The sequence below is a fragment of the Scleropages formosus genome, chromosome 21, assembly GCF_900964775.1.
Source record: "Scleropages formosus chromosome 21, fSclFor1.1, whole genome shotgun sequence".
NCBI classification, from domain to species: Eukaryota; Metazoa; Chordata; class Actinopteri; order Osteoglossiformes; family Osteoglossidae; genus Scleropages; species Scleropages formosus.
Window position 1 is genome coordinate 14710523 of NC_041826.1, and position 230415 is coordinate 14940937.

General features: G+C 45.5%; 6 protein-coding genes across 12 annotated transcripts; 3 read left to right on the forward strand and 3 right to left on the reverse strand.

The window, feature by feature from the left end:
• Positions 1 to 27490: 27490 nt before the first annotated feature.
• pde3a (phosphodiesterase 3A, cGMP-inhibited) lies at positions 27491 to 100759 on the forward strand. Its single transcript, XM_018726209.2, has 13 exons — positions 27491 to 28303; positions 80142 to 80402; positions 85327 to 85484; positions 91051 to 91124; positions 92505 to 92686; positions 93179 to 93316; positions 95016 to 95127; positions 96480 to 96593; positions 97017 to 97216; positions 97422 to 97625; positions 97833 to 97994; positions 99852 to 100107; positions 100338 to 100759. Exons 1-13 carry the CDS (start codon positions 27491 to 27493, stop codon positions 100667 to 100669), a joined length of 3006 nt encoding a protein of 1001 aa, XP_018581725.2. The 3' UTR covers positions 100670 to 100759.
• A 15058-nt stretch (positions 100760 to 115817) lies between these two features.
• slco1c1 (solute carrier organic anion transporter family, member 1C1) lies at positions 115818 to 150208 on the forward strand. Of its 5 annotated transcripts, XM_018726325.2 has the most exons (16): positions 115818 to 116204; positions 118967 to 119020; positions 119172 to 119282; positions 131982 to 132123; positions 133486 to 133618; positions 134103 to 134218; positions 135087 to 135239; positions 135700 to 135798; positions 136802 to 137050; positions 137165 to 137329; positions 137888 to 138083; positions 139037 to 139202; positions 139654 to 139838; positions 147602 to 147666; positions 148154 to 148271; positions 148526 to 150208. In XM_018726325.2, the coding sequence occupies exons 3-16, from the start codon at positions 119196 to 119198 to the stop codon at positions 148749 to 148751; spliced, it is 2100 nt and encodes a 699-aa protein (XP_018581841.1). In that variant the 5' UTR covers positions 115818 to 116204; positions 118967 to 119020; positions 119172 to 119195; the 3' UTR covers positions 148752 to 150208. The 5 variants fall into 5 exon arrangements, with proteins under 5 accessions (XP_018581841.1, XP_018581840.1, XP_029103118.1 ...); XM_018726324.2 differs by lacking the exon at positions 118967 to 119020; XM_029247285.1 differs by lacking the exons at positions 115818 to 116204; positions 118967 to 119020 and having other exon boundaries at positions 119157 to 119282.
• A 1188-nt stretch (positions 150209 to 151396) lies between these two features.
• Positions 151397 to 156342, reverse strand: bcap29 (B cell receptor associated protein 29). Of its 2 annotated transcripts, none has more exons than XM_018726330.2 (8): positions 156223 to 156342; positions 155146 to 155251; positions 154945 to 155045; positions 154194 to 154341; positions 153674 to 153809; positions 153393 to 153489; positions 152670 to 152770; positions 151397 to 152542 (listed from the first exon to the last, which is right to left on the reverse strand). In XM_018726330.2, exons 2-8 carry the CDS (start codon positions 155235 to 155237, stop codon positions 152504 to 152506), a joined length of 714 nt encoding a protein of 237 aa, XP_018581846.1. In that variant the 5' UTR covers positions 155238 to 155251; positions 156223 to 156342; the 3' UTR covers positions 151397 to 152503. The 2 variants fall into 2 exon arrangements, with proteins under 2 accessions (XP_018581846.1, XP_018581845.1); XM_018726329.2 differs by lacking the exon at positions 156223 to 156342 and adding an exon at positions 155364 to 155517.
• An 865-nt stretch (positions 156343 to 157207) lies between these two features.
• Positions 157208 to 160403, reverse strand: dus4l (dihydrouridine synthase 4-like (S. cerevisiae)). Of its 2 annotated transcripts, none has more exons than XM_018726220.2 (7): positions 160233 to 160403; positions 159693 to 159806; positions 158485 to 158606; positions 158263 to 158380; positions 158045 to 158167; positions 157593 to 157819; positions 157208 to 157485 (listed from the first exon to the last, which is right to left on the reverse strand). In XM_018726220.2, the coding sequence occupies exons 2-7, from the start codon at positions 159770 to 159772 to the stop codon at positions 157238 to 157240; spliced, it is 918 nt and encodes a 305-aa protein (XP_018581736.2). In that variant the 5' UTR covers positions 159773 to 159806; positions 160233 to 160403; the 3' UTR covers positions 157208 to 157237. The 2 variants fall into 2 exon arrangements, with proteins under 2 accessions (XP_018581736.2, XP_018581735.2); XM_018726219.2 differs by having other exon boundaries at positions 159948 to 160403.
• Positions 160404 to 160499: 96 nt separating this feature from the next.
• cog5 (component of oligomeric golgi complex 5) lies at positions 160500 to 227866 on the forward strand. Its single transcript, XM_018726256.2, has 22 exons — positions 160500 to 160561; positions 162191 to 162330; positions 162440 to 162497; positions 163387 to 163441; positions 163582 to 163651; positions 165445 to 165565; positions 189510 to 189640; positions 204816 to 204975; positions 205290 to 205402; positions 205662 to 205739; positions 211700 to 211781; positions 214083 to 214305; positions 216392 to 216553; positions 217599 to 217698; positions 220485 to 220595; positions 221529 to 221591; positions 222975 to 223078; positions 223754 to 223991; positions 225481 to 225557; positions 226368 to 226494; positions 226790 to 226869; positions 227243 to 227866. Exons 1-22 carry the CDS (start codon positions 160513 to 160515, stop codon positions 227352 to 227354), a joined length of 2454 nt encoding a protein of 817 aa, XP_018581772.2. The 5' UTR covers positions 160500 to 160512; the 3' UTR covers positions 227355 to 227866.
• On the reverse strand, positions 174132 to 179647 carry gpr22a (G protein-coupled receptor 22a). Its single transcript, XM_018726257.2, has 3 exons — positions 179386 to 179647; positions 177118 to 178115; positions 174132 to 175927 (listed from the first exon to the last, which is right to left on the reverse strand). The coding sequence occupies exon 3, from the start codon at positions 175921 to 175923 to the stop codon at positions 174625 to 174627; it is 1299 nt and encodes a 432-aa protein (XP_018581773.1). The 5' UTR covers positions 175924 to 175927; positions 177118 to 178115; positions 179386 to 179647; the 3' UTR covers positions 174132 to 174624.
• Positions 227867 to 230415: the final 2549 nt, after the last annotated feature.

Sequence of the window (230415 nt, forward strand, 5' to 3'; positions counted from 1 at the left end):
TTTTTATTTTTAACGGTAAGTATGACATTAAGATTTGGATTACCATGCGGAGAAAAATGTTACTGCATGGAGAGCGGTGCACCCTAGCTATACACAATGCCTACAACCATTTCTCCTGAACCTAACCCGGCGACACGGGGTGCAAGGGGACGCACCCTGGACGGGATGCCACTCTGTCGTAAGGCACCCCAAGCAGGACTTGAACCCCAGAACAGAGCAGACCCCGGCCAAAGATAACGGTAATTTCTTTCCTCCAAACCTGGTTCTTCACACTCCTCCTTGGTTCTCCGGGGAATGTAAAAATTAATGTGTCTCCAGAACAGTGACACATTTTTAACTAGACCAAAGATTGAAGACGTTTCACGTGGGACTAGTAAGTCAGTCAGTGGCGTCAGAAGAGGACGTTGCCGTTGCTCCGTCCCACTGGTTAAGAGGAGGAGCAAGTAACATGACTGGCAAATGTTCCAACCCACACAGTACCACGCGGGGTGTTTCATGAGCCAGTCCAGTTGCCACGTAGATCGTATTTATCCTCTGTGACTCACGTGACATGGGAAGGTGAGGTACCTCACACCTTAACGCACAATGCTGCGAAGGCCCAGAGCAAGGTAGTCCCTTTCAGTCTCCTGCGATGCATTAGCTACAGTAATAGATTCAAGCTAATGGCAGGGGTGACGGTGGAATTAAAAAGTCAGCGAATCTATTGATGACCGCAGCCCTTAAATCGCGATGAGCAGAGACGCAACCATCCTTGACATCAGGATAAATGCTGCCTTAACTGTAATAGATGTGCAGAAGGGATAGGCAGCAGATTAAAGGATCATTTACTTACTCGTCCAGAAAAGTCAAGAGTCGATGTCTACTGCAGCCAGAGGCCAGGGCTGCTGGGAAATAACCCCCACCCACCAGAGGTGTATCAGCAGTTACTGTATTATAGATGTGTAACTCAAAATATCTGTATCTGCTGGATATTAGACTCTGCTCTCTGCGGAGGCCATGGCTGTTGAGTGAAAACTTTCAGTCTGGTGTGCTTGGGCATGAGCAAATAGGCAGCACGAGGCTGGGATGTTTAATACGTGCAGTGATTGAGTATCCGTCACCAAAACCCCAGATCTAGCTCATCTGGCACATTCTTGTGGAACCCATGATTCTGGTGAGGATAGGTTTTCCATCTGGAGAAGCTTGCTGGTTCCATCATTCCAGCCAAGGCATGTTGAGTTAGATCCAACTGGTTCCAGCATACCTTTCTGTGTGTCAGATTCATTCATGAATAGCAGGGTTTTGGGAAAGCAGAAGAAGATGAGCCGCACAGGTCTCCGCCTCTGATGCTGTCTGGTAATTGTGGATCTCTGTCTGTGGTCTCTGGCTTCAAGAGCAGTGTCCTGGTGAAGGAGCCTCACTTGAAAACCCGAACTCTGAAAACTTGGAAACTCTGTTAGAACCTTGGTCCTTCTTGGTGTTTCACCTTTAATTGACATCACATATTATTGTGCTGGAACTCAAAGGGTTACAGGAGAAAGATTAGATAATATAGCCAGTGTGAGCTTGGGTGGTGTGGACACACAGGATTAAGGTCCAACAGAAGCAGTCTTTTATAATCAGTTGTTTTCATAAATTCATTGTTGTGTTCTGTGTCACGTCATTCTCAGCGGCTTCCAGTGCCACAGTGCTTACATTATTCATTTTAACATTTTGTTTTTACAGCCTTTAATACAGTTTAGTTCATTTTTCCAAGACCGCATTGGGATTTGATCTCGTTTCTGGACTGGATGCCAGTGAACTAATTGTTTTCTGGCTTGTTGTTCTGCCTTGAAGATTTAAGGAAAATGTAACAATAATGGGAAAAGTCTACTTTTTTTAAGCATTGTTAGGACGTTTATTTGATGTAATAACCAAGGACCGAGTCCAATTATCCAAAGGCGTGAGCTTGTTGTTGGTTGTCATTAATTAGACCTTTCATAAGCCTAATGACTTCAGATGAGTTAGACCCTCGGGGTATACAGCTTTCCTGCTTTACTTGTCAGCCACATGGGATATCAAGTAAGTCCTTATCTCGCTGGCACTGATTATGAACCAAGGGCTCCAGCAGAAGGCGCAATGGTTGGGGTAAGGTGTAAAAAAAAAAAAAAAAAAAAGATGATATCCCAGGGGAAAGATGTTATACCCCTATGTTCGGTCAAACGGGTACCCCAAGGTGATTATTTAAATATACAGGTTTATACGAGCGAACACAAACCGTGACAGTAAAAGCTGTATCATCCCTGCCGACTTGTAATATTTTGCTGTAAGCTGAGGTTCCTGCGAATATGAGGACTGTAGGAACTGCTTGTACCCTCATACATCCTCAAAGAGTCAACCTCATCTGAACCCACATTTGTTCTGCTGACTGCGGTCATGAGAAACTGGTTCAAAGGAGAGCTGGCTCCGCAGCCGAGCTAATAGCATTTACAGTATCGTGGGCAGCGGGAGCTGTGTTTCTGTACCGAAGACGACGCCGTGTTTTTGTTATGAGGCTCGGTGGCGGACAGCCAGCGTAAGGAGAGGGGAAACCTCCGAGTACCCATGTGTGCGGAGCGCAGATCGAGCGAGGGAGCGGGGCGACGCGCCGCGAACGGTGCTGGCCTGGGGGGGGGGCGGGGGCAGGAGCAGAGGTTCATGCTGGGACAGCGAAAGAGGGCAGGGGGATGGTTCTGTCACTTGCATTAAGATCATTCGAGCCATGAGGTCCTCAGAACATGTTAGCATTCAATAGCAATAAATGTCAGCGGGGCCATTTCGTGTCCTCGGCCTTCATCTGCCCTGGCAGCTGCTGTCCGCGGGGAGGGGGCTCGCGACGTCCCGGGGGTCTCGTCTGATGACGCTACGCTCGGTCATTCCGTCCGGCGGCCTGTGGCAAACCCCTTGAGTCCGTTTCGTTTTGCTCCCCTTTTTAAAAATAGGCAGGACATGACAGAGCTCAAGAGCAGTGCAGCCTTTTTCCGTGACCTTCTGCTTAGATGCGCCTAAGAGCTGGATGCCAGGATGTTGTCGGTGCTCGCGCTCGCAGACCTCGAACTCGTCGACGTGTCCTCCGACACCCGCGTGACCCCTCCAGGTGACAGAGCGTTGGCGCGGAGAAGGGCGGGAGGTTAACGGCCCGCCGATGTCCACGCGCCTCGATGGACAGCTTGTCCCTTAGGCCTGAGTCCCAGGGCTCAAGGCAGCTAGTGCTGCGTCCAACTGGACGGGTGCTACCGCAAGTCACGCCTCTCATTATCCGTTTTGTCTGCTCCTTCTCTTACTGACAAGGGCCACATTTTGAAGCACCGTTCTCATTTTCGTTTCATTCCCCTTAGCTTCATCTTAATTATTTTTTTTTTGTAATTTACCTTTGACTTTGGGTTTGACTTTACCGTAAATTTTTACGCTGTCATATTAAACAGCCTCTTCACCTTTTCCTTGCCGCACGTAATGGAGGGAGTCTCAGTAGAGGAGAAGCAGAATCGACCTAATGGATAAAGCACAAGCAGCACATTTCCAGACCTTGGAACATTCCACCAGAGTACCTGCCCTCTCATTTATGAGGCTCATTTATGTCAAGGTAATGATGATTTCTTTTTCTTTAGTACAACATAAAACGTGAAAGAAAAAAGGTTCCTTGAAAAAAAGAAAAAAAAAAAAAAAAAGAACTCCTGCCTTAATTTTTCCATGCTTGCTAAAACCTTTTACCAAGTTATTTCTGGGCTTGAATTGTTTAACATGTGGGTGACAGTGGGCAAAATAAGACATTTCTAGTATACCTGAGCTATATACGCGACTACGGCTTTCTGCAGTTAGTAAAACAACAAGTAAAGGCCATACAGTGAGTACATTTACAATAGGCGCTGAACAGCAGAGCAATTAAAAGTACGCTGGCATCTGGTATTCTATAAAACAGCAGTTTTAAAACTGTAAGACTATAGTTAGGACACTTTGTCCATGACCGTAAGTGTGAACTTTCCCCTATGGATTCACAAATCAGGACTGGAAAATCAGTATTATGCTTTCACCCAGTTTCACCCATTTCTGAATCTACGTCCAAATCATCTTAGACAGTTGTCCAGATTGTTCCTATAAATGCCTCAGAACTAGACACTTTACTAGACCGCTACTTTACTAGACGTATTCCTGACACATTTCATATTGTCCCACAGAATTTCATCAGCGTGTTCTGCGAAAGTGCTCTGCACCTCTGGTCACCGAGTGGTTCCATCACCGCTGAGACTTCAGGAAATCACATGTTATACCATAAACCAAAAGAGGCCTTTGTTGGTATCTACCAGTAATGTGCACAGGGTGCTCATTTGTGGTAAAGTGATGAACTGGTTTGCATTAAGGGTTAGTTTTTTGTGTGAGGAGGGTTACGGTTCGGTGTGAGTCACGTGCGTGTCTTAGTGTGTCTAGGACACCTGGGCCAATAAAAAAAAAAAAAAAAAAAAAAACAAAGTCCTGGTGGAAATGGCATGGTGTTGACACAAACAGGGGCAGAATGCGGGCAAAAATCCGTATGATATTTTGGTTGTACATACAAGCCTCACCCTTCCTATCACAACAAAGGACAGCTCCCATGGAGTAGTTTCATTTGCTCCCACCAGCTGTAGATAAAATTTATGCATCTTCCAGAATGATGACCTGCCTTTGTTTTTTTTTCTTTCTGGAAATGATTTGTTCATTTTTCCTATACGGTTTAAATTGTTTTTTGGTAAATAACTGATCAGAACTGATCACTGTGCTCCTCACCCACCTGGGAAGGTTTACCCGCAGCTGCAGGAAGGCGGAGTGTCGGGTTCATCATGGTATGACATATCTTTGAGAGAGGAAGGTTTATTGAGCTGGCTGTTTTATGGTGCTCTGGAAACACGGTGGATTTTTAGTGCAGTGATAGGGCTGTGTGGGAAAAAATGCCCTCTTGCTTTAGCAGAAAGCTTTATGTTTTTATGAGTGAGATGGAATGCAGTCTGGTGTAAATTGCTGAGCACCTTTCTTGGCTGGCATAGAGAATTGCTGAATGAAGCCTTCGACTTCATCGTGAACTTTATGCCGTGTGAGTGACAATACTTCTCTCTAAAAGAAAGTATCTCGTCAAAGATGCTCCATCGTCAAAGCTCACATAAAAGAGACATTGTTCAAATTGCCATTTCCTATCCTTTTGTTTGACCGATTTACCTTCAGATATTCCACAAATGCTACGAAACGCCACCTTTCTTTCCTCTTCGGCCTCCTTTCGGCATCGCCTGCCTGAGTTAAAGAGCATCACCAGGAAAATGGCCTTAGTTCACTTTCTAAAGCCATTACGGAGAATTCTGTAGCTTCACGTCAAACGGGACAGCCGCTGTGTTGCGAGTTAATGAGTAGCTTTGTTGTACGAATAGCTGTCTGTTGGATTACCTGGATTTACAGCTTTATTGCATCCCAATAAATGCTCCGTTGTGGGTGTTAAACTTATCCAGACAAGAGAACTGTGCAAACTGCGACTGTTGTCATATTGATTTTCCCATACGCTGATGAATGATACCTGCTTTAGAAGGAAGAGCAGCACCTGCAGTAGCTTTCGGTGAAAACAGCGATAAAGGATGTGGTTTCCAGTCAAATGCTTTAGGAAGTGTGTGATATACAACTATTCCCAAGTTGGTGTTTATGTAAGTCAGTCCACGCAGCCGGAGCAGAACCGTGGACATCGTTGCATGCTTTCGGTCAAAACAAAAACAGGCAGAAGAATGGCACACACTTGTGGAGACGTTTATTTCATTGCGCTTGGTGTCCATGCCTGTGACATTAACTCCGGGCGTGCCATGCATAATTAAGTCATGTGGCAGTTACGTGCTCTTTCTCCCGATAAAATGTCACAGAGGGAGACCGCAGAGTAACGCGTGGAACGCACGGACAGCCTGCTTGGGTGGTCCTCGAGACAACCCTCGTAAATTCACGCATGGAGATGGCATCCTACATGTTTAACACATGACTTCATGTAGTCTTTGTAAAATGTCATGCTCTCCAACTCCAAAGTCAATGCTTATCAGCAGAGTTCCCAACTTGATGAGCAATAAGTTGTGACTTCTATTCAAGCTACATTCATCTGCACCACTCTGGAGCAAAATATCCAAGTCCAGTACATGACGTCTGAGCTCCCAAGTCAAAACATGTAGATTATATGAAATCATATAAAGCCTGTCAAATGTTAAGTCGATCCCTGTCCAAGACTGCAACTTCCTCCTTTTTGTAGAACTCCAATGGGGCAACTGGTAGCGTAGTGGTTAGAGCTACTGCTTTTGGGTCCAAAGATTGCAGGTTCAATTCTCCCCCTCTGGCTGTACTACGCTTGAGCAAGGTACTTACCCTAAATTGCTCCAGTAAAATTACCCAGCTGTAAAAATGGGTAAATAATTGTAACCTTAACATTACCTAATCCAACTAGGTGTTGTGTTATTTGTCCATCGTTGTCGACAAGGACCATCTAGTCAGACTGAGGTTGGGGCGGGGGTGCGTTGTGCAAGCGCAGATGGCTGATTATACCGATTTGCGCATGAAGTGTTCTCTTACACTGTGGACATGTGATTGTGCCCTTTTGTCTGGAACGATAGCCTTGGGATTTCCGTTCCTGTAGTTTTTGCACGGCTAAAGTTGTTTCATTGGCTTCGTACAACATCGCGCCTTTGTGTATGGAGCTGCGCCATCTCGTTCTGTTCATTGCAGATTCTTCCCAGCTATCCGTGTCAATGCCAAATGCCTTCATGGACGATTTAAGCGTATCCTTGAATCGCTTCTTCTGACCACCTCTAGATCGGTTGCCTCGGGATAGCTCGCCATAGAAGAGTCGTTTGGGAAGCCGTTGGTCTGACATGTATACCACGTGACCTGCCCATCTAAGTTGGGAGTGCATTAGGATAGTGTGAACACTTGGTAGGCCTACACGGGCAAGAACCTCCATATCGGGAACCTTTTCTTGCCATTTAATAGCAAGAATTCTACATAGGCATGTTGGGTGCCAACTAGGTAACATAAAGGGGAACAGCCTTGAGTCCCTTTTGGCCAGATCCTTCTGTGTCTTACCAACTATGTTTGCACTCAGTCTGGGGGCAACTTCTTGTAAGTGTACCTCTGACCAGGAGAAACCTGCATGACTGGGACTTGGGCAACAGACTCAGGTGCGGACTAGTTTAGATCCACACCATCAGCTGACTGTGGGACCCTCAGGGGAGCCAGATGGAAAGCTGCCACATTCCTGCACTACTTCAACCCAAAGTTCCTCCTTCCCGACCATGGAAGAACATGCTCCCCTTGGTTTTCAGCCAACAGGATCAACACAGAAAGCACAACTCAATTTGATCAAATCGCAATTCCCACATCTTACATGTAGTCTTGTTTAAATAAAGATCAGCACCACATAGTCCCGGGGGTTATTTCAAGAAAAGGTATCATAAATCCATTCTCGGAACACAGAGGAAAGCCGGGCAGTAAAGAGCCATTGTGATTTCTACGAGATGAAGTGCACGTTGGAGAATAGCTGGCATCCAGCTGGCCCAAACTGGTAGAGAATGGTCAAAGTGCACAGTGGTGGCACAGCCTGCGTTTCACACAACATGCTGCTTTATCTCAAGCTTGGTGTAATGTTCCGCTCTTTTTAAATTAACACTTGCAAACTATAAATGTGTTAGCAGCTCAGTCATTTTGAAATTTTTACTGAAAGCCAATGTCATTATGTACAGCAGTTGATTGCTCACATTCCACAAATTTCTGTCATGCACAGTTCTGGTTGTTTTGCTGTTTTGAATTGAAGAAGTCTGAGTAATAGACCCATTCTTGGGTTTGTGTTCCATAAAACAATCAACAAGTCTTGCCATGATGATGGATCTATGGCAGAAAGAGATGTCTCGATTTGGGCCAGACAACATCTAAAAGCTCTATGTTTAACCAGCGATTCGGGTCGAGACCAGGTCCAGTGAGTCAACTCAACTTCATCTTCTCGTCCTTCTCCTGGGCATTGAAAGACATTATTGTAAAACCTATTTGAGGAGATGAAGGAATCCTTTCTCGCTGGCATATCTGTTCATAATTAAGGCCTTCACGTCATGCTCCGTCCAATGTGTTTTTCGTAGCACTTCATGTAAGCTGCAGTTTCACTGTGTTAAGGGGAAAAAACATGTAACTGAATGCTGAATGAGCAATAATTTGTTATGCACTTTTAGTGTGGGAATGGTCATGTTTTTTAAAGCTTTCTTTACTCCCTGAAGCCTTGTCTTACATATGTACATGTTTGCAATTTACAGCATTGTTTTTAATTGTGTAAAGGATCACTAATACCACTGGTCTCCTCTATTGCTTGCTTGTGCAGTGTTTAATTGCACAGTCTACTGCATTGTTTTACAGTATGCTGTATTTTAATATACCACAACAGTTTGTTGAATTGTGTGATCATACACCGACTAACTTTGCTGTCAGTTTTTGCACTCTATAAAGATCAGACAGTGAAGGCTTTTGGGCATTTTTTTTTAAATGTAAGACATCTGTGCCAGGAAAAAGCACAATCCGGCTGCGACTAATGCTGAACAGCTCACTTGGAGGAATATAAATGAATCGTGCTGTGATTTCTGGGTGAGTTGCTGGTGACGTCAGAGCCAGATGCCAAGATCCCCCGTGCACGGCCCGAACCTGTCGCTGTACGAAGGCACAGAATGTCTTTCATCTGGGAGTGTGTAAGGAATGCGCAGAACGCACTGACTGCTGGAGCAGGGTGCCTAAAATTAAATGACAAACACTCTTTACCTTTCCTGAAAATAATAAAAAATGGAAAGCTTTAAAGATGCTAATCTCAGACTCTTCCAGAAGCAAATCTGTAAAATCTCTTACTTCTTTTTGGCGGAGAAAGTGCTTATTCCTCGGTCAGGCATTATTAAAGTAAATTAGCTCTGCTTTCTATTCAGTAATGTAATTATTTTCCAAACACACTGAGACCAACATGTGCTCAGATGTAACCTGGATGCTTAAAGTAAGGGCCTGAACAAACTTGCTGCACCCTATTTGTTAGTTTCACGGAGTTCTGCAGAATATCCACATAAACGCATATTAGCGTCCCTCTTTACCTGTCAGCTGCATCTGCTGGAATGAACTTCCGGGTGTAAGGAAATTTTAGGCTGATTACACTTACGCTTTACACTTATTCACTTAGCAGACACTTTTCTCCAAAGAAAGCGATTTACATTGGATCCTATGTAGTGTTACTAGCCCACACACCTTATTCACCAAGGTGACTTACACTGTTAGATACGCTGCTTACACTGGGTCACTCATCCATACATCAGTGCAACACACTCTCTCTGTCACTCACACACTATGGGTGTCTTTGGACTGTGGGCGGAAACCGGAGCACCCGGAGGAAACCCATACAGATACCCGAAGAACATGCAAACTCCAATTCTTTAGAATTATTAGTTCTGTTCAGGACAGGATTAGTGCTCACTACTGAGCAGTACTGGCCTCACAAAAAAGCAGAGATCCCTCATGAGAAAAAAAGACAGTTGACAGCCAACTTGTTCACTGTCCTGATGTCTGGGCTGATATGAGAGATGAAAAATGCGCTGTTCTCTTTTGGTATGACAAAATGAATTGTAGCTGTTTATCTAAAAATGGACAAATCTAGTTGCTGAACTCAACAGTTGTGTGTGTCTGTGTGTGAGAACATGCAAATTCCACACACACTGAGCCAGATTCAAACCTCTATCCAAGCAGCTCATGTGCTGTGAGGTGGCAGCGCTTCCCACTGCACCACCATGCTGCCCTATAGATACTATACTGTACCATATAGTCTATATTGTGCTTTTTATAGGTACCACATATGAAAGTGCCTATAAAAACCCTTCCTCCCCCTTGCACTTTTTCACATTTTATTGTTTTGCAGAATTAAACATTAAATTTGGCAGTGCTTGATAACACTGGCTTTTTTGATCCTGATCAAGAGAAAAATTCTTATGTCACAGCTGATTGAAAATGTATGTCTACAAATCAGTCTTGACTTAACTACAAATGTAAAACAAAAAACAACTGAGTGCACAAGGATTCAGGCCCTTTTCTACGACAGACCTAAATCAGTTGTGGTGCAGTTAATTGAATGGAGATCACCTGTGTTCAATTAGGATGATTTGTGTGTTTTTAGAATAAATATACCTGTATCTGGAAGGTCCCACAGTTTTTTATTTTTTTTTTATTTTTAAATTGGAGGGGGTGCGGTGGCGCGGTGGGTTTGACCGGGTCCTGCTCTTCAGTGGGTCTGGGGTTCGGGTCCCACTTGGGGTGCCTTGCGACGGACTGGCGTCTCGTCCTGGGTGTGTCCCCTCCGGCCTTACGTCCTGTGTTGCCGGGGAGGCTCCGGTTCCCCGCGACCCAGTATGGGACAGGCGGTTCAGAAAATGTGTGTGTGTATTTTTAAATTGGCATTTTCCTAATTAAAAAACTACAGGAAGACAAAGGAAGATTCTAAGCATAGCTGTGATAACATATGCACCTGTTTTTTTTTTTTTTTTTTTTTTTTTAGTATGTTTTTATTCACCTTCTAGAGGACTGAGCTCTTTGACTTGGCATGGCATTCAAAAGTAGCTGTTGCTCCATTTCATAAAAATAAAGAGGGGGAAGTTCTTGACAGAGTTGTCAGCAACACCTTTGACCACCTCCAGCACAACCACCCTCCTTTCCTCTCTCAACCTTTACTGACGCTTCAGTGAAAAGAGTAGCTGTCAATGCCTTTTTGGCCTCTTTGCAGTCACAGATCACATCAGGAGGATTTGTATCTGCTCTCCAAACTGAGACGGCATAGAATAACATTAGATTGTGTGTTTCCATGGATCTACTGTCAACATCTGGCTTTGCCATTAAGTTCCAGGAAATTTCCATGTCCAACGAAGAGCAGCCCTTCAGACATTAGCGTGACCTTGGCACTTGTCTTTATTATCATCTTCAGTCTTGTGTACAGTCATGATCCCTGATGTCCTCCCCTTGACCTTAACCACAAAAAAGTCAGACCAACAGCACAAGATGTTTCACAAACAAGCTAATAAATTAATATAATGACAACAGGGTATGAACATGACGAGAAGCATAACTGAGAAAAGAACAAGCTTGAAACGTCATTATGTGGGGACATCCAGCATCCTCGGTGTTAAGCAGATACTTAGATTAACATGAGCTTCAAAGCAGTAAGTTTTTCAATAACACAAGAGCTCTTGGGCCTCCACACACAAGACAGAAGAGCCTGTCTCTTTGTCCATTTCTTTCCCCAGTGCTGAGAGCACATCTGCCTTTAAATTATATTCCCTCAATGACCCACCGAGTTTGCTTTTCACATGCTGCTAAAACCGGCTTGAGTTTAACAAATGAGGGTTTTTAAGTTCAATGATTTCTCTTTTTTGTTCAGATTGTAAATGTTTTACAATTACCATGTTTATAAATTATTTAAAAGTGCATTAATTGCTTGGATCACTTACTGCACAAAACAAATACTTTCCTTACTGTACAAAAGCAGCTGTATTTTTCACCTAGATGAATCAATAATAACCAGTAATTGTATCCTTGCTTCATTTATATTTTTCACAAGTTATGTAAATGAACCAAAAACATAATTATATGCAATAAGGTGGGATGGATGGGTGTTAAACAGAAATTTGATTGGCTAAGCTCCAAGTTTGCTTTTCTATATCTGGATTAACGTCTGTTGAAAAACAAATTATGCAGATGAGCAAAAAGGTAAAATTTTAAAACGCTTTGAATGAAAGCACATACTGTTTAAGAATTAAAAAAACTCATAAAATAGCATAAGGGCTTCATAGCCTTGTATTGTGACAGCACTATCAGCTTGGTCAGGTTAATGATTATAGCACCATGGAACTATAGTGACCTGTGGTTTCACCAAGAAGGCCAGTCTATGATGCAGGGGTGTCAGGAGACAGTAACCCAGGGTATCGGGACTGTTGTGCCACTAATGCAACATGTACATCAAGGTTCCTCAACCAGTTTGTGAATGGAAGCCTTGAGTGCGCATCTCCGCACTTTGTGTTGATTCCCCAGGCGTGCCAGGGCACCTGTCAGGACTGATTTATGTTCTGAGTAAAAGGCATAAGCGATACAATTAATCTTAATTAGGTTCTGACAGAGTGAACCTTTAGCTCCTACTGCTTGTGACCTGGACATTTTCATCGGAGCCTTGCCAGCTCAGCTAATACACTGCCATGTAGCGTCTCTGTGTACATCATTTCTTCTTCTGTTCCTCATAACAAAGTTGATTTGTTGAGTCTTAGTATGGAAAAAAAATCAATACCTTATGCGTAATGTTTCATGGGCAGCCAATGCAGGTAAAATCTTGTTTTTTTTTCTTTTTTTTCTTCACCTTTGAGAAAAAGTCACATTTATTAGGAATTAAGGTGATATCAAAGGCTGTTTTCTTCCACATAACATGAAAGTGAGCAATGCAAAATCTATACTCCAACCAAAGTAGAATCAATTTGTATATGATGGACTCTCTTTTTTAGGAAAACCGAGATTTTAACAAGATAATCAAGATTGTTCTGCGTGCAAAGTGTTGTGTATGGGTACACTATGTATCTCATCTGTGGTTCAACAAAGTGTGCGATGCAAAAGTAGTTCATTGTACCTGTTCTTTAAACAGAAATTGAACATCCCAGATTGAATGGTGTCGTATTTCTCTACTGGTGAGATTTGGAATCGGTACTCTGTCCTCCAACCAGCCAAGACTGAGACTCCGAAGCTGGAGGAGGACCGTTTGCATGCGGATAGGGAGTCCCTGGTTTGCCTGCACCCAGCCAGCTTGGTGCAATGTGGCCAAAATGGCCTGGGCTGAATCTTGGCTCTTCAGTGTGACCACGGTGTGTGAGTCTTCTGATGAACCCTTTTCAAGCCATGTAGAAAGTGCACAGCAAAATGGACACGTCAAAGTTATTTTATTGGTGCGCCATAACAAATTTGACTCATCCATGAAAACAAATGTTGCGTACAAAGGGCTAGGCTCCGTCATTGAACGCAACATCGATGTGACTGCACAGGTTTTGCTCAGGTCGAAATGATGCTTTCAACCGTTATTAGCACCGTCTAGGGATTATTCGTTCTTGTCATCGAAGCATGAAGACATGTTAACTTGATCAGAAGTGACCCAGCTGCTGTCCCAGCATCCTTTTCACCATGCCAAGGAGGGGTGGGAGGCTTGCGGTAACCACTGGGACACAGTTCGCCTCCAGATAAAATTGCCTTCCACTGGATTCCTGGAGGGTTAGCAGCCGGGCGTTTATCTGCTCGGTGACGCAGACGGGAGGCCCTCCGGTGGAGAGAGAGTTTCCCAATTTAGATAGGAGAAATCACAAGGTTTGTTGGGTTTCCTAGCCTGCAGATTAGACTGGGGACTGACTGGTGTATCTGAAGAGGGACGGTCGGGGGGGGTCGATAGCCTTTTTTTTTCTTTTTTTTTTTTTTTAGCTCTAAGGCGCTATTGTCCAGAAACGGCCATAACCATCACTGATCACTTTTCCTTTTTTTCAGAGACCCTTTTCGAGTAAACTCTACCAAACATCATTGAGATGATGGCTAGCATAGGTCAATAAATCCTTCTTAAAAATGTAAAACATAGCAGCCTTTCATCATTAGATGATAGATGTCAGTTTCAGTAACATGTGCAGTTCTGAGTGCAGTTTTCTTTAGTGTTTCTAAGGCAAACCATCACTATCAATAAATGCCACTCATTTTATTTGCAGCTGACATCATCGGATGGTACTGTAGGCAGCACAGAAACCCATGTGGCATGGGAGTGTAACACGGTAATTCCTTATTTTTATGAGTTTTTCCCCCCAATATTTTTATTTGGCTTTAAAAAAAAAACCCCACCAAGCCTTAAATTGTTGTTCTTTGTTATTGTCACTGGCTTCCCAGACAGGACCTCCATTTACAGACGTTACAGACCAAGCAGAGCCAAGCTTGGCAGGAGACATACTTAAATTTTAAAGCAGCCCCATTTGAGTGCTTAAATTATTGAAGCACTACGTCCACCCATGAATAACTTGGGCTTAATGCAAACTCTCTCAGAAGGTGCACAGGAGTACGTGTTTGTCAGAATTTAGCATGTCTACACTTCCATAATGCTTCATCATAGAAAATAAATAACAGAAAAGAAAAATTATTGCACTGATTCAAGCCTCTGTTAAATTACCCGGTAATGAAAGTACCTTTAGGTGTCTTTCTGATCCTCTTTGGACCTTATGCCAAGAATAATGTGTTTTGCAGAAATCTTGATAAGATAATACTAATAAGAGATCCTGCAGTTTTATGCAGCCTCTGATGGCCTTTTGTCAGGTGTAAAGTTGAGTGAGATAAATGTAGCTGCACCACTGCATTATGACATTCTGTGGTCACTGTATTTAAACACACTTGCCTACCCAGTGATTTACGGGGGTCAATCTGCGGTAACAAACTGTTTTGAAGTCGTGGGATCTGCTACCTTGCCAGCGCATAAACAAGCCCGAGCGTCTTAAGAGGACCTTGACCGAGCGGTATCAGATACGATGAAGAAGAAGCTGAGCACACGTAATGGTCTTTCACGTTGCCCTCGGAGGAGATCCAGTCGTACTGCGAAGCCCGAGACTGGTGTTCATGGTATTCTCGATTCAAGTGATTGCGCAACATTGCTGTACTGCAGTAAGAGAACTGTCGCACCTTGTTCTTTCCACACTACACGAGTGCTGGTCGAAGATCGCTGAGTGACGTCTGCAAGTCAAGCCTGTTTGTAAACAGCCATCTCATCTTGCCCGTTGAAAACGTGATATGATATTGATGGATGTTGTGCAGTGCTGTTTATGGACGGAAGACCACGCCATCGGTTCCCAGGCACAGCGAGGCGCTGTGGCTATTTTGAAAACAAAAGAAACGGAAGTGAAGGAGGGATATTTCTGAGCTGCCGCTGCCCTCCCGGCTCAAATCTGTCCACAGAGCGAGAGGTCAGGCTGGGTGTGCGTAGCAGACGGGGGTCACAACGTGGGCAGGGGGTGCGGCTGCTGTGAACGTAGTGTCTCGGAGTGTTTTGCTGAGATTGATGCTCTAGAATATCCCCCCTTGAATTTGCTAAATTTCAGAAGATTTTTTTAGGTTATCTAGTCAAAAATGGGGTTTTCAAATGAAAATGTTTTAAATAATTTTTTAAAAATTTTGTAGGTACTTGTTTTGCTGATGAAAAAGGGAAAAGTGGGTGTTGTGCTTTGTTTTTAATACATATCTGTGATTGGGGTCCTTGGTGGAAATGGTTTCCTTATATGAAATCACTTATTAAGAAAATTGACCTATCTGACAAGTTATTTAGGCGTAAATCCTGCATTACATTTTATTTCATCACCTGACACTTTAATCCACACTGAAGTTTGTTCTCCAGCACCTCTGCTTCTATTTCTAAAGGACTCCAGTTAATGTATTCAAGCTGAAACTGGCACCCGTTTCAGTGATTTAAAGAAGTCACTGCATGCGAGAACAAAGAAAAATATATAGCAGTAGCGAGGAAGAGTTTCTAAAAATGAGCAGAGCTCACATTGTCTCCCAAGTTTTCCTCAGCATCTGACCGCAGTGACCTACTGAATTCTATTCCAATAAAACTATACTGAGAATATTAAATTATGAAAGATGCAGTCGTCCAAAACCCTGTAGAGAAACATGAATGTTGCACAAAGACTTTACTGTAGAAGTGCAAAAAAGAAACATAATTTTCCCCAAACTTTATTTTTGTAGGTTAATTACCAGGATTGTAATAGGTATCAGAACTCGTCCAGCTCACTGCTATAAAATAACTAGTGGACACAGTGCTTTCCAATACAAGGAATGGTATTTATGTACAGTATGTGAAAACTTTAACGTTTTCTGTTCAAATTTATTAAAAAACTATGACAATATGCCTTTGTCCTTAAATATAATATTTTGTTGTGAAATAGTGCTGTAATCTGAATTTCTTGTGATATCGTTTTTCATATACCATGAATAATTTATTAAGACCTGGTGATCGGAAACATTTTTGAAATTGTTCCAGTGTCTATCATTTTGAAATTTAGCTGTTTACGGCATGTGCGAATTCGGAATTCTTCAACTGTTTGCCAAGCTTTTGTTTATGGCTGTTATGCCTGAAAAAATGACAGATTTCAGAAGTTACAGGCTTTAAGGTTGCGCTTTGTTTACTGAAGACTATCTCTTCCTGCATTACATGACGTCAAGGCGGCTACTGGGAAGACTAAATAAGGGTTTTTTTGCGAGTTTGAGTATTGTATCTTTGAACTGCCTTTGTGTGCTGAACTCAATTGATTATTTTTAGACGGTCTAGTCAAGGAAGAGTGAACAGGGAGCAGGGGGAGTTCAGTTTTATACATATTTCCATTTCCTTAAAAGTCCCTCTTTGAAACACTTGCAACGGTGTTGTTTTCTATTGGATCTTAAGGGCAGAATTGAAGAACAAAACACAAAAAGCGATATATGTTCTGAGATACTTTTGAGATTTCTCCGCTACCCCTGAGTGATGGCAGTTAAGGATCACTTGTCCGGCTTTGAGTAGCAACTGCCTGATACTGGAGGCTACTACACTTTGTGATGGTAACTGGAATCACTCGCACACTTGGGAGTACTGGCTAAAAGCCTTTTTCCTAAACAGATGTTAAATAAGAAGCAGTCAGAGGGCAGATGAGGCCTGAGTTGAGGGGCCTCTGTTTCCGTGCTAATGGGTCTGAATTTGCAGACATTTACAGTACTGGGATTCAGGCAGGTACAGAAGTCATGTCTCCAGTGCTGGTGTTAGAATCGCGCCTTTTGCACTGCTGGGAAGGTGATTTACTTGTATGTTTGTCTCCTTTAAGGTCAGGCCCACTATTTAGGTATTACAGGTCCAATATTTATTTTGGGAGTAATGGATTTTTGCAAGATGGTACATTTCTTGGAAAGAAGGTGAAAAAGACATTTTGCATTTGGCCGGAAAGATTCCTCTCGCTATTGGGTGTTGGGACGAGTGATGTCATTTCTGGTTAAATCACTTACTCCGAGTGTGTGTTTGTCATTATATGTAGTTTTGCAGGTAGACATTAAAGGACATGAGAAAGATGAAAGAGGGAAATGTTGTAAAGCACCGAAGGTGCGAATATTCCGCAAGTTAGGGAGCAGAAGTGTGGTCTACACTTTTTGAGGATGGTTGTGCAGGAGCCCTTCAGCTGCAGGGTTTTCCCTCATCAGTGTGTTCACTTCTCCAACAGGTACCAGGCATTGCATCCTTAGACTTCTCTCTTCCATCTCGGTCAGGTTTAAAAGGTACATCTGGCTGTATGTGGGTCGTCCTTTCCTCCTGGGTTAGGCTTTCAGCCTGTGGAAGACTGTCATGTTTATTCAGTTCCCATCCATCACTGTATTCTGAGGACGGAGTCTCCAAAACATTTTAAAGAGGGTCAAGCTGAAATTTGTAGTGATGGATTAACCGGAACCATTTTACCCCTCCCTTTTTCAACATCATTCCTGTGAAACTGGGAACTTCTCTATGGTCACAAGTAACTCAGCAGGCACTTGCACCCAAGAGTCTCATTTAACATATGTGGGGGGAAAACACTGAAATTGCAATGTTTTCGGCTGCTGCAGTGCCAGCAAACTACGAGTGCTCCTAAAGGGATGCCAGCAGTTAACATCTCAACTAGAGGTGCGCTGCGAGACCGTGCGCTGCCCCTTTGTCGACTTCTCTGTCATCAGAAGATCCTCATTTTCTTCTTTTTTTGTGTTTTTCTTTCCTCCTGGGAGTCTCAGAGGCAGGAGATACCACAGATCGTTTGGATGCCTCAGGAACCGCGCAGACGCTTGCCGGCCGCCACTGGGAGACGGCTGCCTTTGAGGAATCCGGAGAAAGCCGCGGAGTGTGGCCCAAGTCTGGCTTCATGAGAATGAGCTGCAGAGCTGCATAGAGAACGTAAGCCAACCATGGCCTGTGACACGTTTCTTTTTTGCCTGTATTTACATGTCTGGCAAAGAATTGACAAACTCTGCCAAAAAGAAGGTCTGACTTGCATGTCAAAGCCCTCTTTGTCTCTGTCAACCATGGGGCCCCTGGTCAGAACACAAACTACAAAAGCACATTCCTCTTATTTGAAAACCCAAGTTAAAATTTTCTCACTGAAAACAAAGGCAAGAAGAACCTTGACCTTATGCTGGATGACTTACTGGTCCACGTTTGGATATCATTCTGCTGTTGGCTTGGCTGCGCCATTCAGAAAGCCAAGCCTTTTGTGCCCATGCTGTTGGATCTCCCACATATGTCACCGAGTTCTTCTCCAACCGGCCTTCATTGGACTGCCACTCCCACAGCTGAACATTTATTCAGCCAAGTAGTCTCAGACATAACAATTCAAGAAAAATGCAAGACAAACTGCAAAGCAATTCCAGGTTGACTCCAGCACAAGCAAGCCTTAAAAGTGATGGAAAGGTCCATTCTCTTTGAACCTTGAATTCCTCCCTATAGTCAGGGGATTTTGACCTGCTTTGAAAGGACACCCATCATGTCGTCATGTTGGAGTGCTTGACATCACACCTTTCCTATTGGCCACTGCCTGCTAGAAGCTCACCAGTTTGTTTATTTAGACAGGGAATGGGCCACCTCCTCCTCACATCCCCCACTGCTGGCCCCACCCTCCCCCTGGCCCAGGACCTAATGGGTCCCAGGATGTCTGTGCTGGAGGTGCGCACTGAGCAGCATTCCTGGTGCTTGAGAAAACACGCAGACTGACGAACGGCAGGCCGGGATCGAGCGGACTGGCCCCCTGGCCCCCTTCCTGTCCACCAAGTGTCGTGTGAAAGCTCCCTTTTGTGCATCGGGGTTCGCTGAAATGGGGTGGACGCCGTCATGCTGTTCCTGGCTGCCTTTGAACAAACACACAGCCGTTACACTGCACTGCACTGCCTGGCATGTCAACGTGATATACGATTTTATTTTGCATTATTGAAGAAGGTTAAGGAAATAAATGAAAACAAAAACAGGGTAAGCTAAATTTTTCCTGGTAAGTTCGAGTCCGGATATAAAGTACTGAGGTGCTAAAATAGTGCCGCAATGTGCCCTTCAAGTTTTAGAACCGGACTGAGCTAAGACTGTACTTTGTGAAGTTACAAAATAATCCGATATTTATATTCTGAGAGATCGGTGCTGTTCGTGAATATGCTGGTTTCACAGTCTTCTCCATCCCTGGCTAACCAATGGGAACATTATTGGCCAAAATCCCTCCTCTCATCTCCCCATGCTGTGTAGCATAAGCGCACATCAAAGACGCTACATTTTTATGGAGAAAAACTTTTTCCCCCCAGAAAGTTTGCACAGTGCACTGCTTGTGCATGTTCTGTCATATATTTGTCCAGCTGGATTCTGGCCGGACCACTCAAGATAAAGTGCCCTACCCAAGAACAGCAGCTGTGTTCCACCTAATGTTCAAACCTCCTCTATGCTTCTGGGAGCTTCGCTACACCCTGCTGCTCGTCTAGCAGAGCCGAGCTGTGACCGGAGAAAGGAAATCTGGTGGCCATAATCCAGCATCTTTGCAGCCGGGTTTGCAGTTGCAGGATATATAATTTGTTAAATAATGGTGATCTGAATGGACCACTGGCTAAATGACCCCGCTGCTGACCCCAGATCTGAACGCTGTTGTGTTTTAAAATCACTGCGATTTTGTTTTGGCTAAAAACTCACTGGTGGTGTTTTGAGAATCTGGAACTTTTTAAGCCTTACTGCCATTAAAAGTCCACCAGCCTTTCCAAGGCCTATTATCTTCTGAGAAAATGCAGAGTACCACCTCCAGTTCAGTCAAGTCAGGAATCTGTAGCTATGAAGACAAATTTTGAGAGACTGCTTAGATTAGCAGCGCTCCAGCATGAACCGTAGCAGACGCTTTTGTGCATTTGTGCATAGAAGACATGCTGTTTTAGTTATGTCTAGTCATATAGACACATGACTGTGATACTGTCACCTGTCAGTACCTGATTAGTCAATACTTGTCTCTTCGAGGCATCTCTTGTGTATTAATCATGTACATTTCTATTTATTCCTTTCGCAGACACTTTTCTCCAAAGTGATGCACATCTCAGAGAAAAATACAATGAGCGCATTACATCAACAGAAGGACAGACTTGGATGCAGACACGTGATTCTAAAGTACAGTTAATTTGTCACATTCCACTATACTAACCAGTATACATCACACAAGTAGCTGCATAAAGGTTTATCCATTATTGTACAAGTTCTGAACACAAAATTACAAACATTCAAATCACACATGATGCTGGATAAAGGTCTACTCATAATTTACTAGTTTCTAAACACCGAACTATTAAACATCTACACGTTTATCGTGCTCTTAAGAGATCAGCGGAGAAATGAGTCCGAAAGAGATGAGTTTTGAGACGCTTCTTAAATGTAGAGAGCGATTCAGAAGTTCTGACTGTTAGGGGGACGTCATTCCACCACATCGAAGCCAGACCCAGGGTGATCGAGAACCGACTTTGTAGGATCTACCTGCTAGGTACAACTCAAACTGTGCAGTTCTTTTGATGCCAAGCTGTCCGAGAGAGGAGAGTAGAATCTGGTGGTTGACGGAGTCAAATCATTGTGGCGCTATGGGCATGTTGGGTTTGAGGAATGACCGGGTATGAGGTGGTACTTTATGCGGTGGACTTAGAGTGTTTTTATTAACAATATAAAGCAAATAGTGAGACAAACACACAAGAACATAAAGCAGTAGCTTTGGGCAGCATCTGCATCCACACCACTCTCAGCTCTGTAGAGCAATGGCCACCTGTGCTCTGACAATCTACTTGAAAATTATGGATGCACCTGACCCTCATCACTTAAACAGGTATGGCTGACAGTGGTGGAGGTGGGTGTGGCCATGCTTTTGAGTGTCACAGTCACGTTCAGGCAGGTGTCGTGTCCTGGTTTTTTCCCCATTGCTATTCTGATTATAGTTGAAGCGTTCCATAAGACACATTCCTCAACAGCGTTGTGGCTTTGGACCCAGTTTGGAACACATCAGATATGTCACATTAAACACGCATACAGGTGCTTTCCCTTGCATGACCCTTCTGTGTCCTTTCCTTCCAATCATCACTTCAGCAGGAAAAACATTTCGTGCAAATAGAAAAACTCTTAATAGCCCAATTAAATTATTGAGTTTAGGGACTCCGTGACCTTTCACATCCCAGTTGTGGTGTTTTCAAATAAAAAATACATCTCTTGATTACCCTATGTCACATGTTGGAGTTATGGAGCCTGATGGAGAGACATATCAGATGATTAAGCCTGATTTTTATATCCAGAGAAGCAGTCAAATCTTGGAAAAGGAGTGCATTCAGTGTTAATTATAGTTCTTATGAGCCAAGGTCCTCAGACTCAATGTTCAGGGCTGAGAGTAATTGAATTTTTATAATTTTGTTTTTCTGGAACTGCAAGCCAATCCATCCACCTATTAATACACCCTTAAAAACTGGCAGGGGAAAAAGTAGTGCAATTCCCAGAGATCAAGTTGAACCATTCAGAGCCTGACATCCCACTTGTTAAGCAGGGGAATAATGGTCTCCGCAACCATCTAGCTGTCACAAGACATATTGCTGACAACACCCTGGCCCTCAGATATGGAGATGCGAGCTTCTTTTGTTGTTGGTTTCAGAGCTTATGTGTTGACGTTGATTGCTTGTGCTCGTTGTAGGTGATACTTCGTGATCTCGCTAGCATCAGCCGTGCGGTGAACTGATATGCCGAGGTCAGGAACGTGCCACTGGCTGGTAGCTGAGCAGTTGTAGTTGAGTAGAAGTGCTTTTCTTGTTTACTGCATGTTTTGAGAGAAAATTCTATCCACAGCGAAATAACAAATCCACCCACACAGACACACTCACACAAACACACTGATAATCCGTCTGTCCCCCACCCTTATTGCATCTGTTGATTCCCTGTTTATGAGTTACACTGGTGGGGATGATGATCGCTCGGGAATCCCAACCTGTATCACGAGGGCCAGCCGCTCCAGAGCGTCTTCAGTCCCGCCAGAAAGCATTCAGTTATTTGGACCTGAACTGACAGCACCGACAGTGATGCAGAAGGACAGAAGACACCATGGTACAACTTCTAAAGAGTACAAGAGCATTTCACCTGTGTGGTATTTCAAGTTGCAGCCTTGTCTTATCCATCTAGTGCCAGGTCTTTGAATATTGACTTCATCGTCCTCAGTAGTCTTAGACAGGTCTAGACTGTGGCTAGCCGGGTGCTAGAAACAAGGAATATAGAAAATGTACCCAGTCTGCATAAATACCTGTGTTTGTTCCCACGTCTAAGAGACTCCATTTCATTAATGCTCACATGTATTAATTTTCTGAATGCTTTTATCCAAAATGACAAAGACTTATGACATTCAAGCGCAGTAAGGGTATAGCACAAAAGCCGGGGTCTTATGCGTAAAAACTGGATAAAAGCGTGATTCTGTTGGGGCAGAATTTACATTTACATTTACCTTTATTCATTTGCCAGACCCTTTTCTCCAAAGCGACATACATCTCAGCGAAAATACTATGCGTGCTTTACATTAGCAAAAAGGGACATAGTTGCAGACATGTGATTCTTAAGTACAGTTAGTTTCTTTCCACCATATGCACCAATGTTCATCACACGAGTAGCTGCATAAAACTCAATATCGACAATTCCTGATCACCATCCTACTTATTTATTTATTCATTTATTTTTTGAGATACACAAACATTTATGTACATTACAGGAGTAGCAAAAAACATTGTCATATACATTCTACACAGGATTTCATGTACAACATCTCAGGAATATGCGGAATACTGGAAAAAAAAAAGGCTTGACTTTCTCAGTGAACATGTAATATGAAGAGGTGGATTTGAGTCTTTTCCTGACGTGCTCGCTCAGCGCTGGTCTCTGCATCGTGGTGCAGCTGGGGCTAAGAAGGCAGCACTGGTTCATTAGAAAGCCTCTCATGGCGCTTTTAAACACCACCCCGATGCACAGTTGAGTTCTTGTCAGTTGCTTTCGAAGAAACTAAGGGACACGTCGATTAAATGTGATTTGACTGTCGAACCCAGTCATCTAAGCCCTTTTTTCCAATTGTTTCTTTAACACATTTGACACCGAGTGCTAAGAAGAGTTTTGTGATTGCGTTGTGATTTCGGCATAAGTGGCCCATCTGAATTAGCAGCCTTGTGTTCAGACAGGCATGGGATACACAGAACATGGACTGTGAGAGGGATATTAACACAATTGCTGCTGCTTCACATCAACAATATAAAGTTTAAAATATTCGTATTCCTTCGTGTGTAAATGCTGCTGACCAGGACTTGTTCAGTTCAGATCCGGACCATTTTTCTTCTCCGGAGAAACATGGTAAACATGTGAGACAGAGCTCAAAGTGCCAATTACTACACCTTTTTTGTTTTTCACCTTCAGTGATGAGCTCTTTGTGAGAACTGATTTCCTTATACTACATTTTCTATCATTTTAGACCTCCTGTGAATTAGTGTTAAGTGACACATAGACGTGCAGTCAAAGTGAGAGTGGTATTTTCTGATCTGTTGTAAGAAGCATCATTGTCTTCATATTTCGGTAAGCGGAGTTACTAAAGTAATGGATGAAATAAAGAATAAGTCTGACTAGCGCCATCCATCGACACAAATTCATCCTCACTTCACGAAGGCTCATTGGAGCTTAGAAAATTTCAGCTGTTTTCATGGCCACTGTCTCAAGCTCCATGGTACTCTATCAAATCAGTAGAAGAATTCTATGTACAATTTAATACCAAAAATATCTGATTTAGCAGTCAATCCATAGTTTATAAAAAAAAAAAATACCATTTGAAATGGGCCATACTATATTAATGCTTCATATGTGTATATAGTGTCTTGTGTGATTTGTAATTAGCAACATGTGACAACTGGAATTATATTTCATGGCAAACAAGTAACACAGTGGCAGTATTCTGTGATAATTTTCATTGTACTTTTGTAAGATTGGGGAAAAATATCTTAATTAAACGGCTCCTCATCTTACAGACACACCTGGGGCAAAAGTGTGTTCTATTTGTTTTATTAATCCAAAGCCACTACTAAGTCACCATCACACACACACTGGCTGAACCGCTTGTCCCACACGGGGTCGCGGGGAACCAGAGCCGAACTCGGCAACACAGGGTGTAAGGCTGGAGGGGGAGGGAGCACACCCAGGATGGGACGCCAGTCCATCGCAAGGCACCCCAAGCAGGATTCGAACCCCAGACCCACCGAAGAGCAGGACCCAATCCAACCCACTGCGCCCTCCCATAAGTCAACAAGCACCTTTATTTACAGGTAAGATACTGAAAAATCTTGCCTGTCGCTACAATGTATAAATATTTTCTGAGACTTTAATGTATGAGCTAAATTAAAACGAAGTTGAAATGACTGAATATAAAAATAGGCCTCCTCCACTAACTTCTATTCAATTCCCAACTGTAGATTCATTTATTCCATAAAAATGTGCAACATCCTTCATTACTGATCACCAACCCTCATAAACACCAGAAATGAGCAGTAAAAACTGAATATATGAGTTGAATTGAGGTAACCCCACACTCCTCTGTGTGTGGGTGGATTTTATGGCCAAGTGACCATGTTTACGTTTACGTTTATTCATTTAGCAGACGCTTTTCTCCAAAGCGACTTCCAATGAACTCTACGTAGTGTCATCAGCCCACACACCTTATTCACCAAGGTGACTTACACTGCTACATACACTACTTACAGCGGCTCACTCATCCATACACCAGGGAAACACTCTCTCACTCTCAAAGACAATGTAAATTCAGTCCATTTTTCCTCTGCACCACACTGGATTTTTTTTTTAAAGCGAATTGAAGAAAATTCAATTAAAAATAAGATGGAAAATATTTGTACCTTCAAAAATTCCTAACGTGAATCTTTGTAAAGCAGAGAGTAATTCCAGTCCACGTTCATTATATTTTTATTGATATTTGCCCTGCTAAAAGTGAGGAACATGTAAAGGATTGGAGGGATTATGACATTTACGATCTAACATGCATATCTCAGCTACTGCAATGTCATTTTTGAATATTTGTTCTAACAAGGTTACAGCCATAGTTCAGTTATTATATTCAGGCCTGTTCATTTGTGTGATTATGTGTAATGTATGTAACAGAACAGAACTGAAAATAAGAATTGAAGAGGGATCGAATCACTTATAGGTTGCATTAGCCACGTAGAGAGAGAGTCCTGCCAGATTTTACCCTGTGCTGTTGTTTGTGACCGAACATCTTCTGCTGTATTGCTCAGGTGATCATTCAAAGACAGTCATGGAACAAGTGCACAGTCAGTTATCTGTCTGCTCATAACCATAGGAGATCTGAAGGATGGTTTCTCTGAAGTGCTAATTTTCTTACTTCCATATTCAAATGTTCCCCATTGCTTGGGGCAAACATCAGCTATGTAACGATCTCCCTGGAAATGTGTCGAGTCTAGGTGTGAATAAGTACAGCAGATTTATAGAGCAGGCGGAACATTCCGGAACCTTCCCCAAGTCACGCCTTCCGTGAGAACTTTTTACAGGGTCTTTGCTCTGCACGGGACCCCTGAGGTGCCAGGAGCACCCGTGTTCAGAGCCCGCTGCACGGCCTGGAGAGCAAGCAGGAGAAATCGGCGTCTCCCACTGGAGCGTTCTGAGAATGAGGAAGAGGAAGAAGCGGGACAGCCATCCATCAGACTGCGAAATGTCCACGCTGCAGAATTCTTTGCTCCCTGGAGAGAAAGAGCCTTTCATCTTCGGTGTGCAGCTCTTGCAGATGAGGCCGTGGCGTCTCCCTCCAGCTCCCTCTCTGATCTCCACCCAGCACACTTCACTGATGGGCCAAACGTGGCCCAGCGTGTCTCCGAAGTATTCCCACCTCGCATCCGCAAGACGGACAGCACCACGTGATCCGTATTGTTACGAAAGATGCTCTTCTCTTAGGGGGAAAAAAGCAGAGTAACGGTCGTTCTGTGGAGAAAAAAAAATAGTAGCTGCTGCATATAATTCGCTATATAGAACAAAACAAAAAAAACAACAAATAAAGTGAAATTTCATACTAGTTGGTTATTAAAGCTCTAAGCAGTGTAGATTATAATGAGACGTAACGGTTGCGCTCGACCGTATTAAAAAAAAAAGGAAAGGAAGCCAAGATGTCCACGTGCGCACTTCTAATTGAGATGAACAAAACGCACTAATTATGGCGGTGGGGGACACACGCACGTGGGTGGATATAAGTGTTTCTGGCGTTTGAATACCCCCTCCCCACACACGCACACACGTGGGTGGATAACTGTTTCTGACGTTTCAATACATCCCCCCCAGCACACGCACACACACATACACGTGGCTGGAAGTGTTTCTGGCGTTTGAATACACCCCCCCTACACACACACACTCGCGACAATGATCATCAGACAGTACTAACAGCACGGCCTGGTTCAGGGTTCCACTCGTGCTGTGAGCAGGTTGACAGCGCTCCGTCGTTTGTCTGGAAGGAGCTCCTCACGCCACACACACACACACACACTACTCCACACACTACTCCACACACTCACACTACTCCTATTCTCCTGAAAGAGCTCACCTACCGCACACTCACACTCCTCCACTACACACTCTTGGCTTCCACACGTCTGTTTTTTTTTAGCCTTTTCTTTTCAGCCACGGAAAAACCAAGCCGGACACCACCAGGTGTTTTATTTCACTCCAGTCCATCGAGATTAACTGGAGATATTTGCCTGTTTTATGATTCGACTAAATATACAGTAATAAACTGTAACCACCAGCGCAGCCTTGAGAACATGAAGCGGAGTGCGCGCGCCTTCCTTCTCGCGCCGTCGGCGGCTGCGCTTCCCCCTCTTTGGGGGGCGAACAGGGGTCGGGTTCGTGGAGAAGAAGAGTGACAGCGGAGGACGGGGTCACACGGACAGGGGGACTGAGCCCGAACGGGACCCCGGGGCGCGAGCCGTGCCCTGAATCCGCGCCGGCCGGGTCTGTCACTCACTCACTGCGGGTCACAGTGCTGGATCCTGCGTGGAAGCGCTGCGATCGGTCACCAGCGGGGAAACAGTCTGGGTCTGCCTCCATCCATCCTGATCATGTGCCTTGAGGTGCAGTGAAGAGGCGTCCCGGGTGCCGGAAAACTCCGGAGCTCCCGACTGTCTACCTGCTTCAGAGCCTTTGCCAGGCTTTGCGGAGGAGGGGATCCGGACCGTGCGCGCGGCTCCATCGCTGCTGACACTCGGGTCGGACTGTTTATTCCCACAGCGCGCGGCTCGTGACCTCACAGCAGCATGGGGGCGACGCGGTAGACTTTTCATCATCATCATCATCATCATCATCATCATCATCATGTGTGACCCACAAGTTGTTGCAGTGATGGACGCAAGGGAGGGCGCGTCGCAGAAGAGCCCCGGCGGGTGCGTCGATCGCAACGGTTACGTGAGAACACGCGTGACCCCCCTGTGCGAGGACACGCGCTGCGGGGAGGGCTCGTGGGGGAGGACTCTGAGAGGACTGTCCCCGGCCGTGTGCGTGGGCTCACTCTCCGTGGCGCTCGCCCTCTTGGATACATCTGCCGACTGGGAGACGGAGCACAGCCCCGCCGGACTCGGCTGCGCGGGGGAGCTGCTGCTCGCTTGGTGGCACGCGGCGTGCGCCGCTCTCGCGCTGCTCTGCGCCTTCTTCTGGGTGGGCTTGTACGCGGCGCGCCGCGCGGTGCCCGTGCGAAGCGCGCTGCTCGTGCTGACGGCGTGCCACCTGGGCGACGCGGCGGCGCGCTCCCTGCTGCGCGCACCGGAGGAGCCCGCTCTCTCGTCCGCGGCGGCCGCGTCGGCGCTCGTCTGCTCGGCCGGGGGGGCACTCATGGTGGTGAGACTCGAGCGAGGGGTCTCCGTCGTCCTCCTCGTCGGCCTCGTGCGGAGCGCGTCGCTGCTGTCGCTCAACAAGGTGCGGCCCGCCTGGCGGCCCTACCTGGCGTACCTGCTCGGAGTGCTGGGGGTCCTGCTGGCGCGGTATGCCGACCGCCTCCTGCCGGAGGAGCCGGGAGCGCGACAGGGCGGCTGCGCCTCGGTGAGCGCGTTCAAGAGGAGGAGGAGGTCGGGCTCGGCGACGTCCTCAGACATGGCACACAGGGAGCCCGCGGGCAGGACGCACAGGAGGACATCGCTGCCCTGCATCCAGCGGGAGCCCGTAAGACTAGAGCGCACATCGCGACACCTACTAGTTAAGTTGACACCTTCAGCACCTTCAGCGACACCTGAACGGCAGAACGCGGCCGCAGTTCGGCTGCAGCATTTGATTTGCACGAATTCGCCTTCTTCTTCTCCCCCCCTAGCCTAGTCTGTGTGTGGCCATACCTGGCAGTACTGTACTGAACTGCCGCGTAAATTTATTCGTGGGATGATGTTGACTTGTTGTACACGATTCCCGCTGTATTTCGCGGAGCTCATTATTCGGGCGAATTCCGCTCTATATAATATTCGCTCTTATTATTTGCCTCTACTTGACACACTGTATTCCGCTGCAGTGAGTGCGTGATCATGGTGTCGCACTGACTGGACAGCGTTCGGATGTGTTCGCCGCATCTACTTGCATTCGGCTCAATTTTGTTCAGTGATCCGCTGTATATTCGGTCCAATTCGAGCGCGCTTCGCTCTTGTCGCGGAATCGAGCAGTGATTCGCGCTATTTGGCTGAACTCGACGGCGCTCGGAAGTGTCCGGGAGTGTGTGGCTCATCATGTCAACACTGCCGCTGCGTATCCGTCTGGGAGTAGCGGCCACTCCGTTTGTGTGTGTGTGTGTGTGTGTGTCCCTGTTTGGAGGCAGGAGTGCGGAGCCCAAACCTCCGAGTCCGAGCTCATCCTCCGCTTTTCACTCCTCAGCAATAAGTGTTTGAGTGACGGTCCGAATAACGGAACCGATCATGGTGCCCTTGTGACGCTCTGGATGGAAACACCTAACGCATCTATAGTAGTGTGTGTGTGTGTGTGTGAGAGAGAGAGAGATCTCGCATTTCAGCCTCGGCCAAGTGCAAAGATTAATTCATAACTGGACATTATTCTGCGCGCATAAATTTGACAATGGAAATTATGTATCTTCGCCCCCCAGCATTGAGCTCATGTTATACACGCTACTTATTCGATCCCTTGATCAAACTGAAACTTTCCCTTTATAACAGTCACGATGGGGTTAGTACCTGCAGTCGCATAAGAATTTGGAATACAGTTGTTTTTATTTTTATCTTTACTGATAGAGATGTGTCCCAATCGACTGGGTTGGGCACTTTAAATGCTGCTAATTAACCTGCCACATTTTTCATGTTACCCCACTGACTGTAATATACAGTATTAATTGTTTGTTGCGCTGAGTTGAGTAATGCTGTTTTTTGATGAAAGTTGTACAAGCAGTCCCACATTTGTGTACACTTTTGACCTTTGAAATGTATTTAATTTTTATGTCTCCCACAAGCCATTTCCATTGCCCCGTTTATGATATACTGTACAAAATATGAAATACACACTTTGGTTCACTTTAGGTTCATTCGGCAGGAGTGGTTTTAAATCTTTCTGTTATTGTGGATTCATTTTACTGGCAGTTCAGTCCACGCAGTTAAATGTCTCAGTTTGAGTGGGAAACGCACGCTTTCCACACACGGACCTGTCGCTGTTTTGTTGTCCGGTGTGTGGATTTTTGTGGTGGGTTAATGTTTCCCCTTTATGTGCAGATGAGTTCAGTGCTGTAAAAGGGAATACGTGGAGGCGTGCTCCACCAAACCTGGCTGTGTCCAAGGCACTCTGAAAGGTGTGAAAGGGTGTGAACACTCAGCCAGGTGACAGCGAGTCCAACTGCAGTAAAACCACCAAACACACCTTAGAAGGGGGCATGTCGGAGATACGTGGCCTTTCGGTGCACTCTGGCATAAATCACTCTAGGCCCCAACGACCAGAAAATAACAAATTCCAGGAACTCAGATTGGGCACAAGTACTGTGAACGGAAGATTAAAATGCGTGCTTTGTGAAAGCAAACCTTTCTTTGGATGATCCTGGCTAACATTTTTGGGAGGGGTGGCCAAACGAGTAGAAAATATCTATATGTAATTCTTAATATACTCTATTTTTGTTTTCTTCTGAGGTGTTCGTGTTGACCTCTTGTAGAGCCAGCAGCAGCGACAGACTCGTCTGCTGCAGACCTGTTTCTAGAAACAATTTTTTTCATATTTCATGTGTGTGAGCCAGACTTGAATGTTATTTTAGGTTACTACACTTCTCTGTTTTTGCTATCACCAGTGTGACATAAAACATCCCAACTATCATTTATGTAGGTAAAGTCACTACTTTAGGGAACCGTAAGAATATTTAAAAATTGAGTGCTTATAAGTGAAAAGCAACAACTTTCCTTTAGGGTTGAGTATAGTAGGTCATCATAAAATATAATTTAGCTTTATTTTACTTTCATTAACAATTTAAATTGTTTACTTATTTTACTAGAGCGAGCAGTTTAACTAAGTGATTAGAGCCCCTGCCTTTGAACTTGTTTAAATTGCAGCTCTTTCAGGGCACCCTTGAACAAGGCACTTACCCTAAATTCATGTGGTAAAAATTCCTGAGCTGTACAAATGGGTAAATTGTTATAGGTAGCTTAACATTACAAGGTGCTCTAAAGAAAAGCATCAGCTAAATAAATAAGAACTATAGAATAGTACAGAATGGCATTTGTGGAGGGGGTGCATGGTGGCGCGGCGGGTTTGGCCAGGTCCTGCTCTCGGGTGGGTCTGGAGTTCGAATCCTGCTTGGGGTGCCTTACGACGGACTGGCGTCCCGCCCGGGGTGCATCCCCCACCCCCCTGAGCCCCGCACCTTGCGCTGCCGGGCTAGGCTCCGGTTCGCCGCATCCCCACTCGGGACTAGCGGCTTCGGTCAATGTGTGTGTGTGATATTCACAGCATGACATAATTATACAAGATTTAGTGATTCAACAGTAAGGTGATGTGTAAATATGCTAATACAGGCTTCTTCTGAGATGCAAGGGTTATACACATTTATTACTTATTACTGATCAAAAATGTAAAAGCATCCTGTCAACTGTAACACTTTGTCTGGTGCAGGCGCCCCCTAGCGATGGAGCTGTGAATGAACAGGCTCTGGGAACACTGGCTGCTATAGATCATAGGCAGGTCTGTCAACTTGTGTGTGTGTGTGTGTGTGTGTGTGTGTGTGTGTGCGTGCAATTCACACTGCAGTAAAAAGACTTTCATCCTGCAGCACCTGTAATGCAGTAAAGATAAACAGGTGGAAACAGCCCTCATTCGTCTTGTTTTAACTGAAGTGGTTGCGCACGGAACGGCTCCGTCGTTTTGTTGGTGTCGCCCTCGTTCGCATTGGTTGATCTTGGCGGATCGTTTCCGAGGGCTGCGGAGCGTCTGGGCCGAGCCGTGGCTTATCTGCCAGGCCGCGGATAGTAAATGACCCGGAGCGTGAGAGCGCGGCGTTCGGCAGCTCCGCGTTCGTTCGTCAGGCCTACGCCTCGCTGCCCGCTCGTGAAAGAGCAAGGATGGTGCGCGGAGGGTCACACGCTTCCGGAATGGGCCGGAGCTGCCGTGGCTGGCTGGGTGAACGTAGCCCAGAGGTGTCTTGTTTCCCACCGACGCGGGCTCCCGTTTTCATTTCTACATCAACGCTCTCGCTGTGCAGCCGGGGTCGTCTCAGCTGTGTGTTCCGTTGTCATTCATTCAAGCTGAAGTGTGTGTATTTCAGCTGATACGCTACAGGGACTGTGATGAATGTTGTTTTTTTTTAATTCAGATCCTGTTGCGCTGATCTTTAGAAATGTGTAATACAGTAACAAACATCCACGTGAGGTCACTGGGAGCGAGCAGAAGACTGTGGTCGGTTTGTCTCACACAGTTGTCTTGCGGTCACTCTCTGTTACACACGCTCATACACATCCTGCATTTTTTTTCCCCTACATTTGTGAGGATTTTAAATCTACTCCCGCCTTAACAGAATGAACGATTCCTATCTTCGCTCCAGTGCATCTTGAAAACAAACCAGGGTTGATAGCAAACAAAAAAAAAAAATGTCCTTTCAGGTTTTTTTTTTTTTTTTTTTTCTTAAATGCTGTTTTTTTAGGGTCTGCTGTCTTGTGGGGACATTTGAAAATACAGGAAAACACACGTACAGATGTGCATCAAATTCAGCTCCTTTAAGCTTATTTTTAATTGCATCCCCTCCCTACATAGTTGCCTGTCATGCTGCAAAGTGCAACAAATGCAAAGGCACGTGCAGCAGGTAGCATGTCATCAGTAACCCTAAAAATCACTTTAGTTCATCTTCCCAAAGTTCAGAGTTCGAACTAGAAAGGAGGTGGCAGCAGGGGAGAGGAAGCAGCATTTCTAAGGCTGGGTCAGGACAAATAAAGTCTTGGTGCTCAAGGCCACGTGGGTGCTCCCTGAGCGGCAGAGAGCGCCATCAACAGGCTGAACCGGAGGGCATCGTTACGCAGTGGGCTTTGCACAGCTGCCCTTCTCTGCCATTGCTCCGGGGACACAAGACCATGATCTCTGTACGTCCTGCCGCTTCTGTCCGTACCATGGAGCACGTCAAGTGAAGGTGCACGATGACGATAGGCAGCGAGTGGCACAGCACTCAGAGCTGCTGCCTCAAAGAGCGTAGGTTCGAATCCCACCTCCTGCCGCAGTACCCTTTGGCAAGGTACTTACCCTGGATGGCAGCGTAAGAATCACCCAGCTATAAAAAAAAATGACAGTGTAGGTAGCTTTACATATTAGTTTGTTGTGGAGAAAAGCATCAGTGAAAAAATATGTTTTTCATCTGTACTTGGTTGTTGTTAATAAATGGTGGTAAGAAAAATCACATTCTGTCATTTGAGAGTATAGTGAGTTGGATGCTTAGGTGTGCCTACAGATGGGGGACATGGCTTGTCGGGTGATGTTTGCTGTAGTACCCTTGTAGTACTGTAGTATCCTTGAGAAATGTACTTAACCCAAGTGTTCCAGTGAAATATTCGCAGTCTCATAGAAGTGTAATTTGCTTTTTGTTATCTGTTTGTATTTATGCAAGAGTTTGCCTGTCCAGACAACAGAGCCACGAAACGCACATTCACACTGTGGGCCGTTCAGATTGACCGGTTCATCCAAAACCCGCGTCTGCGATGGCAGGAAAGCCCAACGTGAGCACAAGGAGGACGTGCAAACCCCACACGGGCTGAGCGCGATCCGAACCCACGCCTGTGAGGCACCAGCACCGCACCGCCAAGCAGCGGTGTTTCGTGTTACGACACATTTAACGACCCCAAGCCACGGAAAAGGCCACGTACCTCGTATGCGGTTCGCGTACCGCGCATGACTGTACGTGATTTAAAAGACGAAGCGAGCGGCGTGACCTGGACCTTGTCGGTGTCTTCGTACTGACTTTGTAAAGCCGTCCAGGTGTTCGCTGCATCTCATAAACAAGCTGCTGGGTGTCTGAGGCTCGGGGTACGTGGCCGTCGGCGGGTGATGTTCTCAGGAGCAGCGTTTCACAACTTGCACCGTCCGCCTGGAACACGCACATTAAGGAGGAGCCGTTACTAGTTCACGCAACGCAGGCAATTCCTTCTTGGTGTTTCACACGTCGCGGCGGAACTAGGTGGAAAGATCTCATTCATACCTCTTGAAATGCGCGTCGAGGGATAAATGTGTTCTGAAGAATTGTTCTCTTCCTAACGTAACAACAGTTACTATGATCTACACCTCCACTTTTTCGTTGCTTAACCAGCGGTTTGTTGATTGAACTTTTTTCTCATTAAATGATTATTTTTATAAGACGCTATTTCCTTACTAAATGCTTGATGTTGTTTATAGAATACAGAAGTGTGACGGACAGGTCCTGTAAGCACGGTGCCGTCTCCCTGCCTCCTTGACTAATATGATCACCTCCGTGGAGGAGTGCAGGAGAACAGCTGTAGTGCGTCGGCAGACACCAACACAAATATTATTCCAACTAGGCAAGGAAATTCTTTCTCAGCTCTTATGATAAAGTATTCTAGACCAAGTGTAATTACTTCCTATAGGGTGAGATCCAAAAACAGTCATTCATATTGCTTTGTAAACATGTTTCAAATGACAGATCGCTTTTTTTTTTTTTATTGCACCAATGATGTATGTGTACAAGATGCGTTTCACTTGTCGACGCTTCATAAGCTGTTCAGCCTTGGAGTAATTAACCGTTTGCATCGAGACCAGTGATGCAAAGCGAACGACTTTTGGGGAAGATCCTCTTCACAGCAGACTCACGTCCCATCCGGGGTGTGCCCTGTCTCACAGCCTGTTCATTTAAGGTAGAGTCTGGACCACTACGAGCCTGCACTGTACGGAGTGGTCGCTGCTAATGGATGGATAGATCGAAGGATGGATGGGTTGATGGATCGATGGATCATCCTCACAGATTTGGGTAACTTCTCTCTTTTTTTTTTGAAAAAAATTTGCGGGGCATGGACAGACCGTTATTTCGCTTGGTTGACTTTGTGATTCCTCTGTCACCACAAACACACCTGACCACACCGTTCCCTTCTTTAGCCTCCTTCGGTTACAAGTGCTGTCCGAAGGGGCGGAAAGATGGCTGTTGCCGATATCAAGATACTGTGGGGAGGAGAAAGGGGCATGATGGGACTTTGCTTACAGCCGCCTTTTGAGGCCAACAACCTCATTTGTGCTCTGGATGCAGTTTTAGCCACACACACACACACACACACGCACGCAAACTTGAAAAGCCCAGTGACCAAACACAAAGTCATTCACTGAAATTAGCTGCTGCACAGCCATATATGGGGTGCGTCTATAAATCTACCACTTCCTCTACAATTTTGGCTCATTGCTCGTTTACTTCAAGCTAATAGAAGGCCAGAGGGCCGGTGTGATTCATTCCCCCATTGACGTAATTTGAGTCTCCAGAGAGGCTTCCCATGAGCATCTGTGCAATGGTTTTTTTATGCAGCATTAATAGAATGCTTTCAGAAGCTTTAAGGATTAATAGAACAGTCAAGTCAGACTTCTACAGTCGATTAAAATCTCGTTAAAGCAAACCTACACCGCTGACAGCGTATGTGCGCGCATATGTGTGCGCTGCATACTTTGAAAAGATAATAGAGTGTTTTCTTGCGGGTGTTGTTGGAAGCGGAGGGAAGCAAAGGCACACGGATCTGGAAGGCGGCGCTGCGGCCCTCGCCATAACGGCACTCTCGATCCACGTCTGGCTTGCCTGGGGGGGAGTTGCGTCCCGTGTTGCCAGGTGCGCACCCGCTAATGAATGAACTGTCTTATTTTCTCCGACAACTCTGTTAGGGAGGGAGGGAGGGAGAGAGAGAGAGAGAGAGGAGTGCAAGTGAGCGACAGGAGGTGGGCAGTAGAGATGAGGGGGGTGAGGGCCACATCAAACCAAGCACACTAAATATGGCAAACCGTGCAGCTGGAGTCTAGCGTGTCTTCAAACTGCTGGCTTGTTACTACATGCTGACAGATGTTGTAAGTCGGGGGGGGCGTTTGTAGCGGAGCGGTGCGCCCCGAGGACCTGGGACCAACTCTTCCGTTTGTACACTTGCCTGATTTTGCACCGAATGAAGCTCGGTTAAGGCTCTCTCTCAAGGGTCCATCAGTAGTGCGTTGTCGTTAATTTGAACCTGACGTGATGCTCAGTGAGTAGAGCTCCCGGCGAAACCAGCTGTGAACACCTACGGCGCTGTTAGAAAGTATTTGCCCCCTTTCCGATCATTACATTTTATCGGGCGTTTTTGGCAATCGCGGTAGTATTTGAACGGAGTCCGAGGGGGAAAAAGAGACGCCGGTGTCGTTTCTATGGAAGGTAATGAAATGCGTACTGAAGGGTGCGGAAGAAGCAGTTTTCCTTTCGCAGTCAGTAACTGGTTGCGTCACCTTTAGCTGCAACGACTGCAACAAAACGCTTCCGGTAGCTGCCGGCCAGGGTCTCGCATCGCTGTGGAGGAATGTTGGCCCGCTGCTCCATACAGATCTGCTTTAGCTCGGCAATAAATGCGCAGCCCGATCCGTGCCGAGGGCCCCGAACCCACTCCAGTTTTTGGATATGTTACTCCTCTTATTCTGAATGAGGCTTTGTTAAGGATCTCTCAAGAGTGCAGCGCATTAGCAGTGCATTGTTATTAATTTGAACCTGAATTCCTGCCGGGTAAATCGAGCTTCCGGTGACAGCAGGTGCGAGCGCCTCTACGTGCATCCGTACGCACGTATACTCCGTACGCCGAGCGTGCATTTTGGCATTGTGCCAGGTGTGTGTATTTGCGTATTTTCGTGCGCGTGAGCCGCACGTGTGCGGGTGTTTCTTGTGGTACCCAGGAGAATAAACCACACGTCTCCAGGCAAACATTTTTCTTTTTTATGTTTGGCAAAGGCGCCGTTTCTACCAGTGGTGCTTTTTATTTACAAATAAACCTCTCGAAGTCTTTGGCACCACCCTTTGCCAACCGCACACCTGGTCGCTTCGCGGACCCGAGACGTGTCGGCGTTTCACCTGCGTGTTTGTTCGCGCGTGTATGTGTGCGCCCTGCCTGCCGTCCGCCAACTCCAGACAGGGAACGCGTTGTCGTGACCTCTCCTGGCTACGGCCCAGTTCATGTCCGGTGCGCTTGTCCATATGAGGCACGCTCTCCAACAAGGCCCACGTTGTTAGTCTGTCAATGGCCTAGTTAGGGTTCCAAATGTGCTGAGCAGATGGTCAAGCGGGAGCCCGTGTCTGTCGTACGGATCTAGTGTCAGGTTTGTTTTCTCTCGGTCTCTCTTGATTAGACAAAGGATAAGTGTGTGAAGCATAACAGCACTTTCCCGCGTTTCTACACTATTTTTTACCATTTACTTCGCATAAAAGAGAGCTTTCTGCCTGTTCCTGCTAATGGACTCTTTGAACTTCCGGCACTTTCCATGACAGCAGCGGAAGTGATCCCCGACTGACGGTGTGTTTGTGTTGGAGGCAAGCAGAGTCCGCGTGTGTGCAGTACTTCTCAAGTGCAAGTCCGATCCCAAAAGATCTCTCGTCACATTTCATTAAATCAGTCTTAAGCAAGCGCTCGGTTTGTTTACTTTGCCCTGGGTCGATCTGTGAGCTGACCGTGTTTTATTCTTTGCGGTCCACAGGGAGAACATTCCTCAACGTTTAATGGCTGCTGCTTTCTTTCCTTTCAAACGAACGTAGGAAGCGGTGGCGTTCGGAAGCCGGCGAGACGGGCTGTTGTAGAATGAAGGATGAAGAAGCGTGGTTTGCATATCATTGTAGCAACGAATTTGCACCGCTAAATGGCTGAGGAATAAAGTCTCGTTAGTTGGATGTACAAGAATTTGCATATCAGATAACTGCCTGCGTAATTAAACCGCCGCTAGCATCTTCCGAGTCACGTCAGGCTTTTTTTCTCATGGTGCAGTTGTGTTGAAACGCACGCGAGCGTGACGCAGCTCTACATCGAACGCAGCTCGCTCCGAGGCTGGAGTCACGTTCCATGGCATGCTGGACGCTTCTGTGAGTCCTCTGTTCCCTCTCTGTCACCTGTCTCTGGCTGAGATGCAGGTGAGAAAGCAAAGTTTTGTCTGGGTCTGTTCCATAAAGAAGGTCATGGTTTGGCTTTGCTTTGCTGCAGTCGATTCCAGTGGGTTTAAAACCTTCTCTGGTGACCAGAAGGTTGTGGATTCAAAACCGAAGGTCCATCTCCATTTTAAGTTGTGCGGCTGTGCTGAGCATTGCTTTAGATGCCTGATAATCACATCACGTTGGGATAATGTGAATTATGTGCAAGTACCGGTGCTTTTGGAACCTTAAAGTCGAACAATTGCTGAAAAGAGATGCTGTCGAGGGATATTTCCTGGAGCGATGCAGACCCATACAACAGCAAAGAGAAGAGAACAGTGCATCCGTACACTCTGCTCTGGGTTTCCGTCGACTTTGACATGGCTTTCACCCTGTTTGTTGTACCATCGGTCCATGCTGCATCACGTAAGTCGAGCTGCAAACCCGATTTGCCCGATTCAACTCACGGAAGTCGCCGCACTCCTTCTCTGGGCTGGCAGTGCTGCACGGAGAACTGGAGAACCTATTGGACCCACACTTCTGGCCCCAAAGTGGAACAGCCCCGATGCTTAGTAAACAGGGACAAGTCTGCCAGCTCAGAATATTTAGAGTCCAGCTTTCATATCTTGCTGTTAAGCACTCAATACATGGCGCAGAAACTTTTGATTAACACACTCGCTCTCTCCCAGTTTCAGCAAGTGCCAGAGAAAAGGTGGCGAGGAGGGAAAATGTCTCCTGTAAGAGTGTTTCTAGTTGGCAGACTGGCCTGAGTGTCAACAGTTGTTGTGGTTGTGGCAACTTCACTGGAGAGTGAATTGAGAACAGACGCACTCAGTGACTCTATCAGCGACAATATCGGTGACTCTACCAGACACTATCTATCATTAGGCCGTGTGGCAACGCTCGTAGTCCCCCCCATCTGGCTTTATGTTGTTCAGCTCAAGAAAGGGGTGTCAATAAGCATTCTCATACTTATTGTTTATTTGTGGAAATTCACACATTTTCTATGTTTCTTTTGTACATAGAATGGGAATACAGCAAATGTATTAGTATGATTCATGTACATACCTGCCAGAGTACGGGAATTAATGTCGAGTCAGTTGGGTTGGAGCCCCAGATGGGACCCAGCCAGTACACTCCTGGGACAGCAAACTCTTTCCTCCATGAAAAGAATTCCTTGGGTGCGGGGATGCGTTTCATTGTTTTTTAGTTTTGGGTTACAAATTAACACATACATTTGCTCATTTGGCAGATGTACATCGCAGAGCACAATACAATGACCGCGTTACATCAAGACAAGGAGAGGCTTGGACAAAGGCACGTGATTCTTGAGTACAGTCCATTTGTCTCATACCACCATGTGAATTTTTTAATGTTTTTTGTATACATCACATCAAGAGTTGCATTTAGGCTTTTCCTTTTTTAAACAAATTGTCATGAAAAATTATTTGACATAAACACGTACATGTTTATAGAGCACTTATGAGATCAGGGGAGAAGTATGGAATTACGGTGGTTGTGGAAATACATGGATAGAAGTACGAGTGGGACTGACATAGAGCAGTGGGGCTCAACATCAGGCTGCTGCTCCATTCTTTCCCTGGCGAGGCCACACAGCTCCAGCTGGAGAGGCTCACTTAGAAGCCGATGTATGGGTCCTTGGGGAATCACATCATAAGCAGACTGCGTCAGAAGACACACTTGCTTTGCGTTAAAGAGAAGAGCACCGCAGCCATTGCATGTGTGTGTGTGTGTGTGTGCCTGTGTGTGTGAACGTGTATGCACCTTGGCAGACCACCAGGCCCTGGAGCACATTGTACATGGCTTCATCAGTATTTGATGTTGGCTCTCTGGGGGGAACGAATTCATTACATTAGCATATTCGCTCTTGACGATGCATTACTGCGCATTTCTGACAGCTTGAGACTCAGTGGCAGGAGGCATCTCAGCGAGTTTTGATTAAAATTTGATTAATTAATGACCAGGGCAGTAGTGCAGTATCGTCAGAGCATTTCAGTTAGTCACCTCGATACAGGAACGTCACTCTTTTGTCTTTTTTAATCAGCGGAGGCCATTGTTAACACGAGACTCGCTGCATGTAGTGTTTGATGCCCGAAGGCAAAGCAGCAGATGCAGATGATCGTTTCTGCTTCCCTCTGCTCAACACATGGGCAGATTTTATTCAGAAACAGGGTTCTTCCCAGATGGGCCCTTTCTGACAGTGCCTTTACGTCTACACGAAGCTGAGGTCGATCAGTGATAGCGACAGGACGGAGCATGTTCACACTGTGGTCACGCGGCGGGGGGACCCGGGACAGAATGGCCGGATTAACCCTGAGCTCCTTTCGCTCAGATGTCATATCAACCTCCAAATTGTGAGCTTGTTAAAGGATTGCATGACCAAAGAGGGAAGAGTGGGGGGACTTTGAGCAGATCACACCTCATGAGCCTCTGTGACGCTTTGTCTTTGACCCCAGTTGACCAGCCGCCTCAGTGGAGCCACATCTGCCGACCACATGGCTCATGGCACGTAAACCGGGTCCAGTTCAAACCCGTAGCTCACGATCTGACCGGGAAACTTTATTTTTTTCCCCAATGACTGAACAATGAAGCTGGGTTTATACTTCATATCTTGGTCTGGGATAGAGAATGGTCCTGTTCTGCAGATGGAAACGCTCCCCTGACATTTCAAATAAACACGGGAGCGCATGCAGTGTCCAGGGGCCGACTTGGGAAATAAACTCTGAGATGGGGGGGCAGGTGGGAGGGACACTGGTGTCCGCACCACATTGATTCAGATTCTTTTTCTAGTTCCCTTTTAGGCAGGAGACATTTGAAGTGTGTATTTGCAGCGTTGCCACAGAACAACTTGTTTATACAATATTTACCGTGTTCTCTTCTTTAACGGGGCTCTCTTTTACTGGTACTTTGTTTGCGGGGGTCTTTTGTCTTTTGTTTCAGGGTCACATTTTATTATTAAGATATTACTTCAGGTATTAGTCAGCTATTAAGATAGTCAGCATTTATTGTCCTTCATTATATCCCAGCTCTGGTTTTTGTCATTTATAGATGTTTTAAGGTACACTTGCAAGGCCGGAGCGCTTCATATGATGTCGTTGTTTACTCCAGAATGGCCACAGTGTTTTTGGCACAAATCGTTATGAAGATCAACAAGTAGAAACGTATGACATATGCTATGGTCCACTGTAGGGTCCAGCACACTAAATATTTCCCTTACTGATCTTTTACCTTTGAGCAATTCACGAAAATGTTTGCATCTTTCTGGGTGCTCTAGTATTTACTGTCACTTTCTTAAATTTCGTAGCGTAAGCCAGATTCATCTGCGAAATTATTATTTTACTGCTCAGTTTACACCATCTATCTAGAGATGCACTAATTTAACTCAGTTATAGAGTTAAGTATTTCACAGGATTCCAGTGACGTTCCCTGTTGGTGCTGCTAAACCAGGGCTCTTCCTTGGATTTAAACCAAAAGCCGTTTTATTATGAGTGCACAGTTTTAACCACAGCCTGAGAAAGTACTCATGGCGTAGGCTCAGGAATCCGGCAATGAAGCGGCTCAACCACGATTTATAGTGTAAGTGTACTGCAGCTTGTCAATTTGGTAGTGGGCTGTGCTTGTCTTGAACAAGTTTTGACCGCATACAAACATAATGCACACAGTTTTGTAATCAGATATCACTCACTCAAGCATTCTTGGGTCATCGATTCCCCTCTCTGTTCTGTGGAGTCCTGTGGGCTGCTGTTGAATGTTGGGAACTGCATTTGGTCCTTGGGGAGATCATGTGGACTGCTATTGGTCTCTGTGGGTAATTCTTTGGGGTCATGTTGTGTCCTGTTCGGTTGTTTGGGGCCTCGTGAGGATTTCCGTTTGGTTTTTGTTGGTTCCATTTGGGTCCTGCAAGATTGGGACTGCTGTTGCGTTGTCTTGTGTCCTGTGGTTTGCTGTAGGGTCCATTTGGGTCCAGCAGGGGTGTTGTTTGCCCAGCTGTATAAATAGGTAAATAATTGTCAGTATCCTAATATTGTACCTCGCTTTGGAGAAAGCACCAACAAAATGAATGAAGTAATTTCAATGTTGTGGACCGCTGTTGTATTCTGTTGGGTTCTGTTGGGTCTTGCGGTGTGTAGCAGGGTCCAAATGGGTCCTGCAAGGTGTGAACTGCTTTTGGATCCTGCTTTTGGATCCTGTGGGGTGCTGTGAACTACTGTGATGTCCTGCTGGATCCAAATGGGTTCTGCTGGGTCCTGTTGAGTCCTGTGGGTTCTTATGGAGTTTTTTTGGGTCCAGTAGGGTCCTGTGGAGTTCTGCTTTGGTATGTCAGCTGACTTCTGCTCTGGTGATTTTGTTCTGTTCTTTTTTTCCAAAAACTGATTTGACAGTGAATGTACGGTGTGCTCCAGAGAAGGCGGTGGCATTCTGTCTGTGGTGCCGTTATTTAGTGTTGAGCGACGGGGTAGAGGTATCGTGGAACTTTCACTCCCTAAAATCCATTTTCTGTAGGGAAATCCTAAACAGCTTTTATGTCATGGCATTTATGAATTATTTTATGGTGCTTTCTTGGTACTCACTGTTTTGAGGAAATGTTACCATTTTGAGGAAATCCATACTTTAGTGCTTTTTATATGTTGTTTTCATGGCATTTGTTAAATCCCCCTTTCCTGTTGCTAGAATATAACTTTATTCAAACCTTGCATTAACAAGAAGCATATACTCTCGAAGACATCTGCCGCAGCTATTGGCCGCCTATGATGTTGTGAGCGATGTGCTTAGCTTTCAGTCATTTGGGCCTTGAAAAGTACGTGAAGATGTATTGGAACATTTTGCAGGCATGACAGAAAGGTCCTCCACTATGTTTTGCGGGGATCCGCACTGCCAATGCCACTGGTGAGCAGTGTGTGCCAAGCCACAGAGATCTGGACCATCGGTTGCAGCAGGCCAGATCCTAGTGTGATGGAAATGAGCCAGATGACCCCCCCCCCCAAGCCCACCACACCTTCTGGATGGTGACCTGCTGCCTCCTGCCTGCATTTATCTTGCTTGTCTTGGTAACCCACATCCCGATTGGCCCGTTACTGCCATCTGTCTACTTTTGTAATTTTTGTTTTTCCTTTCTACTCTGTTTTTACCTTTTCTCTGTTTTTCATTAGCTCCTGCATTCCATGATGCATTTAGTGTAAGCCAGCTGTGGTGAGGCCAGAGGCCATATTTTGACATTAGCAGCCTTCGTTGTTGCAAAAGACGTGGGAGCACGGCTCCAGGGATGTGGTTAGATGCAGGAGCCTGGAATGGGCTGGCCAGTGGATGGACCCTGCAGGCGGCGGGACGGACGCCTTCACCAGGCCCGACGTGGCTCCAACCGCCCGCTGTTCCGCAATCATTCCATTAGTGGGGTTTTTTTTTTGCGTCCTTCAGCTCCTGCTCAGCGTCAGTGTGGTCCTTTGAGGGTGCCTGACCCTCGGGACCCAGGATCCCATCTTCCTCATTCCAGATGACTGTTTCGGTTTTTGTGTTTGTCAGCGCTGGGTTCTCCGCTTTGTTTTGCTCCTGGTGCGAAAGCGGTTGCACGCATTCACAGAAGCAGAAGACGAATGTGATCCAAGTATCCCAGAGAGAGTGCTTCGGTTCTTTGTATGAAATTATTGCAACACCGACATTTTCTTAAGGCCAGAATCTTTTTCGTCCCGCCGTACTTGTGCAGTTTTTTCAAATGTGGATATATGATATGAAAAGGCATTTTTACGCTTCCTTCTAACAGTAATATTTGTGCAGCTTTTGGCATTAGAATGAAATTAAATTAAAGCGGGTATTTTGCAGGAATAGAGTGGCTTATGTATTTATATTTAATTTATTCACCAGTAACCTGTATTTGAATTTGTGCAGTTGCCAGCAGTTTAAGCGACTTCATGTATTTGGTAGGCAAAAAGATAGATAAATTTATTCAGAGATTGCAGTATAGACTATTACATTTCCATAAATGCAGTTTGGTAACACATAAATACATGCCCAGGAGATTTTATTTTGTATCCTAGTCATAAATATTCTCCTAGCTCTGCCAGCTCTACCTTACACAAATAAAAGTGTGTTTGTGGTCAGTATGTGTTTTGTGTCATCGCCTCAGCACTGATGGGGGACCACCTTGCACACGTAAACAAGGCATGCTGGGACGCAGGAGGCAGGAGGCAAGTCAAGTGAAGCCAGGGCTAAGTCGACGAAAACGGCTCAGCCTGTCGCGTGCCATCAGCTGACCTCCAGCAGACCTCCAGCAGAGTCCACCGCCGTGCAGCTGCAGATGACAGCTTTTTCCATCTTGCGCAGTTCCCTGTAGCGGTCGGAAAGAAAAATGCCTTCGATCGACGTCATCTAGTTCTTTATCAATATCTATTGGCTGATGGAGCGTTCTGTCAGGGACGCAATCTTTAACGTGTTATCTGCTTTCTCTTGAGAGTTTCCGGAAAGTGTAACAGAAGAACATTTCTTGAGACTTCTCACGCCCGGTGGGATGGTCATCTGACATTTCTCCTTGGGCAGAGATGGGCACGTCCTCTAGGTCTTCTGGCACGCTTGTTGCTCGTGTTGTTTTTAATTTAATTTTTGATCTCTCATTTTCCTTCAAAGAGCTTTCCAGCCTGGTATCTGCTTATGAAGCTGGGACAGAAAGGACGTGTTTGATGGAGCAGTTCAGGTCATTCCAGTGAAGCGGCACCTTTACATTTATTTATTTAGCTGATGCTTTCACCATAGCAGCGTGCGGTGTTAAGCTCTTTTATACAGCTGGGAAATTCTTACTGGAGCAGATCTGATCAAGAGTAGTACAGCAGGAGGTGGTAATTTACCCATTAATGCAGCTGGCAGTTTAGGACACGTAACTTGCGCAAGCGTACTGCAGCCAGAGGTGGGATTTGAACTTGGGTCTTTTGCGTGCGAGGCTGCAGCGTTAACTACTCTTCTCCCCGAAACCTGCAAACTGAGGCTGGATTCTGGTTCACTTCCAGGAGTCACTTCTGGTCCTGACTGATCCTCACACCAGGAGTTTCTGGTTCTGATTCTCAGCAAACCAAGGTAACTTCACGAGCCAGATCATCGGAACCCCCTCCCGACTGTCTCGGTGCCCGTCGGTCAAATAGCCCGCAAAAATGCCTCGAGAAGTCTTATCGGCAATGTCACTCAGAGCAGAATAATATACAGTGTCTGCCCATGCCAGGCTTCATGCGCGGGGCCGTAAACACGCGAGCTGATGTGTCAGCAAACAAACGGCACCAGAGGAGGGCTCGGCATATTAAGTGTGACAGCAGAAGGCTGCAGCCATACCGACTGTGAAAGTGCTGTAACTAACGTCGTAGAAGAGCGTGAAGCACCACTGTGAGTGTGGCTTCAGACACAAAGCCACGGTACTCCATCTGCACAAAGCAGACAGAAGCAAGATGCTTTTCGTATGGGGCAGCAGGTGGCATAGTGCTTGGAGCTGTCACCTTGCTGTCTGAAGGTTCCTGGTTTAAATCCCTCTTCCTGCCCTAGTACCCTTAAACAAGGCATTTACCCTGAATTCATACAGTACGACCGCTCAGCATAAATGTGTAAATGGCTGTAGGCTGCTTAAATTTAATTCTGTAAGTCATCCTGGGCAAAGGCATAAATGAGATCAATAACTATAAGTTTGTAGTGTACAGTGTCTGGTTATCTTTGCTTCAATATTGAAATCTCCTTGCGGTAGTGATATAGTTAGTCACCCATTCACCTGCTGTAAAACGGGAGCATGTTTTTGTGAGTCAGTTAAGTACCTGCCCCCAGGTTTTATCAGCCTGTTCGTACACGTGTCGTGGTTTTACATACAGAAAGATAAAGTCCCGCTTTAGGGTATCACGGACCTCGTGGTGTGAAACTGTGGACGGAGGCACTGGACTGGCGCTGTACACCCACGATCACCCCCTGCACTCTTACTGGTGTAACACAGTTTGGGTGCTCGGTCTCATTCCCATTTCCGTCTTTCCGTTATTTGCGCCTTTGGAATGAGCAGGGAGTCCCCAACATGAACAAAACAGATGCATTCTTAAAACCCACAGTTAGGACCTGCTGCAGCTGTCCTTTGCCTCTCCTGCGGCATCATCCCATCCATTGATCTGACTGGAGGGGTGGGCGTCGACTCGCTGTCGTAGATTCCCTAGGTGGCGAGTGATCCGTGGGCCGTGACGGCCAACCGGAAGGGGTTGAGCCCCGGGTCCAACGGGAACCTGAGACTGAGGTTCTGTCCTTCTCCACTTTCCGTGTGACTCATTATGAGGAAAATGTGGAGTGCAGCCAACAGCCTGCAAAGACTGTTTAGCATTTAACTTTGGATGTTGTTTACCTCTTTTTCTGATCCGTGGAGAGCTGCACTCCAGGAATTCAAAATCAAATCAGCCACCTGAGGACACCTGAGGTTTAAACAAGTGATCTTTAGGGCAATTTTTAATAGAGTTTTCAAAGCCACAAAACCGTTGGAGGCACAGAAATCCGAATGGCGCGTCTCTCGAAAACATCGTGTAACTTTGTTGAACGGAAGAGTCAGAGACATGCCAGGCCAGCAACCAACATATGAGATGCTCATCCTACATTACTCAGCTGATGCTTATATTGAAAGTACTGTAGTTTTATACTTTTATCTGTTTGTTTCTACAGCTGCAGATTTTCTGAGTGGTTCGTTTTCTGGTACACTTAACCAAAAGTGTAACAACAAGTCCTCGTGAGGCTTGAACCTGCAGCACCCGGGCTGCCGCTCCTCATCCAATAACTTTTCAGCCCTTGCTGTCAGTGGTAACAAATGTTCGTTTAGCAGATGTGTTCACCCAGAACAACTCACCGGATAATCAGAGCACTGTTTCCTCACTTTTGTGTTTATTTTGTGGAATCTTGGAGGTCTGTGTTCTCCCATCTACAGTGACTTTGTGTGTAGTAAATATGCCGTTCACAGTGTCATCTTGGGGTGTAGGCCTCAAAGCGCAGCAAGCAATGACGCCGATGAGAATGAGCGAGACCGAGCGTTTGTGCGTCATCCGCTGTGCGCAGAAAGGCATGTCTTCTGTTATTTAAACGCTCCGCGGAGTTGGTAGCGGGCCATTGCTTTCAGTGTGTTTTATCAGCAGTCCCTCGAGGGAGGGAGGAATTTATCTTTCCTGCAGCATGCCAACTATGAGTGGCCTTTTTTTGTCCAAAGACATGGTACTAAAATAACTGAGCCAAGACGCAAATAACTGACAGATTCGCCTAAATGTGGAGTATAAGGGAAGTGCTTCTTTCTAAAGAGGGAATGATGTGGCCTTTTATGCCTATGTTATATCTGCGTTTGGGGCTCTTTTGGGATGAGTGCTAGCAAGCTGATGGAGGCTGCAGGAGGCTTGGACTGTGCGCAGCGGATGTGGCTTGGCTAATCAGCTGATGTGCACACATGGTCACGTCAGCTCCCTCCCAAACACCATTGCCCTCCATTACCAGCACCCCACAGATCAGTCAAAGGCTTATATCCGTTACCAAGAATTTCCTGGGATTCTTATCAGTCTAACTGAATTTTAAGCCACAGAAGGAATGCAAAAGGCCAACAGGGTATTGGCAGGGGGTTTCGGGGCATCGCCCGGGGGAAAGTTATGACGATTTGAGAACGTCATGGAATGCGATCGGCTGCGAGCGTATGTGCGGCAGCTGCGCGTGAGGCTTGCTCCACGAGCAGCTGCTTTTTCCACTTGATAATGACTAGGTGCACAGCGCTCTGTTTATTCACTGCAGCCAAATGCTCTCCTTCTTTCCACCCTCTTCCCTTGCCTTGTCAGTCACTGCCCGCCACATGACGGCCTGCTTTCATTGGCAGCTTTGAAGGACCGATGCATTGTGGGAGTGTGGAGACTGCACAAGGGCCAAGGACATAGCATGCCTCACTGTGTCAAGCCTCTTGTGCTGATCTGGGTTTTCCACCGGTTCCCAAATAGTTGATGGTCCAAAGAGCTGTTCCTGGTGGTGGGCTCTGCTTATAATCATGTATGGTGCAGGCTATTTCCTTTCCCTCCATTATTATTATGACATATTACATACTTAATACTATGGCTACAGATACGGATGGCTAAAGAGTAAAAGGGCACTTGGCTTTTGAGCCTGATCAAGAAAACATGGAAGGACAAAACAAAAGAATCAAGTTTAATGGAGTTAATGGGATAGGTAAAAAATGGATAATGTTACACCTGGCAGATGAAGTATCCCAGGTTGTCATCCCATGAACTTCTCAAAATTATCAAGCACGAAACAATCACATGCACATACAGTATACAAACACAGGCAAGTTTTCAACCCAGTCTATGTGACATAAAGCTTAACAAAAAGCTTAAAGACAGCAGTGGACAAAACACAAAAACAAGGTCTCATGTGGTCCAGTTTCTCCAATCCCCACAATGCAATGGAAAATCAACCACACGATACTCTTGTCTGTAAATCCTAACTGTGGTACAAAATGGTGATGCTGTTGTCTCACAGCACCTGGGTGGTGCGAGAGGACATGGGTTCTCCCCATGTTTGTGTGGGTTTCCTCCAGGCACTCTGGTTTCCTCCTGCAGTCCAAAGACATGCTTTCAAGTGAACTGGTGACTCTTAAATGCCTAAAGTGGGTACGTGTGAGAGGGAGGGAGTTGCACTGGTATATGAATGAGTGACTCACTGCGAATAAGGTGTCTGGCACTGTAAGTCACCTTGGGTGAATAGGTGTGGGCTGATACTACTGCAAAGTGTTCTTTGAAAGTCGCTTTGCAGAAAAGCACCTGCTAAATGAATAAATGTAAATGTAAATGCACCCATCATTGAACAATGATGTCAGTAAAAAGTGTGGAACATAGGGATCAGAATCCCCATCAAACTGCTCAAAATCAGAATCAACGGCATAGGTTATTGAAAGAGAATCAACAAAGTAAGAAACATCTGGTGTTTAAGCAACAGCTCGAACTGACAAACAAGGCCCTAGTGATAATGGCACAAGGCAGCTACCTGAACCTTTCTGAAATCAATGAGCTATAGTACACAGTTGCTCCTGTGATAGCAGGGGATGTTAAGGAAAGAACAACTTGAAAGGCTGTCACGGAAGAACTGGCCTGGAAGAAAAGAATACAGAAGGTCATAGAATCCTACAGGAAAGACTTAGTCATACTTGGTGAACCGAAGAAAAGAGTTAGCGAAGAGACAGTTAACATCAAAGCTGATATGATATACAAGAGAGCTGAGGTGGACCAAAGTGAGGTCAAGGAGCTTGAACTGAATGTTCAAGTGAGGTTCCAAGCAATAGTTCAATGCCTGAAGAGGTTTAGCAAAAGAAATGACCATTTCCATCAAAACAAGTTTTTTATCAAAGACACAAAAAATTCTATCACCAAATGAATGGTTAAAACACAAACCAAAACAAGACCTAACAATTGCTAACAACAAGGGAATGAATGATCGAAAGAGAATTCACAAGTGTTTAACAACTTCCTATTGGCCAAAGGCAAGAATACAAAAGACTCAAAAAACTGCTGTCTGATTATTTGCCTCCCCACAATGTGTAAGATGCTACCACAGTGACAAATAGGACATACGGCAATATACTTAAGAATGCCATTCGTTGAGATGAGCAGAAAGGTTGTTGAAGAGCTGCTATTAGATCTAAGGTGACTTGTTGGTGAGTAAAATGGTGGAAAGACCGACAAAGAAACATTGAAAGACATGGGTGCGGCATGGATAGACTACAAGAAAGCACTGGATAGTAGCAGTATGACCCACTATTATTAATTTTCTGAAAACAATGGCGGAGTGCAAGACAGAAATGTGGCTCTTCTTCAGTGGCAGCCATATGAAACCAGGTACGATTACCATAATGAAAATATTTTAAGGTGAATCCTTGGTCTTCTTTGCTGTTCTGCTTAGCACTTACAACACTCATAAATGTGCTCAGTAGACAAGATGTGGGATATAAATTTGGCAGAAAGAACAATATCAGCTACCTCCTCTACACTGAGGACTTGAAGCCCTGGCTATAGTCGAAGTGTACAGTGACGACATCAACATGGAATTTGGCCCGGATAAACGTGCCACGGCAGTATTCAGTCACAGGTATCTAGTCAAAAGCCAAAATATCTCACTGAAAGACAAGATTGTTATCCAAAACATTGATCCTGAAGTAATATAAGTCATAAGTTATAAGTGTCTCAGTTTGGAAGAAAGTGAGGGGATACAGCATACTTTGGTGAAACATAAGTTGAAGAAGGAGTACTACCACAGAGTCAGAGAGGCACTCAAAACAGAGCTGAGTTCAAAGATCGAGGTAACAGCTATGTACAGCCTTACTGTACTAATCCCATTTTATAGCTTTAGAATAAACACTGGCTAAGGTCTGAGATACAAAAGATGGCTCTCAAGACAAGAACACTTCTGAATATGGGTGGAATCCATCATCCAAGGACCGATGTTGAAATCATATCATTGTATATCAAGACACGAAACAGCAGATCCAGACTAACTGAATTAGAGTCTACATAGAGCAATCATTGACTTAGTTCAATTAGTTATAAGACAAGTTCTTTTGGTTTGCCAGGTCACATGATGCAGAAAAAGCTAAGTCTTTTATCCAAAAAGAAGTTAAACAGACCTAAGAGAAATATTTGTGTTGAGAAGCTGCTGCTGAGAACACCAAAGTACAATTCAAGGGCAGCAATGAGGAAATATACTTGCTGAAGGCCAAACCATTGCTTAGGTAATTCTTCAGAAATCTTGATGGAATAGCAGTTGACAAAGAAGCCATCGTGGCATGGTCATGGCAGTTCTGGGATTAATGGAGAGACGGAAAGCTTAGTCGTTGCAGCTCATGAGCAGACACTGAACTCAAGGTAGCAAAAGAAGAACATATTGAAGCATCAATTGCACAGCAAATGTATAAAGTACAAGGAGGAAGAACATGTAAATTCATAAGATGATTACACCAACACAGTTATTATTATTATTAATTTTAATTCCCTCAGTCAGGTATTCTTGGTTATTGATAAATTATCATCCCAATGAGAGACCAAATTCATCCAAACTCTTTGTTCAGGATATGCGTAGTTCCCGTTTGTGTGATGTTCTGCACTCGGGTTGCAGTCGGATGGCTCTGGAACATCTCCAGGTTGTGGTTGACGCCTTTCTTGAGTGTTCCTAGAGCTCCAACCACTAGTGGCGCCATTATGGTCTGGACATTTCACATCATGCTGACCTTGATTTCTAGGTCCTTGTACGTATTATTATTATTATTATTATTATTATTAGGTGTAGTAGTAATAGTAGTAGCAGCTAGAACCCTACCGAGGACTGGAGGTAATTGATACTGAGTGACTGAGCGAATAATTAGTATTACTAGAAGTGGTATTTGTAGGAGTAGTATTGTGCTTATTACTTAGCTGCCTATTTTGGATGTTTCTCGTTTAAAGCCCTCATTTAGACAGCTATGCTTTCGCTGGGCACTTGAACCGTCAGCATTTAAGAGTCCGTACATTTATTTATTATCTGTTCTGGAACAGAAGTACTTCCTCCGTGAGTAAGGAGGCCTTTCTGCGATGCGGTACCTGTGAGCGTGAGCTGTCCTGGGAGCGCAGTCTCTCAGCGCGCTGACCGGCCTCACTTTCTCCTCGGACATCCCTGCCTGAGTAATGGGCTCCCTTACTGCCTCAGCCCGCCTCTGCCAGCGTGAGTAATCGCATAATACGGAACTCTGACGTCAGTCCGCTCGAGCTCCAGTCGCCATGGAGACCCAGCGTGCCCCTACCCCGAGAGCTCGTTTTTAACTGGTGTCCCGGTGCACTCGACTTTGGCGGGGGTTGGAGCCGATGTTACGCCGAGCCCGCGTCCGCGCGGTCCGTGTGCGATGTATTCGCTCGCTCTCCCTCCTGCTGTCCCTGTCGTTCTGGTCGTCCCGCACCTTGCTGGCTGCGGCTCGTACCTCGGCTCGGCATCGCAGGCGTCTCCACGCGACGCTCCCCCCCAGTTTGCGACGCCTCCCCGCTGCAAACTTTTTGCCTGTTTTCCTGCAGCTTCCAACATGCAGGATCCTTTAAAACTGGCAGAAAATACGTGTAAAATTCCCGTCCGTTTCCCCCACCCCAAGGCCTTAGAAGTCCGTGGAAAAAAATGAAAAGCTTGACAGGTTTTTGGTAGGAACTTATGGTGCCGTGTCCAAGCCTGGTGAAAAACAAAAGGATTAATGTCCGTTCAACGCTGGCAGGAGAAACGTGCTCCTTAATGGCCAGTGTGAAATAGTTAAACTGTTGAATCAATTATGGTAATTTATCCTGAACTGTTTTGTGGTTTTGGTTTGGCGTTGATTTCACATTTCCGTTTTTAAACGTTTAGTGTTTTACGGCTTTTTGTTTTATGTCCGCGGAGTGTGTCGAGCAGGTAGAGGAAGCGCAGATGGTCCATTTAAGCCACTTCCCGCGAAAAGACTGGCAGAGAGATGTCTCTTTCCTGCCAGGGGTGTGAAACGGAGCTAATGGTTTCTGTCTGAGGGACACGAAGGGAGAGGTGCGGGAAGAGCTGGGGGAAGGGCTGGGGGAAGGGTTGGGGGAAGGGCTGGGGGAAGGGAAGTGTAGGCAACTGGATCCAAGGAGTGTGTTTTTCCAACTTGGGTACCCATCTGTACAGGAGTGTTTTCTGTGCTTTGCACATATCCCAGAATGTTCTGGTGCCTGAGATGCCATTGAAGGCGCTATGGATGGGGAATAATTTTCTGCACTTTGTCAGACCTTCATCCTATCACTTGGAAAGGGATGCGTGTGGTATAAATGCGTCTTTTCACTCCACTCTCTTGTTGTAGATGTGCACTGTCCACCCATCTGTCCTTCAGCGGTGCACCGTTTCTGCAGTCCAAGTCTCGACCACAAACATAGGGCACGAGGGCCTAAACCCTGGATGGACACCATGACATCACATGACAATCACACACACTCATTCACATGTGCACGCACTGCAGGCGGTTTAGGTTCACCAGTTCGCCTAAAACATGTGTCTTTGGACTGAGGGGTGAAACCAGAGCACCTAGAGGAGAGAGAACATCCAAACATCCACTTGATGCCTGGCACCCCAACATGGACACAATGAGGCACCAGCTCTACCAGTTGTGCTCTACTAGCTTTGCTCTACCAGCTTTGCTCTACCAGCTGTGCCCTACCAGCTATACTCTACCAGCTGTGCTCTACCAGCTATACTCTACCAGCTGTGCTCTACCAGCTGTACTCTACCATTTGTGCTCTACCAGCTGTGTCCTACCAGCTATACTCTACCAGCTGTGCCTTACCAGCTGTGCCCTACCAGCTGTACTCTACCATTTGTGCTCTACCAGCTGTGCCCTACCAGCTATACTCTACCAGCTGTGCTCTACCAGCTGTACTCTACCATTTGTGCTCTACCAGCTGTGTCCTACCAGCTATACTCTACCAGCTGTGCCTTACCAGCTGTGCCCTACCAGCTGTACTCTACCATTTGTGCTCTACCAGCTGTGTCCTACCAGCTATACTCTACCAGCTGTGCCTTACCAGCTGTGCCCTACCAGCTGTACTCTACCATTTGTGCTCTACCAGCTGTGCCCTACCAGCAATACTCTACCAGCTGTGCCCTACAGCTCTACCAGCTGTGCCCTACCAGGCCGCCCACACCAACTGCCTGACTTTTGAAAGAAGTGATTTTTTTGCAGTTGCAGCATTAGGTATTTCAGTCATGCACCCTGCTGTAGTTTCTGCCCGTACGAGTGCTGACCGAACAAGTTGCTGCTGCCTGTGGTCACCGGCATTAATGTGCGCGCTCTCCCACTCGTCATCGACAGGGCAAGACTTACATAAGGTACAACCCCGCTGTCCGCATACGAGACCCCCGCTGCCTTCGCCGCCGAGATCCGTCGATGGTGCTTCGGCACATCCCTGAGAAAAGTGCCTGCCCTTTGATATGCAGCAGGAAGCGCTTCATTAAACCTTATGACCCTATATGGGGGTATGTTGTGTTTGCTCTGCTGGGGTGGGACTGCTGCCATTATACGTCTACTCGGCATTCTCAGAGTGCGCTGTGCTTTATATGTCCCGCTTTGCTCGTTTGCTTTGCTCTACTAAAGAAGGAGAGCTCGGTTGGCCTAGAAGGCGGTGACGCTCCTGGTGGAGTTTAAACAGCAGGATACATTAGCTGGATTCCTTGTGCCGCACAGAGCTTAGTCCTTAACACACGCTGTCAGTGGTGTATCTCAACGGGATGTTTGCCTTGGCAGAGCCTCGTGCGTTTACCTTCTGTGCACTTTTAGTCTGATGCGCTGGGAGTCTGGTGGAGAGTGGGGCGCAAACAGGCCTCCGCATGTCACAGTCTGTGTGTTATAGTTATATATCTATGCAGTGATATACCTGTCATAGTCATATACCATGGTCATATATACCTGCTCTGTCATAGTCATGTATCTGCTCTCAGCCCCCAGTACACTCTTTATCCCTGCGTGTGCGTGCATATCCGCAAGCAGGCAGTTAGGGTAAAGGCACCAATTGTACATCTGCTCTCCCCTGGTCTGAAAATGAGCCTCTGGTGAACCCCTGGAGCATTGATTTCGCATTTGCTGCACGTCTGCTGTTTCCAGGCCTCTGGAGGGGCCTCCGGTCGACCCCTGGCGCATCGATTTGGCACGCCATGGCGACGCCAGCGCTGCAGCGCCTGGGGCGGCCACCGTTCCCGCGCCCGGGCACTAATGCAGGGCTGCGACGGGCCAGCCATTAGGGTGACCTGACAGCATCAGCGAGGAGCCAGGGCCCCACTCAGCGAGCGCATATCCACCACTTAATGAGGCGCAGCCCGTCATTTGCTGATGTCAGAGGAGCACAGGGGAATGGAAAAACAAATTTATGGTGACTCTGGTCTGATCTAGCACGAGTCTGGTCTGTTTATCTGCAGTATCTATCAGTTTATCTACGCATCTCTGACGAGATAGTGATAGATACTGCGCTCTGAAGGATTCGTCTTCGTGGAATTAGACGCGGACCGGATGCGCCAGATACGCCTGCGTTTTCTCTCTTCCCCCAATTCTTTGTGTTTGACAACTTTAATTTTGATTTCACATCCTGATAATGACAGACGGGCCTGATGAACATCAGCGTGTTGACCCAAAGTGCACCAAAAAAGCTATTGCTCTCGAAGTACACGTGTTATCTCCGCAGTGTATACCCAAGGTACTGTTAAAAGAGCTTTTTCTCTGTTTATAAGAATGAGATTAAGGTGCACCGTGTAATAAAAGGAGGAACGGGGAAAAAAATTCCGGATGGAAAAAAGATGAGCAGTTGCCCAGATTTGTGTGTTCTCTCCTCCAGGGTGGCCTGGATTCATCACGTGGATGTGGCACAAGCCTTTACCGTATGTTTTTACTGCCTAGTTTTATGGTACCTCTCCACAAATCTGCTCTTCCTCATTTTCTGAAGCGTATATAAAGTAATTCTCTTCGAAGAACCTCCGTGCGGGCCACGGATTTTAACGACACGTAATATGGCCCGTAGATGCCCTACAGATGTTGTTTTTAGTGTCTGCGTGGTGATTTCCTTATAATCTATAGTCCTGTGCCTTCCACGGAGAGGCAAACTTACACAACTGGCAGTTTAAATTTAGGGTTAGGGTTTGTGCATGGGGCATGGTGGTGCCGTGGGTTTGGCTCAGTCCTACTCTCTGGGCGGCCTGGGCGTCGAGTCCTGCTTGGGGTGCCTTGTGACTGATGGGCGTCCCATGTTGGGTGTGTCCCCTCCCCTTCCCGCCCTGCGTGTGTGGGTTAGGGTTTGGTCTTAGACAATTTTGAAGGCTACATTGTTGATTCTCGGCCCATTTGCTTCTTTTCTTTTCTATTCTTTTCACTTCGGTGAGTTTAGCCGTGGCTGTACAAGTGTGACGGGCTTTGACATGGTCGAGAGGACCGCAGGGCTGCGAGTCTTTGTCGGGCTGATAAGGTGAGGGGTTTTCGCGCTCAGGCAGGGTTCCCAAGTGGTCTCCTGCTGCCGTCTTCCGTAGCTGTCGTTCGACTGTGGGAGGAACCACACGCAAACACAGGGGGAACATTGCGAACTCCACACAAACTGAGCAAGATCCAAACCCGGATCTCGTGCCGCAGACCAGAAGCTGCGAGGCAGCGGCCCTGCCTGCCGTTGGACCGCTGTTCAGGCGACATCATGGTTCAGCGTGTACCGCTGTTCAACAAGATCGCCGCAATGCTCGGTGCAAGCGGTCAGTATCGGCATGGCATTATCACGCTATCTCTCCGTCCTCTGTGCCCCAGCGCGAAACTGGACACCTGCATCCTCCTCCCCCCACCATGCTTTCAGTAAATTCTGGGAGTCTCCAGATCCTCGGTTCCTCTCCCCCGGGGCAGCCAGAGGCGGGAGTGAAGCTCGTCGTTTCTAGGCTCTTGCTTTAATGACGGCATGTGGTCACCCTTCCGGCCAGGGCTTTCGGCAGCTCCGCTGGCTACCGCCTGCGTCTCCAAAGGAGGTAATCGAATAAACAAGCAATCGCGGGCGGCGACGGCAGCGTGTCACGGACCGATGCCATCGACATGATGAGCGGCGCAGATGGGGAAAGGCCTTTGTGGACAGGAAGGATGACTCATCGCCCACGAGGATCCCGGGTGCACCTGTGCGCACCGCGCCAGCCGGAGTGACGTGCTTCGCCCGTTCCTCCGGCTGCCCTGTCTGCTGATTGACCCAGCCCCTGTTACCCACAATTCCCTCAGGGTGGGTTGAGCCTCTGGGCTTTACAGCTGCTCTTTTCTTCTGTGACTCAACATCCGTGACCGCTGTCTCATCACAACCTCCAGCGCGATTTATATTTTGCATTTTTCGCTTGTTTTCTGTAATAATAGAGCCCCGCTGCCCTGTTCCACCGTCTGGGCTCACTGGAATGCAAATGGACTCTGCAGTTGAGGTTCGAGGGTCACTGTGGCTGTTGCCTCAGCTGCAAGACACACACATTCCTTTGATGTGAAGGCCTGGAGAACATGTTATTGTAAACTTCCCTTTCCTTTTGATTAATAGGAAGCACATATCCTGTTCAAAACAGTGAGCGATGTGAAAAATAAGAACCGTCTCGAGTTTGACAGCTCGTCATTTCGCTTACGCCACTTACGGTGGGGAAAAAACTAGTTTTCTTTTTCCGCCCGCTGAAGGCGCCTCAGAGCATATCTGCAATGTGGGGCGTAAGCTGTCTGTTTAAACCCATCATTTACATTTACGTTCATTCGTTTATACTTTGCAATGGATTGATGACCCATACAAGGAGTGCCCTCCCAAGCAATCCCAAGGGGGGATGGGTAGGTGGTAGTGTAGTGATAAGGGCTGCTGTTCTGCACCCAAAGGTTGCTGGTTCAGGTCTCCCCTCTGGTTGTAATACCCTTGAGCGCTGTGCTAACCCTGAATTGTGCCGCTAAACTTACCCAGCTGTACGAATGGGTAAATGCTTATGAATGTAATAATTGTAACCTTAATGTTGTAAGTTCCTTTAGAGAAAAGCGTCAGCTAAATGAGTAAATATAGCCCAAGCCTGACACCCTGTGCTTCTGGAGTAGGCTGTGGATGTTTCTGTGGACTGCAACTTAGAGTAAGCAGAGGTGCACAACACAGCAAAAGACCTAGATTTCCAACATGATGGTTGCAGCCTAATGTTTCTCCAGAGACTCCTCTGGTTTGCCTTCTTTGCACTCATAGCTGCCCGTGGAAGTGAGGAAATGTGACTGTCACCCATGATTTCATTAATAATATGATAATTAATAAATGCTAATACGCAGTAATCCATGGGTGTGTGCAGCACGTCTGTCCTCGTTCGTGCTGTAGTGTTACCCTGGACCACAGGGTGCTTTCCAGGGCTGTTCGTTGCCACTCTGAACAAGGTACATCCTTGTGGTCAAATACAACAAGCAATCCACAGCTACCATTCACACTCGTAAATGTGACAATGTGTGCTGTGTGTGTGTGTGTCAGCCAGTCAAACTTTTCATAGGTTTCCTCTGGACGACACTGCGGTGCCCGTCGGAACGGGAACGACCGGCCGTGACTCTGATCTTCCGGTCGGATGCCGTCGTTTCTCGGACAGCTCCCTCACTGAGCGCAGCGCCTAGCAACTGCTTCTGGGGTGTGGTTGCTATGATGGGAACACACACGTGTGTGTATGTACGTGGTCTAGCTGTGGAAAAACAAGCCAAAAAGAGTGCGTCATAACTAAGCGCAGAGCTTTGGACGTTTCTGAGCCGAGAGACTAAACATATCCGTGTGCGTCCATCCATCACGCGCGTGACAGAGTCCAGTTAAGGCTGTTGTGGATGATTCTGCTCTGTACCTCTCTTCTGCCCTGGCCGGTCTTTCTGAGCATCTCCAGCGGCTTATTGTCGTTTTTGATGATTCGTCAAAGGATGTTGTCTTTATTCTCGACATTTGTTTTTTTTTTTTTTTTTTCCACGCAGCTTTGGATTTTTAGGAATAATTTTACAGGAACCTCAGGTGTGGTGGGCGATCCAGAGCGTGCACGAGGACAGCGCGGTGTCGCGTTCACGCGGTCGTGGCGGGAATGTTAATTTCAGGATCATGCTGGGAATATTCAGGTCTGTTTACTGGGTTATGGCTGGAATGTTAATTACCGTCAGTTTAGACTTCAGAGAAGGTGGTGCAAGGGGAGGTGATGACGTTTCGGCTGGAGATGGGGTCGCGGCGGCACAGGTTCAGAGCACGGCGCAGCGCAGCAATGCTTGGCGTCCGGTCCGGACGGAGCTGGGACACGTTTGCCGCGAGTTGGGATTCCAGGGCATGTTTACCTCTGACCCCTTCATCAACACCATCCCTACGTAGATGTAGGGGGCCCGCGCAGCTTCCTTCACTCACCCTCTCCCACCCATTGGGCTCTCCTCTCTCGCAAAGCTCACGTTTACCTTTTCTTTCATTCCTGCCCCGTGGATTTTTTTATTTATTTTTTAAAACTTGGCTATTATGAAACAAGGGGGTAATAATTCTGATAGCAGTTGTTCTCCCAAGCATAAGAGATTCTTTTATTTCCCTTTATCACTTTATTCATGGTTAAGATGAAGAGTAGTTCATAGTTTAGTGCTGTGAGAAGAGAATGGTGAATTCATGGGTAAATAATGGATGGGAAATGGCTTCTGCAGTTGGAAGGTTTTTGCTGCTGCCATTGGATCAAGAGAAACTGTCTCCTCGGTATGTTCTGTAGCCTCATCGTCTCACGTAGAAACAAACGCGGTGTGTGTTTTCTAGAAGATTCCCTGGACGTCCAGACGGCAGCTGCAGCTGGTTGGTGAACAATGCCTTGCAAATGTTTCGCTAATGCTGTGAGGTGCTTTGATGGAGAAGCAGCACTAGACCCCCATCCCTGGTGCCCACACATGCTGTCTCACTCGCGCACACACACGCACACACACACACACCTGAGATAATTCCAAGACATTCATTAAAAAGTATATTTTATTATTGTGTTCTTCCTCTGGTGGTCCTGTGCATAAACAGCCATGGGTGGTCTGCTCCAGGTCCTGACGGTTCTACGGCATCAAGTGTCAGAGAAACACCCCCCAGCTGAATCCTGCCATGACCTGGTCATCCTCCACTGGTGGTCACTGACACAGGATTGTAAGCAACTCTCTGACATGACAGCTGGTAGCATAGTGGTTAGAGCTGCTGCCTTTGGATACAAAGATCAGAGGTCTGAATCCTACCTCCTGCTGTATACCCTTGAGCAAGGTACTTACCTCAAATTGCTCCAGTAGAAATGCCGGCCTGTATAAATCGGTAAATAACTCTAAGAAACTTAACGTTGTAAGTCGCTTAGAGAAAAGCATCAGCTAACGAAATAAATTTACATGAAGCTTGATGCATGTCTAGAGGCTCGGTACTTGTGTTATGTCGTCCAGCTGTGTACTGAAGGAGCTCAGGGGTTTGAACTTAGACACGCCGTGCTGCCGAGGAGCTCCATACTGGACCTGCGAAAATACAGGACCTGGCTCTTTGGAACAACACAACTGTTTCTGAGGTTGTAGCAGCATGATCGACACGGTGGAGGATGCTGACTCTACGTGGCTGTATGTGAAAGGATTGCGGTGTCTGTTGTCCCAGGGCCAGTACTGTATGACCAAAAGGCCTGTCACCCACTTAGAGCTGCATCTTATCAAATACCCTGGTGGATTTCCATGTAGCGGCATGTCTGGATGACACCTTCCTGCAGTGTTACTATCATCCAAGATTTATTCACACATTCGTTGTTTGTTTAGGTCTAGATGTAGTATAAATTCTTACCTCACACTCTAATTCGGTACGGCACGATAAACTGAGATAACATTTGATGGGTTGGTCTTGGGGGGGGTGCGGTGGTGCAGTAGGTTTGGCCACGTCCTGCTCTCTGGTGGGTCTGGGGTTCGAGTCCCGCTTGGGGTGCCTTGCGACGGACTGGGGTCCGCCCTGGGTGTGTCCCTTCCCTCCTCCAGCCCTACGCCCCGTGTTGCCGGGTTAGGCCCCGGCTTCCTGCGACCCCACTTGGGACAAGCAGTTTCAGACTGTGTGTGTGGGTTGATCTTGGTTGAAAGATTTTCGTTTTCATTATCACTGAAGCAATGTCCAAAGTTTGGGCCGATTCACTATGAAGTGTGTCTCAACCCTGGCTTTTTGTACGAATGCGTTTCAAAGACGTGGATTCGGTGTGTATCAGTAGAGAAACGTGCCATATGGGTTGAATCGTGTTTGCAGAGGGTGTGACAAGTGTGAGTCCAGAATGTCTGTTGAATTTCAAAGCATCTGAATCGCAGCCCATGAAATATCCTGAGGAATACCGTGCCTGACTGAAACAGGCAGTTAATCCTCTCTTTATAGCATTCCTTAATGGAAGGCACTTTTAAAACTATGATTTGTGAATATTTTGACTTCAGCTGTTTTATTACACTTGTGGAATTGCACACAGTTTTAGCAGTGAAACTCTTTATTTGGGCACCCAAGGAGCGTGGTACAGTATGCCTCATGAGGGTAGGGTCTTGAATTTGATTCGGGCAACTATAGGAAGCCAGTGCAGAGAAGTGAGAAGAGGAGATACATGGGAGCGTTTTGGCAAATCAAACACAACTCGTGCAGCAGCAATCTGTATCAGCTGCTGAGGTTTGATGGCAGTAGCGGGAAGGCCACACAGGAGAGAGTTGCAGTAGTCCAGACAGGATGTCACCGTGGCCTGGACAAGTAGTTGGGCTGAGTCAATTGTGAGGTAAGGACAGATCCTAGGAATATTATGCAGGATGTATCTGAAGGACCGGGTTGTGGCTTCGATATGCTGAGAGAAAGATATATTCGCGTCAGTCGTTACTCCCAGACTCTTAGCCAAGGAGGTAGGCAAGATGAGTGAGCTCTTGAAGTTTGTTGCTCCAGGATGTCTGCAGAGGGCTTTCCTACCTTCTGTGGTACAGCTGGTGGACCAATGTTGGACCAGGTTGGTAAAGGGGTGGACCAAGCACCCATGTCCATACAGCTGGGAGGAGAGGGAGGAGAGGAGGTGTTCAAATGAAGACCTCAGCCATGATATCCACCATTGTTTTCTGGGTCAGGGGTTGCAGGGCAGCTAAATAAAAACATCAATACGGTTGTGTGGGCAGTGACATGTAAAAGGCTTCACTATGAACTCGCTCACATTCTGCATTTTCAGTGTGTTTTTATTCCATTGACAACTGCTCAGGTCTTTTTTGTAATCCAGTTTTGAATGACAGCAGGTGGCGTAGTGGTTACAGCCAGCACCTTGCACTGAAAGGATCTGGGCTACAGTTCCATCTCCTGCTTCAGTATCCTTGATCAAGGCACTTTCATTACTCCAGTAAAAAATACCCTCTGCTTTGTAAATGGGTAAATTGTTTAAAGTACCTTGATGTTTAAAGTTTGTTTAGTAAAAAGTGCCATATAAGTGAATAAATAAGTAAATGAATGACCAACCAAAATTAGCTTTAATACACAAAATCTGAAACCGCTTGTCCCATATGGGGTTGCGGGAAGCCGGAGCCTAACCCAGCAACACAGGGCACAGAGCTGTAGGGGTAAGGGACACACCCAGGACAGGACACCAGTCCTTCACAAGGCACCCCCAGCAGGACTCGAACCCCAGACCCTGCAAAAAGCAGGACCTGGTCAAATCCACTGCGCCACCCCCCCCCAGCTTTAGTATTGTTTTGTTAACAATAAATGTGTTATATTGCTTTTTCAGTGGTTTCCAACTTTTTCCCATAATTCCAGAACAACAAAACTCCTTAGAAAGTGTGTTTGCGGTGCTGTAATGGCACTCTCTGCCCTCAGCTGATCTTGACCTTCGCGTGGATGTTTTGTGACGATTTGCATCACGACTGTGCTCAACGTGTCCAGTAAAAACAGTCGTGGCTGAGATAAAGCGCAGCAGCACAAGTGTTCTTTCTGTGCGCTACGTTGGATCGGGCACGGAGCTCACGCTGCCGTAGAGAGAAAATTAGCCCTTCCTGAGCGCATTTTCCTCCACGTATCATACACGCAGGCAGGATTTTCTACTTTATGGCCATTATTGCTGCTTAATCGTGCGTGTATGTTCGTGTGTGTGCATGCATGTACCATTACATGCTCCCAAAGAAAAAGATATCATCCCTTTTTTCTTGAAAATCCTGCTTTTTCACATTCTGCTTCTGCACCGTGCAAAAGTTATTTGACGACTTCTGGCTGAGCACCGAGAGTGACATGGGCAGAACTGGGCACTGAGATATGGTTTCGAAACTGTAAGCGTGGCGCACGCTTCTGAAGACACTGTAAAGACGTCAGAAGAATCGGTGCTGGAACTAGATTTGGAGATTTTGGTGGCTGTGAAATGCGTGTCTTCAACAGATCACATCATAACTGTATTGCATTTTGTCTTTTTGTACTGCATTTGCGCTGTAATGCATTCCGCCTGCAGCATCACGAAGACCTTCTGACACTCCAAAAACAGTATGTCTACTTTTATTCATTTAGCTGACACTTTTCTCCAAAGCATCTTATAATGTTAAGCTATTAACAACTATTTACCAATTTATACAAGCTGGGTAATTTCACTGCAGTAATTTAGGATAAGTACCTTGCTCAAGGGTACTACATCTGGAGGTGGTATTTGAACCTGAAACCTTTCAGCTCTAGAGACAGCAGCTCTAACCACTACGCTACCGACAGTAAACGTCGAGGAGATGAGAGGGGTCCGTCTCGTCTCAGATGAACATGTAGCAATTAATTAATATAGAAATTCATTTAAATTTAAGAGTTCGAGCTAAAAGCAGTAGTTAAATGTTTCACATATAAAGGACATGGCGGCATTATTACGTTCACTTTTTCCCTGCCTGTTGTCAGCTTTAAATGCATTTGTGGGCATTTGATCTGATACCAATGTGATCCATAAACCATGTCTGTCCACCAGGCGTCCTAGAATGATGGGACTTGGTGTATCAGAGATGTACTTTGCAGACCCTCTCACTTTTACAGTGTTTTCCTTGCAGGGTTAACCAAACTGTGCCTTAGACCAACGAAAATAAACATTTCTTCACGGTACGGCAAGACTGGTTGTAACCGGTGGTCTCGGGGCACGAATATATGTTCTTTTGATGATGATTATAATGATGATGGTGATGATGATGATGGTTGGCTTGCTGGAAGGGGGCTGTTGAGTGTTGCGAGAATGTTGTGTTTTTTTTTTTTCCTCTCTTTTTCCTGAAATGTAGTTCCGAATCCACGGAGCTGCTACGGCAGTCAAAACAAACAGGCGTTATCCGCCGTGCGGTGCCGTGCGTGGCTCTGGTTATGAAAACACCTCCCCCTGCAGGTGAGAAGTGACATTGCGTGGCGGTGCTGGAGTCGAGCCCCTGTGAAAAAAACCGCCGTCGGGCAGCACTTCTTTGGGCCATCTGATTAGGACGGTGTAATCCTAATTAGACTGTGAGGTCAGATTAATTAAGCTGGGAATGAGCTGCAGAAGAACCCCCGGGGACAGCGAATTAATGAGTCCCGGATCTGACCTCGGTCCTCTGCCATACAGCAGGGCTCCCGTCGAGTCACGCACGCGCACGTACATACGTACACACGCACGCTCGCATGTATATGTCACGTGGCAAAATTCTGGGTTAGTAGCTTCTGGTCGCTACAGCAGGGTTCAGGATCACTACAGCAGCCTTGATCTGAGCCAGCGGACATCAGGTTATAAGTCCGTCCTTAACCACTGGTTGTCCTCGTGTTTTTGCTTACATGTACCGTACATTTATTCATTTAATTAACACGCCCCCTCCCAAAGCAACTTAGTGTTAGGCTGCCTGCAGTTTTTTTTAGAAATATTTTTTTTTTGTTTTACATATGAGTAAGTTTTACTGGAGCAATTTAAGGTAAGTACCTTGCTCAAGGGTACTACAGCAAGATGTGGGGTTCAACCTTGCAATTTCTGAGCCCAACGGCACCAGCTCTAACCACACTACTAGCTGGTCTTTTAAGTTCTTTTTTCGGGCTTCTTTAGGGTGCGCTTGGCCTTTTTCAAGCAGCATTGTACACTGATCGCTGATTTTTAACTTATCGGTGTCCACTTATCCCCCGGACCAAAAACAGCATGATGAAATGACTTATTCCAATATTTGTTTTGGGGAAAAATTCGAATACATTCCCAGGCCTAATTCTAACAATTCCCCACAATCCAGTGCACCTTACAGTCTCACAGCCAATTTCAAATGTAGTCTCAGTTTTTCACCCTGGCCCAAATGTCTCCGTCTCAGCCCGCAATGTGTCAGACCAGAAGCATGGAAACCTGGATCGATTAATCACGCACATTTTCTGAACCGCTTGTCCCATACGGGGTCGCGGGGAACCGGAGCCTAACCCGGCAACACAGGGCGCAAGGCTGGGGGGGGGACACACACCCAGGACGGGACACCGGTCCGCCGCAAGGCACCCCAAGCGGGACTTGAACCCCAGACCCACCAGAGAGCAGGATTCAGCCAAACCCACTGCGCCCCTGCGCTCCGCACTGATTAATGATTAGTGGTATTGATAATCGCAGACTAGATACCAGGGGAATGAAAAATAGGGAATTTAGAGTGCATTTATAGTTGAACATTTGCCAGTTGTCCCTAGTTTTCAAATTAGTCCCTAATGTAACACTATCAGGGATGCTGCTGAGTTCTAATGGAACCCATTTCATTGTATTGTTGAGACCGAGCCGTGTGTGTCGCGGCCAAGCCGAGGGATAGTGCACCAGCGGTACCCTGGTGCGTCTCAGGGCAATGGGCCACCTGACTCGCACCAAGATCCAACACGGACGCACAACAGGCCCAGGAGCGAGCAGCTCAGCCCCTGCAGCGCTTACAGTGCTCCATGGTGCATTTAACCTGCGTTATGCCGTTGTCTGATCGCTGGAGGAATCATCTCATCCGTCGTTCCGTACGCCTCAGTCACGCGAGGTTAAAGCCAGCCTGCATCAAATGATAAAGGGCTCTAATTGGTGAGAGAACTTTCTGGGTGTAACTCGTCTCGGAAGGAAGAGAAGTAGACAGGGGAGAAGGTGCGGACAAGGTCGGAGGGTCGACGTTATGGGTACGTCACCGTCGAGTTTGTCGTGGAGGTGACAGTTAGAGCAGCTCGGGACACATCTACCGACTGGCTTGGGAAAAAAGGGCAAAGGAGAACAGGACATCGCCACTTATTGTTTACGAGATGGGCACAGACGTGAACCGTAGCTAAGGTTCAAGCCACACCTGCTGTGTTTCGCTGATCCTCTCCTGTGGCCACAGCTCAGCTGCATGTTGAGCTGGAGGCTGACGGAGGCTGAGGTGACAAGGCCGGCCGTCCTTCTCCTCTGAGATCCGGTGTTGGGGTTCGGGACGTTTCGTCTACAGATCGCCACCTATGAGGCTTGCAGATTCCCAACAATGACAAGTGAGTGAGTCAGCCCACAGTGAGTGACGCTCTGGGGTGTTTCCTTCTGGATGGATGGATGGATGGATGGATGGATGGACGGACGGACGGACGGACATAGCTTTATTGATCGTGAAGGAAACTTCACAGTTGTATTAAAGGTGTACTTACCTAAAACTCCGGTTTGCTGTAATTGCATCACAAAATCAGATTTCTAATATTGGTATCTATTTGAAATCCAGCATCTAATTGCTGATTCTGGGCCTTTCTGTCCCAGACACGACTTTGTCCCGCGTGCCGCACTCACGCACAGCCATTTTCAACCAGTTGAGCCCTTTCCATTGTCTGAAATGGGAGCTTTCGCACTTAGTACAGTGTGGCGGAGTGGAAAGTACACATGGAAGCACGTGCACTTTCCTCAAGAGCATCTTCAGCACCCCTGGCTGCAGACACAGGAGTTCATGTTTATTCACTGAGCTGATGCTTTTCTTCAAAGCGGCTTATAGCGTTAAGGTACCTAAAACTGTTTACCCTTATATACAGCGCGGCAATTTTACTGGAGCCATTTAGGGTAAGTACCTTGCTCAAGGGTACAGCCAGAGGTGACCTCTGAGCCCAAAGGCAGCAGCTGTAACAGCTACGCTACCAGCTGAGCTGTAACCGTAACGGTCCCCACTCATGGCCACTACTTCCTCAACGAGGACTTTGTCGTAATACACCTTTGACTCTGCCTAGAGGTGTGCTGGCACCATGTTTTCCAGCTTTCCCTCTTGCTCTTTGGCTGCGCACTACCGACAGTACATTTTGCCCCCTCTACATCCCTTCTGCACTCTGGGAGAACAGGCTCATTTGGCGGCGGGTCGTCGCGTGTCGCGTTTGTCCTCGGCACCGGAGGCGAACGCCCGCCGTGGCCGATCGCCGTGCTTCCGATGCGTAACGCGTTCGTTTAAACACGCGAGCCTCGTGCTGGATGTCGGCGCGCGTCCGCCCCACTGCTTTGTGCTCCCGAGAGCAGGCGGCGTGTGATGTGGGGTGGCTGCGACGGCTCCGTTCGTTGTTGCAGGCGAGTGGAAAATGCCTCTCCGACGCCCACAGGAGAGCTCGCTGACTGTTAATTAGAATGCGTGAAGTTGCCAGCCTTGTGGAGCCCATTAAGCGGCGAAGAGGAGTGTGTAAAGCGAACCTCGCTGCTAAATTGAATTACAAGCCCACGCCGTCAAGCAAAATGGAGATGTGGGGGGGGGGGGGGGGGGGGGGGGGAGCGGCAGGCCATGAGCATTCGCGTCTCGCTCATCCTCTGCACAGCACTTTTATTTTTAGCCCTCTGCTAATAAGCCGGCACAGCTGGCAGGGGGAGATGGGGCCGTGCGGGGCGGGCACTGGTACCCCATCCCTGTCCGTGTCCCTCTCCGCTTTCTCCGCAGATGGCCCCTCCTGTCCCATAATGGTGCCCGCATCCACCTTCGGCCCTGCGGGGCTTGCTGAGGACGCAGAGGCACATCCCAGGGAACACGGTTACACCGTTTATAAGCAGAGTGGTTTCTCTTCCTTTCGCTCTATCGTTCTAGTGTGTTACGCCCATTGCTCGCGCAATAAGGTTAGTTTATTCCATGAATTCACACTTGTAGGCCAAGTCCGTCACATCACAGTTACTTGTCATCTTGGCATCAGCAAAAAATAGTTCGTTGCCAGGCTACAAATATGTTGCGTAAAATCAATTAAAAGACCAAATAACATCAACCTTTTTTAGAATATGTCTTGTTATATTTACACACACACACACACATTTTCAGAACCGCTTGTCCCTCACGGGGTCACAGGAAACCGGAGCCTACCCGGCAACACAGGGCGTAAGGCCGGAGGGGGAAGGGGACACACCCAGGACGGGACGCCAGTCCGTCGCAAGGCACCCCAAGCGGGACTCGAACCCCAGACCCACCGAAGAGCAGGACTGCGGCCCAACCCACTGCGCCACCGCATCCCCCCGTTATATTTACATTCATTCATTATCAATGACTAGTTGTCTCATGCTTTAAATACTTGGCTCACAGACTTTTAATATATTTTAAATGTGGCTTTTCCCTGCTGGGGAAAATACTGTACTGCTCTGTTTTACTGTTTTAAAGCAGACTTTTTGGTGACACTGTTAAAGCAGCCATCCCAAGTCAATGTGGTGATGGAGAACTAAACCACAGCCCTGCAACACACGGAAGCATTGTTAGACTCTCACCTCTGTTGAAAGGGTGTCTTTTTATTGTTTTACTTTGTAAGTATCAATCTGTCTCTATACCAGTCTTGGAAATAGGAAGGATTGTTTTTTTATTTAATTGAAGTGTGAGTCTTCGTGAAATCTCACATACACACACACACACACACACACACACACACACACACACACACACACACACACACACACACACACACACACACACACACACACACAGTCCAAAGGGGCTTGTCCCAAGCAGGGTCACAGCAAGCCAGAGCCTAACCTAGCAGCACAGGGTGTGGGGTTGGTTGGGGAGGGGACACACCCAGGACGGGACGCCAGTCCATCACGAGGCGCCCCAAGCAGGACTCGAACCCCAGACCCACCGGAGTGCAAGGCTTTGCCAAACCCGCTGCACCATCGTGCCCCTTTCATAAAGTCACCACAGTGGTAATAAAACAGACACATTATTTGAGGCGCTGACTTTATGGACGTGTGTGTTAAGCTCACAACCACTAACAGGCGATCTTCTTTCTTTCCTTTCTTACCACCAGTGCCGCACACCCAGTGCTTCCGACATTGTCCCAGAAATGTCTTAACAAATCCCTGATCTAAATTATGACTGAAATGTGGGCAGAGAATGCAAATGCAAATTTAATTAGCGCCACTGAAGCCTAGCTGAGAGTTCTCACAATCAGTCTAGCATTTACAAATTGAAGCACTTGAGAGAAATATGAAAGAAGAACTTGAGTATTCTACATGGATTCACTGCGTGGTGCTGCTGTAGTACCACTGAGAAAGGTGCTTGAGCTCAGTTACATCAGAAATGCAATTGTGGGCTATTGGCACGTGTTCATTTTCACTAAATTGTGCGTATTGTGAATTTGTTTCTTTACTGACACAGCGTTGGACAGCTTTCGGTGTTAGATCCATTTTTACCGACTGGTAGTTTCACTAGTGGTGTTCATTGAGTGTACTCACTCTAGAAGAAGGGACATAGGGGGAGGAAACACACCCCGGACGGGACGCCAGTCCATCACAAGGCACCCCAAGCAGGACTCGAACCCCAGACCCACCAGAGAGCAGGCACAGGCCAAACCCACGGCACCACCACACCCCCCTTATATAAAAAAAAAATACTGCAATTAAAATATTGAATCAGAATCAGAATCAGAATCAGAACGAGCTTTATTGCCAAGTATGTTCGCACATACAAGGAATTTGTCTTGGTGACAGGAACTACCACAGCACAGACAGAATGACAGTGACAAGACAGGTGAAAAGATAGAGTATGTGAGCAAGGGATAAAAAATATTTAAAAATATAAAGTACCAAATATACAAAAATAGTCACTAGATAAATCCAAGGTACAACAGCAGAAGTGGAGAACATTGTTATACTATGTGCACTGCAAGTTTAATTTAGCTTTTTCGGGACGCCTCCTAATTGAGCATCTGTGTGCGGCCCCCTTAAGACGGTGAGGTTACAAAGCCTGGTAATTGAGATGCATTAATTGGGTTACGAACAGCGCAGTAAACACTGGAAGTAGATCTTTAATTAACAGGTTCTTGGCTTTTTTTTTTATTTTTGCCCTTTCTTTAAATGGAAGGACCGGCTATTAAACTCATTAATGTAATCCTCACCATGCCCCCTAAGTTTACTCCAGCTCTTTATTCCATGCTGACAGCCTTTTTTATGTCCCAGAACATGATGGGATCACTTATTTCAGACATGAGGATTGGTGTTCATAAATAGAAGCAAAAGATGAATGAAAAACTTTGATTTGTTACATGAATCCCATGTGGAAGTGCAGCTGACCCACGTGTGTTTCACAGCTCAGCAACTTCTTCCGTTTACATTGATTCATTTAGAAGACATTTTTCTCCATAGCGACGTTCATCTCACGATGTACATCTTCGTACGGTGTGTGTTAAATGTAGGGTGGGATTTTAACCCTGACATCATTAAGGCAATGTTCTCAGGAAAGACTAAATGACACATGTTGACGTAAGGTTATAAACAAGTATCTGTCTCTCTGTATATCTCTATATCTGTACATATGTATCTTTATGGAGGCAGCTGCTAGCATAGTGGTCAGCACTTCTACCCTCGAACCCAAGGATTGCGGATTCAATTCCCACCTCTGGCTGTACTACGTTTGATCAAGGTACTTACCCTAAATTGCTCCAGTAAAATTACTCAGCTGTACAAATGTGTAAATAATTGTAAGTACCTTCACATTGTAAGTTGCTTTGGGGAAAAAAGCATCAGCTACATGAATAAATGTCTGCCTTTGTATCTAACTCTCTATCTACAGTGTCTGTGTGTTTATTCGAGAGAAAAATACATGGTGTGTGCATGTCTCACTTGGTTTTTTAACTTGTGTGTGTACATGTGAGAGTGAGTGTGTGACGTACTTGTTGTAGGAGGACACGCAGTCGTTCATAATGGATGGATAGATACTCTGGTTGTTAGACTGTTTATGTTCTGTCCACTGTACCCGAAAGAGGTGTTTACTATATCTGGCTGCTGACCCTCCATTGGCCTCTTGTGTTCTTGGATTGGTGACTTTCAGCATAAAACCTTCCGCTGCTCCGACCTTTGGTGTGTGTTCCCTCAAGCTGGGCTGTGTGGGCAGTGTCATCCTCCTATCTGCAAGCTGGCTTCCGCAAGTCATCTGATGATCCATTAGACCTTGGAAAAGAAAGCTTCCAGACCCTGCAGCAATCCACTAGGTTGGACAGCCTGTCCTGAACAGCTATTCTCTCGCTGGCTTGTTCCTCAGGTGTGCATTGGTTGTGTTTCAGTTATATTTCATGTTCTAATAAGCATCTGGCTCTTGATTGCCAAACGCATATGTCCAGTTGGCGCGTTGCCGGTCGTACGTGTTATCTGTGATTTGCTTGCACAGAACATGTCTCACAGAGGGCCCGAACGAGTGAGATTTTGCAACGTGAGGCTCCTTTTGGCTTTCTGTGATGTGTTCTTGCATGGAGTAAAGCTCCGTCTCTGAGGAACATCCCATGCTGCACGCCAGGGTTGAGCGCATAAATCATGTAGGCTTTATAGAAGTTGTGCACTTTGAGGATGTATTGATTGGTCCAGGGCAGTATTTGCCAACAAGCACACATTAGCGCCGTCGATTTCCCCACCACAGATTGCGGTCGATCTTTTAACCTGCAGATCTAAAGGAAAGTTACATATGAAAAGAGTTACATAAATATTTCTGTTCAGCTTGAAAATACATTGGTTTTGGAACCTTGTGTTCCGAATATTATATCCTCCTCGACAGCCCCAACCGTTTCCCCTTAAGATAGAGGAGAGGTTAAGATTACTGAAAATCAGAGAATACTACACATTTGGGGAAATGACCATCTATGGGAATATTGAATTCCATGTTTCTTTTTCTGTGGAGTTGAAGGAAAGTATCACATAAAGTTGACTCAACACCTCATTGAAATAAATGATTTAAGGCTGTCAAACTGTGGTGAGACAAACAAAACACAGAGCTGAATACAGAGGACAAACCAGCGGTCTATATGTAGACTGCTTGTGTCTTTAAGGTTCCTCGAAGAGTTGACAGGCCGTGTCAGAAGGCATGAGAAAAGATACATGATACATCTGGTAATTTTTTGTCATTATCATCCTACGGAGATGAGCTACCAGCAGTGCAGGCTCCCATAGAGCAGTTTAAGTGTATGGTAACGTGATCTGGTTGAACTGATGCCCAGGCTAATATGTAGACAGAGAAACCTCAAAGTCCCTCAGCATATATTAGATGTCACCGTGAGGTTATACTGTACGTGTCCGAAGAATGTCCCTTCTATAGCCCTGCTGTGTGTTACTGTTTACTCACTGAAAGCTTGAACCCGGAGGAGGAGTTCCACCACAATTCTCCTGATCCCTCCGCAACTCTAGGCAACCTCAGTCCATGTGGCCATGTTTTCCCTTGGCGTAATGGAATTTTTTTGTATTGTCATGTTTGGTTCTTTTCATCTATTCATTTTCATTCTATCTGCTCACGTCCTGGAATCGTTTTCTTGTCAGCTCTGGATCTTCAAAGGTACTATTGAACTGTCCGTGTATTAGATCTGTATGAGTTGTTGGGTTTCTATCGCTCCTGTCATTTTGTGACTTTGGGATTTGCGTGAGCACAGCAGAATTTCATTCGGAAGCTCCGCTTACAATATCCCACCAAATACAGGCGTCCCTCCATTTACTAAATTAATAATTTCCTTAAAATAGCGCAGATATCATAATTTCAAATACAAATCAAATACAAATACAAATCCTATTTCCCATTATCTTAAATGGGAAAAACAATAATGTGTTCATAGCCCATTTGAAAACCCCAAATCAATTTTCCAAACATCAACAGAAAACTGTAAAACACCTATATGACCTAAATCAACTCAAGATTTCTGCACAATATAAAACACTCAGATTTGCATTTATATTTCTTTATTTAGCAGATTCTGTCCTCCGAAGCGACGTGCATCTCTGAAAACATTCAAAAACTGCTTTACTCCTCTTACTTTTGCTGTCCTCTTCCAGACCGTGCTTGGAAAACCCAGGATAGTTTTCTGGAGGTACTCTCACACACACATACACAATCTGAAACCGCTTGTCCCATGCAGGGTCGCGGGGAGCCAGAGCCTAACCCGGCAACGCGGGGCATGAAGCTGTAGGGGGAGGGGACGCACCCAGGACGGGACACCAGTCCATCGCAAGGCACCCCAAGCGGGACTCGAACCCCAGACCCACCCGAGAGCAGGACCCAGTCAAACCCACTGCACCACTGCACCCCCCTCTGGAGGTACTCCTCCAGTGTAATTCCTACTTTATTTTTAAATTGATCAGTTCTCAGGATAAGCAATAAACCAAGCAGGGATCCACTGAACGTGTTGCATTTATTGTCAACAACTTTCTGTACCTGCGCTCTGCTGCTAAAAAGCACATACATACTGAAAACCATCAGCTACACATTTCTTGCCAATTGCTGTCGCCACAATCGTTCAGTTAAGCAACGCACGCAATGTGGACGACGGACACGTCCGTGGACTTTCATATACTTCCCATAATGTCCCATTCTCTTAAAACAGCACTCTCGCTTTCCCAAGACGCCAAGAAACGGGAGATTCAGGCGCAATGTACGTTACTGCACTTCCGCTTCATTTGCGCAACTTTTCATCATTTAGTGGACACGCGTGGAAGAAATGTCATTTCACTTATATTGTTTTCCGTAAATTGAAAATTGGGAACCAAAAGCCAAGAGCGGTTACACCAGCATTTCGGATAAAGGGAGTTTGTAAACCGAGGGATGCCTGTACAGTCACGATGAGCGAAAGCCTGCAGGCGAAACATGACCGAAGGTTTTTGTTCTTGTCTTATGTTTCCGAATGACACTTTTCATTTCGCCACGGAGGAGCACCGCCTTGGAGAGCGGCCACCTCTCACAGGAAGGCCGGAGACCAGGGAGCTTCCTGCCCACTTAACCCAGATAGCTAGGTTAATGTGACCCGAATGCTGGGAAAGCGTGGTAAATACCCCTCTGTGCTTCGGCACCGAAAACCAAGTATTTCAGAACAACATTCAACATTTTTTCCGAAGGTTAAATTGAGTCCGGTTCTTCATTTGTTCCTCACGGTTTACAGGAAACTGTAAAAGTGCAGTTGCGCGGTGTCGTGTGCGGTGGCTTGGTGCTCGGCCGTTTCCGGCCTTCGTGGAGTACGGTAATCACAGTAATGACGCTGCTCAAAGCAGCGCACGACGACTAATGGCTGGCTGACGCAGCGGACCCATAATGCACTGTGCTTTATCTCGGTCTGCTGGCCCTGCGCCGCATGGCTGCACATCTGCGTGCTTCGGTGATGGCCTGCGTGCGTGTGTACGACTAGCGAGTGGAAAATAAAATCTAAACAAAAGGCGGTGGGTTTCAGGTGCTCCTTCGAGCTTCTTGCTCTTGTACCCTGGAAAAGGAACTTCGGCTCAGTTGCGCCAGCGAAATACTCAACTGTCAGTCAAGCGACACGTGTCGACTTTGTAATTTCAGCAAAAGCGCTGCACAGCTGCATGCAAAGCAGGGGAGTGTCTTGGACCTTAGAGTAGCTCGGTTGCCCCGCGTCACCGAAAAGGGCGGTCGTCTCTTGTCGCGCGTTAGTTGCGTGTCGTGCGTTAAGGTGGTGCGGTTGTGAATTTCTCTGCAGGAATTAGTAAAGTAGCTGTCCTATCCTACGCAATATGCGTTTGCGGGTGGGGTGCCGAAGCGATCTCGAGGCACTCGGCGCGGTCGCGATCCCCGTTGCTCTGGGCTAAATACTGCCGCGCAGTGTTCATCCCAAGTCGCTTTGGAGAAAAGCGTCTGCCGAATGAATAAATGAAAGTGTAAGAAAGCAGAGATTTATAGGTAGCTTCCCGTTGCGGGCCGTCTAATGGGCGCAAGGCGGAGCAAGGACATGGGACAGGCCGCGGGGCGAAGGACAGATGGGAGGCCAGCTCGGGAACGCTGAGCCTCGAAACACGGACTCATCCGCTCAGTGAATCATTACCATTTGACATGCCCCGTCAGTAATTCCAGCATGACTGCAGTGCTATTGGCAGTCTGCTCTAGATGCTTTCATTGTTAGAAATATTCAATACAGCTGTGTTTTCCGTGCAACGCGATCTCTAGGCTTCCCCGGATGCTACTTTGCAGCTATTCTTGCAGCTTCTTGTTTTCACCGTTTACATAAATAGTTAGTAACACATTTATTGCTGCTCTGTTTTGCACGACCTTTGCAGTATTTGATGTGACAGATATATTAGTTTCCAGGTCAGTACACTAACAGTATGCGCTTTTATGTAAGGTTAATTTTTTTCAGAATAAAACACCGAGTGCGGATCCGATGGCGCTCCACGAAAGTGTGGGAAATGGTGCTGTAATCGTTGCGGCTGTTTGTTGAAGGGCCATGGACCGAGCTGAAGGATTTTGATCATGGGAAATTGGGTTCAGTTCTATGCAAATCCAAATAATGACAAATGGAGGGCTCATAAAAATAGTTTCTGGCACCCAGCACTTCATTATAACGCTGTGACTCACATTACGGTTCTGTCTTTGTTATTGTTACCAAATTACGAATTGCCTCGAGCTTCCTTTCGAATAAACGCTAGAGCAACTGTAATCAATGCCATCTGCGTAACCTTTTTTCTCACCGAAAAATATTGATGTGCTAGGGCAAACATTGCGCTCGCCTTTGCTGATTTAATATTAAAATAACTTTGTGGCTCTTATTCCAGGAAACATTTTTTGACTGAATAGGTAATTCTGTTGGGGTTTGTCAAGGACTGTATTATATCCGAGTTAATTTTAAACAATGAAAAATTATTGAGCCAAAAATAAAACCGCCCTTTTTTCCGATTTCGATGGCGTTTAAATTAGCCACGAATCCACATCTACGGATGCTTTTCTTCAGATCGGTGCACAATGTACAAAAGGGTGTACGGTGTGTTTTTCAGACAAAGAGCTTTAGACAGGGAGCCGCAATTATCGAAACAAAGCAAAGTTTGTTGGATACTGTCATTTTTGCTGGCACTCGTTATTCAAGTAGCTGCCAATAGACTTGAGAGTCGAATCAGAAATACAAAGATGATCATGGCAGATTGCGTGATGCAAATTTATGGAGCTGTTAGGAGATCAAGAGGGAAACTGGTCTGAAAGAGATATGTTTTGAGACCTGTCTTAAATGCCGAGGGCGTCAGGGGACAATACAGCGCAAGTCTGAAACCCGAGACGTAAAGAAACGCAGAAGACTTGGAACTCTAAGCCCGGGTAAGGAAGCAGTTCCACAGAAAGGCAAGGACACTTAGGTGGATTTTGTATGTTTGAAAACTTCCAGAACAAGCAGTGCTGTGTGTGATCAACCTGAAACCCACAGCAGGGTGCTGGTCGGGGCACTTTTTCCTTCCGCTGTTTTGTCTGGGATTTGACGAGCACGGCCACGTGCAAGACGATCTTTGTTCAGAGCTCATCTCTGGAAAGTCAAACAAGCACAGATGGATCCCTGTGATGTAGACGCTGGCTGACCATAAACAATCAGCGGGAGCAAGGAAGACGTGTGCGCGTGCATGCGCGTGTGTGTGTGCGTGCGGTAAAAATCGACCGTTTGTTATCCATTTATTGGTTATATTCGGTTGTTAACCAACATAAGTAAATTAAACTCTGACATAGTGAGGACATCGTGAGAAAAATCTCCTTTTTTTTAACTTTTTGCTTCTCGTCCACCTTTCAGAAATTGAGTTTTATTAGGGTATAGATAGGAATCATTTGTTTCGGTGGGAGATCTCCACAATGATATCACAACATTCGTGCCTTTGCGGGAGCGCACATGCGATGCCAGTCTGTGCGCGTGTGAGAACATGCGTACATCCGTTACTGTGCTCTGCGTTGGCGAACAAGATCTGCAGCCCAGAAATCACCGATTCTGCACCGTCCTGTTCAGCTGAAAGTTCAAACCAACTGTTGGTCAGTGGCGGTCGGCTGGCACAGACATGCAGGACGTCACAGTTCTGGTGCAGCGTGACTTCTCTGGAGTCACCTCCCAAGTTCAGCCTCGTTTTCCACCTCCGCATCTCCCTCCAGAGCGCAGCGCAGCGGCAGCGTGGTGCTCCGATTCCGTGGGAACCCCGCGGTCGGGCCTTCTCGAGGTTTGTCCTTGTCGATTTTGACCGACTTTCTTTGCGCGTTTGTTCTGAATAGAGCGCATGCCCTCGGGGTTCCAGGAGGCCTCTTCGCTACGAACGCTTGTTTGCATTTGCTTACAGCGGTGTAGTAAACCAAAGAGGCGGTCGAACGAATAATTGGCTCCACATCTGGAAAAGACGTGTGTGGCACTCTGATTTATGCAGTGCTTAGTTGTGCTTGAACTAAAACTTATAAATAACCCGAAAGTGAAAAAGTACAAAAAAGTGAAACTGTCAGTGCCTGATCACTTCTAAGATACTCGGGATAATTTAGACGTTTATACAATGGGGCATTTTTACTCTGTTAAATTAGGGTAAGTACCTTGGTCAGTGGAACTACAGCAGAGAGAGGATTTCAGCTGAGGCCCTTCCAGTGGCAGTTGACGGTGATGGCTCTGCACGTGTCTGCTGTGTGTGTGTGTCTGTGTTTGTGTAGATGAGGAGTTCGGGAGTAAACCAGAGCAAAAATCAAGTCACTGCAGGCTTTCAGATAGTCATAGGCCATTCTTGACACCCCCGTCCCCACCGAGTCACGGCTTTCCTGAGAATCGTAGGATGAGGTTTGAGCCGAGGAGACGTTTTCCTGGCGTGACCATGCAGCGCTCCTCGAGAGTGATATTTCACACCTTCACCCTGTTTGGCGCAGCTGGACGCTTTCGTCGAAGCCGCTCGAGCCAGGGTTCCAGCCGGAGGGTCTAGAAACACTACGCTCTCGGTCACAGGTCTGCGAACTCGCTTCTGCTCGTCCTTCACCGCTTTGATCGCCGTGCCATCTGCGGCGCCTTTTTTAGCTCGTGAGCCGCAGCTCTCTCACTCACGCGCAGGGTGGAGCTGCGCTCGCCGGCCAGGGGCGCTAATGACCATATTGGCTACAGCACATAATGACCCAGTGTTTCAGCGGCCCTGCTGCCGCTGCTGCGCGCCACTCTCGGAAAATAACCGCTTCCTGCGCAGCGTCGCAGCCAAAGCGGTGCAGGAAGGCTACCCCTAATGGTGGGTGTGGTCGGCCGAGCTCCGGTGCCCTTGCTCCCTTGGCCTGCGTGAGTCATCGCGGTTCGCAGGAGGATGTAATGTGTGGTGTAATAGTGTAATTATCTCACCACCAGCTGCCTTGTTCGCTTACGGCATTCAATTTTCGTGACGCGCACAGTCCAGAAAGGACAAATTGCCCTACGTCGAGAGGTCTGGGGTTGCGGTATGTGGATGCATTATGCGCAGTGCCGTGATTCCCAGATACACTTTTAGCTCTACCTCTCGGGTTTCTCCGGACAATAGATGGAAACACTTTACTCTCATTAGTTGCTCTGCCAGATCAGATTGTCCAGATGAAGTGAAGCAGGGCTGCTGACCGGTGGCCGCGAACACCTCCTGCTGGTCACAGAGGGACACCTTCGCCACCTTCTTCGCACTCCAGTGTTCCTGCAACCACACCAGGTGATGGGACCCTAGCTCAGAGCACGGTACACCATACTCACTGCTGTGTTCTTTTTTGTCCCTCATCCATTGACTGCCTCTAGCTGCCCTCATCAGTTTCAGGGCTCTGGTTACAGCCTACAAAACCATCAATGGATCTCCTCCCTGTTTATCTACAAGACCTGATTGCTCTCTACAGCCCAACCAGACTGCTATGCTCTTCTACCTCTGCCTGCTTGGTCCCTCACACAAGACGTGCAAAATCAACAGCACAAAGGACTCCAGTGTGGTGGATTGACCTCCCCCCTCTCTCTCAGATCTGCTGAACCCCCTCAACATTAAAAATACATCTCTTTAGGACTGACCTCTCCTGATCTTCTATGTCCTCGATAAATGTGTACATTATTATCTATTCCATAATAATTTTAAAAAAAGCCTCTTTTCAGTGACTCGTGTGAAGGAAAATGGTTTATGCCATGGTATGTGACAAATGGGCTGTACTGTAGAATCATGTGTCTGCATCCAAATCTCTCCTCCTGTTGTTGTCGAAAAGCAGCAGCTCTAATCGCTGCACTACCTGCTGCTCAGTTAACACCGGGTATGTCCTGTCGAGTGCCACCGTTGCTACCGAAAGAGCTGCAGCGCATGTACCAATGCAGGGAAAGTGTGTGTGAGGAGGGCAGTGGAGAGCAGATGCCCTGGCAGATGGAGCAGACCCACACACTACACTTTGTCTTGGAAAAGGTGCTTTTAATGAAGGTCTCCTATGAGTGTTCTTGGTCTGGATGCTGAGGCCCCTGTAGTAAAAGTGATGCTGGGGAGCTGATGTCACCGGCAGATGAGTAGGAGCTGCTGGGGGGCCAGTTACCTAAGTCATTACATAAGGTGCGTATTCAGGTTGTAGAGGTGAAAAAACTGCTTGTGCGGGTCATTTCGTAACTTAATTTTGCAGCAGATGTGGTAATGTCCTGGTTAAGGAAGAACCCAGTAACAGTTCATGTCCCAGGAGCATCCCTGTTGACTCCATAATGCACAAATTTACAGTGTTTGTGTTCCTACGTTCCGTTGATGCTCTTGTTCAGAGTGACATGCAGTGATTTACCCGTTCGTACAGCTTGGTAGCTGCTTAACTGAAACCCTTGCGGGTGAGGAGCCGGATCAAGGTAGGGTGCCACTGCAGAAGGAGGGAATGGAACCCAGATCCCTGGAGCAGAAGGCAGCACCTCTTACTGCAACACTGCTGCCCCAGTTCACGTGGTGAGAAATAGGAGGAGGCACGCTATTAAATATTGACGGGGTGACAAGGCTGCAGGGAGATGCTGAGCCATGTGGACTTCCTGTTTCTGCCGGCATCACCTCAATGGTCTCTGAACCAGACGGGATGATGTCTATGCCCTAGTCCCACAGTCACCAGTCTGCTACTTCCTCCCCTCTGCAGAACAAAAGCTTGCTGGTTGCCTAAATAACCATGTCTTTTTAGATGCAATGGCAACAAAGAACCTTTTGGAACGCTGACTTTCACCTGTATGTTGTGCATCACTCCATCAATGTGCTTTAGGTAGCTGGGTGTGAAAATCCAGTGTCCAGACTGCTTCAAGTTGGACGTTGTCTCGATACAGAATGCCTGGCTTCCACGTCTGATGCTTGTGTGGAGCATAAGCTCGCCGTGTGGAAACGGCGGAGTGCTCATCATGAATAAGGAAATGGGCATATGCTTCCGCTACCGTGTGCCAGCTGCTGCCCGTCAACGCGATGTTATGGGGTTCGCATCTGGGCAACTGTGGGTGCAGAAGCAGCACTGCAACTAGTCCAAACCGGTCCGAAATACACATGCTTCTTCGCTCCAGCAGACACACAAACGCACATACGCACGCACGCGCGCGCTCTGCCAGCCTCATCTATTTTTTTCCTGTCTCTTTAAATCTCTTAACACCCTTTGCGTCAGACCTTGTTAAATTTGAGATGGGCTGCGGAGGAGATTCTCTCTTGCCCTCATTCCCCCCGTCTCTCTCTTCCATTCTTCCGACTCTCTTGATTATGGTGATAGTGACACACGTGAACCGTGTGCTCCACTCATCGCATCCTCTTCTCCCATGTGGAGGTGAACCTAGTCCACACACACAGACACACTCTCTCTCTCTCCCTCTCTTTCTCCTTCAGTTGTCGGGCACCAGTGTGACAGTGGACATTGCGGTGATGGGCGAGGCCCATGGGCTCATCACCGACCTGCTGGCGGACCCTTCCCTGCCCCCGCACACCTGCAGCTCACTCCGTGCTGTTAGCAACCTGCTCAGCGCCCAGCTCACTTTCCAGCCCCTGCACCGGCCCCGCGCCATCCCAGCGGGCCCCTTCAGCGAAGCCTCCACTTGCTCCGACTCCGAGGAGGTCATCGAGCGGGGTGAGAAGCTGGCTATCCCCAAGGTAATGCTCTCGTTTGGTATGATGGGAACACGGGCGGTCAGCATCGTCATCATACCTCTTTGTCAGCTTACTTCGTTGGTTTATCTCCTCTCATGTCTGCTGAGTAGAGCAAAGAGTGTAAAGCAAGACGCTGTGCTGGCAAAGTAGGATTTTGGCTGTGGTGTCCAGGCTGCTATGTTTTTACCAGAGAGGCTGTGAGTTTGGGAAATGCCACACAAAGGTAGGAGGTTCTTTAAATAGTTTCACTATCTCCTCCATGTATCCATTGGAATAAGTCAACAACTGGAGTTCCCTCCTCGGGGGCACATCAGTACAGCCGCTGCAACATCCTGACGTTGGAATCGTGTTCAGTGGCTTAAATTGAATGCTGTACGTGTGGACTCTGCTGAACTGTGCCATCATAAATGATAATTCTGCATCCGAGCGGAGACTGACAGAGTGCAGGATCACATCTGGTCGCATCGCTCAGCCTCTGGTCCCCTTCTGCGGTAGGGACTCCAACCCCTCCCAAGATGGAGTGTAAAATGCATTGTTGTTTGGATATATTTGGTTAGAGGAGATTCATCTGTTAACCTGCACACATGTGGACCTGTTTGAATGTATGAGATCCTTGGGCTGTGGCCTCCCTCTTTCTGTCAGGGCGAAATGTGTTCTTGGGGTTGATGGCATTATGATCCAACAAATGCTGTTAACAAAGGAGTGTTTATCCAACCTTTCTTTTACACTCTAAGACCTGCCTTTTGGTAGGTTAAGGTGGCAGGGATATTTTTCGGCACTTCTGTTAGATACAGCCGTACGTCGAGATACATCCTTTTGAGATGTCTGTGAAGATTTTCAGTTATCCAGGTCATGGCATCTAAAAAAAAAACAAAGCTAAAAGAACAAAGGCAACTGGACTTGCGTGAATTTTCTTGAAACCATTTCACCACTCATCCAAGTGGCTTCTTCTGTTCTAAAATGACTGGTGGGGAGTTCCGGTTTTAAACTTGGAACGTCTATGGGTGGAGCCCATTTGAGACTCTGTCCCCAAAAAGTTTCCTACCCATTTACACCTTGGGTCTGGTGGCTCGGGCCATTAATGAGTCGTTAAGTACTGCTAATTGTAGAAAATAGGACACCACCCAGGTTAATTTCAATAACATCCCCCAATTGGCAGGTGATTATTGGGTTGTTAACAGACCCCAGTCATGTGAGTCTCAAATGGGCTCCACCCATAGATGTTCCAAGTTTAAAACCGGAACTCCCCACCAGTCTTTTTAGAACTGAAGAAGCAATTTGGATGAGTGGTGAAATGGTTTCAAGAAAATTCATGCAAGTCCAGTTGCCTTTGTTTTTTTTTTTATAAAAGATCCTTTTGAGATTTCAGCTTTATGAGGGCTTTCATTTAATAGCCCTGCATCAGTTTATGAGGCATTTACAAGGACAGAACTTGGATTTTGCGCACCCCTCCGCAACTGACTAGCAGGACACCGAAGCCATCGTGTGGTTTTCTCAATTATAGTTCAGCTCATCGCATCTTGGAAAGAGCTGAACAAGTGCAACTACACATGCAGTAATTATAATAACAATCATTGTAATAATAATGATGAGCCGTTCAGTATTATAGATTAATTAATAAAGGGAAACTGCCTTCCAATCTTGGGTAATGAAAATTAATATAAACCACTGAAGCAACTGTGTCCATTTTAATGGGATTTGGACATAGTAGCTAAGACTGTGGGGATGTGGGGCTGCAGTGGGTTCAGCCAGAGCCTCCTGTGTGGTGAGTCTGGGGTTCAAGCCCTGCTTGGGGTGCCTTGCAACAGAGTGCTGTCCTGTCCTGGGTGTGTCCCCCTCCCCCTTCGGCCTTGCGCTCTCTGTTGCCGGGTTAGACCCCTGCTCAGGGCGAGTGGTTTTTGTCGATAAGTGGATGGATGGACTAAGACTGAACTGCTGGAGGCAAAAGAGACTGTTCCAACCCAGCATCGGCACTTTGGCATATGGTGAGGTTAACACAGCCTTACTGAATTTCTCATGTTGCATGTGGCAGGAATTCCCGCCAGTGTCCTCCAGAGTCCACCGCTACCCTCCGACACGTTGTGGAGCACGTGAGCGGAAGAGACGGTCACCCCGGCAAACAGGTCACATTTAGGCAATGTCTTTGTGCATATCCTGGATCAACGCATCTCTTCTGTCAGCACCGGTGTTGGACGGGTATCCTCGTGTGGCGTGCTTGACTTCCCAGGATGGCGCCGTCTGTTCCAGGACGGCGGCCCGTTCTTCGCAACAGGGTCCTACTTTCGCGTACCTGGGACGCGAAGCTACCGACTTGAGGCTCACCCCAATGTCAGCGACACATTTTGCTAACAAGACTGCCAGAGGGGTTATCTCGCAGCTCGTGAAGCGCCACACTTTTGCCCACCCGTCCACCCTCCCGCTTATCTGACAGCACGTCCCCGTTGGCTGCGTGGCTCTCCTGCTGAAAGAAGCCATTTTTCCAGTTTGACCGAGGGGAAAATCTGAGAGCATTTTGGTGCCTTGGTTGAAGTTTCTCTTTCATTTTCACAGCTGTGTCAACAGGACAGGGTCTGGGCAAAATGTGTGAAAGGTTAGTAAAGACTCCAGTGTGGAGTCTTTGGTCTCAAAACACAGGATGTTAAAGAGGTCAAAGAAAGACGCGTAACATTAATGTAAGATAGCGAGGCTGGATCATCGATTAGTCGAGTAGTCCTGACCTAGTTAAGGTGCTTTGCTCCAACTTTGTACATTGTTTCTTCACCAAATTAATTCCAGGCCTAAATGTGGCGAAACCGGTGTCAGGAATGTGATTTTTGACCAACTGCAGCTCCATTTTCAAATGTATTTTTGCTGTGTCTGGTAGACCTGAGACTGCGTAACGAGACCCAAGAAAAACTACAGTGAACATTCAAGTCCAGTTAATTAGATTTCTTCTCTCTGGGGAGGGAACGGAGGCATGAATAACTGGAGGAAGGTAGAATGAAAAAGGGCAGCTAGTTGGAGGTTAGCGGCCTGTGGAAAAACACTGAGGCAGCATTTTCTAAAAGTGCATTGACTGGCATGCATGGTTTTCACTCTTTTAGACTTGATGCTTCCATAATGCGATTCCTAGTAAGAGCTGATGGGTCAGTTCTGTACTTTATTGCAATGCATAGAAAGAAAAAATTCTACATAATAAGTACTTATGACTAAAGTTTAACTCAATCAGATCAGATAGTGAATCTATTTACTCTCAACAGATGCCTGCTGAATAAGCATGGTGACAGCCATCTGTGGTGGGAGGTATTCAACACAGATTAGGAGAAAACTCATCCAGTTCTTTTCAGCTGGTGGCATAGAGGCACAGCCAACAGTCCTGTTTATTGGTGTGGGTTGTTTCAGTCAGCACTTTCTCCTGGACAGCAGCTTTCGTAGACGTTGGCACCATCGTCTTCCGATCAAAGGATCCAGCTTCAAATCCCTGCTTCTGCTGTCGTGTTCTTGAGCAAGGTACTTACACCAGTAACAATTACCCAGTTGTGTACAGTACACATTGTAGGGTGTTTTAAACAGGTGTCAGCTAATAATAACAATGGAGGTGCGCCACTCCACCTTACAGCCTGTGACTTGTGGGTATACCTACTCTGTGAATCTGTTCCCATTAAAAGTGGCTAAAAATGGACCAATGGGTGCCTTTTACGATGAGCTGAAGGTGGTAGCCCTGGTTTGATCAAGCCCTGGACAGGCAAAGCCATGAGGTATTCAAGGAGCAACCCTATCTCCTCAGCCAGGTGTGTCCTAATCACAGTACTCCCAACCCTAAAGATGAGCCTCCACCGCTGACCAAAGAGGTCCCATGGAAAGAGATGAAACAGAAATTTAACACTTGACATTCTGACCACATTTTAGACCCAAGATCTTTGTGTCCACCCACGAAGACTAGTTTGGGAAATGGACGTACAGCAGTGATTTCCGGATCCGTGACACATCTGGAATGGCCAGGCACCACTCTCTCCTCCCCCATTGCAGACAGGATATGATGACGCATTAGAACGATGACGACTGCGACTGAGGACGGATGGCTGCCTCCACCGCTTCTCCTTGCTCCGCCCGTAATTTCCACAGGACAAGAATCACTCTTAAATATTAATGCACTACTGTAGTTGGGAGCATCTGTAGTTTATTTTGAGGTCTCGCGTAGATCCCGATTGTCTCTTTGAAGACCTCTGCGGTGCATGGTGTCATCATCAATCAGTCTGCTAACAATCAGAAATCTCCTATTGGTTGTTACTTGGCTGACTTTACACAAAATGGGAATTTAATTCAGGTTCTTCAAGGTGATACAGGCATATGAATGGACCGAAATAGACATAACATGGTGTGCCTGTTGTTTCACTAACAACAAGAGGCAGCTAAATGCAGGAAAATGTGCGTTTTGAACAGCGTACCGTGATCCCTGAGTGCACTCGGTGTATCCGTACCTGTGGAACGGAAGAACCGAAGCTTCACTTCACATAATGTCATTGCTCTTCCATGCATACAGGTTATTTCGAGTATGTTTGATGTGTAAGGAGTAGTAGTGTCTTTACCAAGAAGAAGCACCTCATCACTGTGCTAAAACACCATTTAAATGTGACACATTTGCTTTTCCATGTAGGGTTGGCAGATTTCATGCGCTGGTGATTGGAAAAACCAGTAACGGGCACCTTCTCTGTCTCCATCTCCTGTCACACACTAAGGGACAGGCACACATTGTGTTCAGTGTTACAGGACAGTACCCTGCATGGAGGCGCTTCCCCTCCTCACTCTCACTTTGTCATACTTTGGAAAGCAGCGAGATTGAGCACGGCGTTCCGGATACCGCGAACGCGCCGGGCTGTCCGACGGCGCCGTGGTTTGCGTGACTGAGCCGGGATGCGTGACCGTATTCGGTCTGTGTGCTCTGCAGCGCCTGAGACGGAGCCTGCCCCCCGGGCTGCTGAGGAGAGTCTCTTCCACGTGGACCACCACCACCTCCGCCACGGGACTGCCTACCATTGAGCCCGGCCCCGTGCGCCGCGACCGCAGCGCTAGCATCAAGGCCTACCACGACATTCCCACCTGCAGGTAATGCCGCTCGATGCTTCCTTTCTTTCTCGTACCCTCTCAAGGGACCAAAAGCTCACTGGACTCACTTGTGGACCATAAGCTCGAGCCCTCGCGCCATTCGCGAGCTGGCTGCTCGATATGAGGGAGACAAAGCACTGTCTCGGATTCTCTCTGGCTTTGCACCGGGGTGGGGTCTTTGCGGGGCGAGGCTTTCAATTTAGCTTTGGCCACACACCTGTAAGAGGAGCCTTGGATCAGTGGAGGTTGGGGTGACACATGGTCAGAAACCCAGGCACTCCTTGCTGGAGCCCATATGGAGCCTCGATAAGGTACAGCGAAAAACGAAACGTCAACTGGCAGGCGGCTTCCCGCACCGAGGTGGCTCGCAGCACGGGCCAAGTCCCCAAAATGCATCTTCCATCCACTCCAGGAGTGCGCATGAGCCCTACGCACATGTGCGCACGTCATTGTGATATCCATGTTCGTATGCGCTAATAGCAGTTTAGCTCCCGACGCTGCGGCTGCTCACGCATCTCATTTCCGAAGTCCCAAAAAGTTGATGAATTCTTCCAGTTTACGCTTTTCCTTAGCTGACCTGTGCTTGTCATTGATAGTACTTCAACAAGCAGGTTTGCTTCATTCATTCTCTCTGCTCTTATCTGTAAAAGAGAATATTTCCCCAGAGCAGATTAGGAGGCTTTTTCGCACGGCCTTCAAATCTCAGGAAACCCACGAGTTTGTGCACCGAGTTATTCCGGATGATTCTGCGGCGTCCTTTTCGAGAAGCCGCGGATACCCGTGCACTCTGCCCAAGGGTCCCTCGCTGTGAATTTAACTGCGTGCTTTTACAAAGCGCACACGTTCGTACCGGCTCGCTCCCCCGATAAACACTGTTCCCAGCTCAGGGTGCTGTACGCATGCTATACAACAGCTGCTGTATGTTGCGCAGAATAAATCATTCCGCAGACGAACGTCTGAGCGGCCTTTTAGGGTTCGGTGCGATAAATTTTAACGACTACAACTCTAACCGTAAATGCTTGAGAGTATCCTGTTGCAACTGCACTCTAATTCCAAGACTTAATCTAATTACCATGAAATACGGCCTACAGGCAGAAAAGCGACTGTAAATATGAAATGGTTTACGATCTGACCCCCAGCCCAAGACTACAGCGTCTCCAAAAGAGCTGATAAGAGGCCGAAAGCGGCTGCGTAAGGCTGCGCCGTGGACCGCGAGGACAGCTGCTCCGTCTCCCCCTCTCGTTTTACGACACGGACATGAAAGTTGTCCTTGGCGCCGACTTCCCCTACTTCGTAAATAGCGATGCTTCCTGGCAGTGGGAGCCAGGGTAAACTCCTTCTTGGTGACCCACCTCTAAATCTGATGCTTTTCGAGGGGTGTCGGTGGGGGTGGGCTTGAAACGAGAGTACGCAGCTCCATCCCCAGAAAGGCTTTGCCTGCTGTTTGTTTAGGACTCTTTATTCTCCATATACGGACGACTGCCGTTTTTTTTTTTTAATTCATATTTTATACAAATCCGTAGAAATATTTCTATTCCCCTCGCCGCGAGACCGAGTTTTATTACACCTCGTGACGACGGTTTGGGATAACCATCTCTAATAGTAATGCTCCGGTCCCCCACAACCCGTCTCCTAGAGACACAATAGTCCAAAACAGACACTGTCCCTGCGTCTCATCACAGCGCCTCGGCGGAAGCCCTCTGTTGACACGGCTCCTATTTATTTAGGCTCCGGCCGGAGGGAAACCGCAGCGGCTGCAGTAGCGGAACACTCCTCCGTTTCCAGGTGGGACGACGAGTCCCGCAGTGTCTGCGCAGACCTCACTTAATGTCTTAAACATCTGCACCCGTGGCGCTGGGTCCGCGGCCGGCACGTGTGTTTCGGCCCTTCTCGGAACCTCGGCTGCAGAGTTCCGCTCTAACGGCCCTTTCGGGAACGATTCCGTTCGGTCGGAGGCGGCGCCGGACCACGAGCGCCGAAAGCATCGAAGACGAGGCAGCGCCGTGGCCTCAGGTGCGACATCGGCGGATTACTACACGCGCTCTCCTGTCTTGTTCACGCGTACGTTCGTGGGCGAGCCGCTCGCTTCGTTTGGGCTTCCGTCCGCAGCCGCGCTATGATTGGCCGAATCGCGGCGACTGCGTCCACGGGAGAGGAAACGGGAGGAGGGCTTAGGCGCTATTGATCTGAACAGGAACGCGGCCCCAAATCAGGCATGCGGGTTCAACTCTTACGCAGCCTACACCGTTTTACCGCAGTAAGTGCGGCGCAGCGCAGAGCCCGGTTCGTCAGCTCATGTCGCAGCGGTCGTGGTTGACTGAAATCTTGTGTGAGGTGGTTCAGAAGCACACACACACACACACGGGGGGCAGGGGACACACCCAGGACGGGACGCCAGTCCATCGCAAGGCACCCCAAGCGGGACTCGAACCCCAGACCCACCGGAGAGCAGGACCCGGTCCAACCCACTGCGCCACCGCACCCCCGGTTCAGAAGTACAATTAGAATTAATTTCATTTACAGTGGAGGCAGTCCGTGCGGCCTAGAATGTGTGTGTTCTTTTTATTATCCGTTCATTTATCTGGTGCTTTTCGCCAATGCAAATGAAAACGTTTTTTTACTCAGCTTCTTTCAATTACCTGACCATTCGTACAGCTGCCTAGTTTTTACTGCGTCAGTTCAGGGTAAGTACCTTGCTCGGTGGCTCTACAGCAGGGAATGGAACATCTGGTAAATTTATTTGCATGGCCGACATTTTCCTACAAAGCAGCTTACAGTGTTTTACCGCCATTTTTACAGTTTTAATTCCAGGTAAGTACTGTACCTTGATCAAGGGTACTAGAAAGGGTAGGAGGACTCGTACCTGGGTCCTTAGAGTGCAAGGTGACGGCGCAGACCTCTGCACTGCCTGCATCCCGAAATCTTGTTTATTATTTACTGTAAAATAGTGATTCTTCTTTAAAAGTTTGCGCTTTACCAACTGTAAGTTCTGCGTATTAAGCATATTTTTTTCCTTTTCTGTTCCATTTTTTCCACTCAAGGAAAGTGACACACGGTATATATGCATCGTAGCACAACGCGAGTGGAACAGCTTAAACGCCGGACGCCTTATCGGTTGCGGGGCAGCGTGTGGAGAACCGCCAGGGTGTCCGTTCAGCATCAGGGCCCGTGGGGCGAGGCGCTCTGCTCAGGGGTGCAGCGCTCTGGCTGTTTACCATGGATCGGGGCGCCGTTCGTTTGGGCCCTGACTCGGCACTTATGCGTCCTCTTCTTGCGAGTTCCAGCCTAGAAGCTTCCGTGGCGAATTAATACCGAAAAGCGTAACGCGGCGTGGGCTGCGCAACGTTACGATAAGCCGAACGAGGGGAACTTCTGAGAAATGGCAGGGCCCATTTTTATGTTTCCCATCACGCAGTAATGACCCTAATTTCTAGTAATATTTCTGCAGCCCTCGAAGGCCTCAGCACATCTGTCTTGGCTGTGGCAGATGAAGGAAGGCATGGAACTCACAAGCCCTGCGTTATAGCAGTGGTTGCAGCAGCTCTCCTAGGCAGCATTCGGTGTCCCGAAGCAACGTAAAAATGAATTTTGATGAAAAAAGTCAAACTGCAAAATCCGGCCCTTGATAATACTTCTGTGTTCAAAATTGTGTGTGTGTGTGTATGTGTGCGCGCGTGCGCGAATGCACACACTCTTGTCTGTTCTCGCCAGCCTTCAAAACTGTATCTGCATTTTGGGGTCCTGCAGTGGTTAGGGCTGTTGCCGTGTATTAGGATGGTTGCTGGTTCAAATCCTTCTGCTGCTGTATCGTCTTTGACCGAGGTAAATAACCTGAGTCAATACGGTACGAATGTCCCGCTGTATAAGTTACGTCGTTGTAAGCGGCTCGTCGTTCGCTGTCGGGTTTGAACGTTCGAACGGGAGTCAGCTGAGTGCGGAATGTTTATCCGAGAACCCAGAAGGCCAGAACAAGGTGATGGGACCGGGGAGGGGCTCGCCATGGTGGATGCAGGCTGTTGGCCCCCATGGCAGCCTCTGGCCAGTCTCACCTCTTCTTCTCCCGTGGTATCTGATGTGTGAGGTGCCCTTCTGAAGAGTAAGAGCAAACCCATTAGGATGACAGGATCTGAATGAAGACACGGGGCCGGTCTGTGCCGAGCGAGAGGAGGTCCCTCTGGCCAGCAGTATTTCCTCCTTTACTGTGTCCCTGTGACACCTTCATTAATCCCCACAAGTTAAGCACCCCAAGTGTCATAGGGGGGCTTTACAAGACAAGCTACCCCAACCCACCGCGGTAAGCGCATGAGCCCGGGGCTCTTCGCATAGCATTGCACACATTATTTCTGTATGATTGTTGATGCTGACGTCATGTCCCGTGTCCCCCCGATGTCTTTACTGACCAGGAGCTACGGAGTATGCAACGATTAGGCATTTCGGTGGGGGGCATCAGGCAGCACGTTGGTTCGAGGCACTGCCTTTCCATTGGAGGGTCATGGGTTTGGATCAGTGTTCCTGCTGTAGTACCCTTGAATGAGGTACTTACCGTAAAAATTGCTCCAGGAAGAATACCCAGCTGTATAAGTGAGCGCAGTGTATGACCCTAGTGTTTTAATATCATCCAGATAAAGGTTAATCACAATGATTGGCTTAAAACCTAAGTCAAGTTTACAGATTCGGTTTTGATCATGACCGTTTGCTCCTATTCATGGCTCAGTAATTATTAGTCTGGAAATGTCTTGCCTTCTTCTTGAGTTTTTCATGTGTTTTTGATAAACCCTTTCATAAATAAAGGCATGAGGTTAACTTGGTCTTTCTTCATCCTCTGGGATGCCTTTGCTACAACCTGGTTCAAACCAGTCTCAGGGGGCCCAAACAATGGAGTCGCCACAGTGCATAATTAAAACTAATAGACATTTTTTTAAAAAAATAATAGTAGTAATGTTTAAGGTATCATCTGAGGAGTTACACAGCGGCGGCTCACCAAACACACATACCGAATAGCGCGCGCTCTCGATTTTGCTGGAGATGATTTGGGAAATCCACTGCAAGACCATCCATGTTTCTGCTGCCGCCGCCTACAGAGTTTCCACCCGCGCTGCTTTATTGACCTAAACTGATGTGATGTTTGTGCGCAGATGAGTTAAAGCAAACTATGCACAGGCTGCTCGTTTCTGCTGCCACATGAATGGCTTATACCCCGAGGCACTGTGCTCCCTGTTGATCTTTCCCTCATGATGTAACTGTGCCCAAAAGGTTTCCTCTTACTAAGAAACCTCGCCTCACTTGTCCTGCTCCCTACCTTTCCGTGTCCTGCTCCGAGGACAAAACCACCTTGGGGACTCTGAGCTCTTCGGTCCCTGGAAACACTGCTCTTCCCACACACTGGCACTAGGGGGCGCCCCTCATTCGTCTCCCCGCTATATGCTCCTGTTTGAGACTTGCGCCCTAAAACGTCCTCCTCTGAAAGAGACGCGTGTGAAAAAGCTCAGTGCTTCTTGCATGGAACGGCAAGATATCGATATGCATTTGTGTGAAGGCTGACCTTCGACCCCTCTCTGTTTCACAGCTGTGGAAGGCCTGTCATTAAACTCAGCCATGGCGGGGGATCGATGGACAGAGGAGACAGAATGCGCCGCAATGGTGAGCCGAGTCTCTTTTCCTTCCTCACCTGTGCCAGGTGTGCGCGGCGTGCTCAGCGTAATGTTCATATGGCCACTTCAGAACAGAAGATGAGTCCAAAGTAAATGGTTTCTTGCAATAGATATCGCTTATCAGAAAGATGCGGTTGCAGGGTTTGCATTTATTTTTATTCATTTGTCCGATGCTTTCCTCCAAAGCGACTTACTTACATCTCAGCGAATAATGCAAAAAGCACATTACACCAACGGAAGGAGAGATTTGGATGCAGATCCAAATAGGCAGCTGGTAGTATAGTGGTTAGAGCCTTTGGACCCAAAGGTTACAGATTTGAATCTCATCTCTGGCTGTAGTACCTTTGAGCAAGGTACTTACCCTAAAATTGATCCAGTAAAGTTACCCACCTGTATAAATGGGTAAATGATTGTCAGTAGATTAACATTGTAAGTCCTTTGGAGAAAAGTGTCAGCTAAATGAATGAATGTAAATGATGCAGACGTGATTTTTAAATACAGTGAATTTGTCGCGTAATACTTTGTAAACCAGTCAAAATGACATGAGTAGCTGCATGTAGGGTTTTTAAAAAATTATTGAACAGATAGCATAGTACACATTTATTGTGGACATAGGAGATCAGGGGAGAAGTGTCTGAAAGAAATGCGTTTTGAGACCCTTCTTGAACGTTGAGAAGGATTCAGCAGCTCTGAGTGACAGAGGGAGGTCAATCCACCGCATCGGAATCACCTTTGTGCTTTTGATTTTGCACCTCGGCAGAGGCAAAAAAAGGGTTTGGAAGGGGTTTGCAAAGTTGAGCATTTCTGAGGTCCAGTGGTTGTCCAGACCATGTGAATGACCTGTGTGTGTGTGTGTGTGTCTGTCTGTCAATCTCATGTTAATCATACTGTATGACCTGTTTATTTAAAGTGTGGGACAAGGCAGCTGAAGTGACCTTCAGATCATCAATATATGTCATACTGCTTTTCTAAGTCTTAGCAGCCCCAACACCACAGAGCTGAGAAACGTTTCAAAGAGTGGAGCGGGTTACAGTGTAAGAGTGTGAGCGCCAGAAGAGCGTCAGAGCAGCCCGTGAGACCTGCTCTCCGATGCATTTTTTTGGAGGTAACCGCGTGATCATTGGCTGGCAACCCGAACAAATTCTTCATCTACCTCAACTAAAGCTCCAGGTCCAAGAGTGCTTCTCGCTCGCCACGGCCACTGCGCTGCTCCCAGGCGCGGCCCCCAGCACAGGGATTCGCCCAGTAACTCATTCGCTCCAAGATCCTCGCCATCCTGCGGTCGAGACCTGAAGCTGGAGGAAGCGGCGAGGCGGTAACTGTGCGCGCGTGCCCCGGCCTCGTTCTCATGCCGCCCTCTTACCCGCAGACGACGCGGCCGTGGCATCGTCGGACTACGAGAGCACCCATGAGACCAACCACAGTGACAGCAGCGACGTTACACAGAACGAGGAGGAGGCCGAGGCCAACGCGAAGCCCACGGACCCACACGAGGCCTGCAGAAGCCACCGCTCAGACAGTATCCTCCTGCATCCCCTGATACCCCCTGAGGTACCTTTTTGCCGCACCCAAATGTGGCTTCTCTTACCAGCTCGTCGGTGTGCTGTATATAAACGTAAGAGCTGCCTCACACCTCCTCTGTACATGAGACGCTGTTGCCAACTCAGAGCTTAAACTCTGTGACCCAAAATGCCATAGGGCATACATTTTACAAAAACACATAGAGCCAGTGTTCAGGAGGTGGGATTCAAACCTACAACCTCCAGATGTGAAGGCAGCAGCGCTTATGGCTGCGCTGCCTGCCGCTTCCTTCCATGGGCGCTGAGGTGAACGAAGACTCACTTCGGTCAGTCTTGGCCTACCTGTCTTTTATTTTGGGTTCCACTGGTGCTTCTCGGATCCTTACCCTTACAGTCCTCGTCCCGGTCTGCAGGACACGAACGCGGCCCCGAACCCTGGTTTGCAGGCTGCAGCACTGAGGGGTAGGTTAACTTCAGCGTGTCCCTGACTCACAGCCGTCGGCTGCGGCCCCCTGTCCCGCAGGACAAGCCCATCTTGGCTCCCGAGCCCCTGATCATGGAGGATCTCGAACCCCTCATGAACCAGCTCAACGATTGGAACTTCCCCATCTTCAGCCTGGTGGAGAAGACCCACGGCAAGTGTGGTCGCATCCTCAGCCAGGTGAGCACCGGGCCTCCTCCACGTGTGCCGCCCATCTGGCTTGCGGGCGATGGTCTGTCACCCTTCTCATTAATATTAAAATTAACAATGTAGAATTAATGAGTGATGAATGAATAATGTACGGTACCGGTTAAGGATTTGCGTACACTTGCCGGAACCTGTTTTCAATGTGTTTGGTGCAAACGTTTGATGAGGGAAAGGGGGATCGTGTTTTCCCAGGGATGAAGGACACTCGGGGTGCGGTGGGGTGGGGAGGGGGGTCGTGTGCTTTGACTCGTCTGTCCAGCTTGTCCCAGACGAGCGTTTCCCATTTTGCCCGCATGTACTCACACGTTACACTGGCACCGTACCTGTCCGCACCTCAGGCTGGGCTTCATCGTCGCTCCTGTAACAAGTCAGTTATGCTGGTGTCTCATGTGTTCGAGGAGATTTATCGGGAAACTTCCGTTGCTTGTTTTCCTTATGTAATGTTCGTAACTCGGGAGCGGAGCGGATGGGTGCAGAAATCCTGCTTTCCAGCCTGAGTCCAAGGTGAGAGGAGGCTGAGCTCTACTTGGCAGCGGGTGCGCCACCGCGAGAAGTTTGGCCTCGAACCCGAGCCGCGGATGTGGAAGAGAGGACCCCGAGCGCACGGAGCTGTCCTTGACCCTTACGCGGTCTGACAGTTCTCAGCAGTTCGCTAAAACAGGAAACGTTTCACAGGACACGACGTGGCTGTTTGGTCGGCACTTTGGCAGCGCGGTGCTCAGGCCTCCTGAAGAGGATCTGTAAGGAATCACGTGTCCTAAGCGGACGGAGCTCCTTGGACCCGGTGCAGTGCCCGCCCCCCCACGTCGCGTCCCAGCAGCGCGCAGGACCCGAGGCTCCGAGCTTCTCCTTGCAATTTCACGTGTCCCTGTGGCTTCCTCTCTCCTCCAGAACGACTTACATTATTCATTTTTCCGACCGGCGGCTTTTATCCAAAGTAACTGTCACAGCTCGCAGTCTCGGGCCTTTGTGCAGAACGGCGTTCGACGGAGTCTCCGAGCATCCGCGGCGGAAAGCCGCACCCAGAGCCGAGGCGTGCGCAAGCTTCGTTCCGTAGCAGTGTGATACCGAGCCGGACGGAGCCTGCGTGAGCGTGGTGTGCTGGCACCGGTGCGAATGCTTGTGGGCGACCGGCTCGGTGAAGTTCGCTCCTTTTCCCGGCTTTGATAGCCCAGAAGGCACCGGGACGGGACGGGGCGGGCGGCTGCGGGGTCGCCGCCGCTGCGAGACGCGCAGGCCAGCATAGCGGAGGACCGCGCATTGCGGTACGAAATGCCCTTGATAGCGACACGCGGGCGCCGAGGTCACAGCGACCCCTGCTGGTTTCCAGCATGAACTGTCAGTCGCCGCATTCCGTCAATGAGCTGCTCGCGAAAAATAGCTTTCGACGTCAGCGCCGCTGCAGGCCGAACGTCTAATCCTTTTCAAAACAATATGCGGAGCATAAAGGAGAACATGGTTTGCAGGCTGCTTTGATTGAAGTGTATCTGTCTGTGAAATGTCCTAATAGAGACAGGCAGCGTGGTAAAGCCACGGGCAACGGCATAGTAAACTAAAGAAGCAGGCGGGGGGGGGGGGCAGGCTCGGTCAGAAGGCCGGCGCCGGGAGCGCGGCGAATCGGGGAAAGGACGCCGCTGGGGAAGTCTGACCCGTGTCGACGCTTGCGTTCCAGGTCTCGTACAGACTCTTTGAGGACACCGGCCTCTTCGAGACCTTCAAGATCCCTAAGCGGGAGTTCATGAACTACTTTCACGCGTTGGAGAGCGGCTACAGAGACATTCCATGTGAGTGACGGCCGGGACGTCTCCTGCTGTTCGCTTTTTGGCGCGCTGGCAGGGACTGGCTGCTGTTTGTCCCGCTCCGGTGCTACAAATCGAAAGTGATGGTTGTGCTCTGGATGTGCCGAAGGAGCCTGTAGCATCTCCTCTTCCTCCTATAAGTGTCACACTGTCACAGTCATCGCTGCTTCTTACATGTAACTCGGGTTAAATTTTAAGTCTTGGTAGACAAACGCTGCTTTCTTTTTTAAAACTGATGTTTGAGCTCTAATGGTGCCCGCTAGTGACCACTTTCTGTTACGCCGCGTCTTCAGTTCAAGACACAAGTGGGACAGAAGGCTCGTTTGCTGCTTGTGTTGTTCGTAACTCCAAAACCACTTTTAACACTCATGCAGAGTTCATAAAAGTTTGATTTATTCATTGGTTACGTAAAGATCTCGGATGTGAACGCTCCCTTTTGTTAACCGCTTGTCGAAGCGAAGGTTGTGGTGGTGTGGAGTTGGAACACACACACACACACACACACACACCTGTGAACATGGACAAGATGAAAACTCTCCAAAGGCTGAGCAGCATTTGAACCCAGAGCCGATGACCCGGCAGCACTACCTCCTATTGAAATGGCTCCTGCAGTAAATTTTTCATAATTGCTGTGTAATTTTTACTCTTATGTTTGATTCATTTTTATTGTTTTTTAAATTCAGGCTAAACTGAAACTATCAAAATTTTTATGAGGCTAAAAATTAAAATTTAACATTACAGGATATAAAAATGCGTTGTCTCCGCACACTGCTGTTCAGTGTGTTTCCGAATGAATTGCCCTGTAAATGTGGCTCCGTGTTGCAATGGATTGCGCTAGAGTGTCACGGCACCTGGATGGTGTAACAGGTTGTGGGTTCGATCCCCACTCAGCCTGTGTGGAGCTTGCATGTTCGTGTGAGTTTCCTCCCGCAGTCTAAATATGTAAATTTCGGGTGAACTGTGACTCTAGTGACCCTTGTCAGTGTGCTACATTGCTCTGATGTATAGCAACAATAAAAAAAGAACTTTAAACATGGTGAAACTGCGCTAAAGTGAGGTTTCCCACACCTGTTCCGCTTGTCTGCTTTGCGACCCTCCTCTGGCTCCGCAGATGCGCAGTTTGCATTCACTCTGCGACCAACAGAAATTTTAGAAAGCACAATTAAAAATAAATTAATCAGCGGAAGATGTTTGTATGTTCGATCATTCATAACTCTGATGTTTGTAAGTCGAGCCTCTGTACTCCTGAGCAGAAGCTATGGCTGCCATCTAGTGGCCCAGTCCTGCATTACACCAGGTCTTATGCCACGTGTCTCCTCTCCGCTCCTCTCCTCCAGATCACAACAGAATCCATGCCACAGACGTGCTGCACGCAGTCTGGTACCTGACCACGCAGCCCGTGCCTGGCCTACCTAGCCTGGCCAACGATCACAGTTCTGCCAGTGACTCTGGTAAGCCATGTGTGCCGGGAGGGGTGGTGTCAGGGTCATGTCAGTAATTTGATTGAGCGTCTCTCCATTAAAGATATCTGCACAGTCATCGTACACATGGTCCAGACAGGTCAACACGCTCCACTCCACGGCTCAGCGTTCTCGCACTTTGCTGCACATTTTTTTGCTCAAAACCTACTGAGTTCGTAGAAATATGAGCAACCATATAGAGTAAAGGAAGGCATGACCAGGTCAACTTCCTATGTTCTGAGCTTCAGTGTCCCACACCCCTAGACCTGAGCAGCAAACAGTTCCTCGGTGCTTTGAGCAGCACGTAAGAGAATTCGAAGGGTTTGTGCAGTGAGGGGTCAGCTTCCTTCCCACTGCTTGGCCCTGCCTTGATGTCATTACTTCTGTGATACTACGGTATTCCCTCCTCCGCAGACTCGGACAGCGGTATCACCCACAGCCACATGGGCTTTCTGGTCTCCAAGACGTACGCGGTCTCAGAAGATGGCTACGGCTGCTTGTCGGGTCTCATCCCGGCCCTCGAGCTCATGGCTCTGTACGTGGCGGCCGCCATGCATGACTACGACCACCCAGGGAGGACCAATGCCTTCCTGGTGGCCACCAGCGCGCCCCAGGTGACCAGTCCGTCAACTCTTAATTGAAATCCGTGGTCCAAGGTACCCCCCTATAAAGAGAATCCTTTAAACCTGGATGCACTGCAAAGAAATGCACGAGCTTCCCAGGAGTACCTCTTCACATCAATCTTCTTGTGACTCGGCGTCCAGGTGGCGTTCGGTGTCGCTGAGTCCTTGTGTGTGCGTCCTTCCCTTCCCTCTCCAGGCAGTGCTGTACAATGACCGTTCGGTGCTGGAGAACCACCATGCTGCCTCCGCCTGGAGCCTCTTCATGTCCCATCCCGAGTACAACTTCTTGGCCAACTTGGACCACGTGGAGTTCAAGCGCTTTCGTTTCCTCGTGATCGAGGCCATCCTCGCCACCGATCTGAAGAAGCACTTTGACTTCCTGGCTGAATTCAATGCCAAGGTAAACATTCGTCTGACCCTAATATATATGTAGCCCTAACCCCAGTAGTCTTATTAATGTCAGTATGTAAGCTGAACCCAGAGAAACTCCTTGTATCGCCGCTCAGGTAAGGATCGGTGTTTGACATCAGTCACCAGCAGCACTAGGAACGGCCCCAGGTTCTCCCAAGCAACATGGTCACCTTGATGTTACTGTGGCCCGTGCCAGGTGGGCGATGACGTGACCTCGGGGATCGACTGGTCCAACGAGAACGACCGGCTGCTCGTGTGCCAGATGTGCATCAAGCTGGCCGACATCAACGGGCCGCTCAAGTGCAAGGACCTGCACCTGCAGTGGACCGAGGGCATCGTCAACGAGTTCTACGAGCAGGTGAGGAGGGGGCTCCCTCTCTTCAGGTTCGTCTGTCTGAAACACGGCATGCGGCACTTCTGGAGAGCTAACCCGTTGCGTTGGTCTGCAACAGTCCCTTGTCATAGAGGCTTGTGTTGATCACTTCTGATCATCTGGTTCTGCGATTGACTACATTTCCCAGTTGCTTGCTTCCTTGTCTGTCACTGCCGTTCTCAATGTTGCGTGTGTACCGGATCTGTCCTGTATCGTGGTTGGAGGCCGAGGTCTGTCCAGCGGTGTGGGCATGCACATTTACGGTTACGTTCGTCGGCCCTTGTAAATCGCTTGCTGTCGTTGAGCGGTATTTCTTCTGCGCTGAAAGCTGTCAAAACATCATGTATTCGCTAACCCCAAATTATTTAGGTCAACAGACAGTTGGCGTCCCCCGGTTTCATCTTGCACATATTCATGAGCCCATCGGCGCAACTGGGTTTCATCTGGAGCAATTTAGATGAAATATTTCACTCGAGGGTAAGCCAGGCAGGATCGGAGCCCAAAAAAAAAATCCACACTGACTTTGTTTTAATTGGGTCAGAAACAGACTGCATTTCTGATGAAGTCTTTTATTGACGTAAATGAGAAACTGGTTGATGGAGGAGCTTAGATTCTCCCCATGGCTCGCACACAGCTGCTGTATCTGGAGCAGCTTTCCCTCACGCGACCCACCGAATGGGTTAGCTGCCACTTCACGCCACGTCTGACGTTCAAAGGCGGCTGTGATGGGCAGCGGCTGTCGAGCGGCGTCGACGCCTTGGCGCCCAGCAACGCTGCGGGGCTTCAGCGGCAACAATAGAGATGGGACGGAAAGACCGTGGCGTGGACGCAAAAAGACCTTATAATAAGCGAGGAGAGACTCGTAAACACGTGAAAGGTCTGTGCTGTTTCTTCCTCTTGGGGAGACCTTCTTAAAATAGCACGTTTGCCTAACAGGTACATGCGCACGCTCATCAGCGGACACACACGCAGCACGCACGTATGCTCACGCTGTGACGGAGCAGAGAGAGCTTTGCCGTGTGCTGGAAACGGACACCAGCACGTGCTTCTCCTGATCCACCGCCCAGAATAAGACCCTTCGGAGCTCCGTCGCCCTTTGAGGATATGCGGCACGCGAGGTTGCTCTGCTAACAGATTTCCAAATGTCATTTTCATTTCCTTCCTTCGGCACTTTGGAATTACACCTGCCTGCGCATGACGACACACGTATTACAGCACAGCGGCAACGTAGGTGCTGTTTCCATGGCAACTGGAGACCACGCAAGCCACGGTCCACTTTGCATGCACCCTTGACATTGTGAACCATAGTTATTGGTGCATCTGGACAGCGCCGTGCAGGTTATTTCGACATGTGATTTTTGACCAGAAATATTCTCATCGCGTGTCCTCTAACTTATCGCCACTGACCTAATTCAGCTCTTTAACACCAATAAATATTACACATACTTGCAACAGAGGGAGTAAAGGAGGCCACAACCCTCTTAGGCATAATGAGAGAAATTAATTATTTACAGTACTTTCATAGACAATAATTCTTGATGAAAAATATTTTTTTCACTAACTGGTACTTGATATGTATGTATACCACAAAAGTACAGTATTTGTTTGTTTTCAGACCGTAGATGCAGCTTCAGACCAGGCTTGAAATATTTGGAATTATATGGATCGCAAAACTAAACGCTTTTTGCTCGGAGGTAAATTCAGCGCAGCACTTTTTACCGGTACGAAGAGTTCAGAGCTCAGAGCTCAGACACGGGCCGGTCTCTCTAGCTACCCAGTTCACAGTGCATGTGTGTGTTTCCGGGTGGGTCTCCCCGCTAACGCGAGCCTGCGCCCCTGCAGGGGGACGAGGAGTCCAGCCTGGGCCTCCCCATCAGCCCCTACATGGACCGCTCGGCCCCCCAGCTGGCCAAGCTGCAGGAGTCTTTCATCACGCACATCGTGGGGCCGCTCTGCAGCTCCTACGACTCGGCCGCCCTCATGCCCGGCCGCTGGGTCGAGACTGAGGAAGAGGAGGCGGAGGAAGGGGACTCGGAAGAAAACGACGAGGAAGATGACACAACCGAGGAAGATGCGTCCACTAGCTCTGAAACCTCTCGTAAGACTCCGTCTTTTTTCCTCACTGCTTTCATTTTACTGTTACTCTTACTTTTCTCACTTCTGCTTTACCCAGGCAGGTGACGTAAACACCTCATGGCTTTGATTTGACATTTCTGATGTCAGCTCACGTATCGCAATCGGTACCGAGTCATCAGATTTGCGGGCACTTGAGGACTAAACTTGGCAAATGTTGTCAAATGTCCTTATTTTTTCGTATAATCCCATTAGAGAAACAAAGTGTCAAGAAGAGGCGGAAAGTCTTCTGTCAGATCACTCAGCAGCTGCTGGAGAACCACGAGATGTGGAAGAAGGTCATCAATGAGGAGGCTCAGTCGCTGGAGGGGGAGGAGCCAGCGCACCGCGGCAACCCCGTAGAGCCGATCCTGGCCATCCACGAGGAGGAGGAGGAGCCTGCGAGCAAAGAGGAGGAGCCAACTGAAGGTCAGGAGAGGGAAGATGAGACGGATGATGAGAACAAGGGGCCCGTTGAGGATGCTGAGGAAGTTGAGGAAGAGCCAGCATCCAAAGACACTGATGGGAAGGAAGAGGTCCTGGAGTAATGAAAGATTTTATACACCAGTATGTCAAATGAAACAGTGAAACCAGGACCATTGTTTTTTTTATTTATTTTTGACAAAGACTAACTTTTGTCCCAGCACATCACTTAAGACACAACACTGTAGAAGTTTGGGGACTATGTGCCTAAAGAAAACAGGGTTAGAAGGAAGGTGAGAACTGAGGTGCGTGGACTCAAGGTGGGAGGATGCGAGTGGGCAGGGTCAAGTTCTTTGTGCTGTAAAGGACGGTAAAGCCCGGTCCTGTCCTGAAGGACCCAGCTTGTCTTTGAGGAGTTTCCACAGTGCAATATGGGACTGCCAAATGGAGGCACCGACAAGACAGAGAGGATGGACCGCATGTCGGTTCAGAGGCAGCTCTGTGCAAGGTGCACCTTGCAGACCGGCCTGTTTTCTAAGAAAAGCGTTTTTTAAAAACAATGTCCTGATGAAGAGAAAGTACCAAAATACACACACACACACACACACACACACACACACACGCACACACACACCAATGACAGTGGAGGAGATGGTGGGTATCCCAGGACGTCCCTGTCTGCTGACTTTCGGAGGCCGCGCCGGCTTCGGTCCGAGTACCAGCAGCACCTCGGCAGCGGGTTGCTCCTGGAGGGAAAAGCTTCGTCCAGAGCCCCGGAGGCCCACGTTGTCCCGCATACGCACAAATGGCTCCTCTTCACTCCAGTCAGCCGTCGTCCAGGGAAGCTACCAGATGCCTGCTCTGTCCAGCGCAGTAAGACAGGAGAACAAGTCCCATCTTGCATCCCCGCCCCTTCGCCATTGCTGTCAGGCAAAATTCTCTTTTTTTTTAAAAAAATTTTTCCTTACAGGCTGTTGTTTCACACCCTGGCTGTCACAGCTGTTGCTATCGATGGTTATGTAAACAGAAGCATAGTTTCAATGACTTTATTTGTGCTCTTAACACGCATGATGTAAAAGCGCCATTTACTGTGGTCAGCTGTCCAAAAAGCAAACGGTTTCTCGTTCTTCAGAAAATGTCGATGCTCACTTATTTTTCTGAGTAGGTGCAAGGTTTCAACCTCGTGGTTATGATTATAGTCATAAGGTTTTCCATGTCAGCTGTACCCTGTTACAAAGCCATGATACCGTGGGCTGCAATTCTGTAATTCCAAAGCGGCAGCAGCGGCACAAAAACGTGCTGAACGCACATCGTTACTCCACTAACAGATCTGTGCTTAAATGCCCAAAACACGGCAGCTGACGGTTTCTTTGACCGGCTGCTCGGCATCATAGTTAAAAGCAAAGAAAGCTAGAAGACTTTAGGATTTTTTCTGGATGATGTACCCAGTAGGTATATACAGTATATACCAAATATGATCAGCAGAGCAATAATATATTTTCCTTTTGTGCATATTTTTATACTCTTCTAGCTACCATACAAAAACAATCAATATTGCGACAGGTGAACCACAGAGATTATGTAAAGCAGCAATGTTCAAAAGCATAATGACACAGGTAAGCCGGGTGATACATATATTAACAAGCGGGTCTGGATAGCGCTTATCTGCAGCAGAAATGGGATCGAGTCGTGTTCTGCCCTCTTCCCACTTGTGAGTGAGTGACTTTCAGAGACCGCGCACAGACCGCGAGCCCATTCCGAGAGCAGCGAGTGGCAGGCCCAAGACCAGCACAGTATGCTGCGAAAGAACATTCCAGAAAAGGACCTACAAATCCCACCACCTGTTGTCCTGCTTCAAATGCACGGTGCTTGTAATGCTCTAGATCTTTCTGGCTGTTTCTGAGGGTTTCCTTGGTGCAGGCGGCGCACATGGGTACCAACAAGAAACCGGCCGTCCCCTTGCTCGGGGGGGGGGTGTGTGGTGTGTTTCCGATGAGACGGGGGGATTATATCACCGTTTCGGTGGGCAGGACCTACACCCACGCAATGATCCCGCTTAAGAAGGCTCCAGGAGGCTTTGCACATCCAACTCCATTCATTAGCGCAGCTGTTGATGTGACGCTTTACGGCACGCTCGTCTATACGGGGTGCGATTGCATTGCCGCTTCACTGAAACACCGCACATCTCCAGCCACGTTCACCTTCTGAGCAGCTGACAGGAGACGCCACAAGGTGAAATTACAGTGCCGTAGCGTGTCCCTGTTTCTGCTGGGAGGTCCTCTTCAATGGCAGTTAATCAAATAGGGCATTTCCAATTGGTCATGCAACATAGTTTGCCTCTGAAATTCTTTCATTTAGCTCCAGTTAAATTTTTCCATTCTTTCTGAAACGGCACCCCAAGGAAGTTATTTTAAGCGGGCTCCTTTCAAATACCGGCTTCCGAAGCAATATTGAGAGCTCCAGAGCTTTTTGTTTTTTGCTGCACTCTCAGGTTTTCTGGTACGAAAGGAAACTTCAGCTTGTTTTCTTTTTTTTTTTTTTAAGTAACACGGGCCAATCCGTTTCTACATATTCCAATTATCAGTGCCAAAATTAACTTCAGAACAATTCCTGAAGCCTGTCCAAGCTGCGCTGATGTCGTTTATAGAGCGGCAATATGACAATGAGTATTTACGTGTTGGTGCGTACGCATAAAAAACTGCACGACAGTGTTTCCACCATAACATAAAGTAGAGCGCTTTGCATTGTGGGTTGGCTGCAGGCCAGCCGAGCACACCACGGCAAGGTCAACAGTGGCCAGAGATCAGCAGTGATGTACTCCTCTTCTCTTTGTTGCTGCAAGCTTGGTCTGCATCACACTCCAACAACTGCTAACACACGCAAGCATGACTCAGCCTTGGTGCGTTTGTGGGATGGCATGATAGGACGGAGCGATGCGACCGTGCCAGCTTGCATGCCAAAGGTCAAGTGTTGTTACTTCGAGGCGCGTGATGCGACACCGCCTGTCTGTTAGTGGCAGAGTGCAATCCCTGGTGCTCTTCTCAACCGCTGCGTCTGGTTATGTGCGTGACCATGGCTCCTGGGGGTTTTCTGCGAAGGGAACAAGAAAAACACACCCTGCCTTTGTTCGGGTCTTGTTGATGGCGCTGCTCGACTTTCATCTGAGGCGCTCTCTCACAGACTGCTCCCGCGCAACCTGGTTTGTTTCTGCAGACTTCCTGGGGGGGACTTCCCCCGCCGCATTTGTTCTGGCCAACCGAACGTCCATTGTTTGTCGTGTGTCCGCGCCTGTCGGGATGCTGCGGAAAGCTGATTTCAGGTTCACTTCCGCCCTCTGAGCACCGCTTCAGCTGGCTGCTCCTGTGCCGAAGCCTCCGGGCGGACAGAAACCATCGGGGGGCGACCTGCAGTGCCGACATCAGCCGCGGACAAAACGTGAAATAACGACACACTGTTGTTGGCTGCCCCACAGCTGGAGGGCAGGGGGTTACCATTTGGAATTGCAAATTAGACCAGTGTCATGCAGGTCCCCTCGATGGAGCGCCCTAGGCGCGATGGGGGCAAGCTGTGCTCCACCCCAGCCTTCGCTGCTCTGTTGCTGAGGGCAAAATCCAAGGATTACTGTGACCATTTGTTTCCAGCCGGAGAACCACGGACCGAAAATAAGAGAAGAATGAAATAGGGAAATAGGACAGAAGGAGAAAATAAAGATAAATCAAGAAATAAAGAAGCCCAAGGCACAGGGACTGCACTTCACTCCACTGCCAGCAGTCACCCTTTCTAGGAAAAGGGATTTCTGGTACCCTAGGGGGTCATTAGCTGGCATGCTCTTTTCTATGACTAAGGCATTAGAGCCGTCCTCCCCTCCTGTCTGCGACTGTAACTCAGGCCAGTAACACCACGGAGATGCGCGCTTATGCAAGGCACTTTCTGCCAAGGGGGCGACGTCTGCCATGAAGAGGAACATTCCGCGTTCTTTGCAGCTCGCTCTTTCGTTTTGGGGCTTTGCCCGAAATCCTGAGCGTGACAATCTGTATGTTAGCTTCCATGTAGCGTCACTCCGAATCAGTCTCTTTCCGAACCGGCTTCCCACGGACTCGGGACTTGCTCGTCCGGTCGGGGTGCTTCTTCCGAGCACCTCTCGCGTTTCCTACAGCTCAGACCTCAGTTCGGGGTAGAGGATCAGCTTCTGTGACTGCGAGTCCCGCGGTGACTTCTGCACTAAAGGCTGAATTTTTGCTCAGCCAGGGTATTTTTGGCCGGTACAACACGTTAGCGCCTGCTGCAGCCCTGTCAGGTGGCTGCAGGTTGCTGGTCACATCTGATGAGCGGGTAGCTCTCCTCTGTGACGTGCCTCACCCTCAAGTGTATCAGCGGAGGAAAAAGACTTGGCAGGGAGAGTACTGGAGCACCCTCCTATCTATTAAAGCAATGAGACTTTATGAAACTGTGGTATTACGGTGAAATTCACATTTTGATGATATGATCTTATCAATGATTAGGCAAAGGGTTGTAGCCGGGGTTCATGCATGCATTTGGTCTTACCATGGTCCAGAGTGCCTAAAATAAGAAATCTTTCTTCTTTTATTTCATTTCTAACTTTTTTTTTTTTTTTAAATACAACTTTGTGTGTTTGTTAAAATACACTAAATTAACATGAAAGTTCAAATTATGCTCAGTTGTTTGTAATTTTCCACAGGCTAATGTTTTGTTTTCCGGAGGACGTGATGTTAATGGATTTTGATTTGTGTGTGTTCCGTGACAAGACTTTAAGTGTTTTTTTGACCATTTTGTTTACGCGTGACACTTGACAGCTAAAACGAGATTTTTTCCCCCCCTAGAATTACAATACAGTCCTGATTTAAGATGGTCTTCTGCGAGCAGACAGATTGACATCTTTCCTGTGCAGTAAATGTCAGGTAGTCATTCTCCTCAGGTGCATCCTGCATTCAGTTTTTTTCTTCTTATTCTGCTGATACAGTCTAGGATTTACCATCATTTTCTCGAAATTCTTGTCTTCCCAGGGCTTCCCAGGCTTTTTGGTGCAAAATGATCACAACCGAATTCATAGCAGCATAAAAATGTTGCTGTCGTTGACACGAGTGTATAGCGCGTCACATCTTACGCGGAGTTTGAAGAGGACCGAAAGAGCACGCGAAGGCAAAAAAATCACATACCGACCGCTGCGCCATATAAATCATATTTCATATGATACCATAATGCACAAAACAATAACGGTACATCTAATAATAACCATATTTCTGAATTCCTCACAAAATAAATAAGAAACTTGGCTAAAACAGCAACGTACACTTTGCACAAAAGAACTTGTGTAAAGTGACAAAGACATTGTGATGGGGCAGGTATCATAAGTCACCCAGGAGGGGGTTCATGTGGCTCATTGGCTAACTCAATTGGCATGCAATGCATGCCCGACAGTTATTTGTGTGCGGGAATTTATTTTTTGCATATTTTTTCCCCAAAGAAATGGCGATTGCCAATATAAACCTGAATCCGCATAAGTGCGATGTCCGTAAGATGTGACTCTACCGCAAAAAACTTTCTCCAGAGCCTGTGCAGGGCGGTAGCTCACAAAGCGCATGTGCGAGACACGCTTCTGGACCACCGCACGGGAGCGGGGGTGCCGAGATACTGGCGTCAGGATGAGCGAGAACAGCGGTGCCCCGCACGAATGACAAGGAAACGGCGTACAACGTACCTGATACGGCAAAGGCTGAAAATTTTTACAACTTTACATTTAACTTTATTCGTTTAGCAGACGCTTTTCTCCAAAGCGACGTACATCTCAGCAGAAATACAATTTGTGCATTACATTAGGAGAAAGACACACGGCTGCAGACGTGTGACTCTTAAGTAAACCTAGTACACAAGTTGTTCGGCATCCATCTCTTAGTGTTGTTTTCTCTCCGGATAAAATTAAAAACCTCCATCCACGTCCTCAGCCCATGCACTCCCTTCTCTAAAGGTCCTCCGTGGTGACATGGGTGGTTGCACCGAGAGGTAATAGCTACCTGACACTGTATGAGCACAGATGAAAAATACAGTTAATTCAGAGCCGTTTGGTCCAGTGCGCAGTTCGGTAAGGCCGGCATGCTTATGGCCTTTCTTCCTCACTGGCACCTGGCAGAGCTGTAATTTCGCATCTGTTGTTGATCCATCTCTGACGTTATAGGTATGAAGGGCATTTTCTGACATTTCTTGCATTTGAAGCGAAACGTTTTGAAAACACTTGGCCTACAGGCTGGAGAATCACTTGAGTTTTTTTTTTTTTTTTCTTTTTTATGTTGGTCCTTCGCTATTTCGCTGTTTGCCACAATTTACGTATAATTAGGTGTCATACTCTGCTGTCTTAATTTGTTTTTGTTTCGTTGCTATAATCATTGATAATGCATATTATTAATTACAAGGAGAACCAAACAAGCTTTAAAACTCTGTAAACAAAAAATATACTTGTATTTTTTATATAGTTGGCACTTCACCGACTGAATAATAATTAGTTTCCTCTCACTTATATCTTGCACTTAACATATGTAGCAATACATTATAAAGGAGAAATATGTAATTCACAAGTACCTGTTTAAGTGAACTGCTCATTTTATTGATGGTTAATGTTCCATTTTGTACAAAAAGTATGCTGTACAGGTAAAAGATTGAAATGACAACTAAGTCTTTTAGATAAACATTATTTATTTTTACTGTTTTTTTGTAATTTAGACACTATACTGTAGCTACTCTAATGCCAGAATTACTGGAAGTGCCTCTTGGTATATTGTATTATACAGTAAATATGTATTGAGATTATTAGAACCTGTTTGTCATAAACTGAACAATGTCGATGTTGTAATGTGAATACAGTTGAATAACATGAACTTAACTCTGTGGTTCTGAGACGTTTGTGTGTTCATTTCTGCAGGTCTACAAACGCAGACTTGGTTTGGTCTAATTTCTGCATCACTTCAAGCTGGTTCTCGGTACCGAGGGGGTTTTTTGGCCCAGGGAGGTTTGAGGAGGGAGGAAAATTTGGCAAGATTTCTAAACTTTCTGGTTTTGACTCCAGACTAGAATCTCCAGAAAAATTTGACTCTATGAAACAGTGAATTCCGTTGAATAAAAACCTTTCTCCAATTTCATACAAACGCAGTGAGGTATCGGTGTTTTAATTATTAGGGACCTTTGATGCCACAACACAAAAGTTACAAGAAAAAAATGCTGTTTTATAGAAAAACCTATCTTCTAGATTTTTAGTGGGTGAAAATGTAATACCTGTACTCTGCTAGTCACTACTCAACAGTTATACCCGGTGAGCATGATACCAGCAGTTATCCCTTGTGCTCAGTTTCATGTCTGGGTTATGTATTTGTTTTTTTTTTTTTTTTTTTTTTCCACAAAAGTCTGGGGTTGAAAGGTTAGATGATTAAAATGGACCTCAGTGGGAAGGTTAAGATAATCTCAGATATATCTGAGAAGTGGGTTTGGCCGAGTCCTGCTCTCTGGTGGGTCTGGGGTTCGAGTCCTGCTTGGGGTGCCTTGCGATGGACTGGCATCCCGTCCTGGGTGTGTCCCCTCCTCCTCCAGCCTTACGTCCTGTGTTGCCGGGTAGGCTCCGGTTCCCCGTGACCCCACTCAGGACAAGCGGTTTCAGACAGTGTGTGTGTGTGTGTGTGTGTGTGTGTGTGTGTGTGTGTGTGTATGTGTATGTGTGTGTGTGTATCTGGGAGGTTGCTTGCCACCAGGTGACTTACTTTGGTGTTTCGTAAATATAAAGTACTTTTTTTTTTAATTTTCTTTCATTGACTGAGTCTATAAAGAATAAAACTTTATGAAAGAGACCATTTACTTTCTATAAATTGTAGCACCACTGCATTGTGTCTGCATTATGAAATGTTATGGAATTACTACACTGTTTGTTTTTCAAGTATGTGAGTTTTTTTCCTTCTTCTAACGGAGAGGGAATGAAAAGGGGCAGTTACGTAAGGAAATCATAACACAGACCTTAAGGGCTTTTCTGAATTAATTAATCCGGGATTTGACTAAGACCATAGGGTTGTATACTTGGAGGTCCAATGTGTTGCATTAGCACCTGGAATTGTAGCTTTAGAATGAGAGCGAGATTAGTAATAATCCTGGCCACTGCATGCTGTTTTGCTGCAAGAGAGTATTTTTAATACTGATGTGACAGGTATTAATCATATTTTTAATCATAAATATGATTAATACCTGTCACATCAGCCCCCTGTCCCCCCATGGGGGTACAGCCATGTATGTATATTTAAAAAAGTGCTTCTTCTTCTGTGGAACGACTTGTTTCTAAGTTTCAAATGGAGTATAACAGCTTCAATTCCTTGCTCACCAACCTTTGACTCGACCTAGGAAGTGGTGGACCGGACATTTGATCTGGCTGAGCAGATGGCATTCGGTCGAAATACACAAAATAAGTAAAAGAACAAAACGGGTACAGAAACAGCTATTACCTGTGTGTGCTTTGCAGGCTTTGCAGACTGCATGTTCATAATGAGCAATCAAATAAGGAATTGCTGTCTCAGGCTATGGTTTAGGTTATGGAAACTGAAAACATGCTTTCAGCGATGGTAACTCTGCATGAGCACACATTCATTTTTCACACAAAATTGTCCTGTTTCACTATAAATACAATTCAAAATCCTCTTTCTTATCAAATTATACGCACACCTTGTAACCCCAAGTGACACAGTCTGTCATATCATCTAAATAAAAACTTGAACATGTAACCCAGAAAGGTAGCATAGTGGTTACAGCTGCTGCCATTAGGCTTACAAGTTGTATGTTTGAATCCCACCTGCTGCAGGTACTTGTCATAGGTAGCTTTACATTGTTAGAATATTAATGTAAATGTAAGGTATAAAAGAAAGAACGAACAGAGGGCTCAAAGAAGAAGAGTTCAAAACCAGGCTGTAGACAAGGAGCAAAAACTGCATGAGACCCCACCCTCCATCATCCCTCAGAAAACCTGTGAACCACTGCTTTATTTACAGGTGCCTGGCAAGGGATACACCTCCTTAACTATACCCCTGGCTATACCTTCCCCCTGTAAAGCCCACCATAGGTGAAATGTAAAGAGTAACCCCACCCCCAAAACCAGCAAGAAGTACAAGAAAAAACAGAGACAGAATAAGAACCAAAGGGAAATAAACTGGGTTCTATCAAATACTTGAATGACATGGCTTCAGTCTTTCAAATGAGTCAGGAACACGGTGCTTGACTGTGGGTCATCAGAGTGGAGGATCCTCCCTTTGCGAGTCAAGCAGAGAAAGCACAACCCTGATAGATGTTCCATGCTTTAAAAGCTCCGGCCGTCACTGCATAATTTCGGCTTGGCAGATTGGGGTTGAATGGCAGATAGGAATCTTTAATTATGATGTCGTGTTTGTTTGTTGTAGCTTTCTCGATGTCGTCTTTGTCCGAGAGTCTCAGATACCGGATCAGAAAGGTCCTCAGACAGGTATTCGGGTTGGGAGTACGGGCATGGAGTCAGCGGGCGAAATCTACTAAAAGGAGGCAAATCAGCCAGCACTCCTACCAGGGACCGTTGCTTGTCCTGCAGAAATTTTTTAAGAGGGGTACCTCATTCAGCCTTCTGAGGCAGTCCCACAATCTCTAAATTAACATGGCGATTTTTATATTCCACTTCATCCACATTCACTTGATTAAACTCGGTTGTTCGCTGCAGATCAAAAGTTGATTCAGCTTGTACGTTGTCTCTCTCCTCCAAACAGTTTCAAAACTATTCTCGTGATGGGTTAAATTTGTGAATTTTTTTTTTCCCAATCAGAGTGCTTCTTTCGTTCGGTACTGAGATTGTCCGGCTTTGTGAGTTTAGCTTCCATACTACTTAATTTATCTTCCATACATCTTAGCTTACCTTCCATATTCCTCTGACCAGATGGCATTTAGTTAATCTCTCTAATTTCATCTGTCATTTGTTCATATTAACTAACTGGTCTATCTCTGAAGGTGGGCTCGTACATAACGGACAGTCAAAGTTCTCTCCATCTTTTCTTCTGGCTCAAGGAATTCAGATCTGTCCCCGAAGGCCGTCTTTATCGCTCTTTTCTTTCGGAGCTCTGTTTTAGTGCTCTTCCCTTTCTGAGAATGTTGCGAAGAAAAAATCGGATAATCCTTGTTGTCCTTGGAATGAGACATGTTCAGTTTTATCAGTTTTAGTAACTCAAAACCAGTATGGGAGATATAATTGCAGGTATAATTGCAGGACTCTGGAGGGAATCCAAACTTAAGCAACAATGAAGAAATGTGATATGTCTTTAAGTGTAAAATTATTTGCATTTCCTTTTAAAATTATTACCTGGAAACTTAATGTAAATAAATGTAGGAAGAACTCAGCATGTTCTTAATTGGAAGATGTCTTCTCAACGATATATCGGGAAATTTACTGACGCTTGTGTCATTTTATTTCCTTTAGCTTTATTAGTACAGTATGTTTTGTTATTATTTATATATGAACATTTCTCTGTAAAAACAGTATATGCCAGGGGGTGAATTTTCTTGTGCACGAGGAATTAATCTGCATTATAATTTGTATGAATGCTGGACTCCTGTTTGGATACTGCAATTTTTGTTCTTGTATTATGTACAAGCATACACTCACTTTGCCATTTTAGTTTTTATGTTGCTGTGACCCAGGATTCCTGCTGCAAAAAATAGACTAAAATAAGACTTACTCATGGTACCTGAAAGGAAATGTTTGCAAGTGAATATTAGACTACTTCAGAGGATTTTAAAACAATGAGCTTATTTCTAATATTTGCAAGTCTGAAAGAGAGAAGAATGATGCTTCCTTAGTGAACTATATACAATCCTTCCATGGACTACAACCTTGCCATTGTGAGGGGGCTTGAGAGCCATGTTGTGGTTCTGATGGGATCACCTTTGGCAGATTGGTCTAAACTGAGGGGCCAGACAAAAGGGACTCGAAATTATGATCTCTAAATCTAAAAATGAAATGATTTGAAATCCGAAACGGATAGAAGTGCCTCATCTAGATTGAGTTTCTGAGATCTACCCCTGCAGCCACGCCTGGAGGTGGGTTTTGTCTGCAAGCTTGGGAAAAGTGTTTAGCCACCTTATGGGCTTACGACCCACAAGATGAGGTATGTGGTTTCAAGTGAAATACCTGTAAGGCTTTAGACCATGACAATGGAAACTGACTCTTGGGACATGGAATGTTACTGCACTCAGATGAATGGAGCTTGATCTTGTTTAAGAGATAGAAAAGTATAGACAATCTATAGAAGGTCATATCTCCATATACAGTTTCAGCTTTGGAAGCAGACTTCTTGATCTTAAGTCACATGGAAGAAAACTTGGTTGTTTGTGCTTATACACCAAACAGTTGTGAAGAGTATAGAGCCTTTCTAGAGACAATGGACAAGATACTAGAGAGGAAACTACCTACAGGCTCTGTAGTCCTGCTGGGAGAGTTCAATGCATATGTTGGGAACAACAGAGAAACTTTGATTGGCTTAATTGGAAAGAAGTTTGAACTGAACCTAATTGTGAGATATAACGGGACTTTTGTCCTAGTCTCAGATTGGCCACAAAGCACAAGTTATAGGACAAATGTAGTTTCTGCCAGAGCACCTTAGTTATCAACTTTGTAGGTGTGTCATCTGATCTGAGGCAATATGTTCTGGACCCTCTAGTGAATAGGTTTATTGAACTGCTAACCATTTTTCACCTGGTTATGGATCAGGCAGCTGGAGAGACCATGAAATGGACAACAGAGGTGCAAGTTAGTAGTAAGAATATCTAGTAAGCAATTGTGGCCTCACTTGAATCAATGAATTTAACATCCACCTTTGGAAGACCTTCTATGATTATGAGTTTGTGCTCCCGTGTACAGAGGACAATGGAAAAAAGGTTTTAATGGACCGAGAATGTTGTGAAGGACTCAACTGAAAGGAGCTCCAGGTGCAAGATACCATTTCTGAGACCAGACAATAACCAAGTAGGTAATGCAAAAAGACTGAAAGCATTGGATTTTGTTGGCTTCTCAGCCCTTCTAAGGTATAGCTAATTGTTGAGCCTTAGATCCACGAGGAATGATGTAAATTTCATTCTGGTTGTAAAATAGTGGACTAACTCTTCACCTTTGGAAGGAGGAAGGAAAGCCTATGGTTGAATGCCCTGGCATGCCATGTGGGTGGTGATGCAAGACTACGAAGGCCTGGAGCCTCTCCTGTCTGCTATTTGTTATTTACACAGATTGTGAGCTGTGTCTACATTTTTGGTATTAAGTTGTACTTATTCTGGGTAGGTGTAGGCTTTGTCAAAGAGGTGTTTTCTCTCTCCTTTTGATTATGGTATTCCTGAACAAGATATCAAGGCACATTCAGGGTTTGAAGATTATCCATAGCAGAAATACCAGGATTTCACTGCCAGTTTTTGCAGATGATGTCACCTGGTTAGCATCATTAGAATGTGATCTGCAACATGCACTATAGTGGTTCCCAGCTGAAAGTGACAAAGTCAAGGTGAAGGTCAGCACCTCCAAATCTGAAGTGTTGGTTTTCACAAGGGATAAGGCAGGTTGTTTTTTATTTGGAGGATGAGCTGAACCAAGTGGAGGAAGTTAAGCATGTTGGGATCTTCTTCATGAATGTCAACAGGGAATCACAAGATGAACCAATAGCTTGATCCAGCACCATCAGTACTCCAAAGACTGTACAAAACTGTTACTGTGAAGAGAGAACTGAGTCCTTGGATAAAGATTTCAATGTACTGCTCAGACTACACGTTCATTTTTACCTGTGGCTCATGCAGGGGCTAAAAGAACAAAATCAAAGGAAAACAATATTACTTTACTGTGAACTGGGGCTCAAACAACATAATAAAGTGTGGACCTCAGCAACCAAGGAGTCTTTTGGAGTAGAGTCTCTGCTCTTCCAGACTGAAAGGAGTCAATTAAAGTGGCAAGTAGTGAGAATTCCTTATGAAGTGCCGCACATGGGAGGTCTGCCAGGCACACCTCATTCAGAAGAAGTAGGTCCTGGGTCAGACCTCAGGTTTTCTCAAGCTATAAGCTTATATCTCAGGGCTGGCTTTGGAATACTTCAGGATTCCCCAGGGAGACCTAGAGGCTGTTGCTGCAGAATAGAAAATATGGTCTGTCCCACTTGGCTTGTTGACAACACCATTCACTACAGGATAAGTGCTTTGAAGATGGATGGATGGATGGATGGATGGATGGATGGACTGACTACAGAAACAAGCACAAATACATATGCTGGCTACTCAAATATCTGTGTAGATGTATTGGATTTCATGGGTGTATTTGGGTAATTGAGATCTCAACCTAATGGGAAAAAGAAACTTTTTTGCCTTGTTTTTGAGAAAGTAGGTTATCTATGGATTTAACGGTTTGAGCAAGCAATCAGAATATGAGTCAGTGCTCCACATTTCTTTATATATTCACTCCTGCAAAAACATGTGCAATAGAAATACATTTAGCCCGGGATTTTTATGTAATCAATAATATTGTTTAATGTACCTAAATATATAATATCAATATTTTGGCAGAGTAACGCATGAGAAAAATAGGTATCCAAAACACTTTCATGAAGAAATTAATATTAGCATATTACGCAGCTGTTCTATCTCCATGGCAACAAGGAAGCATAGAAGATTTCAAACAGATCACCTCCCAAAATGATATACTATGTATCAGTAAACATTTCCTATGAATCAGTCACTACTGAATATAACCCGTAGTATTTTCAAATGAAATGATTAATATTATAATATAGATAGTGTGAATGGATTTTCCTATAGAGTATTAAATTATTAAAGTCCACCTGTGACCTGCTGAGCGCAAGCAGATAGATACTCAAAGTTCAGTTTTTTCACCAGAAACTTGTGTTTATGTCGGCATTGGTCCATTTAATTATGTAAGTTAAAAGGCCGCAAGGGCATTTGAAATACAGTTTCATAAAAATATCTTGTGAAAAACTGGATATTTTCCACTGATAAACGCTTTAAGCCATCTCTGGTCTCACAGGTCTTATACTGGACCGTTAGATGATCTGAATTATGGATACGTTAAATCCTCAGTGCATAGTGAGAAGGAAACGTACCACTGCATGAATTTCTGTTTTTGCAATGTTTACTTCTTTGTTTCTGACTTAATCTAAGGTGATGTGTTGCCTGTTGAGGAGCTCTGAGCGGTCAACACTTTTCTGACTGGATAAACCAAACAGGGCCGGGATGGAGAGAGACATTTCTCTTCATCTCTTGGTCTTCTCTTTTGTCTCTATTTCTGTACCCCCTGTCTCTCTCTCTCTCTCTCTCTCTCTCTCTCTCTCTCTCTCTCTCTCTCTCTCTCCCCCCTTGTCCGTCTCACCCCTGCTCTTTGTCTCCTTGTCTCTCGCTCTCTCAATGTCTCCTTCTCTCCCCCTCTCTCCATATTTCTTTCCCTGTCTCTCCCTCTCTCCATGTCTCTCACCCTGTCTCTCTCCCCTTGTCTGTCTCACCCCCACTCTGTTTCCCTGTCTCTCCCTCTCCCTGACTCTTCCTCTCTCTATGTCTCTCCCCCCATCTCTTTTGCCCTCTCTCCCTTTCTCCGTCTCCCCCGTCTCTCTCTCCCTCTTTCTCCATCTCTCCCTCTCTGTCTCTCTCCCCTTGTCTGTCTCACCCCCACTGTTTCCCTGTCTCTCCCTCTCCCTGACTCTTCCTCTCTATGTCTCTCTCTCCCACTCTCTCTCCATGTCTCTCCCCCCATCTCTTTTGCCCTCTCTCCCTTTCTCCGTCTCCCCCGTCTCTCTCTCCCTCTTTCTCCATCTCTCCCTCTCTGTCTCTCTCCCCTTGTCTGTCTCACCCCCACTCTGTTTCCCTGTCTCTCCCTCTCCCTCACTCTTCCTCTCTCTATGTCTCTCCCCCCATCTCTTTTGCTCTCTCCCTCTTTCTCCCTGTCTCTCCCTCTCTCTCTATGTCTCTCTCCCTTCCTCTCCCCTTGTCTGTCTCTCCCTGACTCTTCCTCTCTCTATGTCTCTCTCTCTCCCGCTCTCTCTCCATGTCTCTCCCCCCATCTCTTTTGCTCTCTCCCTCTTTCTCCCTGTCTCTCCCTCTCTCCCTATGTCTCTCCCTCTCCCTCCCCTTCCTCCCTCTCCCTCTCCCTCTCTCCCTCTCCCTCTCCCTCAAGCACTATCACATGCTCCAGTCAATTCTTCAAGCGCCTTTTGCATAAACCGAGCAGGGCTGCGAACTGTGTCACTTCTCAGGGAAGCCGTAGTTAAAACCTTGGCCGACTGACGTCAAAGATTAAAAGTGTGTTGCAGACACTTCGCGGACTAATTAGCGGGGAGAACTGCGCGTTTCGCCGCAACTTTCGAGCCGCTTTTACAAATACTAGGTGCGTTTCGCGGCGCTTGACTTGTCCTTCGAGAGAAGTTTTCTTTTCTCTGCGGCTTCAGACACCAGCAGCTCCTGCAACTCACGCGCCCGTCACCACCACCATCATCATCATCATAATCGTCGTCGTCGTCGTCGTCTCGTCAGCGGAGACACTCCGCGCGCCCGGCGTCACCTGTACAGGCGCGCGCGTGGCTGAGCCGCGCGGGCAGCGGCGCGTCCCTCACGAGACAACCTTGGGTGAGTTCTCACGCCTCTCCGACGCGACGTTTCACGAGGGGAGGCGACACCTCACACCCCTTTTGATGTCGCCTCCTTAATTCACCCTCTGTTTCTTCATTCGACCCCTTTTGTTTTTTACTATCAAACTGATTCTCGCTTTGCGGTGCAGAGTCACGCACATGATAAAAGTACTGGACTGCGGAGGGTTGGGGGGGGGGCATCATTTATTTATCGCACGTCTCACTGAGACACACTATTCTGCCGTTTGCGGATCTTCTTAAAGGTCGCGTTCAGAAGTACTGGTAAACACAAACAAAAAGCTGAGGTACGTAAGCGCGCGCGACAGCGCGGTGCACGTATGATCCAGCGCGCGCAGTCCAAGCAGCAGAGGTGACACACCGCTCGCTCTCCTCCTCTCTGCTCAGCTCTGGTGACATCGTAGCGATTTCCCGACCGTGACTCGCGTGATCCGTCCGCGTCCGACGGTCCGTGTCTGGGACACGGAGGAGCGCTGGCTGCACCTCATCACTGACCGAGACATGATAATTATTATAACGTGCGCAGACCAGACGGTGTGTGAGCGCTCTTGACTTGTCGTCTCGGTCGGTACCGGCGATGATGTCCGACGGCTCCCACGAGCCTCTTCAATATGCAGATTTGCGGTTAATTAATTAGCTAATTGAGCGGAGCCCTCGCGCTGGTGGTCAGGGATACGGGCTTGTTGTCATGACTTCTCTCCATGATTATGATCATTACTGTATGTTTCAGCCGCGCTCGTCCAGCTGCCTTCTTCTCCTTTTATTGAGCATCAGGGGACTTTTAATTATTATTATTCGCTACTACTAGTTTTGTCGTTACACACCCAACACAATCAAATCGCTAAATTATTATTTCAGCTGTAAAGAGATTCTACTAAAACGAACTGTCCCCTTCTAGCCTAATTAATAGCACACGTTGACACGTTGGGGGAAATGGGTGGTACAGTCCTTTTCACAAATAAGATTAATATGACATATGTCAGTAACCTAATCCTCTTTTTTTATCCTTATTTCCAAAATGGATCATTGAGATTGAATTCTGCTGTGTCACTAAGTTCAGATAAACTATACAGTACAGTGTGTGACTCATTCAATCAGATTTCCACACATAACAGGACCTGTTGGCTTTTTTTTCCACGTGCCAAGTTTGGAGGAGATAATGCCCAGTACGGTGTTCTGGGGGTTTAGTTTTCCAGATACTGTCTTATTGACCGATGCATTTCTCCATTTGCTAGTTTCACATTAAATACACAAACTGTGTTTTGTGACACGGGGACAGCAGGTGGCATAGTGGTTCGAGGTGTTCTGTGGGAATGTGAAGCTTTCATCCTCAAATCGCCGCTCCTGCTGTCGGACTCTTGACTTGAAGTATTTCCCCTCTATTGAAAGGGTGATAATGCTCTTCTGTAAATGGCTAAATTGTTGTAAATAGCTTAATGTACACACCTAACGTAAGCTGCTTTGAACTTAAGTGTCAACTGTATAAATAGGCTGCATCCTCTAAAGAACACACACTGAGATGCAGTTTAAGAACTGAAAACATTTCTGTAAAAATGCTGTGTGCCGCTTTCTTATGGTGATGTGTGTGTTTATCCGGGTACACAGTTTAACTGAAGCAAATTTGGCTTCACATCTAATTCTATTACATTGTTCTGGGCCTCCGTCTTGGTCTGCTCACCTCAAAAAAGCCATTTGTCTCGAGTGAACAATATGTCTGAGCGATGCTGTTCAGTGTATTTGTAGGAGTTATCAAAATACAAACAGCCAAAGACTGCCTTGCACAGGCCTGACAACAAGCCAAGATCAGCAAAGTGCACTGGAATTATGCTGTTTTTTTTTTTTTTTTTTTTTTTTTTTTTTTTTTATTTCTGCTACCGAGTTCCTGCGGAATATCCGTACAGTTTGTCTCGTGACTTAACGGTTGGAAGGTGTGGCCTTGTCCACTTCAGACTAAATGCTAAATGATGCTAAATTGCCCCGATTTAAGGACTTTACATTTGTTATGTGGCAATGATAGCATAAACAGTGCCTACTGGGATTTTTTTGCTGTACAGAATGAAACCATTATGTATTTAACTGAAACTTTTTGGTATTCTTCAACTCAAAGTGTGGGGGGGAATCCAGACATTTTATCAAAGTAATTAAAAATAAAAAACAGAACACAACGTAACTGGATTCATAAGTAGTTACTCCCCCTCGAAGGTTGGTGGGATTCACTTTGATAGCAGTTACAGTTGTGACTCTCTTGATATTTGTCAGCACTTTACATCTTGCTTCTGGTACCGTGGTGTTTAGAGTTACTGACTTTAGACCCGAAGGTCTCAGGCTCAACTCCCACTTCCTGGGGTAGTACCTTTGAGTACTACTGATTTTCTCCATTAAAAATCATCAGTTGTATTAAATGTAAGTAGTCTACCATTGCAAGTTGCTTCAGAGAAAAGCATCATGTTAAACACTTTGATAAGGGTATCTTTAGCAATCCCAACATGAAGTGGACAATGCCACAGCTTCAAAAATTTAAGTTGGGTGATAAATTGGAAATAGTGTGGATACTCAGCAGGGATACAGTAGCAAAAACAATACACGACACTACTTCTTATAAGCACTGCATTTGTTACGGGGGCACGGTGGCGCAGAAGTCTTGGCCAGGTCCTGCTCTCGAGTGGGTCTGAGGTTCGAATCCCGCTTGGGGTGTCTTGTGACGGTGTCCTCCCCCTCCTGTTTTGCGCCCTGTGTTGCCAGGTTAGGCTCCGGCTCGCCGCGACCTCGCTCAGGACAAGTGGTTTCGGGCAGTGTGTATGTATTTATTTGTTACACCGGGTCTGTGGTTGTATCTTGTTAATAAAAACATATTTAGTAGGAGAACAGGGTCACGTGCTTCAGTAATCTGCTTGCAGGAACACACAAATCAATGCCAAGGAATTTCACAAAGGTATCTTCACCCAAGGAAATCTGCATCAGTGCGTGGAGGATGGAGCCTCACGACAAGGAGAGACCGCTGCCGGAAAACGGACCCTTGCCCCCTAAGACCCAGGCCTCCTGCTGTTCCAGTCTCAAGGTATGACAACCTCTTCATCTTGCCTGAGGTCACTTATGCTCATGTCCCACTCCAGGCTTTCAGTGAAATGCAGAACTCTAGAACTTCCAGCTAGTTCACAGGGTTCCACTCTTCTGCTTGTGGATTTCTGAAGTTACAGATTTTACTAAAATGGGAAACATGTCTTGGCCACCTTCAAAGATATGCTTAAAAGAGATGGCTGTTGTATAACATATATGTTCCTCAAAGCTTGTGATAAGAGTCCTACACCTCTGTCGGTTGGGCGGAGCAGCGGGTAGCTGCGGGGCGTCATTCACGTGTGGCTTTGAATCTGGCTCGTTCTGTGTGGAGTTTGTATGTTCTCCTCGTGCTCACCTGGGTTTCGCAGAGTCCAAAGACGTGTTTCAGGTGGGTTGCCCATTGCGTGTGTGAATGTGTATTTGTGTTACATTGTAGTGCATTATAAATGGAATAATAGTTGCAGGGAGTTTAGTTTTACAACGTCTGCCATTGTATGCTGCCTTGGATAAAGATGTCAGTTAAATACTAGTTAAAACAATTTTACAGCACATTGGAGAAAAGTGTGTAATAAATTAATAAATTCTATGTAAATGTACAATGCTGCAGTACAGATGACGTTCTATTGTACTAAAACATTTTATGCCCTGATAGGGACGTTTGTGATTTTTAACTTCCAGCCCGTGGTTCAACCAGTTCTGACAAGCAGAGTCGCTGAAACAGACACATTTTAGTTTGAGTGGACAGTTTTGATAATTCCTTGGAGAATTTAACATTTGTCTGCTGCAACCTGCCTTTGTAGTGCATTTGGATGCAAGTGTTGCCTTTATCATGAATTTCTTACGTACCTGCACAGATCTGGGTGAAAGGTTGAGGACTCATCCAAAGTGTCTTGAATGCAAGTCTGAGATTTGTGTGACTGATGGCTATCAGTGTCACTAGTTGGTGTAAGTGGTCTGTAAAACATGTCTCTGTTAAATAGCATGTCATGGAAGTGCATCCTAAGATCTTGCTTGTTTGCCACAGGGCAGTTTTTTTAAGCCATTAAGACATTTATGAGTCTGCACATATCTAGGGTTACTGTATGATTTAAGTAGCTTATGGTGAAATTGATTTATTTTCAACAGATCTGTCCCTTTAAGAGTGGTACTTCTGATGGATCCGGTGATAAAAGCTTTTTCCTCCTCCAGATCAATAGGGCGCTATGGGCACTATGGTTTGCAGCCGGTTGCTTAGCAGGTCATAGGCCACATGTCAAGGTGTTTCACCTTTCGTGGTGTGAGCCCCGTAACTGGCTTCTGACTCAAACAGGATTGGGGTAGCATAAGCGATTGCCCCCAGCTAGGATCAGGCATGGGTTTGGGACACTAGCTGACATTTTATTTTTTTTAAAAAATTCTCCCGTAAAAGATCCCTTTGGGGATGGACAAGGTCTTACTAGTACCCCCAATGGCCTCCGGTGGGTGGTGTGGGGTGCTGAGTTTCCCCCTCAGCAAATGACACAAGGGGCAAGAGCAGATTAGCCCGACATAGTCTGTGTCAAAGGAGAAGAGGCATGTGCAGTTTGACCTGCCTGAGGCGTGAGCACGTGGATCAGACCATAAAAATAACTGCAGTTCAGGCATAACAGCATGAGAAAAGCACACTGGAGCTTGCTATAGTGTGAATCAAAAGTCAATCAGTCTGATTTAAAATTTTATGTCAACATTATGGATAATGTAACGATATTTTTATGACTTGTTGAACCATAATAAAGAGTCGTTGCAGTAAAACCAAGAAAGACGCGAAAAAATGAGCCCCTCTGCTTGTAACCTAAGATGTTTAATTTCTATGCATAGTTCATAATGTTATTCACTACCGCTACAAACTAAAATGTTCCAGTACAAATCCTCTTAGAACTGAACAAACAAACAAGTACGTTCCATTTTTAATTTAGTTTATTTTAGATTCCAAACGGGTTGCTGCATTTAAGATTATACACTGCGAAAAAATGCCACGAAAACATCTAACTGTAAAATTAGAAATTAAAAACACGTTAAAAGCACTATTTAAAATTTACGGTTTAAAACAAAGTATTTTTTCTGTACATACACATAATAGCTGAACTGGTACACTCAGTGGCCTCTAGTACAATCTGTTATAAAATGGTCAGCAACCTGGACAGTGTAAATGTTCAAATGAAGTCAAAAGGCAAAATGTATTAAATGCAGTTAATGGTACTTTTAAATTGAAGATACGAACAGCACAGAATTTGTGTCGGATTCACCATTGCTTAAAAATGAATCACACTTCAAAACTAATGGGTTTCCCCTTTCTTTCATGATTTTTTGATACATCTGCGCATTTTGTGTATTGTAATTAATTTGTGTACATATCGGTGTGCGCAACGGGAGCCGCAGTCTTTTTTGGGGGCAGAATGTACACCCTTTGCGGTTAATAAGCGATTATTTTAGTGAAGGATTTTTCATTTGCACCGCCGTTTATGTGGCTGCACCGTTTACTGCACGTTCCTTTGTGTCGGAAGGGTGTATTGTTATATGTTTTGTATTAGATGCTTGGGGTTTTGCCAACTCTTAAGAGGAAGGCACGGACCAGTACTGCTATAAGCGTCGGAAGACTGAAATACCACAGATAAATGTAAAGGAACTGAAAATTTCAAGACATGCCATTTTCCCATCTTATGAGGTATACTTTTTAAACCTTTTTTTGAAGGGGGGTATTGTTATGGATGTAGGGAATGAACAGAAATCCTCTAATACTCTGAATCCCTCTTACTGTTTATGATTTTAACAGCGAAATACATTTTACTAATACTGGTAAAAGGGGGTGCGGTGGTGCAGCAGGTTTGGTCGGGGCCTGCTGTGCGGCAGGTCTGGGGTTCAAGTCCTGCTCGGGGTGCCCTGCAGTGGACTGGCATCCCGTCCTGAGTGTGTCCCCTCCCCCTCCGGCCTTGCGCCCTGTGTTGCTGGGTTAGGCTCCGGTTTGTTGCGACCCCGCTCAGGACGAGTGCTTTCAGACTCTTTGTGTGTGTAATACCGGTGAACTTACATTGTCAACTGCTATAATTTGGTAAATGGTAATTTTCTGCAAAAACTCACATCACAAACACTGTACAGATGGTCCCCTTCTTACAAACTTAATTGGCACTGACAGCTGGTACCTTCCTCAAAAAGTTTGCAATTCAAATGTTCAATTCGGCTCTGTATGCAGGTACTTGTGTGGCGTGCGCTGGCAACAAACATTGATATCAGGCTCACTAGTTTGAGAATCGTGCGTCTGTATCTCTCGTCTCTTGTTGAAATTTACTTTTGTTTGCTATGAGTTGTACATCACTTTAGAGAAAAGCATCTGCGGAATGAATGAACACAATGTAAATGTCAGCAACCTGGACAGCTCCACAGGGAGGGAGGCAGCAGTGAGGTTTTTGACAGGAGCAGAATAGCGCAGTCCAATGGTGAGCCCTCTTGTGAGTTCAGAGCTTTGCAGCAGAGGTATCTGCAAAATACTGTAAATATAAAAAGCACAATAAAAAGCCATGCCGGCAGAAGACCAGGGTGTTTGTGTTCATCTGTGGCTCCTGGATCCCTTCCTTTACCGTACACATCGCACAAAATTCACCAATGTACATTACATTTATTCACTTAGCAGACGCTTTTCTCCAAAGCGACTTACAATGGATACTATGTAGCGTTACCAGCCCACACACCTTATTCACCGCGGTGACTTACACTGCTAGATACACTACTTACACTGGGTCACTCATCCATACATCAGTGCAACACACTCTCTCCGTCACTCACACACTATGGGTGAACCTGGACAACATGTCTTTGGACTATGGGAGGAAACCAGAGCACCCAGAGGAAACCCATGCAGACACTGGGAGAACATGCAAACTCCACACAGACTGAGCGGGGATCGGACCCATGTCCTCTCGCACCACCCAGGCGCTGTGAGACAGCAGCGCTACTTGCTGTGCCACCGTGCCGCCCAGTGCCAATGTGCGATACAGGTGTAATGATAAGAAATGAAAGTATAAGAAATTTAAAAAACAGTGTAAGCTGTATGTTATTTACCTTTAAGCACAGAGCGCTGCACATCAGCTCTGCTCCAGCGATATTGCGCAGATATGGAGGATAACAGAGAGGTGGTGCTTCACCGATGACTCGAACGCAAGTCTGCTAGCTCTCTTTATGGGAAAAAATTAATACTAAATTTCTCAAAAAGTTCATAATGGCAAAAAGTTCATGACTTAAGTCGGGGCCCCGCTGTACTCGTGCTCGTGTTCAACTCCACTTTTAGGGTTAAATGATTGGCAACTCTGCTGACATGCATTCAACTGCAAAAATGAAGTGAATTTTTTTTTTTTTTTTTTACGGTGTATAATAGGGAAACTTGTTCTCTCGCAGGATTAAGGATTCATTAGACAATAATGAAAAAGCTGCTTAAAAAGATTATTTGTTTAAACAGCGAAACTTAGTAAAGCATTTCTAGGAATTTCAACCATGCTGGGTGTGGTTTAGAGCTGCGATGTTTGTCTATTCGATAATCCCATAATAATCCCCCCGTATGGTTCTTTCCTGTTCTATCCATCAAGTGTATTCTTTCTTGGACTCGGCTCGTTGCGGAAAGAAATGAATCTTTTTCACGTGCCGCTTACCGCATGCACCGGAAAGCAAAGTAGGAACAAAGTGTAGTTTCTGCCGAAAATGGCCGTAAGCAGAGAAACACGAGAGCTAGGTGATCTTATGAATAGAGCATTGTAACTCGTAGAATAACAGCGGCTATTAAAAGCAGATTAGCGAGTGCTGCAAGGTGCTGCGCGGCTGCCGTGCTGGCGTTGCTTTCCGCACGCGCTGCCGCGATATGACCTGGCGGTGCCTCAACGGTGAGGTCGAGCACAGGATCCGCCGTTCCTCGTGCCCCGTAGGGCGCCGCTCCTCCGTAAATGTACGAGGAGAAAAGCAGGGATGCGCAAATCCCCCCCCCCTTGCGTGAGGCCTGTCATAACGATTTTTCACCTTCGTGGTTGACGTGGTTTTTGGCCACCACGCCGGGTGGGTTTGAACTAACCGGGCAGCCGGTCGGTTCCGAGCTGTTCTGCCACGGGGGGCTTCGCCAGCCGTGGTATTTGCGTGTTATCAACGGCTCGGTGTTCAAATTCACGTTTAGATCCTGCCCGAGATTAGAGGCTTGCCGCACCGTCACGAGTCACTAGGATTCAACGCGATGAGTCATTGCAGGCTGCGGCTCCACGCTTTCAGGACACGTCTGCCCGACACACGCCGCGGCCTCCAAGTTTCGTTTGTGACAAGAAATGCTAAAAAGGAATGAAGGTATGAAATGCAAAATTAAATTGCATCCACCTGCGGATGTGCCAACAGAAGGGGGGGGGGGGACAGGATATGAATATGAAAGAATATAGGGAATTAGAGCAACCTGTGAGGCTGCCTGATGGAGGCGTGTCTGTGAATGTCATCACTACTGCGATGACATCATCATTTGATTCATGGACAAGACAGGATTTATTCATTCATAAAGGTGGATTGCTTTCATACAAAGCGGTCGTCTGCACTTTTCTACAGCTGGAGAATTTCACGCTAAACCTCGGGTCAGTTGCACCGTGATCCATTTCTGTCTCACGGACAAAAATTCATACTTTAATACTTAGCCTGTTTTTACTCGCGTGCTCATTTGTGGGAATTTTGAAGTGAAGCTTTTCTTACGAATGCAAATTTTATTTTAGAGAGGATCAGTAGGACACGTGGAAGAGAATTCTTGATTGCTTTTGCATAATAAATTCACAAAACTAGTGTGTACCATCAAGGATTTTTAAAAAGCTTTTTTGTAGACCAATTTCTGCACATTAGGGTTTAAAAAAATGCTCTCCCGTTTATGAATGGATAATTATATAAAGACTTTCTGGAGCAGGTTTTTAGTTTTAAGTCAGGCTGCAACTATCAATTATTCTCATACTGGACTCTACCAGTTACCTTGATGATTAATCAAGTAATTGGATAGGAAAAGTACTTTTATGTTTTGATTAGACAGCAACAGAAAATGTACAAGGAAAGGAAAAATTATGGCAAGTTTCTAGATATGAGCCATTACTTAATTCCATTTTATAAAAATCAACTTTTTTTATTGTAAAAGCATCATATTTAAATTTAAGAAAAATATAATTGAAAGTGCAATGTAAACCTGTTAACATTATACTTTGAGTTTCAAAGGATATATTTACATTTATTGAAATCCAATAAATACCCAAAAATATATTTTAAACTAATTTTCAAAGTGCAACCAAGAATTAAGCCATAAGTAGAATAATCGACATTGCTTTGCATATTGTGTATGCTCTATTTGGTACAGTTGTGCTTAAAGTAGAAAGTAGTGCAACTTAAATTTCGGAAGCGCATGTTGTAATTTAAGTAGATCTTGGGAATAATGTAAGGTTTACAGGAACTTGTGGACCCAGTGTAGAATAAAATATGTTTTTTGGAGGGTTTTATGGCATTTGTAGGGGATTAAAGCCAATGGCCAAGAAGGCTAGCTCAACAAAAGAGGAGAACACAAGCGCATGCGCAAACAAGTTGGAATGGCAGGAGACGAACGGAAAGTGCATCACCTCCACCCGCTGGGCTGGAGTGTGGAGTGAAGGAATTGGCAGCAAGGGCGCAACTCTGAAAGTCCTCCATCTTTCAGGCTACGCCATCACGTCACAGGTTGACAGGATCAGCTATTGGCACAACAGGAATTACCATCCGTGCGCTCCGCCCTTCAGTTCAGAACATCTGTTTGTTCGGAACATCTGCCCAGCGATGTTCACGACAAAAACGAAAGATGTTATTTGTCGGTGGAATGAGTCCGCAAGGTGCGAAATTTTAATTGAGAATTTGAATTAATCAAGTTACTCGAGGAATCGTTTCAGCCCTAGTTTTAAGGTGACTGGATGACCAGCTTTCTGAATATGGCCAAGTTGTGATATTTACTCAAGTTCTTCCCTTTTTCAGTTATCTCTAGCCTTGGTTATGTGCGCAATCGCAGTGCACATATCAATATTCACGTCTGGAATTTTTGAAGGTACAAATATTTTCCATCTTATTTTTTAATTGAATTTTCTTCAATTCTCTTTAAAAAAATCCAGTGTGGTGCAGAGGAAAAATGGACTGAATTTACATTGTGTTTGAGAGTGAGAGAGTGTTTCCCTGGTGTATGGATGAGTGAGCCGCTGTAAGTAGTGTATGTAGCAGTGTAAGTCATCTTGGTGAATAAGGTGTGTGGGTTGATGACACTACGTAGAGTTCATCGGAAGTCGCTTTGGAGAAAAGCGTCTGCTAAATAAATAGATATTTTCCATTCCATTCATCATCCAGTGGTACCATGCAGTATTAGTTAAACTTTGTTGTCGTTTCTGTTTTTCATACTCCTGAGATTTCACCTCCCTGAAAAACATTAGCATAAATGTACTTGTAATAATGTGCACAACAGTCACAAAGAATCGTGTTAGAGTGGATCGGTTGTTCGGTTCCAGTATTTGGAAAAACACAGGAAATAATAGCACTGACATTAGCGTCAAGTACTTGCAATGGAACAAAATCTCTGAGAACATTAGTCTCAATTTAAATACCAGTTGTGACCATGGCTGAAAGTATATATATATCTGAACTGGATGGATAAGTTTCTGCAGCGGGACTTAGATTTTTCTCCTGGGGACATACATAGCAGAGAAAATGAGGAAATTACCTTTAATTTTGAATGCCCTGTCTGTGTGGAGACTTGTTCTACAATCAAACTGAAGCATCCAGCGCTGTGTCTTCTCATCGCTGCGTTGTTCCTGTAAAACTGAGAGGAGACAATATTACATCCATCCTCCCACATGATTCGGAAATACAATCCATTTGCCTTTTGTTGTCGACTCCACGGGAAGTGGTCGGCAGGGTATCTGACATCAAGGCCTTCCCGGCGTGAGCCGAGGAATGAAAACTGTCAAAAAGCTGTTTCTGAGATCCAGTTTCATTGTTGTGGTGGTATTGCTACATTATATTATACCTTGCTGTGCCCTAAGTAAACAAAGAAGCCATGGTAACCGAAGAATGACCTCCTTCTCATGCACCGCATTATACTTTACTGCTACCGCGCGCTCGATCCGCACGAGTCCTGCTTTCACTGTAATCACAAACCCTGCATATTAGGAGTGTGAGTGAATCCGCAGATAGTTGGCATTTATGCCTGTTCATGCTTCTGCCACCACACTTAATTGAAATATTTGTCAATTCTTTGCACGCAGTGTCTGAATGATAAGATTTCTCCATCCGAATTACGGGAAGACGTCACACTCTGGGACTGTTTCTTTCATGGCTCGAGAGTAAATGTGCGTGCGGCTCAATGACGAGCTCACAGAGCTGTCCGGTTCGTAAAGGGGAATTGGCCTGAGAGGTCATCGGCCTCCGGCACATACTGTACTGTCTACGTTTTTTTTTTTTTTTTTTTTTGAAAATTGTAGTTTTTACGAAAAATGGTATTTTTTAGAAAACTCTTTTTAGAGAATGGTCTTCATACACGAATGCCTGGTTCTGATCCCGGCCTCTAGGATGTATAGAGCCCTGAGTATAAATGGCAGTTTTAAAAATAAATAGAGAACCTCGGCTACTATGCCCTCATTTGACGAGGCGTACGTCAGAGTCGCGATTGTCATCTGCTTCCAATTTATCAGTTAAGTGTCTAGTGCTCCGCTCGGGGGATCGGCCTGATCGGGCTCTGTCTGTGATCCTCTCGCCCTCGTCACGCCGGAGGAGACCGGAGCTACTGGGGAGCAGGCGGTGGGAGGATGGGAGAACTGAGGAAGCCCATCCGCAGGCCGATCAACGGGCAACATGCCGGGGGCACAGCCAGTGTTGCTAGCATGACCTAGTTAGCGGGCTGTGAGTTACACAGGGAGCGCTGGTGGGAACAAGGGCTTCATTCTTCACCAGCCACCGCCTGGCCAGTTTGGACTTACCACAGATGATTGTTTTTTTGGCATCGCCCAGAGGCAGGAGCTCTGTTTGGTGGCAACTGGGCCGAACAATCATGGTGTCGCCTCGCTTTTTTCCGCTTTCAACCTTGCTCAGTAAATAGTCCTGCCCTCATGTAAAAAGACAAGGCTGATGCTGACAGCGGGGCTTCTTACTGTAATATAGCAACAGAAAGAGCCAGAAAAACAGGAGGGCCAGGTGGCTGCAAATACAATCATGCACTGCTTAACGACGTTTCGCTTAACGACTGACTGCATATACGACGGAGGTCCCATAACATTATAATGGAGCAGAAAAATTGTTATCGAGAAGCGACATCATAGCGCAACGTGTTCGTGGTGGTGCTGGTGTAAACAAAAATACTGCGCTGCCAGTCATATAAAATATAGCATATACAATCATGTACAATACATAATACTTGATAATGATGATAAACACCTACGTTACCGGTTTACGCATTTACTATACTGTACCTTTTATTTTTATTCTACAGTTTACTCTTTCTACTTAAGTAAAGTTTACTGTAAAACAGCATGCTGTGTTACGTCGGCAGCAGCATCATAAATCTTGTGTTTACCGCATCTCTTGACGGCATCAAGGCTATACCATCTAGGTTTGTATAAGTACACTGTGATCGAGGCTATACCATCTAAGTTTGTATAAGTACACTCTTTGATCAAGACTATACCATCTAGGTTTGTAGAAGTAGACTCTGTGATCAAGACTATACCATCTAGGTTTGTAGAAGTAGACTTTATGATCGAGGCTATACCATCTGAGTTTGTATAAGTACACTTTATGATGTTCGCACAACGACGAACTCGCCTAATGACGCATTTCTCAGAACGTATCCCCGTCATTAAGTGACACATGTCTGTAGAGAGTGTGGCATTGACCGTACCATACGGACTGTGGCACTGACCGCAGGCATCAACTGTGAAATGGCCTCTTGAGCGTAGCAGATTTTACTTCTCAACATGTAAAAAGTTCCCTTTTCTCACTTTTCTGCCCTATTACAGCGAGACAATTCCCAATTCCTTGCAAATTTATTAATTAATTCGTACCAAGAACTACATCTAAATTCTCAATTTAATCTGGCCCAGCTCCTTCCGCTGTATCCAGTTGCCGCTTAGGCTGAGGTCCCCAGTGGTTCAGGTACCATGGCCACTGTTGTGGTTGCCCTCAGTGTTGCTAAGGGATCAGGGTTCAGGTGGTCACATGACATGGATTAGGACTGAGTGTACGCTCGATCGTGTCCCGAAACTGGGTGGTACAAGCCCAAACAGTGAACAGCTATAAAGAGAAGTATATTCTGATAGGTAGGATCATATTTTTAGTCAAAGGAAAGTGTAGCCGTGATTTTTTTTTTTTTTTTTTTTTTTTTTTTTTTATGGAACAGGAGGAAAAAGCATACATAAAGCATGCTACCAAAAAACGAGGACACAGGCACAGTTCAGTCACTTGACACTAAATCTACTTTATGAGATGGTGATTGAAGGCCATGATTTCCAAGTTGATGCAATCAATTTGTTGAATTTATGTGTATATCGACGATCGGTCAGGGAGGTTGGCAAAGGCCCAGCGAGAAGACCCGGTCAGACGGGAGGAGTAAGCCGGTGCGCATATCACCTACTGTGACGTCACACGCGTCTTCGTCCTATCAGTTATTCATTCCATAATGATGGTGGTGTCTTATTGAGGTGGGTGGAGTTTACAGAGCATCACAAGACGTTACACATACACTTACTCACACACTGCCCTCTATTCATCGCGGCTGGGCCCAGGATCTCTGGTGGCCCCGCAGCTGCTGCAGACCTTCTGCTTACCACCACGATCTACAGCCATGTCAAAGGCACTCTCATCCTTGGCTCCCACAATTAGACCCGCAAAATGTGTTTTCCTAACCCTGCATTATGTTTGACCTAGATTCATATGTTAATAGCGTCTCCTTAAATCTGAGAACCTTTAAAAGTAATCCAAGCAATTTCTTTGATGGCGGCGGGGGAGGCGGGGGCTGGCTGACGTAACTCATTTTCTCATTTTGTCTGCATATGCCCTGGCCACTTTCCGCTATAGAGAAACATTGGATTAACGTTACATAATCCTTTCCAGCCTGAATCAAAAGACACAAGCATTATCTGTTGTGAAAGACGAGCACAGGCCAGTACGAAAAACACACACACACACATACACACACACAAAATCCCAATTTGGTACATGCTTTTTGTTTCTGTGATTTCAAAAGATGTGACTGAAAATGAAGTTATAGGCGAGACTCTTTGAACTGATGCCAGCATCTTTGATGAGAGACATATTCATGTAAATGCCATCATTTTATGGATTCAATCAAATTTTAAAAAAATTTTCTAATAAAAAATTTCTGATAATAACGAAAACATGATCGCGCTCTTATCGGAGGAAACTAGTTTAACAAGCAGACCGAGTTATTGCGGGCAAAGTTACTATTGACAGCACTTTGTGTGTAACAGCCCTGGCACTGTTCAGCGCTGATCTTCACATCAGTTTTGACCTTTGAGCACCTATTGGTGGTGACCACCTATTGTTGAATAATCCCAGAAATCCATAGAAATATGTGTAACTTTGGGCTGGCATTTTGCTCCCGCATGTGCAAGTCACACAGAAATAATCCTGTTTAAAGCCAGTGTTTTCTCAGTATGTGCAGAGCTGTGAATAATAGAGCGGATTGTACTACGACGGTAGTAAGACGTAACAAGATTGTTTTAGATGCTCCAAAATTCAGCTTGATGAGGCTGAGATGTACCAGTGTCGAAGGTATGAAAAGAATCACAAATGGCTTTACATACGGCATGTCTTATTTTTAGGATAAACCCTTTAAGCAACGTAAGGTTTTTGAGGGCAAAGCGCAGGAACGGTTTTTGCTCACGCGCCGTTTATACATTTACGTGTGTCGCCTTACGCTGTCTGCACCCGCGGGGTCCCTTTGCACAATCCACGCGCGTACATGTACACCTGAATGTTCGTAGTCCCGTCACGTGTACGGCGAACGGATGCTTTTCCGTGATACGACCGTGCTGAGATCAAAGGGCGGCTTTGATTTCACGAAAATAACGTGTCTCATTTTTGCCAACTGCCAGCGATCACCCCAAGTGACAGGGTACAATATTAAAAATAGCGTACTCCATAACTGTGACAAACATAGCTCCGCTGTTGTTATATCGCCGCTTTGTTTTCGCTGCTTGGCTGTTTTGACGGAAGCGCCGGGGGTCTTTGGCTCGGGGAGAAGGGCTGGACACCGACAGCATGAACGTTTTCAGACAGACCCAGAATGCTCACATTCGTGCGTTTCCAATCATCGGCAGCACTGCCCGTTTGCTGCTGGTGTCCAACGCAAGAATTTGTACCTCCTGACGGTCTGTTTATCCAGGTCGCCCCCCCCCCCCCCCCCCCCCCTTTCCTCTGACGCTTCCTTCATCACCTTCTCCCTCCCTTTCACCGTCCTCCTTCCACATGACCTGCCGATACATGAAAGTGGTGAAGGGGAAAGAACGAATAGGCACGAGCAGATGACCGAACATCACGAAAATGACGCAAGGTTTGCGAATGTAGTGTTTGAGATGAAGTAACGTTGTTTTTTGACTGAGGTGTGGATGCGGACTGCGCTGAGGACCCCAGCTCTCCCTCCCTTTTCCCCTCTCTGGCTCTCTAGATGTTCCTGGTGGCCTTGTCCTTTGCCTACTTTGCCAAGGCTCTGTCTGGGAGTTATCTGAAAAGCACAATCACTCAGCTGGAGAGGCGCTTCGACATCCCCAGTTACTTAATCGGAGTTATTGATGGAAGCTTTGAAATAGGTGAGTGGTGTTTCAGTGCGTGTCATTCATGTGCACACAAAACACTTTTGCTGCGCTCTTGCTGTTAAATGAAATTTGATGGGCCATTTCACCACAAGATACATTTTTCAAGGTAGAGTTCCTCTTTACCTTGGTAATTTTATATATATATATAAACTGTTGCAGGCATGGAAGGATGCGTTTCGATTGAATGAGAAAACATTCAGTAACGGGAAGATTTTTCTTCGCTCGGAGACAAAGTCGGTCTTCTCTGAGTCAGGAGATGTAAGAGAACTGTTGGTAATTTACTGCAACGCAGAATTTAAAGCAAATAGGGCAGAACCGAGGCAGGACTGAATGGGAACTCGGACTGCTTTATTCAGAGTGAAAAGCATGTCAGGACACATACTTTGAATCCTCAGAAAACCAGGTGGGGTTCTTGCCCCGTCCAGGACGGAAACACCTCATGCTGTGTCAGTTCCTCCCAGGATCCTGTGGAGAAGGACTATACAGAAGGCTCTTGAACAGCAGCTGAACAGAACAGAACTGGATGGACAGCTCGTTTTATTTTTCACTCGCTGGGCTCCAAACCCCTTTGCAGAACCGCGGTCTCCTTGGCAAAGTGTGGCGTGTCTCTCCAGGAGGACGAAGCCCCAGGGGTTCAAACCCCACACAGCCCCAACAGTGCCGCGCTCACGTGTCAGTGGCTGGCGTTGCAACGGGAGCGTTGCCATGGGAACGGATTCGTGAGAAGAGCCGACACTCCGGCAGCATCAAAGGCCATCCTGTCAGTCACCCTCCCCGACGCAGACACGCTCCAAACTGCAGATTGAACGCTTCTTTTTCCGCATCTTCAGATGGAAGGGTCACTTTGTGTTTTGGGTTGTGAGCCTTTGGGAATGCAGGAGCGGCGAGGGGGCCTACGCTGCTGCGCACGCTCCTTCTGCTGCCTTCGGCATTCCTTTTGAATAGACGCTGCACAGACGCGAAGCGGAACTTCATTAAGGTTGTGTGACTTGTGTGAGCTCACCAGCTCTGGGACACATGGATGCGGACCGGCAAACGTGGAGGACCAACTGTGGCACTTTTGTGCATGTCACAGCTTGCCCGTTTGATACGCTTTAGGGTTTTAAAACTTTTCCATCGCACTGTGTGTTGGACATCATTCAATGGCTTTCTGAGTTTTCCAGCAAGCAAGTGTCAGGGGTGTCCGTGAGGGAGGGGGGCTGCCCACCTAGTTCTCACATTTTTCATATTTTGTTTCTGACATCTGAAATGGTGTTTCTCGATGGCCGGCAGCAGCAGCCCTTAATGGAGGGGTGTTTGAGGAAGTCCTCAAGGGAGAGGTTGTTCTCAAATGCTGGCCTTGTGTGTCCCCTACAGGTAATTTGTTGGTGATCGCGTTTGTGAGTTACTTCGGAGCCAAGCTTCACAGGCCCAAAATAATTGCCATCGGATGCCTCCTCATGGCTCTCGGAACATTCCTGATCGCGATGCCTCATTTCATCATCGGACGGTGGGTGGGAGAAGCTTTTCTGCAGGACTTCAGTCCAGACTCAGGGATAGATTTTTTTCTTTTCCCAGCCAAAGGATGAATGTAGACGGTCCGATTAGACGAGTGTGGCTGGTACCATTCTGCCGCTCCCATTATATTATTCCGCTTCATTACTCTTATTTCAAAGTAATCATTGTAGGTTCACATGACACTCCAAACTTGACCTTATTACTTAATTGTCACATTCATTTAACTTGTTGATCAAATCACAGTAAATTAGTCTAGACCACACACTGTAAAACATATCAGCAGATGTCTTTGGTTTGCCCAAAATATTGGCGTGTAAGTCACATAACCAAATGTTGTCCAGGTAGTTAAGCGCCATTGCATGTAGATCATTGCTGGTGCAGTCATAAGATGTCTCTTTTAAGGTTACTGCTTATGTAACTGTCCTTGGTGCCTCCTTGCTCCTTCCATTCAATATGTACATTCATGTTTTATGCAGCTACAAGTTTGAAACATCAATTCCATCTTCTGCAAACTCGACCATTAGCCTCAGTCCATGCCCAGTTAGCTCACCTGATGTCCTGCCAACAGGGGAGAGCCCAGTGCCAAGTGCAGGTGTGTTTCCTTTACATTTCTGCATGTAGTGACAAACCGTGTTAGGCTTCCTATGATTTTTTACCTACGTACACAGCTGGATAATTTTATTGGAGTAATTTAGGCTAAGTACCTTGCTTGAGGGTATTATGACAGCGGGCGGGATTTTTTGCAACTTTCAGAGCTGAAGGCAGCAGCTCCGTCCGCTATGGTATGTACTCTTCAGCGCAGCCAAATGTTTCCAGCCAGCATCATTTCTGAAGTGTCGCTGTTAAGAGATATGAATCGCAATCCATGGCCCATTTTGAAAGGCTACAGTTAGGAAAGAACAGAAAAATACATACTTAATTACCTACTTGCCTGGAAAACTAAATGTAATTAATTTTCTGATTAGGCTTTAAAAGGAACACCAAACAACCTTAATATAAACACAACATGAGCTATGAAGTCCTTCTCAGAATGGAGTCCCGTCTATTGTCATAGTAACTGCAAACGGTCATTGAAAGTGGATGGGAGAATTTTCATCTAGTTTTTTTTTTGCTTTCGTAAAAAAAATACCATGTTAGTCAGCATAATATAATAATTAGAATTTTGTGCCGTGTGGAATTTACACAGCTAGTCATTCATAAAACATGCTGGTATTACAGATGATCTATTCAATTACTTAAGGTTAATAAAGAGCTAATAATCAACAAGTCTCACATGACCTCTTTATAAAATCAGGTTTTTGCAGGAAGTGTAAAGATATGATAGCAAACTGGTGTCAGTCATTGTCAAGCTACATTTTTCTGGATTCTGAAATGTAGCACCGGTGAATATGTAGATACTCTTTCCTCCATTTCTTATCCCTTTTAGTGTTGCCTGTGTTTTATTCCGAACTTATCTTCAGGACCCGGTTGTGAACGGGAGTCTAGTCTCTCCATGTGGATTTACGTTTTCCTGGGGAACGTGTTACGCGGCATCGGCGAGACTCCTGTGCAGCCGCTGGGAATCTCGTACATCGACGACCACGCCCGGCCAGACAACGCAGCCTTCTATATCGGTAACGCTTCTTCCTCCGTCTTCTGGGCAGGTGTTGTGATTTGAACTAAGCAGTATAAACACGTTCTAAAGTGGAGCTCTAATTGTCGGCCACCTTGCGTGGGTGATCTTCGTTTCCTTTAATATCAGTAGTTCTCTCTGCTAAAGACACTGTCTGTAACCTGAAGGCTGCTGGTTCATGCCCCCATACATTTAGTACAGTATAGCTTAAACGTGTACATTGTTTGTGTACACAAATAGAACTGAGTTATGCAGCGATGACTAAGCACTGAATTGAAAATAGTGATCATCTCTTAGTGATGTGAAGGTGAAGTGTTTCAGAAGAAACCGACTCTGTCTTTTCTTTAAACTGCTGTCTGAAAATGCTGTGGAGACCACCTTGCTTGTCGTTGCTTTTTACTTCCACCAGTTTCACAGTTGGTTGGGAGGCTCGAGCACTCCCGTGTTGTCCTGTGTTCCAGGCTGTGTCCAGACGGTGTCCATCATCGGCCCCATATTTGGGTACCTTCTCGGATCTCTGTGCGCCAAAATTTACGTGGACATTGGATTTGTAGACATGGGTGAGCAAGCTTGACACAACCTGAACGTAGTTTGTTGTGCCGTGGTACGGTTCATAAGATGTGCACCACACTGCCGTTCTCTTCAAGTCTCCCAATGCCGTCGGCACTAGCCGTTATTTCTTACCACTTAAAAGAAACAAGAATCTGGGTATGAAACCAAATATCAGGATTTATGTTCCCAAACCTATCAAATCCAAATTATTTCTTTTATTTACCTTTACGTTATCTGTAACGGCTTGTCCAGTGCTGTGCTGTGGTGGTCCAGAGCCAGTCTCAGAAACACAGGGCTCTAGGCCAGGCTTGGTACATCCTGTACGGCACGCCAGGTCAACGCAGGGTACGAATACACACATATTCACTCACACAATAAATCATGTGTCTTTGGACTGTGAGAGGAAACCAGAGCACCCAGAAGAAACCCATGCGAACATAGGGAAGACATGCCACCTCCATACATTGAAGATGGGGTTGTGAGGTACACGCCCTACTCTCTCTGCCTCTGTGTCACCCTTTGATAAATATTTGTTTTTTAGTACGGATAATAGTCTAGTCCCAGACAGGGTAGTATTTGCTGTGCTGTCTCCACATCAACATTTATGCATATTAGGCTTGCTGGAACATTGGTGGGACATGCCCCGCCTCCCTTGTTATGTCTATGACAATTATTTTGTTATATTTATTTTTGCACGGTACTCACCCATGTGCATTTTGAAACGGTACAGCTAATATAGAGTGCATGAAAGTCTGTGTTTAGCTTGTAAAGCAAGTTGAGAGCATCAGTATATTGATGGAAATAGCCCATATAATGTGCAGGAGTCCTGTTATATTGACTCAACACCTGATATATAAACCAGCGGGTCCTGGTTTTTGTTTGCCGACATATTAAATTATTTTTTTTCAGTGCGTCATTCTGCAGGGGTTGAGCATAATGAGTCACCTGTAGCTGACAGACAGGTGTAAATCTTCACCTGTGCCAAGGTAAATGTTGTTTCTCCTTCTGCAGAGAGCATCAGCATTACCCCGAGCGACGCCCGCTGGGTGGGGGCCTGGTGGTTGGGCTACCTCATCGCGGGGGCCATCACCCTCATCTCAGCCATCCCGTTCTGGTTTTTGCCCAAAGCACTGTCTGTGCCAGGGTCCCATCGCCAGTCTGGATGCCCACCGCAGCAGTCACGCTTCATCACAGACTCGATTCATGGCGAGCACAAGTATGTGCCAGAGGAACCCGCCAATTTCCCAGAAATGGCCAAAGGTAAGCTCCACCCCATGCACGGGTCAAACCCAGGTGAAGGATTCTGTGTACGGCCACCATCGACGTTCCCTAAATCAGGATGATGAGAGACGTGTGTGCTCTGCTCCCCCCCAGAATTTCTTCCGTCACTGAAAAACCTGCTTGGAAATCCAGTGTACTTCTTGTATCTCTGTGTGACTATAATCCAGTTCAACTCCCTGATTGGCATGGTCACATACAAGCCAAAGTACATTGAAGAACATTACGGCCAGTCGGCATCGAAAGCCAACTTTCTGATGGGTAAGTGGCCAAATGTTTGTTTTTCGTACAGCGTGCATTAACGGCGTCGCTCGTGAACGCGGCGCGTTCGTGCGGAAGTGCCGTCCTTGCACAAATTTGCTGGAACGAGCTTGTTCGCTGTTTCTCGTTGATATGTGAAATATTTAGGGCTTCTGTGTTTAAGGCGTAGAACAGGGTTATTAAAGCGCTTTAATTTCACAGTGATGTAAGTGAAGCGTTTCATGTGAAAGTGAGCTCTGCACTGGGCTCAGTTAATGGGATCGCCAGACTCAAAAGTGGCATTTCATGTGATGAAATGTGCCATTGATGTACAATTCATGAAATGATAACTTTCTGGAGAGTCTGGAAATCCGCACTGTATTCTTTCTGCTTTCCATCATCAAAGGCGATATCTGCCTCGGCTTGACCACTCCCGATGAAATATGCATCACGTTGCTTTGATATATATGAACACGTTGTGTCTTTGATCTCGATGGGAAGCAATTGTTCTCCCCAGCAGCCTTGTGAGACCCGGAAAAGGCACACAGACCTGCCCCTGAACACGCCTTACCGTTGCAGGCGCCATCAACATCCCGGCCGTGGCCCTGGGGATGTTCTTGGGGGGCGTGGTCATGAAAAAATTCAAGCTGAGCATCATGGGAGCAGCCAAGTTTGCGTTCGGAACCTCCCTGCTGGGCTACTTCCTGTCCCTCTTCTTCTTCGCCATGGGCTGCGAGAACTCCAAGGTGGCAGGGATAACTGTGTCTTACAAGGGGTGAGTCTTGGAAAGGACAGAACATACTACTGGCCTCTTAAAATGTTGAGCATGTCTTCGATTTTAGAAGGGGCAACGCACTGCTCAGCTGCTGTTTCTAAAGACATTTGGAACCTTGACCTTTTGCTTGGAGGTTTAATTAATTTAAAAGTACCCCCTGTGTGTAATGATAATAACAACAAAACCTTTGGCAAAAGCCGGGGTACGGTGGCAGAGTGGTGCAGTTAGCAAGAAATGTGTAGCTGATGGTTTTTCAGTATGTATGTGCTTTCTAGCAGCAGAGCGCAGGTACAGAAAGTTGTTGACAATAAACGCAGCACGTTCAGTGGATCCCTGCTTGGTTTATTGCTTATCCTGAGAACTGATCGATTTAAAAAATAAAGTAGGAATTACACTGGAGGAGTACCTCCAGAGGGCGGTGTGGTGGTGCAGTGGCGCAGTGGGTTTAGCTGGGGCCTGCTCTCTGGTGGGCCTGGGGTTCGAATCCTGCTTGGGGTGCCTTGTGATGGACTGGTGTCCCATCCTGGGTGTGTCCCTTTCCCCTCCAGCCTTGCACCCTGTGTTGTCGGGTTAGGCTCCGGCTCGCCGCAACCCCCTGTGAGACAGGCGGCTTCAGACTGTGTGTGTGTGTGTGTGTGTGTGTGTGTGTGTGTGTGTGTGTGTGCGCGCCTTTGGCAAAACATCAGTTAAATTTTACTTAATACAATGAAGGCATAACAGCAAGTGATCAAAAAGGGGGAATATAAGAGCAACAGAATAAATTTTTCAGAAAACTGTTTGGTACGGTGACAGTATTGGAGTTATAATAAGAGGGCTGTAGGTTTACATCCCTGAAGGTGCGTTACCTCAGTCGGGTAAGTAAAATAGACCACAGTGTGAAAGTGGTGGCATGTTGCTTTGGGTGAAACAAGCAAATGCATTTAGTAAAATCTGCCCTGTGTGTCAATGCACAGCGCAGACGTGCTGGCACATCAAGAAGCATCCCAGGTCACCGACTGCAACAAGAACTGCTTGTGTTCCGGGAAGGACTGGGACCCGGTGTGTGGAGAGAACGGGATCACGTACATCTCTCCGTGTCTCGCCGGCTGCCGTGTGTCCACAGGGTCGGGGAAGAACACGGTGAGGCTGCCGCGGAAAGAACTGTGTACAATACCAGGAAAAAGTTTTCACCCAAGGGTACCGGGGCATGTTGATTTCTCAGTGTTAGGAAACTTTGCACCCTCGCTCCCTCAGTATGGTGCAATGTGTTGCGCGAGTCTGCAATAGCTGTGACACCGCATGGGCCTGTGGTGTCTTTTAGCGCGGTGTGGTTAGCACACCAAATGGGGAGGCAGATAGGACTTGTTGCCAGCGGGTTCCTTTCCTTGTACTCTTGAGAAAGGTACTTAACCTGCTGTGCCACAGCATAACATCCACCTGTGGAAATGGATGAAACTGTCCAGCTATTTTGGATGAGAGCGCACGTGAAACGAAGGTTCCATGTACGATATTGTAGTAACTCAGGATTAGTGCTGTAATCCGAACTGGACCTTGAGCCTCTTTCTCTGATCTCCTGGAACTCCCCGTCCAGGTGTTTGACCAGTGCCAATGCCTCTCGGCGGCCGGCTGGGGGCCCGGCAACCTCACCGCCACGGTAGGACACTGTCGGCACAGGGGTGGCTGCGATCGGGTCTTTCCCTACTTCCTGGCCCTGTCTGTCATCAGCTCCTTTGTCATCTCGCTGGGTGGAACACCAGGGTACATGTTGCTCATCAGGTGGGTACCTCTAGACTGGGGTGAACAGAGGTGGGCAGGACCCGAGGTCGCACGCAGCCCGGTCGCTGCACTTCCGCAAAGCCGGAATAACACGTGAAGTGTTTGCAGGAGATTCCGACACTTTAAAAGAGGAGAGGGGTGGAAGACGAGAAGCCGTGTCAATAACTAATAGAAACTGTTCAGGTTTTCACTAGTTGAATACTTTGTGTACTTCATTTATTTTGTATTACTATTTTGTAAATCTTATTTAGGAGGGACTCATCCACTGGTTTCTCATTCAAAAAGGCACACACAGCACATAAAACAGCACGTAAAACCCCGTAATTGTCATTTCAAATGTGGGGGCCATGAAAATCAGAGGTGAGTAATATTGTGTTTCATCCATTTATTCCATTACTTATGTAAATTTTGATATTTATACTTTTTTACATGTGTGTAGAAAAATGGGCCTTTACTCAGTCGTGTTTCTCTCAACCCCTTCTCGTTGCACCTGAATTATTCTAGTTTTGACTTTCCTTAAAAACAAGTCACTTTTATTGCTACTCATTGTTGACACGTCCTTGCTGTCAGATGATTTCTTGTGGATTTCGTGGGCCAGTAAAGGTTGTCGGTCCCGGTTTTTTTTTCTCAGTTTGAACGCCTCGGAGGACTTGTCCAGCAGCTTGGTTTAGAGTGAAGGTCCAGGCCTCAAATCCAGTGTATGATTACGAAAAAAACAAATAATGACATAGTTCATATTCCTTTTACCTGACACCTTTATTCAAAGAAATTCACAGCTCTTCAGCCATTTGCACAACAGGGTATCATACTGGAGCTCTTCATGGTTGACCCATTGCTCAAAAGCAATAAAGCATCGGCACGACTGGGATTCCAGGCAGCATTTTGAGGATATGTCATTACCCCTTACCCCTTACCTACCCACTCCATCAGCTTACAAACTTTCCAACAGGAAACTTTTCTCCATTACAGACTTTTTTAAAGTGTATTTAATATATACACATTTTATTTCAATTCAAATTGCGTGTCATCGGGAAGGGTACGTGCTGCCTTCAGTTTTTCAACACCCAGCTCTAATTCCAGCCAGGATTCTTTATTGTGTTTTCTTAATTACAATGCGTCACAAATACCCCTCAGCAGGGGACTCCACACACACAAGCACATGTGTGTGTGTGTCCCTGCTCACCAGAGGGCGGTGCCGTCTACCAGCTTGGTCTCCGTGAGCTGTTCGGCGGGAAGGAGGGAGAGGGAGAGAGTCGGTGCTCCTACATTCCCATCGGAAAAACCCCGCTGATGCTTCCCCACCTACAGAGCCATCGTGTTGCTGACATTTGCATTACATTTACATTTATTAGTTCGGCAGATGCTTTTCTCCACAGTGATTTACAACTCAGAGTTAACAAAGGTGCATTTCACAGCAAAGAGTTATAGAGACAGACACAGGATTCTCATAGCAGCGCCAGTTTCTCCAATACCATCGTTTTTGCCAGCGCACATCACACCAGCAGCTGCATATGGAATCGATGCTGGGCCATTTCGTGCCCCATTCGACTAACAGAGTTTTTGAGAAATAAACGAAACTCTGTCACAATTAAGCTTTTTTTTTTTTTGTTCCAGCAGTATTTTCGTTCTGTCACATTTTCGTTTGACAGCCATTGTGTAAAAAATGGGAATGCAAACAAAACGCTCTGTAAATAAAACAATGTTGTCAAGAAATTGCAATCACTGATAGACAGACTTCCTGAGTCAATAACAAATGTGGGTCCCTTGCAGAAGCACAGGCAACTAGTGTTACCGTACAGCAGGTGAACTAGTGGTTGTTGTTGTTAGCGGTTACTGCCAAATGGTGGGACTTGAAAATAATACAAGGTGCACGGAACGGCCGTCATAAGTACATGTTTATGTTAACGTAGTAAATTAATTTGTTAATTTTACCGTAGTTGAATTTTATTTGAACGACACACAAAATCTTATTGGTCTTGAACTGTCTTTGTTTGCCTATAACTGCTAATGGGGAGTTTTGGTTGAACACTTACTTGCTGATGCAACAAATAGTGGTTAGATTTATTGCCTTGCAATCAAATGATCTGAGTTTGAAGCCGGTCCTCCAACCACCCTGGATTGCTCCAGTAAACATTACCCAGCTGTATAAATGGGCATGTAATTGTAAGGATCTTAGTATACAAAACCTCACACAGCAACATTGCCCTCGCACACATACCAAAGGACACGGTTGGGTGAGACTAAAAGGACAATCATTTACAAATAGTGGAGATTACACTCCTAGTCCCTCCCAACTGGACACCGTCTGAGCCTCCAATGTGCCTTTGTTATCCAAATAGGAGTGGAGGCAAAACAAAATTTTGGCAGAGTCCAACACCCCCGATGAATGGATTGGAAAATGCCCAGCATAAGGACATAATTCACACTGGACTCACACAGGAATCCGATAGCATTCATAACAAGCCCTGATAGCCCATATCCCTGCAGTACCTCCCATGTCACAAAACCAGGGACACACTTATATACCTTCTCCGAATCTACAAAACACGTCCTATGGCCCCTTAAACAATTGTGTGACAATGAGAAGATCCACAGCCAGAACGAACGAGAATGAACGAACGAACGAACAAGCTTTATTGCCAAGTATGTTCACACATAGAAGGAATTTGTCTTGGTGACAGAAACTTCCACAGCACAGACAGAATGACAGTGACAAGACACAGATGAGAAGATAGACTGCGTGAATAAAGGATAAAAAATATATAAAAAATATAAAGTACACAATATACAAACATAGTCACTAGACGTTATATGTATGTCTACACAGAACACAACACAATTGCCCAATACTTCTCTTGTGATCTCTCCAAACTCCTCCCATGCCCAAGCTTTTGCTGCAGCAACTGCCTTTATTGTGGCTGTCTTGGCCTGCTGATACCACTTAGCCAGGTGAAGAGACCAACCAGAAAGCCCCCTCCTCCAACTTAACCTCTTTTTCACCTTTAATATCCACCAGTAAGTCCTACGATTGCTGACTGGGAGGCACTGGCTTCCCATGAACCACAGTTTGTAGAAGCTGTGTCCACAACTGACATCTTTAGCATTGTTGATTCTGATTCAATGTCCCCAGTCTATATTCAGAACAAGGGAGAAGTTCTCTTGGAGCTGGGATTTGAATTAATCTCACATTGAACTGTTCACCAATCATTCCCAGAATATCCTTACAGACTTTTTTAAGTCTTCCAGCTCTGTCTAGCCCACACTCTGTACATTGAACTCAGCTCATCACAGGTGGCTATCATTTGACAGCTGTCAAGAAAATAAGACCTCTGGTCCAGAAATCTGACTGTAGGCCCAAGGTATTCTGGTAGCAAGTATATTTATGAGCCTCCTTGTGTTAAAACATGGTGTTTGTTGTTAACAGTCCACGATCGGCACAGAAGTCATTTAACAACTCAGATGCTGAGATGTGGCAAACCATTCCTCCCAGTCACGCTTTTCCAGGTATCTCCTTCGTTCCTAATTCAAACCCTCTGAAGTACATCTCCAACCTTCTCTAAGAAGGCTCGATTCTCCGAATAGCTTGGTACGATTGTAGCATAGCAGGTAGCACTGCCTTTTTCACAGCTGTTTAGGTGCAGGTTTGAATCTTTCTCAATTTGGGTGGAGTTTGCATATTCTCCCCACGTCTGAGTGGGTTCCCTCTGGATGCTCCAGCTTCTTCCCACTGTCCAACGACATGTAGATCAGGTGAAGCAAACACTCTAAATTGCCCATAGTGTGTAACTACTCTATGGTGGACTAGGGTACTTCCAGGCTATACCCCTTTTGCCTTGTACTCAATGATTCTGGGATAGACTCTGGACTGCCACGACCCTGACCAGGGCAAGTGGTTACCAAAAGTGAATGGGTGAGCACGCCCACAAACAGTATGAGTTTTACTCTTTCACCCTTTTACCCTCGCAGCTATGTTAAGGCAACTTTCTCATTCACCGGAAAGAACTTCAACTACATAACGTTCAGTTGCAATATCATAGGCATCCCCACACCTACCTGAAAACTCCAGAGAAGAAAAGACACCACCCCAATGAAGAAGTTTTGTTCCTGAGCTCATAATATGTGTATAAGTGATACCATCTATATCTAGTCCTTTTCCACCTCCTGCACCGACTCAGGTTCTTTACACCATCAGAGAAGCACCCTTCCATGTTGCACAAGCCATTTTCCCTTCTCAGGGTCCCATCCATCTAGGTCTATGCTGCTCATGCCTACCACTTGGGTGAAATTGCACCCAAGACCCACCCTTCACCATGTAGGTGCTGACCCCACAAGATATCTCCACATTGCCGTTTTGGGCTGAGCCCAGCCAGGTTACCGTTTATTTTTTGCTGGAAAATGCCACTTATAGGTCTCACTCCAAGAGTGTGTCCTGGTAGCATTATTCCAGGCAGGATACACTTAGTTTTAATTTGTGTGTTTACAGGGGTCTTTACACATTGTCTATAGTCTACCTTCTACCCTCAGACCTGTTCACAAAGGAAGACCCTACCAGGAGCTTAAAGCTCCAGACAACATGACTCTAGAGCAAACAAGATTCATAGAGCAAACAAGTCCCTCTACCACAATCCCTTGCTGCAGTACTATTTATACTGATAAATACACCATTGCTTGACTAGGTAACTGTCAATTTAGTTAACTAAAGCAAGTTCATAGAATATGAATAACCTTACAATATCTAAACTGACTCTTCCTTTTTATTTTTGTTATTTGTGTAGTCTTACTTTGTGTTTTGGTTTTGTTTGTTGATTTCAGTTCTGCTGCCACGGCTGTTTTGTCTTTGAGCAATTAGTCCACCCTGAGGAGCTCCGCTTTAAATACTCTACTGGACATTGATAGTTAGAGTTTGCACATTGATTTGGGTAAAGGTGTCACCTAAATTATTAATGATATAACTGTTTTGTGCAGCTGGTACCATAGTGGTTGGAACCATTACTTAGCACTGAAAGAACACAAATCCAAGTCCTTGTTCCTGCTCTAGTACCATTAAAATGACCTAGCTCTGTGAATGTGTGATTGTCAGTAGCTTAGTATAATTGTAAGTCAACTTGGACAAAGGTGCCAGCTAAATAAAAATTAATAATATCTACCAGACTGCATTCTTCCACCCACTTGTTTTGTATTTATCAGTACAACTGACAATTTTTGCTTTTATTGGCACAGTAGATTTAATTTATGGGAAGGATATATTGACATTTATTTTTTCCAGAAGTTAAAACTATATTCAAGCTTTTGAACGTTGAATATTGTTAGCCATACAGAACTTTAAAAGCCCATTTTGACTCATAGTACCTTGAACAGTTTTTTTTTTTTTTTTTTTATCTCATACTTCTGAAAACTTTTACTTCAGTATATTTTTCAGTGAGCACACCCATTCCACACACATTAGGGTTAATTTGTTCTACGAAATCACCCAGTTAGAGAAAATTCCATTTTGAACAGGTTGAATTATCTTTATTTTGTACAGAAAAAAATCACTTCCTGGATGAAAATTTAATTTAAAATTAATTAGAATACCAGAATAAATATAAAAAAATATAATAAATCTATTTTGATGCATGACAGTAATAATAGTAGCAATGCATTTTGTGATATTTTGTGTCAGGGTTCAGCCTGGCTTTGTCCTCTCTCTCAGACTGACAGCTGCACCTGGGGTCACTGAGCACTAGGTGCAGTCAATGTACCAACGTAAGGCGCTATAGAAGTTTGGACTTTAAGTGCCCAAAGAGCAGAAGGGAAGTTTAGTCTGGTTGTGAAACTGCATGCCATAGTGAAGTCTTGAGTTTAGGATCAACATTGCTTTTGGTTTCATTTGTCGTGTCAGTTTTGTTGCCGTTTTTTTGTTATAGTTGCAGGCCTACTGTCACTTGGGGTTCCATATCAACAACAAACTGAATTGGTTTCACAACACAAATATGCCGTGTCCAGAGGACAGAAGCAGACTCTACTTTCTAAGAAGACTTAGGTTGTGTGTAGAAATGTTGTCACGTTCTGTCACATTGTATTTACCACTATCATCTTTTATGTTGCCATGTACTGGGGGGACATCTCACCTGATGTCCAAGTTTGTAAAGAAAGCTGGTTCTGTCATGGATCTTACTCCTGACTCACTGGAGGCAGTGGCAGGTGGCAGAGGTCAGGATGTTGAGGAAGCTGGTACCCATCATGGACAATGGCTCACTTCCCTTCCATGAAGTGGTCCGTGAGCTTTTATAGACACTAGATTATTTAGTTGTGGTGTACAACGCAATGCTCTTGAGGGTCCTTCTTACCAACTGCCTTCCACGTTCACAGTGCCACCCAAGAACCTGCTAGTTCTTCTATATAGAGAAGCTGAATGTGCCTTGAGACCTTAAAGTCCTTGAACTTTATTTAATTGTCTAGTAACTGTAATTTTTTGTTTTTATTTGTTATTCGTTTTCTTTCAGTATAACTGTGTACCTTGTTAATATTAATAGAACATTGTTCTCCTATGTTACCTTGCGTTAAAATAGTTTCTATACATAAGTGAAATTAATTTATTCTCTGTAATTTTCTTAAATGCTCCCATGGCAGTTTTCTCTGCGTACTTTGTTGTTGTTTTGAATCATACTGTCATATAAGAAAGGAGGATGGGAGCTGTGGTATTGGGATTTACCTGTGATGGGTTGACTGCATGCAGGTCATGTATGGAAGCAGAGTGACTATGTAATAAGGAATACTGCCATTGTACTGAATAATAAGTCCTTTGTAGGGAAAAGGATGCAGGATTTCAAGAGCCGTTATACTGGTTTTTCATTGGTACCATGACAAATGAGCGCTGAGTGTACTTTTGCTTGAGTATTGTTTTTGCCTGATAAAGGAAGGATATGAACATAGTATTAAAGAAAATGCAGTCTGTTACATGCATGCCTTGAGGAATATTATTTTCCTTATCAATGGAAGTCACTAGACACCACTTTACAAAAACTGGGCTGAGATACATTATACATTCATCGCTAGAGAATTTATTTCCAGTGCCCCCTTAATGTTATTTTTTCTTTTTTTTAAATAAGCAGCATTTTGCTTACCGGCAAGGTTCCCTCAAATTTGTCAAAGCCTACCCAGCTGGTGACTTCGGAATGCCTTTCCTTCCTCTTCCACATAAATTGAGTTAAAGAGTGCGCCAGCCTGTCTTCATTTATGATGTCAGGACTTTTCTGTGGGCTCTTATTCCCTAAAATAGGACCAGTTCTGTGGGACAGCTTAGATGCCTGGATAATGAAGTGGCCGATTAAGGCACTGTGTCATGTGCCTATTTGAAAGGAGAACTAGTCAATGCCTGCATGACTCCTTCACTAGGGGTTGTATTGCCACAGGTCAGTAGTGGACACACTTCCCATCGGTTGAACAGTCCAGTGAATAGGTTCCGGGAGGTAAAGGGTGTTTTCTATTCTGTGACCACAGGACAGGTAAAACATCCTTTTTATTTTTTCGTACTTCCATTTAATTTTGTCTTTTATTCACAGACACTATGCAAACATTAACAAGAAGATCAAAGTTAGATGAACGAACATTTTGAGGATATTTATTTAAGCATAATCATTTAAAATCAAATTTAATTAAATGTCTTTTCCGTTCTACGTATATGAGTAACAGAAGTTTTGTTGCCTATGTAACCGTCTGCTTTCACTTTTTCCATGTGAGCAGATGTTTCATGCAAATTCTTTCCCCTCGTCCCTGAACAGGTGCATAAAACCAGAACTGAAGTCTCTAGCTTTGGGATTTCATACTTTAACAACTCGAACACTTGGTGAGTCTTGCAATGTATATTCATGATAAGGTTCCTCATTAAGGTCCAGCCATGCATGGGCAGGACATAAGCATTATGTAGAAATTGTGCAATTGGTGGATTGAGATGTTCCATAAGTTATGCTGGCCTTTGCGGACAAACAGCTCTCTGACCTGACTGAGTACCGTGTTACCAAATTCTATGTATAATATTATATACAAGTCAGTGGGAACATTTCTGGGAGCAGTTTGCAATTGCAGTTGGGATTTGCAGTCTTCGGCGGCTACAGGCTCTATAATGTATGCGATACCAGCCTGTGTAATGGTTTTGTTTGAAAAAAATGCATCGCCAAATACTTGCAGCATTAAAACGTAACAAACTCGTGGCAGGAGGACTGTGTTGCCCTTGGCTTAGAAAGTGTCTCACATACTTGTAGAGGCCGAGCTGCGTATGGCTCCTCTGCAGTGTGGATGACAGCGCTCTTTCTCTGTTGTTTGCAATTCCACAGCGGGGATCCCTGCTCCTATATACTTCGGAGCCATCATCGACACGACCTGCCTGAAGTGGGGCCGCAAGCGGTGCGGAGGAAAGGGCGCTTGCAGGATCTACGACACCACGGCCTACAGGTGCATGTGCTCCGCCGTCCGAACACGTACACGCTGCTGTCCCCATGACCCGATTTGACAGTTTGAGCTTCAGACCAACTGGCCATGCTGACTGCTTCGATTTCATCTTGACGCTGCCCTACCGTTCTGTTGGATCTACTTGGTCGTCCACTTAGCTTCTTTTCTTTTTATACTTGTAATGACGCATTGTTCTAAGTTCCAGGTCATATTCGTGTTGGTGAAGACACTGATGGTTACCCTCCTCCTCCTCTCAGGATAGTGTACCTGGGCCTGACCCTTGGCCTGCGAACTGCGTCCTTCTTTCTGTGCGCTCTGGGCTTCGTCCTCCTCAGGAGACACGTCAGGAGGGAGGAGAAGAGCAGCCTGGCCAACGGTGGCACGGAGATCGAGTCCCTCACCAAGGAGGAGAACAGCTCATTGAACTGTGACCAGTTCGTGCGGAACTCGGACTGCGACCCGGACAGGGAGACGCGACTGTGACGGCGACTCATTCCGCTTTGTTTTTTCAACTTATTTCCCCAAAGCATGCAAGGCATGATGGGAACACTGGCCAAGTTGAACGATTTCATAGAATATAAATTATATATTTGTACTGGACATATGTAGATTTTGCGACACAAAAAAAGTGTTTCTAATATAACTGAAATAATATTTCTTTAATGTGTATGCTGTTGTACAGAAACTGGAACACTGAATCTCTACCATTTTGTAGCAAAGAACATAATTTTGTTTCGTTTTCTGAGAAAAAAATATTTTGAAGAGTTTGATTTTTTTTTCTTTTTTTCCATCTCACTAATGATGTGTTGTGTGCTTGTATTTTTCTAAGAAACCGTGCACAATGTACAGCCGTTTAGACACAGCCCTTTGAGGAGTGGAGCTGGAGCATTTCCCCTCTTTGGTCGTGCTATAAATTTGAAATGCGCAACATGGCGACGTGAACAGCGACAGAGGGGTTCGCTGTGTGCTCGTGACCGGGTGCCTTTCACTGACAAATAGATCGCCGTGCATTGTTGTGTTCACTTTATTGCAGTTTTGTGTGTTTTTTGTGGAGAGCCCGAACATTTGTTCTTTTTACCCTGGGCGGACATGGTACGTCCTTCGTAGGTCATTTCTTACAAACGTTTCTTTTAGAAGAGACCAATTTGTCATAGTACTAATCTAGGCCAGTTTACTGTAGGATGAAGCCTATGTGCAACAGCATTATCCCAGGGGACATTTTTGTAAAGAGTCTGAAATGCTTCAAAGCATCTGTTTTTATCATTTAGTAATCTTGCCTCCATCGGATGGGTTGCCATTCACTGACACAGACTATTTTTACATTTTTCATGTAAAACAGGTGAATTCTTTTGTGCGGCACCATTCTGCAGTAGTATTTTCTGTACTTAACCTTCTGCTGAACTGCTGCAGTAGAGGTGTGAGGAGACCCGGGAAATTTGCATACGCACCGGCCCACCGAGAAAAATCAGATCAGAAACTTACAGTGAGACACAAATGTATCGGACGTGCATAAATTTCCCCAGCATCGGTGTCAGTTGCCATCGGGATGAAGCGGTTCGTTTTGCGGTGTTTTAAGGAAGGTCCACGAGGGATGGTAGGTTGTCTGTCTTGAGTGTATGACTTACCTGGGTCTCATAATAACAGCACCTCACGATGCTGTGCAATGATGCTGTCCACGATGCTGGACCTCGGCGAAAATGCCGAGGTAACGGGGTGCGGGTCCGCATTTATTTGAATACGAGCACTCGCCGAACGTCCCCGCTTTCCCTGAGCACGGCACTTGCACCGTAACTGTGGGCCATTGTGTTACAACATAATGCAGCGTTCAGAGTCCTTATGACGGTTTTCATTTTTGCTCAGTAAGAGGCAAAGGTCAACAAAACAGACTCAGCTGAACTCTAAGGCTCTTTTTATTCATCATCTCAATGGCAGGAGCACAAATAAAGGCTGTTATTTTAAAAGCTCTGTTAGCAATGGTATCTTTGTGAAGCGCACAATGTTCGTGTTGCTGTCGTCTAATTGTTACTAAAAGGATGTTGATACATCGAGAAGTTTTAAAAATTTGATCAGGGTTATTGTTGATGCGAACAGTGAGCTAAACTTCCTGGAGCTTTCCAAACTGATTTTCAGGAGACGTCCCCAGAAGCAAGATTTGTTCCTCCCGGCATCCTCCAACGAATCCTCTTGATGGGAAGATGATGGATATTTAAATGGTGTGAGAGGTATGCGTCCTGCACTCCTGCTCCTAGTCGGCAGCTAGAGGTGCGTTCCATTTTCTGAACCTGAAATTTGTTCAAAATTTATGCTTTCCAAGGGCTTGTCGTATGGTTGTGAAAGTTGGACTATCCGTAAACATGACCGAAGGAAAATTGATTAATTTGAAATGTGGTGTCGGAGGAGAATTCTGCGTGTGCCATGGACAGCGAGACGAACCAACAAGTCAATCATGGAGGAAATCAAATCGGAAATGCCACTTGAAGCGCGATTGATGAAGATGTGTTCGCCGTATTTCGGTCATACGGTTCGACGGGAAAGATCATTGGAGAAGGATGTCATGACTGAAAAGATCAGGGGTACAAGGCACAGAGGAAGACCACCAATGAAATTAATCGATGCGATTAAAATGATGACAGGGCGGACGCTCGAGGATCTCATCAGACTAGCACAAAACCGAGCCCTTTTTAATTCATCGGTCTATCAAGTCACCAAGACTCAAACTTGAGTTGCTGGCACCTGACAAGGGATTGTTGGTAGATGGCAGGAATCGGAAAACAAATCCCAATTTGTACGACACTCGGACGCTCCCTGAGATTTAGGACGTGTGCAGCAGCGGGTGTGTATCCTTCACTAAGACTTCAGTGTTGCATTCACACATTCAGCCATTCTGCATAATCTTCTTTGAGAAGCTGTCTGCGTCAAGACATTTCAGCACAGAAAACCCGTTTGGGGAAAAATCTTGCTATGGGTGCCTCCCATATGCTTCCTTCCCCCACCAGAAAAAGGTGAACATGTCCCGCTTTGACCTTTCTCTGCAAATGGGAATCAGACATGCATTCATTGACTCGACCTGCAGACTTGTTCCATGTCGTCTTAGACTTTGGACCAATAGACAATAACCAGCCCTGAGAAGTTTCATTTTTATTTATACTACCTTTGATTTACCGCAATTATATAACCATAAAATACTTAGAAAAAGCCACAGGCATCAATGTCACAGTTCAGAAAATTGTGTAGCAGCACAGACTGTTAACGTATATATCAAAGGCACTTGGGAGCTCAGTCCAAGCTGTATTTTTTCTCCCACAAATACAAATACCAACAGCATTCAGCGGACAGATGTGGAGCTCTGTCTCCCTAGAATAAACATGTAGATGGATTGTCCATGTGCTACATAGACAAAGCTGTAGAAATCATAATGTAGGTGGACAATTCTAGACTTCAAGCGCTGCGCTTTGTGCTTCTTTTAATATATTGTCAAATCAGCAAAGTAACTGAAGTGTTTGTAAGTCAAATTTAAATTTGAACCAGCTATTAAGCGTAATCATAAAAGCTTCGAAGGTGCAGGGGTGGAGGTTAATATCACATAAAAAGACCAAAAAAAAAAAAAAAAAAAAAAAAATCAACCTCAAAATAAAATTACACCTGTCAATAAAGGTAAATTATACACAATTTGTGACATTCTCTTAAAAGTAATGTGAAGGTATACTGGCAAAACAAAAAAATTTTCACAAGTGAAATTTCAAACAAAACACTTTTTAGCTGTATCACCCTGATAAAATGCATTCATGTTATCACAGTGCACATTCACTGCTTGCGACTCAAGTTTTAACTGAATTTTCCAATACTGCAGCATATAGCTAAATGGTGAACTTACACTGTAACATGCAAAAAGTGGAAACAACATTATAATTAAAAGTTCCAAATTATTGCAGAAGGCCCCAGATCACGCTGGGTTTGCAGGTTTCCTCCGAGCAAATCTCATTCGATGAAACTCTTACTCACATGCACACAAACTTACAGTTGGCTCTCCTTCTACCAGATCACACATTTTCAATTTTTAATTATTAATAGCACCATCTGGTGGCTTCTGAGCTACAGGCTGCCTGGATATGACTTCTTTCTCTCCGCGTTCACGACGCATGAGCAGTTCTTCATAGGGCACCCTCTCGGCAGCCTTACGACAGCTCACTGAAGCGCCTTTTCCTCTTCCGCTCGCAGTCCGCAAATCTACACATCTACTGATCCTTTTTATCTTCAGTCCCCGGTTGAGAATTCTGGAGAAGAAAGCGTTAAAAATTTAAATTGTGAAAACTAGGACTCAGTACTGTGAAGATATATGAAACGTACTATGAACTCCGCAGTGGAACCAGATTTATTTCTTGCTTTTAAAGAGACGTGTACCTGGAGCTCCTGGTGCTCTCTCAGAAGACGGTCGTACTCCTTGTTGAGCATCTCCATCTGCCTCCTCATGGCATCAACCTCGGCGTGTGACCTCCTCAGAGCTGCAGGTCAACACACCTTTCAGTGCCCTCTACTTCCACGCAAGGACTGAACCTTGGACCCGTGTAAGTTTTCGCAATGTTTAATAATTTTCATAATTTGTTTAATAATGGAAAAGCTGTTAATACTGTCGCCTCCAAATCTCTCCTTCTCTTGATGTAATGCACTTTTCGTATCGTTCTACGAGATGTACTTCGCTTTGGAGAAAAGCATCTGCTAAACGAACAAACGTAAATGTAAATCCCACTAACTTCCAACTTTACAAGATAATCTCAATAAATGGAACCTGCTGCTTGGCAAAAGGAGACATCTGACGATTTCCACATGTGCTGAAAACTAGCTAGAAGATATTGAGGGATAAGCACACATACTTTCTGAACCGCTTCTCCCAGACGGGGTCGCGGGGAGCCAGGGCGTAAGGCCGGAGGGGGAGGGGACACACCCAGGACGGGACGCCAGTCCGTCGCAAGGCACCCTAAGCATGACTCGAACCCCAGACCCACCGTAGAGCAGGACCCGGTCCAACCCACTGCGCCACCGCGCCCCCCCCCCGTGAGGGATAAGCACCTTGACCAAAACGTAGCTTGTTTTCATCACAAGAGCTGTGCGAGATGGATTACCCACCATCCTCAGCAGTCCTCAGTTCCTTCGTCAGCTTGTCTACATCTCTCTTCAGGCCCTCGTTGCCATGTGCAGTCTTCGTCCTCCCTTCCCTTAATGCCTAAGGGAGAGAGATGGCCAGTAATAACTCATTAACTCATAACTATGTTATTAAATAAGCAAAATACAGGTGCTTATCGTATAACTTGCGTGCCTGCCACCTACGTGCGTTTTCGTTTAAGAACGCACGTGGATCGGAACTCTTCGTGCAAAGAGGTGCTGGCGGCGAGGTGAGGAACGCTCACCTGTTTCAGCTGCTCGTTGTCCTCCATGTACCTCTTGGCCGCCTCATTGGCCCCATCCACCTGAGTCTGCAAGGCGGCTCCGGTGCCCAGCGCGACGGCCAGCTGATTAATCAGGGTGACGACACGCCGCACGATACTGTGGAAACGAGCGCAAAGTCCCCTTAAGTCGCGCGCTTCGGAAGGACACGTCAAGCAGCCCCCCGTGATGATAGTTATCGCGAATCCGTTCGGCTGCAGCGTTCTGACGTTTCACCGGGTTATACGGCGCTGTGTTTTACTAAAGCAATACAGGTAAAATACCTTGCTGAAGGGTATCGAAGCAGAGTTGTTCACGGGACTTGACACGGCAACATCCGGGTTTAAAAGTCCACGTGATCTCTCGCCCTACATCAAAACGTGCTGCTTACATTACCGACGATATGCAAGTAAGGGATCAGCAAGCCGGCGCAGATTTGTACATTTACCCTTCCATGTCTGTCGAAACGGCTGCCACAGAGACAGAGGGAACGGTTGCACTCACAGCCACAGGAAGAGGGAGAAGCCGGAGATGTAGAGGTTCCTCTGAGCCCGAAAGAGCTTCATGTGCAGGTGGTCAAACGCGTTAGGGTTGAGCTTCTCGCCGGTGCCGCTTTCCTTGCCCGAGTACTTCCGTACTTCCCGTACAGCATCTGTGATGGATGAGAACACGGTAGATTACTGGGGAAAAACACTGTACACAGATGCCCAGGACACACACACACACACACACACACACACACACACACACTCAATATCTACCAGATTTGGAAATTTAAACTTGTCAAATACTACAGAGAATGAGGGGAAGAGGGGGAAAAAATGCCACATTCACCATTCAAGTACATATACAGTGCTGCTTGAAAACAGGAACCCTGCGGGGATGGCCATTTTTGGTATAAAATATTAAAATAAACATATAAAATCTACATGTTAAATCTTAAACACATAAATTGTATAAACGATTCTGATTTATCGGTTTAACCAGTGCAACTTGGGGGCCACTTCTTTTTGCACCTGCACTACTTGCGTTTTTCTATTACACACATGATTTCCTCTAAAGCAAAACGTGGAATTGGTCATTACACACCTGTCATAATGCGAGATGAGAAAGACTGCTTGTCATCACATAATTCCGCGATAAGACTAAGGACACAAGAGGTTCCCATACTTTCAAGCTGCGCTGTACGTATTTACGCAATACGTACGCGTTTTGTAAGGACCTCCTGATCCGTTCCTGGTCAAATATTACTTACCAAGGAATAAAACAATCAGTATTATTATCATGGTCAGGAAGCCTTTGTTCCAATAAGGAGCAATTCTGTTCCATATGTTAAAGTTGAAAATTTTTCGCCATCTGCAATAAATAGCACAAAAGTACGGTTGGCAAAATTAGAGGGAAAACAGCCAGTGGCAGTAATCAGTTGTTCTTGCGTTATACCGTGTTACCACAGTACCTGTGAGGTGATATAAAGGGCAGGCATAAGATAAGGAGGACAACGATTTCTGCGTAGAGAAAGCTTGCAACAGCAGTCCACTGCAGAGTCATCGCTGAGCAGTGTCCTAGGCAGAAAAAAAAAAAAAGGAAATGTGAACTCCATGTGAAACGTGGTGTGCGTGTATAGTATTTTTAGGGATGACCAAAGCTATTCTATACTATAGTACTATACAGTACTATTTCGCTCCACTCTGTCATGCGACTTGTTTGATTTTCCACAGCTCATCCTTTGCAAATGGGGAGCCCTTAGGGTGAGGCTCCAGACTCCATTTCCGTCATGCGAGTTCAGGCTCCGATCAGGTCTGCCGTCAACTTTCAGTTCAGCCTTAACCTGGACACAACTTCGGATATTTACAACATTTACTGCATTTACTCATTTCGCAGACGCTTTTCTCCGAAGCGAAGCACAACTCATAGAAAACGCAATGTGTGCATTTGGAGAACGAGAGACTTGCAGACGCACGATTCTAAAGCGCAGTTAGTTTGTGTTACTTTCCACTGTATGAACCAATGTACATCTCACAAGTAGTGTGTGTGTGTGTGTGTGTGTACATGAACATTTACATCTCAATGATCTCTTAAGATCCCTTTTCTAAATGTAGCGAGAGATTCAGCAGTTCTGAGGGGGAGGGGAGCTCGTTCTACCGAATCGGAGCCAGAACCGAGAAACGAAACGTACTATGACAGCAGGCTGCATTTCACAGTATATAAGTTATATTATAACACAAGCGTAATTTCATGTGCAATCAGTGCAAGCTGCAAACCTCGTAGGGTTGACGGAAGGCTGTGGGTTCGAATCCCGCTCCTGTAGCACATTCGATTACCACGAACCGACACAATTATAAAACACCGTGCTGTATAAATGGGTAAATTATTATAAATTATTAATAAAGCTGAAGAAAAGTGTCAGAGACGAGTATGCATCTCTCACACACTTATTTAGCTCTGGCTTAAATGTTTTTTTTAATAATTTTAAAATAAAATAAAAACTCACAGTCCGCCCTTTTTGTCAAGTGAAGCATTATTTGATACATACCCCGACTTGCTTACTCGTTGAAATAAAACTTATGAGTCGATTTTAAAGCACAACGAACACGAGCCGCTGGACTCCGCTCGCTCCCGGAGAAAAGTACAGCGCTCGCTGTCGGCGCGCGCTCGTGACGTCAGTGCTTCTAGTGACGTCACTGTCGCGGCTCTCAAAGTGTTCGACTTGACACAGTGACTTCAGAACAGCGTGCCGCTGCAAGAGGAAGCTTGGCGTGTATGTTTTGGCTTTGACTTGGAACTTATTAAAGTTTAGTGCTTGTTCATGCTCTCTCATACTGCCACGTGCGTCAGGAAACAATTTCCACCAATGAAAAATCAACCCGTGTTGTAGATTCCGATCCTTTAACTCATGGGTCTCCATCCTCAAGACCATCACCATCAGGGTGACCATGATGATGTGAGGGACTCAGCAGGAAGCAGTACCACTGCAACCATGGTGAAATAACTGCATTTGCAGCTGCTGTGGATGTACTAATGGGTTAATCACTTGCTCAAAGTCACTTTGACGCCTTTGGATGCGCAACGTATGACTTATTTAACTATAGATGTTTTTCATAAAGGGGGGTGCGGTGGCACAGTGGGTTGGACTGGGTCCTGCTCTCCGGTGGGTCTGGAGTTAAAGTCCCGCTTCGGGTGCCTTGCGACGGACTGGCATCCCGTCCTGGGTGCGTCCTCTCCCCCTCCAGCCTTACGCGCTGTGTTGCCGGGTTAGGCTCCGGCTCCCCGCGACCCCGTATGGGACAAGCGGCTTCAGATGGTGTGTGTTTTTCATAAAAAGGATAAACCTGGTTTTAAGTATTGGACATGGACAGGAAACCAAAAAGACTCTTTTTCTCTTAAAATTTGACATCTACATTTGTAAATGAAGACAGAAGGTCCTTACGGTGCACTAATGTGGTCACTGATTTGCTCTGAATTAACTTACAATGCTCATGTAATTTCTTAAAATTTTTTTATTATTATAAAAAGCACGAGTTAAAACAGGAATTAAAATGAGGTGGTAGTCAAGAGCCATAAGTTTTCTGAAGGTATTCGATGACGGCCGATGTGCTGGACAATGCGTTGAACACTCTCCTCTCTGGCTGTGAACTGACCCGCTCCAGCATGTATATGAGGTGATGGTGAAAGCAAGTGAAGGGCGTTCCGTGCTCCAGGGCAATGTCAACCCAGTCCCACACGCACTCCAACGGTGTCTCCTCATATCCTGCAAACATGGCAGGATTGGCTAGCAGACCCCTCGCTGCCATCACACCTAGACAAAGGTACAACTGTTGGTTTTGCTGGTAGAACTACATATATCTGCTCAAAATACTCAGCACTACAAAAACATATCAAATTCAATATCTGACAGTTACAAACCATCTACTCCAGTACGCAGATATGTAGATTCCACATCTCTGAGGTTCTTAACATCACCATTTGCAATTACTGGAATGGAGAGGCTGTCTTTGATGGTCCTGATGGCGTCGTAGTGGACTGGCTGATGTCGCTCGTCCACTGTCCTGCCATGAACGGTGACCCAGGAGACGCCAGCTGCCTGAACTTTCTGACACAAGTCCACAGTCTGTTTAAGGTCTTTGTGGATTCTGATTAAATTAAGGGAGGAAAATCAGTACACAAGATCCATACATATGCTGACCACATGATAAAATTAACTGTCATGGGATTAGTCAGGAAGATTACAATCCATCCAGCACAGTTTTAGCACCAAGAGATGTGTATGAATGTGTTCAGTCTCATTTTAAGTGGCCAATCAATAGTGACTAATTAGCATCAGATACTTTGTGTTTAAAGTGGATTCCAAGTGTTACCTTATTTTGATTGAAACGGTGTAGTTGGGATTTTCAACCTGGTTTCGGACCTGCCGTACCATATCACTGAGCAGCTCGGGCTTGTTTATGAGACATGCTCCATATCCTTCAGCCATGGCCCATCTGAGGTAAAACAAAAGCAAGCAGAATATGTCTCATGCGTTTCTCAAGCTCTGAAATTCAAACTGATTTTAACTGATCAGCATGGCCTATTTCACCTCTGAGGACAGCCACAGTTTAGGTCCACCCCATCTGAGAAGGGGGCAACAGCACTGGCAGCTCCCGCAAGGGTCATCGCATCCTTGGCTGCAAACTGCACAATCAGTGGGCGATCCGCTGACAAGTGAGAATAAAGGTGCAGATCCATAATATTCATCTTCACAACAATACATGCGGGCAGCAAGAAGTAAGAAGAAAAAAAAGTTAAAACACACCTTTACCTTTATTAGTAGTAAACTCACTATCCCGTGCTTTAATAGACCTCATGAAATCAGCAGCCACTATCATTGGGGTGAAGCATATATCACAGTCGTACTTCCTCACCAAAGATCGGAATGCCAACCTGGAAAATACAATGGCAGACATTAGAATACACTGAAATTTTTAAATATACAAATACAAGGCATGACAACTGGGTAACAGGTACTGCAGTTGTTAGAGCTGTCTTGTAGTCTGAAAGTACACTTTTCAAATCACACTCTTCCTGTAATATCTTTGATCAATGCACTGACCCATAATTGATACTGTAAGCATATCCTACTGACAATATTGGTGAATGGGGCAGCATGGTGAGGCAACAGGGTTAGTGCTGGTGCCTTGCAGTTCTGTGGGTTCAGATGGGAAATCTAATCTTGCTCAGCCTGTGTTTGTGTGGGTTTACTCTGGGTGTTGCAGCTTCCTCTCATGGTTCAAAGACATATTTCAGCTCGATTAATAATTCTAATTTGTGAGAGTGAATGTGTGTGTGTGTGTGTGTGTATGTGAGATTTCCTCGGGATTGGCTGGAATTCCTTCCCGAGTCACCTCTTCAGCAAACTGCCATATCAGAGGCGGTACAAGTTCCTTCTTAAGGCCATCTATTTCCTCAATGGACAGCCCCCCCCGCCCCACTTCTGGTGATGCCCTAAATCATGTCTATAGATGTGTACTATGTTTACATTTACTAACAGATGCTTTTCCCCAAAGCAATGTACATCTCACTACATCTCTTAACTGTACTCCTCTTTGCACACATCATCTCCACACTGCTGTCAACTGGCCTGCTGCATATTATTTGGGCCACTGCTTGTGTCTGCAACCCTGCTATTTACTACTTGGCCACGATGACCGCTTTTTATATTTTTATTGCCTTGTCCTTCTCCATCTGTAGATTGTGTTTCATGTGTGGCGTTGAATCACAAGCAGTTCCAGTGTGCTGTATACTGGCAATGAAGAGTCCTGGGTTCCGACAGCACACCCCTAACTCACAACCTACAGTATGTTTCTGGGATGGGATCCTGACCACCACGATCCTGAGGTGGCCAAATAGTTGACCATGATGGACAAGAGAGTAAAATCACTGTAGCTGATCAAGCTGATCAAAAGCTGTAGAGCAACGCTAAGTTAACTTGGGCAAAGGAGTTGGTCAAAGTGTCAGTAATGCGCTTACTTTGAGTAACGGACCATGGGAGCACATATTTTGAGGACTCTTCCTTTTTCAAACATATCCATGATATTTTTGGAGTCCATGTCTCCGTCTTGATGTAAATCACAGCAAGAAAGCCTGCAGAAACAAATGGAAGTCCCTGCTAAGTTAATGACAGTCCTGTCTTTATTACCAGTGTGAATAACAGCCATTGTCTTCATGTACATCTTAGTGATAACAGTTTCTGTTTTAACAGTTTAAACCAATCAGATCGCTTACCGGTGCAATAATATAAAAAATAATACACGTTGGTCTCGTCCACATCACACGTGTACAGGTTCAGGATTCAGGAACTCGGTCTCAGGTCAGGACGGACCGGCGTAACAGTTTTATTTCCCCACATATGCATCATGTACAAGTTCGACTGGCTTACGAGTGCTCGCGACCCAAAAGTACTTTAAAATGTCCATTTCTAGACAGCGAAGCGCGTGAAGCACACAGCAGTCAGTCAGTGTGTGAGTTAGCGCGTGAGCTTCCTCAACATTCACAACAACACATCCTCACCTGTCAAGTGTTGCATGAATTTAATACAAATTTATTAAATACTAGTACACCATGTAATTGCTAGTTAAAAACTGCACTTAAAAAGTGCATTTTCTATTTCAAACGACTTTAAAACTTGTGAATAACAGGACTATAACGCGCTGGCGCAGACATTCTATGTCACGAAATGAAATCGTGAGGACGGATGGACGCGGATATTATACGTCACTGAAAAACTCGCCAATATGGTTGTTATTTGTTGGGCGCGCATATTGAACGTCACTGTGATGAAGTCGCCAACATGGAAGGAAGTAAAGAGACGGCTTCTGCGAGTGCACTTTTGAATGAGGGTAATTACTTCTCTCTCCTTTTTCCATTTCTTTTTTTTTATTTTTAAAATTCTCCTTCGTTTTTTCAGGTGACCTAAATTCAGTTATTTTACGTGTTGTCAGGTTCAACACTTGTGGTGCGTTTTTGCTTGTTGTCAGGCCAGGGTAGGTAGGGGTCGTGTGTGGCTTCGGAGGCTCTTTAGTTTCTTTGACTTGTTGTTGTTATGCCAGAAAATGCTCAGTTCGCAGAACTGGGGCCCTTATTCGTTAATCTATTATGCCTTCCTTGCCCAACCTCAGTTGGTGGGTTAACTTAATGTTGGAGTCATGTATTGTATTGACCAGGCTCAACCTTCTTCGTCAGTGTGGATCATTTCTAAACTTTCAACTTAAGTCTTAAGTAGCTTTGAAACTTCCGTCAGACAGAGAATCCTGGATAAGTTGTTCTTGCTTGTTATGCCTTTGTCCAGTGTGATATATAATGTCAAGTAACCAGCTTTGCATATTTCTCATTTATTGCATGGCAGCTGGTTGTGTAGTGGTTAGAGCTGCTGTTTGGACCCAGAGGTCGCAGGTTCGAGTCTCCCTAGGCTAAGGTACTTGCCCTGAATTGCTCCAGTGAGCAATTTCACTTTCCAGTGAAATGACCCTGCTGTGTATATGGGTAAATACTTCGAATCACACACACACACACACACACACACACACACACTTTCAGAACCGCTTGTCCCATACGGGGTCGCGGGGAACCGGAGCCTGAACCGGAGCCTAACCCGGCAACTCAGGGCGTAAGGCCGGAGGGGGAGGGGACACACCCAGGATGGGACGCCAGTCCATCACAAGGCACCGCAAGCGGGACTCGAACCCCAGACCCACTGGAGAGCAGGACCTGGTCCAACCCACTGCGCCACCGCGCCTCCGACCTACTTAGAATCAGAATGAATAAATGTAAATGGTATTCTTAGTCTGTCAGTTCAGGGTAAGTACCTTGATCAAGGATACTACAGTGGGAACAGGATTCAAACCCGGGACCTTCCGATTACAAGCAGCCCCTAAATACTGTCCTGCTTGTTTACATTTGGAAGTACAGTAGTGTGTCTGTGTCAGGTGTGAAGGCAACGAGCCGTAACACCTGTCACTGAGGAAAGTCTGAAGCGTCAAAGTGAAAGATCTTCTTTGTTTTTCCTCTAAAGACAAATTGCCCAGTCATATTTTGTATTATTTTCCTTCTAGGACTAAACACTAGGAACACTGATTTCCATACGAGTAGATTATTGCCTACAGTTCACAGCCCATGTCTGGGTCCACGTCCTGTCCTGTCTATTTATTTACTGTCTTGTACTCCTGTTCTGTGTTGCACCATGGTTTCCGGAGAAGTGACATTTCATTCCACCGTATACAAGCTATATATAGGAATGACAATAAAAACAACTTGAACTTCATATTTATCTACTTCAAGCCTTGTGTATTAAGTACCAGTGTGGGTTCAATTTGAGGAGAGTTTTCAAGTCCCTGAAAAGAATCCTCCTTCTGGATTGAAATGCTCTGCTCTTATCATTGGGTTTCTCAGATTCTTTCACAATGTATTTACCGTGTGAGCTGACGTTTCAGTGGTCTTCTTGAGGTGAGTGGCTTCTCTGTTTTTTACAGAATGCTACGCTGATTTCCGTGCGGAAGATTTTGAGGTGAAGACCTACACAGCCCAGGCCATTCACCATGCAGTCATCGCTGAGCAGCTGGCTAAGCTGGCACAAGGAATTAGTCAACTGGACAAAGAGCTCCACGTCCAGGTAACTGAATACAGCTCACTTAAGAAGGAGGCTCATTTGTTGACACCGTGCATAACAGTTTACACTTATTGCGAAGTTCATCGTACATTGTTGTCACATTGATTGCCAGGTTGTTGCCAGGCACGAGGACCTGTTGGCTCAAGCGACAGGGATTGAGTCCTTAGAAGGTCAGTTAAAATCACTGTTGATGTTCTTCAGGCTGTGGTTGGACACTGACTCAATTTGCAAATACACCTGGGACTGTAATACAGCTGTTTGTAACTGTAAAGTCACTACTTTTACCTCTAAGTCACCATCAGTAAAATCTTACTAATAAACTCCCATTAACTTATTCATTAGTTGGCTTCTGTAAAAATCTCCAAAAATTCTCTAATACATTAAAAATGTTATTACCTTTTAGGTACAATAAAATTGAAACTAATGTAACTGACCAAAAATAACATTCTATCTTCCACAAACTTCTTTACAGTGCCATCTATGTTTTGACTGATTTGTCCCATAAGCATGTGCAATGTTCTTTATCTTATTATTGATCATCATTATGCTCAATATCAAGTGAGCTGAGTTAAAGCAGTCCCTTACCCCAGTTCATTTGGTTTCAATTCACTGACATGGCTGTGCACGCCATTACGGTTTGCTTTTGGTCCACAAGAGACAAAAGAAACCTGAAAAGGCTATTTATAATAAACTGGGAAATGAGCAATTTTTTTTTCCTTCTAAAATTCCAAAATACAATGTTTCTAAGAGCAGGAGTGGGTGTACTGACAAAAGTTCAGTAACTGTGCCTTTCCCCATTCATTTCTGACAGGTTCCAGCAGATGGCGTTATTATCAAAACTTATGTCAGTGCCTTTTAAATGGATTTAAGAAGGAAAAAAAACACAATATGTGGAAAAGCTATGTCCTTGCCTTTGCTTTAAAAGCACATTAAACAGGTGTTTGCAGCAGTTTTTATATTAACTTACCTGGGAGAACAATTCTACTTCATGACCGCTTTGGACACCACTGTGATTGGTGTGCCAAAAACTTGGATTATTTATCAAATGTTTTCCCACAGGTGTACTGCAGATGATGCAGACAAGGATTGCTGCCCTGCAAGGTGCAGTGGACAGGTATCACTTTCGCTTTGTTTCCATGGTTCCTTAGTAGCCTTTATGCAGCAGGATGTGGAAAAGATGAGCAGCAGCACAACTTAGATTCATGATTACAGTTAATGTCAGTTAGTTTATTCATTTATTGTTTCCCCCTGCAGGATAAGGACCAAAATTGTTGACCCTTACAATAAAATTGTTGCCAGGACCGCTCAGTTGGCCAGGTTGCAGGTAAACACTTGTTCGTTAGCATGGACTTTTCAACTGTCTGTCTTTGTGTCCTGTGGTTAAAAAAAACATAACACTTAGACTTGGGTTACTCTGTATAGAATTGGATATTTCAGTGCCTTTTTTGTCAAACGACACTTTTTCCTTTGCATTATGCCCTTGTTACTTTTAATTCTGTTAGCCCACATGTCTTACAAGCAGCAAGTACTGTAGTAGTTACACGTGTTCACCTGGAAATCAGTTCAAGTCCTTTTGCGGTACCTTTGATTACAGGATTTACCCATGATACAGTAAGATTACCCTAATGTATAAAAGGATAAATCACTGTAAAATTGATTATCTAACTACCTTGAACAACGGAGTCAGCTAAATAAGATGTAAATTAATGTCTGAATGACCCAGTTGCGAATTTCTTGCTACTGTAGGGGGATGTAAACAGGTACAGGTTTTCATTTCTGTTATGAGCTCAAACTCCAGAAGTGCTTATCAACAGCTGGATATCACATTCACATTCAGATGTTGGGCTGGTGTTGGGCTGCCCAGATTTGTAATTCTGTCAACAGAATTTTCTCCCAACTTCTTTTAAATGTGTTGCGGAAATAATAGTTTGGTTTGATTTGTGATACTGTTATGCCTGCCTCATGTCATGGTCCATGCCCATAGTCAATGACATCACTTTTTTAGCTGTAACCTCATTGCCCCCTCAGTAGTCTCCAGTTAAGCAAAATCAATAAAAGCAATCATGTCTTCAGGAACATGTTCACGTCCCCTGAGATACAGGTACCACTTGGAGGCATGATCTCCCATGGGATGCGCTGGCTCAAATATCGTGGTGTGTGAATGTAGCAGATTGCCTCTTTACCTCACCACCACCGCCTGTGTGTGTCACAGCAGGAATCTGTTAGGTATTGATGCAGCATTGCAATTCAGCTGTCACAGTGCTTCAGTATCGCCTGTCACTTGCATCATTGGGCCTTGTCTGCCGTCTAATGGCCTCTATGTAATGGCTCAAGGGGCAAGGTAGGGACATAGCGGACAGTCCCTCCCCCCTTTTCGAAGATGATATCTCTGCTCCCGGCCTGAGCAGCACGTCCTTGTTGGAAACCGCTGTCTGGAGGTCGTCTGCTAGACTGCCCCTCCTCACGTGAATGCGCTCATTCTGGATGTTTCTTGGTCAGAGTGATCTTGCTGTTTTGATCAGATTCAGTTACAGTGCTTGAGTTTTCGGGGAGCTTTAAAGTACACTTAAAGGATGGGGGGTTGAGAACAGGTGGACCAGAGCAGTTTCCCAGGTGTCGTGGTGATTTGTGGATGGAGGTGAAGCTTTATTAGTGCCTAGGTTTCAAGTGGTCATATGCTAATGATGAATGCTGTTTTCCTGGGTTTATAGCTACCAGATGCCCTTGGTGACAGAGCATCATTTAAAAATTGCCTGAGTGCAGCCAGAGCTGCTGGACTACCACATTACCCATCACCCCTTTGTGCAGACTGAACAACAGACGCTCCTTAGAAAGCCATTCAAACCCCAGTGTAATATGCACGGTCTGGCTCCCAGCTGCACCTCCTCAGCAAAAGCATATCAGCCGTCACCTCTCCAAGGTCACACGTGGACCACGTTGCTGGGTCTAGAGGGATGAGTGTCTAAAGAGGGGAGGCATTTAGTGGCAGGAGTGTTTTTGCATGCCTTTGATTAACAAGTGGCTCTCCTTTGGGTTTCGTGACAGGGGTGTCCTGTTCCAACTCACACTCTCTTGTTGTTTCTCTCCCCTGGCCCTTTTACACTGCTGTACCCCCAGGTGGCCTGTGACCTGCTGCGGCGCATCATTCGCATCCTGTACCTGAGCAAACGCCTACAGGGCCAGCTGCAGGGTGGCAGCCGCGAGATCACCAAGGCAGCGCAGAGCCTCAATGAGCTGGGTGAGTGAGTCACTGAGAGACCCTTGCCTCTGTTCTGTCTTCACCCTTTACAACCTACTGGGTCAGAGTGTGTGTTCTGAACCAGGGCTGCCAGGCGCATATCCCAAAAGGCCATGCGTTTGCTCATTTTCATTCCAACGTGTTCCCCTGAGCACTGATGCTCCAGTTAATAATTTATTTCCTGTACTGTTTATATCCTATGCTTTTTCCCCAATATCCAAAATACAGCAATGAAAAGCAGGAGGTAATTATGGAACAAGGTTACAAAAAAAATAAATAAGTCTGCCGAGAAGAACTGAGTTGACAATTCTGGTTCAAACAAAAAAGCTGGTCCCAGGGGGACAGGAGAGACATTTTATCTTATAAGGCTGGTGGATTATGTTGTGACTTTTGTTATTGACTTCATGTTTTCTGCTCATAATTGCTGGATGAAAAATTTTAACCTTTGATGCTGAATCTGATCCTCGGTTTGGGAGGCCGGTCTGGTCGTATGTGGAGAGCAGCCACCATACCCCATTTTTGAATGAAATGTAAATTTACACTTTTGCTTTCAGTTTGAGGGATGCAGTGGGCTCAGGTGTCAGACCTTGTAAAACCACTGGTTCTTTTACGGATTCAGGATGTCTTTGGCATCAGTACTGTCCATCTGTCATTGTGGTCACATTGTCTTCGAATCACAATATTGAGTAATCGGGACTGTGCTTCTCGGCATTGTTTCTTTCTCCTCAATGTGTGCATCTCAGCATCTGTCTGGTCTACTTCTGGTGTATTTTTATAGTGCACTGCAGGCGACATGACTGGATTAATGACTGACCTGGATATTCTGAAATGACCCCAATTCTCAGCTGTGCTCAGGGACCTCAAGATTTGTAGGCCTGTTAAAATGTGCACTTTATTTACTTCTGTGTTGCAGTTTCTGTCCAGGGTAATAAGCTGCTGTACCAGAACCAGTTGTTTTTATTTTAAAACAATATGGCAATAAAAACTTTATTATTACAAATATAACTACATTAAGCACAGGAAAAGAAGGCGGAATATGCAATGTAAAAGTAAGGAAAGGAAATAAAAGAATGGGCAGCAATTAAGTGATACATTACAGTTCATCAGTAGTGGATTTTGGGAACAATAGCACAGAAAATTATTTAAAAAAAAAAAAAACAAATGAATGAGAAATAATAAAAAAAAAAAAAAATCACACAAAACAGGGCTTAAAAACCATAAAAATATATAAATAGATGTACACATACAAATACTAATGTGCCCATACCTCCCTGTGTGCACAAACATTTGTGAAACGAATCTTCAGAAACATACATATGTGCACACTGACATTTTCCTATAAAATTGTATATACATATAAGCGCGTGTGTGCGCATACATATTTATTTGAATGCGCCTATGTTTGTGTGTGCAAACCATGCAAAAAGGTTGGGAATAATGGATTTTGGAGCAGCAGACACTGCCTCCCATATAGTCTGTTGTCCCAAGGATGGTGTGTGTTTTGGAAGGAACACAGATAATTTAAATTCTCTATGAAATGGGAAGCCTTGCATTTGTAGCCCTGCTGGATCTGTGCTCAAGAATTGCTTTATGTCACCACTGATGTGATGGTGGCACTCTGTTTTTATAGTACATGAAATTGATTTTGTCCTTTCCTTGTGTCAGTCACTTAGCAGCAGACATGTGCCTTAGCGTTTATATCTTCCGTTGCTCCTAGTTCCACTAAGTGAGGGGCTTCAACTGTAATGGGGGTTGCACTGGTGCTGATTAAGTATATGTAATTTATTTTGGAAAAATTGTTACTATGAAGTTTCAGTAGTTGGTAGAAACTGAAAAAATTTCTGCATTTTGCTGTTTTTCATCAGTAACCTTGTATCATGCTATAGAAAATTACAGATGGTTTTTAAAAAAAAAAAAAAAAAAAAAAACACAAAATGGTATCTTTTACCTGTATGAATTCGTGTCCATTTTTTTGTTGGAAACTTAATGGGAAAATGGGTTTATGGGTAAATTTATTGTTAGTAGCTTAATGCAGTATACAAATCTAACATTGAAATTTGCCTTGGAGAAATGTTCTGGCTAATAGTAAATTAAAATAACATGAATAAATTTGAATGACTTTAAATGTATATTTTGGTTATAACACTAACAGTAAAATGAGTTGCGTTTAAAATTGATTTGCGTAAGGGTCAGTGCTGCGAAGCAAAGCAGGAGATCACTGTTCCCTCTGTGTGCTCTAACCCTAAAGCTGTTGTTGAGCCAAGAAGAGCTGAATCTGAGAGAATCAATGAGAAGAGAAGTTGATGCTTATGCCCCGGCCCTTTTCTAAGGACAGGAAATACCGGACTTGTGGTCACGCTTCTCATTGCCCTCTTCTGAAAACCTTTACTCGGGCTGAAGATGATGTACCTCACACAAGTCTTTTTATATGTGTTATATTGACTCCATCTTGATAATTCATACTCTAAATAGAAATATATACAATGAGGGGTTTAGTAGTTATAAGCTTAAGGACAAAGTTCTTGGCTAACAAATAATATTTGAAGTACTATTTAAATTTTCAAGCCATGTCAAAAAGGAAAAAAAAATTGGTAGGAAAAAAGAAAGATATTGTTTTATAAGAATGATATAAATTGTTTATTGGGTGGCATTCTGTGCTTTCAGAAACAGCACAACAGATAAGTGTTTTTCATTATTAGGAATATCACCAAACATCACCATTTTCTTAGGCCTTTAGAAAAGAGATGAAGTACCATCTGACAGATGGAGTCTGTTGTGGGTTAAAGTGAGTCTTCATTTCTAACAATAAAGAGACAGTGATCTTGATTTATTCTAAGTGGTTGTGCTCGCCAGACACAGCTAAAGATGGGGTGGATGGTTCTAAGTTGACATCCTGATGTTTGTGTTTCTTTTAAAAGTACTTTAAATGTCCACTAAATGAAAATGAGTTTGAACACACACACATTGACTGAAACCACTTTTCCCAAGCGGGGTTGCAGCGAGCCGGAGCCTAACCCGGCAACGCAGGGCACAAGGCTGGAGGGGGAGGGGACACACCCAGGACGGGAGCCCAGTCCATCACAAGGCACCCCAAGCGGGACTCGAACCCCAGCCCCATCAGAGAGCAGGCACAGGCCAAACCCGCCACGCCCCCTGAGTTCAAACACAATTTCCTTTAATGTTCCTACATATTAGAAATAAAAGTATAATTATTTTGCAGAATTAAATGCTGATTCAGTTTGTCATGTTTTAGATTCCTAAAAGTTGTGGATCATGCTCATAAAATGAATCAACAAAAATTCCCCGAAAAGAAATTGTGTAAAGAGGTAATCAGTTGTTTCTCTGTTTATCTTTCAGCCAGTTAGCAAGGCAATAAGTCATGTGGCTGCTCAAATGTTGCGGTTCTCCTCATTTCAGATGTTTGATTTGTTATTCTACTCTAAAGAAAGATGCAAGTTAAGACTTTTCTGTAATTTTGTGCACCTAGAACTAAATAACAATTTAAGTGGTTTTCCAGACAGGTTGTTACATATGGCACGGTAGTGTCATAAGTCACTGCCAGTAAACTGAAGGTGAACGGCACTCTAGCAGCTGCAATTTCGTTTTTTGACAGCTTCTGGGTCTGTCATTAAGGTTGGAATTTATTGCTTATTATCAAGACTGTCGAGTCTGTTGTTTTCAGAATTTGATTTCATTGACCTTTCAAAGATGAGCATGGACTAGAGCGCTGAATGGGACATATCTTCTGAAATATCTCCCCCAAAGAACCCCCCCAGTTCTTCTTTTGATACGTTTGCTGCCAAGTTTAATGTGGGAACCGCTGCTACTGCTTTGTTTTGGAGATTTTCCATCCATTTCCTGTTTATGTCAAAATGGCAAAGTACTGCTTTTATCAGGTGCAGTGCTCCAAAAACGGTTTTGAAGATGCCAATAACTGTTTGATACAAGGGCCTTTGTTGGAATGCAGTTTAGATTTAACACTGGTTTCTATACTTTGGGAGTATTTATTAACACGTGAATTTACACTTGATTGGATTCATCAACCCCCCCCCCCCCCCCAATAATACAGGCTACTTTATGATAAATCCCTATTGACATGGCTCTTCAGTCATGACATCATGTTGCTCTGCCAGTTACATTTATTTTACAAGTTTTATTTGCCTTTAGGCTTTTTCATTTGTGTCTCTAGACTTCCTCCTGGTTTTTACCCTTAAGAGTTGTGCTTTGAAATTGACGACAATGGATAATTCTCCAGGCTGGTTTGCCTTTTGTCGCAGTGATATGGTGCTGCGTTACAAGAAAATTGTTTGTTTTTATACAATTGGTACCTTAGGAAAAGGGTCTAATGTAATTTGTCAGCCTTTCGTGCAGTAAGTGTGCAGGGTGAGCATACTGGCTGATCAGGTGTATGAATAAGTGGACCCTGGGGATGAACAATGTGGAGTAGGTGCAGGATTGGAGGTGGAAGGTGATCTTAGTAGCAGTAACAGAGGTAGCAGTGCAATAATAATATTTCAATACCAGTGTCAATGTCAGTATAACAGGTATGAAAGTGGTGTAGGACTGAAGAGCTGTGTGCTAGTGTAAAGTGGCCCCAGGGTTGAAAATCAGGGAACAGCTGGTAGCTTAGTGGTTGGAGCTGCTGCCTTTGGACCCAAAAGTCACTGGATGAAATCTCAGCTACAGCTGTAGTACCCTTGAGCAAGGTGCTTACCCTAAAATTGCTCCAGTAAAATGGCCCAGCTGTATAAATGGGTAAATATTTGTAATTAGATAAACATTGCGAGTTGCTTTGGAGAAAAACATCATCTAAATGAATCAATATAAATCTTCATGAATACACTGTGCCTAATCTGTGAGCCATACCTTCGGGGGGCTTATCTTGCTCAAGTTCTAATATGGATGGGGAAGCTTTTGCTGCATCAGTGGGCTGCCTGCTCATGTGCCAGATGCAGAAAGCTTTCTGCCTCATCCTGGGTTCACCATGACAACCACAATTCAGATGGTGAGGCCCAAGCTTCTTCGCAGGCATCTGGTTGGACCTTCTTGGTTCTAACTCATGAATATATCGAACTGAGCGAGATGGTCACACTGTGCCAGTGTCTCATTGCTGAGAGCATTCTCCCCACTCATCCATTGCCAGCATCTAGATCTAGAAGGTACTGGAGAAACAGGGACCCTTCACCTCTATTGCTGACTGCAGTTGTAATTGTGGTCTGATGTGTAATTAAAAAGCTTTAAGTGTTTTAAAAAGGGTTTTGTGCTTGTAGAGTGGGCCCAGGGTAATTTGCACATAATAGTCTGTGAGACTGTAAGTCCCCAATGTACATTCAATGGAAATGACCTCTGCCCGCTCACTGCCTTCCTGGTGAGTGGCACGTGGGGATAAGAAATGCAAAAGCTAGGGATAGCTGGTAGTGTAGTGTTTAGAGCTGATGCCTTTGGATCCAAAGGTCATGGGTTCAATCCCCACCTCTGGCTGTAGTACCCTTGACCAAGGTACTTGCCCTAAATTGCTGCAGTAAAATTGCCCAGCTGTATAAATGGGTAAATAACTAAGTAGCTTAATCTTCTAAGTAGCTTTGGAGAAAAGTGTCAGCTAAATTAAATTAATAAATGTAGAAGAAGCTGAATACCCAAATGTTATGGAGAAATGCACATCAAAACCTAATGAATTTTGCCAGTTTAAGATTTGTACTGTGTTTGTTTGGACTGCTGCTTCCCCCCTTTTCTTTTTAAGGCTCCCACTGTGAACCAGCAGCATGTTTCATTGAGGGTTTGAGGGGACAGGCTAAGGTGAAGGCAAGAGGGATGTGCTGTGGAAAGAGCAGTAGAACCTGGGGCAGCATTGCCTAAGTTCTAATTGCAAGTACATACTGATCAGCAAAAACAAGACACAGTCCCACCTTGTGGAGCTCATCTACCTTAGGAAATGTTCTACTTGGAAATATTCTGTCTTCATTAAAGACCCCATCAGCACTTTTCCTTCGCTTCCACCTGTGTGCTGAGGTGTATGTACCCTTCACTCCACAGTAGTTTTTTTTTAATTTTTTTCCCTCTTGTATTGTTCCTCTCAAACAACCTACAAACAGCAGCAGTTTCCAGGTTCAGTTGTATTTATTTTTACATATTAAATCTTTGTCCCCCTTTCTAGTGTCACCCGGAACTGAACTGTTTCCAAATATATGAAGTTAATGCAGCCTGATTTCAAATGACTTCAAAATGCAATTAAATAGCAGCAATGCGGCGGTCATTTCTGCTCTTAGCCTGGAAGTCCAGGAAAGCTGCTGCAGTGATGTTGAGAGACACTAATGGAGGAGGGCCTGTTGTCCTTTAGCTGTAACGATGCAAGGCCAGTCAAACCTTGCCATCTTCCCCAGTATTCTTGGAGCAGACTCATATCACTTCTGTCAGTACTTCACGTCAGTAGTGGTGATAAAACCTGTCCTGAGTTGTGGTCAATGGCAGCAATGTGTTCTGTGCTGGAAGTGTCGGGCTAGAATACGTCAGTCGGACTGGAACGGTAATGGGGGAAGCCTGTACTGAATCACCGCTTGGACTCATTGAGGAAAATGCTTTAATTTCCAGTTTGGTTAAAGAAGAAGGAATATTGAGCCCATTATTTCCGCATTATGTAAACGGCGAAGAGTTTGCATGTTCTTCCCGTGTTTGCGTGCGTTTCCTACCAGTGCTCCTTTCTCCTCCGACAATCCAAAGTCATGCACTTCGGGTGTATCGGTCACTCTAAACTGCCTGAAGTGTATGTAGGTGTGAGTGTTTCTTGCATGTTATATATTGCTCCGTTGTGTGGATGGTATAGATAAGTTTAGGTATCTTTGTGTGGTATATCTACTGTTGTGCAGTGGATAGCGGAAGGGATAGAATAGGCACTTAATTCACACCCACAGCAACTTAACACATGACACATAAAAACAAGATGCACGTAACACATAAGGTAACATTTACACCCAACCTGGTAATTACAAATTGCTTAACATTAGTTAAATATGAATTTATAATAATATCTAATTAGCAAGGTGTTTCTCTCATGGGATAATACCACCATTTACAGAGGAAATCAGCGGCATTGTGGACTGTCATTGTTTTTGGCTCATGGACTTGTTTTTCATGGGTGATGCAGTCACTGTTCCAGTTTTCGGCAGGATTTATTCTTGCTTCTGTGGAGCCAGATTCCATCTCTTGGGCAATTTGCTTTTGTACTATATATTTTCCTAAAATGCGAAACAAGGGGTTTATACATTGCCTGGTGTTGTTCAGCAGGCTGTTGTTGATTTTCATGGCGTCAGTGTTTCACTTGGGCAAGGGTCCCGGGGCCCTCTTTGCTTCGTCACAGGGTTTGTGGACAGAGCAGCTGGGAAGCGCTGTTATTCTCCAGACTAATGACATTATTGATCCTTTATATGGCAATGTGTTAAGCAGACCCTTCAAGGACTTAAGAAATCTATTTCTCCCAGAGAACCTTGTAAGGTACCGCATGGTTACATCTTGTGGTACGTTTTCATTAGTTAGTTCTATGCTAATTGTTATTTGTGACTTCATGATGAGCAATAGTCTTAACTATTGACTTGTGCTGTCAAGTTTGACTATTTCTCATAAAGACATTATGTCTGGTCTGTAATGTATGCCAAAAAACTCGTTTTAAACATGAAGACATTTTCATGTCATACTCACTTTGAAGGCTGGAGGTTTGAAAGAATGCATCATGTATTTTTCATGTTTTTTCAAGAATAAAACACCCCAAAGATGCTTCCTTTCATGGAAAGCCTTTAAGCTGCCCGATGAATGAGGAAATAAATCTCCGTTGAGGTTTTTTATTTGAGATGAGCATAGTGTCAGGGCTCAGGATGCATATGTTCGCTTGCTCAGGCGTGCACACACACCACACCACACCACACCACACTCCACACTCACACACACAGATTGTGTTTTTTATTTAAAGACAACAATGCCCCCACTCTTCGCAACACAAGGGCCACGGGCAGGATTTCGGTGCCTCTATAAATCTGACCTCACTGGGAGCTGGAGGGCTTGTTGATTTACAAATTCTGTCAGGGGCAGAGGGCTACTGATGTTGTCAATGGTCCTGCCTGCCATCATTATATCACTATTGTGTGCTGTACACTTGGCAGTAAAATAACACTGGCTGCTGGCTGGCCAAAGGTCACATATTTGGATAAGCCACCCGGGAACTTGTTCTGCTACCGCACACTCCAGTTGGGTGTGAATCAGACTCTCGCAAGCAATGGCATTGGCAGGTGACAGCCACAAGGTAGCCTGTGTGGCGACGGCCTATAAAAAGGCAGCGCTTAAATGCCTCTTGGCCCGGGAGTGATTCTGAAATTAAACAGGTCTTGTTTTCTCGTCATAGTAACCATGCACACGAGAGATAAAGACATTGGTGGGTCGCAAAACTGTGGGTTAGCAGCAGAGAACCAGGGCTTTGACAAAAGCAGTCCGTTGCTGGCCCTCGTGTCAAAATCCCCTTCCGGTCCAGACCCTGGAACGATCCTTAGGCGGAACTTAACAAGCCATCAGAGAGATTTTTTTAAAGACGGGATGGAGTAGAGCGATAAATCTTGGTGCCGTTCAGTCCTCCGTTGGCTGTGCCTGCGGAATGAGCTGGTTTGCAGGAGAGGAGACACCGCAGGGGGATGGGGGAGAGGGTGCAGCTGCATGATGAAACACAGGTCAATCCACTCTTTTAGGCTATTTATTATAAAGGGACAGGTGTATCTCTGTTATGTACATAAATATTATATTCACACACCATATGTATGTACATTAGGGGAATTGCTACTATTATAAACAGCCATGCAGTTTTTACAGCACTTCTTTCACTGTCCTATGAAACCTACCATTTTCCACAATAAATAGAAATTAATATCCTTCTTCAGTTATGTTTAATACACTGTATCTTCCAGCAGTTATACATTAGTACACTTTTACATACAGTACAGTTACTGCTATGGGTGACGGTTTCCCTTTTTAATGCCTTGTTGCTGGATGACTTATTGGCAATTAGAAAAAAGCTAATTAGTTTAGTCCAAGTCTCCAGACGAGAGACATTTCTGTCTGACCTCATTCTCCTCAAAAGTCACCTTTTTGTTCCTTTTTGGGTCGATCCATGAGTTATGGATAACAGTGTTGTTAGGCAGTGGGTCTGCCTCCACAATGGACACCACCCGTTTCTTCATTTTACTTTTGAGTACCTTCTGGAACTTCTGCCTCGTGAAGGCGTACAGCAATGGATGGAAGATGGTAGTCCCATAGGCCATAACCAGGAAGCCCAGTCTGAGCTTGACCATGAGGTCACTGGGGCCAGCGCTCAAGATGACCGTGTTGAGCACGGTGATGGGTGTCCAGCACAGAAGAAATGTGGAGATGATGAGTAGGGACATCCGGAAGACCCTCTTTTGCCGCTCCCGCCTCTCTCGATGCCGCTTGACCGCCCGGCGCAGGGCGATGATGACGGACACAGAGGTTCGCATGCCAAGCATGGGGTTGCGGCCAGCGCTGCTCTGTGAGGCGTCTGTGACGTCTGGCTGCGTTGTCATGGAGATGGTTTTCTTCTTGCGGGCCCTCTTTTTCTGTCCGGCATGAAAGCGCGTGCCAATGCGGATGTTGAGCGCCTGCAGGATCTTGGAGTAGGTGATCAGCATCACCACAACAGTGAAGCAGAAGATGGGGATCTGTGCCACCAGGTGGTAGTAGAGCCCCAGCTCTGTGTAGTACTGGTTGGTGTGGGCAACCGCTGGCACCGTCTGGTTCTGGTCCGAGCGGGCCTGGCTGAAGAAGCCCACCTCCACGAAGGGCACCAGGAAGCTAACAAGGGACAGTGTCCAGATCCCAGCGAGCAGTGCTGCAGCACGTCCCATGGTCAGCACCCGGTTGGCAGGCTTCACTGAGATGTCGTAGCGGTCTAGCGTGATGGCCAGCACATTGGCAGCAGTGGCCACGCTAGCAAAGGAGACACTGGCCTCGTGGAAGCAGCAGAGCAGCACTGCATCACCGCCCCCCTGCGGGAGCAGGACCACTGCCACGGTCAGCGGGACACAGCCCACACACACAAGCACGTCCAGCACGTGCAGGTTGACCGTGACCACGTTGCTGACCGAATTGATAAGGTTGGACTTCATACAATAAAGCACGAGCACGGTGAGATTGCTGCTCAGGCCCAGAGCGATCTCCAGCATAAGGAAGGCGGTCAGGGACACCTGGAAGCTGACTGGGTAGAGAGCGGCCAGGTCTGCATCAGGCCCCATTGACTCTCTTTCAATGTTGTCACTCACAGTAACGTTGCTCATGATGGCTTTTTGTTCCCCGGGGGGGACGTGCATTATCCTACATGACGGAAGCATTATTTAGTTTTATTTGTTTCGTAAAATGCAGCACATCACAGACAACACATCATCACGTCCACATTTACTCTTATCTGGGACAAGTAGCTGCCCTCAAAGGAAAGACTTAAAAAGTCCTGTGAAAATGTGTTTGAATCAGTGCTGCTGGTGTGGAGTGATCGTGTGTGTGTGTGTGTGTGTGTGTGTGAGAGAGAGAAACATCATGTTTTATTTGTGGCAGAATCAAACTATTATTGCCTAAGATCCTAGAGAACTATGTGGGTTATGCGGATTCTGTGTGGGTATTGTGAGGACTGCAGCTTGTGCTACTGGATAGTACGGCACAAGCAGTGGTCCCAGCATGTGTGTGTCTCATCTGTACTGGTAGTGAAATAAGGCAGTGCTCACCACATTTCCTGTGTTTTCCGCATATACTCACATTCAAGCAAGTGGCTCTCGAAAGAGTCAGAAATTCAAGTTTCGGGCTGATCTTCTTGTATGAAGAATGGATTGCTGGCAGCAACTTATTTCTCATTTGAATTTTGACACACTTGTGTTCGTGGTTAGTGGTTGCATGGCTTGTTTCTTTTGGATGCATTGTGAAGTGTTTAGGCCAAACTAGGCAGGATGCAGGAGGGGTGTCTGGTGAGAGTTGTCCTCAGTGAATTCAGCAATGCAGGAGCTGAAATGTTTTCATGTGTTCTTTAGTATTCTTTGACAGGTTGGGGAAAAGAGCACGGGAAAGGTGTACTGTGCCAGACATGACTGTCTGCTCCATTAGAGCAGAAGGTCAGATGTGATGTATTGTGATGTAAACCTGTTGTGGGTGGAGCCAGGAGAGACCAATGAAGGGCACACAGGGGCGGAGCTTATGGCTGCATAGACATGATAGACAGCTGGTCAAGGGGGTGTTCCAAGGAGCCTTGCATGAGCTCATCTCCTTGGTCCCTGATTCTGAAACCTCATAGTTTGTCATTCTAATTGAATCGTTATTGGATTGTGATTAAACAGCGACTGTGCAAATTTGTTGAAATTTTGTCTGTGTGGGCTGAGTGATTGTATTGTTTGAGTATGAAGATCATTTTTAGACTAAACACCAAAGGAAAGAACCCTACTTTGGCCTGATTCTCTACTCTATGGCTGTGCCACCCCACACCCTCCACACAAGGCCTATACCCTGACTCGATGACTTACCCCTCCCCAGAGCGCTCCTTCAGCCTCAGGAGTCAGCGAAGGGGCTGGAACCGTCCTCCTGAGGTCCAGACGGCTTGTCACAGCGTTCCACCATGTTTACAAAAAAATACTCCACCTCCACTCTGTGCTTCTGTTTCTGCTGCCCACGGTTGACATTTGTAGGTTACACCCCATGAAGCCACTGCCTGGGGAGCAGTTTTTTTTGCAGCAGGGTTCTTGCCAGTAGACAGGGTGGAACGGCACACACGTTTCTAGCACAGCAAGAGGCAGGAGAGGAGATGTTGTAAACGTTTGAGTTGCATAGGTCCACTTGGTCACATGTAAGGTGTCCAAAACTGTCCAGCACTGTTCAGAGTGCCCCTGTTTCTCCACAGCCAGCAGAACCACATACGTGTTCCCTTTGCGGATGGCAGGCAAGACCTGGGCATTGTAGTATCCACGTGGTGGCAGAGTGAAGGGTGGCTTTATTCCTTTCTGTGCATTTGTTATTCCTTTTTCTGGTGGGCAGAACTCCTTCCTTTTGCTTTTTCCTCAGTTTTGTCCTGGGGAAATTCAGCAGGTCCTTCAAGGAGCCCACACTTCTTTTACATGTAGGCCCACACAGTCCCAGTTGTGGATGTCATGGTAGGGCAATGTAAAAGTATCCTTATGTCCACAGTGCTAATGGGAGCGTACAAGCCCTCTCAAATCCAGAAGAAGCCACCCTTCTGTCACAGAGCTGCTCAAAACTGAATTGTAGATCAGACAGAAGCAGGCTGTCTACCCCTTCCCTTTAGAGTATCTTTAGCTAAGTATCTAAGTGTGTTTGTGTGTGCGCACACGTCTGCATGTGGAGCATCTCTCTTAGTTGCAGGTCCCCTCTCAGACGCAGAAAAATCTCAGACTCCTTACACCCCACGGCCAGTGGTCAGCCCTAAAATGCTCCGCGGACTGGCTGCTCCACAGACTTCGTTATCCACCATCGGGAAGCTCCTGAAGGACCTTCCCCCACTGGTCTTCTGTGGAGAGGAAGGACAGATTGCAAGGATGCTAACTGACTACCTGTCTTTTGGGGGGATATGGTTCATTAATAAGTTGTACGTCATGTTCCCCAAAGACAGCTACGTCACGCATTCATTAAGGAAGGCGGTTCATTGTTTGACGGCTAGGTGCAAATATAGTGGTGTAGAGAGATCACCGCTGTTGCACCCTCAAACCAAGTATTTAACCTGAACTCTGGAGGTAAATAATCTATTGTGTTTGAATTGTTTCTGCTCAACATTGATTAATAGTGAGTTAATATTTACTTCGCTGCATGGACAGTTCAGGTCCAGTTTTGTTAGTTTATCCAAAGTAGCTGACATGATCGGGGAATTTGGTCCAGAGAGTCCTTGTTTCAGCTGGGCATGATTTCAGGAACCGGCAGAGCCAGTTCTGTTTACCTTGCTTCCACTGACAGGCTTTGTGGTCATCCCCTCTGCCTGCACCTTTATGGTCTTGGCTATGGAGTATAGTATGCATTTGTTTACCCAAATGGGAGCCAAACGATCAGTCGCTGGTGTGATGCGGTATGGTGTGGTGTTGCATGGCATGACATGGCATGGCTCCACAGGGATGAGCTCCACTTGAATGCCAAGCAGGAGTTACCTTCTAGCAAGTACCTTCTCTACTGACCTTTGTAGGCTTGGAGGCAAGTCCGATCCCAGCACTTTAGCTGCACGCTTACCAAACAATACCATTCCTTTCAACAGATTTGGACTAAACTTTTTCCATCCATTAAGAAACAATTTTTTTTCCCCCTTGTTTGTTGGTATTGAAGGGTGAAGAAATAATGTGGCTGTATGAGGCAGTGATGTATTGCCTCTGGTGCTCTGGCCATGACTAATGCACCCTGGGAAGTGAGGGTGTAAATATTAGAGGAGGGCAGTAGATGTGAAGCTCAGAAATGTGTGAGAAGCCGTTGTCAAGGCACCCCACGGAGTAGCGCTCTGGTTTGCAGTGTGTGGGCTGCGTGTGTTTAGAAGCTGGAGAACACCTGCTTCTCTAAAGCTGCATTGACGTGTGAAGACCTGCATGCTTCACAGTTCCTCAGTGTGACCTGTGCCACTTAAATGTGAGTGACCCTTCAATGTTTCCTTTCAACGAGGCTGGAAGCAGCGTTCGCGTGCAATTGCGATGCTTCTCGTGGGAAGATGCCCCACGCCCCCTCATACTTGAGGCTCTCCGAAGTGCTTGAGCTAACCCCCTCCCCTCCTCGCTGACCACCCCTGAAACAGGATAGGATCTTACCTTGCTCATGCAAAAATCGCAACGCTGCTGTGCTGGGCACTGGGGGGAGTTACTCCACAATTGACATCTTCGGTGAGATCCGCAGAGGAGACTCTTATCCGGTACACAGGAGCTCTTCAGCATCCCAGGTTCCACAGCGCAGAGGAAAGCTGCTTCCTCACTCTCTCACTTTCTGTCACGGTCTTGCTCCTGCTCTCCCGCTCTGTCCTTCCGTTGCTCTCCAGCAGTCCTGCCTGCTGCTCTCTCCAGGGCTCTGTGCCTGATCGTGGTGTTCACATCCTTCTCTCTCTCTCTCTCTCTCTCTCTCTCTCTCTCTCTCACACACTCATGCTTTTGCTCTCTCACACTCTCTCTCGCCTCCCCGCTCTTCCTCACTGCAGTGGTTTGCGCTGCTCGCCGTCCTACCCTGATTGATCTCCTATAACAGCTTTAACCCTTCACTGTCCCTGGGGGTTGGGGGATTCAGAGCCTCTCCTTCTATTTTGATGCCCAAAGTCTCATTACCCTGAAGTGCAATGGCATGACAGACCGAAACAAACTGGCTGCGAAGGTGCCCGAGACAAAGGGGCAGCGTGGTAACATTTGAAAGGAGATGTGTGGCTGTACAGAAAGACCAGGCAATGGTAGATATGAGTGGCAGTGGTCTAGCATTATGGGTGGGCTCTGACTGATAACTTTAATTAAACGTTTTCCTAGCGGATTACCAGGTAAACATCTTGATTTGGTCTGCTATCTTTGACTCATGTGCTGGTGTGCAAAGCTGGGTCACATTTGTAGCTTTGCTGGCCTACTTGTGCCCCCGCCACACTTCCACCGCTGTCCCTGTTCACGTTTCGCATTTCCGTGCTTCCTGCCACATGCCGTGCTGCGTGCTCTGCTCGGCACTGGCTCTCGATCATGGCCCCCTTCCCGTTATTGTTGTGCTACCAGGACCCATGGTGCGCTCTGCTTCAGTGGCGCTTTAAGGCCCCCTTCATGTGAGATACATTTGTCACTCGACCTATAGACTATAGTGGTGACCTTCGCCGGTGTCTTCAAAGCCCTGTGAAGGCAGAAGAACAGTTCCTATTTAAGCTCTCCTTGTAATATAATTGCCAGAGACAGTTATCATATTAGCAGAGACCTCTCTTCCACCACTGTGTAGTCTCTTTGTATTGCATATTATCGGTGTTAGATTTTCCTCCATAGGTGACAGTTTTAATTACACGATGAATTAATTAATAGGATTCCGTCAGGGTTTTACTTCTTTGTAAAGGTTACCAATTACTTGTGATTCCAATGAGTGTTTTTCTTGATTTACCTTTGGATTTTGTTTGTTGCAGAATTTTTAAAAACGGTTAAACGCACACATTGTCTGAAACCGCTTGTCCTGAGCGGGGTTGCGGCAAGCTGGCGCCTAACCTGGCAGCACAGGGCGCAAGGCTGGAGGGGGGAGGAGACACACCCAGGACAGGGCGCCAGTCCATCACAAGGCACCCCAAGCGGGACTCGAACCCCAGACCCACCAGAGAGCAGGCACAGGCCAAACCCGTTGCGTCACCACTCCCCCCCCCGGAAAAAAAAAAAAAAAACTGTCCTTTCATTTACATCCAGTATGTGTCATTTGATATTCCTCAAAACTTCCGGGCAGTGTGGTGCAGCAGGTAATGCTGCTTTCACACAGCACCTAGCATAGGTTCGAATCCAGCTCAGTCCATGTGTAGTTTCCGTGTTCTTGTGGGTTTTCTCCGGATGCTGCTGTCTCCTCCCACAGTCCAAAGACGTACTTTGAGATGAATTAGTGACTCTAAATTGCCCCTGTTATGTGTATACATAAGGGACTCTGAGAACCTGTGGCTACCTTGCAATGGATTGGCATCCCATCCACGATGTACTCTGGCTAGCGTAGTGCCCAGTGCTTCTGGGACAGGCTCCGAGCTACTGTTACCCTGACTGGGGCAACCAGTTTAGCAGTGGGGGGGTGTGTGAAATTCCACGTAACTGCAAAGACCGTGCTGCCCTTTCTGCAGATATGCATGCTATTAATTAAATTGATGTCTTTGGCATCTGCTCGTCACAGCTTTTCTTTTTTGAAAGATCGGCTTCCTGTCAGACTGCAGAAGTCCTATAGGTGCTGTGTTGTCTTGGAATTTGGGCAGTTTGACAAAAGGGTTTTTGTCCACTGAGCCCCTTTTGATGGCACAGTCCTTTTAAGGAATCGTTTTTGTGGTCTGAGAGTGGTAAACATATGCTGAAAGAGGCCTGCACTCTAAACTTTACAGTGTTTAAGTGAGAATGCAGCTTTAATATTTCATAGGGTCATTAATATTTCAGTCCTGTTTTCTACCATCTGTCCCCAGACTCCGCTGTCTCATTTTTTTGGTCCATTTTCATCCCCTCCCCCACTTTTCCTCACTCAGGACGGCGGGGGGGGTGTGCAAGTGTTTCCACCGTCTGCCTGATCTGATGCCGTCTGTGCCGCAGGGCACTTGAGCTGCAGCCTTATTTTACCTGAGTGTCATGCTGCTCACGGGGAGATCGGTCTCCCTGAGTGAGTGAGCAAGTGAGCGGCCGCAGCCAGGAGGATGGAAGACAGGGCTCCGACACTTATGCGGCTAAAGGGGCCTTGCGCCGCTTTGCCTGCTTCAAGAGAATACGTGCTGTTTCCACACTGTTTATACCTTCTTTGGTGAGGGGTACAGCTGGTCAGAACATCCAGGTGCCCATAGGTCCCAGTGATGCAAACTGGAGGCTCAGTGGGCTTGTTGGGAGGTGGATGGAGAAGTGCTGGCATGTGGAAATGGCAGAGGGAGGAGATTTGTGCTCTCAAGCGGATCTCTGCTGCCAGTAGTTGAACCTCTTGTGTACCTCTCACCTCCATAGTGCTCATTGCCAGAGTGGAGCATCACACACACACACACACGCCGGTCCCTCGCTATGTATCTGCATTAATCATTGGCCACACGAGCACACACCGGCAGCACAGTTGCAACGATGATTCTATTAGAAAACTAAAAATTTGAGATGTTACTTGATTTTCCTCCTGTTTTAACTGAATACTTCTGTATTGGAAGTAAAACGCAGTCTATGGAAGTCATTCCTGTTCTGATCCAAGCCCATTAAAATGTGAACGATCAAAGATCACCTCCTGCAGAAACGTGACCGTTGCTGCCAATGAAATGTGATAAATTGGAAGTAGCCAGCAGCAGTGCCTCGGTGCATTATGCTTCTGAATATTAAAATGCACTGTGAATATGTTTTGTTTATTTTCTGGTGCTCACAAGGTGGCTAACTTTGCCTTGCATCATGTGGGTGCAGTGCATTTCACCATGATTGTGTCATCTTGATCTGTTCTGGTTTCATGCCCCCTCACCCCCCTCTGAGGCTCCGAACACCCTGTGATGCTTCATGGGTCTCTTACAGCAACATTCCTGGGACAAAGAAAAGAAAGTGCACACCTCAGACAAGCATCTTGTGAAAGAAGAAACATCTGTTTCCATGTGCTGTGTCAGAGAGCAGCGAGAAGGCGTGGGAAAGACACCCCTCCACCCCACACTTGTGCAGTTTGGAGGACATCTTAGCCTTCAAAGTCTCATAGCCCTGTATCTCACACCACCCCTCCCCCAGAACACAGCTGCAAGTTCAGTTCTTATCATTACTTTTACAGCAGCCCATTGATTCACTTTTGCTTGTTTGTATATGTTAGCGGTGACATTAAGGAAAAATTCTTTACATATTGACTTTATTGGATTTATTTTGTCTTTTCTCTATAGAGTGAAAAGTTGCTTTGCCAGTCAGTGTTCATATTTCCAGTGAAGGATAGAAGCTGCTGGTTTTGTGGTTCATTTCAAAAACAGCCTTGTACCTTTAACTGTGACTGATCTGGTCATGTGTTTTCTGCATTCATTCCCTGGCTTTGCCAAGGAAAAAAAACATTTCCCAATTTATGTTTAAGTGTTTTTGTTTAAGGCTGTTACCACAAGTAATTTGGGTGGAAATTTTTCCCTGTCTTCCCTTGTTTCAGTGGCTGGATAGACAATGACACAGAGGAGATGGCAAGTCGGGCCCCATCAGTAGTGCTGCTTGGTGTCGAGTCAGTAGGTAATGGGCAACTTCTCAGCTGGGCATTGCGCTGAGTGGGCACTCATGTGACAGAAAAGTTCAGTGTTGAGATTTTTTTTAGGGTCTGAAGTTTCTTGAACCTGTCACGGTCCTTTTCACTCACGTAGTCCGGGTCCTGCAAGCATCGCTCATTTATGGGACAATTTAAGGAAAGGCACCCGATCAGGTACCCGCCTTCTTCCATGGTCGACAGGTTGCTGGCCGCGGTTCAACCGAGCAGTGGCTTCCTGCAGGGCTTGACTCATGTACACCACGGATGCCTGTAGCAGATGGGTTCAGATCAGCAGGTTGCCGGGTCCTTCCTGATGGGCAACAGCCGTGCACCTGTGACCATTCAGCAGGAGAGACCTAGCAGAGCTGCAGGCTGAGGCTTTGGGACTGTGACCATGGTTTGCTGCACCTAACAGAGACACTTTGTTGTGACTTCGCTAAGGGCAAGAATTAAACTGAATGTTGCCCAGTGAAACCCCACATATTTATGTGGTGTGAGATGTAGAATATACAGTTCAATTTCTAGTTGACATAAATGTTTGCCTTAACATATTGGAATGTCCAAATTCACATGTTTGAAAGTCATTTCTCACACATTAAATTTTGTCATGCCAGCATTTGCATTTTACAATGCAGATTTTCTGCCCTCTGTTTTCATTTTGCACAGAGGTTCTTGGTTCTGGCTCCGTTGTGGTGGAATGACCTTCCCCTCTCATTCAGAACTGCTGAAACTCTGTCTACATTCAAGAAGGGTCTGAAAACTCACCTTTTCCGGACTCACTTTGCCCATGACCTCTCCAGCTCATGTGTGCTGTAAATGTTCATGCACCGTAATTTCATGATCGTTCCCAGATAAGCCTTTACACAGCCGCTAGTCTGGCATTGTATGCTAATGTTTGTTTGTGTATCTTATTATTAAAAAAAGAACCTCCAACAAATTTTTTTTTATCAGGATTTATTTATCCTGCGTTTTACGCACCTACTTGAGCGATGAACATCAGTGCATCAAGTGGAAGGTAAAAAACTAGGTTTACTTAAGAATCACATGTCTGCAGCCATGTCTCTTTCTCTTAATGTAATCTACAAATTGTATTTTTGCTGAGATGTATGTCACTTTGGAGAAAAGTGTCTGCTAAATGAATAAATGTAACTGTAATGTCAATTTTACTAGTACTGACTGGAAACATTGTTAGGGCTTCTGATGTTCTGATAAGCTTTTCAGAGGATTATCAGAGGACTGTTAGCCCCCAGTGTCAACAGGATATTTTTGTGAATTTTAGTAGTCTTCATGAGGGTCTGTGGATGACCATGCATTCTCTTTAGGAGCCGTTTACTAAGAGAGACCGGACCAGGAGTTTCCTGGACATGCAGCTGTAGAGGCTCTGGATCTTTCCACACCCTTGATCAGGTCAAGGTCCCAAAGGGCACATAGCTATATGAGGAAAAGTATAATGGATGGAATCCCCATCACATGGCTAAATCATCTTATCTTGTATTCTTGTGTGTTTATGGCGTTTACAGCATGACCAATATATCTAAAACACACAAAAAAATGAAATTGCGAGGGTGAAAATTAATTTAAATTGTAAGCTTTCCCTTTCTTGTTCTTGGTGTTCGTATTGTGTCTGATTTATCAGTGAAATTGAAATAAGGAGCTCCTTCCTGTACTGTGCAGCTCTGTACTTGATGATAGGCAATGTATTCTGAATATTGTTTTGATTCGCTAACCTGATGAGTCCTGATAATGTATTTAGATTGCACATTTAGCTATGGCAAAACACATTAATACATTTCCCATAGAGTGTGGCCATATTCAACAAGCCCAGTTGCAGTTTTTATTAACTTAAAAAAATAATAACATCCCCCTTTGATTTGTGTAGCAAAAAAACCTGCGTGTTATCTGCCTCTGCCTTTGCTTTTGTAGACTGAATTATTATTGCAGCTTCTAAGCACACTAGTTTTTGCTCTTTCACCCACCTCCATGTTTTTAGGCTGCCGAATCTGTCACTTTCAGATAAATGTGCAGAAACAAGAGTCTTCATTGAGCAGAATCAGACAGCCGTCTCTTTTGTTGAACTCCACGTGCGCCGAGTGAAAGCCACAGTACGTGAATAGACGCCATGCTGTGCTGTCACCACAGCGAAAGCCAACCTCCCCCCCCAAGGGGTCACCCCCACCCTCTGCACATTCAGAGCCAGCCACAGCAGTATAATCCCAGCAGATGCTTTGACCTGAGATGAAGATTCTCCTGGTGCTTGAACCGGCAACCTTTTGCTTACAAATTCATGACCATAATCACGCCATTGGCTGTTGCCACAAAGGCAGTGGCTCATAGTTTTTGTTTATTGGAAGCGGGGAGTGTGAGAGAGCCAGGTGCTTCACTGCCCTAACGCTGGAATATGTTCTCGTGTTGCATTAGACAGGATTTTATGCTAGCCCTGTTAGATCGTTGTCTGATTTATAACATTAAAGCACCGTTTTTTGACAGTTAAAGTGGGTACCACCCTATACCAGCGTGCCCCTGGGGGCATGACCATCCATCTGGAGGTCTCGGGGACCCTCGCTGATCTGTTATGTACAAAGGAGCTGTTTATTTTGCTCACCTACCATGTGCGACATCAAAATTCCCAGGCGTACCCCCCAGGACCTCCTCTGGGACTCCCCCCTGGATGCACTTCACAGACCACGACTTTGCGCTGGGCGGAGGTCCGTCTGTAGGTGTGTGAATGTGTGTAGCAACTGTACATACAGTGCAGTGGCGACCTTCCAGTACAGGCACCCGTTGCGGTCACCCTTGATGTGGTGTTCCCATAAAGAGGACGACTTTAGAATGGCAATCACAGGATGTAACAGACGGGCAAAGATGCTGTTATTGTTCTTAGTGTCCAACAATGTGTTGTTATTTTGAAATCACAGAGGCGGGTGAAGGGTGGTATGTGGGAGGGGGTTGGTGTGATAGTTTGGCATATACTGTGCATTATATACACGGCAGCGGGCAGCCACAGACTTTCTACCCCTCAGGCAGCATGTGTAAATAATGCGCACGCGCCTTTGTATTTGTCAGGGCCTCAGGTTTATAGTCACCACAGTTATAAAATCATCCCCATTTACAAGTAATTTCCTCTCTTCTGTGTTCCAGAGGTGAGCAGGAGTATCAGCAGAATTTGACTGTATCCTGCTGTGTTCAACTGTGTGTTTTATGAAAGTCTTTAACTAATGGTGAGAAAATGATGACTGGGGCTCCACATGTGCACTGACTGAAGTTTTCCAAATTTTCATTTTTTGTGTGCGCATCCACGTGTGTGTTTATGTGCGTGTGCCAGCACACAATGTCCTGTAATTGGCTTGTCTTCAGTTGCAAAAGTAGCAGACAGCATTATGGTTTTATAGGGTCTCCACTGACGTGAGCGATTTCCATGGAAGGCCGAAGCAAGGGTAAACACGGTTGTTATTGCAGGCGCAGCCTCCTGTCCATCACCTAATTACAATCCACACACGGGGCACCGCTAACGGCACTGCATCAGTGACTTCTCCCTTCCCCGAGTGACAGACGAACCTTCCATCCGCAATTTACAGCGGGCAGACAGGCGATCCATCTCGCCCAATCCTCTTGCTGTGCTTCTTTTAAGGAAACGAATGGATGCTTTCTCACAACAACAGCACTCTTTAATCCTGCTTGTTATGGTTCGACATCACTTTGCTGGTTTCTGGATGGAGATAGAAGCTGAGACAGCCAGTCCTCACGTCTCCCTCATCTCTCCTCCTTAAGAAACATGTGGCTTGTGTTTCTGGGATTGGCTGCTCCGTAGCTGGGGTGTAGTGACATAGCAAGCAATTAATCTGATTCTTTGTGATGAGAATGATCCGTGCTGCTTTGGTGGCCACGTTGCTGTGAGGGCTGTGTTTTAGCCTTAGCAATAGGAGTCATCCTGAATGTAAAGCTCATGGGTGTTACATAACCAGTCCTGGCACTCTGCTTTGCCTGTTGCTTTCTCACTCGATATTATGCCTGTAGTTTGGACTGCTTTTCAGATAACCTCCCAGCGCCTCCCGCGCTTTGTCTAATGCATATCGCTCCTTATTTGCATTGTGGAAAAAAAAAAAGTGATAGATTTAGTCTTGTCGTTTTTTAGCGTGGGGCATGTGCCTTTTTCAACGAAGTAAAGAGGAAAGCTACCCAGGCTGGAACGAAGACCAAACTCAGTGTCTCTTTCAACAATTTTTCACTTAAACAGGCCTGTGCTTGTATCTAGTATCTTGTTAGAATTACCGTTTAGCTCTTTTCCAGCAGGGTCCTCCCGCACTGTTGTATAAACCCAGCGACACGTTGGACTCGCCCACATACGTAGGTGTCCGATTTTTGTCCACAGCAAATGTGTTTTTGCTTTGCTTTACAAGCATTTGACAAGAAATTCGGGCTCCATGTTGTTTCATGTCCACTAACAGTTGAATTCAAAGCAGCACCTCTGTCCAGAACACACCCTTGAGTTCAGGCCTAACAAGGATGTAATTATAGCAGTTCATCAACAGCACGTACCTGTGGAGCAAGTGACAAGGGGGACACTTTTTAGCATCATCTACTGTCACTTGAATGTTGTTACCCATGCCGAGGGATGATGGAGTACCGAAGTATCTTAATTGAAACTTTCATCAATGTAAACTTTGCCTCATATGCAATGGTAACTTTATGATCTTTCACCCCGACGGTGTTTTGAAGCTCCAGCTCGTATTTCCAGCATGTGTTGCATCAGTCACATCCATGCCGTTATAAACACTTCATGTCTCTCTTGCTGAATCTTCAGCTTCCGCTCCTTGATTTACGTGACTATTTACGACTGTTTTTCCAGCATGGCGACCATAGAGATAAGAGTGGCCTTCACAGCCTATTAGACTTTATGACTGAAAGGCACGGAGAAGGATTGGACAGGTCCATAAATACCCATCTGTGATCAGGCTGGATCAAAACTTATCTCATTTTGCCCTGAGTGATACATTGAAACTGACATTTGGATGGTTTTAACAGGGCTGTGCTTTGAGATTAATTTGATTTTTTTTTTTTTTTTTCCCCCCCCCCCTCCTCTCTCTTTCCCTTCTACCTCCCTCCTTTTTTCAGGAGTCTTTTGGAGTGGTTATATGTTACATTCCTCTCTACAGAGCTTCTCTGGCTACAGAGCATTTCTGTGGCAATGTTTTTAGATATAATTGCTGGCAAGAGTGTTTTTAAAAGAAAAAAAAAAAAAAGACAACTGTATTCATGAACAACTTCATGAATCTTTGAGTTCCACTGAACGTGTAAAGAGACAAAATAGGGAAATGCAGTGTTGCTTTAGTGCTTGAAGGACAACACCCCGACCCTCTAAGCTGTATTAGTGCAGTAGTAGATAACGTTCTGTTTCACATGACAAACTGAGTGTAGCTTCTCTCTCCTGCCGTGATGATCGGTAGAGCTTCGATTCCTTCACAACAAGACTGTAAATGTGGGGCAAACAAATGTTGCACAGTTATGAATACCTGACATGAAGAAAGTTTGTTCATAGCAAATATCAGATTCTGGACAGTGTCGATACAGGCTGGTATAGGGCGACTGACATGTGTAACTGCTTATACTAGATGAACTCTGCGATTTGTGTTTTTGTTGAATAGAGGAAATATGTTATTGTTGTATTACACCACATTTCATCATTTGCAGGAGATGCCCATAGCTACAGTAACTTTCATAATTTACAGTTTAACTCTACGTATCCCTATGATTGGAAATACTCTAATTATTTCATTAACTAGCACAAGACCTAAAAAAAACAAGTCACATCTGTTTTCTTAAACGTTTTGCTGTCTGTAGGAGAAACACCTACTGTTTGTTTATGTATGTCTGTATGTGTGTGCTTACGACTTTCAAGTTTGCTCTGGGTCTTAGAGAAAGGCGAATTCTGGGTGCCGTAGGTATGTTCATCTAACAACATTGTCACCATCATTCAGGAAACTGTTTTAGTGAGAATCGCCCACCAAACTCATTTCATCTCTTTGCATTTCAGACTACTTGTCACAAGGAGTCGACCTCTCTGGCATTGACGTCATCGAGGCTGACCTTTTGTTCATAAGCCGTGCTCGACTGGAGGTGGAGAACCAGGCCAAACGACTGCTGGAGCAGGGCATGGAGATCCAGGTGAGAACACAGCTGTATCTGGGTGAGTTTTGTCCTCAAAAAGGTAATTAGGTACACTGGGCAATGGAGCCCAGGTGCTTAGAGGCAGGCCATGGAGATGGACCCTTGAGGTGCATGAGGTCAGGCCTTTCTTTCTCATGGGGAAAGCTGGGTAGCTGCTGAGCGACAGACAAGCACCTTGTCAATGCCACATGGAGGTGAGAGAGAATGAACAAGCTCCCTGATGGGGGAAGAGCTGCTGAAACACGATAATAGGAAAGAAACTCAAAATGACCTCCAAGAACAGAGGAAGTATTAGAAAACATATGAAAAGTTAAGTGTATATGTTGAATGTTATCCCATGGAGTGGTTTAGAGTTGCTTTGCAAATGTAATAACACTTGGCACCATTACAGCCTATGTGGAGATACAGTTTGGTTTATCCATTTGACACATCCCTGCCACATGCATTATTTAACTGATTTAGAGGTTTCTCTTCAAAGTGTCACAGCAGGAGTTCTCAACTCTGCGCATTCTTTCATTCTACCTGAGCTCTTAAACACTTGACTCAAGTCATTTCCCTAATTGAACTAATGTAGTATTCTCTCTTAGTGTTCCGACTGTGAGTGGATTAAAGACCGCTAGACATCCTGCAGCTGTGGGGTCCCACTTGGATGGGAACATTGAGTTAGAGGATATGGTGGATGGGTGGGATGTATTGAGGTTGTGGTGCAGACATCTACAGCAGTAAAGTTGTTGGCATGGTTGTGAGCTGTGAATAGCAGCATATGCATTTGTTGAAGGTTTGAGCATTGAATGGGTAGCAGCTTCTGCAAAGCAGTGACTAGAGGATGTCATCATTTAGAACTGCTACTGGACATACTGACTGGGCTCGACAACCTCATGTCTGCATCTATAACTTTTCATCTGTTGTGAAACACTTTTTGTTTACTCTGAGCTATACACTGCTTTGGAGAAAAGCATCCGCTAAATGAATAAATGCAATTGTAAGTTTTTCAGCCCATTTGCCTGTCATGGTGTAGCCTCAAAGACATGCTCTTCCTAAATACATTAGCTAGTTAGAAAATGGAAGAACTTGTAAGTTGTAACTGAACAAAGTATTTCTTTCCTCTTGGTCCATGCTTGTGCTGTAATGTTGGGATGCTGTAGTCAGGCATACACTGATTTCCTGTATGCCTTCAGTTTTTGTGCAGTGTGTTTGCCAGTTTTGGCCCAGTCACAGTGAATGGCCCCTCGAGCTGTTTTCTGCTTGTTCAGGTCCCCACAGTGGCCCACCGCTGTTTCCACAGGACAATCGGATTTAGCCCAGATACTGGCGGGAACCCAGATCGATGTTCCCCTTATAAAAAGCTGCCCATGTATCTTTAGCAACATGCTTTGAATTCAGTTGGTATGTATTTCTGTGTCACAGTCAGAGGCTGCTTTTGTTCTGCCTTTTTTTTTTTTATATATATATATATATATATATATATATATATATATATATAAATAAAGCTATTCGGTCTTCGTTGTGTCTGCTGCTGGCAAGAATAACTAAGCTTTTTAATTTTTTTTCGGCAAACAGATCAAAGCCTCACACAAGAAAGAGGCACAGAGGAATCTATTTTCAATTTATTTTAATATAGCACCCTCCCAACAGGTGGCCTATTTCTGTTGTGGATATTGTGATTTTATGTAGCACTATGTGTATTATATGATGTTGAAGTTTTTTTACGCTGTATACAGGGTGACAGTTGAGAGCAAGAGCATGTTTTCACCACTGCTTTCATTGGCTTGATCCTCCTCTGTGCTTCTGCCAGTGGCTGTGTTCTTCTGTAGTTAACACAATACTGCTCAACTGTGGTACTGTTAAAACTGTAAATAACCCTGGTAAAATAGAGGCTCCAAGTCCACGGTTTTCTCTGGACTTGAGGTCCACTTTAGTGAGCGAACTCCTGTTTACAGCAGTTCAGGAAGCACTTGTAGGATCGTTTAGGGTTGTCGTTGGCCACAATGACAGTGATGTGTTCCTCTTCCTCCAAGCCGAACATTCAGGCACAGTTTTGATCTCCGCTGGCGGTCCTTTCTTGGCATATGAAATAATGTCATCACTTACCTCCGAGATCGAAGGAAAGGACAGCTTGGACTCCATGTCGTGCAGCACTTTATCTCTGGTATATTTAGAGCTTTGTGTTGTCTCTCGTGAGGAGTAATGTTATATTTGGGCTTCTGACATTTCCAAAAATTCTGCATTTTGGTCTCCTGTGTAGGTTTTCTTTCAACACTGTTGCAGTTTGGATGTGCTTATTGTATAAATGTTAATACAATTTAAGAACATTGTTATATGTACAGTTTTCCATATTGGGTGAGATTTTAGGTCTTTATCCAAGGCACCATTTATACTTAGCAATGTAGATGATGCCTTTATCCACGGCACCTTAAAATATTAGGCACACACACACAGAGACACACAGAGCAGTGTATTCATAATATACCAAGGTAAATACAGTCTGTCTTCTGTCATCTTAGGTTAGCTCTCTTGGTGCAGGAAAATGATTAAAATACCTCACATGCAAAACACCTTTCAACATGAAACCCAGTAAACCAGTGTAACCTTACTTAGCATCCTGTCATATATTCTGGTCCTTCACAAGCAAACTGCCAATATCAGGTTTTCAATCATCCATTGTTCGCTATGTTTTATATTTTCGTGTAGCATATCTAAAGCATGTAGCATGTCAATACATATATGTATATATAGATATTTGTATGCACAGTGTTTTATCATGTGAAAAGTTAAATCTGCACGTATGTGTGCTCCTTAAAAACATGGTAGTTAAAAAAAAAAAAAAAAAAGTACAGTGAATAACAACCACTGTAAAACCTGAGCAAAATGAGCCTGTTTTGCAAACTTTTCTGCGCCAGATCTTCTCTTTTCTGCACTCCAATAGTTTGTGTCCATTGTTCTGTGTGTGGACTGTTCCTTGATCAGTGTAACTGTAGGAGTGGCATTTGAACACATTGGAGGACAACAACTCCAACCGCTCCACTACCTGTTGTTCCACATTGTGTTTTCTTGTCACAGCACCACTGAACATCCCACATTCAGCATCTCTGGAGATGGAGGGCCACCTGTGCGGTCTTCTGTCTGACCAAACTGTGAACAAAGTCTCCTAGGTGATGTTCAGCTGTTTTAATTTGTCTGTGCACTCAAGCGAGGTGGTTCGTGGAAATCCTTCCCGTACGGTGTTAGAGCTGTGCTCAAAGAACCTTGGGAACTCCTCTTCAGCTGTGAAAATAAGGACTGTAGTAGTTTGGGCAGCTGGAGTTGATGCAGTGCTACAGAGAATAGTGGTAGAGTCAGACTAGTGTAAAGGGTTTATAGGTCTCACATGGGCTCGTTGCATCTCATGGGATGCCTTGCACAGTGGCTCACACACAACCTGTCCTTATATCTGTGGAGTTGATTCCTTCTTTCCTTCCTTTTTGTGGCCACTGTCTGTCTGTGGTTGCCAGCCTTTTTTTTTTTTTAAAAAAAAAAAAAAAAATAATCCCATCACTTGGCTATACATTCATACCCATATTTACAAATGTATGTATGTACACATAAATGATGCATTCATTTAAAAACTGACATTTTATTTGTTCATTAGCAATGCATACCTAATAATTCCGTAAGTAATAATATTGCTCCTACTGTCACCCTACTGCATGTGCCTCCTGGTCACATTCCAGCCACCCATTCCCATCTGTTAAATTTACAGACTATAAGAGAGGAGAAAAACATGATAAATACAAAGATATTAATTAATATCATTTGATTTCATTGCACTGGGATTTTAAGTTCTACTCAGTATAACCCTAAACCTACAGCCACTTTCAAAACACCTCCCAAAAATGTCTGATGTAAAAAAAAAAAAAAGAGAGAAAAAATTTAGTTTTACAAAAATCATGACAATGGTGTGCATTTTGCTTTAATTTTGAAACTCTTAAGATTATTACATTTCACTTCCATCAAAACAACAGTTCTCTTCAAGCATGCAGAATTTCTTGGGCAAAATTCTGCATGGCCTCCCAATCAATGACATGTGAGATTGCAACCACTGCTGTGCCTGTATGCAGCAGACCTATAAGTTATATTCTATGAGCCTCTCTGCTAGATAAATGCATGAGAATGTCAATGTTTGATGTCACATGAGCAGGCTTGAGGAGGACGAGAGCTGTCAAACAAAATTCAGGGAGTGGCGAGAAATGGCTATAATCCAAAGCTTTGTGAATTTTAAAGATGCTGTAAAGGGCAGATATTATGCAAATGGTTCATCTGAACATCTGTGTATGAGCTGACTTTCTGCTATTTAAAGGAGAGTGTCACTATTGTTAGGTATAATCTTGCTATTGGGCATCCAGATAGGCTGAAAGAAGTTTCTGGAATGATGCTGTTGCTGTAAAGATGCAGGGTCCTTTCTTTAAAAATCAAGTTACCTCTCCATTGGGCACAGTGAATATTAGTGTTTTGTGCATCAACTGTATAAAGTATTGCAACATGGCAGCACGGTGACACAGTGAGTAGTGGTGCTGTCTCTCAGTACCTGGGTGGTGCAAGAGGACATGTGTTTGATCCCCGCTCACTCTGTGTAGAGTTTGCATGTCCTCCCCATGTGAATTCCTTCTAGGTGCTCCGGTTTTCTCCCACACAGTCCAAAGACATGCTGTTCAGGTTCACCCATAGCGTGCGAGTGACAGAGTGCGTTACACTGATGTATGGATGAGTGACCCAGTGTAAGTGGTGTATCTTGCAGTGTAAGTCACCTTGTTGAATAATGTGTGTGGGTTAGTAACACTTCATAGTGTTTGTTGGAAGTCGCTTTGGAGAAAAGTGTCTGCTAAAGGAATAAATGTAAATATAAAAAGTACTGTGTCTAGGAAATTAGTTATATTTCACTTCAGCACACAAAGTGGCTTTAAAAAAAATGCCAGGCAGGCAACAAGGAGTCATACAAAGTCTCATAAATATAAAATCACTTGTATGCTGTTCAATCATAAAAAAAATCCCTTGTTGAATATTCTAATATCACTAATGCTGTGGCTTGTTACTTTGATTTAGTTTTTTTGTCATGCTCAGTGGAGCATTAAATGAAAGGACAAACTATTTTTAAGCCACATGGCAATTTCTGCACATATCTGCTGAATTCATCTTTAATTTCTCTTGAGGGCCAGCAATAAATCTGTTTTTGTTTCATAGAAACAATGCAGTGTTTTTAAATTGTCACTTTATCTTTGAGGGTATTTGTCCACGGTGCTAGTGATATATCAAAAAAATCCTATTAATTCTTTTTTTTCTCAAAAGCACCCAACAGGGAATTCAGTGAATATTTTTATAAAAAAGAAAAAACTAGAATTCACCATTTGTGAAGCTCTGTCTCCTCCTCCTTGACTGGCTAACTGTCCGTGCTCATGTCTTGTGATTTTTGCTACACATTTTGGGAAGCAGTCAAATTTTTGCCAGGTGCCTTCACAGTGTACCTCAGCTGATGTCATAAAAATGGCCAGTTTTCAGCTTTTAATTTGACAGTCTTCCTTTCCATGAACAGTCACGAATCTGGGGCACACCTTCATCTGGCAAGTCTGCCTTATTTTTACATTTCCTTAATTTAAATTCAGTTGAATATAGTTATCCCTCCAAGACGGGGCTCAAGATGTTATTTTTGTGTAGGCTCCTACCGTCTGACTTCTTGAAAAGGTCATTAGTGTAAAACCTCATTATCTGATCATTAAACTGATCATGACAATCTTCTCAGCAAGTGGTCTCAGTGAGGAAGAAGAACGCAATTCTCCCGCTGGGTTCAATGATCTCATGACTTCAGTGGTTCTGTGTCTCAGTTGGGGCTGGAATTTATTGATAAACCTTGTTGACCAAGTTCGGTTGCCTTTATTTAGCCTCTAGTTATCATAGTAATGAGCCTTGAGGCCTTGTGAATTGTGACACTGCCCATGTTGTCAGTCTGACTCTGGCAAAGGGATTGCCCAGCCATGCTTGACGGTAAATACAGACCCCACTTTCTTTATGGCTGCGGGAAGTAAATCGAGCCAAAGATGCCATCTGCAGTTACAGAACAGTGTTTATGATTGCTGTTGTGCAATAAAAAAGAGTGACTGAGTGGCTGATCCTTGGTGAAATGTGTGCTGCTGTTAACCTTGTAAACATGCACAGATCAGCAAACCAAGTGACAGAGGGATCCCTTGATGCCTTGTAGTCATTATGAAAAGCATAATACTGCTTGAAAATATACAACACTGGGTTGTTTGATTTATTTATTATAAGTAGTAGTCTACTTGTCGGTTCTAAATGTTACACCATGCAGTTCTTGTGAAGCTGTTTTCTCTCAGAGCTGTTATAAAAACCTACTTTAAGGATAATTCTGAATGTGCAGTCCTTTTAAGCGAAAGATTATTCAGAGATGTTGAGAAAATTTGCCTGCACGGTCACTTGTTCATTGACAAGTAGCAGAATGTTACATAATTAGTCCTGGGAAAAATTCTTTGTGAGAAAAGTGAATCACTGGATTAGGAGTGGAGTGTGACTCAATATGAATGAAGGCAAAGAGATGCGGCTGGGGTAAGGTATGAATTGACTGACCAAGAATACGGAGGCGAGCTGCCGAATGAACCGTAGGTAAGTGAGAGTGTTTAAAGTATGTTCAATGAAAAGGAACGTTTTTGGGACTCTATGAAATGATTTGGGTAAGTAGCTGCTTTGATGCAGTGACCATGAATAAAAAGCTGATAATAGACGTTTGCGTACAAAGGACCAGAATGATTGATGTTGATCCCTAAGGTAAAACATAAGGCTGAGCAGGGTTACATTAGGTTACTGGTTACTGGGTTTCATGTTCTGTTGTATTCTCCATGTGTATTTGCCACCATTCTTCTTCACCTTCACCAAGAGAGCTAAACATGACATGAGAGAAGATGGATATTAGCTGCTGAAATTCTGATGGGTCTCATAGAGAATTTGTTCTATTGTTATTCATAAATAATTGGCTTTGACTGACAACAAGCCTATTTATAGATGCAATCATAATTTCCTGCATAAAATGAGGTTGATTGCGTGCTGCTCCTGTTCTCTGTTGTTTTATGGTTTTATTTGGTATCAAGTTCCTTGAAATCAGTACTTTAAATAGCAGGGAGGGTCAGCTACCCATGCCAGTTCTTGGATCTCATGTCATCCTCCCGGCATGATTCCCTGCTCTGCCAATCCCCCACAATTCTATCTATGCTGAGCTAGAGCCAGAGAGTGGTGTTGGTGGTTTTGAAGAGCATCTGCTCAGTATCAGTCATTGTCCTACTGACATGAGATTGGTTCCTGGTTTTGCATCCCTGTCCTGGAAGCTTTGAGAACTCTCTGAATCGCTTACCTCTGTGGCCTCGGGGTCACCCAGGTCTAAGGTGGGATACAGGCAGGGAAGGAAAAAGAAGGTCAGAGACTAAAATAATCTTACAGGACATTGAAAGATTTCATTATAAAATAGACACCCCTCAGCTTACGCAAATAGACCGTTCTTCAACCCCTTACGTAAGTCAAAAGTTATATATGTCAGATTCCCGCTCCTCCCCCACCATTCAATACGTTCCTTTCACGTTCTCCTTTATACGTGCAGCGTTCTTTTCTATCATATTCACAGTCAATACGGCTAAACCTTGTTCCTGTGCTATAGACGATAATCTTTGTCCACCTTCGTACTTCTTTATGAGTTTCAATTTCATATCCAAATCAATTGCTGTGCGCTTGTGAGACGGTTCTCGTTTTCCGTCAAGTGCACGTTTACCACCAAGCATTGTGAATAATGAAATGGATAAAAAAATATACGAAAAATGCACTACGCTAACGAGAGGAGATGTGTTCACGGCTCAAAACACGTGGGAACTGGGAATACGCAGCTTCCTGCCTTCTTTGGTTATGCCGACTTGCATTTAACGTACCGCATTTCAGATGTTTTCGTAAGCACTATCTGTAAATAGTGTATGCCCGGAATTTTTTACACAAATCCAGATTACGTAAATCAAATTTACGTAAGTAGAGGGATGTCTGTATCAGAAATCAGGGTGGTCCCTTTATTCCTTGATGGACCTGTATTATGCTTCAGAATTTCTCTGGGCTTCTTCAGCAGGTCACAGCAATGCCACAATTTATCTTAAGTAGACTTCTCCATTTTCTTTTGAAAGCTTCGGTAAAGGGGTCTCGTCATCTTATGAGTGACCTGTCTGCCCTTGTTGTGATGTTCCTTGAATACCAGTTAATGGCCGTCATTGTCCATCTGTTGTCTTTCATTCATGTTATGTGACCCGCCTGTCTCTTTTCAGCACTTTTCCAACATGGCTGAATCAGATATAGGTGGTGCAAACAATAATCAACAAACCTGACTTTAATTGTATAGCTCAGCAGGTTGAAGGAGCATACACAGAATGGACTTTTCTTACTCCTTTCTTACAAGTGGATGATACATTACCTTTCTTCGCAAACTCTGTAGTTTATTATGAGAGCAGCAGTTACTTAGTCCTGTCTGTCATGAAATCTATGTGCTAAAAAGTTATCCTTTTTTCCCCAGAATTAGGAAAAGGAAGTATATATTCATGTATTGGACCTGGTGTTTTGTAGAACCAATAACCTATTTGACCTTGAACTGCCCTCTGAGGGAGAGGTTTTGGTCAGCTTTCAGACTTTTTTGTGTCACATCACACTTGTTCTCCCACCGGGATTTGCGAGGACAGCAGCCCCTCCGAGAAATGCGAATGTGGTGGCGGTTGTTGGTATTCTGCGAAGCTGCAGCCCAAGCCTTTGCCGAATTCTCCTCCCGCATGGAGCAAATGAGTTTATCTCTGCTCTGCAGCTCAGACTGAGAGTCCAGATTTCTCTTGAGTTCTTTTTTCTTTCATCTAGACCTACAAAAATGCTCTTTCTGGGCAGCATGCAACTCAATATGGTAACTTCTGCATGGTGTCTGAAATACTTTAGTGACAAAATTTGTATAGAAGAAAAAAAAGTAAATCTCCGCATGCGTTCATTCTTCAAATAGCGTGGTTCATGTTCCATAAAATTACCCCAATAGATGAGTTTCCAATGTGAGGGGGTTTAGTTACCATTGTTTCTTATGGAAAGCAATAACTGTTTCCCAAATGGGGGAAAAAAAAAACTTGTTATAAAATATAACAATAAAAGGTGTTTTTATGCATGGAATTGAAAACACCATCATATATTTGTAACAGAAGTTATTATTTATAGCTTGTCTAAAATGCTTGATTTACACTTGTAAAAGACTATTCATTTTATTAAAGCTGTTTAAGTGGTAGGGGGCATGGCAGTGCAGCAGGCTTGGCCGGGTCCCGCTCTCTGGCATGTCTGGCATTTCAGTTCTACTTGGGGTGCCTTGCGACAGACTGGCATCCCGTCCTGGGTGTGTCTCCTCCCCCTTCAGCCTTGTGCCCTGTGTTGCTGGGTTAGGCTGCGGTTCGCTGCAACCCCGCTTGGGACAAGCAATTTTAGACTGTGTGTGTGTGTGTGTGTGTGTGTGTGTGTGAGAGTTGTTGCATGTTTATGGTTTATTTCTATATGGACTCAGGATTTGAGCCTGGGTCATCTATGTCCTTTTGTAGCACCTTTGAGAAAGGGGATTACGCTGAATAAATAATAAATAAATATTGAATCTGCAGTTTCAGTTGGATTTAGATTTTAACTTAATCAGTAGTTGTGATTGGCTGTGTTAAATGGAAGGATTATTTGATGACTTATCTGGTCTTCACTCTCAACCGTAGCTACAGTTCTACTGTACTCAGTTTTGCTCCACTCTGCACAGACCCCATACTATGGATCACCAGTAACAACATAGTATACCTCATTCAAGGCTGACGGAGCTGTCACTGTTACAGTTCTGAGGAAGGCAGTCCATTGTGGTCAATCATTTCATTATCCATCCTCAGAATCACTTCTCATAAGGAAGGTTAGGCCTTCTGCTCTTCTCCAAAAGGGACACTGTCTTCTGGAGTGTTGCCGTCATTCATTTTAATATAAACATGTGCCGAAAGCCTGCAGTCTGGCAGTAGCACTCTAGTTTGTGCAGCCGGAGAAAAGAACAGGTGGCTGTACCTTGCTGCATTCGCACAGCCTTAGAAGGCTGGTTGTTAATGGAGTTCTGCGAGCTGTTATTAAAAATGGCAGGAAGAGCCTCTAATCACATTTGGCATCATAGGCAACCAGGTTTTGCGCATCTATGTACGTGTGTCTATCGCTACATGTATATATGCGGCTGTTCGTGTAACAGAAGTCTTGTCATACAGATTTGCTGTTGACCAGTCCTGTGCGGATCCATCTCTTTAGATATTATAAAGATCGTTTTGTATTTTTTGTCTTTCTTGCAAAGGGAGGCTGGGCGAAATGTCTGCCTTATCTTAGTATACATGAGACAGAAGACATTTCAGAGAAATGTAATTTTACAGCTTCATCTCTGACTAATAATTCTGGTGCCTCTCAGTCTTCCATCAGTATACAGATTACCGTTGTAGTTTGTAGTTTAATCAAATGTTATAACCTGATATTGTATTACGAAAACGTTAGCACAATCTAATAAATGAATAATTGGTGGTTTTTGAACCATTTTAGCTGTGCAGTTTTGTGTGTATTTTAGGGTGTCAGGAAGTTTTCTCGGAATATATGTTGAATGTGAGCCATGCAGTGTCAGCACCTTAGCCCGGGGGGGCGTGCAGAGAGCCGTGTCGCAGGGGAGCTTTCCTCGCCGAGGCTTATTCCTCACAGCCCAGCACCAGGGCTCCTCCTGGGAGGACAGCACCGTGATGAAACCCCTCCATCCGAGACTGCGGTAATGAGCCCATTAGGCATGAAATTGACTTTCCTGATAAAAATTAAAATAAAAAAGCCGGATAATACAGAGATTCTATATTCTTAACTTTTATGTTTAAAAACTTAATTACATTCTGTCGTCTTGGCTTCATTAACGAGAGGAGACGTACAAGAGCCGTTATCTAATTTTCCACCTGTGTTTTTGCTCCAATTGTTTTTTGTTTCTTCCTCTCAGCATGGTTTTTGTCACGCTCCATTAAGGAGCTCAAAAGACCTGTGCGGGAGGCTCAAGGCCTCCATTTGGGAGGTCTTTCATTTGATATTGTGTACGGTTAACGCTCCTCTTGTTTTATTCACTTGCGTGAAATGCCCATCATCAGAGACCGTTGCTCCTTTCGCAAACCCGGCTGCCGCAGAATGTACAGAGTTCATTTCTGTGTCATTCTGCTGATCTTTGACACTTGCAGATGGACACGAACAAGTTCATGCTGTTCTTAGTTCTTTTATAGTTATTAGTTTCTGATGGGTACCATAGTGCCAACTGCTGAACCAGAAGGTGCAGGTTCAAAGCCTGCTTGTTCCCTGCTTTTGAGATCTTGGACAAAAGCAACGTACTTCAACCCTTCTTTCTTTCAGTAGGGTTTTTAGCTGCATAAAATGTGCTAAAAATGTATGTTGCATTGGTTGAGGTGTCAATAAAGGGACTAAGTGATTTTAATAATTTTTTTTTCCCCTCTGCTGGTCATTAATACGCAGTGTTGCAATTATTGTTCCGCTTGTTCTTCATTCTCTTGGGCATTTGGGCATTTCTGCATCCTCTGTGGTCTTGTTCCCATTGGCAGATGTCACAGAACTCTGGGCACAATTAGCTGTGATCACACCACTCTGTACCTCGGGATCGAGGAGCGCCTGCAAATTTGTCAGCTCTGCTGTAAATTTTTAATGGAAATCTAACATTTTCGTCTTCTGTGGCACTGTGATAGATCTAGCAGATGGAAGAAAAGCCTGCAGGAAGGCAGGACCCCACCAGCCCCCTTCTGTGTACCAGGGTGTGAGGAATTTGATTCCTGTTTCTTATCAGCTGCATCTGTTTGACAAATATCTAGACCTGCTTTTCTGTGTATGCTCACACAACAGATTAAACAAGAGCTGAGGGCAGTGGTACCTGCACAGGTGTTTTAATGAAAGGAGGCCAGGCTTAGAAAACAAGCAGGAAATTGCACATTGTGGCACCTAGCATCTATTCACTAGTTTATGGACTTATGATTGGAAATACAAAGGATCCCAAAAGAATTCACCATACACAGAAACTCTTACTGAAATAACACATGCAAGAATGACAGGAGAAGTGAAACATTCAGCCTTCTGTGCAGATTTATCCCCCCGCAATCTGATAATAAAGGTATTACAATGGTCACATGATAGAGAACAGAAGTGTTAAATTTATCAGGATTTTATAGTTGAATTTATGGAGTGCAAGAACTGGTTTAATACTGTGAAAATCTGGTTTAATAATGAATGATTTTAACAGTTGATTTTTTTGGTGTGCTGTTAGGGTATGACTATGCAATACTCATCCACCATATATGGATGACCAAAAGATGTCTAGAAGTTTTGCATATGTCACCCCAGAGAGCTCAGGTGTATCTGTCACCAGGTCACCTCACCATGGTTGAGAACATGTCACTTTGTCTGTGCTCTGCTTTTCCTCTCATCCTTTGTGACACCATTCACACACGTTTGCTGGTGCTGTAATGGAGACGTCTGAATTCATTGTGTTTGACAGGATTCCTTGTGATGTAATTACAGGATCTCGCTCCTCTCCTACAGCTCAGTATCACACCCGCATCCTTACTAAGGTGGCCATTTGTGTTTAACGGTCCCATGTTGGCAATTCAGGACGAGCTCAACATGAAATCCAAAACCTACAATAATAATTCACACTCTCTTAGAAACACAAGTGTACTGTCACTGGAGCAACACAGTCTAGGTACCCTAATCAATGGTGCTGCAGTAGGAGCACTGATTCAAACCAGGGTCCTTCAGCTGCAAAGCCGCGTCAGTTTCCTCCACAGTGCCACTTGCGTGCATGTACATCGCATGTACATGGCATGATATTTTCCTCTGAAGATGAAGCAAATTAGAGTAAATGACTGACACATCAAGTGACCGTCGCTGCAGTCAGCGTCGTGCAGATGTGAAGTGACAAATGGAGGGAAAACAAAACCATAAGATGTAAGCCCCTGCTATTAGACAGATTGGATTTTCTCTCCATGCTATTGTACGCTGCCACATGTTCGCTAATCTCATTTACAATTGACTGCATATTTTTAGACCACCCTTTTCGCCTTTGCTGTTGCACTAAAAGTCTTTTTCATGTATGCTCAGTTTGCCAGTTGTGAGCTAAGGCTGTTGTTCAAAATATCTGGACCACCACCGTGAGCCACTAAAGAAATGGATGGCTGGGCACCCATTATGATGAAACGCTCACTCTGAAAATAGAGCCCATCTCGGCACTGATGTCAAGGAGTTGAGAGAGCGTGAATGTGTATTGTCAGTCATCCTGCGTGGCAGTTTGATCCTCCCAAATTCCTGTCCGTCAGCCATGTTAATAAGGTGCCTTCAGCCAAAACTGCATACTTGCGTATGATTTTTTAAATTTTTTTTCCCTATTAAATTTGCCATGGTAGAAATATGTTTGAAGCATTATTTATTTTAAGTAACAAAAAAGAGCATGTTTTCTGTATTGGTCTCAGCTGCCAGTTTCATACGGTTCCTAGAGGGCGTGTAAATCACTGTAAATCAGCATGACCATTTCCAGCAGTTTTTACCAGAATCTTACATTAGACGCCTGTTCACACTTATGGCTCCTGTCAATGGTCTTTGCCCGATACAAAATTATGATTGTACAGTCTTGGTGTGTGTGTGTGTGTGTGGTTTTTCACACAAGGTGTGCAGCCTCCATACATCTTTACTGAGTGCATTCTCACAAGGACATTTTAGCTGCAGTCCTGCTAGGGATACATCCAGAAGGCTTTCCGGCTCTGCTTAGGGCTACAGGAACTGACTGGGGGTAAAACAGGCTTAATCAATACACAAAGTTGACTTTCAATGACCAGTTAGATTTAAAGTACCCTGGACTGGAGAGACAGGGCAAAAGTCATCTCTTTGGAGTCAGGTTAGAGAGAAAGTAAACCCCACAACGCTCAGCATTCTGTGCACCTCATCACTTTGGACATGTCCTCAAAGCAGGAGGGCCAGAGTCCAGCTAAGGGGATATGGGCTTGGTATTTCAGACTGCTTCTCGCACGCATGGGTTAGTTACCACAGTAAATGTATGGGATTGTTGTTTTGCAAGAGAGAGCAAAGCTGACCGTGATCCGCATTTCTGATGAGTGACTCACGGGGGACGCAGGACCGACTGCGACTCGAACAAAGTGCTGATCGCTGCCTCATGCTTGCTTGTTAACGCATGCTTTAATCAGGCTTGATTTCCTCCATCTCCATTAGTGCAGCAGGGGAGATGCACAAGTATACATTACCACTTCCTCTGATCTTCCTTTGAATGTTTTTCTTCTTTGCTTGATAATGGTAATTTAGCAATGAAATACATTCTATGTTGATGCAAAAAAGTGTGATTTATAATACACTGCGCCTGTTGTTCTGATTTGCTTATGACAAGTACTTTTCTGGAAATTTGAATGTGACCTTTTGCATGTGATGTGTATGATTTGTATAATGATTTCAGCATTTACTGAGGGTGAGAGCAGGTTGTGTTTTCTTGCCTTTCAAAGTTCAGGATTCTGTAGTGGAGACATTCATTCACATCATTTACAAAAATAGTTTGATGTGGGGTTTTGGGTTTTTGTGGACTCAGGGTCTTTGTCCTCTGGATGTCTCATTGAACTGGCATTGGTCTAGTTCCCCTTCCTCCCCTTTATTCCCCAGTTTATTCCCTCTTTCTTTCCCATTCTCCCTAATTATCTCTTATTCTTTCCTTCCCTTGTTCTCTTTCTGCACATGAGCTTTCTTCTTTATCATTTAGGGTCCATGAGAGCCAGTTCTGAAACACATTTCTCTCAGCTGAAATCTTTGCCTCACCCTGTTTGAGTCCTCACATAGTTTATTATTTCGTATTCACCTGCAATTTAGCAGTGAGGTCCCTTTCTCACATGAAACTAGTTGTTCCCACCTCTTGGGCAGGTGTTTACTTCTGCTGGTGTGCAGAGCTTAAAGCGTGAGGTCTGTTTTTTTTTTTTTTTTTTTTTTTTTAACACAAAGGTGTGATTCATGTTCACATTTTGCAAGTAACGGCACCTCCCACACATGTGTTTCTTCTCCCCAGAATCCCACACAGGTGGGGACAGCACTGCAGGTCTTTTACAACCTGGGCAGCCTGAAGGAAACCATCAGCAACGTGGTAGATGGTTACAGGGCCACTGTGGAAGACAACGTGTCCACCGCCCTGGACATCCGTGTCCTCACTCAGCCTGGAGGCACTCGAGGTACCATCTGCGCTGTCTTGGTCTGTCTAGGGCAGCATATGAACTTGTGTTCTGAACCTTGAGACGATCGTTCTGTGTAATATATCATTGGGAAAAATTGGATACTGTGGTAAATAGTCCAAAATACAGAAGTTTTCATTTGAAGGAACAATATTTTCCAATTTATTCACATTATCTTACTTACATTACTTCAGTGTTGACTTTCTCAAATGCGTGTTTTTTTGTTAGATTTGTAAAGTGAGAGTCAGTGTGTATATTTGTGTTTATCGTTACTAATGCAGTTGTTTGTGTTCATGCATGCATGCGGTGTTCAGGTGGGCCGGGACGTGCAGCGATGCCAACCCCAGGCAACACAGCCGCCTTCAGGGCTGCTCTCTGGACCAACCTGGAGAAACTCATGGACCAGATCTGTGCTGCCTGTGGACAGGTACAGTGTGGTTTGAGCAGTTTCTTCACTGTCTGTTGGTCTCAAAAGGTGTATTTAAAATCTCTCATATGTCTCATGGACACATGGGAGCCTTCTCTGTCTCATTGTAAGCCTGACATTGTAAGTCACCTTGGACAAAGACATCAGCTAATTAAAGAATAATAACAGGTCTAAGAAAAAGCTTACATCAGAGAAACAAGTACAGGAATGTTTGTGTTATTTGTTCTTTTTGACCTAATTCACATGCTTGTGTGTGCAGGTTCAACACCTCCAGAAGGTTCTCACTAAGAAGAGAGACCCAGTTACACACGTGTGCTTCATTGACGAAATTGTGAAGGTGTGTGCACCACCCGTATTCACCCACTTTCATCCACATTACTCTCTCAAACCAATTATGAGGACCTCTGTTTTTATCATCATCATTATTATTGTTGTTGCTGTTGTTGTTGTTGTTTCAGGCAGTACAGATTAGCTAAAAGTGTGCCCTTGTAGAGGGACTCTGTGTTTGCGCAACAGTGGACCCACATGTTTGGAAAGCTCACCTTCTTCATTGGTTTTAGTTTGGCGGTGTGTATGGAGTAAGGTCTTAGTGGAGGGGTGTGTTTTCAAGAAAGTGAATGAACACACACTGGAAGTAAGAACAAAGGAATCTCACTCTCTACTCTGAGTGTGTGAGATGCCAGAATTCAGAAGACTTGCTTCTCTCCCTTAACAAGTCTCGCTGGATTTTAACCAGCACCCAGCGTCTTCATGATTAACAGAGCTGTTATGGCTTGCGTGGGGTTGACGTCAGCATGGTCAGCTGGGGCCAGGAAGTCAGGAGGTCATTGTGTTCTTCCCACCGTGGCAGCAGCAATATCTGTCCCTGGCTATAGTCTCCTTTTCTCTGTCCTTTTCCCAGGCCACAGAAACCCTATCTCCCTGTAGTGCAGAGTTTCTGATCTACTGTTGGACATGTAATGCACCCAGCAGGCTCAGAAAATAATAAAGGGTTATTGATTTGACTGGGAATTACACATATGCTTGTGTGCTCGCTGCCCTGTGCCCAGGGACACAGGCAGCGGTCGATGGGTGGGTGACAGAAGGTCATGGCATTGACAAGGGGATGCGGTAATGCCTCAAGATTGACTGCCCATCAAGCCCTCGACAGCCCAACCCCTCAATGCTTAGTGTTTGTGTGCACTGTCAGTAGAAGCCACGTTTGCCTTTTTTCGTAATGATTCTAGTAAAATGATGTAAGAAAGGTCAAAAGGGGCATATAGTAAGATTTTAACATAAAATAATAAAAGCATGGTCAAAAGGGGAAATCAAAACAGACTCTGGGTTCCAGTCCCCTTCAAAGAATAAAGCAGTGAATTATAAAACCTCACTTCAGACTCAGGCATTCAGCCCAGCAATCACTCCAAACGCCCCTAACACTCCCTAGTCTTTACCGCAGCTGCCTTTGTGGCCCTTTCACTGAGCACTCAAGTGTCTACAGCTGGCTACTATGCAGTTACCCTGTTATTCCCTCAGGGGCATGGGCAGTATCTTAAGTCTTGAGCTCCCACCTTCTGACGAGGGTTAGACTGCCAGCCAATTCACAGTCAGGAGATGTGTTCAGTTTGGTGGCCCACAGCCTTTTGCCTTCTGGATGATGGTGCACTGTACTATATTGCTTCGAATGTGTTAACAGTGCCTGTTTCTCTCCATCTGTTGCCTTATCTGATGGGCAGTCTGAACAGCACCATAATGGATTTCTGCAAATTGACAAACATTTTCCACCACTGTTTACTCCTTATTTGTCTTTTTTGTCCCCTTTAGGTTTCTAACTTTGTTTAAAAAAAAAAAAAAAAGCTACAGTCTCTTAACAAGACTTGTACTGGGTGGCAGTAACAGTTATTCACACCGAGTGTCAGTCTCAAATAAAGGATGTTTACAGGAAGTGACCGACGGTACACTTTCCTGCGGTTGTGCGTCTGTTAATTCAAGCCTAGGAGCTGTCTTAGTGCAGAATCTCTGAAATTCTCAAGCATCGAGCAACATTGATGCAATGCTGAAAGCATTATTGTACCAGTAATTGAAGGCTGTTAGAATGGTAAACACAGAACTGGTTTGTTTCCCTTAAATTAAATCACTAAGTGAGTATACACTACTTTCCTGCATATCCTGGTTAAAAATGTGCACTTTGGGTGAGATGGTTGTGAGATGAGACCCCTACTGGGATTGTAATATGTGCGCTTCTCTCCTTATCTACACATCTATACTGCTTACATCCTCGATTTGCTTCTCTCTGGGCGGAGTCAACAGGATTGGGTAGTCTTTTCTGGTCCTGTTTGACTCTTTGTCAGATGCTTCGAGATTGAAGCACAGTGTTTATGTCCACAGACAAAAACCTCGCCCTCCATGAGTTGACTGTTCTGTGCTTGCGTCAGTTGCAGTGATGCGAGAAACCCATGTCTCTCTCTGTCTTCATTTTGATCCTTGCTGGGAATGACTGCAGTGTTTAAAGGTCACATGGCCGTGGAAGTCACTGCATTTGAAAACGCCGTGTGCCAGCAGAGTCAATATTTGAATTATGGGTTAAACGACTGTCTTCGGTCAAGCATGAGCACATGTTGTGCACTCCAGGTTCCGCAGCAAGTTAGTAATTCCCCGAAAAACCAAATGCAAAATCCCCAGCATGCACTGTATTTACCTGGGTGTTACCTGTTGAAGCCTTAAGCGCAAAGAAAGCCTAGATCTTCCTTAAAATCTCTGTACTGTCACATTAGTAGAGTAGCTCCCTCAACTGATACGCTTCCCATGAGACCAAAAGAATAAGCCTCTTTAAATTTACTAGAAGCAGGACTAATTACTAGCCTCTGGGGACTTAAAGCCATTGATCTGTTTCTGATAATTTCATTTTCTGTCCAAAGAAACTGCATCTGATACCACTAGTTATTATCTGGTTTTCTGTAAAGCCAGTAGATGTGTCAGTTCTTATTTACCATTTACGGTCTATAAATGGCGCCCTTTATTACTTGTAGAAAAGTTGGACATGCAGGTGTAACATTAGGTGTTATTGAACTACAGAGCGAGTGTAATGGTGGCGTGCACACATGTTCCTACAGGAACAGCAAAACTGTTATGAGTGGAAAAGGCAATGAAGTTTATGAACAAAGCAATAAGTGTGTGAAAAGTTAATGATTAATGAGAAGTAAATTTTAATTATCTTCAGTTACGAGTGTGTGAAACACATTTGTGTTCCATGGCCGTCAAAGGTCTGCAGTGACTAGTTTTCCTCACAATGACGGTGTTGGTCATATCATTAAAATGGATACTGATTACAGTACAGTTCAAAACACATTAAAATGAAGGTTGACTTTGTTTTTGCTGGCAATGGAGAGATTGAGTGTGTGTGTGTGTGTGTGGGAGTTTATGTGGGGTGGATGGGACTTTTTGTGTGTGTGGATGAAAGAGACCAAGTAATTCATTTTTGCATATGGCTTTTCTTTGGTTTGCATGTTAGATACGTGCTTGAGGGGGTGTGTGTGTGTGTGTGTGTGTGTGTGTGTGTGTGTGTGTGTGTGTGTGTGTGTGTGTGTGTGTGTGTGTGTGTGTGTGTGTGTGTGTATGTGTGCATGAGCACATGGTTCTGTGCACCAGAGGATTATGGGATTACAGCGGTTGGGGAAAGGTTAAAAAAGGAGTCCACGCTGAGGCAAGTGAAGACCTGAGGCATTCTCACAGGCACTCTGCCGTGTGGCACCTCCTAATGAGTATCTTAAAGTGTGCCCTTCCCACTGCAAGTTTAAAATAGTCTAAATTTGTGACATCTGTGACTAAAAAAGCTCCTGGTGTGTGTGAGTAACGGAGTGGGCGTGATGTGTGTGACAGTGTGTCCCCTACGATAGACTGGCACTCTATCCAGGGTGTTGTACCCTGTGTCACTCCCTGTATTTCCGGGATAGGTTCTGGACCACCGTGACATTGCCCTGGACAGGCAATTATTGATAATTGGTGATAACTCTTTAACATCCACATCCAGTTTCATGTCTGGTTCCATAAGCCTACCATGTCTAGACAGCTTGCACATTGGAGATTTTTTGCATAGTTTTTACAGTTGCCATAAAAATGTAATCCCTTTTGTTGGACTATTGCACCCGGGCTGAGATCAGTGTTGATGTTTCTATGGAAACAACACCTTTCCCCCTGCTGTGACATCTGTGAAAGTTGGGATTGTACAAAACAGCTATATTTGTCATTAAGTTGGCATATTTGTTTGGTGTGCAAAATGCACAATGACCATGTATAAGAAAGGTGTTGTGAATGTAGAGGTTGGACAATGTTTATGCAGTGCTTTCATGTATTTTACTTGTACGGATCTTGGTGCATTTATTACTGGGTATACTGTGCTTTGATAAAACAGTTATTATAGTATCTATTATTGTTGAGTCTGTATCCTGCGTGAGAGAGAACACAGAACAGAATCCTCCACAAATTTTGCGGACTCCAATATTCTGATTATTTCCTTATAAGATGTAGTGCCAGCATTATTATAGTGTTATCATTTCACTGTTCAAAATCTTAATTCTGCGATGACTTCACAAAAAATGTTTTCTTGTGTTTTGTAGTCTATTTTCCAAAAATGATTTCAGAGTGAATGTCACCTGTGTTTCAACATCCTGTCCTCAGTTGGTAGAAAAACTCACTCACAGAAAAAGTATGTGGAACTGGATTAAGTCATCTCACTTCCACAGTGTTTACAACTCATACATGGTATTCCTGAGTAATGGTGATCAATAAGAAAATGACAAACTTTGTACGTTTATGAGCTAGATCAGTTAACAGTTTGCATTAAATACGAATTTCTACAGACAAGGTATTTTCAATCATTTGTAATTGGTTTTCCTTTTGATTGATCTCAAATTTAATAAAATGTTAGCTGACTGTATAAATAATAAAGCAAACAAAGTGACCAGGTGCTGGCAAATGTTTCACAACTCATTTAAAACTTAACAAAATTCCATTGATGGACTAGCGTCCCATCTAGGGTGTATCCTGCGTCATGTCCTGTCTTTTCAGAATAGGTTCTGGAACACAGCGACTATATATTGGATGAGCGGTTGCTGAAAATTGAATCAATAAATAAGTCTGACAGTGAATTTTTAATTCATTATAGCTTTATCTGAGGTTTTTACGAAACCTAACAAGTGTATAAATCCATGGATGTCTTCATTATTAAGCTTTTATTGATTGTGACATAGTGGATGAATTTCCCAACAAGTGGAATTGCAATCAGAATTCTGCTCCCAGTTGTGTTTGTAAGTTGAGGACCCAATGAACCGTCTTTGTGCTCCTGCTGTGTGAACACAGGTCCCAGATCAGTGAACACTGCTGTCCTGTCCTTCCCCTTTGTTCTGAGACCTGCAGCCCTGCGAGGTCCAAGGGCTTAGGCATTCACTATTGTGTTTGATGATGGTGTGGCTGCTGGGAATTACGAGATTGAAGTGACTCAAGCAAATGTCCCAGGTTTGATTTGATCTTGTAGTAAAAAGCTTGGCTAACAGCTTCTTCACCTTCCTTTGTCCTCATCTCTCTTAATTCACTCTGCGTGGTGAGGTAAGTAAAGCAAAACCTCCTTTTATGCCGCAGTCCCCCCCCCCCCCCCCGAGTGCTGCAGGACACTTCGCTTTCTTCAGTTACTTTATCAACAGCCTCAATTAAAGGGCTCTTTGTGTGGCTGATGTCCATGTTCGAAATGAAAACTGCATTACCAGCACACTCATGTTTGTCATGCTCCGATTGTCAAAAGAGGGAGTTATCTTGGCGTTGAGCTGAATTAAATCTGTATTGACAGAAAGGCACATAAAAGGAGAGCGATCTGCTTTGGCATTGAGAAGCATCTCTGTGCCCGGGCCTTAATAGACCTGTGCAAACCCAGCCTGACATGTATGTATGAGCCTGAAAAAAAGCATTCGGCCTCCAGATCTCTCCTGCTGTGAAGTCGAGCTGTGATGTTGGGTGGTGTTTGTTGAAACAGAATCTGTTGTTGTCCTTGGTAACCGTGTTAAATATTTAAGCTTATCGTGAAATGTGGTGTATACAGCTCCTAACAATCAATTATTTATTATTAAAATAATTTCAGATTTTTTAATTCACCCCGCTGCTGCTTGGCTTTGTCCCCTACAGTGTTGACCTTACCCAGCAAGCAGGGTTGCCTGTCAAGGATTTATTCTTACAAGGGATCTCTTCACCTGACGTGGGTATTGCTGGTATTAATGTGATGTAAAGGTCATTCTGCTCACTAAGTCTGCTTCTTCTTTTGCTCAGCAGGATGGACAAGCAGACATCATGCGCACATTCTGGACTTCAGTCACTCAGATTCTCTCCACTGAGTTCCAGAAGGCCACCAGCAGTAAGTGTGCTGCTCATGGTTTGGGTGACGTTTCTAATAACTTTGCAGAAGTGTTGAGATACTTCAAAACAATCCAGCATCTGCCCTGTGTTCTCAATGGTATCACCCAAGTGAAGACATGCACAGATACACATAGCGATGTTTCACCAGTGTACAGTTGTCAGTTTTAATTCAGACCTTTCTATGGGTGTATATGTTTGTGTTGTAGCCGATTCACACAGCTCCGTATCAGCACATGGCACCCAAACATTGACCTGTTAACCACTTAGAGCTGCTGATGGATTTCTATCCTGTCAGAAAAAGAATAGCCCTGGCACTTGAGCTCTCTGAGGTGTGAATGTGGCGCTTGATGGAGCCTGTGTGCCAACAGTTCTGATAACCTTCACTGCATCAGGCGCTTGGCCATTCTCAGTGATATTGTGGTGTGTTGCAGGTTTAGTCGTCTGAGAACACATCTGTTCCTGTCTTTTGTATTGTTGCTTTCCCAGGACAAAATAGCCCATATGCACTGTTAACTGCAAACCTCTTTGCGGCACACATAAGACCTATCTAAAATGCCCGTCACCCTTGTTTTGTCCCTGTCACACCTCATCCAGCTGACATTTATACGCCTCTTGCATCACAAGCTCCTTGCCATTACCCTCCATCACCCCCCCTCCCCGTTCACCATTTCTTATCAGCCCAGTGTGAAACGCCCTCTGGCCCAAAAAAAAATTTTTCCCCCATTATTTTTGATCCTGATGTATGCCTCACCAACATTCATGAATAAGATTTCTCTAGCAGCTCCTGTATGCTTTCTGAGCCTTGGGGTCCTGAGTTCACAGTGATAGCAAAAGGGTCAGAACAAGAGGCCAGTCACAACCCTGATTAACCACCTTGACAAAGAGTACGGCACATTGGTTCCTGTGAAACTTGCACAGCCATTTGAATTAGAATTTTTTGACCTGTGTTAGCACTTAACATCAAGCTTGGATATCTTGGCAGAGCGGTCCAAGCTCCAAAGCCAGAATGGAGCACATTACCGTCTCGTTGCTGGGTCAACGTAAAACATTAGACTTTAAATGCAAAGAGTAAAACGATAACCATATATAAAAGAAGGGCTGACGTTCCCAAAGCTGCTTGTGAGAAGCGGCATGGATGAGCTTTAAACTGTGTAGCTCACATCACAGCTTCTGGAACGCTGCATAAAAAAAATCTGATTCATTCCTTAGTTTATTACCCCAGGTCACTCAGTACATAGTGTGTTCTGGTCCCTGTTATGCTGTGGTTTCGCTCTCATTTTCGTCTTTAAACAAAGTATTAAAAGCTCTCTTATGCCCTTGGTCAGAGTAAATTATGAACTACCATTTCCAGGACATTGATGGCTATTTCTGTCTTTGCGCACGGCCCCTGATATTAGTGTTAAAACTGAAGAGTTGGTCTTACTGGACCAGTGTGTCCTGCACTTGTGTCTGTGGCCCTCTGCCATCCGTTTCGTGGATGTGACCTTCCCTGCTGAGCTGGAAGTGGCCGCCAGTGTTGGTTAGAAGGATGGCTTGTTTATGACGGAAAGCACCTCCATTACCACGCCAGTCGATGCCTTCCTCGGCTCCAAAGCCTCGCTGACGATTGCTGCCTATGAAACGTCGGGGTGATTTACCGAGCCGCCTGCCTTCGTCAGTCCCTCTGACGCTCCTAAGGAGAGCGCAGAATTGATTTTGAGCTCAGATCCAATTACCGCCACACTGGGTTTATTTTAATTAAGGTTGGGAAGACATTTTTAAATTCATAGTACACTAACAACTGTAAGTTATGCGTCCAGCAAATCTCCTTGTGCAGGATAAAAAATCTGCATAATTATGAAAAGCAATTAATCACTTCAACTTCCGTTATTAACATGATAATGACGCAGTGCTTTGAAAAGGTCTTCAGGCATTTTCCTATCCGACAGCTCCTTCGCTTAACTCACTTGTGTCCCTTCTGTTCAGCCCTTTGTGTAAGTCTTGTCATTTTGACTACGGAATTTGTTGTTTTTTTATATCGGATGCATGAAATAGCTCCCGTTTGTTCGTCACACCCTTTAATTTAAATCGTCATGCCTGCAGGTACACACACAAATGCGACATGAGTTATTTTAACACTATTGCCTACTGCACACTGAGCAGGGTATCGGTCCCCCAGCTGTGTATACAGAGGGTACCGTTCCACTCATTCGCCTTAGTGGCCAATTTCGGTGTCTATCTGTCCTAATGGACATCCTTCCCTGGCTCGTGGGAAATGTTTGATCATCATTTCACCTTTCTTTCTCCCTTGCACCCCCAGCCTCTGCCTTCCTGAAGCAGGCCCTGGAAGGCGAGTACCCCAAGCTGCTGAGGCTCTACAATGAGCTGTGGAAGCGTCTACAGCAGTACAGCACCAGCATCCAGGGGGCTCTGACAAGCAGTGGGGTTGGGGCTGGGGTTGGGGGCCTAGACCTTTCTACGGAGCTCCCCACCTCTGAGTTGGAGCCCCATGACCTCTTCATGCAGAACAAACAAGATTATGAGTGAGTTTGTGGTGGGGTGCCTCACTATATCATGACCGCTCTGATTGTTTCTTGCTTGTATTAGGACAAGGGGTCATAAAGTGGTGCAGCACACAGAGCTGGTGTCTCACTTATCCTAGGCTGCGGGTTGGGACATAGGGTGGAACTCAAATCTATCTGTATAGAAATTGCATGTTCTCCCCGTGTTCATGTGGGTTTCCTGCAGGTGCTCCAGTTTCTTCCTACGGTCCATCGTCACATGTTCCAGGTGGATTGGGGAATATTAATTCTCTGTGTGCTTGTGTGAGTGAATGTGCATATACTTGCCCTATGACATAGTAGTGTCCTGTACGGGATGTACTCTGCTTAGTGCGCCGTGCTTCTAGGATGCTCTCCGGACCACCTTCATTGGACAAGTGGTTATTGCCTTTGCTATATTATAATGGAAAATTGTGTTATTACAGTCTTAGTAGAGCTATCATTGATCACTCACAGTTGTCTCATTCAGCAAACAGTTTTGTACCTAATGGATGGAATCCACAGACTTATTGATGCAGCATGTTCACTTTTACTTAGTGCGCACACCTGCATTATTGAGGTGTTAAACTATTTTTTTTTTCTTGCACTGAAGGTGAAAGATGGGAACGCATTAAAAATCAGACCTCAGATCATGATTGGGATCGTTGACTAGCTGCTAACGTGCACAAAAGAGTCTGTTCCTCAGCATACTGGCGTGCTATTTCCGTGGAGACGCACAGCTTAGATAATAGATTTCAGAATTTCATCTGAATCATCAGCCTGGCAAAAATGATGCTTGATGAATACTAATCAAGAGATAATTTTCGCTTTTTCTGCACCAGCACCCGTTTTTTTGTGTGTGTAAAGTCTGTCAGATGTTGCGCATTGGTGGAAACAGGTAATTAAAACGCTGGCTATTAACACCACTTGACAAAGCCGTCGTAGGTGTTTGTTATGCTGCGCGGAGGGGAGCGTGAGCATTCGGGGAGCAGTGAAGCCTTCCGAAAGTGTCTCTGTGCACAGAAGAGCTAGTTTGAATGCATCTCTAGAAATGTGCCATGAATCCGGCACTCGGGAGGCGCGTGTGTTTCACGGGGGCCTTAAAAGAACCGGCGGTGGGGGGGGCGACTTCCATTTAAAAAAGGCGTAAAGGTGGTGAAAGCCTGAGAGCCGCAGTGAATGCCCTGCTTCCACAGAGATGCCGGTGTGAGCCTGGCCTTATAACCAGCAGAGGCGAAAAGGAGATGAATGGCCACGGCCCTTCTTCCTGCACCTGGGCCTTTTACAACGCACTAAACTGTCACACACCCACCAGGCCCCAAGGGAGAAGGTGGCATGCATGCATACATGTACACCAGGCAGCCCTGTGGAGTAGTGCCCTTCATTTACCCACACACACACCTTTTCCGCCTGCTTTCGAGATCTGGTCGAGCTCAGACACTATTGTGATCCTCCTGTATGCAAGTTGTTTGTGTGTGTGTGTGTGTGTGTGTGTGTGTGTGTGTGTGTGTGTGTGTGTGTGTGTGTGTGACGATCATTTGCCCAAGTGCTGCCCTGCGTATTGTCCCACTTGTCAATCAGGAGGAGGAATGTGGAGGCGTTGCTCCTTTCCAGGCTCCCTGGGCAGATAAAGAGACAGGCCAGCAGGTTCCTTGCAGCTGGCAGCCATAGTAACAAACATGTCAGGAGGTGACAGAGGAGGGATGGAGGATGACAAAGTGTATGTATATATGTATGTATGTATGTATGTATGTATGTATGTATGTGTATATATATGTATGTATATATATATAATATATATATATATATATATATATATATGTATGTATGTATGTATGTATGTATGTATATATATATGTGTATATATATATATAAAGGGCAAAATAAAGGAGAAAGTGTAGAAAGACGTGAACAATATGACAGGAGTTGGAAATGGGGCACAGATTTGGTCACAGGAGAGGGGTCATGGAGGTCCAGGGTTGACTGGACATCGAGAGCAATGGAGAAGATGACTGAAGCAATGGAGTTGTTTTAATGCAGAGATCATAGACCATTGTTTGATACTTTCCTCTTTCCCCTCTTTATGCAGTCCAGAGAAGGCGTTGAAGGACTCGCTACAGCCCTACGAAGCGGCCTACCTGTCCAAGTCATTGTCGCGCCTCTTCGACCCCATCAATCTCGTGTTCCCACAGGGGGGACGCAACCCCCCGTCCAATGATGAACTGGAGAGCATAATCAAGACCATAGCCAGGTATCTCTCTCCCTGCATTGATCCCCTTCCCCCAGGGCAGAGAGTAGTGTAATGGTTAGAGTCATCCCCTTACAATCCAAGGAAGTGGGTCCAAATCCCATCTCCCACTGTAGTACCCTTAGTCAAGTTACTTAACCTGAACTGATGCAGTATGAATACCTTGCTGTATAAATGGGTAAATCACTGTAAAGTTGATTATCAAACAATGTCTGTGACTTCGAACAAAAGCATCAGCTAAATAATAGTAATAATCTGTAGCAGTTCACTACAGCCGCATCTCTGTTCTTCATCTGAACTGTCTGTCTTTTTTCTGGACCTGTGTAGTGCTGCTGTTCCAATACTTACAGACAGGTTGTGGCTGCCCGCTACTTTTAAACACTGAAAAGCACAATGTTCCAGAATTGCCCCACCCTTGAGCCCATCAGCTTCCGACCCTCGGGCAGTCGATTGACGTGGCCCGCGGGCTGGAAGAAATAAGTCTCGGTTATAAAGCCTTTCAGAAGTGAAGCGCTGCTTTGAAATGTTTGAAAGCGGAGTTTAGAGAGGCTCTCTGTGTTTTTAAGGGCTGTTAGAAGTGGAGTCTAATGCATTCCTAATTGATTCTGGAAAGAGCCAAGGAAGGATTTAGATTTTTTCACCCCTTTTTGTATCGCTTTTCCCCACTTTGCAACAGTTTTTGAACTATTAATATGACAAAATGGAGAAATAAATTTGACAATTGTGTTTGTGGCTTGAGGATACTATCATCTTAATGATAGTATTTTCCAGGTCATGGCAACTGCCAGAACTAAAGAGACAAAATTTGGTATGTGGAAACAGTCATCAGAATGTAAAGATAATGAGGACAGATCTTCAGTTTTTTTTTTTTTTTTTTTTTTTTTTTTGGCCTAAATAAAATGGAAATTTAGTAGTCCACATTGCACCAACAGTGTTTCAGGTTGTTGTTTTACAAGTTCTGTGGTTGGGTCATTCAAGTATGTCGCACACGGACTGCATACCTGTTCACGTGCACGTTTCATACGTGCTCGTGCTGTCTCTTCTCCAGTGAGCTGAACGTGGCTGTGGTGGATCCAAACCTGACCCTGGCTGTGGCGAAGAATGCAGCCAAGACCATCCAGCTCTTCTGCGTCAAGTCAGAACAGCTGGTGAGCCACTGCGCCGCCTTGGGGCGTGATGAGATGACGGAGGAATAGCTTGAATAACAACACAGAGCGGTTCTTCTGCACTGTATAGCATCCATGGGATTTTATAAACTTGAGGACAGACCTTACTAAAGGGTTTCTCATTTTTAATGTAAGTAAAATGAGTTATTCTGCTGTTAGCTGTTTTCTTGTTTTGCCAGTCAGCGTTTGCTTTTTGAGGAAAGCATTCTGTGAGTGGTGCAGTGATTCTGGACATGGATTGTCCAGATTTGCCCTTGTATTCCTCTGCGGGGGTGGCGAAAGGTGTCACGTGCGTGTCCAGCCCTGGGCACCGAGCCGAGGTGGACGAGGCTCCTGGACCCACAGGCGTCTCAGAGTGGCAGCTGAGTGGCAGCACAGGATTGTCTGCTTTTTCTTATTAGCATCCAGTCAACATCCCAGGAAAAAAAACTCACATTCATGGCCACACTGCCATGGGTCTTTTTTCACTGGGCTGTCATAATTGATCAGGAAAACCAGCAGTCCTTTTTAGGATATAGAAAAAGAAGGGGAAAAGACCGAAACAAAGTCAAAATAGATTGAGTCATTCTCTTGGCCATTAGCCTGGAGATAGCGTATGCATTTTTAACATCCCATTCTTTCCCCAGGAAAAGGGGACATTGGGGGGGGTTGATACTAACAGGTTTCCTCAAATTTAACAGCCTTTGACATGATTTTCAGAAAATGTGGTGTAATGCAGGTGTGGTGATCGGGCATTATTTAAGGGTATAACTGAATTTCCTTATTACACATCCACAGGTGTCTGTCTGGGTAGTAGTGGTACGCTTATCTACACAGGACATGTTGTTTCTGAAGAGAATTACTGTCAAGATGATTGGTTTCCTCCTAAAAGAACAACACTTCCATTTATGATAATCATTTAATCGTTTTTCAATATGGATTATTTTTTCTTTTCACAGCAGCAGTTTTTTTTTTTTTTTTTAAGCTCTTTGTTTTTTCTTACCAGAAACATGAGTCTTGTTTGAAACTCAATTCAGAGGAACACTTAGCTCCAGGTATCCGTTTGAAAGTGCTGAGCCAAGCGTCTGCTGTCCAAAATAAACAGGTGTAGCAATTTACACCAGGTTGGCTGGTCTGCTTCCTGGTTAGTGGCTTTGGGTCTTGGGTATGAAGTTGATGTAGGTGCCAGACTTCTATTGTAGGGTGCCCCCGTTCATTCTGCCCTTCGATTGTGAAATAACACACGGAGGACTGTGACGGAGGCCTTCTGTTTCTTCCTCTCTGTTCGCCCCTTTCTATTCCCCTCGTTGTCTGCACCAGCCTACCTGTCCAACAGGGAGTGACTTGAGTCCATCTTGCGTACTTACAGGGAGTTGGCCAGCACATTGGTGGTGCCTGGTCATCACCAGAAGTCCTGGTTCACTTGACCACTCTCAAGGGCACTCCTTCTGTAATGAGGCTGCCACCCTGAGTAGTTGAGGCATGGCTGACCCTAACACGGGCATCAGAGATGATCTTTGTGCGGGAAGCTGTGAGCACTGTGCCTGATGTTAGATGCAGGGGTTGCGTGTCTGTTCCCCGTCTCGGGCCTCATTCTTCACCACTCAGCGCACAGCCACGGAGGATCCAGGAGTATGTGGCAGAAGCAGAGCTGTGAATCTGTAGGATTCTGAATGTAGTGTGAATGTATTCTGAATGTAGTGTGCTCCTGTAAGGTTCTGACAAAATGGGGAGAAAGCAGAGCGTCACCGTAGTTCAGCTTTCATTACTCTGTTTGACTGTGTCTGATGAAAGCAAGAGGACGTGCGCAATTTGTTTTAAAAAGACAAAAGAGCACACTAGAATTATTTTAGCTTCTGTCCTCTGTGACCTTTGCCAGCCACCACAAGAGCAGCATGCTGGGAATTTTGCATGGATGCTTAGTTGAGGAGATCAAGATGAACTGGGCAGAGAACATTCTGGAGACACGATTTAACCAAGGTGACGCACGATGTCCTAATCACCTGTATGGCTATATCCTTAGGCCCAGGTCAGCTGTGTGACTTGTACCAGCACCATTGGCTTCTCCTCAGTGGCCTACATGGGGCACCTGGACCAGAAGTCAGAGAATTACTTTACTCTTGCTTTACAAATCCACCTGTAGAGTGAGATCTCGCTCAGATCCCACCTAGGTCTCGTTTGGCATGCTGGTATTTCCCAGGGTCTCCCCACTGTGCATTCTGAATCCACGAATAGCTGTGTGTGAGAGAACCGGTCGCTGGTGTCACCTCGGCATACAGGAGCACACTTGTCAGGATGGCGATAATTAGCATTTCTTCTGCCATTTTTAGACAGTTACCATGGCACCAGCTCTACGTTGTTGCAGGTTTGTTTTTTTTCTTTTGCAAGAAACCTGTTATGTTAATTTTAAAAGAGATTATTTCCAAATTTGTTTTAGATGTGAGTATGATTTTGCTTATTTTTATATGAGTAAAATGCCTCTACAGCAGAAAATGTTCACTCCATTCACATTGAGCGTTGGGGACCCGAGGCCTCGTCCAGCGGAGAGCGTCCTCCGCAACATGACGCTGTTACATTGCTGCTAGTTAGCACCTTGGACACGCTGCCTAATTAAGTGGCTTCCCAGTGGCAGCCAGCCCGCAAGCGGCAGCTGCTTCTGCAACAGAGATGATGAAGATGATGAGGTGTAGAGGAGGATTAGAGGGACAGCTGGTCCTGTACGACTTCCCTTCTTGGATAATCTGTCCCATTCCATCCTCTTTTCCCTGTTGTTTTTCACAATGGTCCAGCTATGCACCCAGGGGGATGCCAGCCAGGTGATTGGACCCCTGACGGAGGGACAGAGGCGCAACGTAGCAGTGGTGAACTCGCTGTACCGGCTACAGCAGGCCGTGGACAAGGTAGGTGCCAGACAGCTCCGTGGGTCCGGATGCATCAGCTCGGTCCACAGATAAGCGGTGACATTACTTACTTCAGCACAAATGACAACATGGCAGTGACAACATTTTAATTATTTTCATATTCAAGCAGACTTTCACCTTACTCAGCAATGCGGTGCCCCTGAATGGTGCCCCAGCCATGTGCAGCATCTCACTGCAGCCAGCACTACCAGGCAATGGACTTGATTCCAAAGAATACAATAAAAATTCTGATTATTAAATATACATGTTTCCATTTGCCTTGCCCTGCTGCTCTGATCCTGCGAGGAAAAGCCTGCTGAAATTACTATCATCATGAAAATATTTCACATCAAAGTTATCAAAATGTTACTGCTCGGACGTGGAACTGTGGTATAGTGACCTTTCCAGAGAGGCTCTGTGATGACAGAGGAGCCTCGGGGTTATCTGCACCGCTTCCGTTCATCTGCACAGCCCTCTAATCTCAGGGGCTGATAGAGAGCAGTAAATACAGAGAGGCTTTGCGCGCATCTCGCTGCTCCTCACCGTTCCGTTTGCTTCTCGTAAATTCTACCTCATACTAGAGGGGTTTAGCACATCTGAGTGAAACCTGTGATTCCACTGTGTGGACTAGATTGACTAAAAGTCCTCTTGCATTGAACAGTACGGTCTGTAACATCGGTTTGTGTCCACCAGGTTTAGCATTACTCTTTTTGCATGTGTTTTACCCCATTATTATTACTATTACTGTTGTTATAAAGCTACCCCAGTGACAATTCAGGGTAAGTACCTTTGATCAAAGGTGCTATAGTAAGGGGTAGAGTTCCCCTCACTCAGTTACAAAGTGATGGCTGTAACCAGAACCTACCTACTGCATCTTATTTATAAAAAATAAAGTATCTATATATCTGGGGCTGACGCCTTTTTGTCTTGCAGATGATTTCTGGGCTGAGCTCCTTCCCCCCAGCGGCAGAGCAGTCCCTCTCAGGCTCCCTGCAGGTACACCCTATTCCACGTCCACACGTCCTACCACTCGTCTCTGCTCTGCAGCTGTGACAGCCTGTACTTACAGAGCCGACGATACAGTGCAGTGTGCGCTGCACGGTTTATTAGTGTTTAATTTTAGAGTTAATTACTGATAAGAAAGTGCTTCGCAATGTTCTGTGTTTGTCCCTTGGCTCTGGGATATAACGTACAGCACTTTCACCTTGAACTCTTATCCCAGCCACTTTAAACAATGACAGTGTTTTAATGTTACCACGCTACCATGCAGCAGCACTACGATTCTGAATGCTGAGTTACCATTAGAATTGTCCCTTCTGTTAAAAGGGCGTGTGTCGTAGACATGGATCCAAAGGTGTTACGTGTAGCATGTCCTCATCTGTCCCTACGTCTTCAACTTAATTTTATATAGCACTCTTTTCAAATGACACAGAGCAATTAAGTACGTACAGCTGACACAGCAACAAAAAGCATCAATGAACATAAACATTGCAGATAGTTTACTAATGTATTCAACTGAATTAACCCATCTGGTAACTGAGGAAAGGAAAACAAAAACTCCCAGGTCAAGGAAGTGAGAGTAAAATTAACCTCTTGGGTTCCAAGTACCAGCGGCTTCCTAGGCAGTCTAGCGTATTACAGTGGCCCTGTGTGGGGCGCTTTTATTTACAATCTTTTCAAATTTGTTGATGGAGCCACTGCTTTATGCAGTGTTGTTGTCTTTAACACTTTCACTTCTGAGGGTTGTGTTCAGTTGTACACGGCGAATGAACACGCACCAGCGTAGCCCTGCAGCCTCAGGTACCGGCCCGATGGTCGTCTAATCGTGAAATGAGGACTTTTTCATGAGGTCCTTATCTTGCTTCTACAGATGAAGCTGCAGATGGCCATGTTCCTGCTCTCAGGAAGTAACCCACTGAGTTTAGATATGTGTTGCGGGAGATTGGATGATGGATAAGCTGTTGGGGAGGCCGTGGTCCCCAGTGTTTCACAGTGTAGATGCATGGGGACGATTTGCGCTGCACTGCTGAAATGTCAACCAATCGAGTCGCACGGCTGTGGGCTGCGGATTTTTGCTTACCTTCTGTTAAACAGCTGTTAAGGAAAAGGCATTTCCGCACACATACAGTTGTATCTTCCTGTGAATTCAGAGTAACTCGTTTTATGTTGGGGATTAGAATGTTGCTGGAACCAGATTAAGACTGGTTTTAGATAAGGGAATTAAATGGCAGGTCCTTATTTCAGCAGCAGTAATGGGTTTTTCAGTTTGTTTAAGCTTGCCTACTATAGGGTGTTTTCGCATTGGTGGACCCTCTGTTCTCTGGGGGTTCAGCGCACAGTGTGTGCTCAACATTAACTCCACCACTCCCCGTGTTGAAGGCGGTTCAGGCTCTGATGGCTGGGGCGGTCCAGCCCCTACTCCTGTCTGTCAGCGATTCTGTGGAGGCCATCATCATCACCATGCACCAGGAGGACTTCTCTGGGTGAGACTCGCTTCGGTCGCCTGCAGTTCCATCCCGCAGCCCTCGAGGCCTATGAGACCGAGCTCTACAACACCTACACGCAGCAGTGAAGCTGCAGCTCTTTGTGGCACTTAACAGCACCTATAAAAAATATTCGCCCCTCACCCCTTTGAGATTCAGTGTTGTAGAACAATAGAAGATCAAAATTTCATGGGGACTGAACACTTTTTGTGGCTACTGTAATAGTGTGAACTATTTTTTTTGCAGGTTTGCATCTGCTAGGAGTCCCATGCATTTGGAATTTAAGACCAAACAGCTGAAATTGCAGCACAGTCTGTAATGCATTTGCATAAGAGGGCCACTTAACAACAGGGTCCTCGCTGGTCTCCTTGATGCAGAAAGATGTGAACAGACTTGAATATCATTATATTATGCATATATGGATGCTATATTATCCGCAATTATTCTGCTTAAATTACTGTTTTAGTAATTTTTTTTATATGGTGCCATTGAAGTAATCCCCTTATAGCGCTGTAAAATTTCTTGACTGAGATTGTCCCGTAACCCTTATTTAGATCGCAGCCAAGGGTTCGAGAACCGCTGCCTGAAGGACTAACATGTTGAGCCATCATGGCCTGTTGGACGGTAGACGCTGCAGACCTTCCTCTGTAATCTCGGACCCTGTGCCCTGTTCAGGCCCCTGCCTGCCTCAGCCAAGCCCGATGTGCCGTGCTCCCTGTACATGAAGGAGCTGCAGGGCTTCATCTCGCGTGTCATGAGCGACTACTTCCACCACTTCCAGTGCCTGGACTTTATCTACGACAACACGGAGGCCATCGCCCAGCGTGCCATCGAGCTATTTGTGCGACACGCCAGCCTGCTTCGGCCCCTGGGCGAGGGGGGCAAGATGCGGCTGGCAGCCGACTTCGCTCAGGTGAGGGTGTGTTGTCAGCTGTACCGTCGCCGTGTTCGTCATCCTCCTCTTCCGTGGAGCGCCGTGCCGCACCGCTTCACAGCATGGGTCTCATATTCCCCTCCCTCGGAGAAATAAACAGAGCTGACACTTTTATTCTGTTCGGGAGAAATGACCTGTCTCCATAAACAGTCTCCTCATAAACAAGTCTGTTTGATTTACACGGCGTGTGTACTGTGCTGTGACTTCTCTCCATTTCCACAAGTACAACAGAACACTCAAAGTGGCTTACACCCGTAAGACAGCCCGAATACCACAGGCACAAAAGAAGCACTGATGAGTGCGCCGTCTCTGTGCGACCGGTACGCTCCTGAGCGGCTTTGTCACACCTCTGCGTTCCTCCGCCTGCCAGCCTCATTTATTCATCACCTTTATTCACTTGGCTGACGCTCTTCTCCAAAACGACTCTCAGAAATAAACTTGGTAGTGATTTACCATTTATACAGCTGGGTGATCTTTTTTTTTGGTTATTTTAGAATTCTGGAGCAATTCAGGCTTATTACCTTGCTCTGGGTGCTGTGGCTGGAGCTGGGATTTGAACCCACAACCTCTGAGCTCAAAGGTGGGAAGCTCTAAGCAGTACACCACCTGCTGCCCTCTAAAGGCCCCACTGTGGTTAGCGGGAAGCAACAGTGGGGCTGCGGACACATGACTGGGGTCTGAGTGACAGAGGAGGGGCAAAGAGAGTCCCCCTTGGCCTGTCCCTTTCGGCATGTCTTCCATTTCCCTCTCGCTCTCATCCTTCTGCTCGGAACCCTTCGTGGCTCTCTTCTGCTCACCCCCCCCCCCCCCCCCCCCCCCCGTTACCTCTCACCGCTGCTGACCTCTGACCTCGCAGCAAAGAGCAGGGATGCGCTGTGGGAGCCCAATAGTGGGGCGGCATCCTATCCACACGGATGCGATGCTCAGCGTGTGACGTCCCTGTTTCTGCTCTCGCTCTCAGATAACAGATCCACTCTCACACACACTCTCTTGTTGTGTATGCTTCTCCCTTCATCTACGTGTTGCAAGAAGTGGGATTTTTTTTAATGTCATCCGTATTTCAGCAAACTCAGCAGCGCACAGATACCTTTCGTCTTAAGCCTGGCCGGGGGTGACATGAGGGAGACAAGGAAGTGGGCTGTGAATTCCATTCTGTATCCTAGAATCCTTTAGCTTTCAGAGAGCGATGATGGCATCAGATTTGAGCGAGATGTGTCAGTTGAATGCTACTTACTGAGGGGATGTCTGAATGCGAAGCCTGCTCTCTTTAAATGGCACAGGCAACAGTCTCTCTCTCTTACACATACACACACACACACACACACACACACACACAGGTGTATGAGGGTTTCTTTCAGAATCTCCATAAACCACTAAGACAAATATGTATGAACTGTGCACATGTGGGCTGTAACTTACATGTAAAGTTGCTGTGTTTTGTGTGTGCGTGTGCGTGTGTGTGAGACAGATGGAGCTAGCAGTGGCACCGCTCTGCAGGAGAGTGTCCGACCTGGGGAAACCATACCGCCTTCTGCGCTCCTTCAGGTGAGTGCCTGACCCTTGAGCCCTCACCCCACACCTTGCCGCCTTTGCACAAGCATCCTCCTGCCTGTCCCTTAGCAGGGGCTCTAAAAAAGACAGGGTGTGTTTGTTGCTCTGGGGCAGTGTGTTTTGTGCTCCACTCCCAAATGAGAGAAAGACGCTGCCAAGTATCTCGCGCACAGTTGCCACGCTTATTTCAGCTCAGAGAGGTGTTTTACTAATGGGGGTCTGTGTGAGAGCAAACCCAGTGACTGTAGGGCTGTGTGTGTCCCCCGTTCCCCTCGTCGCCGTTACTAAACGGTTCACTGCATCATTCGCACACAGGTTGGGCTTCGCTCGACTTTGTTTCTGCCCAGTTTTGCACCTCTTTGCGCCACAGCTCATCTGTGGTCTTGCAGTGATTTTACCGGAGGAGGAAATTTCACCACAGCTTTAACTTTGGTTTGCCCTGAAACGGCGTGGGTCCCGTGGTGTTGGTATAATGCTGTAGGTTGCCGAGAACCCCCTGGTGTGCGAGTGGAAGGCCTCCGGCGGTAAGCGCATGCCCGTTCATCTGCTGCAATCCGTGTCCAGAGAGCTTGACTTTAACGTCTCGGTGGTGGTGTCTCGTCCTGAAAGTTTTGTCGTTTCCCAGTTCATCTGAACGGGACGCGGCCGGGGAAACGGGCTGTCGACGGGGGGAGCTGCTGTAAACAGTCACTCATCAGGCGTTGCAGAAGGCGCACCTGCAGAACAAGGACTGGCGGTGGCATTGTCGGTTTCTGTTGAGAGTGATGAGTGAGTGAGCGAGCCTGTGTGCTGTTCCCCCTGCAGGCCACTGCTCTTCCAGACCAGCGAGCACATAGCCAACAGTCAGGCCACGGGAGACCTCATCCCCTACAGCACTATCCTCCACTTCCTGTTCACACGAGCCCCGCCGGAGCTCAAGTCTCCAAACCAGGTGTGTCGCGGTGAAGGCTGTTCCTGCATGGACATAAGAACACGGTGCACGTTCCCCTCGTGCACGCGTCTCGTGTAACATTTCACGCATTTACATACACGTGTTTACATCAGACTTACTATACATACATGAGCATAACCCTTGCCATATGTACACAAATAATAAGTCCTCCACACAGATCATCAATGAGGACATCAGAGATGCTGTGCTAAAACAGGAGTGCCTGTCTTCTCAGTGTGTGAGGTCTCTTCGCCCAGGAATGTGAGCTCAGTTCAGTACCCTCTTTCCCCAACAGAGGGCGGAGTGGTCAATCGCCCGCTACTCCCAGTGGCTGGATGACCACCCTTTGGAGAAGGACCGACTGACCCTCATAAGGTGGGTGTGCTGAGGCACAAGTCAAAGTGGAACACTTAGCATAGCTGCTCTGAGCTCATACTTTGTGGAACAGCGCCCCCTAGTGCCAGTAGAGGGATTAATCGTTCAAATGTCATAGACGATGTGACAGTGATTTGTGCCTTATAATAAGAATACCAGAGTACTTTGTGTGTCACCAGTATTGTCATACACCGTATTCACCGCAAGAAGCAAACTGGAAAGGGTGTTTATGTTGGGAAATCCAAAGTTTGGTCAGTGTGTCTTTTGTGATGTTTCTCATGTTTTTGTGTAATCCTTGTGAGGTCGAGGGCCTCTGCTAATATGCCCTACTAATGGTACGCTGCCTTGTGTGTGTCTGCATGTCTGCCTACAGGGCTGCGCTCGAGGCCTATGTGCAGGAGGTGAGGGCTAGGCAGGGGAAGGAGTTTGCACCTGTGTATCCCATAATGCTCCAGCTGTTACAGAAGGCTACCACCGGAGTGTAGGGTGGACACCAGCAGGGTCGCTTTGCGGCACACAGGTCACCTTCCGCTCCACAGGAGAAACTTTTCTTTTCAATTACTTTCTAAAATGAAGGCTGGACTCTCTATATGTTCGCACTTCAGTAAAATGAACTTTACTGAAAATGACAGTGGTTCCAGAGCATCGTAAGATGAACATTTCTGGGTAAATCAGTTTCGTTTCAGTCCTTCAGATTCTACTTTTAATCCCTTTCACTGAGTTACTGAATATTAGGTAGCAGGGACCGTCTATTGTAATATACACGGGTGGTGACCAGATGACTCTAAATGATTGTCTCCACTGGCAAACTGCAAGTACCTTTTTCTACTGGTCTTCAAGGCTGTCCAGTGTAAGTGAAAACTTGGGCTCATTGTTCCTCTTTCATTGTGTTCTAATGTACACAAGCAACTGTTCTTTTCACTTTGTAGAGGCTTGTCGGGTGCGTTGTGGGGGGATCTGGGGCTTTGGAATTAAATTATCGGTTTAAAAAAGTTCTCTTTCATGCCAGTTTTTTTTATTTTCTTCATTCCTGTTCTTTTTTATTCTTTGTGGAGGTGGGTCCTTGAATTGGTTAAAGCCTTCAAAATTTATTGAACAAGAGATGCTTAAGACATTTTGGCTCACTCTGTCAGGTTAACGCAGGTTAATGGAGTGTTAAATAGGAGAGCACAGCACTGTGGAGAACGTAAGAACTTTAGCTCTGGTAGGTACCATGAAGATGAAGTGCGTTTGACATGAACAAAAGCCTAATGAAGTTGTAGAGCAGCTGAATGGAGACATTGAATGTTTTTCATATAATCATTCTAGTAACTAAGTAGAGTGGAATTCTTATGCCTCGTAAGTTTGCAGCAGAACATTCTGCTTCTGGAGTCGCCAAGGAGAAAAAGCTGACGCGGTTTACTTCGGACTCTCTCTGGTGTCAGTCTCCGCATTGGAGCCCGAACGTTCGTGTTTCGCAAGACCGCATTCCTTCAGGTGAAGAACTTCCGTGCAGTTCAGTTCAACTCGCTTCCACAGTGTTTGTCATGTTTACAGTTGATGTTTGACGTTGGGCAGCATCACTGATCATAACAATGTTGACAGAGGGGCACATGCCTATGTAACGAATCGGGTAGCGGTCAGCATTAAACGGGCATTTATGGAGAAAACATCTGTTTTCAGTCCTTTTAAATTATTGTTATTAGTATTTTATTTTTTTTAGTAAGTGTTTTTAGTCTATTATAGCTCTTAGTTTGCAGAATCTTGCAGGTAAAACTGAGGGACATCGGTATTATTAAGCTTTTATTGATTGCGATTTAGTGGTATTGGTGACTTTGAAGTTGAGAACAAAACAAATTAGATAGATTTCCAGTCCCGTTTGTGTTTGTACCTTGAAGAGCTGGAGTGCAGAGATACTCTCCACCACTTTTGTCCTTTCCTTACACAAACACACACAGACTGCATCACCGAACAGTAAGATGTCCTCATTTTAACTGCAGGGAATTTCAATTTCAATTTCGATATTATCCTCCCTGTCTAAGATCCCCCACAAGATTCATTGAAACCAAATATCTCCAGCCCAGTATTTGCTTACAGCTCCACTGAGTCCTGTTCATATAATCATTTATTGTGTTACTAATACCTGACAAGTTTTTACACCACTGCTTTGATTTATTTAGATTAATCAACCCATCAGATATTGTAATAATTTGTTCTTTTTAAGTTGTACAAACATTTAGCACCAATTTAGTTGTAAGGTTGCTCACATTTACTATTTTCTTCTTGCCATAAATTATTTCCCAACACAGATTCAGATGAACACAACTCGGCTTTGTTGGTCCTCGAGTTAAATAACAGTTGCAGGTTCTGTCTGAACTGTGCTTTATTCAGTGAGCGGCTTAATTCGGGCAACTTGGTTAAGCGCCAGCGAGCGGCGGCGTTGGCGGCTCTGCGGAGCGCAGCGCCATGTGACTCGGCGCCTTCACGTGGTTCGCCCGTCGTGGTGCCATTTGAACGGCAGAGGGCGCTGCGTCGCCGTTTCCCCCACAAGTCCGTTCCGCCTGCACCTTTCGGAGAGCAGCGCCGCCAAGGGAAGAGGGCGTGTTGGAGACGCCGCACATTTTCCTCTAGTTATTGTGACATCCAAATATGTCACTCGCTTTTTTTTTTTAAACTGGAATACCACATATATTGGAGAGCGCATTTTTGCGATAGCCATTAAGTCACATTTATTGATGCTTTCAGAGGCTGCTGAGGCTGCGGTGACGTTGGACTCACCAGTTGCATCAAGACCGTGGCTGTCTTTGTAAGGGCGGGGTCTTTGATTTTCTAAGGAAACGATTGGCAGATTCTTCTGTCAGTTTGATAAACTCCCCTTGTGATTGGTCCAGTTTCACGGTCGTGCTGAATTGTTTATTCCTCTTTTCATCGATTGTGTTCTCTGTCAGTTGTTTTCTCCCTGATAACTGGCCGAACAGTTGAGTCCTGCTGTTAGTCCAGGAATAACTGAAAGCCTATGAAGTTGTGTAGTCTTATGAATATTCCCATGTATCAGACTTTTCAAAATGTTTTGCATCTTTGCATTCTGCAAGATCCAACAGTTGCTCCCTCCTAATGATGTATTTGTAGCTGTAGAATTGATAAAAATACTTACAGGTAGGTTACCATGCATATTATATACATACATAAGCCTGTAAAATTAAACGCTTAAATAGAAAATCATTTTATTGTGAAAATTGAATAAAATCAAAACAATACTTAAAACATTCTGTTACTGGCCCTTCACACACCTTTTTACTGTTACAAGATAAGCAGCACACTGCTTGCAGGGCTGGAAAAAACTCCCGCCACAAAGAGTGTACAAAAAAAAAGTCATGCTAATGTACAAAATTATAATGGTACACTTACAGATATAGCTACAGATACTGTGTAGACTCCTATCGGAGTTTGAAGCAGCGTGTAGAGGTAGACAATAAAAATAAGTGATGATAATGGAATGGCACTGAAAGCATATTTGCAATACTGCTACTGTTCTTTGGAGAAAAAAATCTAGCCCCTTAACCTGCT

Coding starts and splice junctions, on each gene's coding strand:
- pde3a (XM_018726209.2), top strand. CDS start 27,491: ATGGACGCAAGGGAGGGCGCGTCGCAGAAGAGCCCCGGCGGGTGCGTC. Junction 92,687..93,178: donor ATCCCCTGATACCCCCTGAG/GTACCTTTTTGC, acceptor CCTGTCCCGCAG/GACAAGCCCATCTTGGCTCC. Junction 97,217..97,421: donor TGGCCACCAGCGCGCCCCAG/GTGACCAGTCCG, acceptor TTCCCTCTCCAG/GCAGTGCTGTACAATGACCG.
- slco1c1 (XM_018726325.2), top strand. CDS start 119,196: ATGGAGCCTCACGACAAGGAGAGACCGCTGCCGGAAAACGGACCCTTG. Junction 135,240..135,699: donor CAACGCAGCCTTCTATATCG/GTAACGCTTCTT, acceptor CCTGTGTTCCAG/GCTGTGTCCAGACGGTGTCC. Junction 139,839..147,601: donor GGGTACATGTTGCTCATCAG/GTGGGTACCTCT, acceptor GTCCCTGAACAG/GTGCATAAAACCAGAACTGA.
- bcap29 (XM_018726329.2), bottom strand. CDS start 155,412: ATGAGCTGTGGAAAATCAAACAAGTCGCATGACAGAGTGGAGCGAAAT. Junction 153,810..154,193: donor TTCTCCCTCTTCCTGTGGCT/GTGAGTGCAACC, acceptor TCGTTTCCACAG/TATCGTGCGGCGTGTCGTCA. Junction 153,490..153,673: donor ACAACGAGCAGCTGAAACAG/GTGAGCGTTCCT, acceptor TCTCTCCCTTAG/GCATTAAGGGAAGGGAGGAC.
- dus4l (XM_018726220.2), bottom strand. CDS start 159,772: ATGGACTCCAAAAATATCATGGATATGTTTGAAAAAGGAAGAGTCCTC. Junction 158,381..158,484: donor TGAGTTTACTACTAATAAAG/GTAAAGGTGTGT, acceptor CTCACTTGTCAG/CGGATCGCCCACTGATTGTG. Junction 157,486..157,592: donor TCTGCGTACTGGAGTAGATG/GTTTGTAACTGT, acceptor ACCTTTGTCTAG/GTGTGATGGCAGCGAGGGGT.
- cog5 (XM_018726256.2), top strand. CDS start 160,513: ATGGAAGGAAGTAAAGAGACGGCTTCTGCGAGTGCACTTTTGAATGAG. Junction 162,498..163,386: donor AGGGATTGAGTCCTTAGAAG/GTCAGTTAAAAT, acceptor GTTTTCCCACAG/GTGTACTGCAGATGATGCAG. Junction 205,740..211,699: donor TCATTGACGAAATTGTGAAG/GTGTGTGCACCA, acceptor TTTGCTCAGCAG/GATGGACAAGCAGACATCAT.
- gpr22a (XM_018726257.2), bottom strand. CDS start 175,923: ATGCACGTCCCCCCCGGGGAACAAAAAGCCATCATGAGCAACGTTACT.